Genomic DNA, 288,358 nt, shown 5'->3' with positions numbered 1-288,358 from the left:
TACCATTTTCACCTTTGGCTTACTCATTAGGGATATAGATCTACATCCAAATATCTGTAAAGCTGCTTTGAGACACTGTTTATTGTTTAAAAAAAAGTGTGCTACATAATTAAACTTTAATTGAATTGAAATTGACTTATAAAGTGAAAATTAAGAAAAAAATCTTTCATTAAAATTCCAACCTGATGTACATTTTGTACTTGGCTCACCATAAGTTGGAACAGTGCTTTGAATTGAGTTTAGAAAAATTTATTTCAGTTTATAGGTGGGGTTAGTGCCTCCTGAGTGGCCCAAAAGAAAAGTGGTTATATTATCATAACAGCTATCTGTAGTAAGGAGCCAAGGGGGCAAAAATTGACTGTGCTGTCTGGGTGGGAGGCGTGGTACACTCTTTCTACTCTGTCCACAACAGTAACCAATCATGGGTGTCAGTGAGCTGAAGTATGTGTAAAAGGGCAGGTAGTGCTTTTGTCCAACTGTGTTATGCTTCCCTGTGACACAACATGAGCAGCAGTTCAGAAAGCTGCAATGAGCCAGCTTCATTTTGGTAAATTTAAGTTAGGACACTTGTAAACAGGAGGAAAAACAAATTAACACCAAAATCCAACATCCATCCATTATCTGTAGCCACTTATCCTGTTCTACAGGGTCGCAAGCAAGCTGGAGCCTATCCCAGGTGAGAGGTGGGGTACACCCTGGATAAGTCACCAGGTTATCGCAGGACTGACACAGAGACAAACAACCATTCACACTCACACCTACAGTCAATTTAGAGCCACCAATTAGCCTAACCTGCATGTCTTTGGACTGTGGGGGAAACCGGAGCACCCGGAGGAAACCCACACAAACACGGGGAGAACATGCAAACTCCACACAGAAAGGCCCTCGCCGGCTGCTGAGCTTGAACCCAGGGCCTTCTTTCTGTGAGGCAACAGTTCTAACCACTACACCACTGTGCCGCCCCAAAATCCAACACAAGATTCCAGAAAACACAGAATGAGATGTTAATATTCTTGTGCGAGCACGTGCAATTGATGGACGGTAGACCTGAAGGGGAATGAATTTACGGGTACGCATCATCAGTAGTGTTCCACTGGGTCATGGGGTGTTTCGGCTTTTCACACTATACACCCTCTCCAGAGGCGGCCAGCTACAGGATGATCAGACCTGAGCTTGCGTCCCAATCCCAATTAGCCATGAGAGTCACCTTGTTGTAAAGTGGCAAACACCTCAGGGGACTATTCATGGCAGGGGCGTCTGGTTCCCTGAGTCAGGCCTAGGCTGACTGCATACCTCCTGACACACTACTTGGGGGCCCAACTGGGGTCGTTCCTCTTCTGCCAAAGCCACTGGCTGCTTCTTTCGGCTGCCTCTGACATGGCTTTGACGGCTGTACGCTGGTTCTGGCCCCTGACTCCCAAGTCCCTCAGAAGTTTTGTGGTAGATGTTTCCACAAAGCCTCTGCACCCCACTTCCAATGGACGGACTTCTGCATTCCAGCCGCAATGTCGAGCTTCAGCGGCCAGCTCAAAATACCGCAGGTGTTTCCGCTCGTATGCCTCCTGCATGAAGTCCTCCCAGGGTACAGTAAGTTCGACTATGTAAACCTTCTTTAAGGAAGGGGACCAGAGCACCAGGTCAGGCCTCAAGGTAGTAATGGCGATCTCTGAGGGGAACACCAGCTGTTTGCCAACATCTACCAGCATCTTCCAGTCACATGCTGGGCACAGCTGGCTTCTCTCGGATGGTGCAGAGTTGCTCCTAACAGCTGTGGTCCCTTCACGGACAAAGGCAGCTCCCCATGAGATATTAGATGTTGGTAGTGGTAGAGCGTTAATACTGGATCATTTTCCCTCCAGTGTGGAAGCAAGGCTCTTCAGGACTTGATTGTGGCGCCATGTGTACCTTCCCTGGGTGAGGCTGATTTTACACCCTGTGAGTATGTGACAGAGGGAGGCTGGCTTGGTGCACAGGAAGCACGCAGGATTTTCGCCAAACCACTGGTGGAGATTAACTGGCGTCGGAAGGACATCGTAGATGGCTCTAATGGTGAAGCTCAAACTCCTCGCGTCCATGGCCTATACATCCCTCCAGCTCAACTTCCTCCTTTCGACACCTTCCCACCGTGTCCACAGTCCTTGTTTGCCAAGGGCAACTGCCTTGGCCCATCTTTCCGCCTCCTGCTGACGCCACACCTCCTCCACCACCATCTTCCTCCATGCTGGCGCAGTGGCACTTCTCCAGGCTGGACGGCTAGTTGTTAGTCCAAGGCTTCCTCTTCCTTGCTGAACATTCCCCACAATGTCAGCATGTCTGAGAACTGCTGTTGCCTCTTCCACTGCTCTTGCTGGTGTCCACTTGCGCCCAGTAGCCAAGGTTGGTGCATTTTCCCTTACCACCAGATCTTTGGACTCGTTCAAGGTCATCTGCAGTCGTGTTTTGGCACACTTGAACTCCTCCGTAAGGCTGGTAAGGGGCAGCTTGAGGACACTGTCTCCGTAGAGGCCTATGGTGGTAAGGCAGCGCGGAAGTCCAAGCCACTTCTTGATGTAAACTGTAACTCTTCTCTCCAGCTTCTCTACTGTTGAAATGGGCACCTCATAGACTGCCAGGGGCCACAACACCCGGGGTAGTAGACCGAACTGGAAGCACCAAGACTTTAGCTTCCCAGGTAATTGGGTATTGTCAATCGCCAATAGGCCTGTACTGATGTCTTTACATAGTTGCTTCACCTGATCTTTATCTTTCAGGCTTGCATCATAATGCCTTCCAAGGCTTTTAACTGGCCGCTCAGATACCATGGGGATTGGATCTTCTCTGATGAAGAACTGCAAGTCAGCAAGCACTCCCTTCACCATTGAGATGCTGCGTGACTTGGATGGTTTGATCTTCATACGGGCCCAACTGATGTTCTCTTCGAGTTTTCTGAGCAACCTCCTGGTACATGGGACGGTGGTAGTCAGGATGGTAATGTCGTCCATGTAGGCTCTGAGGGGAGGGAGGCGCCGACAAGAGCCTAATCTTTGTCCACCTATGACCCACTTTGAGGCTCGAATGATGACCTCCATCGCCATAGTGAAAGCCAAGGGAGATACGGTACATCCGGCCATAATACCTACTTCCAGGCGCTGCCATGAGGTGTTAAACGCAGGCGTTGAGAAGCAGAACTGCAAGTCCTGAAAGTAGTCTTTGACCAGGGTTGTGATGGTGTCCGGGATGTTAAAGAACTTGAAGGCAGTCCAGAGGAGCTCATGGGGCACAGAACCGAAGGCGTTGGCGAGATCCAAAAAGATTACATGGAGGTTCCTTTTCTTCAGTTTTGCCATTTGGATCTGGTGCCAGATCATGCTGGCATTTTCTAGGCACCCTGAAAAGCCCGATATTCCTGCCTTCTGAATAGATGTATCCACATACTCATTTCTGTGCAGGTACTCGGCCATCCTTTGTGCGATGACTCCGAAGAAGATCTTACCCTCCATGTTAAGCAGGGCAATTGGGCGGAACTGACTGATGTTCACTGCGTCTTTCTCCTTTGGAATAAGGATCCCACCTGCCCTACGCCACGCTTTGGGAATGGACCTCTTCTGCCATACCGTCCTCATGAGGCTCCAGAGAAACCTACAGACATCTGGTGCATTCTTGTACACCTTGTATGGGACTCCATTTGGCCCAGGAGCTGACGCTGTCTTCGCCCGGTGGACAATCTTCTCCATCTCCTTCCATGTTGGAGGACCGGTCTCAAATTGATACTTTGGGGGGTCAATTGGTGGAATGTCTGGAGGAATACCCAGGTGTTCCTGGTGTTTTGGATCAGAGTGAGTTGCTCTCAGGTGCTCCTCCAAATCGTTCTTTGTTGTTTTTAGAACTCCACTTTTCTCTTTAGTGAAGAGAGTCTTTACTGTAGGAATTTGAAGGGATCTTTATAGAACCGTGTTCTCGTATGTTCTTTCTTCCTCCTTCTTTTCCGTGAATTCTCTGCTCTGCAGAGGGACGCCAGACGTGTTTTTATATCAACTTGAAGTGTGCTTATGCCCTCCTTTTCCACTTCCGAGGCCTTCTTCCATAGTTTCCTGCGTTGTCTCCGTTCTTGAACGAGGCGCTTGATCTCTTGTTGCCTTCTGGAGACTGGTGGAGTGGGAGCCTGTTTAGCAACTTTTGATTGTAGTACTCCAAAGCGTTCTGCTCCATATTGATAGATGATGTTTCCTATTCTCTCCACCTTCTTCTCCACTGTGCCTCGAAGTTGTTCGAGGGACCGTGTCAGATCGTTATTCACCTTTTCCCACAGCTTCTTTTCCGCAGCACCGGGTCACTTCACACGCAGTTTGGGGCCTAGGAGTCCCCGCTCGACTACAAGTCGGGGGGTTTGGGTGAGTTCCACCGCTGATGTTTGATCCACCGCTAGTTCAGTACTTGAGTTTACCTCTTCTGTTACAAGGGTACTGATGCTCTCCAAACTATGGTTTTCGTCCAGTTGGTGAACTTCATTCGACTGATTCAACTCCTTCCACAAGAAGTAGTCAATGCAAGGCCGCTGACTGTCTTCACTCAAGCACTTTTTCTTTCCCTGGTGAATCCTCAAACCCCAAAAAGATGTTACTTTCCTCCTTCTGCAGCCATATATCTGCAGCTTGTGGTCCGTTGCTGTGACAAGGCTTGAGCTAGCTGCTGTGGTGTTTTCTTGGACTGTACTGTCTTTACTCATAGTCAATTCCGGTCCAGTCGTTACCATTTTGTCAGCCGGTGAGTCTTCTTCCGCCCCCGCTCTCGCAGACTGGGGGTGTTCTCTTTGTTTGCTTCTTCGTAGCTAAGGGGGGTGTCTCTACATGCTGCAAAGCGTGAGCATGGGCAGCTAACCCACGACTGTCCCGTTGGGGTCTATTCCCTCCTGCCAGCTGTCTCTCCATGCTGCCACAAGGACTTTCCCCTGTTGTCAGCTGATCTTTCTCAGCAGTCACTGGACAAGTCCAGATAATCAGATTCCAGAAAACACAGAATGAGATGTTAATATTCTTGTGCGAGCACGTGCAATTGATGGACGATAGACCTGAAGGGGAATTAATTTACGGGTGCGCATCATCAGTAGTGTTCCACTGGGTCATGGGGTGTTTCGGCCTTTCACACTATACACCCTCTCCAGAGGCGGCCAGCTACAGGATGATCAGACCTGAGCTTGCGTCCCAATCCCAATTAGCCATGAGAGTCACCTTGTTGTAAAGTGGCAAACACCTCAGGGGACTATTCATGGCAGGGGCATCTGGTTCCCTGAGTCAGGCCTAATCAGGAAGCTACAGTGGTGCTTGAAAGTTTGTGAACCCTTTAGAATTTTCTATATTTCTGCATAAATATGACCTAAAACATCATCAGATTTTCACACAAGTCCTAAAAGTAGATAAAGAGAACCCAGTTAAACAAATGAGACAAAAATATTATACTTGGTCATTTATTTATTGAGGAAAATGATCCAATATTACATATCTGTGAGTGGCAAAAGTATGTAAACCTCTAGGATTAGCAGTTAATTTGAAGGTGAAATTAGAGTCAGGTGTTTTCAATCAATGGGATGACAATCAGGTGTGAGTGGGCACCCTGTTTTATTTAAAGAACAGGGATCTATCAAAGTCTGATCTTCACAACACATGTTTGTGGAAGTGTATCATGGCATGAACAAAGGAGATTTCTGAGGGCCTCAGAAAAAGCGTTGTTGATGCTCATCAGACTGGAAAAGGTTACAAAACCATCTCTAAAGAGTTTGGACTCTACCAATCCACAGTCAGACAGATTGTGTACAAATGGAGGAAATTCAAGACCATTGTTACCCTCCCCAGGAGTGGTCAACCAACAAAGATCACTCCAAGAGCTAGGCGTGTAATAGTCTGCAAGGTCACAAAGGACCCCAGGGTAACTTCTAAGCAACTGAAGGTCTCTCTCACATTGGCTAATGTTCATGAGTCCACCATCATGTGGACAAGCCAGAAGGCTATTGTAAAAATGTTTTGTGGATGGATGAGACCAAAATGGAACTTTTTGGTTTAAATGAGAAGCATTATGTTTGGAGAAAGGAAAACACTGCATTCCAGCATAAGAACCTTATCCCATCTGTGAAACATGGTGGTGATAGTATCATGGTTTGGGCCTGTTTTGCTGCATCTGGGCCAGGACGGCTTGCCATCATTGATGGAGCAATGAATTCTGAATTATACCAGCGAATTCTAAAGGAAAATGTCAGGACATCTGTCCATGAACTGAATCTCAAGAGAAGGTGGGTCATGCAGCAAGACAACGACCCTAAGCACGCAAACCGTTCTACCAAAAAATGGTTAAAGAAGAATAAAGTTAATGTTCTGGAATGGCCAAGTCAAAGTCCTGACCTTAATCCAATCGAAATGTTGTGGAAGGACCTGAAGCGAGCAGTTCATGTGAGGAAACCCACCAACATCCCAGAGTTGAAGCTGTTCTGTATGGAGGAATGAGCTAAAATTCCTCCAAGCCGGTGTGCAGGACTGATCAACAGTTACCGGAAACGTTTAGTTGCAGTTATTGCTGCACAAGGGGGTCACACCAGATACTGAAAGCAAAGGTTCACATACTTTTGCCACTCACAGATATGTCATATTGGATCATTTTCCTCAATAAATAAATGAACAAGTATAATATTTTTGTCTCATTTGTTTAACTGGGTTCTGTTTATCTACTTTTAGGACTTGTGTGAAAATCTGATGATTTTTTAGGTCATATTTATGCAGAAATATAGAAAATTCTAAAGGGTTCACAAACTTTCAAGCACCACTGTATTTTAGAACTAAAGCCAAAGTATATTTCTCCTAAATTCCCCCATGTGAATTTGCCCTGTGGGATTCAATAAAGTTTTAATTTGTCTTATATATTGTGGAGTTAGGCTTGAAAGGAGAGACTGTGTTTGTTTGGATTCTGTGTATTAAAATAGCTTGATTCAGCCAACTTCTGCCAAAGTACAGTAGGACCTTGTTTGTCAATGTGTCATTGCTATCTGGTTTGAAATCCAGTAGTCCTGTCTCACTGCTGACCAGCCACTATTCATCATTTTCTCTTCTAGCCTCATGGTAAATGTTTAAATTTATTTCGGTTAACACTGGATAATGTTCTGTCTTGTCCAGTTACATCTTGTCTTTGATACACTTTAAACTTTGAGTGTGGCAACAAAGTGTAAAAGTGCCCATGCAATATAGCAGTGTATAGCAATATAGCGATAAAACAGTGGCATCATCATGCAAAGTAATTTTCCTGCTTATCAATTGTAGGTAGTCTTATTTGCCCCCACAAAATCCTGGACATTTTTATCAGGAAAAGGACGCTGTCTATTCACACTACTACCCATGGACTAAGAAGAAGAACATTACCAAAGCACTGCAAAGGATCAACGTGTTTATCTGGATGCATGGTGTTTGAGTCATAGCTTAAACAAATCTGGAATATTCAATTTCTGTCTTTTCACCTCCCCCTTGTTGTTAATGTCAGATATATGAGTCTGTTTCACATCTCTTAATCATGGAAATAACAGACAGTGCCAGATTTTCATCCCACAAACTCCAAACTAGAGGTTAACGCTTAAGCCATGTTTGCAGTCAGTTTACAGGAAGTGCTATAAGCTAGCATTAGCCTATTAGCAGCTAGCTAGTGAGTGTTCTTGTGAGGTCTAGTTGTCAAATATAATCTGACTTTAGAGGCAGGCAGAGTTGCCAGGTTCACTTTTTTTATTGTCAAATTGTGTAAGTTTTGGAACAACCATGTGGGTGGCATTTTGGGGGGGGGGGGGTCTAGTTTAAAAATATTCTTCAATTACCAAGATGTTGTTTCAAAGCAAATAAAAATGAAATCTATTCAAGTTCCAAAAACACTGGCTATGTTAAGCAAAGAAAAAGTAAAGTAAAGACATCATTTACAATGTACACATATATTGCAAAGATTGAGAGAGGGAAAAGGGGAACCGAGTGTACAATGGCCATACTAGGTAATAAAAAGGTGTTTTGCAGATACTGAGAAAATCTGCAAGCACCTCTATGGACTAGTTTTCCACACAAAATGTGGAGGAAATGCATCTCCCCTTTTCTCTTCCCAAAATCTTTTGGCTAGTATGAGGTCAGGGCAGCACGGTGGCATAGTGGTTAGCGCTGTGGCCTCACAGCAAGAAGGTTCTGGGTTCAAGTCCAGTGGCTGCTGGGGGCCTTTCTGTGTGGAGTTTGCATGTTCTCCCCATGTGTCTATGGGTTTCTTCTGGGTGCTCTGGTTTCCCCCAAAGACATGCAGGTTAGGCTAATTGGTGGCTCTAAATTGACTGTAGGTGTGAATGGTTGTTTGTCTCTATGTGTCAGCCCTGCGATGACCTGGCAACTTTTCCAGGGTGTACCCTGCCTCTTGCCCATAGTCAGCTGGGATAGGCTCCAGCTTGCCTGCGAACCTGCACAGGATAATTGGTAATGGATAGTTTGAGGTCATTTTGTAGTTTTTGAGATGTAATTGGACTGTAAAACTTCCTGAGTCTTGGCAACCATGGACCCAAGAGTCAAACTGAGAGATAGGGCAGTGCAGCTGTAACTTGGTCTGCTAACAAAGCTTAATGTTTATCAAGCAGCATGTAGCCAATGGTTATGCTGCATTCATGTTATGGGAAAATTTTGAAAGAAGGAAACACTTCTCACTATTTACAATTGATTTTATGAATTTATGAAAAACAGTGGTTGTAGTTTTTATCTATATTTTATTATAAATTGTATTTAATACCCTGCCCCTCTGGGACAGTCTTGCTCGACAGTAGCAACTTGTTCACACACTAGTCACCATCATTTGACTGAGAATAAATGGTTGAAATGTATTAATTTTGAACACTCACTTCTTCCAGCTTGTCCCACTTACGCATGTGGGGGTCACTGCCATGTTGACCCTATTGATCCACGTCATATTAATGGAGCATAGTTTTATGCTGGATGCCCTTCCTCCCATAGCCCTCACATTTCCAGACTTGGGAAACAACCATTCACACCTATGCATAACTGCATATCTTTGGATTGTGGGGGAAACCGGAGCACCTGAAGGAAATCCCCACAGACACGGGGAGAACATGCAAACTCCACACAGAAAGGCCCCTGCCGGCCACTGGGCTCAAACCTTCTCACTGTGAGGCGACAGTGCTAACCACTACATCACCATACCGCCCAATTTATTCATTTCGAAGTGGGTGGAATTTGTGCAAGTTGGCATGTAAGTGATGACAACTTTTCAGAGGAGTGCTTTACCAGTTTTGGGGTAGTTCACTGCTGGAATGTGTTGCTACCTCAGAATGAGGTAGCAGTGAGAATTCCTTGAAAAAGGGCTCTTGTTAAACTCTTCAGTGTTCTCCATATAGTTAGTTTGCTAATCTACTGTAAGTTTGAATGCTGTTGGCTGTTGTACAAGTCAGTTAAGCACTTCAACATGCTGTCACACTAACTTCCTGTTTCAAAAGGAATTAAGTCAAAATACGGAATCTAATCACACCTCTCAAGCCATTTCATTGGGTCTTTAAAAAGCTAATGTTCTTGCAGTCTGATATTAATGAACTCTATACTATAAGGTTGACACGCAGACACAGTTTTAAATCTGTTATAAATTCCTCTGCTGTAACAATTTTACAGATGAACAAGTGCGGATGTCATGATCAAGGCTGAGTTTAATAATGTTTAATTACCCATATGTCTGTATCTTCTGAAGACACTATCATATTTTATCACACTCTTCTCATACTTTTCTTTACATGGTCAGTCAATCCTACTTATCTTTCTATGCACTATCTCTCTATCTTTCTCTCTTTCTGTCACCCCCCACTCTCTCACGCACACCTACACACAGTGTGGTGGGCCACCTGTCTCTCATGGCTGCAATGACTGTGTTGCATAACCAGAATGTCCATCAGCTCAGGCCTCCTACTGACAGTCCCTAGTGTCCTGCTCAGACTGTGTGTGTGTGTGTGTGTGTGTGTGTGTGTGTGTGTGTGTGTGTGTGTGCGCGCGCGGGGGGGTGGGGTGGGGGTATGTGTTGCCTATTGAGTCGCCTACACTTGTGTACATTATTGTGAATCATAAAACAGGGACAAAATGATTAAGGGGCGTACAGCCAAATGTATGCACTCACACACATAAACACACAGAATGCCAACTTAGTGTCCAAGATGATTTAATTTGCAAAGTGACATTTAACAGAAGAGATCTTAAACACACTCAAATATGCAGTGATTTAAACGGATTGGTTTAATTACTCTGCTCTGTGCAGCATATTTATTTTTTTTAGAATCTTAAAGTCAAAGGCTGGACATTTGGATGCTGAACAAATAGACACCATTAGTCTGATTGTATTGCCTCTTAGGTTTTTCAGGCGGCCTGAGTCCAAGTCACTTGCTCAGTGTATGACAGATTCACCACATTCCTTCTCTCTCTCTCTCTCTCTCTCTCTCTCTCTCTCTCTCTCTCTCTCTCTCTCCCACTCTCTCTCTCTCATCGCCACCCTTAATAAAACATGCAATGGCTAATAATTTAAATAATGGCTTTCTGTCTCAGTTAATCCAGATTAAAGGAAGTTAATGTGTGTCTCGCATGTAAGTAACTGTAGATCAACTTGATGGCTTTGTGTTACAACAAATACACTCATCTGATCAACAAAGTATTCAATTTCTTTCAAATTATACATAAATGCACCCAAAAAGTGCATTTCCTCTGCTGAATCATGTAGCTCCTGATGGCCTGTCATGATGGCAGTTAGGAATTTTTCTCTGTATTTCTGTGTTCTTGGACGTCTTATTGAGCAGACAGCTTGACCAGGCTTTGTGTTCCAAAAATCCTCCCCCGTGCAGTCCACACTTTTCCAACGTCCATCTCCGCTGTACGTGTGCGCGCATTTGGTGTGAGATCGGCAGTGGGGATGGTGCCAGGACGTCGGCCCACTCGTCCATCACTGACTTGTACCTTAAGCAGAGCTGCTGTTGGAAAATATCTGCGAAATATCAGCAAAATATTACTTTATTCGTTGATCTTTAAATGAGTGCCATGTTAGAGTTAAGCTGTGAAAACACTGGTGACTTTTTGAGACATTTAAAAAAATGACCTAACAGACAGTCCTGCCCTGAAGGTTGAGTTGAGCAGGCAAATGCTCATTAGAGGAAAGAGGTACACTCGTTCTACCATCACTCGCTTTGCTATTACCACCGACAAGACAAGGTCACTTTCTATTACACACAGGCTGTCATCAGATCATGTTTCTTACCATTTTTAATATCCTTCCCTCCTCCTCCTCCTCCTCTTTCGTTCTCTCTATCTGTTAAGTTTTATGTCTTTAGCTCATGGGCTACTGATGAGTACACTGCAGTAATTATCTTGTTTTACAATCACTTTAAATGTCATATCCAGTCCGAGTTAGGAAATTAATGCTATAAAAAGAGACTTGGGCTTTGGGATGAATTAATATCAGCTCCTTAATACCAGTACAGTGAATCTTGCTGCAGTTTGTAAAACTAATTTTATGCTTCTGTACACTGAGCCACTTAAAATATACAATGTGTGTTTTGCTGATGCATGTGCGGTGCTGATATGAAGATCTTATTTGATATTATTATTTCATTATAGTAGAAATTTATTATATTTATTATACAAAACTACCTCAAAATGTTTTTTGAAAGCAGTGGATGTAGAATAATACTTGACAGTATGTGTGTGATTATGAATGGAGATAATTGCATAATAAAACAAGCGAGCATGAATGTACATTTTTTAATTTAAATTCTTTATTTCAGTTCAGCTCATAATTATCTTCTGCAATAAACATATAAAAAGATACTTGACTTGTAGTATCTTTTAATGTTGTATGTGTTTATTTACATACCTTGTATTTAATATGTGTATTCACGTACATAATGTTTACTTAAATATCAGACAGCTTGGTAATGTCTTTATAGACATTAAAGTTTTTTGGGTTTTTTTGGTTTTTAATCCAGCTATCTCCAGTAAGCCTGTTCACTCTAATGTGCAATGTATGTTAAAACACGTTTCCTTCCCATTACCTGTTTCTGTCACTCATCTCTCCTCATATTGGAGCAAAAGCAGAAAATGAGGGATCTGGAGCTTTCCCTCACTCTGGCCTGTGAAGAGTTGTGTTTACTTAGGCATTGATGCACATTTGGGATCTATTCACATTCAAAGACCTGCCAAATCATCCTCTCTTTCTTCTCTTCCCCTTGCTCACTCTGTGCGACTCTCTCCCTCCCTGTAGATGGAGATGTGAAATATTTAAACACACTTTGTTGTTTGGGGACAATGCACTCCAGCAGATGGGCCGGCGCTGTGCGGGGCCGGTGTATGCAAATCTCCATACAAAGCAGGCCAGGATGTTTTCAATCTAGCAGCAGCGCCTCGGGCCCTGTTTTAATCCCCCTTTACCCACGGCCCTGCCGCTTTTTTATCAAGTCAAACGCCTTAAGCACTATGTCAACCTGGACATCTGGCCTCACCATGCAACTAGGAGGGAAAAAACAACATGAGAGAAAAGCATGCATGTGTGTGTGTGTGAGAGAGAGAGAGAGAATATTGTTGAGCTGAAATGTTTGGAGATGGCTTTGAGGGTATGACGAGGAGTCGTCACAGGAGGGACTGGATTTGTGGGGTTGTGTGAATTGATGCATGTGGATGTGTGGGTTTTTGGATGTAGATATGTGTGGCACTGGTGTTGAGCTGTGTGTTCTGTTCTGATGCTGCAGTTCAGACTGACCAACTTTGCCTTAGGAATTGAGGTTAATGCTCTCCTGAAGCGTCTGATTTGTCTGCTGATGTTGTAGAATGACATTTACGTCTATCTACACTCCTGCTACATATGCTTGTCTGTGTGCCTTTTGTGCATCTGCATCCAGCTGCACCAACAGGTCCCACAACTATTAGGTAATAAGCCGAGTTTGGGAATAACTTTCTAAGGTTGTATTTTTAAGACTATTGCACCAAAATGTCATAACTAAATTTCCACGAAGACAAGGAGAAATTGTCTAGATGTCTACACTGTCAAATTCTAAACCATGACTATGATACACATAATCTCGTTTATTCAGTGGTGTACCCAGGCTTTTAGACAGGAGAGGGATCAAAGCTTGCTTGGCAAATGCTTCAAAAATGATATCAATATAAACAGATGTGCAGTCATGCAGGACATCTGTAGATACATGTGGCATTAGCAGGCCTATGTCTTTATACACACTAGCAGGCAAGTGCTCCTCATTGGGCTGCCACAGTGGTGCTGAAGGAACAGTGTTGCTGCCTCTTCCCCACTGTGGTGCAGAAAGGACAGCTCCACCCTAGCAGCACTGTTTGTAAACACCACCACACACATGGCTGAGGGATGCGACAGCCTAACTCTACATTCCTGGAGCTCACTAATTGCCACTTCCACTCACCCTCCACGAAACTGCTGTAGCATATAAAAGGATGCTGCTGCTTCAGGCGAGTTAAACGCTACTGCCGATATGTTCTCTTTCTACTGCATTCCAGATTCCAGCACAGACAATTCACTCACTCCTGCCTGAGGAAGCGGCTCCCTTCCAGAACTCCTCTGAGCTGCAGCATCTCAGGCTACTCCCAGCTGTACAACTGCACTCTCCACCAATATTCTGCACAGAGATCTGCACTCACTCCCACTTTCCTCTTCCCTAACTCACTTTTGTAAATAAAAGAGCACTGTTTTCTGCACTGCATCTGGGTTTCCTGAGTCTGTGTCCTGTCTCAGATGTCCAGATCTGTTACAGTGTATACATCTAAAACTTGGACCAAGAGTAGGCTATCCCCCACCAGATCCACTGCTGATTTTCAAAGCTGGGACAATCATCCAGGACCTGAACCATGGAGTAAGATGGATGCACTCCTGCAGATCACCCAGCAATAGCTCCAACCTAACCAGCTGATGTCGGCAGAGAACATGGAACATGTCACTATTGACTGGCTCCTGCAGGTGATCCCTGAGGAACAACAAAAAGCTGTGGGAATGAAGGTGACAGCAATGACATGAGACATGGTCTCTGCCCCAGAGTGCACCTTAGCCACCCTCGAAATGGGGAGAGGAAACAGAAGAAGCCCAGCACAGAGCTTTCACCCAGAGGCCTGGAGCCATCCCAACCTAGCTCTTGAGGCCCAGAGAGGGGCACAGGCCAGAAGTTGACAATGGCTCCTACCTCCAAATGAGCCAATGCTCACCGAAGCTGAGCAGCCTGTGCTTCCCCAAGTCAAAAGGTCCTGACTGGCTGGGTGTGTCATGCATACCACCTCCCAGTCCAAGACACCTACCATTACCCTTAGGCTAAACAGACACCTGGTCCCAGCACTGGTAGACTTAGGGAGCGTCATCACTCTGGTTTGCCCTTTGGACCTCCACAAAACTGTTCAACCTTGTGGAAGCCTGGCTGTCACCTGCATACATGGGAATGTGAAGGAGGTTCTAGAAGCTAAGGTCCAGGTAGGGGATTGACAAGGTGAGTGGCCACTAACAATAGGTGTAATCTCAGATCTGTCTGTGCCTCTGTTAGTAGGGAGAGACTGGCCATCACAACCATAAGGAGGAGGTAGACTCTGGTAAAGAAGACATCCCCAATGAGATCCAGCCCCCCCACATGCAGGCCAAAGAGGAAGCAGATGCTGCTGCTGCTGCTGCTGCTGCTGAAGATGAGTCTGACCATCTCACAAATCCTTTCTCTGTTCTGTGTAACCAGGAAGCCAGAGAGAGATAGTTCAGGAAGGAGCAAAAAAAATGGATGACTGGCTGAAGCACTGCTGGGGTCAGGTGCTGCAGATCAATGTGGAGAACCAAGATCCAATGCCGACACTCTCTGTGGCCTATTTCATAGTCAAAAACAGGCTACTGTACTATCACTGCACTACTGCGGCAAGTCCTGTGATCTCCTCAACCAAGATTGACAATGTTATGGACCTGGCCCATGCCCACCTGCTAGATGGTCATCTGGGACCTCGTAACATCCTTGAGAAGACTCGGGACCAGTTCCAATGGCCTGGCATGGTTACAGAGGTCAGCCCTCTGCCAATGGTGCCCCTGGTGCCAGAAAACACCACCCTTGAAGCCAGCTCTGGCACTCTTAATTCTTCTGCCCTTCATCAAGGTCCCATTCAAATGGGTGGGCATGGACCTGCTAGGGCCACTCCCAAAGTTTGCCTGTGGTTATGAATACATCTTGGTGATCTTGGACTACACCACTACTTACCCTGAGGCCCTCCCCCTCTGCAAAGCTACTTCAAAACATAGCCAAGGAACTGATGCCCCTATTCAGTCAGGTTGACGTCCCCAAAGACCTGTTCATGGACCAGGGCACCCCCTTCATATCAAGGCTAATGGTGGACCTATGCTCAATGTTGCAGGTAAAACATCTCCGAACCTCTGTGTTCCACCATCAGATAGATGGACACATCAAGCAGTTCAACCAAACACTCAAATGTATGCTCCAATGAGTATTGGATGAAGAGGGCCAGAAATGGAACTTGTTTTTACCCTCTGTGCTGTTCACTATTTGGAAGACTCCTCAAGCTTCCACTGGGTTCACCCCCTTTGAACTCCTGTTTGGTCCAAGATCACGGGGCCTTTTCAATGTAGCCAAAAAAACTGGGAGGAGCAATCATCCCCCTTCCCCTCCACCACTGAATATGTGCAGGACATTCAAGAGTGGGTAGGGCAGATAACCTCCATCATTAAGGAGCACATACTGGCAGCCCATGAAGAGCAGCAAAGAACTTATAACTGCCCTGCCCAACCTTGTGAGTTCCAGCCAGGAGATTGCATGCTCTTGCTCTTCCCTAGTGTTACCTGCAAATTCCTCACCCACTGGCAGGGCCCCTACACCATCATGGAGTGAGTAGACCCAGTAAATTACTGCCTGCAGCTGCCACTTAAGCATGTTATGACCCAGTTATATCATTATAACCATTCTATCATTATACCTTCTGAAATGCTGGATTGAAACTACATCTGCTCTTTCAGCCTCATCTACTCTCTTGACAGGTACCCTGTTACGACCCCATATTTTTCTTATTTGATTTGCCTTTGTTTTGTGTCTTACTCTTGCAGATCCTGTGGGTGGCTGATGGGCCCAAATTACCACCACCTGGAGTCTGGTGAGAGCAGCAGGATTGGCTGATATTTGGTGCCCAGCCTTTAAAAGCCACCGGCTGTAAATAAACCCCCTAAACGTTTTTGCGAGAAGTCTGTCGCTTATTTTTACCACTTTTGTCTATGTCCTCATTTTTTTTTACCCCTAGACAATTTGGGGACATAACAATTGGGGGCTCGTCCAATTTTTTTCTCGGTTTTCCCTAAATTTTTTTTTTGGCCATAGTTTTCTTCTTGCTTTGTGGTACCGTGCGTGTTTTTTCTCAGATACCCACATTCATTTGGGGCGCGCTTATGGACAGCATCTCTGGTGAGTTTAGCGTTTTGATTGTTTTTTGATTTGAGGAAGTGGGCTTATTGAAGCAACCCCGGGGGGAGGTACGCTGCAGGAAGTTTGATTACTGACAGATCAACTTCTTTGCATTCAGCGTTTAAAGGGGCATTCAATTGGTACGCTTCGAAGATATTTGAGGTTTATTTAGTTTTTGTGAATTTAAGTAGGGACCAGAGTCGCGAGGTCACAGCGTTGCTTCCGCATTGTGGAAGTTGGCACTTTGTTTTTGTCCTACAGTTAATTTTTCTCATTGAGTTGACAGACTTCCGAATATTTTTCCCTCTTCTGTTAGAAGTGTTTTTTCTCCTGGTGCGCATCCTTTTACCTGTGCGCAGCTGTTGTGTTGGCGCAGGTTTTTTCTCGGGTGACCTAACTTTTTCGTGGAATTTTTCTGGTGGCTTTTCTTTCTCCCATCTTCTCTATTTTTGCACTGTGCTACGGAGCAGCATTTTGGGGGTGGAGGGGAAAGGTTCAGCTCTGGATTGCCTGACCGAGGTTATGAATTAGTTTGTGAGTTAAGTCACATTCAATTTGTTTCGGAAGCGCACTTTAGTTAATAATCATGTCGCTAGTAGAAGAATTCATGAAGAATCCTTCAGAAATTAGTTTGGTTCGCTGTACTAAGGACCAATTAATTGATATAGCAGAGCGTTATTCAATTAGTGTTTCAACTGAGGAAAAGAAACTTAAAAGTTCTTTGTTTAAAGCTGTTCGAGCAGGCTTAGTTGAAAAAGAGATCATCTCTATTGGTGAAGGTCTAGTATCTCCGATGTCAGTGTCGTTGGGTGAGAGCAATATTTTCTATCAGGAATTTAAAATCAAGCAATCTTTTGAGACAGTGGCGCGTCACTGTAAGTCGCACTGTGAAAGAAGGCGAGGTTGATAAAGAACTCGAGTTGAAAAAGTTGGAATTACAGCATGAGTTGGAGTTGAAAAAATTGGAGTTTGCAGTTTGTGAGAAAGACTGCGAATATCAACAGGAACGAGAGCGAGAGCAGCATGAATTTGAAGCTCGTGTAAAAGACTGCGAATATCAACGAGAATGAGAGCAGCATGAGTTTGAACTGAAAAGGCTCGAGCTTGAGTTAGCAGTAAAGAAACTCACTATATCCCAGTCGGGTATTGCCTCGGTTCCTGCTTTCAGTTCACAGCCTACCTCTCCTGTTCGGCCCTCTGCTGGTATTTCCAGCGATGAACATACTTCGCCTCTTCGGCATTCTGTGGCCGTAAATGTTGTAGATTCTGATTCAGCTCCTCTGATGAGTGGGCATAACATTGTGTCCTCACATGCCGTCCCATTAGTAAGTGTAGACTCCGGCTTGTATGTTCCAGTCATGACTCCGTTGCCTGTTCCCAACCGTACTAATGTAAATGCTCCCATTTCGGTGGGACAGCCACTGCTTGACCCACCATTGGAGATTAGTCGTTATGTTCGTATGGTTCCCCCTTTCAATGAACGAGAAGTTGAGAAATATTTTGCTCATTTTGAGAGGGTAGCATTAACGCTTAAGTGGCCGGTAGACATTTGGACATTGTTATTGCAAACTGTATTGAGTGGTAAGGCGCAATCTGTGTATTCTGCATGAACTGTGCAGCAGGGCTCCAATTACCAGACTGTGAAGAATGCAATACTAACCGCCTATGAGTTGGTCCCGGAGGCCTATAGGCAAAAGTTCCATGGTCTTCGTAAAAATGACAGAACAACATTTGTCGAGTTTGCGTGAGAGAAGGAGAATGCGTTTTGATAGGTGGTGCACATCAGAACACGCAAACACCCGAGCCCAACTAAGAGAGTTGATGTTACTTGAAGAGTTCAAAAATTGTGTGCCCACCGACGTAGCGATATATTTAAATTACCAAAAAGTTACCACTCTTGCTAATGCTGCTGTTTGTGCTGACCGATATGTCCTTACGCATAAACGTTCTTTTCGTTTATCCTCCTCTCGCCATGACTCTGCGCAACTTCCCAACTCTCATTCAAACTTTCGAAATCAAAAGTCTGACCAGTCTTCGTCAAATGATTCACGTGAGTGTTTCTATTGTCACGAAGTTGGTCATTTCATTGCATCATGTCCTGTGTATAAACGAAAATATGGGAGCTTCCCCAAGCCAGGCTCTCCCAAGCGAGGCTCATTCAAGCAGGTCTCCCCCAAGTCAGGCTCTCTGAAACAAAAGTCACCCAAAAGTTCTGGTTTTGTTCAGCATGGTGATTGTCATGATGAAGTTGACTCTGTCTATGATTCGTTTGTTTTTGAAGGGAAAGTATCATTCACAGGGCGTGAGGCAGATAGCGTACCTGTTAGAATGTTACATGATACAGGCTCTGTTCAGAGTTTTGTTTTGTCTTCTGTTTTACCATTTTCTGACAGTAGTTATTGTGGAACGGATGTGTTGGTGCAAGAGATTGAGATGGGACATTTAAAAGTCCCTTTGCATACCATTCATGTTAAAAGTAATTTAGTATCTGGGACTGTTAAAGTGGCTGTTTGTTCTCAATTACCGATGAAGGGTATTCAGTTTCTCGTAGGGAATGATTTATGCGGGGAAAAAGTGTTTTCTCTCCCTGAAGTATCTTTGATTCCATCAGAGAACAGTGAGGTAGGCCCAGGGCTATCTGACGTATTTCCAGTGAGTGTTGTAACGAGAGCTCAAGCACGCCAATCTCACTCTACTGACCTCTGTGATACATTCATGTCACTTGAGAATCCAGCTGTGCCGTGTCCCGACTCTCAAAGTAGTTCAGCGCACCGGTCGCTGTCCACGGCCAGTAGTGCTGATGCCCCGAAGTCAGTGACCGTGTCCGCAGAAAATGTTCATGTGTTGTCGCTACCTGTTGACCGTGAGTTACTTAAGAGTGAGCAAAGAAAAGATCCATCACTGGGTAAGTGTCATCCTATAGCTAATGGGAAGGGGAAAACGGCAAGTAAAATGGTGGCTTATTATTGGGAAGGTGGCGTGTTGATGAGAAAGTGGACACCATTAAATCAAGACTCACAGTGGAACACTGTTTACCAGGTGGTTGTTCCTGCCAAATTTCGACCACATGTTTTGACTTTGGGCCATGATCATGACTTTGCTGGTCATTTAGGCATTAAGAAGAGTTACCATCGTATTCTTCGTTATTTTTTTTGGCCCGGTTTAAAGTCTGACATTGTGAGATATTGCCGTTCATGCCATCACTGTCAGATGGCAGGAAAACCAAATCAAGTTGTTCTGCCTGCTCCTCTTCGCCCTATTCCAGTAATTGGTGAGCCATTTGAGTGCATAATTTTGGATTGTGTTGGCCCCTTGCCCAAGACTAGATCTGGCCATAAGTTTCTCTTGACAATCATGTGTGCAGCTACTCACTACCCTGAGGCTATTCCACTGCGTTCGTTAAAAGCAAAGCCCGTAATTAAAGCACTTATTCGTTTTTTCTCAACCTTCGGGCTACCAAAAGTGGTGCAAACTGATCAGGGATCAAATTTCCTGTCGCGTTTGTTCACACAGGTGTTACAGCAGTTGTCCATTATGCACGTTACATCTAGTGCATATCACCCAGAGTCGCAAGGAGCTCTGGAAAGATTCCATCAGACACTGAAATCCATGTTTTGCACTTACTGTTACGACTCTGCAAAGGAGTGGGATGAAGGTCTCCCACTGCTTTTGTTTGCTGTGCGTGAAACAACTCAAGAGTCCCTAGGTTTCAGTCCTGCTGACCTGGTGTTCGGCCACACCGTGAGAGGTCCGTTGAAGCTGCTTAGAGAGCAGTTGGGGTGTGAGACCACAGCTCCTCAGCAGAAGAATGTTTTGGATTATGTTTGTTCGTTTCGTGAGTGCTTGCACAATGCTTGTGCCTGTGCTCAGAAAGCCCTGTCTTCTGCTCAGTCAAAAATGAAGATTTGTTTTGACCGCAAGTCAGTTCCGCGCTCCTTTCAGGTGGGGGATAAAGTTTTAGTATTGTTGCCAATGATGGGATCAGCGTTACAGGCCAAGTTTTCTGGGCCCTATGAAATCGTGTCTAAATTGAGTGAGACAGACTATGTTATCCATACACCTGAAAGGAGGCGCAAGACTCGCGTCTGTCATGTGAATATGTTAAAACTATACGTGTCTCGTGATGGTGAGGTGGTGGGGAGTGAAGTATCTGAGTCTGCGTCTCCTGTATCTGTTGCTTCGTGTGCTCCTGTGCTCTCCTCTTATTCCCCAGAGGAGGATGGCCTGAGTTTTCGGGATGTTCCAGTGTCTTTTCCACGTCTTAAGAATTCTGAGTTGCTGACTAACCTCACCAATTTTCTTTCAGATTTGCCAGATGATCGTGCTAAGGATATCCAGCAACTGATTGAGTTTTACTCTGATTTATTTTCAGATGTCCCTTCGCAGACTCACATCCTTAGTCACGATATTGATGTGAACAATCATTCCCCAATCAAACAGCACGCATATCGTGTTAATCCGGTAAAGAGGGCGGCGATGATTTCTGAGGTTGAGTATTTGGTCGGTCATGGGTTAGCTGAGCCTAGCTCTAGTCCATGGAGCTCCCCATGTATTTTGGTTCCGAAACCTGACGGAACATTTAGATTTTGTACCGACTTCAGAAAAGTCAACGCGGTTACAAAGCCTGACTCGTTTCCACTCCCCCGGATGGAGGACTGTGTGGATCGAATTGGCTCTGCCAAGTTCGTTACCAAGCTTGACCTTCTTAAAGGTTATTGGCAGGTCCCACTTACAGTACATCTCGCGCTGCTGAGATTTCCGCTTTTGTTACTCCAGATTGTTTCATGCAATATCGAGTCATGCCATTCGGGCTGAGGAATGCTCCCGCTACATTCCAACGCTTGATGTGCCAAGTTTTAGCTGGCATCTCGAATTGTGAGGCATATTTGGATGACATCGTATTACATTCGTCCTCGTTGTCTAGTCATCTTCAGTTAATTGATACAGTCTTCGATCGTTTGCGTAAGGCCTCACTGACCTTGAACCTTGCCAAATGCGAGTTTGGCAAAGCAACTGTTACCTATTTAGGTAAGCAGGTAGGTCAAGGTCAGGTTCGTCCTGTTGAGGCCAAGGTTCAGGCAATTGCCGAGTTTCCCACTCCCAAGACCAAACGTGCGGTTCGTCGGTTCTTGGGAATGGCCGGTTATTACCGTAATTTTTGCCGCAACTTTTCGGATGTTGTTTTGCCGTTGACGAACCTCCTCCGCGATCATGTTGATTTTGTGTGGTCTAATGACTGTGAGTCTGCTTTTCAGAACACCAAGGCTTTGCTGTGCAGCTCACCAGTGCTCAGTGCGCCTAGTTTCGAGACTCCCTTTAAACTCGAGGTGGATGCTAGCGCAACAGGTGCTGGTGCGGTGCTCCTTCAGGAGGGAGCGGATGGATTTGATCACCCCGTCTGTTACTTCTCCAGAAAGTTTCTAAAACATCAAGTAAAGTATAGTACCATCTAGAAGGAGGCCTTTGCCCTGTTGTTAGCTTTGCAACACTTCGAAGTTTATATAGGTTCCACTGTAGTACCTGTCGTTGTTTTTACTGACCACAACCCTCTTGTCTTTCTCTCTAGGATGAAGAATGCCAACCAGCGCATTATGTGCTGGTCACTCTATCTGCAAGTCTTCAACCTAGAGATTAAGTACAAGAGGGGTAGTGAAAATATTTTGGCAGACACTTTGTCGCGAGCTTTTTGTGAATGAGCTGTGTTATTTTTGTAATCAACATAGATGTTGATTTTTGGTGGTGGGGGTGTTACGACCCCATATTTTTCTTGTTTGATTTGCCTTTGTTTTGTGTCTTACTCTTGCAGATCCTGTGGGTGGCTGATGGGCCCAAATTACCACCACCTGGAGTCTGGTGAGAGCAGCAGGATTGGCTGGTATTTGGTGCCCAGCCTTTAAAAGCCACAGGCTGTGACGTCACCCACGGGGGGGGGGAGCTTTAGCTTGCTTGTGTTTTGTTTTTTTCTTCTTTTGTACTCATTTCTTTATTTTCCTTTATGTAAATAAACCCCCCTAAACATTTTTGCGAGAAGTCTGTCGCTTATTTTTACCACTTTTGTCTATGTCCTCATTTTTTTTACCCCTAGACAATTTGGGGACATAACACCCTACCTAGTGAGCAGGTCCACAAAGGAGAAGAGCTCACCCTGGTGCAAATGTGACAGCTCAGGGAGCTAGAGAATGAATTTGGGGACATGTACTCAGCTGAGCCCAGGTAGACACAAGTGCTTCATCACAACATTAAGATACCACAGGGAGTGGTAATTTGACAAATGCCTTACCAGGTCAAAAAGGCCCACCATCAGGCTATTGAGGCAGAAGTAGCCTGCATGCTCCAGGATGGCATAATTGAATAGTCTAGCAGCCTCTGGTCCAGCCCCATTGTCACTGAATCCCCACTGAACTGGGGAGAGCCTGGTTCATCTCCATGTTGGACCTCACAAAAAGTTACTGGCAAGTTGCCCTCTTGCCTGTCACTAAGCCCAAGACTGCCTTTAGTACCACCACAGGGCATAGGCAGTACCAAGTTCTCCCTTTTGGACTCCATGGGTCACCCGCAACTTTCCAGTACTTAATGGACATCACGCTGTAACCCCACTATGCTGCTGCTGACCTCATCCACTCCTCCACCTGGCAAAATCACCTACATCACCTTTGAGGGGAGTTGGAAGAACTCTGAAAGGCCAGTCTAACTGCAAGCCCTGTGAAATGCCACCTGCACCCAACAGAGGCACAGTACCTGTGCTACCGCATCAGTTGGGGATTGCCGAAACTGCAAAGAAAAAAATGGAGGCTGTCAAAACATATCCCTGACCCACCACCAAGAAACAGTTATGTGCCTTTCTTGGGCTAGCAAGATATTACAGGAGATTTGTACCTAACTTTCCCCTTTCACCTCCCCTCTCTCAGATCTAACCAGGAAAGGAGAACCATAAAAATTTAGTGGACACTGGAAACAGAAGAGGCTTTCCAAAAGTTCAAAGCTGCCCTCACCAGCTCCCCTGTGGGTTGAAACCTTGACTTTTTCAGCCCCTTCCTGGTCTACACCAATGCCTCCAAAACAGGCCTTGGTGCAGTTCTGTCATAGGAATTCAATGGAGATGAACATCCCACTGTTTGCATGAGTAGAAAACTAACCTCAACTGAGTGGTGTTGTATCACTGTGGAGCAAGAAGCCCTGGCCATCAAATGGACTGTTGAGGATAGATAGATAGATAGATAGATAGATAGATAGATAGATAGATAGATAGATAGATAGATAGATAGATAGATAGATAGATAGATAGATAGATAGATAGATAGATAGATAGATAGATAGATAGATAGATAGATAGATAGATAGATAGATAGATAGATTGATTGATTGATTGATTGATTGATTGATTGATTGATTCAAAGTATCCAGTAACATTTCCGCATTGCACAAGATCAATACAAAAACTACATTGCATTATACGTATAAAAAACTAAAATACAAAATACCCAAAGAAATAAAACATTACCAATAAGAGCAAGTAATTGAATATACAGCTCTCAGTGTGGAAGGTAGTGAGGTAGTGCAGTTGGCAGTAACCAGTCACAGTGCAAATAAGAGTGTAATGAGCAGTGCAAATACTTTGTGGACAGTTACATACATGTGCAGTGTGTTTAGTGGTATATAGTAGAAAAAAACATAGTATATTACATGATAGACATAGTTAAAGTATATATCAGTACATATAGTATATGCAATAGTGTGATAGTATATGATATATAATATTAAGTATATAAATATTAAGTTAGTATATATAGCAGTATGTATAATATATAAGTAAGTAGGTACATTATAACAGTATATAATAATAAAGTATATAATAAGGTAAAGTACAACATACCAGCTTATCTACAAATATCTGTATATACCCATCTATGCATATAATGTACATCTATGTAAACAGCAGAAAAGTGCAATGGACATGAAAAGAGCAGTCCTGAGTACAGCAGAGTCATAGAGTCTTATTTTTGCTGAGCCGGGAGGAGTTGAACAGTCTAATGGCCTGAGGGACAAAAGACTTCCTGAATCTGTCTGTGGTGCAGGGCAGGGACAACAGTCTGCCACTGAACAAGCTCCTTTGCCTGATGATGGCACCGTGCAGAGGGTGGTGAACGTTGTCCATGATTAAGAGCAGTTTGCCCAGGGCCCTTCACTCTGCCACTGATGTAAGGGACTCCAGCTCAGTTCCCAGCACAGAGCCAGCTTTCCTCACCAGCCTGTTGAGCCGTCCAGTGTCTCTCTTCTTAATGCTGCCTCCCCAACACACTACAACACAGAAGAGGACACTGGCTACCACAGACTGGTAGAACATCAGCAGCAGTTTTCAGCAGATCCTGAAGGACCCGAGTCTCCTCAGAAAGTAGAGTCTGCTCTGACCCTTCCTGTAGAGGGTTTCAGTGTTCACTGTCCAGTCCAGCTTGTCATTCAGATGTACACCCAGGTATTTGTAGGTCCTGACCATCTCCACATCGACCCCCTCAATAGAGATCGGCTGCAGAGTTGGCCTGGACCTTCTAAAGTCCACAAGCATTTCTTTTGTTTTGCCAATGTTCAGCTGCAGGTGGTTGGATTTACACCACAATACAAAATCCTGTATCAGGCTCCTGTACTCCTCCTCCTGTCCATCATGAACACATCCCACAATCGCAGTATCGTCCAAGAACTTCTGTGTGTGGCAAAACTCCAAGTTGTATTTGAAGTCTGATGTGTAGAGAGTGAACAGAACTGGAGAGAGCATAGTCCCATGTGGTGCTCCCGTGCTGCTGATCACTGTGTCAGAAATGCTGTCCCTGATCCTGATGTGTTGTGGTCTCCCGGTGAGGTAGTCTGTGATCCAGGAGACCAGATGTGTGTCCACCTCCATCTTCTGCAGCTTATCTCTCAGTAGAAGGGGCTGGATGGTGTTAAAGGCGCTGGAAAAGTCAAAAAACAATATCCTCACTGCACCGTTCTCCTTGTCCAGATGAGAGTGAGTCCTGTGCAGAAGATGGAGGATGGCATCATCCACTCCCACCTTCTCCCGGTACACGAACTGCAGTGGGTCCTCAGCATGGTGGACCTGGGGTCTGAGGAAGTTCAGCAGCAGTCACTCCATAGTCTTCATCACGTGTGATGTCAAGGCGACCGGCCTGTAGTCATTCAGTTCCTTTGGATGTGTTTTCTTAGGAACTGGAATGAGGCACGAAGTCTTCCACATGACAGGAACCCTCCTGAGGTGACGGCGAAGGTTAAAGACGTGTTGGAGGGGCTCCCCCAGTTGGGCAGTGCAGGCCCTCAGCATCCTGGGACACACCTTGTCCGGGCCTGCTGCCCTCCTGGGGTGGAGTCTCCTCAGCTCTCTCCTGACTTGGTCTGCAGTGAAGATGGGGGGACTGGGGGAGTGGATGTGTATTCTGTCTGCAGGAGGTGTTGATGGCTTTAATGCTGATGATTTTGGTGGTGGGAGTGAGGGCTGATCTGCCGGTGACAGTGATGAGGTGACAACTGCTGCAGGAGGAGGGGAGGAGGGGGCAGCAGGAGCAGGACAATCAAACTTGTTGAAGAAGTGGTTAAACTGGTTTGCCCTGTCCATGCCCCCATCTGCTGAGCTGCCGCTGTTCTTCTTGTAGCCTGTGATGGTTTTCATCCCACCCCAGACCTCCTTCATGTTGTTTTCTTGCAGCTTCTGTTCCACCTTTTTCCTGTATGACTCCTTGGCCTCTTTTAGCCGGACTTTGAGTTCCCCCTGTACACGTTTCAGCTCTGACCTGTCTCTGTCTTTGAACGCCCTCTTCTTTTGGTTGAGGAAGCCCTTAACTTCACTGGTAATCCAGGGCTTGTTGTTTGGAAAGCAGCGTACAGATTTTGTGGGAACAACAACATCCCTGCAAAAGTTCAAGTAGTCCGTTATGCAATGTGTCACCTCCTCAATGTCCTCCCCATGTGGGTCTAACAGTACATTCCAGTCGGTCATCTCAAAACAGTCCTTAAGAGTTTCCTCTTCCTCGTGAGACCAGGCCCTGAATGAATGCATGGTGGTGGGCTGCCTCAGAACCATTGGTTTGTACTGAGGCTGTAGGAGAACCAGATTATGGTCAGATCTCCCCAGCGGCAGTAGTGGGATTGCCCTATATGAATCCCTTACATTGGCATACAATAGGTCTATGGTCCTGTTTTTCCTAGTGGGACAGTCCACAAACTGATGAAAGGCAGGGAGAGTGGAGTCCAGAGTGACATGGTTAAAATCCCCAGAGATTGCAAAGAAAGCCTCGGGGTGTTGTGCCTGCAGCGCTGCTATGGTGGAGTGAATGATGTCACATGCTGCCTGTGCATCCACATGTGGAGGAATATAAAAACGGATGAAAATGGCGTGTGTAAACTCCCAAGGCATGTAATACAGTTGGAGACTCACCGCTAACAGTTCAATGTCCTGGCAGCAGATGATCACCTTAACGTTTATATGTCCCGGGTTGCACCATCTGGTGTTAATAAACAGTGCGAGTCCCCCTCCTTTGCGCTTGCGGCTCAGCTTTGCGTCCCTGTCCGCTCTCACTGTAGTGAATCCAAGTAGCTCCACATTAAAATCTGGTGTGTCACTGTTAAGCCATATCTCCATGAAATACAACAAACTACACTCCATGTAGAGCCTCTGGGTTTTCACCAGTCCTGCCAGCTCATCAGTTTTGTTGGTTAGCGAGTTCACATTCCCCATAAGTACCGACGGAACCAAGGGTTTGTACCTCCACCGCTCCTCCATCTTCTTAGCCTTGCGCTTTGCCCCGGCTCTGCAGCCCCGGTACCTCCTCCTCAGTTCTGCAGGTATAGAATGGACAATGCCCTCGCGTCCCCTCTGTTGTAGGGCGAGCAGTTGTTCCCGAGTATAACGACGAAAATCTCCGCTGCGCCGCATGTTGACACCAGAAATATCCATAGAATATAAATACACACCAGAAAGACTAAAAGAAAAATGCTCTCTCTCTCTCTCTCTCTCTCTCTCTCTCTCTCTCTCTATATATATATATATATATATATATATATATATATATATATATATATATAATATGAGGCGGCATGGTGGTGTAGTGGTTAGCACCTCACAGCAAGACGGTCCGGGTTCAAGCCCCGTGGCCGGTGAGGGCCTTTCTGTGTGGAGTTTGCATGTTCTCCCCATGTCCGTGTGGGTTTCCTCCAGGTGCTCTGGTTTCCCCCACAGTCCAAAGACATGCAGGTTAGGTTAACTGGTGACTCTAAATTGACCGTGAGTGTGAATGGTTGTCTATGTGTCAACCCTGTGATGACCTGGCGACTTGTCCAGGGTGTACCCCGCCTTTTGCCCATAGTCAGCTGGGATAGGCTCCAGCTTGCCTGTGACCCTGTAGAAGATTTGAATCTAAAAATAAAAAAGTGGTGTTTCCTTTGCCTCCCGAGAAGACAAGAACTCCATCTACTAACCCCATTTCCAGAAAAGTTGGGATGTTTTCCAAAATGCAATAAAAACAAATATCTGTGATTTGTTAATACACATGAAACTTTATTTAACTGACTGTGGCAGTTCCTATGTCTGGGCGGAGCACAGAAGACGGCAGGCCAGAATTGAGTTCACAAAACTCTTTTTATTCAGCTTTTCAGCTTATTTAAACACTCTCTCTCACACACACACACACACACACACACACATCAGCCGTCTGGTACGGGAGAGAGCTCCTCTGCTCTCGCTCTCCCTCCTTAAGTAGGGCGCGGTCACTGGGAAGACACACAAACACAGGTTAATTGGTCTCAGGTGTAGTGATTCTGCCACTTACCTTCCCTGACTCCGCCCTCCTGTCACAGACCGGCGCTTGACCACGCCCCCGCTGCCACACTGACAAAAATACAAAAAAGATTTTCAATAGTTTTACTGACCAACTTAATTGTATTATGTAAATATAAACATAGTTAGAATTTGGGGGCGGCACGGTGGTGTAGTGGTTAGCGCTGTCGCCTCACAGCAAGAAGGTCCTGGGTTCGAGCCCCGGGGCCGGCGAGGGCCTTTCTGTGTGGAGTTTGCATGTTCTCCCCGTGTCCGCGTGGGTTTCCTCCGGGTGCTCCGGTTTCCCCCACAGTCCAAAGACATGCAGGTTAGGTTAACTGGTGACCCTAAATTGACCGTAGGTGTGAATGTGAGTGTGAATGGTTGTCTGTGTCTATGTGTCAGCCCTGTGATGACCTGGCGACTTGTCCAGGGTGTACCCCGCCTTTCGCCCGTAGTCAGCTGGGATAGGCTCCAGCTTGCCTGCGACCCTGTAGAAGGATAAAGCGGCTAGAGATAATGAGATGAGATGAGATGAGTTAGAATTTGATGCCTGCAACACACTCCAAAAAAAAAAAGTTGGGACAGAGGCAAAATAAGATTGAAAAGTTTATAGGATATTCAAATCTACCATTTTGGAAGATTCCACAATAAGCAGGTTAATTGGTAACATGATTGGGTACAAAAGGAGTATGTACCAAAGGTTCAATCTTTGCAAGCAAGGATGGGTCATGGCTCACTCCTTTGTGCCACATAAATCTATAAAAGTCCTCTCTATGAATTTGTTGCATTCTAATTACGTAATATTGCACAAACAAGAGTGAGGTTATACCAAATATCGGCATGGTTGTGATTTGCTGCAGGCACAAGCCCACAGGTCAAGTGCTGTAGCTAATCACAGAAGTACCGATATTCAATATAACAGCAGGATTGTGAGTGTGATATTGCTTTTATACAACAGTTCTATAAACAAGGCATCAATATTGAGTAAGTGACATCTCAGACACAATATAGCCAAATGTTTTGTTTATTTTTGCACCACTAGCAGAAATAGATCGCAAAGAAACTATACTCACTTTATAGTATGTCAGCTAGCTGGCTAACTACATTGATGTGTATATTCCTCTTCAAGATACTTCTGGTGAAATTGGTGTCCTGTCTTCCTTCTCATTTTCAATTGGCAAGCTTTCATATCCATTCATCCATCCATCTATTATCTATACTGCTTATCTATCAGGGTTACAAGGAAAACTGAAACCAATCCTTGCTGACTTTGGGAGGGGTACACCATGGGCAGGTCGGCTGATGGTGTTGCTATCCCTACTGTAGTAGCTGTTTTGAACTCATGGCGGCCTCAGCCGAGTCGCATGCCTGGAGCCCCAATCCTGTCAATCAGCCATGCAGTTGGCTAGCTCAGCCGTACTGGCTGTGCCCACGTCCCTTTTCAGGATGTCAGTGAAGATTATGGGGGGACGGCCTTGACTTCTGCAGCCGTGGAGAGGCTCCCACAGCACAAGCTCACCAGCAGGCAGATTCTTGTGCCTGAAGCAGTGGCCCACGAGCCCAAGTCTCCACCAGGCCACCTTGTCAGAAATTCTGGGAAGGGTACCATATAAATTTTCATTTGTTCCATAGCTCTGCCAGCTGATATAACCAAAAGTTCGGCCAGATATTTACCATTTCTGTTTGTGGCATCATGGAATGGAAAACATGTCCTCAGGACCGAGTCTAGTGTTGCTATCCCTACTGGTGTTGCTATCCCTACTGTAGTAGCCGTTTTGAACTCACGGCGGCCTCAGCCGAGTCACACGCCTGGAGCCCCAATCCTGTCGATCAGCCATGCAGTTGGCTTGCTCAGCCGTACTGGCTGTGCCCACGTCCTTTTTCAGTCGCCACAGATGACGAGAAAGTTATGAGCAGGTGTGTTCCATTTTTCCCTGTTACCCTGATACTGTAGATAAGCAGGTTTGAACTTGGAAGTGGAATTTTATGTGGTGAACACAAACAAGCAGAGTGATACACACAGTGAAACCTCCCAGTGAAGTTATAGGAAATATAAACACTCTTGGAATGCTGCTCCACCAATCAAATTAGTGGACCAAAGCTAAATGTTGTCAAGTCAAGTTTATTTGTATCGTGCTTTTAACAATAAACATTGTTGCAAAGCAGCTTTACAGAATTTGAATGACTTAAAACATGAGCTAATTTTATCCCTAATCTATCCCCAATGAGCAAGCCTGTGGCGACAATCATAATGTTGTATAATTAGCAATTAAGGCCAACCTATTAAACCCCCCTTGGGGTAACCAGTCATTGATATTTTGTTTTCTATTGTTGTTCTCACCATGTCTTAGTGCTCTTGTCCAGTGTTCCTCTCATGTAATTTTACTTCTCTATTTAAATGTATTTCTTGCTCCACTATGGTAGCACATATTGGTTTGGTGGGGGCCTGTTGTGCTGCAAGCTGATGTGATTGATCAGAGTCTGACGTGGCAACTGAAGCAAACTAAGAGACAACTGATATTACATTTTACCTACAGGCTACACACACACACACACACACACACACACACACAGACAGCGCACAGCTGCTCACCCACACACATACATTTAATTTCTTATACAGTTACTTAGAGCAACATGAGGTTAGCCAGTGTAATACTGCCTTCACATACTCATCATACAGTCCTACTATATCCCATCTACAACATTGTTATTTAAAAAAAAGAGACTTTGTGTTGAAGTGCACCAGCGTTATTTGTAGTCTGTGGCATTTGAGAAACACCTTCTTGCATTTTTTATATCATCAGTTTCCAGTTCTGTACTTAAACTACTGTGTTAGCAAAATAGTTGTGTCTCACAATTAGCAGGAATCCTATGAGGAAGACAAATAGCACCAGACACATTTTACCATATATGCCTTTAAAATGAATGAATTGATGAATTTTAAAACTGCTGGTTTTTAAAACAGGGGAAGCCCATTTTACGCATTCATCGTAAAACCTGTAGGCCGGATATCAAAGCATAGAAAGGTGTGCCCCATTAGCATAGTGAACTAGACAACCCTACCTAGTGGCAGAAAGTATTTTTGCTTGTACATTTCATGTTATAGTCTGGCTTGCCAGGCTAGTGCCTCATATCCTTAATCAAAAATATCAAACATCCAAAAATCACTGGCTATTCAACGAAGAGCCTTGAACATCATACCCTGATATGCAACACAGAGTCTTTAACACAACACCCAGCTGTGCAACACATCCTTGAACATCTTCTGCAACACAGTCTGGAAATTCATAACCAGGTAGGCTATGCAACACACAGAACCTTGAATATTATACCCAGGTATAACCTATAACACAGAGCCCACCATTCTTTTAAAATTACTGAACAATATACACACTTCAGATTCATGAACATGAACACTATTTATACACAAATTCTGCCCTCCGCTCCTTTTCCAGAAAATGGTCTGTGACCCTGTCATACCAGCTGGTTGTGCTTTCCAGAGACTTCACCAATTTCTGTTAGCAGCTAGCACTGCAGATCCCAATAAGGCTCAAGCTAGCCTACAACCAGATTGAACTACAAATGAAATAAACGAGTGAATTCACAAATGATCAAACTGATAGAATAGATGAAAGTTAACGGAGCACAACGAGTAATATTTACATTTATTTACAGAGTAATGTACAGAGACATCAATGAGAAGAACCGTTTATATGAAAAGAAATTCGGACAGCACTTTGGCACACGACTACACTTTCTCGACATCCGCTAGGGACTCACTGATCATGCTTCCGTGTTCCTTGCCGAAGTACCGCCCTCCTCATGTCTTTCAAACACTACCTCCAATAATCCTTTATCAGCCCGGCTTCTTGTCCCTCCCACTGTCTCGTTTAGTCCCAGAGAATCCCGGTTTCCCTGGAAGTGACGATTTTGTTGATTTTAACCAATAACAACTAGCCGAAATTGGCTGTTCAGAGCCGTCTCGTAGACTGCAATGGATACCCGGCTGCCAGTCAGTGTTGCCAGATACTGCTGACGTTTTCCATCCCAAAATATGTTCAAAACCCGCCCAAAATGCACTTAAAACCGCCCAATCTGGCAACACTGCTGCCGGTCCATAGAGCCCATTGAAATAAGAAAGGTTACAGCCTGGCAGCAAAGGTGATTCTCGTAGCGAACTGCAAGTTCGTCAGACATCACTCAAATAAGTTACAGGATAGTTATGAACATAAATACAATCTTGGGCATATATTGTGTTATGTAAGTTATTGTTTTAATGAGAATTCAATGTCATAGACGCTGCAGTTTGGGGAGAGAATTTTAGGGGAAGCTCGGCTTCCCTTGTTGTCTCTGAGAAATCGCCCCTGGTCTGCTGAAAGATAAACCTTGCTAGTTACGTGTGTTTTCTTCACACATTGAAATTCATAATTTGATCAAGTTTTTTTTTAAGGCTTTGTTCCCAAGAAACACTGAAATAAACCTAATCAGTCCTATTTCTTATTACGCTCTATTAAAATGTCCATGATGCTCCTGTGCCATCATCAAAACACAAAAGAATGCTTACAGACACTGTAGAGAGAACTTTTTAAATATTTAAATGATCAAATAAAAATAGCAAATTTAGCTAACTGAACAAAACAAGTTGAATTAATTAGTGATTATTTCATTGCTGATGTGAGAGAAAATAGTCAATAATTTAAATGCCAAAATGGCATTTAGCTCAGGTAACTACACTAGAGAGAAAGTAGGTAATGCAGACTACCCAAGTAATCACACATTTCTTGTTGTAACCTTGTATCTCTTTATGAAAATTATTTTATTAAAGTGTTTCTAATGTTTTTCCATGAGTATATTATGTTATAAATGTAGAGGTAGATAGACTGTTTGCTTGCAATATCACAGGATCATACCAAAACAGGATAAGATACAACCCCGATTCCAAAAAAGTTGGGACAAAGTACAACTTGTAAATAAAAACGGAATGCAATAACTTACAAATCTCAAAAACTGATATTGTATTCAAAGTAGAACATAGACAACATATCAAATGTCGAAAGTGAGACATTTTGAAATTTCATGCCAAATATTGTCTCATTTGAAATTTCATGACAGCAACACATCTCAAAAAAGTTGGGACGGGGCAATAAGAGGCTGGAAAAGTTAAAGGTACAAAAAAGGAACAGCTGGAGGACCAAATTGCAACTCATTAGGTCAATTGGCAATAGGTCATTAACATGACTGGGTATAAAAAGAGCATCTTGGAGTGGCAGCGGCTCTCAGAAGTAAAGATGGGAAGAGGATCACCAATCCCCCTAATTCTGCGCTGACAAATAGTGGAGCAATATCAGAAAGGAGTTCGACAGTGTAAAATTGCAAAGAGTTTGAACATATCATCATCTACAGTGCACAATATCATCAAAAGATTCAGAGAATCTGGAAGAATCTCTGTGCGTAAGGGTCAAGGCTGGAAAACCATACTGGGTGCCCGTGATCTTCGGGCCCTTAGATGGCACTGCATCACAGACAGGCATGCTTCTGTATTGGAAATCACAAAATGGGCTCAGGAATATTTCCAGAGAACATTATCTGTGAACACAATTCACCGTGTCATCCACCGTTGCCAGCTAAAACTCTATAGTTCAAAGAAGAAGCCGTATCTAAACATGATCCAGAAGCGCAGATGTCTTCTCTGGGCCAAGGCTCATTTAAAATGGACTGTGGCAAAGTGGAAAACTGTTCTGTGGTCAGATGAATCAAAATTTGATGTTCTTTATGGAAATCAGGGACGCCATGTCATTCGGACTAAAGAGGAGAAGGACGACCCAAGTTGTTATCAGCGCTCAGTTCAGAAGCCTGCATCTCTGATGGTATGGGGTTGCATTAGTGCGTGTGGCATGGGCAGCTTACACATCTGGAAAGACACCATCAATGCTGAAAGGTATATCCAGGTTCTAGAGAAACATATGCTCCCATCAAGATGACGTCTCTTTCAGGGAAGACCTTGCATTTTCCAACATGACAAGGCCAAACCACATACTGCATCAATTACAGCATCATGGCTGTGTAGAAGAAGGGTCCGGGTACTGAACTGGCCAGCCTGCAGTCCAGATCTTTCACCCATAGAAAACATTTGGTGCATCATAAAACGGAAGATACGACAAAAAAGACCTAAGACAGTTGAGCAACTAGAATCCTACATTAGACAAGAATGGGTTAACATTCCTATCCCTAAACTTGAGCAACTTGTCTCCTCAGTCCCCAGACGTTTACAGACTGTTGTAAAGAGAAAAGGGGATGTCTCACAGTGGTAAACATGGGCTTGTCCCAACTTTTATGAGATGTGTTATTGTCATGAAATTTAAAATCACCTAATTTTTCTCTTTAAATGATACATTTTCTCAGTTTAAACATTTGATATGTCATCTATGTTCTATTCTGAATAAAATATAGAATTTTGAAACTTCCACATGATTGCATTCCGTTTTTATTTACAATTTGTACTTTGTCCCAACTTTTTTGGAATCGGGGTTGTAGTTCCAACTAGACATATAGAGATAGCATCAGAATTATGAAGGACTTATTATGTTTATGATGTACAGTAGTTATAATGACTTCTAATTATCTTTAAATTGTGTATTTTATGTGGGAAAAAAAGGTTTTGTGGCAGTGGGAACGTGACTGAGCATCAGCTGTGAGCAGTAAGGAGTCAGTTAGAACCTGCAGGTAACACATGATGAGTTTCAGCTGTGTTTGATTACTGACATTTTACTTATGTGTGTATTTTGTGTTCTTTCAGGCAGAAGCCAGTATGCACTTTGGGGGTTCAGGAAAGTCTCTTTTTCTAAATGACTTTGGGTTTTTCCAGAGCACCAAAGAAATGTCAAATCTTTTAACAGTCATCATTTTGCAGATCAAAGTCTTTGCTTTCACATGCATTAGACACACTCAGTCACATAAATAACCACAGAGAATCTGTACTGTAAGAGCAGCAGTACTTGTGTAAGTGATCTAATAGTGTATCTCAAACAATTAGAATATCATGAAAAAGTTTAATATTTTCCATTAATTATTTAAGAAAGTTAAAATGTAATACATTCTAGACTCGGGCAGCATGGTGGTGTAGTGGTTAGCGCTGTTGTCTCACAGCAAGAAGGTCCGGGTTCGAGCCCTGTGGCTGGTGAGGGCCTTTCTGTGCGGAGTTTGCATGTTCTCCCCGTGTCCGCATGGGTTTCCTCCAGGTGCTCCGGTTTCCCCCACAGTCCAAAGACATGCAGGTTAGGTTAACTGGTGACTCTAAATTGACCGTAGGTGTGAATATGAGTGTGAATGGTTGTCTGTGTCTATGTGTCAGCCCTGTGATGACCTGGCGACTTGTCCAGGGTGTACCCCGCCTCTCGCCCATAGTCAGCTGGGATAGGCTCCAGCTTGCCTGCAACCCTGTAGAACAGGATAAAGTGGCTAGAGATGATGAGATGAGACATTCTAGGCTCATTACCCGTAAACTAAAATGCATTTTTCTATTTTAATGTTGATCATTATGACCTACAGTACAAAAAAAAGTTTTTAAAAAATCTCAAAATATTGTAGTATTTAATTTTGTGTTTGAATAAAACAGTACAGATACTGTGTATCTCTTGGTGTAGTTCAGTGCACGCAACCATAATCATGGAGAAGACTGCTGACTTGACAGTTGTCCAGAAGACGATCATCAATACCGTCCACAATGAAGATAAGCCACAGAAGGTCATTGCTGAAAAGGCTGGCTGGAAAAGGTGCACAAGCAACAGGGATGACTGCAGCCTTGAGAGGATTATCAAGAAAAGTCAATTAAAGAACATGGGAGAGGAGTGGACTGAGGCTGCCATCAGTGCATCAAGAGCCATCACACACAGACATCTTTAGGAAAGGGGCTACAACTGTCACATTCCTAATATCAAGCCTCTCCTGAACCAGAGACAATGTCAAAAGTGTCTTACCTGGGCCAAGGAGAGAAAGAACTGGACTGTTGCTCAGTGGTCCAAATTCCTCTTTTTAGATGAAAGTAAATTTTGCATTTCATTTGGAAATCAAGGTCCTAGAGTCTGGAGGAAGAGTGGAGAGGCACAGAATCCAAGGTGTTTGAAATCCAGTGTGACGTTTCCGCAGTCTGTGATGATTTGGGGTGCCATGTCATCTGCTGGTGTTGGTCCACTCTGTTTTATCAAGTCCAAAGTTAATGCAGCCATTTACCAGGAGATTTTTGAGCACTTCCTGCTTCCATCTGCTAATAAGCTTTATGGAGATGCCAGTTTCCTTTTCCAGCAGGACTCAGCACCTGCCCATAGTGCCAAAACTACTACCAAAAGGTTTGCTGACCATGATATTACTGTGTTGACTGGCCAGCCAACTCACCTGTCCTGAACCCCAAAGAGAATCTATGAGGTATTAACAAGAGGAAGACGAGAAACACCCAACCCAAAAATACAGACGAGCTGAAAGCGGCTATCAAAGCAACCTGGACTTCAGTAACACCTCAGCAGTGCCACAGGCTGATCGGCTCCATGCCACACCACACTGATGCAGTAATTCATGGTAAAGGAGCCCCAACCAAGTATTGAGTGTATAAATGAACATACTTTTCAGAAGTTGGACATTTCTGTATTGTAAATCCTTTTTTGATTGATCTTAGGAAATATTCTAATCATTTGAGATACCGGATTTTTGATTTTCATGAGCTATAAGCCATAATCATCAAAATTAAAACAAAAAAAGGCTTGAAATATTTCACCTTATGTGTAATGATTATGGAATATGTGAAAGTTTACCTGATTTAATTAAATTATGAAAAAATGAAAAATTTTCACAATATTCTAACTGTTTGAGATGCACTAGGAGTTAAAATGGACGAGTAGAATGAGGAGGATTAACAGGACGTATGAGTAGAAAACTGGACAAATGAAGAAGAATGTTTGGCTCCAAGGCTGGAGTCTAACTTTACTGCTGTATGTCAAATTCCTTTTTAATATTATTGGCTTCATTATTTAATTTGATTATTGTTTTTTTCTTAAATGTTAGTACTGATATCAACCCTGTAAATGTATCAGATTTTTTAAAATTAATATAAAATGATGTGTTGTCTTTTCATCCTGTGCTGTGAATACACCTCTTTTTTTATTTTTTGGTTTTGTTTAAAAAATATGTGAGAAGCCTACCTCTGGGTGTGTTGTCTTAAGAGAAGTGCACACAGAGTGAGAGAGAGAGAGAGAGAGAGAGAGGTACCATGGCTGCTAGACCCCTGCGGCTTGAGAGGCAGCTGTCAGAGAGACAGGTATGTCTGCCACAATCACTTCTGTGAAGGCACACACACACACACCAGTTACACGAGTGCATTTCTACATCTGCACACAAATAAACTGCATAATTATTTGTTCCACATCTCCTACAGGTTGTAGGTCAAGCCCTGCTCTGCCTTCCTCACTGGTCTAAATGACCTGTGTTGAGTTCATCCATACCTTCAGGTTGGATACACACACATTCCACACACTCCACACATATACAGCCTGCCAGTCAAACTGCAGCTACCCAGTACATGGACTACATAACCGGAAGGTGTTACTGTGTTTCTAGCTGTTAATCCTCTTAGAAGAAAAGAGAACGCACAGAGAGAAATAGAATGGGAGATAGCAAAAATCTGGGGGTAAAAGCAAGTGTGAATCTGAGCAGATTGCCTGGCAACCGAATGACCATCATTTGGCATTAAAGAGAGAGAGTTAGAAAGCGAGAGAGAGAGAGAGAGAGAGAGAGAGAATGAATAGCAAAAGAGAGAGAATAGAAAGAGAGAATGGAAAAAAAGAAAATACAAAATAACAGTTTTTGTGTCCAGCTTGCCAAGCCTTAAAAATTGTTGAATTAGTTATCTATATATTAGAGAATAATCTTATTTTTAAAAAATACCATGCATTCTTGCTTATTTATTTATAGTAACATTAATGAATTATTCTCAATCACTGCATCTGTGCAGAAATTTATAGCACCAGTGGTATTATATAGTTTTATACCATTACTCAGATTCTCACTGACTCCATCAGAGAGTGACAGCCTTGTTTTCGGGTGTCTTGTTGCATGAAGCTCGATATATTTCTGGAATGTGTGGCAAGTCATCCTCCTCTCCCCCCTCACACAAGCCATCCTCTCTTCTAAGTCTCTCCTATGTTTAATAATTCTGTATAAAAACTCAGACTTGTACTTAAACTGTGAAGTGATAAGAAGCACAACTATTTTTACATGCATCCCAATGAAGCTTAGCCTCCAGTTTGAGTAAAGAAAGTCATAGCTGAATTTTTCTGTTCATGCAGGATGGTTAAATCGATGCAAGGATGAGTGGGCAGACCAGTAGCCCAGGGTTTCAGCATAAGGAGATTCCTCAAAACATTTTTGATCTCCAATTTCAAGTCTCTAGGTAATTTGTGTCCTATATAAATGCACATTGGCAGGATAAGGTTTAGAGATTGAGATTTCATTCCATACAAATTTGGCTCCCTCTATGAGTTTATCTCCTCACAAATGCTTCATCCTGCTGCCCTGCACACAGAGTCATCATTTAAAGGTATAGTAATGTATATTTTATTCTAGTTATATATATAAAAAAAGGTTTGTTAAATGACCATCATAAACAATCTCTAAAGACGTACTGACAGCCTGTAACAGTGGGCACAAATGCCTAGACACGGTTTCTGAGTTTCCAGAAGCTCCGAAAGTTTCTGTTCCTAAACAGTTTACTATAGTAATGTATATCAAGTGCTATGAAAGTGATATGATCACTTGTTAATCAATGTGCAGCTTTCAAGGACAGGACAAGTACCAAATAAATATATGAAAACCATAAAAATGATAAAAAGATTTTTAAAATATATATATATATATTTTAATATATAAAAGCCCACAGCTGTCTGTCCAATATGTTAGTCTGCAGAACAAAAGTGAGAGAAAAGTTAGGTGAATGTAAGTGCAGTGGGCTCTAGACAAAACCACTTTTTTCAGAGAAAGCCTGTTGGCACGGCTATGTCCACTGGACCAGAGCTGGCGCCTCCTTTTTCATGAGGTCAGGGAGCGAGCTGGTGATATCCAAAAATTAGATACAAACCTCCTATAATAGCCAGCCAGCCAACCCCAGGAACTGCCTCATCCGTTTTTTGCTCTTGGGCCTCAGGTAGGCCGCAATTGCTCATGCACATCTTGTGGAGTGTACCTTGGCCTTGGCCACCCATGACCCTGAAGCCAGTTCACTGGCTGTCCTTCCTTGGACCAATTTTGATCAGTACTAACCACTGCATACCAGGAACACCCCACAACATGTGCCATTTTGGAGATCCTCAGACCCAGTCATCTAGCCATCGCAACTTGGTCCTTGTCAAAATCGCTCAGATCCTTACGCTTGCCCTTATGCTTGCTTCCAACATATCAACTTTGAGAACTGATTGTTCTCTTGCTGCCTAATATATCCCACCCTGCACAGAGGTTAGCACTGTCACCTCACAGCAAGAAGGTTCCAGGTTTGAACCTCACAGCTGATGGGGTCCTTTCTGTGTGGAGTTTACATGTTCTCCCTGTGTCTGTGTGGGTTTCCCCCACAGTCCAAAGACATGCAGTGAGGCTAACTGGCTACTCTAAATTGCCCATGACCAAAAGCAGTGTAGCTGGCTGTACTTACTTAGCCAAGAAAACCTAGGAAACAGGCCCAACCCAGAACACACTGGACAGGGGTGAAGTGTATATATATATATATATATATATATATATATATATATATATATATATATATATATATGAATGAACCCTTTATTATCACTGTACCAGCGAAATTGACATCAACCTGTCCTTACATACACACATACACACAATTGACAGAGGGGGAGTAGACAGGACAGGAAGACAGGGATAAATGAAAAATACAGAGTAACATGAGGAGAGGGGAGGAGAAAAAAAGCAACCCCCACACTATGCTCCTGTGAGGAGTACAGTGTGGGAACATTAAAAAAACCCCAGCACATAAGCACAAAATAACACAAGTACACTTTACAACATGAAAACTCGGGACTTGGGGGGGGGCAATCAGGGGTGGGGGGTAAAAAAAGGAGGGGAGGGGAGGAGGTAGAGGTAACCAGTGTTGGGCACGTTACTTTCAAAAAGTAATTAGTTATAGTTACTAGTTACTTTTCCCAAAAAGTAACTGAGTTAGTAACGGAGTTACTTTGTCATAAAAGTAACTAATTACCAGGGAAAGTAATTATTCCGTTACATTTTGTTCCCCCTCAAAAAAAAATCAAATTCAATTAGTGTAATCATAATAAAAGTGAATGTTAAATGTGTTTAATGACTGAAATGGACACTTAACAGAACCAATTAGTAACGTTATCTACACTATATTAATATTTTGTGGGACAATGTGAGATAAGACATCTATCAAATGTAATATATTTTTGTAGTTATTAAAATTGTTACTAATTACTGGCCACTGACGAGGACAAACGCTTTGTTCCTCGACATAATGTGCATTGCACGTAAACACTCTTGCCTTTTATTTCAAGTAATGAAAAGTCCTGGCTGTATTTCCGATGTGAAAGCGCAGTGTTGGGCTGACCGCTCGCCATCGCTGGGTCTTCTGATTGAAAGAGCGCGCAGTAGTGCAGTAGGCGTGGCCTACCTACGTATGTTGTCCAAATCTACTCTGATTGGCTTACTGTGCCGTTGTCTCGTGTCTCCCCGCCCCACACGAAAGCAGAGTAAAGAAAGGCTGAACGAGCAGCGTGCCAGATGAGAACAGCTTTAATAAAGTAATGCATAGTATTTTATTGTAAGTAACGGGAACGGCGTTATAACGATGTAAAAAGTAATTAGTTAGATTACTCGTTACTAAAAAAAGTAACGCCGTTAGTAACGCCGTTTATTTCTAACGCCGTTATTCCCATCACTGGAGGTAACCCAGTGCAAGCAAGCAGCCGTCTGCTCCTGCAGCCATGAGGGCGCTGGTCACGCACCCGCTTGTCACACTGGGGGTGAAAACAGCAACCACGGGAAGAGGAGGAGGAATACGAGAGAGTCTAACAGCAGTGACCTCCAGGAGGAATTGTTTCTCCAGCAATGGCCTTGGCCAAGGCCAGTGCTGTCTGGGAGAGCTGAAAGCAGATAAGATTGTATAGTCTTTCGGTCGAGCAGCCGCATTCCTTTACACACCTACTCTGATAGTCCAGACTGGTCTCTCAAATCCATTTTCCTCTGCAAAGCCGAAAGCTTCTCCAAGATGTTGTCCATTTTGCGGTTCAAGTTCTGAATAGCCACAGTCTGAGTGCCGACAGCTCTGCCCACCGCTTCAATCATGTTGGGCAGCTTTATGGGGCTTTGAACAGCTGTTACTGTTTTCTGATTTCCTCGATAAACCAGGGCAATGCCTAATCCAATCAGCAAAAGTCCTGTAATCATGGTTCCAAATAGGTAGATGTCTTCAATGTCCTCCACAGAAAGAACGGCCAGGCACACAACCCGCCACTTCTCCCACGCATCCATTGTGTAGCCAGCTGCGAACGTTCCGGCAGGACAGGCTGGTTCCCCCAAACCCAGGCTTCTCGTCGAGAAGATTGTGTCAATTACGCGAAGAGACCAGTTTATCAATTCCATGGTTTTTAGTTTGGAGAGCAGTGCGGAGAGAGTCTCTCAAAAGTATAGACACTAGACAGACAAGACAGCAGAAGCAGGAAAGATAAGGGAAGGGAGAGACAGAGAATGCGCTGCCTTCCGCGAGAGCACGGAGAAGAATATATATATATATATATATATATATATATATATATATATATATATATATATATATGAATGAACCCTTTATTGTCACTAGTCAAGTGCCAGCGAAATTGACCATCAACCCATCTGTACATATACACATACATACAATTGACAAAGGGGGAGTAGACAGGACAGGAAGACAGGGATGAAAAGAAAAAATACAGAGTAACATGAGGGGAGGGGAGGAGAAAAAAGCAACCCCCACACTATGCTCCTGTGGGGAGTACAGTGTGGGAACATTAAAAAAAACACCTCAGCACATAAGCACAAAATAACACAGTACACCTTACAACATGAAAACTCAGGACTTGAGGGGGGAGGGGGTGATCATGGGAGGGGGGTAAAGGGAGAGGGATGAGGGGTAGAGTTAGAGGTAACCCAGCGCAAGCAAGCAGCCGGTTCCTGCAGCCATGACAGCGCTGGTCGCGCACCCACTAGTCACACTGGGGGTAAAAAGCGGCGACCGTGGGAAGTGGGGGAAGGAATGCAAGAGCGTCTCACTGAAGTGATCTTCAGGGGGAGTTGTTGTTCCAGCAATGGCCTTGGCCAAGGCCAGTGCTGTCTGAGGGAGCCAAAAGCAGATAAGATTGGGATTGTTTGGCCTTGGGGCGAGTAGATGCATTCTTTTACACGACTACTCTGTTTGTCCATTCTGGTCTCCGAATCGATCCATTTTCCTTTGCAAAGCCAAAAGCTTCTCCATGATGTTATCCATGTTGCGGTTCAAGTTCTGAATAGCCACAGTCTGATTGCCGACAGCTCTGCCCACCGTTTCAATCATGTCGGGCAGCTTCATGGGGCTTTGGATAGCTGTCACCGTTTTCTGATTTCCTCGATAAACCAGGGCAATGTCTAATCCAATCAGCAAAAGTCCTGTAATCATGGTTCCGAATAGGTAGATTTTTTCAATGTCCTCCACAGAAAGAACCGCCAGGCACACGATCCGCCACTTCTCCCACGCGTCCATCGTGTAGCCAGCTGCGAACGTTCTGGCAGGACAGGCCGGTTCCCCCAAACCCAGGCTTCTCGTCGAGAAAATTGTGTCAATTGCGTGAAGAGACCAGTTTATCAATTCCATGATTTTTAGTTTAGAGAGCAGTGCGGAGAGAGTCTCTCAAAAGTATAGACAATAGACAGATGAGACAAGCGGAGCAAAAGCAGGGAAGATAAGGGAGAGGAAAGGCAGAGAAATACGACTGCCTTCCATGAGAGCACGGAGAGAAAAATATATGCACCTAACCCCCAACTTAGGGTGACCAGACGTCCCGGTTTTACCGGGACAGTCCCGATTTGGGGTTGTGTGTCCCGAGTCCCAACAAAAGTCTGTCGGGACACGGATATGTCCCGGTTTTCGCCACTCACGACGTTTGCAACTGAGCAGCGTGGGAATCATTAGCGGAGAAATGTCTGCATTTACTATTTTGATGAACTGACAGGAATCGCAAACTTTCCTGGTTACTTCCCCCTGGCCCTGTGGCATGGGTGTTTATTTAGCCACATTATTCCAGACAACAGAACGTGTTACCATGCAACAATAAAATAAACATTAACTGGCGCGAATGTTCTTTGTCTAGCAGCTAGCAGCAGTAATGCCGCAGCAATTATGCTGAAAAGAAAATGTACCTTTTCCAAAGATTTCCAGGGCACCTACCCCTTCCTCCGAGAGGTGCAGAACAATGCGCACGAAGCCTACTGCACACACTGTAAGTGCTTTGTTCTTGTACTGAGTTGGGTAGCCTATGTTGCAAATGATGTGCGCTCCTGTGGGGGCTTTCCTCGGGCTGTCTCCTTCTCCTCCTTTATTGCTGTTTTGTTTGAGTGTATAGTCTCAAATCACTTGTCTCTTTTTTGTTTCTGTTTAACATACCATTCTGACAGTTTGGCCATATTGCTGTGTTGAACAGCTTGTTGCACCTTCCATTAAAGTGTTCACTTTTGTACACATCTTCTTGCTTTATTCATTCAGTTGTGGGAATGGTTAGTAAGGTTGATTCTGGCCTAGGCTATGTTGAGGTCACATATCTACTTTTTAAGTTCATGCTGTAGTGCATACAATTTTAGAGATATAGCCTACATGTGCATATGCATTCTTCTTGGTGTTCTCACAAACAGGTGAAATAAATCAGTTTAAATTTGGCCTATGGACATAGCCTGGCCTATTCTCAGCCATTACAAAATCTGTTGTCTGACCATAATTTGACTGATCTGTATACCACTATGCTACTAGAGAACAAAATGCCTGTTTGTTTTATTTCATGTGAGTTGTTGATAAATGTGAGCTTCAACAAAATGATAAGAGCACCTCTCTGAGTGTCACGTTTACGTAAAAAAAAAGGTGTGCGTGCATGAGCATGGTCGCGCGCAAAAGTGTCCCGGTTTCAGACTAGGGAAATCTGGTCACTCTACCCCAACTGCTCCCTGGGTGCTGTAGTACAGCTGTCCACTGCTCTGGGTATGTACAGTGGTGCTTGAAAGTTTGTGAACCCTTTAGAATTTTCTATATTTCTGTATAAATATGACCTAAAACACCATCAGATTTTCATACAAGTCCTAAAAGTAGATAAAGAGAACCCAGTTAAACAAATGAGACAAAAATATTATACTTGGTCATTTATTTGTTGAAGAAAATGATTCAATATTATTTATCTGTGAGTGACAAAAGTATGTGAACCTTTAGGATTAGCAGTTAATTTGAAAGTGAAATTAGAGTCAGCTGTTTTCAATCAATGGGATGACAATCAGGTGTGAGTGGGCACCCTGTTTTATTTAAAGAACAGGGATCTATCAAAGTCTGATCTTCACAGCACATGTTTGTGGAAGTGTATCATGGCATGAACAAAGAAGATTTCTGAGGGCCTCAGAAAAAGCGTTGTTGATGCTCATCAGACTGGAAAAGGTTACAAAACCATCTCTAAAGAGTTTGGACTCTACCAATCCACAGTCAGACAGATTGTGTACAAATGGAGGAAATTCAAGACCATTGTTACCCTCCCCAGGAGTGGTCAACCAACAAAGATCACTCCAAGAGCTAGGTGTGTAATAGTCTGCAAGGTCACAAAGGACCCCAGGGTAACTTCTAAGCAACTGAAGGTCTCTCTCACATTGGCTAATGTTAATGTTCATGAGTCCACCATCAGGAGAACACTGAACAACAATGGTGTGCATGGCAGGGTTGCAAGGAGAAAGCCACTGCTCTCCAAAAAGAACATTGCTGTTCGTCTGCAATTTGCTAAAGATCATGTGGACAAGCCAGAAGGCTATTGTAAAAATGTTTTGTGGATGGATGAGACCAAAATAGAACTTTTTGGTTTAAATGAGAAGTGATATGTTTGGAGAAAGGAAAACACTGCATTCCAGCATAAGAACCTTATCCCATCTGTGAAACATGGTGGTGGTAGCATCATGGTTTGGGCCTGTTTTGCTGCATCTGGGCCAGGATGGCTTGACATCATTGATGGAACAATGAATTCTGAATTATACTAGCAAATTCTAAAGGAAAGTGTCAGGACATCTGTCCATGAACTGAATCTCAAGAGAAGGTGGGTCATGCAGCAAGACAATGACCCTAAGCACACAAGTCGTTCTACCAAAGAATGGTCAAAGAAGAATAAAGTTAATGTTTTGGAATGGCCAAGTCAAAGTCCTGACCTTAATCCAATCGAAATGTTGTGGAAGGACCTGAAGTGAGCAGTTCATGTGAGGAAACCCACCAACATCCCAGAGTTGAAGCTGTTCTGTATGGAGGAACGGGCTAAAATTCCTCCAAGCTGGTGTGCAGGACTGATCAATAGTTACTGGAAACTTTTAGTTGCAGTTATTGCTGCACAAGGGGGTCACACCAGATACTGAAAGCAAAGGTTCACATACTTTTGCCACTCACAGATATGCAATATTGGATCATTTTCCTCAATAAATAAATGATCAAGTATAATATTTTTGTCTCATTTGTTTAACTGGGTTCTCTTTATCTACTTTTAGGACTTGTGTGAAAAGTTGATGATGTTTTAGGTCATATTTATGCAGAAATATAGAAAATTCTAAAGGGTTCACAAACTTTCAAGCGCCAGTGTGTGTGTGTATATATATATATATATATATATATATATATATATATATATATATATATATATATAATTGTTTGTGTTCTCTACTGTGCATTCTAATTTCCACTTTCATGGACTTTCTTCTTCCCATTGCTTTTCTTTCTATGAAAACCTCCTAGAGCACCCCACAGCCCTGCCAGTGCTCACTTTACTCCCTGTTGCAGCAATACAGCTTCAAAGGAAAGTAATAAATACCCAGTAGTATTCTCATAGCCTATGGAGCAGTCTTCTTATGTTGCATTACAGCGTTAAGCAGTTAGCACAAGGCTCTATACATGCTGGTTGAAGATGTTCTGTTCCCAAATAGCTGATCATTGACCTTGATCATGTCTATCAACAAACTTCATCAGGGCCTAGCAGAACAAAGACACTAGTCAGCCACTGTGTCCTCAGCAGCCATGCTACCACAAGAATCCACAAACAATAGTGTCACAGGCACAGTCAAATGTGATGAGAATTGTAATATATTAAATCCTGGAAAATGTTGTTACTCAAGGTACAGTATACACCAATGCACATGTTTTTTAAGCATCTTTACAATCACTTCTTCAATGCCACAGCAAGATACACTATATGGCCAAAAGAAGGTGGATACCGGAATAGTATGTGATTACTGGACTGTAACATGATAGCTCAGTGGTTAAGATGTTAGACTAAGGTTGTAAGTTCAAATCCCACTGGTGCCAAGTTTGTCCTTAGCACTCAACTGTTGAGTTGTGTAAATGAAATAAATGTAAGTTGTTCTTGATAAGGGACTCTACCAAATGCTGTGAAAGTATGTTACACCCTTATGTGCTTGTCTTCATTCATTCCAAAACTATGACCATTAGTAGAATCCATGAGATTCAAAATCATATTTTGGAAGACATCACCATATTCAACAATATTGATGCTGTTAGTCTATTTACGATACATCGGGTCCTACAGAGGAATCAGTTACGAATGAAGCAGTTGTACAGGGTCCCATTTGAAAGGAACTGTGACAGAGTCAAGAGCCTGCGGTGTGACTATGTGGAGGTATGTACATAGCACTGCCAGTACATCAGACTTTCACCTGCTGAAACAGACTATTGTATTGTGTGTATCCTAATCTATTCTTTTGTCCAATACAGAGAATTTTGGAGATGGATGCCCACTCCATCCTCCATGAATACATTTATGTGGATGAGGTGGGATTCAACCTCACAAAGTCAAGACGGAGGGGGAGAAACATCATTGGACAGAGGGCAATGGTCAGTGTCCCAGGCCAACATGGAGGAAATGTCACCATGTGTGCCGCCATAACGCAGAATGGTGTCCTGCACCACCATGCAACACTTGGCCCCTATAACACTGGTCATATCCTAACATTTCTGGACAATATTCATGGTATTCTTGTTCCAAAGGAAGAGAATCCAGAACAGGCAAGATTTGTGGTTATATGGGATAATGTCAGTTTTCATCGCTCCCAGCTTGTCTAAAATTGGTTTGTCAACCATCCCCATTTTTCTGTTGTCAACCTACCTCCATATTCACCATTTCTTAACCCGATGGAAGAATTCTTCTCAACATGGCGTTGGAAAGTGTATGATCATCGTCCCTATGCCCGCCTTACACTTCTCCAGGCAATGGAGGAAGCATGTGGTGACATTGATGCTGCTTCTATCCAAGGTTGGATACATCATACAAGATGATTCTTTCCTCGATGTTTGGCAAGAGAAAATATAGCATGCGATGTTGATGAAATATTGTGGCCAGACCCAGCCCGGAAGAGAGCTTGATCCTAAATACACATCCAATTTGCTCTCCCCATCAACAAACAAACAAACACACACACACACACACACACACACACACACACACACACACACACACACACACACACACACACTTTTTCATACATGTCTATTTTTTGGTTGCTGTATCACCATATGTGGTGGTTGGTGTACTTTGTTTTCTTTTTTTTTCTTATATGCTGTACAATACTGCATTCACAACAGCAACCGATTTATTCAGAAAATTTAATATTTTTGGTTCCAATATTGCTTGTGTTGACTTCTATTTGCATAATACTGTATTTTCATTCTTGTATGGCAATATATTTTTAAAAAAATAAAAACAAAAGAGCTTTAGATTTAGAGCAACAGTGTGTAAATGATATACACACGTATGTCATACTATGGGAAATGGGTTTATGATGTGAGACAAATGCTTGCTTTTGAGGTGTGTTTAGAATATTCTGAATACTGTGTTTCATTTCGCAGGAGATAGGGCGCTTTTTGCATTTCGTGTGAGCAATAGTTGGATTTGTGTGTAAAGTTTTGAGAAAAAGACACAGAGCTTTGAAAATGTGTGTAAGCAGTTGAAAATAACTGTAATATAGAGTTAGTACATCCTTTGCTGCAATAACAGCTTCCTCTCTTCTGGGAAAGTTTTCTAGTAGATAGATTTTGGAACATGGTTGTAGGGGTTTGTGCTCATTCAGCCACAAGAGCATTTTGAAGGTTGGGTTTCAAAAGAACCATTCAAATCACAACCAATGAGATTAATTACTGTATGTGAGACCATTCACAGCTAAATGACCAAATTCTGTTGGTTGACTTTACAGTAAAACAGGTGTTGAATTATTTCTTTCAGAAGAAAGGTCAGCTAAAAATTTGAAAACAATTTAAACTATTACCAGTACAGTGAGGATCACCACAATTTTCTCAAAAGGGGGATACAGAGTACATATGTACATGGACCAGAATGCTATACTTTGTCACTAATTGGATGACATTAAATACTCATGGTGGAAGGTAACAGGAAATAGAGGCATATTTCACTAATGAGGTGCTTTCTTATGTCATTCAAGTTTATGACTAGCAACAAAATTATTAGAAGTGGCTAGTAGCCACTGACATACTCTTCAGCTGACATTTCCATAATAAAAAAGGGGGAAAGTAGTGGAAATGAAATAAACAAGCTGGCAGCAGAAATGAAACTCATTTACATATAGATTCCAACGAGACCTTCTTAGTTTTTTAAGTTTTCTTTTTTTAAAATAAATATTTTTTTCCATCATCCTTTCCACAAAATTCTCGATGCTGATGCCTGCAGCATGTTAGAAAGCTTTGTTTTCCCCTGTACCCTCTTTTTCACCTGATCAGTGTCTTCTAAATACTAATTAATGAATGCGTAGTGCGGGTGCCCTTTCTATTGGGTCCCTTTGGTATAAGCAGTCGTTAATGGCACGCTGGTTTATTCAGTGCAGCGACACTTGGAACTGATGCGAAAGGACCTGAGAATGAACACAAGTGATATTTGTGAGCAGAGATCAAAAAGCATTTACCTTTAGATGTTTTCCTGTTATGAATATTCAGTGTCCTTGTTGAAATCTAATTTAGGTCTCCTTATCTCTAGGGCCTTTTAATCAGTGCCCATAGCCTGAGGGGTAGATCTGATTGACAGTCAAACTTTGAGAGAGAGAGAGAGAGAGAGAGAGAGAGAGAGAGAGTGTGTGTGTGTGTGTGTGTGAGAGAGAGAGACTTGCGGACTGATGGATTTGTGAATTTCTGGTTGAGGCAAATGAAAAGAAAACACTTTTCTGAATGTAAAATAATGTCTTTCGGGATTCACATTATTATTGCAAACTGTCCTACCTTGTGATGGCAGCTACACACCAAGTAACATAAACTGCTTTTATTTTCACCTCAGACTTAATTAAGACTTAATTAATTTAGCTGTACTGCAGAGAGCGACTGCTAACACTTCACCATTAAGCATTTTAATGACTTATACAAACTACTATTCCTTTAATATGAGTGAATAAAGAATTATTTTTTGACTGCTCATAGCAGTCATACGCAGCCCTGTTCACCTGAATACAACAAGGATTTTTGTTTTTAATGCAGTGAGATGATTAGTGCATATATTAATTATTTATTATGAAAGCATATTGTAACTTTAGGATTACTAGGTTCTGTCTGGGTTAAGAATGAATGGGAGAAACTGATCATTTTAAGCTCACAATATTTTTATTTGTTCACCTTATAGTAAATTGGTTCCCCCCAACAGGACGAATCCCCATTACCAAGATGAAGATACTGCCAAATATTAATGACCTCTTCTCAATGACCCCTGTCAGCCCACCCCAGACTAAAAGCATAAACATTAGCAGCTAACTAAGTCAAATATACTCACTGTCCACTTTATTAGCAACACCTGTACACATGCCTATTTATGCAGCCAATCACGTGGCAGCAGTGCAATGCATAAAATCATGCAGATTACAGGTCAAGAGTTTCAGCTAATGTTCACATCAAACATCAGAATGGGGGGGAAAATGTAATCTCTGTGACTTTAACCATGGCATGGATGTTGGTCCCAGATGGGCTGGTTTGAGTATTTCAGAAATTGCTGATCTCCTTCAAATTTTGGACAGAACAGTCTCTAGATTTTCCGCAGAATGGAAAGAAAAACGTGACACTTCTGTGATTGAAAACACCTTGTTGATAAGAACGGTCAGTGGAAAATATCAAGATTGGTTCAATCTGCCAGGAAGGATATAGTAACTCATATAATCACTCTTTACAAACATAGCGAGCAGAACAGCATATACAACACATCAAAGATTGAGGTGTATGAGCTACAGCAGCAGACCACATTGGGTTCCGCTCCTGTCAGCCATGAACAGGAATCTGAGGCTATCATGGGCACAGGCTCATCAAAAACAGACAGATGAAAATGAGAAACAAAATTTCCTTGTCATTTTCCAGTCTTCAACTGTCCAGTTTCAGTGAGTATGTGTTCATGATAGCCTCAGATTCTTGCATGTACAATGTAGACATATTTACAAGCCTTTGTTTCACTTGGCTTGTGCTGAGAAATATCTCACACTGAATAAGACAACATAAAAGGAAGTGGAGCATTAGCAAAGAATAAAAAAAAAGCATTGCAATATTCTTACATGCAACTAAAATGAATAAAGTGATTTGAACTAAACATTAAATTTGAGCTCACATTAAGTTTTAACAGTTTGCTTTTTCTGTTTTGTTAAAGATGTGTGTATGGGTTTTTCTTTTTATCAACAGTGTGTATGTCTGCTGACAGCGCTTTAGTGTAACGTGTGCGCAGGTGTGAGGTCCTGTCCCGGAGGGGTCCATTAAAACAGAGCCCCGCTCTCTGCCTGAGCCACAGGACTTTATCTTTAACATTGGCCATATGCTTAACAGGAGGCCAACAGCTGACCGAGTTTAATTGACGGAAATCAACATATCTGGCTCTGCGTGTGTGTGTGTGTGTGTGTGTGTGTGTGTGTGTGTGTGTGTGTGTGTGTGTGTGTGTAAAGGAGGAGAGGGCAAATGATTGGTGTTCAGCAGGCCCACAGAGAGAAGATTTACACTGGAGTTTTAAACCAAAATGTGCTGTAATAATAGAGCAGGGGTGTCCAAACTTTTTTCAAAGGCATCCAGATTAAATCACATCAAAATACCCATGGGCCAGTCAACAGAATATTATTTAATTTTAGTGTGATAACTACAGCAGGATATCATCTGACATCTTTATTTGTGACACGCCAGGCAACATTCATAAATTTGTACTTCTTTCAAAGATAAATGATAGTGGCCACTTGTCTGCTATTTAAGGACTCTTAAGAATTCACCGAAAAGTTTTCCATTATTAGTGGTTGGAAGCATTGCCACTTATTAGTTCTAGAAAGGTTCTGTGCCCTGTTTGTGCTGATAAAAAAAAAAGTTTCTTCTACCAGGATAGCTTCCAGCTGCTTCAGTCTCTTTGCCCTCTCATCCTCTGAATATTTTTTCCAATGCCCATGATTTGTTTTAATAATGTCTCATGATATGAAATTCCTTTATTGCCACAGTAGTCTCTTGACATATGAGGTACACACATTTGCAAAAATTAATTTGCTAGATTAATTTCCAGGTGTAATCAGAAAAAAGCCTCTTCAGTTTAACTAAATTTGTTATCACTGTCAGGTGACAGGAAAAATTGCAGCTTGTTGGCCAACTATCACACGGGCTGCGTTTGGCCCTGGGGCCAGATTTTGAACACCCTTGTAATAGCAGAGTTACCCTTGTAACTTTTGCACCATCAAAGCTTATTTGTTTACTGCCATTAGTCACTTTGCACCAGTAGAGTTTATTTGTTTTTATTTGTTTATTTATCTTCCGTTCACTACTACCACTTTTGCACAGTTTTTACCTTATCACAATTCTTGCTTTTAGCACGAGTAATGCACATTCACATGTGCAAAGCACATATATATTTATTTATTTTATTTTTTTTTAATTCTTACATTTTTATCTGTATATTGTATAGTTGGCTTGTTCTTGGGATTTTTTTCTAAGTTCTATTTATGTTGCACAGTGTGTCTGTTTCTTTTCGCATGTCTGATAACTTACTGCTCTAACATAGCAATTTCCCCAGCTTGAGATCAATAAAGTAAATCAATCAATCAATCAGTCAATCAGTCTATCTATCTATCTATCTATCTATCTATCTATCTATCTATCTATCTATCTATCTATCTATCTATCTATCTATCTATCTATGAACAGATCAGAGCAAATCCTAGATTACCTAGTTGCCTTCACAGTAATGCATTTATTAATTTGTTTGTTTGTTTGTTTGTTTGTTTGTTTGTTTGTTTGTTTTTCTCACAAGTGGGAAGAATTTTTCAGTCATTCGGGTCCATGGTACATTGCAATCACAATAAGGAAGACTATCATGCAATATTAGTAATTATTATATATACAGGACACTTTTTCGATGGAATAAAAACATGTATTCTATTCCCTTCTAGCGGGTTTCATTCATTCATGTGGTTTGATAGCATGCAATATTGTTAGCATATCGCTTATCCTACATGTATTACATCACTCTACCAAGTAGAGAGTGAGCATTGAATATGGTTAACCATATTGCATGTTTGTCAAGACAACATGACATCATACGTCGGAGACGTAAAACTTCCGCACTAGCAAGCGACTGTGACAATTTGGAAGCAAACATGGCTGCCAGGTTTGCTTTGTTAAATACAGTAGATTTTGAGACAATTTTGAAAGAGAAAGACGCATTGAACACCTGAAAGGAATGTGTTTGGATAATAATAATAATAATAATAATAATATTATTATTATTATTATTATTATTATTGGCTGGCTTTTTTTCATGGTATATCAAATATGTTCCATTTAGCTAGCATGATACTGAACTCATCTTCGAGTCGTACAATATCATGTTAGCTAAATGGAATATCTCTGGTATACCACGAAAAAAGCCAGCCAATATTATTTAATTACTCAGTTCATGAATAGCCATTTTTATTCTTCCTGGATTGTTAACATGATACAATGGCATTGAAACCTAATGAATATTTATCAGAAAACAATATGTAGGACTCGAATAAATGTCTTTTGTGTACAAAGCAACTGATATTCTGAGTGTGCATTATGCATGCCTTAGTGGTAAATTTTTATTGTTCATGATGTTTGTATCAAGATATCTGGTATTTAATTCCTTGCATTGTAGATATAATGTTAAATGAATGATGTGTAAGGAATTCTTACCAACAAACCTATAATGTTGCATGGGATTGTTTAATTAATATGCCGCTCAGTCGGTAAGAGAGTGCTCAGATACACAGAGAGGACATTTGCTGAGACGCCGGTGACACACTGACATTGTCATTAGCTTGATGTTAATTAGTAATTAACAGGGCTGTTTCTCTCTCTCACACACGCACACACACACACACACACACACACACACACACACACACACACACACACACACACACACACACAACTCCTGTTCCTGTGACAGGCTCTTTACTGCTCTGTCTCACTGGAAACCAATAAAGCAAATGAGGATTCTGTGTCTTTGCCATTTTTTTCTGGCTGACTAATTAAGTGCTTCGCTATCACTTTAAGATTACTGAAGGCTATCTAAGGATATATAGTACATTATAGTCAGGCATGGATATCCAGAATACTTAGTCACGTCTTTTCAGCTGGAGGAACAGAACAACGGCTTAGCAAGACCTCTTCCAAATTAGCAAATGTAACCAACATTCCCCATTACTGCATAACAGAGTATGGTTTAGTTGTGTGTGAGTTACTCTGTGAATGTGAAGATTGAGTATTGATAATTATTCTATCTACATCCACTGGATATGAGCAATCGCACACTCTGATTGGCTACTCTACTACTAGGCTGTCAACTCATATACCACGAGTAGAGAAAAACAAAATGGCAGAGCGTGTTGCTGAACCAACCGAGGACGAAATAAAAACTCTACTCAAGAACAAAAGCCAAAAAATACAAAAAAAGCGCCACAAAATATGGAATAAAAGTATTTGATGGTAAGAACTTATCTTTTTTTAATTTTTCAAGAATTATTATTATAGCATTTTTTCACAAATTACTACTGTCATTTCGCCAGTTTATTTACATTTTAAGCGGAAATTATTTTGTCAGACATTTTGCATAAAGATTTTATCTATCAAATTTGCAAAAAATAAAAATGCTGTTTCTCAAAATCCAGTGAATGTGGATAAAATAAGAGTTATTCCACTCAATCTCATTGTACATGGCTTATAGCCAACTCGGTGCTACACGCCTCGTCAGCTATCAGCTCATGTACGACTTGATTTCATGGAATAACTTGAGTCACACGGATAGTCACATGATTCACTTGTGAAATTTGCACATGAGGTTTTTAGACACTTCACATGTTACACTTGATGCATTTTTGATTGATTGATTGATTGATTGATTGATTGATTGATTGATTGATTGATTGATTGATTGATTGATTGATTGATTGATTTTCACACACAATTTCACTATTCATTTATTTTCACATCATTTTTACACACATTTCACTTATTTTCAAATATGATTTTCAGAGATGATTTATTTATTGTCACATCTGATTTTATCCATGATTCATTTCTAACGTGATTTTTAAATGTGAATATTTTCACGTGTAATTTTCACACAAATAATTTATTTTTACATGTGATTTTTACGATTTACTTATGTTCATTTGATTTATTTTTTGCACCTTCTTTTCTCCATCATGCCAAATTTTTCATATGATGTCGCATGGATTGATTTGAATTCACATGTGATCATATATGATTCATATAACATTATACATTTTATTTAACCTTTTGTTTTTCTGACCTACACTGTAGCGTGCTTCAGCGAGCCCTTTGGCTTTGTTTGTTTATTAAATGACTCGTGTTGGCATGAAGAGTGTGACAGAAGTATGGGCTGGTCTGAGAGATCAGAATTAGCGAGCATGTCCACACCAGATGAGAATTCAAACACTGAGTGCACCTTTTAATCCAAATCCTTAACCCAAATACGAGATGTTTTTGTTATGTCTGACAGGTATAGTAATGTTTATGCATTGGTCTTTATTTGTCTTCTGGTCTCTTCTACAGGGCAGCGATGGTAGTCTTATTGTTTTTGGAAATGCTTTGATGATAGAGTGAGTCTAATGTGTCTCAAATGCTGTTAAACCTCTTTTTCTCCTTCGGTCTCACACACACTGGTGTCACAAGAGGATATTGTCACCTGTCTGTCAAATCCTTTGAACGTTAACAGCAAAAGGCTCAGGAGGCTTGGGGAAGTTCTTTTCCATAGCAAATCCTCTAATATCAGTGTAAGACAAAGAGACAGTGATAGTGATCTTGAGAAGACAAAGATGGCAAGGAGAGGGTGAGAGCGTGTGGTACTTCACATGGTTGTGGTGTACAACAGCTTGTTAGCCCTCTGGGCAGCTGAAGACCTACCTTTCTTTGTGATATTTTTCCAACATTCTGTCCCTCTCATACACTTTCACACCTTCTGCTTATTTCTGCTTGTTGTTTCTCATCTTATTACTGGTCTCCTGTTCTTAACTTACATTAGAGATTGGACTGGGTGTATAAGTGAATATTTAGTGGATCTCTCTCTCTCTCTCTCTCTCTCTCTCTCTCTCTCTCTCTCTTTTTAGATGTTTCCTTCTACAGTAGTAATTACATACTTTTCATGATAATCAAATATAAATCAAAGACCAAGAGGTGAAGAAGCACATGATTAATCTAACACATGGGAGCCTGAGATGAAGACTTTATTTTGGCTTTTGTCAGGAGAGTCCAAATCCATATCTAGAGCCAGAACTCTGGGAAAATGATCACTGCAAGTACTGTAAATTCATAAACAAATCCTTTAAAACATGCAAGCTGGTGTAAAACATACAAAACCACAAAGGCCTATGAATTGAAGCTAGGAACTGGAAAACTAGGAGACAAGTCACATTGATTCATCCTTTTGTAGTAACTGCTTTATCCTGGTCAGGGTTGTCGTGGTCCCAGAACTTATACTGGGAACACTGGGTGCAAAGCAGGACTATACCCTGGATGGGAAACCAGTTATTTACAGGGCTTCATACACACACAGGGGTGCCGCCAGAAATTTTGGGCCCCATGAAAGATTAGAATTTTGGGCCCCCCAACTTTGCCCACCCTCGTCACAATTGCACTTTTGTCATTATTTGACTTTTGATAGCCCATGGACCTTGAGTTTGTGACTTTGTTATTACATTTTATGTATTAACCTACCAGGGACTAGATGAAAACTGGTCAGTGACTAATTCTGGTGCATTTACAATCACAAATGAAAATTCAAGATTTTGCCACATGCCTTCTTGTGCTAGGACAATTGGTAGTGAAATGTGTGATGTGACTGCTAATAAATCATAGAAAAAGTTTTCTACCCAGCATCAAAATACCTATGGAAATCCCATGGATTATGTGTTAGGTAGAAAGCTGTGTGTACTGTTCTGCAAAAAGGGAATATGTTCAAAGCAAAGTGTGTCTAGACAGAAATTTGAGCGTAAGCAGAGTTAGACTATTGGGTGCCCCTCCTCAATTACGTACGTATTTCTTCATATGTTGTAACCTCTATCCCTCTTTTATGTGTGCTGCGCTTTCTCCAGCTCCTCAATTTGAAACCAATGGTTTAGAACGTGTGAACATTCCACACACGTAACCATGTCAAACACTTGACTGGTGTCCGTTATTAGCAACACTTTAATCTAGCAAACTGTATATGGCGCTCGCTCATTAAAAACTTCAATCCTAAAGCATTTATGGGTTGTATTGCTGCTTACCTCCTTCTCCAAAGGGGGGTTCAGTGGTTTAGTAGGGCGGAGGTCCCCCTGAGGCTGAATCTGTATATTTAGGGCACCCCATTAGTTATAAAACTGGTTATTAGCACTAGTTATTAGCACCAGCATAACGTAATATTTCATCTTGTTTATCACACAAGTCAGTTCAGTTATTAAAATGGAAAAAATGTCACTGTACAAACTGTAAAAGTGTTCTCTTGATAGGCTAATCCAACCACGTTCATACTGTTCATTTACCATTCGCTAATATTTTGAACACACATGTGAGCGATAGCGACCTTTCTTTGGGAAAAACTGAGTGACCAGTTGCCTGCCTCCCCGGTCCCTCTCAGCTTTCAGCTGCCTTTCTTTACGTTTTTGACAGCCACTCTTCATATTTAGCGATCATAGACTGCAGCAGCACTCCACTGGCAGCAGCAAGTAGCGTTGCACTGATCAACACACAGATTTAACGCATCGAGCTTCTACCAGAACTGGACCGTACCATTTCGCAAAAGGGGGAGGGTTAAATGACAATATGTTGAAGAACTCAAGAACTAGACAACCTTGTTCAATTAGCTCATTTTACCAGATGGAATATTGCATTGTTGTTATTTCAAAAGTCTTATTAAAATCATTAAAAGCATATTATCAGCCCCTTAAAGGGCCCCATGACAGTGCTGGGCCCCTAGAATTGTTCTAACCTTTCCCCCCCTGGCAGAGCCCATGTACACACACACACACACACACACACACACATTACACTCCAGTCACCAATCCACCTACTACTATGTATTTGAGAGGAAACCTAAATGGACACAAAGAACATACAAAATTACACACAGACAGTAATCCAAGCTCAGGATTGAACCCAGAGGTGCAATTGAAGCAACACAACCCACTGTGTTGCTTCAATTGATACACTATTTGGCCAAAAATATGTGGATACCTAACCATCACTTAGATAATGACTTACACATCATTATCTGTAGCTGCTTATCCTGTACATGGTCACAGGCAAGCTGGAGCCTATCCTAGCTGGGTATGGGTGAGAGGTGGGGTACACCCTGGACAAGTCGCCAGGTCATCGCAGGGCTGACACATAGAGACGAACAACCATTCACACTCACATTCACACCTACGGTCAATTTAGAGCCACCAATTAGCCTAACCTGCATGTCTTTGGACTGTGGGGGAAACCGGAGCACCCAGAGGAAACCCATGCAGACATGGGGAGAACATGCAAACTCCACACAGAAAGGCCCTCGTCGGCCGCTGGGCTCAAACCCAGGACCTTCTTGCTATGAGGTGACAGTGCTAGCCACTACATCACCGTGCTGCCCTATTAACATTTCCCTTCATTGAAATTAAAGGGTCCAAACATGTTCTAGCATCACAAAGCAACATCCATAAAGACATGGTTTACCAAGACTGATGTGGAAGAACTTGAGTGGCCTGCACAGAGAACTGAACACCTTTGGGATAAACTACAACCCCGATTCCAAAAAAGTTGGGACAAAGTACAAATTGTAAATAAAAACGGAATGCAATGATGTGGAAGTTTCAAAATTCCATATTTTATTCAGAATAGAACATAGATGACATATCAAATGTTTAAATTGAGAAAATGTATCATTTAAAGAGAAAAATTAGGTGATTTTAAATTTCATGACAACAACACATCTCAAAAAAGTTGGGACAAGGCCATGTTTACCACTGTGAGACATCCCCTTTTCTCTTTACAACAGTCTGAAAACGTCTGGGGACTGAGGAGACAAGTTGCTCAAGTTTAGGGATAGGAATGTTAACCTATTCTTGTCTAATGTAGGATTCTAGTTGCTCAACTGTCTTAGGTCTTTTTTGTCGTATCTTCCGTTTTATGATGCGCCAAATGTTTTCTATGGGTGAAAGATCTGGACTGCAGGCTGGCCAGTTCAGTACCCGGACCCTTCTTCTACACAGCCATGATGCTGTAATTGATGCAGTATGTGGTTTGGCCTTGTCATGTTGGAAAATGCAAGGTCTTCCCTGAAAGAGACGTCGTCTGGATGGGAGCATATGTTGCTCTAGAACCTGGATATACCTTTCAGCATTGATGGTGTCTTTCCAGATGTGTAAGCTGCCCATGCCACACGCACGAATGCAACCCCATACCATCAGAGATGCAGGCTTCTGAACTGAGCGCTGATAACAACTTGGGTCGTCCTTCTCCTCTTCAGTCTGAATGACATGGCATCCCTGATTTCCATAAAGAACTTCAAATTTTGATTCGTCTGACCACAGAACAGTTTTCCACTTTGCCACAGTCCATTTTAAATGAGCCTTGGCCCAGAGAAGACGTCTGCGCTTCTGGATCATGTTTATGTAGTGGGGTGCATATTCACATTCTCTCTCTCCCCTCCACTAGGAGGAGTCAAGTCTCGGTCTTAACACAGGAACTAATTTTGGGCACTCTGGACTATTTAAGGAAGTGGTGTGTGTTGTGATGGTAGGGGGCCGTTAGTTCCTGGTTGATGCGGTGGGACGTGCGGAGCAGCCTTGTTTAACTTTCAGTTGCTGCCGTGCTTACATTAGTTACTCTACAACAGGAGTACGCACTGGCTCCGGAGGTTGCTTTTTAGCGGAAGTTGTTTTCTTTCTCTCTGGTCTAGTGGAGCGTGGAGCACTGTTTATGTGCCTGTCCGATTTAGTCGGAGCACGTATTGGCTTCGGAGTTTTTCTTCCTGGTCCGTAGTGGAGCGTGAAGCACTGTTCATGTGCTGGTCTGATTTAGTTGGAGCCGGTCTGATTTAGTCAGAGCACGTATTGGCTTCAGAGTTTTTTTCTTCCTGGTCCGTAGTGGAGTGGAAGTATTGTTTGCGTGGTATGTATGTACATGTTTTTTTTTATCTTGCTATGTGTGGCTTATAAAGCGATCTAGTATTTTAAGTTTCATTTTGTTTTCCAGATTTGCATGTGCTGGAAGCTGCTCGCCTACTGTTCCCATAGCTTTCGCTGCTGCTGTTTTGTCTCCCGTCTGATTTTCCACTTACAAATGGTGGCTGCTTGGCTTGCTTGCGGCTGCTTCACAGTTGCTGTTAGCCTGTAGGCTACTGCACACTTGGGGGCTTGGTGCAAAGCGGCTAAGTTGTAGTAATTAAGTGCCTGTTGTGTCTGTAGTTTTCTTTTTGGTTTTGCTTATTTGTTTTGTTTGTGAAATGTACTACAGAGTGGGCTAATGTAGCTGTGCCTGTGGGTTTTTTTTGTCTTGTGTGTGTGTTTGTGGGTGGATGTGTATGGTATGTGTGGGCATGATGCCAATTAAGTACATGTAGAAAGAGTGTATGTATGTTTTGTGGATCTGGATGACCTGTCTAATTTTGTCTCCTGTGACCAGGATAGCTCTTCATTTTTTTTTTCTGAATTCGTTTGGTATTTGTTGTGTGTAGTAGGGAGACAAGGCAGCAGCTGCGATTTTTAGGAACAATTGGTACCTGGCCTAAGGTAGGACTGTTTTTGGTTTTTTGCATAATTTGCTATAGCCCTGACATTTCGGTTCCTATAGTTATGGAGGAGGAAATGCAGCAGTTACGGGAAATGGTTGTACAGTTGCAGGCAGATAATGAGCGCTTGCGTCAAGAGCAAATGGCCCCTCAAATGAGTTCCAACCCAATCTTGCCTACACCTGTGGCAGCTGGTTCAGTGCCTACGGCAGGAACCAGCACTCCGGTAACGGAGCGGTTAGTTGTTATACCCCGTGAGCGGAAGTGCCCCATGTTCAATGGGAAAACTGGTATAGGGCTGGAGGAATGGACTGAGGAAATACAGGCATGTATGCGAGCGTGGCACATATCTGAGGCTGATAAAGCCTTCTGCATCTTTGATCATTTGGAGGGGGAGGCAAAGCAGGAAATTAAGTATCGGCCCAGTATAGAGCGAAGAGATCCTGCCAAGGTTTTGGCTATTTTACAAGAGCTTTATGGTCTCTCTCAATCATATGTCACCTTGCAACAAGCTTTCTTTGCCAGACAGCAGTAGGAAGGTGAAACGTTGCAGGAGTTCTCCCTGGCTTTGATGACTTTGATGGAGCAAGTGAAACAACGGGCTCCAGATGGTGTGCCTAATTCCGCAGTCTTACTTCGTGATTAGTTTGTAGAACATGTACTCGATAATGCCCTTCGCCGGGAATTAAAGCAGTTTGTTCGTCGCCAGCCCACAGCCACTATGCTGGAAGTGCGTGGTGAAGCCATGAGATGGGAAAGGGAGGGCTTACCGGGAAGTGTTAGGGCCCATAGTTTCTCCTTAACTTCAGCTTATGGCGTTCAGTATGCCATGCGCGGCGGTCCCGGTTCCACTTCTCCAACAATGCCAAAAAGCTCTGAACTGGATGAATTAAAAAACATGTTGAAACAGCAGCAGGAACAACTTAGCCAACTGACACAGACAGTAGCATCCCTCCAAGCTGCTGGGTTTTCTGGTTGCCCTCGGCGCAGTGGCCCAATCATTTGTCGCCAATGTCAAAAACCCGGCCATTTTGCTAAAGACTGTGATGGGGAAAGAGTTCCTCGCCCCAACCGTTCGACTCTTCATGTTGCTACATCCAGGTCATCCCAACTGCTGGAGCAGGGAAACTGAATCCCACTGCGTTGCCGAGCCACAACGCAGATGGGTTTTCTACTGGCTCTTTTGTTTCTTCTGCTCCCAGGTTGATGTCCTCTTGTCCTAATATTGATGTCTGCATCGGGGGGGGTGGTCCCTTGTTTGTTAGATACTGGATCAATGGTATCTACGGTAACCGAGAGCATTTTTCGCCAGCAGTTTGAACCATGGGGTCATGAGCGCCTGCAGTCTTGCCATTGGCTCCAGTTGCGGGCAGCCAATGGCTTGGCCATTCCATATCTTGGCTACTTGGAGTTGGATGTTTTCTTGTGTGAGAGACTTATTCCACGTTGTGGGATCCTGATTGTACGAGACTTCCCAGGCACCCCACCTGCTGTTCCTGGAGTGCTGGGAATGAATGTCATTAGTTGGTGCTACCAGGAGCTTTTTGGGGCCTATGGCCCTGCTTTGTTTGATACCCCATCAGTGGTGCAGGTTCCTGGTCCGGTTCTCGAGGCTTTGCAGAAGTGTCATCAGTCTGCCATTCAGCCGTTGGACTTGCCTATAGGTACCGCTCGGGTTCGGGGTACCCACACGGTACGTATCCCAGGTGGGGTGATGCAATTCATATCGTGTACTTGTCCCGCCCAGCTGGCTGGTACAGCAGCACTTTTTGAACCTCCTCCATCTGGACTTCCAGCTGGCTTTCTTGCCTTCCCATGTCTTGTTCAGATCATAAGGGGTACAGCTCTAGTCCCATTGATTAACATAGGGATGACTGAAGCCTTGCTTTACCCGTGCATTAGCATGGGGTCCTTAACCCCTGTTCAGATTATTAGCTTTCCTATGGGTATCACGGAAGTTAGACCTACCACTGCGACTGTGTCCGCCCAGCTGGTGACCAGCTCCATGCAGGATAAAATCCAGGCAGTGGACTTGAGTGCCTTGTCTGAAGACGAACAGCTTCAGGTCAGGGACCTACTCCAGCGATATAGCTCAGTCTTTTCTGCCCATGAGGGTGACTTGGGTTGCACAAATTTGATATCCCATGATATCCCTTTGCTAGATGACACACCAGTCCGTCAGAGGTATCGGCGCATTCCTCCATCTGAGTACGTGACTGTAAAGGCTCACATTAATCAGCTTTTGGAGGCTCAAGTTGTTCGAGAGAGCTCAAGTCCTTACGCTTCTCCTATTGTCTTGGTCAAAAAGAAAGATGGGACACTGTGTATGTGTGTTGACTATCGGTTGCTCAATAGTAGGACCAGAAAAGATGCTTTTTCCCTTCCTCGCATTGAAGAAAGCCTTGACACGTTGTCCGGTGCATGCTGGTTCTCGACGTTAGATCTAGCCAGCGGTTACAATCAGGTCCCTGTGTCAGAGCAGGATAAGCCTAAAACAGCTTTCTGTACACCATTTGGCTTGTTTGAATGGAATCGTATGCCTTTCGGATTATGTAATGCTCCCAGTACATTTCAGAGGCTGATGCAGAGGATGTTTGGAGACCAGCAGGGCCAATCACTTCTGCTTTATTTAGATGACATTATTGTCTTTTCTGCATCAATCTCACAACATTTGCAACGCTTGGAAATTGTCTTGAGTCGACTTCAACGGGAAGGGTTAAAAGCTAAATTGGAAAAGTGTGCTTTTTTCCAGCGGGAAGTTGGCTATTTGGGCCACATCATTTCGAGTCAGGGCGTGTCCACTGACCCGGCTAAGGTCGAAGCAGTGGCTAAGTGGCAGCGTCCCAAGCATGTTTCAGAGTTGCGATCCTTTTTAGGATTTGCCAGCTACTACAGGCATTTTGTTGAAGGTTTTGCGCGATTGGCAGCCCCGTTACATAAGCTAGTGGTGGAGCTAGTGGGTTCAAAGTCTAGGCAGGGGTCGGGGAAGGCTATAGAGACGGTATGGACCCTGGAGTGTGAACAGAGCTTTGAGGCATTGAAGGCCAAGCTAGTTTCTGCCCCAGTACTCGCTTATGCTGACTTCTCGCACCCATTCATACTGGAGGTCGATGCTAGTCATAATGGCCTAGGAGCAGTTCTCTCCCAGGAACAGGAGGGTAGGGTAAGACCTGTAGCTTATGCCAGCAGGGGGCTCCGGCCCACTGAGCGCAATATGGTGAATTACAGTTCTATGAAACTGGAGTTCTTAGCGCTCAAGTGGGCCATGACGGAGAAGTTTAGGGAGTACTTCTTGGGGCAGGGATGTGTGGTCTTTACGGATAACAATCCACTTAGCTACTTGCAGTCGGCTAAATTAGGGGCGACTGAACATCGGTGGGCAGCTCAGCTTGCAGCCTTCAACTTTGAACTGAAGTATCGATCAGGCCACAGCAATGGAAATGCAGACGCACTTTCACGGTAGTACATGTCCAGCCAGGATGTAGCTGATCAGGTTCTTCCTGGTACTGCCATTCCTGAAGCCCTGCAGGGTGCTCCAAGCCTTCGGTGCCTAGTGCCAGCAATGCAGTCCATGGTTTGTGTCTTGCCATCTTACACCCCCTCTGACCTTTGGGCTCTACAGGAGGCTGATCCCCTTCTGAAAGATGTGCTGGAGTTTTGGAGGAAACGGGTACAGCCAGCACCAGAGAAGAGGTCACAGGTATCTTCAAAGGTACGGATAATTTTGAGTCAGTGGGACCGCCTAATAGAGCAGGAGGGAGTGTTATACCATCGAATGTTCCGCCCTGATGGGGGTGAGGAGTACTGTCAACTTCTTTTGCCTGAAGTCCTGCAATGGGAGGTGCTTATGCAATTGCACCAAGATCACGGCCACCAGGGTGTGGAGAGGACCACTGACTTAGTGAGGCTACGTTGTTATTGGCCGGGAATGTCAGTGGATGTTAAACAGTGGTGTCAACAGTGTGAGCGCTGCCAAGTGGCTAAAAATTCTGCATCGGGGTCGCATGGGTTTATGGGCGACTTTTTGGCCTCCAGACCCAATGAGATCTTAGCCATAGATTTCACCCTCCTAGAGCCATCTCGTAATGGTTTAGAGAATGTGCTGGTCCTGACAGACGTATTTAGCAAATTCACCCAGGCTGTTCCCACTCGGGATCAACGAGCTTCTACAGTGGCGCAGGTTTTGCTAAATGAGTGGTCTTACAAATTCGGGGTCCCGAGTCGTATCCATTCGGATCAGGGAAGGAGTTTTGAGAGCTCCTTAATTCACCAGCTTTGTTGTTTATATGGGGTCACTAAGTCCCACACCACCTCTTACCATCCCACAGGCAACGGGCAGTGTGAGAGGTTCAATAGGACCCTTTACAATCTTCTCCGTACATTGCCTGTGTCACAGAAAAGAGACTGGGCCTCGTGTCTCCCACAAATGCTGTTTTTTTACAACTCTGCGCCGCACCAGAGCACAGGGGAATCCCCATTCTTTTTAATGTTTGGTCAGGAAGCTAGACTTCCTATTGATTTCCTTCTAGGCCAGGTTGAAGACCCGGTACCTGGGAAGGTCCAAGACTGGGTAGTGGAGCACCAGGCGCGATTAATGGTAGCCTATGAAGGTGCTCGGGAGCACTTACAAACAGCAGCCAGTCGAAGGAAGGAAAGGCATGACCAGCGAGTACGAGACATGCCCTTACGGGTGGGTCAGTTGGTCTACCTCTGAGACCTCGGAGTCCGGGGTCGTCAAAAGATTCAGGACGCCTGGAGTTCGGTGCTTTACAGGGTGGTAAAGGCTCCCCTTAGTGATGGAGTAGTTTACACCATTGCACTGGCAGATGACTCGCAGAAGGTCCGGCATGTCCATCGGGACATGCTAAAACCCCTGGTGGGACCAGATCCTGGGCCACCGGTGGTAAATCCCCATCCCCCGTCACCAGTAGGTCCAGTGGACCCCTTTGATGATCAGGAACTCTGCTTGGTAGGTCCGGTAGTCGGTTCCACCTCCAGACTGCCTAACATGGTGCCGACAGAGGTTCCGATGCCAACAGCAGGGGATTTGGACTCTGCGGAACCCATAGGGGAGTTGGCACAGGGCCCAATAGAGTCTGTGGCCCTTCTGGCACCTTTAGATTAGCCCAGTACACAGGCTGTACGCCGGACAGGACGTACAACTGCTGGCCAGCATTCAAACCCCCATCATCTCCCTCGGACAGCAGGGCCTAGTTGTAAGGTCCCTGATTAGGCGGTTGTTTTGTCTAGTGTCCAGTAAGCTCTTTGGTCTGTTGGTTGTCTTCTGTTTTATCGTCGGGACGCCGATACAAAGTTGGGGGGTAGATTGTAGTGGGGTGCATATTCACATTCTCTCTCTCCCCTCCACTAGGAGGAGTCAAGTCTCGGTCTTAACACAGGAACTAATTTTGGGCACTCTGGACTATTTAAGGAAGTGGTGTGTGTTGTGATGGTAGGGGGCCGTTAGTTCCTGGTTGATGCGGTGGGACGTGCGGAGCAGCCTTGTTTAACTTTCAGTTGCTGCCGTGCTTACATTAGTTACTCTACAACAGGAGTACGCACTGGCTCCGGAGGTTGCTTTTTAGTGGAAGTTGTTTTCTTTCTCTCTGGTCTAGTGGAGCGTGGAGCACTGTTTATGTGCCTGTCCGATTTAGTCGGAGCACGTATTGGCTTCGGAGTTTTTCTTCCTGGTCCGTAGTGGAGCGTGAAGCACTGTTCATGTGCTGGTCTGATTTAGTTGGAGCCGGTCTGATTTAGTCAGAGCACGTATTGGCTTCAGAGTTTTTTTCTTCCTGGTCCGTAGTGGAGCGGAAGTATTGTTTGCGTGGTATGTATGTACATGTTTTTTTTTATCTTGCTATGTGTGGCTTATAAAGCGATCTAGTATTTTAAGTTTCATTTTGTTTTCCAGATTTGCATGTGCTGGAAGCTGCTCGCCTACTGTTCCCATAGCTTTCGCTGCTGCTGTTTTGTCTCCCGTTTGATTTTCCACTTACAAATGGTGGCTGCTTGGCTTGCTTGCGGCTGCTTCACAGTTGCTGTTAGCCTGTAGGCTACTGCACACTTGGGGGCTTGGTGCAAAGCGGCTAAGTTGTAGTAATTAAGTGCCTGTTGTGTCTGTAGTTTTCTTTTTGGTTTTGCTTATTTGTTTTGTTTGTGAAATGTACTACAGAGTGGGCTAATGTAGCTGTGCCTGTGGTTTTTTTTTTTGTCTTGTGTGTGTGTTTGTGGGTGGATGTGTATGGTATGTGTGGGCATGATGCCAATTAAGTACATGTAGAAAGAGTGTATGTATGTTTTGTGGATCTGGATGACCTGTCTAATTTTGTCTCCTGTGACCAGGGTAGCTGTACTTTTTTTCCGTCCAGTGGGAGCGCTTCGGGACAATGTTCAGCCCTAGCTGTGAGGAAAGTTAAGTCACATTACTGTGCTCTAAGTATATTTAACTTTTTCGAATGCCAGTAGCTGCTGTAGGTATTTGCCTGATCTGTGTATTTTTTTTCTCCCTTTTTGGACAGGAGTGTAGTAATCCAGGCGGGTCCTTGGCTGACCTAGAGGTGGTGGAGCCTTCTCACCCTTTCCTTTGCTGTGTGCACAACGGGTGATTTTTGCTTTGTTTTACAGTTGTGTGCTGTGATTTTGTTAGTGTTTTCTGGGCCTCTGCCCCTTTTACCTTGTCTGTCAGCCTGGTGTGCTTGGTAAGCCCTAGCTCTGTCCTAGTTCTATTTATTACAGTAAGCAGTAGGTACTATGGCTATGTATGTGTAGTGTCCCAGGTCATTTGGAGTATGTTTAAGTGAGGTGTGAGTGGTTGTTTTAAAACTCGAATTTGTTTTATTAGTGGTTGTTATCCATGTGTTGTAATAAATATTTTGTGTGGAACATACCTCCCTGGCCTAAGAGTGTTTGAACCTGTGTGCCTAATTGCTTGTCATGGTTAATGTCTTAGTAACTGGTTAATGGTGTCTGGGAACATAACTCCCAGACTGGCGTAGTCGACTACCAAAATTTACATTTATTGCCTGGCCCTCGCTACATTTGGATATGGCTTCTTCTTTGAACTATAGAGTTTTAGCTGGCAACGGCAGATGGCACTGTGAACTGTGTTCACAGATAATGTTCTCTGAAAATATTCCTGAGCCCATTTTGTGATTTCCAATACAGAAGCATGCCTGTATGTGATGCAGTGCCGTCTAAGGGCCTGAAGATCACGGGCACTCAGTATGGTTTTCCGGCCTTGACCCTTATGCACAGAGATTCTTCCAGATTCTCTGAATCTTTTGATGATATAATGCACTGTAGATGATGATATGTTCAAACTCTTTGCAATTTTACACTGTTGAACTCCTTTCTGATATTGCTCCACTATTTGTCGGTGCAGAATTAGGGGGATTGGTGATCCTCTTCCCATCTTTACTTCTGAGAGCCGCTGCCACTCCAAGATGCTCTTTTTATACCCAGTCATGTTAATGACCTATTGCCAATTGACCTAATGAGTTGCAATTTGGTCCTCCAGCTGTTCCTTTTTTGTACCTTTAACTTTTCCAGCCTCTTATTGCCCCTGTCCCAACTTTTTTGAGATGTGTTGCTGTCATGAAATTTCAAATGAGCCAATATTTTGCATGAAATTTCAAAATGTCTCACTTTTGACATTTGATATGTTGTCTATGTTCTATTGTGAATACAATATCAGTTTTTGAGATTTGTAAATTATTGCATTCCATTTTTATTTACAATTTGTACTTTGTCCCAACTTTTTTGGAATCGGGGTTGTAGAACACTGACTGCACCCCAGGCCTCCTCACCCAACATTAGTGTCTGGCTTCTCTAATGCTCTTGTGGCTGAATGAGCACAAATCCCTGCAGTCAGTCGCACTCCAAAATCTAGTGGAAAGCCTTCCCAGAAGCGTGGAGGCTGTTATAACAGCAAAGTGAAGACTAAATTATAAATTATGTTCAAAAAGCAAATATAAGTATGATTGGTCAGGTGTCCACAAACTTTTGGCCTTATGGTGTATTTTGGCTTTTGCTTTTCAGCTGATGTTATGTTCTCCAGTCTATGGATGGTGCGTGTGAGTGTGTTTGAGTAGAGGAGCTTTGCAGTGTGGTTTAGTGAGGCCATGAATCATTTTGTTTTGAGTGATTATTAGGATTTGCTAACTTCCACACAATGCAGCTTTAATGGCTCTTGTGTGAGGAGTAGGATTCCCACGTGCTATGCAGTAGCTAGAAAATTAAAAGAAATACACTCTCAGAAAACAAAGTACATCATTGTACCTTTTAGGGATACGATGGCTTGGCACTGGGGCAGTACCGTCTAAGGTATTTATTTGTACCCTTTATACACTGATTTGGAACATATCTGTACCGTTTTGACCCATGGTTACATTGAAGTCCAATAATGAGCCATAGGAGGTACATTAGTGTAGATTGGACCTTGGGGGACAGAAATGGACTCCTGCTGTACTCCTATTTCTGACAGTCTACTGTGCTGTTAGTGACTGTTTATGTGTCTAGGCCTACAGGGTTGTTTTTTTTTTTTTTAAGGCCAGTGATTGATTATAATATCAACCCCAGCCCAGTTCAAAGATATAGTAAATCTGCCCTAGATTTATACACAGGTCAGAATCTGATCCTGGTGCCAGTCAGTGCTGCTCATCTTGGGTTATGACACAGGTTTGCCCACTCCACTTCTCCCCAGGTTGCTGATCTCACCTCCCCCTGCCCAGAGTTACGGTAACGGGCAGGGCCATCTGTCTCCTCACTAACCTGAGCGGATCCCATGAGAGGGGTGACTGACGCCTGGCCTGTGGCATACACACCCGCTGCCAGCTCACCAGCATGGCACACAGCAGTCTGCCATATGGTGCCACAACATACGTCCAGAGAGGGGGAGAGAGACCTGTATATCCATTCATGCTCATATTGATCCTACATTGTGGTATGGGGTGAGTGCTGCATAAGATATGAAGGCTTGATTTGAGTGAGGTGACATCATGCATGAGCCAGGATGTGATTGGCTGAATGCATGTTTCCTATAATAACTTTTATACTTTGAACTTTTATATGTAGCTGAACTTTTAATGAACTGTTGATCTAGAAATGTAGCCCTCTACTGCCTCCGTGTGGTAAATACTGAACATTACACTTCTTTGGCCTATTAGTTTCATTTGGACCTCTGCTCGAAAGTGGAGGAGGTGACGTCAGCCCCATTGCCACCTCACAATGTCTAGCTTTTGCTAAAACCTTATTCTTTTGTTATATGCCCTCAAAATTAACCCTAGGCCACGTTAAATTAATGTTCAACTAAACAATGAAATAAGCTTAGCCTAATGGGGTATTCTTGGTTGATGATGAATTGTTTGCAATATGTCTGTGAAGATTCTCAGTCATCCAGGTCATAGTAAACTGTGGGTGGTAAAAGAGAGCAACTGGACTTGCTTGAAGATTCTTGAAGACGTTTCACCTCTCATCCGAAAGGCTTCTTCAGTTACGAAGAAGCCTTTCGGATGAGAGGTGAAACGTCTTCAAGAATCTTCAAGCAAGTCCAGTTTCTCTCTTTTACCACCCACAATTGTTTGCAGTATTTGCTCCCTCCCCAGACACAATGGACATAAGGAAATTCTTTACAAAGAAGCAGAAAGTCAGTCAAAATTTCCCCACAGGACAGGTTTTTTTTTTTTGTCCCAATGGAAATGTTAGTGCAGTTAGCTGGCTAGTCAATGTTAGATGTATCAGCTAGCTTAATGTTAGCTATCATTTAATTCAAACCCAGTAGGCCTGCCTTATTGTAATGCCAAGAATGAGGTCAAGTCTGCTCTGATGATATTTACTGATTCCCTGTTGTGATTTGAAGAACTTTTGTCTGGTCTTTGCCAGTTTTCTGGAAAGTAACATGGGAAATCAGTGTATGGGGAAGGAATAGTAGAAAGGAAAGGAATGGAGACAGATGGATGTTATTCCAGGTGGATTGTGAAGGAAAGGGGGATAAAAGTTATGAAGTGGTAGAAATTGTGGTGGCACCAATGTAAGAAGGAGTTATATCTATAAATCTATTTGTTATACTCATCTATAAATGTTACTGTAGTACCACCATTGCATAGGTTGGCAAAACTGCACTTGTTCATTGTGTGAAGTTCTCTTTGATGTGTCATTGCTTGACACAGTGTAATTTTGTGTTATGAAGACTGCATGATGCCATGTCATTTTTGTTATGAGTATCACTAAATCGGAAAAAAGTAAAATGCACCCACTAAAGTCACTGTTGGTGGTTAACAAAATTGCACCTGTTCATTGTGTGAAGTTATTTTTTATGTCACCGTTGCTCAACACAGTGCGATTTTGTGTTATGAAGTTTGCATGATGCCATGTCATGCCTGTTCATTGTGTGAAATTATGAATATTCTTATTTTTAAACATACAGTTGAGTGCCACCATTGCTTGGCCCAGTGGCATGTTGTGTTCCATCTAAAACTAAATAAAAAAAGGAAACACAAAATAAAAAGTAAAATGCACCCATAAAGTCACTGTTGGTGATAAATTGTCTCACATTCATCTCATTATCTTAGGCAGAGCAGTGGGTTTAAAAACAGGCTGATGAATATATGGACTAGTTGAATGAGGACTTATTGTTGAGTCTCTAAAATAGTCATTGAATTAAGTGACTTTTGTAGGTAAAATTAGGTGTTTAACAACCTGTTAAAAATACACCAGAATGCAGGAAATGGCATCTAATTAATTAAAAATTTTCTGGGGGAGGACCCCCCACCAGTGTGTCTCCCCCCCCACACACACACCCCACATTAAAAATGCTTCTGACGCCCCTGGACCTCTGTGATGAAATCATAATGAAAAATAATCCTCACACTTGGTAAAAAATATAGTTTTATTTCTGAGCAAAGGTTTTACAAATAGCATGTTATCTAAAGCAGGAGAATATTACATTTCTACATTTCTTTTCAAAGTCATTTACATTTTAAATAGTTCAAAGATAATCTCTTAATTTTCTACTTTCAGAAAACTGCATTTGAATAGTCAGGATGATACAGTGGGTTACAAGGTGTTGATTCATATTGTCAGAGAATATAACCGAGAATTAAACATGTGATAAACAATAGAATTACTCAGTGTTTTGCAGGCGACTGATAATTTTGAACTACAAACATTCTGCCAACATTTAATAGAAGCAGTTATAAAACAATACAAAGACACATGAAACAAATTATTTGGCAAGGAGACATTAACAGAAATATTTACACTGTAAAGCAGGTTTTTGAAACTTTAACAGATTATTATTATTATTATTACACATACAGTACCAGTCAAAAGGTTGGACACACCTGCTAATTCAATGTTTTTTCTTTATTTTTTATTAATTAAGAGATATTTCATGTTGAAGTAATGATGAATGTCATTTCTCTTTACTTAGTTGAGCGGTTCTTGACATATGAATTACTACAGTTGTAGAATAGGGCTATTTACTGTATTTTTATTATTTACCATTTGATCTCAAATCCATTAAGAAGGCAAGAAATTGCACTAATTAACTTTTGACAAAGCACACCTGTTAATTGAAAAGCATTCCGGGTGACTACCTCATGAAGCTGGTTAAGATAGTGCCAATAGCGTGCAAAGCGTCATCAAGGTAAACAGTGGCTATTTTGAAAAATCTAAAATATGAAGCATATTTAACACGTTTTTTTTTTTGTTTACCACACAATTCCATCTCTGTTCCATGTGTTATTTCATAGTTTTGATGTCTTCAGGATTGTTCTACAATGTAAAAAATAGTCAAAATACAGAAAAATCTATGACCAAGTAGGTGTCCCCAAACTTTTGACTGGTACTGTACATCTGGTCTATATATAATAAACTTACCAAAAAAAGGCCTATTTGAAACTCTTTGTGAATATGATGTATTTGTGCACAAGCTTGTCAGCTGCAATAAACTCATGTAAACATTAGCTTAAAAAATATTTTAAGTGAAAGCTTAAAACATTTTTAAAGCTTTCTCTTGGTGTGATTCAGCTTAGCACAATAAGGCATGATGCAGCAAAAAAGATGCTTTTCAGGAACTTGTAGGATTTAGTTTATTCAGTGTATCGGATTAAATGAGTTTCTAGCTCCTATCCTAGTTCTCTACTTAAATCAATCATTCAGTCAGGCTTTCTGACCCAGAAACTAAGCAAAGGAGCTGGTAAGGTGCTTTTTCCACATAAGACCAAAAAAAAAAACATGCTAGAAAACTATATGAAAATGTTGCTGTCATAATCTCACTACAGGCCTCGAGCAACTGAATAAACAAACAGTTTCAAGCTACATCCAGTGATATTTCACCCTAAAACAGCCAAACATGATAACTAAAGTTCCCACAAAAGCTTTCTTTATCAAAATTGTTTGGTTTTTTTAATGAAAAAAGGGGGATCCAATTATACATTTAAGTCATATAGATTATAATATATTCAAGTATATAATATACAATTTACAGCAGTGTCATTCAAATGCTGTTGGTATAGATAAAGGGGGGGAAAAAAGAAAAAAAATCACCCGTATGTCTTTTTGTTAGGAACTGTAGTTACCATGTCGGATATTTTAAAGAAAACGGTCATGTTAAGCTTCAATGATCAGACACATTGTAGACAGAAACAATTCACTTGCCAATTCTCGATCTGGTTAGCACCACAACTTTATCTGCTGCCAACCACAATAATAAATACATCTGAATGGAATATAAAATATATTTGGTCTAAACCATTTGAAAATCAAATTTCATTACTATAGGAAATAACATGGAAGATTTTTTAAATCGATATTGTCCATATTGGGGAGACTTTCCTTCTTACCAAATAAACAAATGTACATTTAGCAGTGACGGTGGGAAGTGGTGGCTCTATGCGAGTGGCCAAGAGTTTGAGAATTTAAACTTTCAAAATTCCACCGAACCACTGTTGGACCCTTGACCAAAACACTTCACTGTAAAGCGCTCAGCTCTGTACAGTACTTAGTTTGTACTCTGCCTCTTATTAAACCACTTTGGATGATAATGTCTGTCAAATACATACTTGTCAAATATAAATTAGCATCAACCATACAATAAAATAAAGATAAAAGTAATCTTAAAGGAACCGCTTTAAAACATCCAAACAGACTGTTCACTTTTTGCCACTTATCTTTAAAACAAGACGGCCTTTCGATTTCATAAAATCAATGAAAATTAGTTCCCTCTGAAACTTGGTAATTGTGATATATGTTTATTTCTGTAATATCTCACAAAATATCAGGCCATTCTGTGGCTGGGAAGTTATTTAAGTTGAGGGGATTCCCTCGCAAATAATGTGCATGAAATAACTCGCTTTGCACGGTCAAGCAGACAGAGGAAGTCCGTGTGCGCATGCGCAGGTTTACCTTTGACCATGCACTGACAGTTACATCATTCTGTCACTAAATGAACAGCTGATCACGCTGAGGTGCTCACCGACCACCGATATTTATTAGTTTGGTCCTGCGTTTCTTTTCCTTCGCAACGTCTTTTCTTCTCGCTTTCCGTTACTGTAGTCGGTCTTTCACGTTTCATTCGCACACTCACGTCCTCCATTTTTCTCTCCCGTTTCAAATTTGTATCCCACAATGCCTTGTGCGAACGGGGAAAGCCCATCACATGATGCATGACATAGTATCTTGAATTGGGTCATGGTGAAGCAGGAAAAAATAGCAGAGAACTTAAGGCCACGTGACCCTAAATTCATTAATTGTTCTATTTAAAAAAAAAAAAAAACTAATAAAATTGGAAGAAGTCTCTGATTTGAATTCCGTAGCTTTTGGTCCACTAAACAAAATTAATTGGGTGTCAGGGAAAATTATTTTTATGACCTAAATTTGAAAAATCTGGAAGGCAGTCTACCTTTAACTGTAACCTCACTTCCTGTCCTACTAGAACAACCCCAGTGTCTGTCTATCCACACAGTGCTGTAAGGCTAAGGAGCTGCTTCTTTCCTAGAAACATTGAACCTCATCATTAAGTGCTCAACTTTCCTAGAAACATCAACTACCTCACAAAAGCGGCTTGTAAAGGCTTTGGTACTTGATTGAAGAACGAAGTATGAAAGCACAACATGTACGTCATGGAATGCCAAAACATGGGAATGATTTAGGATCTGGACATCATGCAATACTCAAAAGATGATATGAATTGAAAAATTCTCACTATCTTTGGCCTTTCGTCTTCATCCATTGTATGAAATGAAACTCGAACAGATGGTAAACAAGAGCAATGGAAAATGGGGGGGGGGGGGGGGGGGGGACACCTCCGTAGACCATAATGTGAATGATCACAATGATGATGCCTGAGTTTTGTCAAGTCAAACTGCTCAACAACAATGAGAGAACGGATGATGGAATGAAAGAAAACTGAAGACAAAGATGATACATCTTTACACTCTACAAAATGTGCAGTCATTAGATTATATTTTCAGTTTTTGTACATTACTTTAGAATAGACTACACTACCACAACCAACAATCTGCATATTTTCAATAACTCTTCCCATCATAACTGCAAGACACACAAAAAGAAAAGTTAATTTTTAAATACTGGTGTAGCTGGCTTCTGAATCTCTAAAGCCAGTGCTGCCAGGTCCTGCCAAAGTCGTGATGGTGGAGATGGAAATTATACTGCAGACTGTCCTTCCAAAGTCTGTATTGTCTCAGTCTGCAGAATACATCCATTAAAACAGTTTTTGGTTCAGTTTCTGTTTTCTCAGATGTGTATGTTGTGATAGCGTCCCTTCATGGTGTCGATGTCGACCCTGTGTGCCTCAGCGTATATCAGGAACATTCCTAAACCCAAGAGGTTCACTACAGTGACGAGGGTGAAAACCGATGCCCACGACCCTGTGGTCTCAATCAGATAGCCCGAGAAATACACCATGATCACCCCTGTTGAGACACACACATGCACTAATTACACACAGTGGCACACACATGCACTAACAATGACACTATTAATTAGAAAATTTGGAAAGTTCTTTATAAACGGCTTCTTCATAGTGATGTACCAAAACTCAGGAGTTGAAAATCAGCTTCAACTACATTTTTGAATGAAGAAATAAAGATTTGAAAATATTAGTTTCCATAACAAGTTGAATCAAGTGCTAATCCCATTGACCTGAAGCCATGTCCCAAAAATATAAATTCACAGCTAACAGCCAAAAGATTCTTGTTCGCTGAAAGTGTATATCAATAGTCTGATCATGGCCGTGCAATTCTAAATATTTAAATGCTTTTTAATATGCTTTTAACATCTTTTTAATCATTTAATCTTATTATTCATCATTGTCGTGACAAGAGGATTTCTTGAACTTTCCTGACTCTTGCTCTCCATTCATCTCTATCTTCCATCAAGGTTGGCAAGTCTTCAACTAAGCACCAGGCATCATCTGTGAACTGGTCAATGTACAGTATATCTTCTTTGGGTGACCTGGGTTTTTTTGCCATTGAAGGAAATTGCCAACAACCTCATCTTTGCTATGCCATGAAAGACCAGCTAGATGTAGTCTTCATTCTCAAAGAACACAAATTACTCTTGGAAGGTTTCCGTCAGTGTTGTAGTCGAGCCACTAAACCTTGAGTCCGAGTCCAGTCTCGAGTCCCCAGCGTTCAAGTCCAAGTCATTAAAAAAAATTGAGCTGTGTCCACTATTGAGCCGAGTCGAGTCCGAGAACAAGACTACAACCGCACCATTTGACGGTGGCTGTTTTAGCACCATTAACATGAGTTTGTTCCGGAACATGATGTATGAACAGGTGACTGTGCGTTCTCTTTGTCAGAAAGTGCAAAGTATTCGGTCAGAGATGGTTGGGAGATGGATGCAAGTGCAGAAGGTGTGTTTATTAATACAAGTGAAGACAGGTAAACAATCCAGAACGGCAGGCAAAAATCATAAAACGGTGAAACCGGCAATAGGTCGAGTGAGGCATAAACAGGCTATCATAGACTCGGCAGAATCAAAGACAAGAAACAGGAAATCAGAGATCAGGAAACCAAACAAGGAAATAAGGCTCAGTAATGCGTCAGCAACACAACTCAATACTTCGCAAAGTAAGTGCGTTTTCACAGTTGTTATATAGGCGCACTAATTGCACCTTAATCCTGTGCCGGTGCAAGTCGTTTACGGTGCGTGCGCGAGAGTCCGCTTGGCACGTGCGCTGTCCGGCGCGCACCCGAAAGTCTATCTGACGCACGTACCAAGGCGTGCAGGTGTGACACTCTTGCATGAAATTAGTACAAAAATTGACATGGATTTAAATATCTTCTGCCAAATTATTATGGCATGTTACAAAAAAATAGAGAAAAAAATCAGAGTCCTCATCTCCAATTTACGAGTCCGAATGCAGTTAATGCACGAGTCAGAGTCCAAGTCCGAGTCATCAGTGCTCAAGTCCAAGTCGAGCCACAAGTCCTTAAAATTAGGACACGAGTCGGACTCGAGTACTACAAGCCTGGTTTCCATAGAGCTCTTTAACTGTAGGCTGTGTTCTCCAGTCAACATTTAAGATGGCTCTTAGCATTCTCGTGTATGTCCCATCTAGAGTTTATTATTACAAATTATTTATATTGAAAAATGTTTCATTTTTGGACATCCCTAGTTCTTTCCAACCACTGCCTTTTAACTTAACTAGAAAAAATAACCCACAATGTATAGATGGCAGATGAGAGATTTTTCAGACACCAGAAAGTTACCTGAAAATGCACCACAAGTGTTCATCACACCTAGAAAACACAAACAATCATATTACTTACAACAGTGCATGCTTGTTTCTATCAGCTGTCTATTATTAGCACAAAGAGCTGTGTGACAAAAGGAAAGAGGATAGCACTTACCAAACAGAGCACCAGCACAGGATGGTGCAAGATCCTGAACATTAACCGATACACCACTGCAGAGACCAAAAAAAAAAAAAAGTGTCATGTATACTTCAGACAGTAAAGCATCAGTATTTGGGAGGGAAAAGTTATTTATCAAGTTGAGTTATGCACCTGTTTAACTCCTCTGTGGCCATTTAAATTATCCAAATCAACCGTATGTGGTTCATGTGTCTGAAGTTGCCAGATTTTTCTTAAAAGGCTTCCCAGACTATTTTAATAGCGTCTTAAAAAAACACAAGCATCTACCTTTAAACCTGTAAGGGATATATGTACTGTAACAGAAGCAAGAGGAAATTTAAAACTCATCTCATTATCTGTAGCCGCTTTATCCTGTTCTACAGGGTCGCAGGCAAGCTGGAGCCTATCCCAGCTGACTACGGGCGAAAGGCGGGGTACACCCTGGACAAGTCGCCAGGTCATCACAGGGCTGACACATATGGCCCTTTTCCACTACCATTTTTCAGCTCACTTCAGCTCGCTTCAGCTCACTTCAGCCCGACACGGCTCGCATTTCGACTATCTCAGAACAGCACGACTCAGCTCGCTTCAGCCCTGCTCAGCCCCCAAAACTCGCACGGTTTTGGAGTGGGGCTAGGGGCGTGAGGAGACACTCCCCTGTACACTGATTGGTGAGGAGGAGTGTCCTCACATGCCCACACACGCCCCGCGAGCACGCTGGGATCTGTAAACACCGTAAACCCGGAAGAAGAATAATTACGAATTACGAGAATTTCTGAAGCCTTATGCGCCTCGCCTCATCTATACGCTCTTGCCAGTATCTGTTGGCGTTGTCGGTGACAACAAGCCACAGCACCAAGACCAGCAACACTAACGACTCCATGTCCTCCATGTTTATTGTTTACTATCCGGGTCGTGAGACTACCGCTTAAAAGATCACTGATGTCACTGTTTGCGCCGCCTAACGACATCACGTGACGTCCACCCACTTTCGCTAACTCCACCCAATGTGTCCACCCACTTCCAGCCAGCACGGTTCAGCGCGGTTGTAGTCGAAATGCAACTCCAACAGCCCCGCTCAGCACGGCACGGCTCAGCCCAACTCAGCCGCGTTGGTAATGGAAAAGCGGCATTAGACACAGACAACCATTCACACTCACATTCACACCTACAGTCAATTTAGAGTCACCAGTTAACCTAACCTGCATGTCTTTGGACTGTGGGGGAAACCCACGCGGACACGGGGAGAACATGCAAACTACACAGAAAGGCCCTCGCCAGCCACGGGGCTCGAACCCGGACCTTCTTGCTGTGAGGCAACAGCGCTAACCACTACACCACCGTGCCGCCCGAAATTTAAAACTGAAAAATCTAATGTAATGATGCGCTACATGGAAGAGAAGATGGCAGGGACATTTAGTTTAATTTAAACAATACTGCTTCCACCTTTATTATACAGCAGCCTAAAAATAGCACTTGATCCAGCACATCCTATTATTTTGTGGGGGTAGTCTTTTTTTTGTATTCTGCTCAAACATTTAAAAGGTAGATTGCGTTTCAGATTTTTCAAGTGTAGGTCATAAAAAGAATTTTCCCCAACACCCAGTTGTTTTTGTTTTGTGGACCGAAAGCTACTGAATTTGAATCCCAGACTTCCAATTTTATTAGTTTTTTTTTGTTTGTTTGTTTAAGAGAACAATTAATGAATTTAGGGCCATATGGCCCTGAATTCTCCGCTACTTTTCCTTGCTTCACCGGGACCCAATTCAGAATACTACGTCATGCATCACGTGGTGGACTTTCCCTGTTTGCTCAAGGCATTGTGGGATACAAATGTGAAACAGGAGAGGAAAATGGAGGATGTGAATGAAACGTGAAAGACCGACTACAGTAACAGAAAGCGAGAAGAAAAAGACGTTATGTTGTGAAGGAAAGGAAACGCAGGACCAAACTAAAATATCGGCGGTCAGCGAGCACCTCGGTGTGATCAGCTGTTCGCTTAGCAACAGAATGATGTAACTGTCAGTGCACAGTCAAGGTAAACCTGTAGATGGCAGTAATACAACACTGTGGATGCCAGCTGCTGTAAAACCCAAAAGAAGAAGGTAAACCTGCGCACACGGACTTCCTCTGTCTGCTTGACTGTGCGAAGCAAGTGATTTCATGCACGTTATTTGCTAGGGAATCCCCTCAAATTAAATAACTTCCCAACCACAGAATGGCCTGTTTTTTTTTTTGAGATATTACAGAAATAAACATGCATCACAATGACCAAATTTCAGACGGAACTAATTTCACTGATTTTATGAAATCAAATCAAAAGGCCATCTAGCTTTAATTGTGTACACAATATGCGCGTAAGAGTTAGGTCATTTTATCACACATTTAAGTCACTATTTAAAGTTGTCAGTTGAATAAAATGATCCCAATGATGCCATTTTTTGTTAATTTGATGCACTCTCCTGGAAAGAAAATGTTTGAAGGATAAGCAGACTGAGCACTCATCTGCTAGTTACAGCTCGCTTGAAGTGTTTTGGTTTGTTTTTAATCCATGTAAAATTTTATCTCCAAGATACTGTAAGCAATATCTTTGATTACGATGCTGATGCTCTGATGTCTGTTTTGGACAATACAGACTTTAATATAAAAAATTAATATCATATTTATTTATTTAATACTGGCCTCAAATAGCATTCCATAGGCAGGGTTCCCACACCTTCTTAAACATCAAATTCAAAGACTTTTTTCAAGGACTTTCAAGGCCCAATTCCATCCAATTCAAGGACCCAACACAGCATAGCTTGAGACATGGATCCAGGTTAATTACTGTTACAACAAAAAGAATTTTTATAATGGAGAACTAGCAGGCTTTACAAAAGCTCACAGTCAACAATTGAGAGAGAGAGAGAGAGAGAGAGAGAGAGAGAGAGAGAGGCTTGAATGTGTCAAGACTTCTCAATTGTACTGTTCCAGTAATGGCAGACAATGTGGTCTTTTGCCTTCTCTAACACAGCACAGCAAAACATTGTGCAAGTCGAGCGATAGAGAAAAAGACGAGTTGAAGAGCTAAGTAACTGCTCGTTTATTTCATTAGCACCAATTACACAACACAAAACACATTTTTCATGAACATGACCACGGCCGGGCGGCACGGTGGTGTAGTGGTTAGCGCTGTCACCTCACAGCAAGAAGGTCCGGGTTCGAGCCCCGTGGCCGATGAGGGCCTTTCTGTGTGGAGTTTGCATGTTCTCCCCGTGTCTGCGTGGGTTTCCTCCGGGTGCTCCGGTTTCCCCCACAGTCCAAAGACATGCAGGTTAGGTTAACTGGTGACTCTAAATTGACCGTAGGTGTGAATGTGAGTGTGAATGGTTGTCTGTGTCTATGTGTCAGCCCTGTGATGACCTGGCGACTTGTCCAGGGTGTACCCCGCCTTTCGCCCGTAGTCAGCTGGGATAGGTTCCAGCTTGCCTGCGACACTGTAGGACAGGACAAAGCGGCTAGAGATAATGAGATGAGATGAGATGACCATGGCCAAATGAATAGACAAACGCCACTTGCCTCAAGAAAGTGCAACGGTCACCGTCACGTGCGTGCATGAGTGACTGAAGTCGAATGATGCAGGTTAAACAGCAGCAAGAAAGCTAATGTTAAGCGAAGTTTGTGGATGCAACTCCATATTTTAGTGCTTGACAAAGGTTTGCCAAAGCTAATCTCGAGCCCATGTCGTTAGGTCAGCTAATGATGAATGACGGTTCTTGATACAGTGTTGTCTGAGGGTCATCAATTTCTATTTTTGCACAAAATATATAAATTCAAGGACTTCCAGTGAGGGCGGTATGGTGGTGTGGTGGTTAGCACTGCCACCTCACAGCGAGAAGGTTCTGGGTTTGAGCCCAGTGGCCGACAGGGGCCTTTCTGTGCGGAGTTTGCATGTTCTCCCCGTGTCCGCGTGGGTTTCCTCCAGGTGCTCCGGTTTCCCCCACAGTCCAAAGACATGCAGGTTAGGTTAACTGGTGACTCTAAATTGACTGTAGGTGTGAATGTGAGCGTGGATGGTTGTTTGTCTCTATGTGTCGGCCCTGCGATGATCTGGCGACTTGTCCAGGGTGTACCCCGCCTTTCACCCATAGTCAGCTGGGATAGGCTCCAGCTTGCCCGTGACCCTGCACAGGATAAGCAGTTACGGATAATGGATGGATGGATGAATGGACTTAGAATGACCCACATCTATTTATGTATATTTTCACAAACTTTCAAGGCCTTGAGTTTTTTGGGGTTTGTTTTTTTTTAAATTCACAAACTTTCAAGGATTTTAAGGACCCGTGGGAACCATGCATAGGTTTGAGTACATTTACAGCCCAAAACATGCATTTCAGGGTAATGTATTGTGGCTGCATGGCGACACTGAACCGAATAGTGCTCCATGATTAAGTTGATATTGCACAACAACAATGGTCAAAATTGCATAAAAGTGAAACACTGGTCTGTTTTTGGCAAGCTTCACCCTGCAGTTGCAAATCTCACACAACAGTGAGTATAACAGTGATATGTACAATGACTGTATTAGCACCTAACTCAACTCTGAATACAGCTCTAATAATGCAAACAGCACCGTTACCTGTGACTGAAGGTGGTCAGGCCAATAGTAACAGACACAAAGGCTACAGCCATGGGGAACGTAGTGGTGCCACACAGAAACAACATAAACACGCTGGATAAACCCATAGAAAAGAACTGAGAGAAAGAGAGAGATACAAATATTAGGAAACCATCTCCGTTCTATTTCACAAGTCCATATGCAACAGTGTGTGAAACCTACCTGCATTAACTTTCTCACTGAAGCAATATCAAACCCTATGAGAAACAAAGATCAAGTCAGTCAAGTGGGTTTGTATTGTCATTCCTCTATACAGCTTGTACACACTGAAATGAAGTCGTTTCTCCAGGACTATAATGCGACATGTACCAGTATGCAAGAATGCATAAAGTGCAAAATACAACACTGTGTGATGAGAGCAGGACAATAAATACTCCAAACAGTACGCACATTAGTCAGAGTATAATTTACAGTCTAAGAGAGATTTATGAGACCATTAATGAAACATTTACTGCACAGTAAAGGTCAATCAGTGCCCTAGCATTACTGAAAAGGCTCAGTCACAGCTCAACCACCTGTGTTGTACCGTACATTTACAGCTAATTACAAGCCACATTGCTGGTTCACCTCAGAGGGAACCAATAAAAAGAGAGAGACAATGTTTATCGTCTTCTCTTTACATTGCTAAAACTACGCAAGTGTCAGTGCATGTGTACAACTTCATACCCAGACTGATGAGGTGATCGGACAGGCAGCCACCGAATAGTGAGGAGGGAATAGCCACGAGCCACGGGATCACATTAAATACCCAACCCTGTAGACACACACACACGTGTACAAGTCTTAAAGTGCATATCCTGGACCAAATTCGTTGTTTTTTTTTTTTTATATGAAAAGTATGTCCCTTTACATACTCATCCAGAAGGGTAATTTTGCACAAGGCCATCTGTCTACAGCAGAAAAAAATAAAATAAAACGCGTCTCGAAAAATTCCAAGGGAGTCTGGAGCCAGATTCATGACGTCACCTGTGGAAGCGCCAGCAGGCTGCCACGGTTTCAGTGCACAGCCTGTGTAGACCAAGTTTAACAGCTAGCGATTTTGCATTGAAATATGGAATTGTCACCTGAGTGCAATGTGGGAAACGAGGAGTACTAATCCCATCAAGATTGGTGTTGCTACACCCTCCTACGATACAGCTGTTAACCATTTTAATAATTACGTGATAACGTTGAAGAAATTTGCAGCAAACCACCAGGTCGTTTTCTCATAAACAAACCAGTGCTGACGTAGGATTCAGAAGGTGTCCTGCACATGACGTCACGAAAATCAATGTTTCCTGGGAAATCCAAATGCCAAGTTTTTTCAGAGGCGGACCAATTTGCCTCAAATGGCTCGATTTCAACTGAATTTTTCTGGTACTGCGCAAGGTAAAAAAAATTGCACAAAATGCAAAACGTGACAGATATTTGACCAAAGTTTAATATAAAATAGGAGAATTACATTGATCTTGCTCCTGAATTTACCCGTGATATGCACTTTAAAAAGGAACAGTCCACCATACTTCCATAATGAAATATGCTCTTATCTGAATTGAGACGAGCTGCTCCGTACCTCTCCGAGCTTTGCGCGACCTCCCAGTCAGTCAGACGCAGTCAGACGCGCTGTCACTCCTGTTAGCAATGTAGCTAGGCTCAGTATGGCCAATGGTATTTTTTGGGGCTGTAGTTAGATGCGACCAAACTCTTCCACGTTTTTCCTGTTTACATAGGTTTATATGACCAGTGATATGAAACAAGTTCAGTTACACAAATTGAAACGTAGCGATTTTCTATGCTATGGAAAGTCCGCACTATAATGACAGGCGTACTAACACCTTCTGCGCGCTTCGGCAGCGCATTGATACGGAGCTCAGATATCAATGCACTGTCGAAGCGCGCAGAAGGTGTTAGTACGCTTGTCATTATAGTGCGGACTTTCCATAGCATAGAAAATCGCTACGTTTCAATTTGTGTAACTGAACTTGTTTCATGTCACTGGTCATATAAACCTATGTAAACAGGAAAAACGCGCAAGAGTTTGGTCGCATCTAACTACAGCCCAAAAAAATACCATTGGCCATACTGAGCCTAGCTACATTGCTAACAGGAGTGACAGCGCGTCTGACTGCGTCTGACTGACTGGGAGGTCGCGCAAAGCTCGGAGAGGTACGGAGCAGCTCGTCTCAATTCAGATAAGAGCATATTTCATTATGGAAGTACGGTGGACTGTTCCTTTAAGGCCCAGTCCCACAATACCAATAACTACATCTATAACTATAAATAAATCGGTCCCTTGCAGTTTATGTGGTTGGTGGTCACACTAGACCGATAATGATACCTATAGCCCAGGCCTGGGTTTATTGGTATCGGTGAGATTGCTTCTGGAGCAATTTTTCCAGGCCTGGGCCTGATCCAAAAAAACATCTGACCAATCAGGTAATTGTTTACATCACATGTATACGTATCTGTCTTGTTGGAGCACAGGCTATTTTTCCCAAGTGTCTTTGTACACCCTTGTTGCATCATGAAGTCATGGAATATGGATTCACAGAAAATACACATCATACAAAGCACGGATCTTTTATTCACGGATATATGATTTTCTGTGAGATACCAATGGTAAATTAATAAAGTAAACATATAAATGCAGGTAAGATATTTTAATTATGAACTTCGGCAGTCCAAACATTTAACTGTTTTCGACTTCTTAGATTTTTTTTTTTATCCATGATGCATCATCCGTATGAAATCTGTAAGCAATCTGTAATATACTGAAACGTCCGTGGCCAATCTGTAAAGTATTAGCACCCATGACGCATCCGTATTAAAATCCGTAACCACGCCGTATTTTGTATCCTTTTTTATTATATTTCCGTAATCCGTAGTCTGTGATCTATGCCTATTTTGCCAACCACCAGAGTGTGTACATGGGTTGTGTTGAAGTCCAAGCTGTACAGTATGACCCGGAATAATGTGCTACTACTTGGAAAAAACTTCCATGACTATTCTTAAAATTGCATGCATTCATTTCCCTGAGTGGCAGGACCAACTGATATTATAGTCGGGATCATAGTTGTGGTGTGACTGCTCCAGACTGGAACTAAATTCAGGCAGAGGTATAGTCATAGTTGTAGTTATAGGTATAGTTATCGGTGTTATGGGACCGGGCCCTTGTAGCCTGAGATTGGGAGTTCAGAGCAGGATTAAAACTAGTCAGAGGGAAAGTAAACGGAGATAGGAAGCTGCTAAATCCTGAGATTACACGTCACATGCTTTAACTCTAGAACATGCCCAGAATCATGTAACTAACAACATGCAACATTAGTATGAGCTCAATCATAAGCAGTGATTGACAGCACCCCCTGCTGGACTCGTATATAAACTGCACTTTTAATGCGTGACCTGCCAGACCTTCAGGTGTTTGGTTTTTATGCCTCCACCACCTTAAGGTGCAGGAGGCATTATGTTTTCGGGTTGTCCGTCTGTCCATGCGTCCGTCCCGAAACCTTGTGAACACGATATCTCAAAGGCTAATGAAAGGAATTTCACCAAACTTTCACCATTTGTGCATTTGGGGAGAAAGATAAACTGATTAGATTTTGAGACCAAAAGGTCTAAGGTCAAGGTCACTGTGAGGTCAAATGTCTGTCCGAAAACCTTGTGAACACTATCTCCAAGGCTGCTACAAGTAATTTCACGAGGTCAAGATTACTGTGAGGTCAAATGTCCATCCCCAAATCACAACTTAATAAGGCGTGTAGTCTACCAGGCGGAGGCATCCCCATCGACGCCGTTGGCGTCGAGTTCTATCTAGTTTCCTTTTTAAGTTAAAGGAAAACTCCGCAACTAATTTACCCAATTACAATGATTAAATCTGGTCATTAAATTCCACAATCAAAGTGCAATTGCGTAACCAGGAAATTCATTACAGTTTTAACATGAAGTCTATTTTGTCAAAGTTAGCGACTGCTCACTGTCGGAGATTGGAGTGCAAAACCGTTTGTGGCAATAGTGCAAATGAGTTGCCCATGTCGGCACTTTCCAAAAGTCAGAGGGAAAGTTGCTCTTTTAAGGTTTCAACCACAGCAAAATCTTCAGGACAGATGCATTTGTGTTTCCTGCATTTTTCCCCCCCTTATCTCATTAAATTCAAGAGAAAGTAAAGAAACGACAATTACAGCTGCGATAACAGGTGCTAACACAAAGTTCTTTCACAGACGTTCCACAAAATTAAACTACAAACATATAAAAAGTAGGTGTTTTTTTTTTTTAAATCAATAACTAATAATTGCTAGGGAGGAATAAAGCATGTGCTGTGACAGAATAATTCATTTCAAGGTGCCGTAACACCATCCCATCGTTGATTATTTTTCAATAACTGCACTCCCTATCACGCTCTATTTATTACTTATTCCCCAATATTTGTCCAGAGGTCACTGTCCTGGGTTAAGTTTCTATTGTCCTGTTTATAGATAAAAGGACAGTACGTGATTATATTGCATTTTGCACGCACACACCTGACACGAGCAGATTTAAGATAACGTGAATTCACTGTGTATTTTCGGTAACTGAGGTTTTTTGATCAAGCAGTTGGTGGGATGCGGTCACAAAAAAAGCAGAAGGGCTTGTATGACCTTGTAGTAAGGCATTTTGTACTATATAGAACGTTTCAGTGAAATTTTGCTCTAGCACACAAACATGCGCACGCGCACACCCTCAGGGCAACAAAACTTACCTTGGAATCAGGGAAGGTGTCCTTGAAAAAAGTCGGCAGCCATGACAACAGGGTGAAGAAGTTGCTAGCAGTGCACAGGTGTGTAATAATGACCGCACTGAGATAGCAAGCAGACACAAACGCGCGCACACACACACACACACGGGATTAGTGAACTCTTCCACTGAAATGCGATGCACCTTCATATTAGTCACACTGACATCATGAAATGTGTAATAAGTCACATCACAAGATCATGAATGAAAATGATTGGTGGAAAATGAGCACACATTCGTGACATTACAGATCCTTTTGTTTATTTTTCAAAGACTCTCCCTCCCTTTCTCACGCCACACACACACACACACACACACACACACACACACACACACACACACACACACTTATTTTCACAGGCATTGTACAGGTTCTTATCTCACCACACAGCTGGATGTCTAAAGAGACGCAGCCAGTTTCTTCTGGACACTTTGGACTGAGTTCCAGCGCTGCCCAGTGATTCCAGTGTAATGATGGGACCTGAACACATACAACAGGATCAAACATTAACTCAGTTGCCAACTCTCGGTTCCAGAAGAGCTAAAACTTAAATATTTTGTAAAACTGTCTCACCAGTAAAAAGTTAATCCAGCATCTCAGTAACACATGCATACATTTCATTTACTTAGATAACTTGCTTAATGACTCGAGTTGGTCTGGTTTACTAGCTACATTTTTAAAAACAGCTGTTTACTTCCTCCGTGGAGTAGTCTGTAAGTGGCCTCTCCATGTTTCGGTACAGCTGAAGCTGGGCATACACTGTGCGATTTTTTCAATCGCGGTATTCAGCTGTTACTCACACTGTACGAGTGAATCGCAGGGGTAAACAGCACGCAGCTTACGATTCCTGTTCTCACGTTATACGATCCGATGCTCAGGATTTCAAACAGGTTTGATTTTCATCCGATTGATTGGGAGGAGGTCGTGAGGTGTTAATCGCTTGTCGTTACCCCATGTATAGACCCTTTTCACTCACGTGACCTTCGTAAACGCGACCGCCATTTTGGACATGAAGAAATAACGGTTTATGGCACAGACCCTTTCGGTTCTCGCTCATCTAGCTGCTACAATGACTGCTTAGACTGCAACAATAATACCTAACACACATTTAAGTATCCGTCGTAAAGACGTGAAACTCGTCGAGTGACAAGTGTGTTCATTGATAAGCTAACACAATCTAAAAGTAGACATACCATCACACTGCCCTGGCGCTGTGTACAGTTTACCTTCTATGGTTTGTGCACTCACTATTTGCCATTACTTTCTCCAACCCAGTGTTCGAACTATGCAGATATTTTCGGGGGGGGGTCCCTTTTTTTCCCTTGGGGGGGTGCTTGCGCTCGCGCTCGTCTCAGAGCGCGGATCTCCAAACACATGAGAAGCCTATCTTACGCACATATCACGCGGACTCCACACACGCATCGCATCTGAAGTCATAACTCATCAGGGGAAATCGTGTCCACATTGGCATGTTCAAAAAACAACCTCGCGTCAACAATGATACCACACGCAAGAAAAAAAAAAAAAAAAAACAGTCAGGCTACTCAACACATCTGATCCACAGCAGCACCAAAGCATCACTGGAAATCATGTCAACAACCAATCTTCCATTTCAACACGCATCAACAAACAAATGGCACCACAAACATGAACGAATCGGTCAGGCTACCGATTCCAAACCCACAGCAGACGAATTATTAAATGCATCTTACCTTAAAGCAGAATCGACCACAAAGGAAGTCTGTTGGCACTGTTGGCACACTTCCTTTCTACTAGTTTGTGTCCCCAACCTGGCAGCAGCAGTCGTTGTCATATCGGTTTATTTTATCTTTGATGTAAACACAACACTTCGGATATGCAAATGCTTCCCATTACACACGATTGCTATGTCAATAAACATCATTTTGCCAATATTTTAGAGACCATCCAGCTTCTCCGTCGGTCAGCATCTGTCGGGATCCGATAAAATGATAAATCTTGCCTTGTGTGTTGATGGTTACTACATCCAGGTGCACAACAATATAATGGCATGATGGAAGTCTTGCTGAAAGTAAAAACTTTCTTTGATGGCTATATTCCTTTCAATGCTTCGCCGTCGTTCCTCGTTGTTGGCTGTGGTAGACTACTGGTAGTTCATGTCCAAAATGGCGGCCGCGTTTGTCGTGACGTCATGTGGGAAGGGTCTATACTACACGATCCGAGACACACGATTGAGCCAAAACTCGGGCCGATCTCCAAAATAGTCGCACGAGTGAAAATCGTGTCAAAATCGGGCCAAAAATCGCACAGTGTATGCCCAGCATAACAGAGATGCACGGGTGTGCATACAATAGATGGAGATAATCGCTATTTACCATTTGTAAAATTTTCATTTGTACTTCAAAAGAAAAGCAAGACAGTAAGAAGACAACATGGAGCGCATTCCACACAAAGAGCTCACAAACATGTACACAGGCTCAGGGACGTCATCAACACGCATTCAAACATTCACATCAGGACTGTCGATTTCTATTCATTTTTATAATAGTCTTTGATTTAAAAAATAAGTCTAAGTGTCCATGTCCTACTTTAAAGTTGCCAAATGCAAGTCTGTCGATTCATTTCCTAATCTATTTGGCTAAATTACTTCTGAATTACTTGATGCATAAAAGGGGTCCTATAACATACTTATGGGTTTGTTTGGTTTTTTACATTATGTACCAATTTCCTAATTTACTACAAAAAAAAAAAAAGAGCAAAGTATGTTGTGCCCTAAAAATGACATTACCTGTAATATCCAGTATAGTGCACTACATAAACTCTACAACATATTACATTATTATAAATAAAAAGCCACCAGCCTAATTATAAATAAATAAACAAATAAATCACAATTATTAAAGTTTCTTTAAAAAGGTTGCCTTCTCATGCTCTTTTTATGCTTAGGAAAGAAACATCGGTGTTCATGTTCTATGATTTTTGCCTAATGTTTGCCCCATTATCCACAGCCATCCATGGCCAGGAGCCCGAGAGAGCAAACTTGGCCGTGCTCTCAGGGAGGGAGGCGTGGCATACTGTCTCTCCCCATCAATCTCAAGTGACACTCATCAATCATGGGCATCTGTGAGGTCATGCATAAGGATGCGGGCAGATAGCACTTTAATCCGAGTGTGTTACACCGCCCCGATGTTGCCTGAGTAGCAGTTTGAAAAGATGTGGTGGACCTGTGTCACGTGCCTTGGAGGAAGCATGTGATAGCCATCACCCTCCAAGGTTGGTAGCTGTGACAGGGGAGACCTGTCGGGTGGGTGGGAACTGGTCAGATGGGAACCGTCAGGGCCTTCTAGGCCTTCAGAAAAGGCTCAAACATATCAGCATTTCAAATGTTATATTTAATTTCTTTCATTTCTTTCGTAATTTCATTATAAATTGTTCTCTTCTAATTCGGCCTCATTTTCTATCAAATTTGCTTCAGAAATGAAAGGGTTACTGTCCTGAAAACATTAAAATAGAGTTATCCAGTGAGATTTTTTTTGTTTGTTGTCTCTAGGCTGAGAAAAGTTTAGAGCTGGCTCACTCACTGGTTAGGACTTCATTGCCGGGACAGAAGGCCATGGCAGTGTATGTTTATGTAGGAAGTGACAGATGAATTAACCAATCAGATTTTGATTTAAAGTGGGAGGGACCAAAAATTTATCACCCTAGGCCTTCTTGAAGGCCAACGCTAGTTTAACCGTGAGCCGGCGCCATCAGTGGACCTGCAGTGAAGTAACCTTCCAGCCGGTGTAGCGTTCATTAGTAGTGTTAGCGAATGCTAATAAAGTGGTCAAGCCAGTGCTATCGAGAACAAGCAGCACAGGCTAACGACTGAGAAACGAAGATTTCTGTCTCCAGACTCTTCTTCCACGCATGCTTGCCACAGTATTTTTCACTCAGACTTAAGTATTCATTTCCCTCTGTAATTTACTTAGTTAATTTTAAAATCAACATCGACAACTACACACAATGGAGCTACCTGGCAGCCTGCCACTAATCCCTTGCAAAATACTTTGTCCTGTTGCTTTTTTGGTGTGTGTCTGGCTAAGTTTTGGCTGAGCTGAAGTCCCAGTTCAAAAAGTCATGGTTCGCCACTGGAACATACCTAAATTAGGTATGACTACAAAAAAAAAAAAAAAATTTTATATATATATATATATATATATATATATATATATATATATATATATATAAATAAATTATACTGTGGGCGGCACGGTGGTGTAGTGGTTAGCGCTGTCGCCTCACAGCAAGAAGGTTCGGGTTCGAGCCCCGTGGCCGGCGAGGGCCTTTCTGTGCGGAGTTTGCATGTTCTCCCCGTGTCCGCGTGGGTTTCCTCCGGGTGCTCCGGTTTCCCCCACAGTCCAAAGACATGCAGGTTAGGTTAACTGGTGACTCTAAATTGACCGTAGGTGTGAATGTGAGTGTGAATGGTTGTCTGTGTCTATGTGTCAGCCCTGTGATGACCTGGTGACTTGTCCAGGGTGTACCCCGCCTTTCGCCCGTAGTCAGCTGGGATAGGCTCCAGTTTGCCTGCGACCCTGTAGAACAGGATAAAGCGGCTACAGATAATGAGATGAGATATTATACTGTATATATTTATTTTGTTGCTTTAGGCTGTTTTTTTATTTGTCACAATGTTTTAATAGCTCTAAAGCAGCATTACTAGTGTAGTCTAATTTACATTTTTGTAATTTTAGTCATCATGCTTCAATCCCTCTGCCATGTATGAGGATATGCTGAATATAACTCTTCGTACATCCATCTGCCATCGTTAAATAACAACTTGATATTTAATGTTTAGATTTACATCATTTAAGTTACAATTCAGAGTGGATACAACTGGGCAGTTGAAGGTTACAGGATCCATAGACCAATACCATAAATACCTGAGCTGCCACAGCCATGGAATTCATCATCCCTTCTGGTGTAGCACATGTACGAAGAGTAGTGAAACCTTACCTTCTCCCTTGAGCAGGTATTTCCACATACAATAGGCCCAAATCACTGATAGGAGGCCAGAAACGTAGAATACACTTTCCCAGCCATACAGGTCCAGCATGAGTGAGCCTACTCCTCCAATCACCAGTGTCCTGCATACACACACACACACAGTTTTCTTTTCAATACACTGGGCCATCTTTAATATCAAACATTATCAAGCAACTTGTGTACACTTGTAAACCTTTCACTTGATTGATTTAAAACAAAATCAACTGTGAGCTACTGCTCACTTACGTATCCCCCCGCTCTCTCTTATATCAGAATGCAAGCAATTGAAGCAATAGGACACTTATTATGAATGTTGACTTCAACAAATAATTAACCCTGAAACAAAGTAAGTAAAGAGCAGTGTCTCTCCCCAGGGATTTCAAATAGCATCCTGGTAAACTGTCATTTTGAAACAGCATTTTGCTTCTTGAAATAGCGTCAAAATCCACCCTGTGTGTTTCGTAAATACATTCAGTCGGTCAACAGGAAGTCGATGTGGGACAGACCTGAAAACGGTAGAGTGGGGTAATACGCCCCCGTGGGGTAATATGCCCCCGGCCTGTTTTACCCAAAATAACCACCAGATGGCGCAAAGTTACATTTCTATTGTTGCTATGGACTGGCTTGACAACGGGGATATACAAATATCCACTGTGGATCGCATATCAGCAATGCAGCGGAGAGAAATCAAATTTCATGGTAAGTGATAGAATTTTCAGATATCAGTAAAACTGTATTTAGATAGCTGCTATTTCGTCAGATATCACAGCTGTGTATGTGGTATGAGTAGACAAGTCAGTACGTTAAAAAAATACATTAGGTATAAAAAGTTGAATCACATTTTGAAAGTAAGACCCTTTTTTGTAAAAGTGTAGTCTGTGGGGTAAAACGCCCCCTTAATGGCGGGGTAAATGGCCCCCAGGGGGCATCGTTTCCTTTTATCGTAATTACTGTATTTCATACATTTCTGAATAGCAGATACATAGTTTTTAATAACATCTCGCTTACCTGGTTGAGTAAAGCAAGTAATTTGAACTTAATATTAAAAATAATTGAAATTAAAAAAAAAATTTGAAATTAAAATGCGAAATATAATAAAATAATGCATCTATTCATTAATTCAGGGATATTTTCTTGTTTATTTCACATTATAGGCTTAAGTAAACACTTTTGCTATCCAAACAGCTTTTTTTGAGTGAGGGGGCCTATTGCCCCACCTCAGGGGGCCTTTTACCCCACTGGGGGGGTAAAAGGCCCCCTTGGCACAATGTTTGTTTTTGTTTAAAAAAAAAATTAAGTATTAACTTTAGGCAAACTTTAGGTGGCATTATTGTTCATGTCACTGTTGTCAAAAACTATGATTAAAACTAAACACATGGTTCATTTCAACTTGGAGAAAAACTGAATTTTCCTTAAGGGGGGCTTTTTTCCCCCCACTCTACTCTACACATGGTATAGAACTCCAAGCTGAAGCTCGGTACCAAATATCAGGCCGTTGTGATTTGTAGTTGCTGAGAAAAATGTTACAAAAATTTTGTAAATCCACGCTACATGTTTTGTAAATACATTAAGTCGGTAAACAGGAAGTTAATGTGGGACAGACCTGAAAATGGTACACACGGTATAGAACCCTAAGATGAAGTTTGGTACCAAGTAGCTATGATTTGTGGTTGCTGAGAAAAAGGGTGTTTCGGAAGGACGGAGATACAGATGGATGGACCCCCCCCCCTTCAGAGTGGGGGTATAAATCATTATTATTATTATTATTATTATTATTTAAAAACAGAAGAATAACCATTTTATTTTTTTCGCGGTCCAAATCCTGCGCTCTGATTGGCTGGCGAGTGGGTCTGTATCCTACGATACGGACCCCGGTTACAGACCTCTGGCGACTCACTCGTTCACAACAACAACAAACATAGTAGCATTTTTTGTCAACATTTATCTTTTTTTAATAAGATTTATTTATAAGATTATCAAAAATCTTATAAATTTTTGCCAGCATTTCTCAGGAGAATAGCATTAATTTTACATCATGGATAGCGATGACAGTCTTCACAGCGAAAGAGTGTTTTATTACCCTGAGGAAGAAGAAATAAAAGAAAAATTTTAGGAAGCTAAAACCTGTAATTTGCTAACGCTGAGCAAAAACATGGCTGAATCCTGAATGACTCAATTTTTTATAAATAGGAGACTATATAGGCGGCAAAATGTAGTTTTTTTCCTGCCATGGAAGTGCACTTGTATACAGAGGAGAAAGCAATTTGCATTACAGCCGTGAATGAGGATTCAAAATGGCGGCTCGGCTCGGTTTTCCCTTTCAGGCGCTCTCGTTTTCTGTTAGAATTTGGTACAGAAAAAAATATTATTTCCCAGAATAGCATTAATTTTACAGCATGGATAGCGATAACGACAGTCTTCACAGCAAAAGCGAGTTTTACTACCCTGAGGAAGAAGAAATAAAACATTTCAGGAGAAAGCTAAAAACCTCTAATTTGCTAACAGTTTGATCTCATGAGTTAATGAGGCCCATTTCGGACCATGTTATCCTAATACATAATATTACGTTAGGTAAAAACTTTAAACCAGTACAATCTCTTCTTCAAAGTTTCACCAAATGGCTTTATTTATGCAATATAAAAGGTCATAATACTGTATAACTTTGGTCGAGCAAAAACATGGCTGAATCCTGAATGACTCCTATTTGTATAAATAGGGGACTATATAGGCGGCAAAATTTAGTTTTTTTTTTCCCCTGCCATGGAAGTGCACTTGTATACCGAGGAGAAAGCCATTTGCATTACAGTCGTGAATGAGGATTCAAAATGGCAGCTCAGTTTTCCCTTTCGGGTGCTCTAGTTTTCTGTTAAAATTTGGTAAAGAAAAAATAAATATATTATTTACCAGCTTAAGGTCGGTCTGTATGGTGAAATACCGTGACTTCGGCCCAGAGGGCCTCACTCAGTACTTTCAAGACCTCGGTCATGGTACTTCACCATACGGACCGACCTTAAGCTGGTTATTTATTTATTTATGACCAAGTTAAAATGACTTTGGAATAACGTGAGGATCCTATTAAAGGTCCCATGGCATGAAATTTTCACTTTCTGAGGTTTTTTAATGTTAAAATGAGTTCCTCTGACCTTCTTAAGTCACCCCAGTGGCTAGAAATTTCATAATGTGTAAACCAAACTATGCCCAACATTTGAGAATGGCGCGTCAAAACGGCGCGTTGATAAACTCTTCCCTTGCCTACGTCAGCAAGGGAGATGATCCCCACGCCCCCCCCTCTGGATTCCCACCCACTGTATGGATTGCCCGCCCAGCTCAAAAGTTGCCACCAAACATGGAAGTTGCGCTGTACATGGATGTGACAACACAGAAAGGAGTCTGTTTTTACTGCCGACGGGAGAGCCCCTGAAGACGCAGTGGCTTAATTTTATTTACTCCAATAATACGCCGTTGAGTCTACCTAAGATGGTGTATGTTTGTCGGAAGCATTTTCCTGATGAATGTTTCCACAATTTGGGACAGTACAGGGCAGGTTTTGCACATCAACTGTCACTGAAGCCTGGGTCTGTACCAAGCATCCCTGCCGCATCAGCCACAAACACCGAACAAGTAAGTGTATAACTGTTAAGTCGTTTTGCCGTGTTTTAAAATCGGTGCCACGTTAGCCTTGCAATGGCTACATTAGCTGTGCAGCTAACCGCTTCCTGCAGTTAGCCAGGTACTCTGCGCTACAAAACCCAAAAGCATGCAGCATGCTCTGTTATAATAGCCAATCAAAACAGTTTTTACAAAGACACCCACATTCTTTTTTTTAAGTCACTCGTTCATTTTATTTGTTTGTTTGTTTGTTTGTTCAGTAAAAACCCAAACATTTGTTGAATTTATTTTATTTCCTCGCGTCGCACCTTAATGACGTCAGCGCGTGGTATTTTTCCCTTCGCGGTTTGTTCCTTCTCTCTCGCCATAGTAAGACACCCACATCCGCTTGTTCTGACCCACTGGAGGTAGCGTCACAGTGCTGTTAGCCAATCAGAGGTAACACGTTTACATGTCATGAATATTAATGATAAGACCCGCCCCCACCCTCTACCCTTCCCCGCCTCCTGCTTCTCATTAGCAAAACGACGCACTGGGAAAAGCGCTGAAATGGGGCGTTCTCCCAGGAGGCTATATCTACGTGCCGAGGGTTCATTTCGAGAAAGGCTGCGGATATAACATCCGGAAACCTCCACGAGCCCGTTTAAAGCATCAACAAACCACCATGCCATGGGACCTTTAATATAACTGAACAGGCTCTCCTGCCATTCATAAAACTATCCTGCTGCTTTTAATCGAGCTCACATTTTTCATGAGTGGGATTTTAGCATCGTTTTAAACCCTTCTCTTCTTCCAGTCTCTGATGTAGCACCCCATTCAGTGCCTGTAGTCGATTATTGCACGGGGGCTATTTTCTGGCTCAAATAAATAGGGATGGCCATCAAATTCAAATGCTTCATGCATATTGTTGAAATCAGTGAAATATTTGGCCATTACTTTGGACATGGACTTCTTCACAAATTCTGTGTGACTTCTCCTTTTGTAAACATCAGAAAACAGCCCTTGCGTGATAACTGACTACAGGCACTGAATAGGAAGCTGCGTCAGAGACCAGAATAAGAGAAAGGTAAAACAACGAGTGTAGAAACAGTTATTTTCTACAGTTATTCAGGGAAACAGACACAGATGTCTCTGTAGTGATCCTTTCCATGTTGCCAGACACTTGTAACAGCATTATGAGCTTGTCAGTGGCAAAAACCAACTGTTTACTTTGACACGGATGTTTGCCCTGTTGGATTACATTGTGCAGCTGTTTTGTTTGATTGCCAGTTATAGCATTCTAACTCAATACTGGACTGATTTCAATTGTTTTTGTCCCTAGAAATAGTTGTATTTGGACCCAAAGAGATGGGAAAATAGGGTCCAGGTTAAAACATCCTGGAGCTTTTCTTTAAATGTTGCTCTAGAGGACTTTCACTGACATCACGGATTTTTGTTTATCATGCAGCGTCTGCCATATTGCCAGGCAAACAAAGAACCATAGCCACAACAGGTAATGAAGAAAATCAAGAGGACTGCAATGAGTACAGTCTCTCTGAAATGATAATTTATTTTGTACCAGCAGATCACATTACATCCAAAAGCTGAATCATGCAGGCATCAAAGAGCCATATAAATTTATCCGCAAACGCATTTATTTGTTCTGCCCACTGCGCGCTCTCTGCATGTGGATTAAATGCAGAGGAGGAATGTGACAAAAATAAAGGCTTGTTCTCCTTAATTTACCCATAAATGCATTTATTCCACTTGAAAAGTGTACGGCAAACCAGCTACCGGATTTGGGACACTACGACATCCTGAACTATTTAGTATTTGGGACTGCTAAATACACCGGAGATAATAAAGGCAGACAAAAGTACAGATGACCAATATTTCAAGGCAGGTTTTGTGCTGGAATGTAATGAGAAATTCTTGATAAAGAAAAATACCTTATTATGACAAAAGGTAAGCTCAAACGTGGACTTCTAATAGTAATAAACAAGCTAGGGCCTAGATCTAGCATATTTTATGGTGTTTAGCCTCACCTACATTATCAGTACATAAACATGCTGCTAGTCTAACCAAGCATTAGGTCTAATAAAATAGATCACGTCCAAAGCCCACATCCAGATATACATTTCAACATTACACAGAACTTTCACACTAATCTGATATAAAACATTCTACACACACGCGGGATTGTTTTATCAGCCAGTGTTCCCGTTTAACTACAACTTGCCGTTTTTGTCGTCTTTCTGGGTTTGCCGGGAAACGGTAAAAAGTTAAACCAGGTTTATCTCCACATCCGTTATTACATCCAAAAGGACTCTGGCATTGTTCTTTTAGATGTAACTTCAAGTTTATCTGTATATGTACTGAATTGAGTTTAAAATCACTCACGTACACTCGTGCTGGTCGCTGACAAACACAAAGCTCACCAGGCAACACGGCCGCGTAAACTAATCTGCAGTTGCGATGACGTCATGTGAAAGTTCTCTATACCATTAGCATGAATACCAATTTTGTGTATTTGCTAATTTTATGCTAAATATGCACTAATGGTACTGGTAATGGCGACATGCAGCTGGACATACTTCCTTGATACTCCACCCTGTAACTCATTTTTAAAAGCAAACTGCAGCCATTATCGATAATGAAACTGTATAAAAAATATATTCTTGCCTGAGATGAGTTAACACAGATTTGATTGGTAAAATCCATGTTTTCTTCAAAATCAATTCACAAGCTTTACAAGAGCTAAATCGTGGAATTACTTGGTAAACTAGCTCACACTCCTCACTTCAGTGTCAATGAGCTTCTACAGAACTCACCCCAGATATGAACCACTTCCGACAGTGCTCATGAGGAAACCGCGCTCATTCTCCACCACTTTCTGGGAGCACAGACTAGCCAGAGATGGGTAGTGAACACCTGGAGAACAGACAGGAATAAATGACAACAGAAATTTAAGAACCTACATTAGCATCTGAGAACAGCGTGCTAGTCCAGATGCTAAACGTGTTCACAGACAACAAAAATCAATCAAATCTGCATGAGAAACTGGAGCAACGATACTTGGGTAGCAAGGACATAACGCATAAAATGTAATTTATGGTCTATATTTTATGCTTACTTCCTTCTGCCTCAGAGGAGGAGAACAGTAAAACAATCCCAGGGAGAGAAATAGAGTGCATCATCACAACAATGTCACTCATTACTGCTCCACAAACTGCCCTCTAACACACAAAATGATTTCTCATTTGCAGGGCAACCTTCAGCCCTTCACTGACAATCAGTTGACAATTGCTCATTTTGATTAGAAGCAACTTTACTGCTGTTTACGTCATTATACTTTTCAAAGTCAAACAGTTCACTACTGCTTTCCAGATTTCTTTCTTTAATAAGCTGGGGAAAATGTATGTTTCTGATAACAGACATCCAACAAAGGCTCTGTTGAGTTGAGCACAATTTTAAACCCATAGCACCTCTGTGGCTTTGAGGAGCCAAATCAGATTTTCAACTTTGGATGAAGATTATTAAGTCTAAGGCTACATCCACACGACAATGGCAACGAGATGATGTTTAAAAAAATATCGCGTCCAAATGGGCAACGATCAGTAAAATATCAGGTCCATATGGCAACGCAACGCTTGCTGAAAACGATGCAATACACATGCCACACCTCTAGGGGCGCTGTAAGACGGTCCCTTCGGAGACACCAGAACAATAGAAGTAAGGACGCATGCGCATAAACTATTATGCGCGAGACTTCATATTAGCCACAAAGTCAGGAAAATCTGTTCGTAAAATTACATTATAATGACCAAATACAATGAAAAGTATTTTTCCAGTCTCACCTGTGAAAGGTAATCCCATGTGATCTCGTTTGGACGGCAAACCTGTTGGTACAGTTAAACGCAGCACATGAATGAGGCATCTTTATTCTCCGCTTTGACCCATCCAATATGGCGGCGAGGATGACGTATGATTCTACGCGAAAGGCGGCGTAGAATCATACGTCATCCTCGCCGCCATATTGGCTGGGTCAAAGCGGAGAATAAAGATGCCTCATTCATGTGCTGCGTTTAACTGTACCAACAGGAATAAATTGAATGCTACACGTTGATGGATTAATTTGTTCTTCTACGCCCTTTTTGAGGAATGTATTGTAGGACTTAAACCAACATCTGAAGAGGTGAGATCGCTCCTTTTTTTCCCTATTTTTGCTGGCGGGATTGACTCTGCCCTAAGGGCAGAGTCTCTCTCTCTCTCTCACTTTGCACCATTACACAATAAATATTCACAGTGAAAATATTTTGTAAGCGCGTTTCATGAACCAAGTTATAGGATTTGTTGACAACTCGCCTCGAGTTCGTTACACTTCTACCCGGCGTGAAGCACTCACAGTCATGTGGTTGTGACGTCATCGTAAACAAATCCGTTCTACTCATCCAGACGACTTCGCAACGGCGCCGTTGCCAGATTTTTCCACTCTGGAACCCGTTCTCAAAAGATTGCGTTTTGGGGCACCCAAAACACCGGTGCCGTGTGGACGCCAGGCCGAAGCGATAAACAATTGTATCGGATTCACCTGAATCCGTTGCCGTGTGGACAGGGCCTAAAAGACTGCCACAGGATGATAACCTAATGAACAACTCGCTGGAGCTCTTGACCCATCACTCACCCTGCAGGAGGCCCATAAGGAACTGGGACATGGTCATGGAGATGATGGGCTGTGAGCAGAAGTGGGCCAAGATGGGTGTGAATGCTGTCATGGCTCCCCATGCTGTAGCAGACAGTAACATCACTTTTTCTCCTCCCACCCTATTTAAAACAACACAAAGAAGAGCCATGAATGCAGTTTTACTGAAGACTTTCAAGGGAGTCATTTCAAGCAGCTAAGCAGAGTTACTGATATATTGGAAATGGAGATAAAAGGCTACAATCTACACTTTCTGTAGTGCTTGAAATGGCTGGAACTGGAGTGGCCTAATAGATAACTATGCACTGTAACAAGGAGAGATGCAACATGAAACAACAAGATTAGATACATGCGGTTAAGCCAGTCTATATTTATCTTGGTTTACAGAGCCCTGGCAAATTCTGGGTAAGTGTTCAGCTAACTGTTATAAAAAAAAAAAATAAACGATTCCCAATAAATCTGACTGTATGCAGTGAAAAGACTTTTTTTTTTTGCAAATAAATAGTCACTTTGCAGTATTTCGCTTTTCTAGCCTCGGCATGGCCCTATTTTGCATGAACAAGTAAAGCAGGCTGACATCATGCCTAAAGTATCACCCTGCAACGAGCGAGAACACAACTCTGTTTGAGCATCACACTTTTCTCAGAGGCACCAACCATCAAAAAAGAGAAACTAGTTCTTAGTTAGACATTTCAATTACATTACATTAAATAAATAAAAATAAATGAATGAATGAAAGGTTTAGATATCTACATGTAGTTAGAGGAGTGATGATCATGACTACCCAGTGTACTGACCGGTCACTGATATAGCCACCAAGGACCTGAGTGAAGCAGTAGCCCCAGAAGAAGCTGCCCAGCACCATGCCCGACTCCCTCTTGGACCACCTGAAGCGTTCTGCCATGCTCACAGCACAGATGGGCATGGCTACACGGGTGCAGTACAGCAGACATGTGCCCAACAGCAGCACCACCGTCCATATCCGTGCTACTGGCCTGCACAGAGAGAATAGCATGAGGATCAGTGATGTGGACCGTAGTGCTGATAATCAGTGGTATGCAAAACAACTGATATTAACCATTTCATATAGAATATCCGTCAAAAGTTTGGACACAAATTCTAATTTAATGATTTTTCTTTATTTGTATTAAAGACACGTCATGTCTTAAAGTAATGATGGATGTTGTTTCTCTTTACTTAGTTGGGTGGTTCCTGACATAATATGTTTTACTACAGTTGTGGAATAGAGCCATTTGTGGGCAGCCATGGCCTGAAGGTTAGAGAAGCAGCCTTAGAGCCAAAGGGTTGCTGGTTCAGTTCCTGGGACAGGTGGGAAAAATCTGAGGGGGGTTGAGTGAATGAACAGCACTTTCCTGAACTCTCTGTATCATGGCTGAAGTGCCCTTGAGCAAGACCCCTAACCCCCAACTGCTCCCTGGGCAGCTGTAGCACAGCTGCCCATTGTTCTGGGCATATGCGTGTGCTCATTGCTCACTTGTGGTGTATGTGTGTTTACTGCTTCAGATGGATTAAATGCTGAGAAGGAATTTTGCTGTGCTTGAGTGCAGCCTTGTAGTACTCGAGTGCAGGACTCTGACTTGAGTTCAACTCGTGACTTGACTTGATCACTGATGACTCGCACATGTGCATTAACTGCATTCGGACTCGTAAATTGGAGACGAGAACAAGGATTTTTTTTTTTGTAACATGCCATAATAATTTGGCATAATAACCTGTACAGGATTAAAGCCAAATCTACATAAATATTTGTGCTAATTTCGTGCAAGAGTGTGTCACACCTGCGCACCTTGGCACATGCATCAGATAGACTCTAGTGCGCACTCCAGACAGCGAGCGTGCCAAGCGGATTCTCTTGCGCACCGTAAACAACTCGCACCTGTACAGGATTAAGGTGCAATCAGCGCGCCTATATAAAAACTGTGAAAATGCACTTACTTTGCGAAGTATTGAGTTGCACTGCCGATACATTTATTTCCTCATTTGGTTTCTTGATCCCTGATTTCCTGTTCCTCTTCTTTGATTCTGCCTCGTCTACGATAGCCTGTTTGTGCCTCACTCGACCTATTGCCTGTTTCACTGTTTTATGATTTTGCCTGCCGTTCTGGATTGTTTACCTATCTTCACTTGTATTAACAAAACCACCTTCTACATTTACATCCATCTCCCAACCATCTCTGACAGAATACTTCGCACTCCCTGACAAAGAGAATGCACAGTCACCTGTTCATACATCATGTTCAGGAACAAACTCATGTTAATGGCACTAAAACGGGCACCGTCAAATAGCGTGGTTGGAGTCTTGTTCTCGGACTCGACTCGAAATTTTTTTAATGACTTGTTCTTGACTCAGACTTGAACACTGGGGATTCGAGACTGGACTCAGATTCGAGGTTTAGTGACTCGACTACAACACTACTTCAGTGCACATGTGGTAATGTCTTCCATTTACTGTATGTTTATTATTTACCATTTACTGTTTGATCTCGAACACAAAGAAGGCAGGAACTTTTGACAAGGCATATCTACATCTACACTTTTACTCAGTCGGCAAAAGTCATTCGACATCACACCAACTATTAAAGGTAGACTTCCTTTCAGATTTTTCGAATTTAGTCCATAAAAAGAATTTTCACTGATACCCAAATATTGTTTTTTTTAGTGGACCGAAAGCTACTGAATTCAAATCACAGACTTCCGATTTTATCACCTTTTTCCTAAAAGAACAATTAATGAATTTAGAGCCCCGCGGCCCTAAATTCTCCACCATTTTTTTCTTGCCACATCATGACCTAAACCAAGATACTATGTCATGCATGACGTGGTGGGGTTTCCCTGTTCGCAACGCATTGTGGGATACAAATTTGCAACCTGAGAGAACAATGGAGCACATGAATGTGCGCATGAATTTGTCAAAATTCTATTTCTCTCATTTTATTAAATATAGGAATGCATTTTTGATAGCTATTTTGTCACTGCTATAGCAAGTTATGAGCGTTTGAAATATGTTACGTAATATATTAGTCTATATGTCAAAGCAATGGCCGTAAACGAGATTCGTTGAGACCTGTGCGAAACATCGTAGGACAGAAGTAAAACGTACAGCGGAAATCAAAGTGACCAACATTTACCAACATTGTCAGAAGACGCGCGCGCCCTCTTTCAAATGCTGATGTAACCAAGCTGGAAGTTGTTTGTTTTGATAGCAATCAGGAAAGTTTGAAGAAAGTAGGCATTAATCGTCATTTAAACTCATTTTTGTGCAATATTTCATTTGGAAAACAGTTCATTTGGTGGAATAAATGTGACAAGATGCCGAGGACACCTGGCTGACACTTCACGTTTCGAAGTCTCACACAAGTCTTGTGAAAATCGAGCGGATAAGTGACGCCTGCCGTGGACCAAATGAACTACATTCAACATGGCTAAAAACCGAATAGGCCGATAAGTATAATATTTAATTGCAATTAGTTGCCAATACGAGTCACGATATAAGGTTACTAAAACCGAAAACATAATTGAATAAACACCTTAATTAAGAAATAAAGCAAGTTTAAAAATGACTTCAGTTCTCCTTTAAATGCCTCTAAAGAACTACTTTCAACTATGTTTCTAGGCAAACGATTCCAAAGTCGAATGGTTCTAGGTGAAAAAAGGAATAAAAAACATCCTTAGTACCCTTGTATTGTTTGAACTTAAAATTATGACTTGAATAGGTACGGACTCCAGTATTATCATGAAGACGCAAGTCAAGATCAGTCCACCCCAGTTCCCTTAGCATATCCATGACACTAGCAGTCAGATGACAGTTGTTTGCACAAAAACGTACAGCTTTTCTCTGCACTCAAGAGAGTTCACATCCTTTTTAAAGCGTGGGTCCCAAGCTTCACAGGCATATTCCGACTTTGGACGAACCAAAGCCATGTATGCAACTTCCTTCACATCCTGAGAACAGTTCCAAAAGTTCCTCTTTATCATACCCAAGACTTTACTTGCTTTCCCAGAGATGGATGTAACATGTTGTGACCATTTCAGATCATTCACCAGGGTAACTCCCAGATCAGACACAGAATCAACCTGTTCCTATTCAACCCCGCAGAAGACATATTTCTTCAGTATAGGTGATATCTTAGTAAAAATGCAAAATTACTTTACATTTAGACAGATTGAACACCATTTGCCATATGTCCTGCCAAGTTTCCAATTTAGATAAATCGGCTTGGAGTCGTTCGCAGTCATCTTCACTGGCAATGATACCATATAATAACGCATCATTGGCAAACAGTCTGATGGAGGATTGTAGAGTTTCCGGCAAGTCATTGACATACAACAAGAATAATAACAGTCCTAGGACCGTACCTTGCGGGACGCCAGATGTCACAACAGCAGGCTGAGAACGACTGCCATCACAGACCACCGACTGAGAGCGGCCGGTTAGGAATGACTCAAACCAGATAAGATAAGCAGATTACCTCTAATATCATAGGACTCAAGTTTCCTACACTGCAAAAAACTGAATTTGGGGAGAAAATTACTTAACACTAATGAAATTATCTTGCTGCATGGACAGATATTTTTTACTTGATAAGACATCTTAAAATAAGTTGGTTGCAATCTAGAACTAGGTTTAATAATCTCAGAATTAGTGTTTTGTATTCTTCTAATAGGAAACGCTAGATCGTTTCAACTATTTTCAAGATATTTTCACTTGCTAAGATATTTTTTGCAATGTAAGGAGGCGCTGATGTGGAACCTTATCGAAGCCCTTGCTAAAATCCAATATTGTGGCATGGACAGATTTATCATCTTGTATGGTCTTGGCCATGTCATTAATGGTCATGATCAGCTGTGTGACGGTTGATCACTTGGCTCTAAAGTCATGTTGCACGTCTGTAAGTATCTTATGGTGATCCAGGTACTTCGTAACATAGCTGTGAACAATACGTTCAAGAACTTTAAATGCAATACAAGTCAATGATATAGCTCTATAATTTGAGGGCTTAGATTTTTCTCCATTTTTAAATACACTGCATACATTTGCATACTTCCATCGAGATGACACAATACCAGAGTCAATTGAGGCTTGATAAATAGATGTTAAAATAGGTCCAAATTCATATACAAACTCTTTCAAAAACCAAGGAGGGATTTCATCCGGGCTACTGGCCTTGTTTGGTTTCGAGGATAACTGTTTAATTACTCCTGGAAGACTTACAGTAAGTGTGCCAATTGAGGTTTTTCACCTGACGTCACAGGGTCATGTGACGCCCCGGTGTCCGCCATTTTGAAGGTCAAGCTAACTAATGTCAACAACATCATAGCTGGTATGTTACTGTAGCAATGTTTACATTCAGTCATTTGGATGACTGTTAAAACCTTTCAGTCTCAAGTTTTTCCTTTACTGTATTTACTAGTTTACTGTAATTATGATCCGGCAGCTATTTACACCGGATCCAGTGTAAATGGCTGCCGGAGCGCACTCCGGAACCTCGGCCGGAGTACTCCGGGAGCAAGCCGGAGCGCGCTGCTTAATTTGAGGGGGAGCAAGCCGGAGCGCGCTCCGGCAGCTATTTACACTGGATCCGGTGTAAATAGCTGCCGGATCATAATTACAGTAAACTAGTAAATACAGTAAAGGAAAAACTTGAGACTCTTTCGATTACGTTCATTATGTCTTATATTAAATATAGTTAGTTTTTGGGGTTTTTTTTTTTCTTTTTTATCAGACATCTAATTTTTGGGTTTGTTTACCTGACATGTTTCGACGTACAACTTCCGTCTTCCTCAGAGTGTCACCGGATGTTATTGGTGACGCATCTTTTATCTTTTATCAGTAGATAGCATTGGTTCAGTCACATACAACTTATCAAAAGCACTCACCGAAATAATTAAACCATTACTAGGACTCACAGACCAACACTGCAAAAACTCAAAACATCTGGCAGAAGAACTAAAAAACATCAAAATGCAGCAAGACGAAGTTTTCATTTCACATGATGTCATATCTCTTTTCACCAGAACACCCACGGAAGCCACCATACAGATAATACAAGATAAATTAAAAACAGACAGGACGCTCAAGAAACGCACAAACCTCACCGTACAAGACATCACTCAGCTCCTTCAATTCATCGCCACATCCATATACTTTCAGTTCAGGAATACAATCTACAGACAGAAGGAAGGTTTTGCCATGGGAGACCCACTATCAGCCATCATGTGCAGCTTTTTCATGGAGGATCTGGAGCAGAAAGCACTCACTACAATACCAGCGGAATACAGACCAACACTCTGGAAACGGTATGTGGACGACATATTGGAAAAAGTAAAGAGGGGACACACTCAACAGCTCACCGACCATCTCAACACCATAGACAATACCGGTAATATAAAATTCACACATGAAGAAACGGAGCAGTCAATAGCATTTTTGGATTTAAAAATACAACACACAGAAGATGGGGACATCAAAATAAAAGTACACAGAAAACCCACACATACCGACCAATATTTAAACTGGACTTCCGAACACCCCATAATGCACAAAATATCAGTAGTCAGAACATTACATGAACGCACAGCAATAATTACAGATCCACAGGACAAAGAACAGGAGGAACAACATATACAACACGCACTGAAGGCATGTCAATATCCACAATGGGCAATATCCAAAGGGGCGGAACAGGTTAAGAACAACAAAACACAGAAGAAAGAGAAAAAACAAACTAACAAACAAGAACACAGGGGAGTAGTTACATTACCATACATCAGGGGAATAACTGAACGCATTCAAAGAGTAATGAGGAAACACAACATTAACACACCTGTCAAACCACACACAACACTCCGTCAGATCCTGGTTCATCCCAAAGACAGAATACATCCGGACAACAGATGCAACACCATATATGAGATTCCATGTCAATTATGCAATAAAACTTATATTGGAGAGACAGGAAGGAGTTTCAACACAAGAAAAAATGAACATAAGAAAGAGTGCGAAAAGGAGACAGCTACAAGACAAACCCGAACAATAAAAGAAAAGGCACAACAGGAAAATTATAAGTCAGCTATAACAGAACATTGCAAAAGGGAAAATCACATTATGGACTGGGGGAATGCCAGAGTCATCCGCACAGAAGATAACAAACATCAGCGCTGGATCAGGGAGGCCATGGAGATCCGTAAGCGAAGCCCGAGGACCATCAACCGGGATGAGGGAGCATACATGCTCTCCCATACCTGGAGTGACATCTTGCAGGGGACGAACAGACAGTATAAGGCGTGACCGACCTGTCAAACCAGACAGGAAGGCCACGCCTTCAGAAACAGCAGCTGATAAAAGATGTGTCACCAATAACATCCGGTGACACTCTGAGGAAGACGGAAGTTGTACGTCGAAACATGTCAGGTAAACAAACCCAAAAATTAGATGTCTGATAAAAAAGAAAAAAAACAAAAAAAAAACAAAAAAAAAAAACCTTGAGACTGAAAGGTTTTAACAATCATCCAAATGACTGAACGTAAACATTGCTACAGTAACATACCAGCTATGATGTTGTTGACATTAGCTAGTGCTAACAGCTAGCTGCTAGTACACTGCTACAACACAGACACTGACCCTAATAATACAGTTCTTGGTCATTGCCTGGTAACAGCAAATTTATAACGGGCCATGTCTCAACAGACTAAGAAGTTATTTCAATGACATTTAATAACATTTTGTTTATCCTGAGGACCGAAAGTAAATGAAAATGTGAACAAACCTTAGCTGTAATAAGATGGCGACCACCGGCTCCAGGGACGACCCACTGATGTAGGCATGTTACCCAGCCTGACACAAAATATTTGTAGGCATCCAAACTCTTATACGCTTTCAGATCAATACCTGTGTATGGCGATGGGTTTTTAACGACATAGGTATACAGATCATGTGGGCCGAAGTCAGGTAAAGACGAGGGCTTCGTGTACTTCCGTACGTCAGTGAAAAATCCTGGTGGAAGCAGGTAAACGTCGTTCTCTAAGCCTGCTAACCTCAATTTTTGCAAATACCTCTCCCTCTGCTCGCCCTGTAAATGCCCTACGTCGCTGGATAGTGAAGGTGTTTTCTGCATCTCGCTCCTTTTTCTTTTATGTTTTTCGTTTGTCACCTTCCTCGCATTCAAACTGATTCGAGCCGTGCCGTCCAAAATGGCAGCCTCACATGACTTGGTCACGTGGATGAAAAACCTCAATACTTGGTTTGGGACGCTCACCAACAACAGGAACGCTAGAAAAGTTGTCTTTAGCATAGACTTCAGAGAACAGTTTCTTCAAGAGTTCCGACTTTAGTTTACCATCACTACTGAGCTTCCCATCAACTTTGAAGTCACCTACACCAGGATAGTCATTTTTTAATTGTTTTATATATATGACCTGTTAATTGAAAACCATTCCAGGTGACTCCCTCACGAAGCTGGTTAAGATAACGCCAATAGTGTGCAAAGCGTCGTCAAGGTAAACAGTAGCGACTTTGAAGAATCTAAAATACGAAACGCATTTTGTTTTTAACACTTTTGCGTCCCACATAATTCCATATATGTTCCATATGTTATTTCATAGTCTTGATGTCTTCAGTATTGTTCAACAATGTAGAGAATAGTCAAAATACACAAAACCCTTTGAATCATGAGGCGTGTACAAACTTCTGACAGGTACTGTACATTAAAATTGTCACCGTCACGGTGTTCTCTTAAACTACACGCTCGATGTGTGTGTTTGCATGCCACACATGCCCTGCAATGAACTGACGTCCCAACCCAGGTGTGTTCCTACCCAAAACCTGTTTCAAGATACAGTAGACTTTGCACCTGCTTCAACAAACCCACCAGAATAAAGTAGTTTACTGAAGGCGAATAAATAAACTTGCAAGCACACTAGAAGCCAAGGTGGATGATAATGATGACGATGATAAATGACTTTTGAATGTGATGCATGCCAAGATGTCTTTTCAGATAATGCAGTCATTTTAAATAGAATATCATGGTTATATATTTATACATCACAGTAATAAAAGGTTAAACTTATCTGGGATGTTGTGATTTTATTATTATTATTATTATTATATTAACTAACTTCCAAAGCAACTGTGGATTATTTTTGCCCCTCCCCCCGCCAAGTTATTTTCAGTCAGGTTTGAGTTTCACAAAATTTGAGCATGTAGCCTATATTTCCACATGGATAAAATAATATCCCTCTTTCATACAAATTCTATTCTAATATACACTAACATACACGGGTATATTTGTTTGCTAAAATGAAGTTATAGTCTAGACTAGCTAGTTTAGCTTTCACCCAAATTAGTGTTGTCTTCCTAGCTACTAATCACCTCACATATGATAATGCTACATAACTTGACTCATTGATCCAAATGCTAATTAATTTGATGGAAAACTCTTCTATAACAGCAGTCATTATCGTCTACTTTGATGGATATTCATTTAAAAAAAAAAAAGTGTGTGTTTTTGTGGTAGAGTTGAAAAAACAGCCACATCAGCTAAGCTTCTATCTCTTCAGAGCTGAACCAGACACCGTCCTGAATGGTTCGAACCATTGTGCACTACATGAAAGGCGTCCTAGTAATCGTATCATTTCAATCCCTATCCAGTGAACCTAAGTAGGGAGAAAAGGGTCAATTTGGGAATCAACGCGCGCATGCGCATTCACTCACTCACTCACCTGGACCAGTTCTGACTCGATTCCGGCCACTTTTTCTGATGTCCAGCTCCTTCAAAATCATCCTCCGGCTTGTCTTTAACACTGGCCAGGTCTGGACTGGAGTTCTTGCCATGTTTTTGTAGAATTGCCATTCAACAAGAAGTTTTCTTTACTTGTTTTTTGTGCCTTCCTTCCTTCCTGAGGTCTGTTTAGTTCGTCAGAGCGAGAAGCGGTTATGGCAAAGTAGTCTCTGCTTTGCTCTTATATCGCAGTAGCGTCATCGTTTCTGAATGTCTGCTCAGCCTCTGTAGAGTCGTGCACCGCAAAACAGGCACTTTGAGAGGTTTGTTTTGCCTCCTGAAACGTCAAACGTAATCCTCTGGTTACCGATAATCCACGTGTCAATGATTTCTTTCTCTCTGAGCCACGCAGTCGCTCCAGCCCCTCAGTGCGCTTCAACCAGGAAGTAACGTGACTCAGCCCCTTTTGACCAAAACAAACACTGGTTCTGAGAACCGATTCACTATCCGATTAGATGGATATTAGTTAAATCTCTCTTTTATACAGGCGTAACACAGATCACGCCTGGAATGCGACTTGATGCCAAAACACACGAGAAGATCGAGATCTGAACTAATCTGCGTTCAGCCCAAGAAGACCTCGCTCCGTTTCCGATATCGTACAGCAGACCGGTGTGTGTAGAGCTCGGTGCTGTCAGTAATCAGCGGATGATGGACCGCACTAGCGGTAACATCTGGGCTCTGTTTGTCCCTGTCCTGGAGGTTGTATCCAGCGGTGCACGAACCAGCTGTAGCCTTTTCCTTAGTGCCCTAACGTAGTGAACGTAGCGCCCCTCTGCATGCCCTGCCCTGTATAGCTCAACTACTCACAGTAAACAGAATTATGCAATAACTTTTTAAAAAAAAACGTATTTAATACCTATGTAAAGCATCTCAGAACTTACTTATTGACCTCCTATAAATCATACAATGTGAGCAAGGTAAATAATCCAAGACATCATAATGAAGTGAGAAATTCACAGAGTAGATGATCCTCCATAATACTCACGTTTACAAAATGTTTTCCCCTCGTTATTACAGAGACCCCTAAAGTGCCTAAAGGTATGGGGTTTGTTTTTGTCTTCATCTTGTGCACACACCTGATCTTTTCTCCCCACCTTTCAGGACTTTAGGGGTTCTGTACATTACAGTCCTTTGCACTGCAAATAAAAGTTACAGAAACAAAGTTCCACCATCACCCATTTCATCTGTCCTGTTGAAATGATTCACACCCGAGTGGACAGAGATCCATAGATGAGGTAGAAAACCTGAATGTTACACTTAACCAACACGTTAACATGATCTGCTATTAGGTCCGAGGCATAATCTACATTTAAAAAAAAAAAAAATCTCTGACCAGTAATATTTCTGAATATTTGTTGACAGAACAGCAATTCACTTCGAAACACAATGACAAATTCAATTCAATTCACTGTGCCAAACCCAGAGATAATTGTCTGTGTTGAAAAGTGTTCCTGTTTCGGCTATAAATCAAACTTAAAATACAAACAAACATTCCCATTTGCACAACCCATTTAATGCAAAAAAGTCTCTGATAAGCAATAGTAGATATAAGTATACTAGACAGAAAAAAAAAAAAATCAGTCACTGACTGAATATAAATATTGAAAGGGGAGGCAAAAATGTCCATTTGACTTCCAACACAATGTTAACACTGAGCAGCTCTCATGTTCCTCTCTATTTGGGGTCCTCGATCGTGCCTTTGCTCAGATCAGTCATTTTAGGGTACTTGACTTTCTTCTGGTCCAGTTCATTCTGAGCCCACAACAGAAGTTTTAGGAGTTTCGCCAGTTTGGGTGTCGACTCTCGGTTCTCATAGTCCAGGACAGCTTGGTTTACTTCACTCCATACCTATTAATACGCACAAGCAGTGAAACAGTGTAAACCTGCAAGAACAATGCCTTACAAGAATAAAATGCATTACATACACAATATTTTTACATCAAAGCTTAAGACATCGATGAATAGTTTAATAATGCAATAGTTGTGGCCTTACAAAAGGAAACATTTATTTCCTTCAGGGTAATGCCTGATTGTTCTATCATTTATTTAAATCTCATTATATTTAGCTATCGAAACCCTGCCCCAGAGAGGTCTGTTTAATTTCAGAACTTTCCATACACCCTATTTTTATATTCAATCTGTCATCAGATTCCAGGTCACATTATTTATAGTCTATATAACTGACAACAACTGTCTGGGATTTCCACCACTGGACCAAAATTCATTCATTATCTCTAGCCGCTTTATCCTTCTACAGGGTCGCAGGCAAGCTGGAGCCTATCCCAGCTGACTACGGGCGAAAGGCGGGGTACACCCTGGACAAGTCGCCAGGTCATCACAGGGCTGACACATAGACACAGACAACCATTCACACTCACATTCACACCTACGGTCAATTTAGAGTCACCAGTTAACCTAACCTGCATGTCTTTGGACTGTGGGGGAAACCGGAGCACCCGGAGGAAACCCACGCAGACACGGGGAGAACATGCAAACTCCGCACAGAAAGGCCCTTGCCGGCCCCGGGGCTCGAACCCAGGACCTTCTTGCTGTGAGGCGACAGCGCTAACCACTACACCACCGTGCCGCCCCTGGACCAAAATTAGGAAAACAAATATCGCAGACTGCCAGGACCCCACTTTGAGAAGCATAATTAAATATTTGAAATAACCTTCTGTCTCTGCATCATGTTGAGGAGATCTCCAAACGGTGACTCTTCAGGGTTATCGAAGGCCAGCAGTGCGAGAGTGCGCTCCATCTCAGACAGACAATCTCTACTCTCCTCGCCCTGCTCAGCCAGCTGCGTCTGTGCAAACTCTAGCGCCGCCTCCGTCTCCCTCAGGCGAATTAACTCAATCAGATGCTGCTGCTGCGCACAGATCAGATGAGATGGGTGGTGTTTAATCTACACACACACTGGAAATCGGTGAAAACTGAAACAAAATGCTCATGAGGGAAATTACTGAAATACGTTGATCAGCAGTAACATTAAAACCACTGACTAACACTGACTATCTTGTTACAGTGGCACCTGTCAGGGGGTGGGATATATTGGACAGCAAGTTTACAGTCAGTTCTAGAAGTTGATGTGTTGAAAGCAGGAAAAATGGGCAAGTATAAGGGGCTGAGCAGCTGTGACAAAGGCTAAATTGTGATGGCTAGATGATTGGGTCAGAGCTGTTTTGGCAGCATGAGAGGGACCTACACAATATTCATGTGATGGCTGATGTATGCTGGTTTTACTATTAATGCCATTTTGGATGCAAAGTTCTAGCAATTACAATGTGAAAGCAGTGTTTACTTAATTCATTTCCAAAGTTCGGTTTGGTTAGTAAAAGCCTGAAGCACATATGTAAGGCTAGCCTTCCCACTGGGGTTTTTTGTTTGTTTGTTTTTTTAACCTGGAGATGGAAGTATAGGTAGCGATTAGTATCTAGAAGCTCAGGATGCAGACTGTTGATCAGTGCAATGGCCTCCTGAATTTGGCCCTTCAGAATCATCTCTCTGATCTTTATCCTCTCATCAAGTGAGTCCAGGTCAACACTTGGCTCGATTCCTGATTCCAGTCTGAATTTCTCTGCTGCCTCCTTAAAACCCTCTAGAAAAATAAATACAAATGTTAGGTCTTTGCACAGTCCTAGCCTTTCAGAATAATAAACAGCAAATGGGGGGGGGGGGGGGGGGGTGTACCTGTCACCAGATAATTCATGATGAGCCGATTCATGTCTGCCCGCTGAACATGGACATTGTTGAGCTTTTCCATCCATTCTTCTCGAGTTATGTCCTCTGGCTTTTCAGCATAACTCATCATTAGGGGTCTTGAATTAAAAAAAAAAAAAAACATGAGCAAACAAGGGAGTAAAAGTTCAAATAATCAATTCCTGCATTCTACTGAAGTTTTAGTAGGGACATGACTATCGCTGTGATTTGTGGCTTCCATCTGGGTTCCACTAGCCGTGATTAGGTTTTCCTCTTGTAGTTCAGAGTGCTCCCAGAAAAGTCAGAACTACTGGCTTATTTTTCAGAATTCGGAGGATTCTGATTGAGGACACCATTGGGAAAAATGTAACCACGGACTCAATTTCCAATTCTTTAGTGCTAGTTTAAACCGCTGTGATTGTGAGATCACTGGTTTTCTCATCTCATTATCTCTAGCCGCTTTATCCTGTTCTACAGGGTCGCAGGCAAGCTGGAGCCTATCCCAGCTGACTACGGGCGAAAGGCGGGGTACACCCTGGACAAGTCGCCAGGTCATCACAGGGCTGACACATAGACACAGACAACCATTCACATTCACATCTACGGTCAATTTAGAGTCACCAGTTAACCTAACCTGCATGTCTTTGGATTGTGGGGGAAACTGGAGCACCTGGAGGAAACCCACGCGGACACGGGGAGAACATGCGAACTCCACACAAAAAGGCCCTCGCCGGCCACGGGGCTCGAACCCGGACCTTCTTGCTGTGAGGCGACAGCGCTAACCACTACATCACCGTGATCATTGTTTTTTTTGGGTCATAAAATCATTTTTGCTGAATGGGACTAAAAACAAACAAAACAGTCTTTAAAGTACTTTCAATAAATTTGAATAAGAACCACACGAGTTTTATTGCTTGCAAATTTCGGTTCCATGGGCAAGAACATAATCATGAGAGAAGGAATTGTGATTCCTAAATGCTTCATACTAAAACTTCTAAAGAAACATCACTTTCTTACATAAGGCTAGTCAGTACCTCAAAAATATTTATTAAAAAAAAAAAAAGTTATGGTAAAATTCTTATTTTTATGCTTCAGGTCACAGCTTTTGTTTTCATTTCAGTGGAGAACAAAATAATGAAAGTTTCAAGTAACCAGTGTTTTGTTATTACTCAACTTATAAACTTGATCTTGGTATCATTTTAAAAGATTTTTTTTCTTCTTCTTCCCCAAGCTCATTCTATTTGTTTTACCAATTAACCATGTTGAAATTTTTGCTCATGTGCCTAGTTCTAGTAAAACATGGAGCTTTGAGGCTGGATACAGATTAGATATTTTACCTACTTGAAATAACTTGGAGCAGTAAACACAGCTGTAACATTTCATTAAAAAAAAAAAAAGTAATAAGTAAATGCTGACTTGTGATTCAGTTCCAGACCATTTCATTATACCTGAACAGCATAATAATAATAATAATAATAGCCTTAAATTATCAGACATATTCACACGATGAAACTGAACCCTTCCAAAAAAGAAATCTTTCATAATATAAGATAGCAGAAGGTTTACACTGCTGGCTTCATTAACACAGTGAACTCAACATCCCCAGCAGTGTGATTATTCAGGCCTTCCCCGAAACCACAACACTGAATCCTCCAAACACAGCAAAACAAAACTCAAGCATCTTCTCTCGTCTGAACCAATTATGACCAACTATCGACTGCTAATCAGCCGAAACACTGAACAATAATCACACTATAAAACAAGTAGCGCATAAACTGTTTACAAAGCGAATATCAGTAAATTTTACCTGATACTGTTACTGCTTAGCAGCAGCTTGGAGTGCAGGCGAGCAGGGCCGCGAAGCGTTTGATCTCGCGCGACTTCGTGACAAACGAGATTACGCATGTTGCCAGATGCTTCGAATTCACCTCAAACTCACATTTTACTAGTGATGGGAATTTCGGCCCTTTTTCGGGAGCCGGCTCTTTTGGCTTACTATAAGGAGCCGGCTCTTTCGGCTCCCGAGATTTTATTTTTGATTTAATTGCTGCAATTAACTAGTTAATTAATTACATTATTTATATTTTATCAATAGGATGTTTTCCATTTTATTTTTTAGTTTTTGTAGCCATTGTCAAGTTTTGTAAAGTATAGCAGTGTAACAATGTTCTAGCTATAGAAATAAAACTTACTTACCAATTAATAAATTATTTTCTCACAAACATAATGCAAAACTGTGTTATATTAACAATATAAAATACACAGAAGACATCAACTGTTTATCCTTTATGGCTTTATTTCACACTCGACCTTGAACAAAATGCCACAAAATAAATTCTCATCTCATCTCATCATCTCTAGCCGCTTTATCCTGTTCTACAGGGTCGCAGGCAAGCTGGAGCCTATCCCAGCTGACTACGGGCGAAAGGCGGGGTACACCCTGGACAAGTCGCCAGGTCATCGCAGGGCTGACACATAGACAGACAACCATTCACACTCACACCTACAGTCAATTTAGAGTCACCAGTTAACCTAACCTGCATGTCTTTGGACTGTGGGGGAAACCGGAGCACCCGGAGGAAACCCACGCGGACACGGGGAGAACATGCAAACTCCACACAGAAAGCCCCTCGCCGGCCCCGGGGCTCGAACCCAGACCTTCTTGCTGTGAGGCGACAGCGCTAACCACTACACCACTGTGCCGCCACAAAATAAATTATAAAGTATAAATCAGGCCTAAGAAACTATGAAGCAAAGTTGGAAATTATTTTAACAAACACAGAACAATGTGCAACAAAATATTTTATTAAATAAAATATTAAATAAGTATATAAAATAAGTATAAAAAGTATAAAGTACAATGAACAAAGAAGTAAAAATTACAAAGAAGTGTCAATAACAAAAAACTATTCACATTAAGACTGCACAAACTCCCAGAATAAGTCTTTAGTGGAGATTGGCATTGAGGAAATGTCTCGTTGTATACCGCAGATTAATCTGGGCATGCCAAGGCGGTTGCCGACCGAACCTGTCAATTTATGAGCGACAATTTATATCATGAGCTTTAGGAATTCACGGCAATAAAACAATGATCATGGTTGTCAAATAGACAATCATCCTTCAGCTGAGCTGAACTCTCTCTCTCTCCGTCTCTCTCTCTCTGAGGCACCTAAGGACAAAAAACTAATTTGGCTCCCCAACCCGGCTCTTTGAACCGGATCGTTCGCGACCGACACATCACTACATTTTACACCTTCAGTAAGAAGAAACCTTTGTCACATGCACACTTCAAGCACAGTGAAATTCATCCTCTGTATTTAACCCATCTGAAGCAGCGAACACACACACAGAGCAGTGGGCAGCCACACTAGAGCGCCCAGTCAGGGGTTAGGTACCTTGCTCAAGGGCACCTCAGAAAAAGACCACTCCATGTTAACCTAACCACATGTCTTTGAACTGTGGAGGAAACCCACGCAGACACAGGGAGAACATGCAAACTCCACGCAGAAAGGCCCTCGCCAGCCGCTGGCTTCGAACCCGGAAACTCCTTGCTGTGAGGCGACTGTGCTAACCACTACACCACTGTGCCACCGCCTTCAGTATGAGGTGTCTGTGGCCTGTGACCTAATGTGTCATCCTGTTGCAGTTTTGTCACTGTGTTTTTGGATGTGTGTGTGAGTGTTGTTCTGGACTGTATAGTGCTGGGCTTCTGAAGCAAGTTGTATACGGTTAGAAGTTTACATGGTAATATTGGGCTTTCAATTATTATTATTATTATTATTATTATTATTTTCTTCTGATCTGGGCCCTGTACTACGAACGGAGGTTAACCTACCCAGAAGTAACCCAGGGTTCCCCCGCTAAACCGGGGTTGACAAAACCTGGTTATCTTGTTTGGGGTTAAACGGTACTACGACGCCAGTTATGAAGTTGATTTGTTGAACCTGGTTTAACCTAATCAGGGTTAATGCGCGTTCACGTTAAAGGGGAGGTTATCAGCGCAAATCCCCACTGTTCACAATGGCACGGCCGCCGCACTTCACGGAGGAAGAATGCGCTGTCATAATGCAAAGCTACGAGGAGTTCAAAACAACATTAAGAGCAAAATCTAACACAGCGGCTGCCAATAAGGAGCGGCAAGCATGTTGGCAACGAATTGCCGATCGGGTAAATGCGCAAGTACATTCTCCCTTCTACATGTTCCACAACAGAAGTATAGGATGAGAGAAAGCTTCATGATCAATCACAAGTCACAGAAAATGGTCCTTCGACGTGGCCCCAGTCATATATAGCTTGTTTAATGTCCGAAAAATCCTGAATAAAATTTGGTATGGTAAATTCATGGAGTAGCCTACTTAAACTGATATGTGCACAGAGTCACATGAATTAGGATGACTGACTGTTCAGTCCCTTTGACTAAGTTGGTGTATGTCCTGTGAACATTTCAGAGGCAACAGCAGTGCCAAACGCACCTGGCAACAGGTGAAAATGAAATATAAAAACATCATTCATAATGGTGTGTGTGTGTGTCGTTCTTTTTCTGTACTGTGTTTCAGATGAAAAAGCTTTTGCCCAAGGACAAGAAGTAGGCTAAACAGCATTTGCCTTTTATTTATTCAAGTTTTATCTGTTTGCCTAATAGTTCAAATTGTTTTGTATATAGTTTATAATGTAGTTGTGTGATATTAATGATAATATTGTGGAAAAACTACTTTGCACGGACGTTCATTTAACTTATTCTATCGTCATTTTGTTTGTTCTATTTTTGTGTATTTTATTTATTTATCTGTTTGTCTAGTTGTATCTATTTTTCTAATATTTTTTGCATTAATTGTTTTTTCCTATTAAAATAATCTTGTGTTCTTGTTATAGCTTTATCTATTTATCTGACTGTTTAGTTGTATCTTTTTGTTACAATTTCAATATTTTTAATATAAGTTTTTTTCTATTAAAATGTTCGTTATATTTATTGTAGTTGTATCTATTTTATCTCAGACTTAAATATTTTTGTAAAACAAGTGTTTTTCTATAAAATATTCTTGCGTTCTTGATAACTATGTTCTTGAGTGGGTTCTTTTTTTTTTTTTTACAGAAAAGCCGTTCTGCATGGACATTCATTGAAGCCCTCGTTGTTTTTTAATGGTTATTTATGAGCGTTTAGGGGTTACAATAATGTAAGTCTAGGTTGCTTTATATAAAAGGTATGTCCAGAAATATTGATGTCACTGTCTAAGCAGAGGGATCTGGCTTCTTTAGACGCTGTCTTCTTAAAACTGAATAAATATTTAAAAAGAGCCAAATGAGCCAGTCTTTTGAACAGCTCTTTTCAAAGAACGGATCACAAAGATGCGGATCCCGTCAAAGAGCCATAAATCCCATCTCTAATCTGCGCTCCGATATCGCACGGGTCATCCAGGTACGCTGGCATTGTCTCATCTCATCTCATTATCTCTAGCCGCTTTATCCTTCTACAGGGTCGCAGGCAAGCTGGAGCCTATCCCAGCTGACTACGGGCGAAAGGCGGGGTACACCCTGGACAAGTCGCCAGGTCATCACAGGGCTGACACATAGACACAGACAACCATTCACACTCACATTCACACCTACGGTCAATTTAGAGTCACCAGTTAACCTAACCTGCATGTCTTTGGACTGTGGGGGAAACCGGAGCACCCGGAGGAAACCCACGCGGACACGGGGAGAACATGCAAACTCCACACAGAAAGGCCCTCGCCGGCCCCGGGGCTCGAACCCAGGACCTTCTTGCTGTGAGGCGACAGCGCTAACCACTACACCACCGTGCCGCCCCTCGCTGGCATTGTCTCTAGAGGAAATGTCGGTGGAGAGGTGGTGTTTAAAAAGGGCGTGGTTAATCGGAAACCTCGGGTTAACCAAGAACATAACCTGAGACGAGCAGGTTTGAGATGCAGCGTAAGTTGCCATGGCAGCATACCTCGGTTTGAACATAGCCAACTTTCGTAGTATGGGTTAATCGGGAAGTTACGCTGCACGTGATCAAGTTACTCTCGAAGTTACCCTGGTAAGCCAGAAAACCCGCTTCGTAGTACAGGGCCCTGTTCTTTTTCTGAGGAAGAATAACAATACAACATAACTTTAAAGGAAAAGGCAACTTTTGTACAAAATCACCACAAATAGATAAATATATAAAGTAATCGATCATGGAATTTATAGAGAAAGAACAGACCGCATAACAGTATCTTTTAATAATATGGGCTTGCGCTGAGCTCAGCGAAGATGCGTTCCGCCATATTGATCTACTGCGTGACGTCATGCGGCCCACCACTGAAAAGAACTCTTCAGTGCTTCATGGTAATAAGGTAAAAAACCAGTACAATCGCTTCTTCAAAGTTTCACCAAATGGTTTTATTTATGCAACTTAAAGCTCATAATACTGTATAACTTTGGTTGAGTAAAAACACGGAGCAAAAACATGGCTGAATCCTGAATGACTCCTATTTGGATTTGTCCTACCAAGCCTACTGCGCATGCGTGAAGCGGCTCGGCTCGGTTTTCCCTTTCGGGCGCTCTCGTTTTCTGTTAGAATTTGATAAAGAAAAAAATAAATAAATATTATTTACCAGCTTACCGGGTCCATGAACATAAATCTGACAGCTGACAAGGTCGGGATATAAACGAATCGAATACAAGCCACCCGCCGGGACTCCTAATCACAGTGATCTGCTTGTAAACACTGTTTTCATGGGCCCAGTGACGTCACAGATCAGAAGGAGGCTCATTAACGAAAGATTCTGATTGGTTTATAGTTGCCCACAATCTCAAAATGGCTGACTCCTCCAACTTCGGCTCCTCTGTGTCAATTCATGATTTCAAAGTTTAAAATATTTTTTCATGTTCGATATATAATGGAAATAATTAACGGAATTGATTACGTATATGTTTTTCTCCTATTACACACCTGGTTTTGTACAAAAGTTGCCTTTTCCTTTAATAAGAAAAAAATAAGTGTGGTGTACAAGTTTTAATTTATTTTGGATTTTCTGAAAATCAACCCAGGGTCAAAAATATACACACAGCACCTAATGGGCGGCACAGTGGTGTAGTGCAGCGTTTCTCAACCTTTTTTCAGTCACGGCACCCTTCAGAAGTATGCAAATTCTCAAAGCACCCCCATATAAAATATAGGGGAGAGCGGGGTAAGATGAGCCACTTTTTACATTTTTCATCATAACTACATGTTAAAGCCATTTTTGCTTCCAGTCTACACACCATACCAAATTTCAAAGTGTACTGTTACTATCTGAGCAAAAAATAATTGATAAGCTGTTATGGTTAGAGTGATATTACCTCTTGAAAAAAAAATGTCAAGTGGCTCAACTTACCCCATGCACGGGGTAATGATGAGCCACTGTGTGGGGTAAATTGAGCCAACACAAAACATGTTAGGTTAACAAAGTAAACAACTTTTATTATTAGAAATGCAATCAGTGAATCAAGTCAAGTCAATCAAGTGGGGGATAGGGCCGTTGCATAGAGAAGGGGAGATGAAGAGAGAGGTGATAGAACGAGATGGGATAGGGAGGGATAGATAGATGGATAGAGAGAGAGATATATGCATAGATAGATAGAAAGAGGGATGGTTAGAGAGGGAATGAGAGATATACTATATTATAGAAATTACTAAAACAGTAGAACAGTGCCAAAAAATCTTATTTCTTTCAGTAGGTTAAAACATTGCTAAAACATGCAGCAATCATTCCATCAATCATTTCATCATTATTCAATGTTCCAAGCGTTCAAATTGCAAGGGAACACCATTTGCCTCTCCCTCCGTGCTGTCCCCCCAACAGTAAAGGGGTGGGGCAATTTTTTCACAATATCCTGTCTTGACAGGACAGCCTTATCTTTCTCTTTGAAGACAAAGGTCGGCTTTCTTGCAGAGCCATGGCATGACCGGCTTCTTTTGACAAATCTTGCCTCTATTTCGAAGACATCCAATTTGATTATCTGGCCAATGAAGAAATGCACTTTCTTCTTCCCCGTGAATTTTGCCACAACATAATCCCCCACATCTAACAACTGGTCTTCCTCATCTGATGTTTTATATATATATATATATATATATATATATATATATATATATATATATATATATATATATGTTGTTGTCATATATGACCAGTAAATGTGAAAACTTAAGTGTCATCCATATTGGGTAAGCTCAGCCACCAATGGGGTAAGTTGAGCCAGTGGCTCAACTTGCCCCACATCTAATGGCTCGTCTTACCCCGTGGCCACCATTTTGTAGAAAAATGCTAATAAAGGGGATTAGGCTAATCAAAATTATTTTTATTAGCATTCATATCATAGCTTAGAAAGCCACTAACTTAACCCTAATGTGTCTAAATATTATTCTACTTTTGTCTTCTCTAAATCATCTTCACTGTGGACAAACATGGAATTGACTTAGAAAGCACAAAAACACATTTTTATAAATATCTCCCTCACCTAGTTTGACATGTGGTGCTCCTCTCCACAAGTGTAAGTAAATGGTCCCGCCCCCCTTTGAATGTGGTCACATGATCACATTTGTTTACTGTTTCTTAGAAACAGGGGGTGGCTCATCTTACCCTCTGGCTCATCTTACCCCGCTCTCCCCTACGCAGTCACGCTGACCATACCCCGGCAGTGACGTTGTAACATGGGAAAGGGGGCCGTGAGACAAATTTTGATGATGCATGAGGCGGCGATGATCTGCATTAGTGTAACTATCGTTTTTTGGAATTTTAATTCATTTAATTTATTTCAGTGTTAGAATATATAATTTTTTGACGGCACCCCTAACGAAGCCAGACGGCACCCCAGTTGAGAAAGGCTGGTGTAGTGGTTAGCACGATCGCCTCACAGCAAGAAGGTTCTGGGTTCGAAGCCAGCGGCTGGCGAGGGCCTTTCAGTGTGGAGTTTGCATGTTCTCCCTGTGTCTGCGTGGGTTTCCTCCACAATCCAAAGACATGTGGTTAGGTTAATATGGGACGGCCTTGGGCTGAGGTGCCCTTGAGTGAGGCACCTAACTCCCAACTGCTCCCTGGGTGCTGTTAGCATGGCTGCCCACTGCTCTGGGTGGGTGGTAAAAGAGGGCAACTGGACTTGCTTGAAGATTCTTGAAGACGTTTCACCTCTCATCCGAAAGGCTTCTTCAGTTCTGTCTGACTGGTAGGGAGTATCAGGTATTTAACCTCTCATGGATGAAAAGCTCATCTAAGGTGTCGTTGAGTCATCCTGTTGGTGTGGGTCACTGGGGGCTGAATGTGAATGGCCTCGAGAGTCGTTAGGGTGATCAATGGATTGCCCGTTAAGGTGATCAATGGAATGCTGATTCTCTCTGTCCTCCTGTGAGCCACTGAAAACAGCTGGGTTTTGGTGTGCATTCAGTTGTCTGGGAAGTGTGCCAAGGACTGCATTGTAGGTGGCTGATAAATTATGTCTTAGGCCCTGTCCACACGGCAACAGATTCAGGTGACTCCGATACAATTGCTTATCGTTTAGGCCTGGCGTCCACACGGCACCGGCGTTTTGGGTGCCCAAAACGCAATCTTTTTGAGAACGGGTTCCAGAGTGGAAAGATCTGGCAACGTTGCCGTTGTGAAGTCGTCTGGATGAGTAGAACGGATTTGTTTACGATGACGTCACAACCACATGACTGTGAGTGCTTCACGCCGGGTAGAAGTGCAACGAATATCACCAGGAAAAAGCCTTACAGAGCACTAGTGAGAGTGAAACACGAGCTTGGATATTATTATTATTATTATTATTATGTTCAGTGTTAGTTCACAGTAGTAATGCAGGAAGCAGAATAGTGACAGTAATAGTGAAGCAAAAACATGCAATTGTACAAACACTGCAGCTCTACAGCAAAATATTCATTTCTGAAATGGTCTGATTCTTAACACCAGTAGTGCCAATGATCTTCTCATTGCGATGCGAGTTGTCAACAAATCCTATAACTTGGTTCATGAAATGCGCTTACAAAATATTTTCACTGTGAATATTTATTGTGTAATGGTGCAATCCCGCCAGCAAAAATAGGGGAAAAAAGGAGCGATCTCACCTCTTCAGATGTTGATTTAAGTCCGACAATACATTCCTCAAAAAGGGCGTAGAGGAGCAAATTAATCCAATTTATTCCGGACCATTAAAGACACCGCCTTCCGTGTAGAATCATACGTCATCCTCGCCGCCATATTGGAGAGGTCAAAGCGGAGAATAAAGATTAGCTGCGTTTAACTGTACCAATAGGTTTACCGTCCAAACGAGATCATATGGGATTACCTTTCACAGGTGAGAAGCAACAAATTAATCCATCAATGTGTATCATTCAATTTATTCCGGACCATTAAAGACGCCGCCTTCCGTGTAGAATCATACGTCATCCTCGCCGCCATTTTGGAGAGGTCAAAGTGGAGAATAAAGATTAGCTGCGTTTAACTGTACCAACAGGTTTGCCGTCCAAACGAGATCACATGGGATTACCTTTCACAGGTGAGACTGGAAAAATACTTTTCATTGTATTTGGTCATTATAATGTAATTTTACAAACAGATTTTCCTGACTTTGTGGCTAATATGAAGTCTCACGCATAATAGTTTATGCGCATGCGTCCTTACTTCTTCTATTGTTCTGGTGTCTCCGAAGGGACCGTCTTACAGCGCCCCTAGAGGTGAGCCATGTGTATTGCATCGTTTTCAGCAAGCGTTGCGTTGCCATATGGACCTGATATTTTACTGATAGTTGCCCATTTGGACGCGATATATTTTTAAATAACATCTCGTTGCCGTTGTCGTGTGGATGTAGCCTTAGACCCCCACCTCTGTTCAGTGATGGCTGTTCCAGGTTGACAAAAATGGCTTCTTTAACTCCTCGCTCATACCAACGATCCTCTCTGGCTAAAATGCGTACGTTGGAATCCTGAAATGAGTGATGAAGGTAGACAGCAGAGTCCTGGCCTGAGGAACTGGCTCTCCTGTGTTGAGCCATACGCCTGTAAAGCGGTTGCTTGGTTTCACCAATATACGAGTCCGTGCATTGCTCACTGCACTGAATTGCATACACCACGTTGTCCTGTTTGTGTCTGGGTATTCTGTCCTTAGGGTGGACCAATTTCTGCTTCAGGGTGTTACTGGGTCTGAAACGTACCGGAATGTTGTGTTTATAGAAGATCCTCCTGAGTTTCTCAGATAGACCAGAAATGTAGGGAATGACAATGTTCTTGCGTTTGTTCCTGTTATCCTCCTTGTCCGTTATGTTCCTTTTCCTGCTCTTGAAGAAAGACCAGTTGGGATACCCACAGTTCTGAAGTGCTTTCCTGATGTGATTCTGCTCCTTCTCTTTTCCCTCTACCGTTGTAGGGATGTTCTGAGCCCTGTGTTGCAAGGTCCTAATGACCCCCAATTTGTGTTCCAGTGGGTGGTGAGAATCGAAGAGTAGGTACTGGTCCGTGTGTGGGGGTTTCCGGTAGACCTCGATGCTAAGGCTTCTGTCTTGTCTAATGTGTACATCACAATCCAAGAAGGCTAGATTATTCCCACTTACGTCCTCCCGAGTGAAATTGATGTTGATATCCACTGCATTGATGTGTTTAGAGAAGGCTTCCACTTCATGGGCTTTGATTTTAACCCAGGTGTCATCCACGTATCTGAACCAGTGGCTGGGAGCAACTCCTGAAAAAGTGGTCAAAGCTTTATGTTCCACTTCCTCCATGTAAAGATTGGCCACAATAGGGGACACCGGTGAGCCCATGGCACATCCATGCTTCTGTCTGTAGAAACTTTCATTAAACTGGAAATAAGTGGTAGTCAGGCAGAGGTCAAGCAGGGTGCAAATCTGGTCCGTGGTGAGGTTCGTTCTATCCAGTAAGGTGTTGTCTTGAAGGAGTCGTTTTCTAACAGATTCAACTGCTTCTGTGGTGGGAATGCAGGTGAAAAGAGAAGTGACATCATAAGAAACCATGGTTTCATCTAAGTCTAGTTAGATGTAGATGGCTCTGGGTATGTGTGTGTGCTCATTGCTCATGTGTGTGTTCACTGCTTCAGATGGGTTAAATGCAGAGAGGAAACTTCACAAGTGTGTGATGAATAAAGTTGTGCTTTCTTTCTTTAATACTTGGTGAAACGTCCCTTAGCAAATTTCACCTTGACCAGGCACTTTTGTTGTCCATCAACAAGCTTCTGGCAAGTTCTCCTTGAAACATTTTCAATAAGGTTGAGGTCAGGACTTGTTTTATCTATTCCACAACCAGCTTTGATGCATGTTTTGGGGTTATTGGCCTGTTGGAACACCTGATTGTATCCAGGTAGCCCTCCTCCTCCTCCTTCATTATTCCATCCAATTTATGCAATGCACCAGTTCCACTGGCAGCAAAACAGCCCCAGAGCATGACCGTATAACCACCATGCTTAACAGTGGGTCCAGCGTTCATCTGTTCCTCTAGTCATTGTAGCCAAACAGCTGAGGGTTTTTTTTTCTTTGTCCATGTGGTCAGCTACAAACTTTAGTTAAGCTTGAAGGCATCAATTTTGAAGCAGAGGCTTCTTTTTTGGATGGCATCCTCTCGGTCCATAGCAATGTCGCTCTCACTTGACTGTAGACAGCATTCCAGCAGTTTCCAGTTCATGGCAGGCCTGTGCCTTGTTTTCTGGGTTGTTCCTAACCATCCAACCCAATTTCTTCTCAGCTGAGGGTGACACTTTGTGTCTTCTTCAGCAAAGTGGCTTGGCAAAATGGCTATACCTCCTAATAACTTTTACTTACTCTTTTACTTACAGTCATTTGAACTGATGAGCTTGGAATCTGCAATTGCTTAGAAATGACTCCAGGAGACTTTCCTGACTTGTGTAAATGTACAATCCACTTTCTCACATTTGTATTGCACTCAAATATATTGTGTATTAGTCAATCCAATGAATACTCGCACACAAACCCTTTTTTTGTGGGTACAGAGAAGCTACCAGCTGTAGTCAATCATGATCACTAACAGGAAGTTAACAAGCCTTGGCAAATAAAAAGATGTTCTGGAACTTTAAGCACCACTGAAATAATTATCTAGGTGTCCTATGTGTATAATTTTGATCCTGTGTTGATTTCAGAAAACCCAAAATAAATTAACTTGTGCACCAAATTCTTGTTTTTTTTTTTAAATGAAAGATGTACAGTATGTTGTACGATAATTCTGCCCCAGACAAAGAGCAGTTCCAAGAAATCATTCTAAGCCCAGCATTGCCGTGATATTCATGTCCACGTATGTAAACTTCTGACCGCAACTGTATGTATACATTCACCAACCACTTTCATAAGAACACTTGTACCTCTTCTCATCTCGCCAGCCAACCATGTAACAACAGGGCAAGGCATAAAAGTATGCAGATACAGGTCAAGAGCGTCAGTTAATGTTGACATTAAACATCAGAATGGGGGAAAAAATGCAAGGTCAGTGATTTGAACTGTGGCAGGGTTATTGGTGCCAGACAGGCTGGTTTGAGTATTTCAGAAACTACTGAAATATTAGCCTTACTACTTATGTTTCAGATTCTTTTCAATTAACTGATGTTTTAGGCGGCACGGTGGTGTAGTGGTTAGCGCTGTCGCCTCACAGCAAGAAGGTCCTGGGTTCGAGCCCCGGGGCCGGTGAGGGCCTTTCTGTGTGGAGTTTGCATGTTCTCCCCGTGTCCGCGTGGGTTTCCTCCGGGTGCTCCGGTTTCCCCCACAGTCCAAAGACATGCAGGTTAGGTTAACTGGTGACTCTAAATTGACCGTAGGTGTGAATGTGAGTGTGAATGGTTGTCTGTGTCTGTGTCAGCCCTGTGATGACCTGGCGACTTGTCCAGGGTGTACCCCGCCTTTCGCCCGTAGTCAGCTGGGATAGGCTCCAGCTTGCCTGCGACCCTGTAGAAGGATAAAGCGGCTAGAGATAATGAGATGAGATGATGTTTTATGCATGCAATGAACAAACATGACACTGAGTGACTATTTTAGTTCCTTAAACAATGTCAGAAAAGTTAGTCAAGAGCCTTATATCCTTAAGCAGAGCAGTGGCTGAAAGAAGAAAGTGATGGCAAACACAGTACCCTCTCAACTATTGAAAATGTTGATCAGATAGTCTCTAGAGTTTACACAGAATGGTAATGGGGGGGCATCCAGTGAGCATCCATTATCTGTAGCCGCTTATCCTGTTCTACAGGGTCGAAGGCAAGCTGGAGCCTATCCCAACTGACTATGGGCGAGAGGCGGGGTACACCCTGGACAAGTTGCCAGGTCATCACAGGGCTGACACAGACAAACAACCGTTCACACTCGCATTCACACCTACGGTCAATTTAGAATCACCAATTAGCCTAACCTGCATGTCTTTGGACTGTGGGGGAAACCGGCGCACCCAGAGGAAGCCCATGCAAACTCCACACAGAAAGGCCCTTGCTGGCCACTGGGCTCGAACCCAGGCGACAGTGCTAACCACTACACCACCGTGCTGCTCTGTTGCAAGGTATTGTCTGCTGAAAATATTTATCCAATAGTTTTGACTATTTCAGTAGTTTTTACATAAACATCAAGTTGGTCTAGATGTGCTAATGTCTTACTTTCCAACCTTAGATATGAAAACAATTTATGGAAATATCCCCTATTAAGCCCAACATTCTAAACAGACATATTCCATATAAAAACTAATAGATGACCAGAAGAAGACTCAACACAGAAAACACTGTAAAGACCTTGGATCACTAATTGTGTTTTATCTTTTCTTAATTAATTAATCCCTACCTACCTACTGACCGACCGACCAACCGACTACCAATAAGTGCAAGTAATAGAATATACAGCTCTCAGGCCCTGTCCACACGGCAGCGGATTCGGGTGACTCCGATACAATTGCTTATCGTTTAAGCCTGGCGTCCACACGGCACCGGCGTTTTGGGTGCCCAAAACGCAATCTTTTTGAGAACGGGTTCCAGAGTGGAAAGATCTGGCAACGTTGCCGTTGTGAAGTCGTCTGGATGAGTAAAACGGATTTGTTTACGATGACGTCACAACCACATGACTGTGAGTGCTTCACGCCAGGTAGAAGTGTAACGAATATCACCAGGATATCACCAGGAAAAAGCCTTACAGAGCACTAGTGAGAGTGAAACACGAGCTTGGATATTATTATTATTATTATTATTATGTTCAGTGTTAGTTCACAGTAGTAAGGCAAGAAGCAGAATAGTGACAGTAATAGTGAAGCAAAAACATGCAATTGTACAAACACTGCAGCTCTACAGCAAAATATTCATTTATAAAATGGTCTGATTCTTAACACCAGTAGTGCCAATGATCTCATTGCGATGCGAGTTGTCAAGAAATCCTATAACTTGGTTCATGAAACGCGCTTACAAAATATTTTCACTGTGAATATTTATTGTGTAATGCCTGGTGCAAAGTGAGAGAGAGAATAGCCCTTAGGGCATAGTTAATCCCGCCAGCAAAAATAAGGGGAAAAAAGGAGCGATCTCACCTCTTCAGATGATGGTTTAAGTCCTACAATACATTCCTCAAAAAAGGGCGTAGAAAAGCAAATTAATCCATCAACGTGTATCATTCAATTTATTCCGGACAATTAAAGACGCCGCCTTCCGCGTACGTCATCCTCGTCGCCATTTTGGAAAGGTCAAAGCGGAGAATAAAGATTAGCTGCGTTTAACTGTACCAACAGGTTTACCGTCCAAAGGAGATCACATGGGATTACCTTTCACAGGTGAGAAACAGCAAATTAATCCATCAACCTGTAGTATTCAATTTATTCCGGACCATTAAAGACGCCGCCTTCCGCGTAGAATCATACGTCATCCTCGCCGCCATATTGGAAAGGTCAAAGCGGAGAATAAAGATTAGCTGCGTTTAACTGTACCAACAGGTTTACCGTCCAAACGAGATCACATGGGATTACCTTTCACAGGTGAGACTGGAAAAATACTTTTCATTGTATTTGGTCATTATAATGTAATTTTACGAACAGATTTTCCTGACCTTGTGGCTAATATGAAGTCTCGCGCATAATAGTTTATGCGCATGCGTCCTTACTTCTATTCCCATACGAAAAAGAACAGTAAAGAACTTATAAGAGTTTACCACTGTCTTAGTAGTAAATCCTTATAAATATAAGGATAAATCCTTATAATGATTTATAAATAAATATATATGCCATGTATGATTTACTCCTGAAAGTGGCCCATTTTGCATTTTCCTCATACAAATTTTTTATGAAAATCTAGTATGTATGAAGTGAACATTGTGCATGGTTTTTACAGATAATGTGTATGATGAATTACACTGTCTTTGTATGCTTCATGTAATGTTTGTAGTTTTAAATTATATTTTACAGTTTAAAATGTATATGCCTTTTATATGTAAATCCACATATGTTTCTGTTGGATTTACATATAAAAGGCATGTACATTTTAAACTGTAAAATATAATTTAAAACTACAAACATTACATGAAGCATACAAAGACAGTGTAATTCATCATACACATTATCTGTAAAAACCATGCACAATGTTCACTTCATACATACTAGATTTTCATAAAAAATTTGTATGAGGAAAATGCAAAATGGGCCACTTTCGGGAGTAAATCATACATGGCATATATATTTATAAGGATTTACTACTAAGACAGTGGTAAACTCTTATAAGTTCTTTACTGTTCTTTTTCGTATGGGTTGTTCTGGTGTGTCCGAAGGGACCGTCTTACAGCGCCCCTAGAGGTGTGGCATGTGTATTGCATCGTTTTCAGCAAGCGTTGCGTTGCCATATGGACCTGATTTCTACTGATCGTTGCCCATTTGGAGGCGATATTTTTTTTAAATAACATCACGTTGCCGTTGTCGTGTGGATGTGGCCTCAGTGTGGAAGGTAGTGAGGTAGTGCAGTTGACAGTAACCAGTCACAGTGCAAATACTTTGTGGACAGTTACATACATGTGCAGTGTGTTTAGTGGTATATGGTAGATAAAAAGCACAGTATATTACATGATAGGCATAGTTAAAGTATATATCAGTACATATAGTATATGTAATAGTGTGATAGTATATGATATATAATATTAAGTTAGTATATAAATATTAAGTTAGTGTGTGTATATATATATATATATATATATATATATATATATATATATATATATATAGCAGTATATATAATATATAAGTAAGTAGGTACATTATAACAGTATATAATAAGGTAAAGTACAACATGCTGGCTTATCTACAAATATCTGCATATGTTTACTTCTATGAAATGTGTCACAAATTTCTCCTTTAAATGTGAGTTAGAAACATCAGGTAACACAAATAAGCAGCAGACAGTAACTTGCCTTCAGGCTTTGCATTTGCACCCGGAGGAACACACAAACTCCACACAGAAAGGCCCTTGTTGGCTGCTGGGCTCGAACCCAGAACCTGCAGTTTTGTCGCTGTGTTCTTGGATGTGTGTGTGTGTTGTTCTGGACTGTATAGTGCTGGCCTTGTGAAGCAAGTTGTATACGTTTAGAAGTTTACATGGTAATATTGGGCTTTCAATTATTATTACTTTTCTTTTGATCTGTTCTTTTTCTGAGGAAAAATAACAATACAACATAACTTTATTAGGAAAAAAAGAAAAACAAGAGTGTGGTGCACAAGTTGTAATTTATTTTGGGTTTTCTGAAAATCAACACAGGGTCAAAAATACAGTATACACACACCACCTAATATTTGGTGAAACATCCCTTTGCAAATTTCACCTTGACCAGGTGCTTTTGTTGTCCATCAACAAGCTTCTGGCAAGTTCTCCTTGAAACATTTTTGATAAGGTTGAGGTCAGGACTTGTTTTATTTATTCCACAACCAGCTTTGATGCATGTTTTGGGGTTATTGGCCTGTTGGAACACCTGATTGTATCCAGGTACAGTGGGGCAAAAAAGTATTTAGTCAGCCACCAATTGTGCAAGTTCTCCCACTTAAAAAGATGAGAGAGGCCTGTAATTTTCATTATAGGTACACTTCAACTATGGGAGACAGAATTGGGGGAAAGAATCCAGGAAATAACATTGTAGTATTTTTAATGAATTAATTGGTAAATTCCTCGGTAAAATAAGTATTTGGTCACCTACAAACAAGCAAGATTTCTGGCTCTCACAGACCTGTAATTTCTTCTTTAAGAGGCTCCTCTGTCCTCCACTCGTTACCTGTATTAATGGCACCTGTTTGAACTCGTTATCAGTATAAAAGACACCTGTCCACAACCTCAAACAGTCACACTCCAAACTCCACTATGGCCAAGACCAAAGAGCTGTCAAAGGACACCAGAAACAAAATTGTAGACCTGCACCAGGCTGGGAAGACTGAGTCTGCAATAGGTAAGCAGCTTGGTGTGAAGAAATCAACTGTGGGAGCAATTATTAGAAAATGGAAGACATACAAGTCCACTGATAATCTCCCTCGATCTGGGGCTCCACGCAAGATCTCACCCTGTGGGGTCAAAATGATCACAAGAACGGTGAGCAAAAATCTCAGAACCACATGGGGGGACCTAGTGAATGACCTGCAGAGAGCTGGGACTAAAGTAACAAAGGCTACCATCAGTAACACACTACGCCGCCAGGGACTCAAATCCTGCAGTGCCAGATGTGTCCCCCTGCTTAAGCCAGTACATGTCCAGGCCTGTCTGAAGTTTGCTAGAGAGCATTTGGATGATCCAGAAGAGGATTGGGAGAATGTCATATGGTCAGATGAAACCAAAATAGAACTTTTTGGTAAAAACTCAACTTGTCGTGTTTGGAGGAGAAAGAATGCTGAGTTGCATCCAAAGAACACCATACCTACTGTGAAGCATGGGGGTAGAAACATCATGCTTTGGGGCTGTTTTTCTGCAAAGGGACCAGGATGACTGATCCATGTAAAGGAAAGAATGAATGGGGCCATGTATCGTGAGATTTTGAGTGAAAACCTCCTTCCATCAGCAAGGGCATTGAAGATGAAATGTGGCTGGGTCTTTCAGCATGACAATGATCCCAAACACACCGCCCGGGCAACGAAGGAGGGGCTTCGTAAGAAGCATTTCAAGGTCCTGGAGTGGCCTAGCCAGTCTCCAGATCTCACCCCCATAGAAAATCTTTGGAGGGAGTTGAAAGTCCGTGAGGGGGCGGCACAGTGGTGTAGTGGTTAGCGCTGTCGCCTCACAGCAAGAAGGTCCGGGTTCGAGCCCTGTGTCCGGCGAGGGCCTTTCTGTGCGGAGTTTGCATGTTCTCCCCGTGTTCGTGTGGGTTTCCTCCGGGTGCTCTGGTTTCCCCCACAGTCCAAAGACATGCAGGTTAGGTTAACTGGTGACTCTAAATTGACCGTAGGTGTGAATGAGTGTGTGAATGGTTGTCTGTGTCTTTGTGTCAGCCCTGTGATGACCTGGTGACTTGTCCAGGGTGTACCTCGCCTTTTGCCCGTGGTCAGCTGGGATAGGCTCCAGCTTGCCTGTGACCCTGTAGAACAGGATAAAGCAGCTAGAGATAATGAGATGAGATGAGGAAGGCTACAGTTAAACACTCTTTACACTGTGTTGAGCAGAAAAGCATGTCAGAACACACAACATACAGAATCCTGAGGTGGATGGGTTTCAACAGCAGAAGAGCACGTCAGGCTCCACTTCTGTCACTCAAGATACAGAGGTCACAGTAACTGGACAGGTGAAGATGAGGAGGGAGGGACAGCCAATGCAAAGCCATTTCTCTGGCTAAACTGTGGGTGGTAAAAGAGATTAACTGGACTTGCTTGAAGATTCTTGAAGTCGTTTCACCTCTCATCCAAAAGGCTTCTTCAGTTCTGTCTGACTAATAGGGAGTGTCAGTTATTTATCCTCTCATGGATGGAAAGCAATCCTAAGGTGTTGTTGAGTCATCCTGTTGGTGTGGGTCACTGGGGGCTGGGTGTGAACGGCCTAGAGAGTCGTTGGGGTGATCAATGGATTGTTGGTTCTCTCTGTCCTCCTGTGAGTCACTGAAAACAGCTGGGTTTTGGTGTGCATTCAGTTGTCTGGGAAGTGTGCCAAGGACTGCATTGTAGGTGGCTGATAAACGATGTCTTATACCACCACCTCTGTTCAGTGATGGCCGGTCCAGGTTGACAAAAATGGCTTCTTTCAGGCTACATCCACACGACAACGGCAACGAGATGTTATTTAAAAAAATATCGCGTCCACATGGGCAACGATCAGTAAACTATCAGGTCCATATGGCAACTCAACGCTTGCTGAAAACGATGCAATACACATGCCACACCTCTAGGGGCGCTGTAAGATGGTCCCTTCGGAGACACCAGAACAATAGAAGAAGTAAGGATGCATGCGCATAAACTATTATGCGCGAGACTTCATATTAGACACAAAGTCAGAAAAATCTGTTCGTAAAATTACATTATAATGACCAAATACAATGAAAAGTATTTTTCCAGTCTCACCTGTGAAAGGTAATCCCATGTGATCTCGTTTGGACGGCAAACCTGTTGGTACAGTTAAACGCAGCACATGAATGAGGCATCTTTATTCTCCGCTTTGACCCATCCAATATGGCGGCGAGGATGACGTATGATTCTACGCGGAAGGCGGCGTCTTTAATGGTCCGGAATAAATTGAATGCTACACGTTGATGGATTAATTTGTTCTTCTACGCCCTTTTTGAGGAATGTATTGTAGGACTTAAACCAACATCTGAAGAGGTGAGATTGCTCCTTTTTTTCCCTGTTTTTGCTGGCGGGATTGACTCTGCCATAAGGGCTATTCTCTCTCTCTCTCTCTCTCTCTCTCTCACTTTGCACCATTACACAATAAATATTCACAGTGAAAATATTTTGTAAGCGCGTTTCATGAACCAAGTTATAGGATTTGTTGACAACTCACATCGAGTTCGTTACACTTCTACCTGGCGTGAAGCACTGACAGTCATGTGGTTGTGACGTCATCGTAAACAAATCCGTTCTACTCATCCAGACGACTTCGCAACGGCAACGTTGCCAGATCTTTCCACTCTGGAACCCGTTCTCAAAAGATTGCGTTTTGGGGCACCCAAAACGCCGGTACCGTGTGGACGCCAGGCCGAAACGATAAACAATTGTATCGGATTCACCTGAATCCATTGCCGTGTGGACAGGGCCTAACTCCTCACCTCATACCAACGATCCTCTCTGGCTAAAGTGCGTACGGTGCAATCCTGAAATGAGTGTCCTTTGTTGTTAAGATGAAGATAGACAGCAGAGTCCTGGCCTGAGGAACTGCTCCTGTGTTGAGCCATGCGCCTGTGAAGCGGTTGTTTTGTAACATAACAAAAATGACATGGCATCATGCAGTCTTCATAACACAAAATTACACTGTGTCAAGCAATGACCTATAAAAAATAACTTCACACAATGAACAAGTGCAGTTTTGTCAACCTATGCAATGGTGGTACTACAGTAACATTTACAGATGAGTATAACAAATAGATTTATAGATATAACTCCTTCTGACATTGGTGCCACCACAATTTCTACTACTTCATAACTTTTATCCCCTTTCCTTCACAATCCACCTGGAATAACATCCATCTCTCTCCATTGCTTTCCTTTCTACTATTCCTTCCCCATACACTGATTTCCCATCTTACTTTCCAGAAAACTGCCAAAGACCAGACAAAACAAGTTCTTCAGATCACAACAGGGAATCAATAAATATCATCAGAGCAGACTTGACCTCATTCTTGGCATTACAGTAAGGCAGGCCTACTGGGTTTGAATTAAATGATAGCTAAAATTAAGCTAGCTGATACATTGCCTAACATTGACTAGCCAGCTAACTGCACTAACATTTCCATTGGGATGAAAAAACCCTGTCCTGTGGGGAAATTTTGACTGACTTTCTGCTTCTTTGTAAAGAATTTCCTTATGTCCATTGTGTCTGGGGAGGGAGCAAATACTGCAAACAATTCATCATCAACCAAGAATACCCCATTAGGCTAAGCTTATTTCATTGTTTAGTTGAACATTAATTTAACGTGGCCTAGGGTTAATTTTGAGGGCATATAACAAAAGAATAAGGTTTTAGCAAAAGCTAGACATTGTGAGGTGGCAATGGGGCTGATGTCACCTCCTCCACTTTCGAGCAGCTCGCCCATGCTGTAATGATGCTGCTGGAATCTTAGGGTGTTTTCACACCTGGTCCCCTTTAAAGGAACCAGACTCAGTCCTCTTTAAGTGGACCAAAAAGTAGACCAACAGAAAAAGAACTCAGTTCTTTTTGTGTTCACACTGTGAATTTATTACAAAGAGGACTGGGTTCTCTTTCTGGTCCAGTGAAGCTTTGATGGGGCCTCAGTCCTCTTTCTGTTCACACCAGGTGCTCTAGAGCCCTCAGACCCCCAGTGCACGGAATTCTGGGTAATTTTCTCTTGAATCAAAATGTCTGCTGCCATGCTTGCCCTGCTGTATTCTTTGATCAAAATAGTGCAGATTAAGGAAAATAATTTATTCCAGCGGCTGTGGTAAGTTCCAAAAGGAAGTTGAGTTTCCCTGCTACAATCACGTGACCAACTACGGCAAACTACAGTGAAAAAGGCGAAGTGAACCCGGTGCGCTTTTTGTTCACAATACGCAGATTAGGCGAACCGTACCATTGATTTTTAGCGAACCGTACTGAGACCACCTCCTGAGGTGGTCTCAGTTCCGTTCGCTTTAAAGGGGTCTGGGTACGGTTGGAGTGTTCACATATGCGCAAAAAATGCTGAGTCACCGATCTGAGTTCGGTTAGATGGCTGAAAGGGACCAAGTGTGAAAACATCCTTAATTTCCCTGAGGGAACCCTCCCAAAGGGATCAGTAAACTTCAATCTAATCTAATCCTCACAGACATTTCTCTGGCTGATTTTTATAAGTGACCCATAGATAGATGATTGAGTCAGATTTAAAAAATAATAATAATAATAAGTCAGAGAAGTTTTTTTTTGTGGACTGACTGCCAACAGCGTCAAAAGGCAAGGCAAGTTTATTTATATAGCACATTTCATACACAGTGGCAGTTCAATGTGCTTTACAGAAGTAAAAGCAAAACAGTAAGCAATAGAAAATAAAATTACATAAAATAAATGGGGAAGAAAAATAATAAGAATTAAACAATAGTAGAAATAAAATAATAAAATGAAATAAAAGTTCAATTAAAAAAAACAGCAGAATAAAATAGAATAAAAGTTAAGTAAAATTTAAAACATGCAGAGACTGTAAAAATAAAGAGTTTAAAACATGTAGAGATGACAATATTAATAATTTAGCAGAAAGCATCTGAAAACAGCTTGGTCTTTAACCTAGATTTGAAGCTGCCAACAGTTGGTTCCATAGCTGTACTGCATAGTAGCTAAAAGCTGCTTCACCACACTTTTGCCGCTTTTCCACTACAAACGCGGCTGAGCCGTGCCGTGCTGAGTCGAGCTGAGCGGGGCTGTTGGAGTTGCATTTCGACTACAACCGCGCTGAACTGTGCTGGCTGGAAGTGGGTGGACACATTGGGTGGAGTTAGCGAAAGTGGGTGGACGTCAGGTGATGTCGTTAAGCAGCGCAAACAGTGACATCAGTGATCTTTTAAGCGGTAGTCTCACGACCCGAATAGTAAACAATAAACATGGAGGACATGGAGTCGTTAGTGTTGCTGGTCTTGGTTCTGTGGCTTGTTGTCACCGACAACGCCAACAGATACTGGCAAGAGCGTATAGATGAGGCGAGGCGCATAAGGCTTCAGAAATTCTCGTAATTCGTAATTATTCTTCTTCCGGGTTTGCGGTGTTTACAGATCCCAGCGCGCTCGCGGGGCGTGTGTGGGCATGTGAGGACACTCCTCCTCACCAATCAGTGCACAGGGGAGTGTCTGCTCACGCCCCCAACCTCACTCGGCTCGCTTTGGCTCGCTTCAGCCCTACCCCAAAACGGTGCGAGTTTTAGGGGCTAAGCAGGGCTGAAGCGAGCTGAGTCGTGCTGGTTTTTGGTAGTCGAAACGCGAGCCGTGTCGGGCTGAAGTGAGCTGAAAAAGGGTAGTGGAAAAGGGCCATTTATTTTAACAACAGGTTTTACCAGTAAATTTTGCTGCTGCGATCTGGTAGATCTGATTGGGTTAGGCTGCTGCAACATATCAGAGAGGTAATTGGGCCCTGTACCATTTAGAGATTTGTACACCAGCAGCAATGCTTTAAAGTCAATTCTGTAGCTTACTGGAAGCCAGTGAAGGGATCTTAGAATTGGAGTAATGCGCTCTGTTCTTTTTGTTCGTGTGAGAACCCTAGCCGCTGCATTTTGAACCAGCTGAAGTCGTTTGATGGTCTTTTTTGGCAGGCCTGTGAAAAGGCCATTGCAGTAATCAACCCTACTAGAGATGAAGGCATGTATCAGTTTTTCCAGATCATTTTTTGACATAAGTCCTCTTAGTTTGGAAATGTTTTTAGGTGATAAAATGCCGTTTTAGTGATTGCTTTCATGTGACTGTCAAAGTTTAGCTCGCTGTCAATGAAAACACCAAGATTTTTAACCATTTCTTTTGTTTTAATCCCCTTTGTGTCAAGAATAGTGGTAATCCTGAGTCTTTCATCTTTTTTTCCAAATAGTGAAAGAGGCCCTAGGAGCGAGCTCTGTGTGTGTGTGTGTGTTCCCTTTGTTTACACAGCTGATGAAGGCCTAGCGGATGTCCGAAACATCTAGTTTTTGTTTGGAATTGTGGTGGAACAGATCACGTGACGCGTCCACAGGCTTTCGTCATGACGAAAACGGCTTCCCTGGATGTAGCCCCGCCCCTGGCCTGGCGTTAGTGTAGTGAGTCCTTTCTCCCAGCGAGGTGAAGCGGGTATGCTCTCCGGAGCGTGAGTGTCTGAATAACGCCTCCTGCACAGAGAAAAGAAGTCGTAGGAAGTGTTTCCAGCAGGACACTGACCAGCTGTTTACAAGTTTACGCATCTTTCTTCCAAAGGTAAGGAAATCCGCTCTGGATGGAGTTAAGTGCAGCGGCTTAAATCTTGTACCGTCACTAGCTAGCAGTAGCATTTATGCTAGGACTGGATTATTGAGCAGCACTGATAGCTAGTCCAGTAAACTCTGAGTGTGAGAGGGCGAATTACAAATTACGTACTGTTTTTAAATAGAGTACACTGCATATAGAGGAGACGCTACTATTTCACACCCTACGAAGTGCGCTGTTCTAGGGAGGAGGGAGTCATTTGGGACTCGGACAGTGTGTTCGGTTGTCTCGGAATAGACAGATTAAGGTCTCTAATTCCAGCTGGCCTGTTAAATCCTGTGTGTAAAATATACCACCAGGTCAAACTCTTTTAACTCTAAACATTGGGCAAATTTAATATCAGTAACTAAATACTAGAACATTTTAATTCACCTGCTTGAGGTTTGTGTCTCATGATCTTCCTATAATGGCTTGTTAACGGCTTTCATTTTTTTTGTTTCACTTTCTATCCAAATGTCTGGTCATCTGCATAAGTTCAGAACAAATCGTTTTAATTTTGCCGTTTTCATGACTGTTGGAAACAATCTTCCCAGCCTTGTTGGATAATGGACATGTTGTGGCTGGTTAAAGGCTGTGGTTTGTAGGCTGTTCACTGTCGTCTCTCAGAGATGGCATGTAGAGACAGCCTGGATACGCCTTATGATTTTATAACTAGGTTTGTCAAACTAAAATGGTAAATATGATCAGTAGAAAGCCATGGCCATGGCCCACAGTGGCTTCTCTAACCATTAGGCCATCCATGGCCGGTCAGGGAAGCTGTGGCCTAAAGGTTTGAGAAGCAGCTTTGGGACCAGAAGGTTGGTGGTTCAATTCCCTGGACCAGCAGGAATGAGTGAAGTGCCCTTGAGCAAGGTACCTAACCCCCAACTGTTCCCCAGGCTGCTCTGGGTATGTTGTATGCTGGTATGGATGAGATAATGTAATGTAGAATGTTCAGTGTGAGGTAAGTGTATGTTTATGGCCCTTTTCCACTACCCTTTTTCAGCTCACTTCAGCCCGACACGGCTCGCGTTTCGACTACCTCAGAGCAGCACGACTCAGCTCGCTTCAGCCCTGCTTAGCACCCAAAACTCGCACGGTTTTGGAGTGGGGCTGAAGCGAGCCGAGCCGAGTGGGGCTAGGGGTGTGAGGAGACACTCCCCTGTGCACTGATTGGTGAGGAGGAGTGTCCTCACATGCCCACACACGCCCCGCGAGCACGCTGGGATCTGTAAACACCGTCAACCCGGAAGAAGAAGAATTACGAATTACGAGAATTATGAAGCCTTATGCGCCTCGCCTCATCTATACGCTCTTGCCAGTATCTGTTGGCGTTGTCGGTGACAACAAGCCACAGCACCAAGACCAGCAACACTAACGACTCCATGTTTATTGTTTACTATCCAGGTCATGAGACTACCACTTAAAAGATCACTGATGTCACTGTTTGCGCCGCCTAACGACATCACGTGACGTCCACCCACTTTCGCTAACTCCACCCAATGTGTCCACCCACTTCCAGCCAGCACGGTTGTAGTCGAAATGCAACTCCAACAGCCCCACTCAGCTCGACTCAGCACGGCACGGCTCAGCCCAACTCAGCCGCGTTGGTAGTGGAAAAGCAGCATTAGTGTTTTCATTTTCAGTAGTATTTAGTTTTGGAAATTTGACATTTTATGTAACGCTCTGGACTCTTGCAGTGGTGCTTTTGTGGCTGGGGACTGCAGTTGACTTGCTGACTTTAGGACTATGGTTGTCGTGAATGGTTTTGCGCTCGGGTTTCCGTCGGTGGGGGGTTTATAGCATCAACGAAGCTGACTTTATATTCTAGTCATGTTGTCTGTTGTTGCCCGGATGGGGATGGGTTCCCTTTTGAGTCTGGTTCCTCTCGAAGTTTCTTCCTCATGTCGTCTGAGGGAGTTTTTCCTTGCCACCATCGCCACAGGCTTGCTCATTGGGGATAGATTAGGGATAAAATTAGCTCATGTTTTAAGTCGTTCAAATTCAGTAAAGCTGCTTTGCGACAATGCTTTATTGTTAAAAGCACGATACAAATAAACTTGACTTATGTCAAATAGTTATTTAAATTAACTATAGACCACGGGCGATTGCTCTAAGACAACGAGGGAGGCTCAGCCTCCTCTAAAAATGACGAACATCATGTAGGATGAATTGCGCTAGGCTTATGTTATAGCCGACCTTATAACATTGCTATTTCAGATCCAGAATCATAGAAATATATGTGCTCAACCCAACTACAGTGCAAAATCATTCCGTTATAACTTTCCTCAGTTCGCCTAATGTGTGCGTGAGTTTTTCCCCCTCGTGACAGCGCGATGCAGCCCAGCCTCAGTGGACTTCAGTGGCATTTGGGAGCTCTGCACTTTTCAATCTCAAAATGCAAGACGATTATTGGACAAATACTGCGAAAATGCCCGCCCACAGAGTCTCACGGACTCCCAGCCTCAGTGGACTTCAATGGCATTTGGGAGCGATGCGCTTTTCAATCTCAAAATGCAAGATGGTTATTGGACAAATACTGCGAAAATGTCCGCCTACGGACTCCGAGCCTCACATGGGAGGGACATGGCAAAGCTTTCCGCAAGGAGACTGGTGATTGGTGAAAGCGGCCGGATATTTTCTTTGATTGACAGCTCGTTTCAAATATAGACAGGTAGCGGTGAATTTCAGTTCAGTCCCATGCGGATTCGCAAGTGCTGTGGTGTATTGTAAGAGATCAGCTTACATTTTGATTTCATTCATTACATACGGTTTCTACCAGATTTTTTAGTTTGTATATATTTTCATTGTAAATAAAGTGTAAATATAGTGTTGTCAAGTTTGCTATCTTAGTTCCAGAAATTTCGTTTGAGTGACTGAACTTGAGAGGGCTAGTCAGCTAGCAAGAAAGCTGCACACGGATGCCAAGCATTGCTGTTTAATTTTGGCGAAGCCATTTGCCAGTCTTCCTTTCGAGGAAAAAATTGAAATTAAAGAGCAGGGTAGACCAACGCCTCAAACTGACTTGGTGAAAAAGGTAGGGAATAATACTCGTTCCTTTCAGCTCTCCTGGTACGAGAAAGTGAATTGGCTAACAGCAAGTGACCCACATCAACAACAGTAAATGGGCTACTTTAGTAATATGTCATGGATGGACCAAAAATATAGAATCTATTTAAAATGTTTATGCTGAGTATATTATATTGGAATATATATTTTTCTGGATATGAATTAAACACAGCTACAATTTGGAAAACATTTTTAAACAAAAACACAGCCGAGAACATTTCACACTACAGACCTGGATTAAAAGTGAAGGGTTATCAAAATTGTCAATAAAACATTTCTCAGTCAAAATAAGTAAAATATAGGGAAAGTGTCATTGAATGAAATGTGTGGCACCCAGCTCTATGTTTGGCTCCCCAAGGTCAGTGCTTGTGCCTATTCCAGAACACTCTGCTGTTACTGCTGAGGTTCCTGACAAAGAGCTGCTTTCAGTAATGATCAATTTTTAAACAACATGCCACAATTTTAAAATATAAAATGTTAAAATATACCCCCCCCCCAACACCACCATCATGTATATTGGACAGTAGGCTAATGGGGCAAAAGAACCTGTTATTTCACAGTTTGTGACCCTGCCAACAATCAGCCAGATCAGAGGCAAGAGTATGGGCAAAATTGATGTGTTTTTTTTTCTTTTAAAATCTGGAAATATCGTAACCGACCAGCCTCCCCTGTTTGAAAGACTACCAGCTGCCACTGCTATAGACCTCTTGCACTGATGTCACGTTTACGTTAGCAACCGTCGCTACCCTATACCTGGGAGACAAGCGAACTTTGTTTACATACTGAAGCCAAGCAAAGATGTCCGGTGTCTGTTGCTGTTGTCCGAAGAAAACTACAGCTAAAAAAAAGCTCTACTACTGGATTACTTGGATACTAGAAAGAAGCAAAGGATAGGTATATGTGGAAATTAGTTTATTAGCGGTTATGATCCGTACAAAGTTCCTTGAAATGAATGGAGTGATGGTGCAAATCTGTAGTCTAGTGTTAACTACATGTTGGAATATACCTTCTTTTTAATACCTCACTCAATGTGCAATACTAGTGTCATAACTTATATGGACCATAGCCAATATTTACTACTTATGTGCAATAACTGTGCAATAACTCATTATTCCATCATGATTGTTTTTCCTTTCACGTGGCTATTTATTACAATATATATGATTTACATGTTTTATATATTTTTACATATTTCATACATTTTACATTTTTTTTTTTTTTTTAATTTTTAATTTATTTTCTCTACTTGAGTGTGAGCAACTGCAGATGTGCTCAGTTTCCCTTCAGGATTATTAGTATAGAGATCTTGCATGTGACGTCACAGCCGATCTAGATTGTAACAGACGCCATCTTGTCGGTCAAACGCCATATTTCCGCCTTCTACTTCATTCTGGTTCTACTTCTGCTTCTACTTCTACCTTTTCTTCTGGAAAACCCTAGTTTTCACTGACGTCACGGCATTCCGGGGAACGCCCCCCCAGCCGCCATCTTGGGGGGCAAACAAAACGGACCATCACCACTACCGGCTACGTTATCTCGGACGAATTTATGAAGTTATATAGTCAGTTTTCTAAAATGAAGATCAATGTCGGCAAAATCAAGCAAACAGAAGTATATAGATACATTAGACAACATCTCACGACAACGGTATGCAGCCAAACTGGCCTTGATTGGGGGAAGTGACCCCTACGAAGTGGACAAAGATGCATTTTCAAGTGACTATGCAGGGCTGCCAAAGCCTGAAACTGCCAAAGCCTGCTCCAAAGCCTGAAACTGACTTCATCAAACTTTAAAGGCTGTCTGATATATACAACTTTTATATAGTCACAGCGCGCCTTTTGGCGGATGCCGCCTGAATCGTGCAGATCCGATTTTTTTTTTTTTAGGGGGGGCATTGGAGTGTCTGATTATAATTTCAAAGTAAATTCTGTATTAAAATTACTAAATAAGCAAATCCGTTACAGTCCATGAAACAGGAAGTATAAGGATGAGAAAAAAAACAGTTTAAATCGGGAAGCTGCGCACATTTGCGCAATCCTGCACACCGCTCGGGCTGCGCAAATGTGCGCAGCTTTGCGATTTAAACTTTTTTTTTTTCTCATCCTTATACTTCCTGTTTCATGGACTGTAACGGATTTGGGTATTTAGTAATTTTAATACAGAATTTACTTTGAAATTATAATCAGACACTCCAACGCCCCCCCTAAAAAAAAATCGGATCTGCGCGATTCAGGCGGCATCCGCCAAAAGGCGCGCTGTTTGCATCCCAAACACAAATCAAATCATACAGAATGGACCTAAAATGTTTTTCAAAAATGACCCTTGCGTGAGTGAAGTGACAAGTTTCAAATAGAAACGTGACAAACGAGCGATATTAAGTGTGCATTACAATGTAAACGTACACTCAGCGGTTCCAGTTAGGCATTCTCCAGAGATTGTTCACATGTTTTGGTTTCCAAAAACAAACTTGAACACGATTGTTTGTTTATTTAAACAACTTACCACTTATAAAATGTTCGGAGCAGACTTTGCTGTGTTTGGAAGGCTGATTAATCCTTGTGGTTGATTCTCGCAAGCCATAGATTTCTCCTTTCTATGCTGAGTTTCTTTGTTTGCTCGCCTTTGTGTTCCCGTACAGTGGGAATTCCATAAAAGCTCTGCTTGACTTCATCATCTGACCTATTACGACAGCTGTGAATACAACAGGTGTGCACCATTGCTAGCTTTAAATAGCCTGCTTGGGTTCTTTTGAAAACTTTGTACTCGCGCGTTACAATGTGTGCTCAGTCACCCGGTAAGCTGAACCCCCAAGATGGCCGCCACTAGGGATTCCCCGACTCTGTGACGTCATGTGAAAACTATCTATACAATTCTACTACAACGGCTGCGGCTACAAGCTCTCCCTACCTGTGCACGTTTGTTTTTTGTGTGTATTTTTGCGTGTTGTTCGTCTGTACCGGACTTCAGTATCCACTACAACCGTATGGACTTACTGGACATTGATTTCCAGCAGAAAATGACGGTTTGTAGCGATTTCCATCACAACATTCCGGACGAGATAGCGAGACCAGCGGGGTCTCCGTGGATTGTTATCGGGTCTGGCAGGCGAAGGAGGCAGCGCCGGGAGAGGAAGCAAAAGCGAGGCTGCAGGCAGAGCCGGCCTGTTGACTAAGCTCAGAAAACAGCCACTCAAATCTCCACTGCCAAGCCTCTATCTCTCCAACGCCAGATCCATGGTAAACAAGATGGACGATTTGGAATTACCTTATTCTATTCTATAATCGGCTGGTCAGTGCTATATTAGATACTACTGATATATCTAGTATCAGTACTAGTACTCAATACTTTTGACTTACCCGTCCAATGAGGATTGTTATTTTCTTGTTTACAAGATGCCACATCTGAGGGGGCTGACAAATCCTGAATTTCTGTAAAGATAACTGTCCAGAGATTTATAAGTACGCAGTGCTTCACCACTGAACAGCGAGGGAAAGTTAATGAGGTAATTATACACATCTGGGTATTCCACCTCTGGCAGTTCAATATCCACTGACACGGTCGTGAAAACTACGTCCAGTAAGCCATAAGGGTCACTAATCTGTAGGTCGTTTATTTTAGACATATATCTAGTTATCTGTTCATTAGAAAAATGTGCCGTGTAGTCCGTCGGTTGAAATTGATCCATTTTGTACACGAGTGCAGCAATATTCAGCGGTGTTTTTTACCGACAAAATGGCGGCTGTGTACTTTCCGGTCACGTGACTGCAAGATCTCTATAGGTAATCGTATGGGGCCGAGTAAAATTAAGGATTAATTTCACGAGTGATGGGCAATTTCAAAACTTTGAAATCACGAGTGAAATTGATCCTTAATTTTACGAGGAGCCATACGATTACTTGTTTATAATATATAGGGCCAAATTCATACTTCGGAAGCCATTCAAGTTCACAACATTTGTCATTCATGTTTTCTGAACCAGTCAGGGCGCAAGACCATCTTGTAGGTTTGAATCAGTTTCTAAAGCGTCTTTCATCATGACACAAAAACTGCGATAGCACCTTGTCTAACTCATAGCATTCATATGCCACTAGAGAGTCGTTTATTTGTCTTTCTGCGGCCCATTTCTTAAACATGGAAAGCCAAAAATTCGTACTTTTTTTTTTTTGTATTTTCGCTTGCAGCTTTCAATTGGTTTATCATTTCTTCGTCAAATATAGAGAAACGCGGCATTGCTGAGTGAGCAGAGTCAGCCATTTTGTTGATAAAATTTGCTAATTTTTGTAACCGTATTCAAGCAACGAACTAGCCAAAAGCATTTCAGAAATATGGCCCCATGTTAAGGAAAAAAGCCCTCCTTGATTGACCAATCAGAATTGAGTAATTTGGCCCGATGTATTCTAAAAGTATTTCTGATTCTGATTTTCAAATGTTTTGAGCATTTGAAATAAATGTGCATGCTGGAGGAGAAGAGATCAGATAAATTGTGTATCTCTGCATAACACATGAATGTCTGTCAGAAATATAGTATGCACTTTTTTTTAAATGCGCAAAACCTTGGTAGTAATCTAAGAAGCAGACTTCGTCATATTCCTTGGTGCTTTGGTGGTAACTTTGATCATGATGGATCAAAGTCAGTTTCAGGAACACTGGGAATCAGGTGGGAATACACCCTGGATGGAACGTCATTCCATTGCAGGGCACCATGTGCACGCACACGTAATAATACTTTGGTCCACGTAATGTCCATAGACCTTTTATATATTGGCACAGATGTTGTGACAGGCTTTAATCTGGTCCATTTGATCCTGTTTGAATGCTGCTGATTAAAACCACTTGGCTGGCTTGCAGATTAGCATTGACGTTCCCCATCTTAAGGTCCTTCATTTTAAACCCCATTGGTTCTTACAGCAGGAGCTGTGGTGCATAGCCAGCATATCCATAATTTTATCTACAGTCCCCTTTGAAAGTATTTGTACTGAAGACATTTGGGTTTGAGTTCAAGAGACGATGGATCAAGAATTTCATCTTTTATTTAATGATCTTAACATCTAGATGTGTTGAACTTAGAACATGGCACTGTTGATGTCCGATCACTCAATTTTTGGGGGAGTAAATGGATTGGAACAGATGGTCTTAAAGTAGATAACCCTTATTACACGGCTCATGTGAATACTTGATTCTGATTGGTCAGTTACGGCATTCTAGGGTCTGTTATTTGTTTGCAACCAATTGTTAAGGACCCCGTCATTAGCAGAAGCAATCAAATAATTTTTAAATCAATAAAATCATTTTTAATCTGTATTTTGATTTCTTTAGTAAGTAGTCATGTAATAAGTGGAATATTGTACAGCGAGCTGGTCTTTATCATAAAATAAACCCCTTAAGAGTGATTCAGGGCAGTAATGACTGACATTATCCCTTACATAGTTGGTGACCCACTGACATCACCAAGCTGCTGCATTCTTCTTTTGTGATGCTTTCCAGGCTTGTACCACAGCTTCTTTTAGTTGTTGCTGTTTGTTTTGTGGGTTTCTCCCTTGTAAAAGTTGGTGGCTATATACAAAGCGTATGCAATGAAAAAGAAATCCAGCAAGGCAAAGCACAAACAAGGTCAACATCAGGCAAAGAGTCATTCACAGAAATCAGCATGTGAAACGCAACACTCATGGGACGCAGCAAAGGCAACAGTCTACCAGGAGCTGTAGACTGATGAGGTTTAAATATACGTCTGGAAATGTACAGCCAGGCAATTCCAAAGCAGTAGGTGGGAACAAGGCATGTAAGAGTTGTGATGAGGGAAACCATGGCCTAAAGGTTAGGCAAGCAACTTTGGGATCAAACTGTTGCTGGTTTGATTCCCTGGACCATCAGGAATGGCTGAAATGCCCTTGTGCAAGGCACCTAACCCCAACTGCTCCCCAGGCTGCCCACTGCTGTGGGTATGTCGGGGTCTTGTTGTGTGTCGCTCTGGATAACTGCATCTGCTAAATGCCTGTAATGTACTGTAATGTGATGTGATTTCCCAATGGCAAGCTGGAGGCATGACATGCTGCAGTGGGCTGGGCTTGAAAGAGGGCTTGGCCCAAAAGACAGCCATCCCACCACTGATATAGACACACAAATGGCACACAATTCAGACATTTGAAGATGCAACACAATGGAGGTTTCTGGTGATGTCAATAACTTTTCAGTTTTCAGTCACGTGTTCCAGTATTTGTGATCACTTGAAAAATTGGAGCGTTTAAAAAAAGGTGCTATGTTCTAGTTATTTAACACATTCTAGATGTAAATATCAGGAAATGAAAGCTGAAATTCTGATCTATCGTCGCATTCATCTTTTGATCACAAACCCAAATGTCTTCAGTGTATAGCAGAAACAAAACAATCGGCCTTGTCGTTCCAATACCTTTGGAGGGAACTGCATGTATAAATGTATAATATTGCAGTAGTGGAGAATGTTATCGACCCATAGTAACGTTTGTTTGTGTAGGTTATGCTGTACATTTGAACATGGTGAAACTGGTTTGGTTTTGTAAATAATTGGATTATTCCCTCATATAAGTCTGTGCTGGGCGGCACGGTGGTGTAGTGGTTAGCGCTGTCGCCTCACAGCAAGAAGGTCCGGGTTCGAGCCCCGTGGCCGGCGAGGGCCTTTCTGTGCGGAGTTTGCATGTTCTCCCCGTGTCCGCGTGGGTTTCCTCCGGGTGCTCCGGTTTCCCCCACAGTCCAAAGACATGCAGGTTAGGTTAACTGGTGACTCTAAATTGACCGTGAGTGTGAATGGTTGTCTGTGAGTGCGTTTACATGCACATAGAGAAAATTGAATTTCTGCCGTTGCTCGACTGAAATCGAAGTTCTAAATGCCATGGATACACCTTAGCTAGGCTGAAATTGAACCGAACTTGATTTCTCGTAATCGAGCTACACGACCTAGATTATGCGATTTTTGCCGAGCTACTTAGTGCATGTGAACCCTGTTGAGCTACTTACTTCAGCACTGCCCCTTCCGGAAGTGACGAGACCACAAGCGGGAAACACGACAGCCTCGGTCGGCATGACAACAGTAGTAGCGAGCAGCAGAAGAGGTCCGGAGGAACAAACGAAGAAGAGAAAATGGTGAGCAGAAACGTGCACTTCTGGAGCAATGAGGAGACAGAGTTCATGCTCATTCAGCTTAAGGAGTTGAATATATTAAAATTCATGGACGGGAGAAAAACGCGCAATGGAGAACACGGAACTGATAACTTTGTTTACGCTCTTGAATAGCTCTTCATGACGACAACCGGAAGTGTACCAACACGATGGGGCGTGTAGCGCCACCTGTGGCTCGGGTGCACAATGTACCTCACACAATAGCTCGATTTCCTTGTGTGCATGTAGGATTGGATTTCTTTGGCACCCCTGCTGGGACCCTTTGCTCGATTACCGACAGCAGCTCGATTTGGATGTGCATGTAAACGTACTGTGTGTCTGTGTCAGCCCTGTGATGACCTGGCGACTTGTCCAGGGTGTACCCTGCCTTTTGCCCGTAGTCAGCTGGGATAGGCTCCAGCTTGCCTGCGACCCTGTAGAACAGGATAAAGCGGCTAGAGATAATGAGATGAGATGAGATAAATCTGTGCTATGGTCATAAGTGGATTTATTTAAGCTCGGAATGACTTCATGGATGCTAACAGTTTGAGAGCCACTGTACTTTCTGTTGTCAGGGTCAGTGTTGACAGGAATGTATATAGAGAAAATGGAATAGACTTGAATGGACTTGGTGAATAAAGCCAAGGAGGAAAGGGGTGAGAGTGTGTGGAGAATGTGTCAGTGCAGGAAGATGGATGCTCCCTGGCAGGAAGTGAGGAGATGGCAGCTGGCGAAGAGCTGGTGTTGATGAGCCATGTGTGTTTTCTGAGCCAAATAAATGTTTGTTCCCATGCCATTTGAATTTTACCCATGTCCTTAGAAAGAATTACATTTCAGAGCATATTGTTCTGTAATACCATTATAAGTTTGTAATAGAACTTTTTGTGGGAATAAAAAATAAAAGTAATTTTAAAAAGTTTTATTACTTTTATTGTCTTCATAGCAGAGGATCTGTTGCAAACAATTAATAACCAGTACTACAGTCATCTGTAATGTGACCCAATGTAAAGCAGATTGTTGAAGATTGCTCATATAAATTAATTAATTAGAGGTGGGACTAGATTAAAAAAATGATCTGTTTAATTACAGGCTTTGTAATTAATTAATCTCAATTAATCGCACTACTGTATTTGCCCCAAAAGCAACATTTATTTTATGTAACTAAATAATATGTGAAGAGTTCAAATAATACACAGACATGATTTTTAGATTCAAGCTCATTTAATGGCTGTAAACAATATTTTGTTGGAAATTGTTCTTCTGCACGGCATTTGAAACGATGGATCACACGCCGCAATCTGCAATACATCTCGTAGACCCTTGTCTTCTACCACCGATGGTGGTCTGCAGTCCAGGGCAATCCACTTGGCCAGCGTGTTCGTTAAATTTTCCGACGTTGCCCTTCTCATTTTCTTCCGGAGTCCAGCCATTTCTTCGAGTTTGCACTGCTGACCAGAACTGCTACCTCGAGCTGCAGCTGTTTCAGTAATCGCGGTGACATGCTTGGCATTTAAATGGTACCGTAAAGTTGACAAGCTTCTGTGATAAGCAAACTCCTTTCTGCACAGTTTGCAATAAACTGTGGTTTTATCAACAGTTCCACCGGGTCGTTTTTTGAATATAAATTTACCGTCCAGCAGACCCGGCGCGCTTTTAAGCTCCATTCCTGTAACTGGAACTGTGTGCGTCAGTATATTTGTCGCACCATAACACGGTGCACTAACAATGGTTCCGGGTTGTTTGGCATGCAAACTGCGAGGCTGTAATGCGTTAATATTTTTAATATATATATATGAGCAATCTTCAACAATCTATATATAAAATTAATTATTCTGTCCACATTCACTGGATATGAGCAACCGTACGCTCTGATTGGCTACTCTACTACTAGTCTACCAGCTCATATACCATGAGTAGAGAAAAACAAAATGGTTGTTTTGCATGTTGCTGAACCAACCAAGGATGAAATAAAAACTCCACTCAAAAACAAAACCCCTAAAATGATCAAGTATTTAAAAGAAATAAAAGTAGCTAAAAAAATATCCCCCCCCCCAAAAAAAAGAAAAAACCCTCCTGTTCCACATTCCAGCACAGTCGGTGGTGGTAATGCACCTTTTAAGTTGGTTTGCCAACTGCCAAAAAACCCTAAAGAAGAAGGGAAACCCCCCCCCCCCCAAAAAAAAACAAACAAACCGGCAACAAAATATGAAAGAAAAGTATTTGATGTACCTTTTTTTTTTTCAATAATTTATTATTAGGGCTGTCAAACGATTAAAATTTTTAATTGCGATTAATCTCATAAAATTATGTAGTTAATCGCGATTAATCGCAAAAAAAATCTTTAAACATCTTTTTAAATTGTACTCAAATACATTTCTACATCAGAGCAAACATTTGAATATATGCTCTGATGCTCCATGTCAATTATAAGGCTCATCTTCTCTATGATAGACAATATATCGGCCTAATGCACAAATATTTGGCATTCGGGTTTTGATATTAGATCTAGGCATGCAGCATATTCTTTCCAATGCAGCCTATCAGACATCTGTTGGGCATAGGCTATGTGCAAAATACGATTTGGAGAAATAACAGACTAATATATATATATATATATATATATATATATATATATATATATATATATAAATTTAAATTTTTTTCTCAACTGTAATGGCTGCAAGCTACACTTCGAAGAGGAAGTAGTTTGACTCCTGCAAGTTCATTCAAGTGAAGCAGTAGGCTATTTGGAAATCGCTAGGCTACCTACAATCTACAGGTGGAGATAAGGGAATGTGCGCATTCCCGATCGTAGCCCATCAGATATCAACACGTTTCACCCGGTAAAGTGAAAGTAAACGGAACTCACACCGCATCGCATATGCAGACTACAGTTTAACTGACCATGTTGCAGGTTTATTTGACAAGTTGTAGAGCTACGTTTTACCACAAAGTTAATGTTATAACTAGCTTTATTTTGCATGCTAGTCACCTGCGAAAATCTGCATTGTTCCTTACCAAGATGAGCCCAATTCACTGTTGTTTAAATACCCTGCGATAACGCCGTCATTTTTTTTAATAGCAATCAAATTAAATTGCGTTAACGCACTAATAACGCGTTAACTTCGACATCCCTAATTATTATAATAGCATTTTTCACAAATTGCTACCGTCGTTTTGCCGGTTTGTTTACATTCTAAGCGGAAATTATTTTGTCGGATGTTTTGTATAAAGTTTTTAGGCCAAACAAAATAATGTGTTTCCTGGGTTTTCAAAATAGGGTGGGTGGGTAGGTAAGTAGGTAGGGGGAAAAAAATTTGTTTATCCCAAAAGTTTACAACAAATTTTGTAGGGTAGGTAGGAAAAAGTGAGAAGTTTCCTTTGAAAACATTTTTTTTGCAAAATACTTGTTCAAAACTAAACCCAGTCATCAGATATCGTTGATGATATAAGGATGCACTTGTATATAAATTGTTCTAATGATGGCATACTTTCATTTTCCAGGTAAAATGGGAATATTTTGGTGGATGATCTATTTGGTGGTGGTGGTCCAGTACCTAGATCTATCCCCTCAGTTCTGGACATTTCCAAAATATATTTTTATATACTAGTGGGGACTTTCATACTTAAAACTGATGTCTTGTGTGTTTATCAAAATTGGGTGCATGCCTAACATCTTGGCCTTAATGACATTTATATTTGCTTCATGTTTTTTCTTATTCTGTCTATGAATGCAATGTTCACTTATGTTGTTCTAATGAATACAGCTGCTCCGTGCCATTGTCTTTTCAAATAAAGAAACTAAATTTCCTATATTTAAGTTTCCTATTCTGCGTTTGTAAATTGTGTTGCAAAATAAATGCAAATGCTTTCATTTTTCAGCCCTGTTAGTCCATGGTTCATACTATTTGCTCTAAGGTTTAAATCAGGAGGAAATCAAGGAATGTATCATTTCACTAACGCACACTCCTCCAATTTCAGATTTATTATCAATTCAGATATCTTAAGTTGAGTATAGAATAGCATTGGAAGTGTTGACTACCTGATTTATACCCTGAGCAAACAGTTCCTTGTGATGTATGCATTATTTCAATCACTATCTAGCCATATCCACACTAAATTATTTTCCCCGCATGTACCCAAAACCACCAACACAATGTCCATCAATATCATCAACTTGGCTACATGCATGTTTAGTGGTGTTGGAAATAATAGAATGGGGCTTTTCTAGTGAATCTTCTCCACATAGCCATTGCCAGACTAATTAGGTTGAATCAGGACTGACCGGCACCCATTTATGAGAGATGAAAGATGAATTATACCAAGGTAGGAACGGTGGACTTGAACCCGGACCTCATTGCATGTCATGTGAGTGCCATCTACATATTCCCAGAGTTGGGAAATTACAGAATGAACAACTGTATTTTGGGATTATTCAAGTACAAATTCCAGAAAGGTCAACTGTTTATTCTCACAATAACAGGTTGAACAGTATGAATAGTATATTTTTTGTGACCTACTCCACCAAAAATTTATTATGCAAGGTATACATTTGTTACCAATTTCAATGTCATAATAAGTTTTGACATATTTTTATGACCGCTCCTTCAAATTTGCACATGGAACTTCAGAACATGGTAGATGGTAATTATCTTTCGGGTCATTTGTTACTCCTATACAAGTTTGAAGAAAATCAGTCAACATGTAACAGTTTTTCTCATTGACCAGTACCTTGAATTTCAGACTACCTCTAAACATCAGGAAACTAAAACGTTATCAACTAGACTACAAATCAACAAATATATTCAGAACATATTGTAGCACCACAATATATCTTTTGATATACGTAGGACTCTTATGTTTTGGCATGTAAAAATAAATCCATATTCAACTATATGGGGGGGGGTGTCTGTCAATACAAACCCAAACCCTATCTAATATCAAAAAAATAATGGCTTGTATTCATCAGTTTTGGGAACAGGATTTATCATGATTTGTTCAGTGATTGCACGACTGCTCAGTGACTGCACAAAGGAACAGGTCATGGGGGGGGCTATAATCTGTAGGATTGTTCTTCAAAATTAGTCATTACCGCCTATCAAAATACCGTCCAGATTTACCCTGAATCATCATATAATCTATTTCAAATATGATCTATCAGTTGAAATTCGTTATAGCAACGATATCCAGTGATTTCTATTAGGGATGTTAACCGATGACCGTTTGACCGGTGGTTGACCGAATCAACGTTAACCAGTTAATTTTTTTTGGTTGTCGGTGAAAAAAAAAATCGTTTTGGAGCGGAGAACCTGGAATTCTGTGTTTGTAAACGCTTGGGGCATGCCATGCGGTGTAAGGACGACAGTTGACAAATCAGAAGCACCCATTCAGTCATGTCCCACCCCAGTTGAACACAGCTGCCACCAGTGTTGCCAGATTGGGCGGTTTTAAGTGGATTTTGGCGGGTTTTGAACATATTTTGGGCTGGAAAACGTCAGCAATATCTGGCAACATTGGCTGCCACTCGGCGAAAGAAAAAAGTGTAGAGACAGGGTTTTTAGCTTACAAATTACTATTCTGGGTTTTTTTATTTTTTTTATTTTTTTTATTATTATTAGAAGGCACATCAAGTTTAGTCCTGCCTTGGCTAGTGCATTCTGAAAGTATGTTTCAGTCTGTAGCCAACAATGCACATTATTGCAGATCATATCTCTCCACACAAACTAAAGGCGCAGATGCCGACTTTTTCACGGCTTTTTCATGGACTGTAACGGCATTTGCTTATGTAGTAATTTTAATACAGACTTTACAGAATTTACATGCAATGACGGGCTACTTTTTAAAGTAGTTGTCATGGTGTTGTGTAATGTATCAAATTAGAGTATGAGGAGTTGAATTGAAAATTCCATTTAATTTTTTAAATATGTCTTAAAAAAAAACCAAAGATATGAACGTTTGAAAATCCAGTGTTTTTTATAAAATTTCTGTCCGTTGCCCCGGTCACAAACCAGCAATCATTTTCCATTGGTTTAATTTAACATTCATGAAAAAAAAACTCAATCGGAAATTAATAAACCATAAAGGCAAAAATAAAGAGATTTTAGAATTTTGAGTATCAGGGTAAGAATTGCAGATAAAGGCTTCTTCTTGTAGATCACAATTATGCACCTCATCTCATTATCTGTAGCCGCTTTATCCTGTTCTACAGGGTCGCAGGCAAGCTGGAGCCTATCCCAGCTGACTACGGGCGAGAGGCGGGGTACACCCTGGACAAGTCGCCAGGTCATCACAGGGCTGACACATAGACACAGACAACCATTCACACTCACATTCACACCTACGCTCAATTTAGAGTCACCAGTTAACCTAACCTGCATGTCTTTTGGACTGTGGGGGAAACCGGAGCACCCGGAGGAAACCCACGCGGACACGGGGAGAACATGAAAACTCCGCACAGAAAGGCCCTCGCCGGCCACGGGGCTCGAGCCCGGACCTTCTTGCTGTGAGGCGACAGCGCTAACCACTACACCACTGTGCCGCCCCCCCATTATGCACCTAGAAAGCTTAAAAAGTAATACATCAGTGAAATTGGTCCATCCTTTGTGTTTAAACATAAAAGCCAGAATTAACAGGTATGTTCATTTTAAACTGTAGATACCAAGCATGACTAATGACAGTGGTGCTTGAATGCACTGTGTATAAGAGGGTCAAACTTTTAATTCTCTTCTGATATTTACTAAATAAATACTGATATTTATACACCTCATTTTTTCTCCACGAAAAAAAATTAAGAAAATAATTGATTTTTAGGAAGGATGCAAACTTTTCCCCGGTGATCCGATCTTTCGCGGGCAACAGTGTTCAGCCGATTTTATTGGAAAAACAAGTCAACATGAGAGATTCGACCACTGGTGGGTGGGGCAGCGGGGCGTGGTCAAGCATCGGTCTGTGACCAGAGGGCGTAGTCAGGGAAGGTAAGTGGCAGAATCACTACACCTGTCGTTAATTAATGTGTTTGCGTGTCTTCCCAGTGACCGCACCCTATTTAAGGAGAGAGAGCGAGAGCAGAGGGAGCTCTCTCCCCAACCAGATGACTTGTGTGTGTGTGTATGCGTGTGGCTGGGAGAGTGTGCTTTTTGCTACTGAAAAGTGCAAATAAAAAGAGTTTTGTGAACTCAGTTCTGGCCTGCCGTCCTTCTGTGCTCATTCCCGGGTTTCGGCACCACTGTAACAGTTCATATAGGTGGGTGGAGCACAGAAGGACGGCAGGCCAGAACCGAGTTCACAAAACTCTTTTTATTTGCACTTTTCAGTAGCAAAAAGCACACTCTCCCAGCCACACGCATACACACACACACAAGTCATCTGGTTGGGGAGAGAGCTCCCTCTGCTCTCACTCTCCTTAAATAGGGTGCGGTCACTGGGAAGACGCACAAACACATTAATTAACGACAGGTGTAGTGATTCTGCCACTTACCTTCCCTGACTCCGCCCTCCGGTCACAGACCGATGCTTGACCATGCCCCCGCTGCCACAGTGGGAATCGTGAGTTTCAAGCTGATTGAACCAACAGTGAGCGAGCGAGCTGGAAACAACAAAAAAAACCCACACGGACTGGCGACAAATATCACTAAAAAACCCAAGATGGCGGCACCTGCGAGTTTGGTGTATTGTGTTACACAATGTTAAAAACCCAAAACCCTTAAAGTAAAAGCTCATCACAATGCCGCACAAAATTAGCAATATGTTCTGTAAATATGATGTTTATTCTTGAATCAACACTAGTTTTATGTAGATTAAACACTTTTAACTGTCTTTAAAGGCCAAATGAAAACATGCTGTTCTCCCATACAAATGTATGGGAGGTTCATCAGTGCAGCAGCGCGCTGTCAAGCTTACTATCAGTTCGTATGTAACTCGATTTTGTGGAATAACTGTTATACATACACGCGCCCTTTTTTTGTGTGTGTGTGGGGGGGTGTTCATCCAGTTTTCAACCCTTCAGTTTTCGTGAACCTCTACCCGCTGTTCTTGATTCAGTTCTTGGCTGACGGGATTGGATTCTGATGATGTCTTCTGCTTTAGTAGCCCATCTGTCTCAAAGACATTCTAGGTAAACCCTAGAGACTATTAATACCAGGAAATAAGCAGCTTCTGAAATACTCACTCCAGCCTGTCTGGCACCAACTATGCCACAATCAAAGTCACTGATCATTTATTTTGCTGTTTGATGTGAACGTTAACTGAAATTCTTAACCTGTGGTTTATTAGCATCATGCATCTGGACACACAGAGTCTCTTCCAAATGACAAGAGTCTTTTCAGGCATGTGATTTTTCCGTCTTTAGTCGGAATTCCGTCTTTTTCAACTACATAAAAACAAAAAAAAATATTTCCGTTTTTTAGCTTTTTTGCCGATCGTATATTCGTGTTAAAATCCCCACTCGTTCATTTTCCGATCCGTCTTTTGTATTCGAGAAGGAAACAGTTACGCCTCCGTTGATTTGGTTGAATGTCTGTTCCTTCTGACCAATCAGAGCCGCTGTTGTATACGAGGTCGCTTTTAGCGCCATTTGCCTGTGCTTGAACGGAAAGATGCCTCTCGCGTCAAAGAAATTGATAAACATATCAAGAATAAGTTCCGATGGGACTGGTTGGAAAGAGAAATCGTTGATACTGTTGGAAAGAAGGAAGTTACCACTCTTTTTTGCGATTTAATTCGTAAAATTGACCGCCCCGGTAAAGCATTGTGCACATGGTGTCAGGATACTATTGACTATGGAACACGAGGTTTCAAGGCATTGGAAGCTCACGCGAAGCGGCAAAAACACGTGAACAAGCTCGAAGAAAGGAAAAAGAACTTTTCGATAGCAGGTGCATTTGGATGTCAACCGAAGGTGAACAAACCGTATGGACTTCATCCCTTGTTTACATCGACAGCCGCAGGTAGTATTGAGAGGAAAGACCCACCGAAACAACCCATCCCAGTTGCAGACAGGGTAGTTAATAACGAGGTGAGAGTTTACTTTATTAATTCATTTGTAAAAAGAAAATGATTGTATATTTTGGAAATGTAACTATTAACAGAAAATTATAGTACGAAATAACATCCTCGATGCACTTGCATCCCAACATGGCTTTATTATAAGTCTGAGACACCTCAAGAGAGTTTAGGTCAGAAAAACTACGACGGCGAAGCCCATTCTCTCTCAGAACTCTCTTGAGGTGTCTCAGACTTATAATAAAGCCATGTTGGGATGCAAGTGCATTAAGGATTTCTGTGTATCTGAGTCCAATATTAAAATATAATGAAATAGCGTCTAGTATTAACGGAGCTACCATGGTGAGCTACAGCCTGTGTGTACGTGTGTGTGTGTGTGTGTGGGCAACGAGATAAACGAAAACAAGGATATTGTGGGAATATTTTAATAAGTCAAGGGAACGACATAGGATATCATTCCTACGCCTTGGATATAAACCGAGGGAACGCGTTTTAAGACGTTCCCTCACTTTTTAATAACCCGTGCGCACGCCTTTATAACTCGAGCGCACGCCTTAATGAAAGCGAGGGAACGATTTGTAACTCGTCCCCTCACTTTTAACTACCCGAGAGCACGCCTTAACGCAAAGCGTGCGCACGGGTTATAACTCGTGCGCGCGCCTTATAAGTCGTTCCCACGCTTTATTTTTTTATTCACCATGTCCCCTCTACGGCTCCGTAAATAACAAATATTACAGAAATGTTGATTCATTTCAAAACATAAAGCGTGAATGGATTCGATTGACACATTTTCAATTTTTGCTTGCTTGCATTTGAGTCTGATAACATACAAGTTAAATGTCCATGAATGTTGTAGTTTTGAGTACTTGAAATTCCATTACTGTTGGGTAAAGATACACACCTAAGAGATGAAGGATAATATCCAGCAAGTCCTTTGGATAATCAGGTATGTTTACTGCAAAAAAATTTGTTAAAAAGGCTGAAGCATTTGCTTCAAATGATTCTGTTTGTGATCATTTTTCCATGGTAATTTGCTTAAAAACCAGGAGCTTCGGGGGGCTTCGCCCCCCTTGTCCCCCCACCAGGGCTCCGCCCTGGACCTGGCTGGGAGCCTGCGGCCCCCAGACCCCCAGCTATTTTTCAGTCTTTTTCACTTTGGTCAAATCACATGCCTGTCTTTTGTAAGTCCTGTAATTTTCTGGTAAAGAAATCAATATTTGTCCGAAGTCACACCATGGCTTAACCTTATTTGCTAGAAGTTTTATTCAGGAACCATCAAACCTGGATACAGTATCTCTTTTGCCTCTGCACAAACCTCAGGCATGGAGTTATGTACGTTGGACATGAGATGATTTTATTGGCTGAGCTCAAAACATCTCCCATCTTCCTTTTTATCCTCTGAAATTTGGCTGCTAGCTTTTTCACACAATGATTGTGGTGTTCGCAAACACAATACTGTATAAATTATGCAGCTGCTTGCTTTTATGAGCTCATTGTTAGGCTCACAGTTCCTTTCATTTCTTTCATCAAAATTGTTACAGGTTCGGATTGTACTTAATCGGGCGTGGACAAATCGGATGTCTGGAGAAACTTTTTGTTTTTGTCTAGACTATTTTATTATTATTATTGTTGTTGTCATTATTAAACATAGGGTTTATCCCTGGATAAATAGCTTCCAGTCAAGTCTCAGCCTGAGACCTTAGACCTCTCACACCTTCCTAAGGATATGTGCTGATCCGAGGAGAGCAGACTTTTGCATTGTTCTTTTCCTCTCTGGAATACCCAGTTCCTTCAAGTGTTCTGTCAACTTGTTTGACGTTGCGCCCAACGCCCCAAATTGAATTCCATAGCTTTCCAGTCTCTCTAGCTAGATCTTGGTACTTGTCATGCTTTTCTAATTCTTTCTGTATGACTTTACTATCCCCCAGGACAGCAATGTCTGCAGTGATCATCTCCCGAGTCGTCTTTTTCTGAATTACAGTACTTGGTTTACTTGGTCAGTTTGAATAGTAAAATCCCACAGCAGTTTTACTTCCTCGTTTTCCTCCACACTACTCGGGACACGCTTATACCCTTTTTGGCATTACAGTTAATCCTGTATTTCTTGCACAATTCCCAATGCACAACCCGTCCAAGGGTGTCATGCCTCTTTTTGTACTCTGCTTGGGCAAACTTGGAGCAGCGACACAAGATATGCTACATGGTTTCGTTATGTGTTCCACACATTCTACACTTAGGTGACACATCCTGTTTCTCGATCCTGGCTTTCGCAGCATTTGTCCTGAACGCCTGGTCTTGAGCTGCAAATATTAGGCCGTCCATCTCCTTCAGGTCGCCTGTCCTTACCCAATTCCAAGATTCGTTAGACAACTCTTCTGTCTCTCTCTGTCTTATACTGCCCATGAATGTCTTTTCCAGTCCAGTCCTTGATGATGATGATGATGATGATGATGATGATGATGATGATGATTATATATATATTTTTTTAATAACCCCCACCACCACCTCTGTCCGTCCGTCTGTCCGAAACACCCTTTTTCTCAGCAACCACAAATCATAGCCACTCAGTACCAAACTTCAGCTTGGGGTTCTATACCGTGTATACTGTTTTCAGGTCTGTCCCACATCAACTTCCTGTTTGACAATGTATTTACGAAACGTGTAGGGTGGATTTTGACACTAGTACAAGAAGCAAAATGGCAGTTTACCAGGACGCTATTTGAAATCCCTGGGGAGAACACTGCTCTTTACTTACTTGTTTCAGGGTTAATTATTTGTTGAAGTCAACATTCATAATAAGTGTCCTATTGCTTCTATCGCTTGCATTCTGATATAAGCAAAAACGGGGGGGATACATAAGTGAGCAGTAGCTCGCAGTTGTTATTGTTATTTATAGTTGCCTGATGGACAAGTTGGTCCGAAAACCAGAAAAAGAGCAACCTTGCTTCCTGTGGATGTTTGTAAAACAAAAGCTTTCTTTGGTGTGTATTTTAAAATTATTGCACTTCATGGGGGTGTAACACAGCTGTAGCGCAGGTATCTAGAATCCCACCACCTGCTGCACTACACACATTAGCTCACGAGAGGTGGTTGATGGTAGAATGATTTTTACTGAGAAGATTCGTGTGTGTGTGTGATGGATAATCTTTTCAGAGTCAAGAATGTTCAGGTATGTGGAAAGGTTGATGAAACTGAGCAAAAAAAGAAAGCACAAAGCAGAAATATCATTCTACTTAAACATGTCAAGAAATAAAAGACAGCATTTAGGCAAGAATATCATTTATGTGTGATGCACAGACAAACATCTCATCTCGCAGTTGAAACATTTCAGTTAAAAAAAAAATATATATATATATATATATATATATATATATATATATATATATATATATATATATATATATATATATATATCGCCAGGCACAAATGCACTTGCTCACCCTGATTCCATGTTACGAGGCTGTCTGCATCTATCTTGAGCACACTTCATCCACCACCAGCTTGCTAGGCCTGTCACAGCTTCGCCATACAAGCAACCATTTACATCTACGGGCAATTTAGAGCAGCCAGTTAATCTAACTGCATGTCTTTGGACTGTGGGGGAAACTGGAGCACCCAGAGGAAACCCACACAGACACAGGGGTGGGTGGGAGACATACAAACTCTACACAGAAAGGCTCCCGTTGACCATGAGGTTTGAACCCAGAATCTTCTTGCTGTGAGGTGACAGTGTTAACCGCTGCAGCACAAATACAATGTGCTATATTAGTCATGTTTAACCAAGAAAACACCATATGGTGTTATAATTTTCTTCAGTGTAATCGTCATCTTTCAGCTGCTCCCATTAGGGGTCGCTGTAGCAGATCATCCAATTTATGATCTGCATATTTGATATGGCATAGGTTTTACACCAGAGGTCCTTCCTGACAGAACCCTCCCCAATCTATCCGGGGTGGGGACCAGCACTAAGTATGCACTGGCTTGTGCAACCCCAGTGGCTGGGTGTTTTTTACCTAATCTACATGTCTTTGGACCCAGAGGAAACCCACACAGGTACGGGGAGGACATACAAACTCCACACAGAAAGGCCCCTGTTGGCCGTGAGGTTTGAAGCCGGAGCCTTCTTGCTATCAAGGGACAGTGCACCACCGAGGTACAAATACCATCCATCCATCCATCCATCCATCCATTATCTGTAGCTGCTTATCCTGTTCTTCAGGGTCGCAGGCAAGCTAGAGCCTATCCCAGCTGACTACGGGCGACAGGCAGAGTACACCTTGGACAAGTCACCAGGTCATCGCAGGGCTGACACAGAGACAAACAACCTTTTCACATTCACACCTACGGTCAATTTAGAGCCACCAATTAGCCTAACCTGCATGTCTTTGGACTGTGGGGGAAACCGGAGCACCCAGCGGAAACCCACACGGACACGGGGAGAACATGCAAACTCCACACAGAAAGGCCCTTGGCACAATGTGCTATATTAGTCCTTTGTTTGTCTTGGTCTGTATTAATGCACTAATCTACAGTGGTGCTTGAAAGTTTGTGAACCCTTTAGAATTTTCTATATTTCTGCATAAATATGACCTGAAACATCATCAGATTTTCACACAAGTTGTAAAAATGGATAAAGAGAACCCAGTTAAACAAATGAGACAAAAATATTATACTTGGTCATTTATTTATTGAGGAAAATGATCCAATATTACATATCTGTGAATGGCAAAAGTATGTGAACCTTTGCTTTCAGTATCTGGTGTGACCCCCTTGTCCAGCAATAACTGCAACTAATTGTTTCCTGTAACTGTTGATCAGTCCTGCACACCGGCTTGGAGGAATTTTAGCCCATTCCTCCATACAGAACAGCTTCAACTCTGGGATGTTGGTGGGTTTCCTCACATGAACTGCTCACTTCAGGTCCTTCCACAACATTTCGATTGGATTAAGGTCAGGACTTTGTCTTGGCCATTCCAAAACATTAACGTTATTCTTCTTTAACCGTTCTTTGGTAGAAGGACTTGTGTGCTTAGGGCCGTTGTCTTGCTGCATGACCCACCTTCTCTTGAGATTCAGTTCATGGACAGATGTCCTGACATTTTCCTTTAGAATTCGCTGGTATAATTCAGAATTCATTGTTTCATCAGTGATGGCAAGCCGTCCTGGCCCAGATGCAGCAAAACAGGCCCAATCCATGATACTACCACCACCATGTTTCACAGATGGGATAAGGTTCTTATGCTGGAATGCAGTGTTTTCCTTTCTCCAAACATAACGCTTTTCATTTAAACCAAAAAGTTCTATTTTGGTCTCATCCGTCCACAAAACGTTTTTCCAATAGCCTTCTGGCTTGTCCACGTGATATTTAGCAAACTGCAGATGAACAGCAATGTTATTTTTGGAGAGCAGTGGCTTTCTCCTTGCAACCCTGCCATGCACACCATTGTTGTTCAGTGTTCTCCTGATGGTGGACTCATGAACATTGGCTAATGTTAATGTGAGTGAGGCCTTCAGTTGCTTAGAAGTTACCCTGGGGTCCTTTGTGACCTTGCCGACTATTACACGCCTTGCTCTTGGAGTGATCTTTGTTGGTCGACCACTACTGGGGAGGGTAACAATGGTCTTGAATTTCCTCCATTTGTACACAATCTGTCTGACTGTGGATTGGTGGAGTCCAAACTCTTTCGAGATGCTTTTGTAACGTTTTCCAGCCCGATGAGCATCAACAGTGCTTTTTCTGAGGTCCTCAGAAATCTCCTTTGTTTGTGCCATCATACACTTCCACAAACATGTGTTGTGAAGATCAGACTTTGATAGATCCCTGTTCTTTAAATAAAACAGGGTGCCCACTCACACCTGATTGTCATCCCATTGATTGAAAACACCTGACTCTAATTTCACCTTCAAATTAACTGCTAATCCTAGAGGTTCACATACTTTTTTGCCACTCACAGATATGTAATATTGGATCATTTTCTTCAATAAATAAATGACCGAGTATCATATTTTTGTCTCATTTGTTTAACTGAGTTCTCTTTATCTACTTTTAGGACTTGTGTGAAAATCTGATTGTTTTATGTCATATTTATGCAGAAATATAGAAAATTCTATAGGGTTCACAAACTTTCAAGCACCACTGTAACTCACTATAATTTGTTACATTGTTATCGATCACTTTTTAAGCCTAGTCAGTTTGGATTCCAGCAAACAATACATGGGACTGGCAAGCACATTGGAGTTTACACTTGCCCAGTAGGCTAGCTAATGAGTTTATGGTTTGTCCACCTCTATTACAGCACAGCAGGCTAAGTGTTATGGGAGTTGAAGCTCTGTGGTCAGGAAATATGGCTATAGTGCAAAATGTCATGTGCTAATTGGGGATAAAAACCCACAAACCACAGCACTGTTTAGCAGCACCAGGCTGACCAAGCATAACTGTATGAGGAAGGATGACGACACTAATGCAGGCTGTGCTCATGTTATAAGCCCAAAGATGTTCTTCAACTCTGACATCTCGGCAAATAATTTTAAGTGTAACGATACACTCTGGTCACAATTTGATTTGATTCACGATATTGGCTTTATGACTTGGTTCAATTGGATTAGATTGCCAGACTATTTTGAACACAACTAGAATGAAGAAAAAAATAACCAAAAAGACGCCTTTTTGTCTCTGAAACCTAAACAATGCAAAACGATGTGCATTTGTGTCTGTATAAAATGAAAGAAATCCGTAATTGTACTATACTTTAATAATATCTGAAAAATAAGTAAATAAATACATGTATAAATTCTCCTTAAAATGTGTTTAAAGCGCGACGGCCTTTCGATTTCATAAAATCGGTGAAATTTAGTTCCATCTGAAATTTGGTCATTGTGATACATGTTTATTTCTGTAATATCTCACAAAATATCAGGCCATTCTCTGGCTGGGAAGTTATTTAATTTGAGGGTGTTCCTGAGCAAATAATGTGCAAGAAATCGCTCACTTCGCGCAGTCAAGCAGACAGAGGAAGTCTGTGCGAGCATGCGCAGGTTTACCACCTTCTTCTTTTGGGTTTTACAGCAGCTGGCATCCACAGTGTTGCGTTACTGCCATCTACAGGTTTACCTTGACCGTGCACTGACAGTTACATCATCCTGTCGCTAAACAAACAGTTGATCACACTGAGGTGCTCGCTGACCCCTGATAATTTATTCGTTTGGTCCTGCGTTTCCTTTCCTTCGCAACATATCTTTTCTTCTCGCTTTCCATTACTGTAGTCGGTCTTTCACGTTTCATTCGCATCCTCCATTTTCCTCTCCCGTTTCAATTTTGTATCCCACAATGCTTTGTACAAACGGGGAAAGCCCACCATGTGATGCATGATGTAGTATCTTGAATTGTGTCATGGTGAAGCAGGAAAAAATAGCGGCAAATTCAGGGACATGTGGCCCTAAATTCATTGTTCTATTTATTTAAAAAAAAAAACGAATAAAATTGGAACTCTGTGGTTCGAATTCAGTAGCTTTCGATCCACTAAACAAAAGTAATTGGGTGTCGGGGGGAAAATTCTTTTTATGACCTAAATTTGAAAAATCTGAAAGGCAGTCTTCCTTTTTAAATAAAGTCTCTGACCTTAAATGGCTGCCGATCGCTTTGTCACCGTAAGTGAGGAAGAATTACAAATTATGAAAGAAATTGCTGTTCCTAAAAGCACTAAAGATGCTACGAAGTTTGGTCTAAAACTTTTCAGAGGTATGGTGGAATTGCGATTGATTTGATTTTTATCCATTTCAAAGCCAAGTATTTTGTGAGAGTCAGCGTAGATAAGGGACACAAGTCTGTGTGCATTACAATTGAATGCCACTTTTGTAGTTTGAAACAGATTTTTTTTTTAATGATTTAAAAAAAATAATCCCCTGTGTATTATACTAAAACAATTCGCCTCAGGTTGAGTGATTATCGGTGAATAATAACCGAGACAAAGTCTAGGTTATTCACTTCGCCTTTGGCAAACACTTGTTAAATATCGACTGAAATTAAACATTTTATCAGGATAAATTTTTCAGCTATGTCGCGCTATTTATAAGCTATTTAAGAGTTCTTTTTAATTGTTCTAACATGGTTGTGAAACTATATAACCTATAACGCAGGCCAGTCGTTGCGATCCGGAGCCATCAGTCACTACACAAGAACAGATTGTAGGTGCAATAGGCTTATCAAATCAGTCTCATGTAAAAAGGGAGTCTCATAAATTCATTAATCATTGATTCAAGTGACTAATAGTTTATAGCTAAACTATTAAAATCACTGGAATAACCTGATGTTGCTATAGTTTATTGAGTATTGTAGCTCTAATGTAATACGTTTACTCTAGATCTATAACATTCATATAACAACCAAATGGGTGAAGGCAATTAGAATACTTGTTTGGCAGAGGCTGGCACTCAGTGAATGTTGTAGTAATGGACAGGACACAGTTTATTCCAAAGATACCATTTCTTGAAATAGCTGACATGAATTAGCAAACTAATACTGATCAGATATAGCAACGATAGCAGCCAAGGAATAATTCAATACAAATGGTGATACAATGTATATAAATAAGAATCAGTAGTGTATATGATGATAACTAAGGCACTAATGGTGATCAGAAGTAATAAGCTATATGCAAGTTTATAGTGTAGGGGCGAGTGGATGTTAAAATGTGAGAGGGAAATCACGTGTTTGTTTGTGTAAGAGTGTGTGTGTGAGAGTGTAGGCGTGTGTGCAGCTGCGCACTAACGAGATGAGGAGGCGCTAGGGAGAGAGGGCGTGATAAAATGGAAAGCTGATATCGAGCAGTTCCATGATGCGTATTGTCACATTTGCACGATACATCGTTACACCCCAACGAGTAATCTTGGCTTGTTTGAAGCCCAGACACTTTTTCAGCAAATGGGATTTTTTCCATGCATGGAAGCAAAACAGGATTTTCTCCAGCCATTCATAATTATATTGTGTTACTCGCTATAATTAAATGTATTATTATCTTTGGAAGGAATCTTGGATCAGAGAGCACAGTCGGTGATTGTACAGCACCCCTGACCAGTTAAGGGTTAAGTGCTTTGCTGAAGTGTTTGAATATTCAACATTCTGGTCACTGGCACCGACCAGTGTTGATCCCTTTCATGGAAATACTGAGGATAATGCATGCTGACACATATTTGTTTTTAAAATTTTACCTACAACAAGGATGACGAGATGAAAAATTTGTACCCCAACAGGATTCAAATTATTTCAAGCTATCCCTTGCAATAATATACGAGTATCGTTCCTAAAAGAAAGTGTAAGGAGTTTTATAAAGGTGGAAATAAATCATTGTGAAGTTTTCACCCTCTTTAATTAGAAACTGAATTAGTAGTATCGGTGGGTAGGGGATTGTATTTAAAAAACTTTTATAATGGTATGGTTCAAAGCTAAAGTTGATGGTTTGTGGCCTGTGGTATTACTCAACACTCTGTAATTACCAGGTTGTCACAGACTAGTTTGTTTGCATGTAAAATGTCACAATTTTTTTTAAAGACACAAAGCAGCAAAAACTCACCTCCGAAGCCATAGACCGATAACAGTAAGAAGCTAATTATGAAAATGCCTTAAATTACCCTACATGTTTTAAAGGTAGACTGCCTTTCAGATTTTAAGTGTAGGTCATGAAAATAATTTTCCCGACACCCAGATTTTTTTGTTTAGTGGACTGAATTCAAATCACAAACTTCCAATTTTATTAGCTTTTTTTTTTAATAGAACAATTAATGAATTTAAGGCCATGTGGCCCTAAATTCATCACTTTTTTTTTTTTTTTTCTTGCTTCACCATGACCTAATTCAAGATACTAAGTCATGCATCACGTGGTGGGCTTCCCTGTTCGCACAAAGCATTGTGGGATACAAATTTGAAACGAGAGACAAATGGAGGACGCGAATGAAACGTGAAAGACTGACTACAGTAACAGAAAGCGAGAAGAAAAGACATTATGTTGTGAAGGAAAGGAAACGCAGGACCAAACTAATAAATCTCAGCGGTCGGCGAGCACCTCGGTGTGATCAGCTGTTCATTTAGCAACAGGATGATGTAACTGTCAGTGCACAGTCAAGGTAAACCTGTAGATGGCAGTAATGCAACACTGTGGATGCCAGCTGCTGTAAAACCCAAAAGAAGAAGGTGGTAAACCTGCGCATGCGCGCACGGACTTCCTCTGTCTGCTTGACTGTGTGAAGCGAGCCATTTCATGGACATTATTTGTTAGAGAATCCCCTCAAATGAAATAACGTCCCAGCCACAGAATGGCCTGGGTATTTTTTGTTTGTTTTTTGGGGAGATGCTACAGAAATAAACACATCACAATGACCAAACTTCAGAGGGAACTAAATTTCACCGATTTTATGAAATCAGAAGGCCATCTAGCTTTAAAGTGCATATCACGGGTAAATTCAGGAGCAAGATCAATGTAATTCTCCTATTTTTTATTAAACTTTGGTCAGATATCTGTAACATTCTGTATTCTCTGCAATATTTTTTATTTTTTTTACCTTGCGCAATACCAGAAAAATTCAGTTGAAATCAAGCCATTTGAGGCGAATTGGTCCGCCTCTGAAAAAACTTGGCATTTGAATTTCCCGGCAAACATTGATTTTCGTGACGTCGCGTGCAGGACGCTTCCCTCTGAATCCTACATCAGCACCGGTTCGTTTATGAGAAAACGACCTGGTGGTTTTCTGCAAATTTCTTCGACGTTATCGCGTAATTATTAAAATGGTTAACAGATGTATCGAAGGAGGGTGTAGCAACACCAATCTTGATGGGATTAGTACTCATTGTTTCCCAAAAGACCGGACAATGAGAGAGAAATGGGAGCGCTTGGTCTACACAGGCTGTGCACTGAAACCGTGCAAAGCTCGCGCAGCCTGCTGGCGCTTCCGCAGGTGACGTCACGAATCTGGCTCCAGACTACCTTGGGATTTTTCCAGACGCGTTTTATTTTTTTTTTCTGCTGTAGACAGATGGCCTTGTGCAAAATTACCCTTCTGGATGAGTGTCTAAAGGGACATACTTTCATATAAAAAAAAAAAAAAAAACACGAAATTGGTCCAGAATATGCCCTTTAAATATTGATAGAAAATAGCAGCATTTTGCCTCTTACAATTGACTAATGACTACATTAACATTTAGCTGACCTTACAGTGCTGTTCAGATGCTCACTTGTGCCAGGCTAACTCATATTTATATAGACTACAATGAATGCTACCATTTTCCCAAATTTCGGACCCTTTCATGTGGTTTCACCAACAGATTTTGTTGCATGTTTATGTTTATAGCTACTTGTATAGTGAAATATAAAAACTTAAATGCATGAGGAAAATAATTTCACTGGCGCCGCACCATGTTAGCAAGCTCGAACATACTGTCTAGATATAAGGTAAGTCTATCAGGAGGTGTAATAATATTAATTTATTTTAAAAAAGCATATTTTTGTAGTCCTAATTAACGTAAAATCATTTATCATCGAACATACCCCACCCCCACCCCCACCCCCACCATTGGGATTCCTGTTGTTGATGTACAGAATAAAAACCCTAATGTGAACTGCTAGATCATATGTAGTTAATGATTGAATGTTGACGTTAAAAGCAGCTTATTAACGAAGATATTCAATCATGGGTTTCAATTATTGGGTTTAAAATCCATAGGAAAGCATTTTCCCTCATGTCTGTGAAGATTCTCAATCATCCAGGTCATAGTAAACTGTGGGTGGTAGAAATGGGCAACTGGACTTGCTTGAAGATTCTTGAAAACGTTTCACCTCTCGTCCGAAAGGCTTCCTCAGTTCCAGTCGAAGGGTTCTCATCCCAAAATGCGTGGAAACATGTCTGTGAAGATTCTCAATCATCCAGGTCATAGTAAACTGTAGGTGGTAGAAATAGGCAACTGGACTTGCTTGAAGATTCTGATGAACTCACTTCCTTATGGTGATTTCAAAATATTTACACCCCAGAGTATCTGTATTAATTTACTGCAGAGCAAATAAAAATTATCATCTATCCATCCAATCATTATTGATATGTACTGTAAAAGGTGAAATATCTAAATCCCTTCATATCTTTCTTTGAGGCACATTTATTCAGCATTTCAATCATTTTCCTCACGCATTTGGTGATAAACTGGAGATCCTCGGCCCATCTTTGCTCCTCAAAGACTAGTCCTTTCCTGCATACTGATTTTGTACCAAATCATGATTACAATCACCTGCTGACATCACCTATTTCAAATCACATCATTATTTAATTGTTTTACCTCATTATTTAATTGTTTTTATTTTTGGATTGTATTGCAAGCCCGAAATGCAGGAATGGATTACAATATGAACAAATGAAATGAAGTTGACCAGACATTGCGTTATATTACATGGCATTTAGCACACGCTTATCCAGAGTGACGTACAAGAAGTGCTGAACTTCTAGACAAGAAAGTTCTGGTGCTAAAATAACCCTTGGTACTCCGACAGAATATTACACAAACGCTCAACAAACAGCCAGGGAAAACAATTCAACCATACAAATGAACTAAAACAAAGTACAACTAAATAGAGAAAAATAAAACTCCAACGGGGCAGCACAGTGGTGCAGTGGTTAGCACGGTCACCTCACAGCAAGAAGGTCCGGGTTCGAGCCCCGTGGCCGGCGAGGGCCTTTCTGTGTGGAGTTTGCATGTTCTCCCCGTGTCTGCGTGGGTTTCCTCCGGGTGCTCCGGTTTCCCCCACAGTCCAAAGACATGCAGGTTAGGTTAACTGGTGACTCTAAATTGGCTGTAGGTGTGAATGTGAGTGTGGATGGTTGTTTGTCTCTGTGTCAGCCCTGCCATGAACTGGCGACTTGTCCAGGGTGTACCCCACCTCTCGCCCATAGTCAGCTAGGATAGGCTCCAGCTCGCCCGTGACCCTGCACAGGATAAGCGGTTACGGATAATAGATGGAAAACTCCAACGGCTAACTCTAGGCTAGACACTAGACAGACTGGGTTGGTCAAGACCGATACATGGTTACACAGTAAGCAGGGGAGAGGTGCAGCCAGAAGAGGTGAGTCTTCAGTTTGCGCTTGAAGGTGGTCAGGGAGTCGCAGTTCTGACCTCAATGGGAAGGCCCTTCCACCAATGGGGACAAAACGTGAAATATCTTTGGTTCATACTGTCTGCGATGAAATACAAGTGAAGGTAAATTAGTACTGTCCCAACTTTTTCTGATTTTTTTTTGTGCGTGTGTGTGAGAGAGATATCGTTTTTTTTTAAAGAATATTTGTAAATGTTGTTGACCTTTGAAATACATCTTGGATTGTGCTAACTGGGTATTTTCTGATTTCAGATACTGTTCATAGCTTTCTGTTTAGAGCTCTGGTTGTTAAGGGGGGAGGGATATCTTTACACATCCTTATACGTGCCACTGTGTTAATAGCCATGACAGCGATTAGTATCATTGTGGTGAAACCATGTGCTCTCGTATTGCGTACACCAACACCCTCACACAAAAATCTCATCAAAGCGCATTCATAAAGAGATGAATTACTGACGTTTCTAGTCAGGTGTCCTTATTGGAAAAATTAAATTGTTAAAAAGGGCGGGGGAAAGCAGCATAAAAAAAGGACAGGATGCCTTGAGTGCCTGATGTCTAGGGCAGTTGAAAAGACATTTGAAAGAAGGGACATGCAACAGCCCTGTCTAGACTACACCAGGAAGAGGGTGTGAACCAATAAGGTCTGTATTGAGGTTTCGTGTGCGTGTGCATGTTTGTTTGGAGATGACTGACTCTCAAAGAACAGTGTTTGCTCTCATGCTGCACTGGCATGAAAGTAAACAGATGATTCAAAGCAGGGCAAAAGCTCAGCAAGGTACACAGACCTCATCTTTCAACCCATATGAAGAGTGGCACAGGATAGTAGAAACGAGGAAAGGACAATGCAGAGGAGGACGGAATAATCCAGTAGAGCCAAGAGAGGTGACTGACAGGTGTACGGGGGGGAATGACACTTTTTTTTTTTTTTTTTTTAAATTTAATATTTATGTCCTGTTTAACTTTGCCCGAAGGTGCTTGTTCTCGGAATAGTATTTATCCTGAACTATGTTAAAAATAAAGAGCGATCCTGGTGCCCTGTGTCTGGTTGGAGTCTCATCGCATCGCTCCTGTGGAGGGCGGCCCCATGTGGACAGTTGGGGGTCACGCCTGGAGGACGCTCTGGACTCTTGCAGTGGTGCTTTTGTGGCTGGGGACTGCAGTTGACTTGCTGACTTTGGGACTACGGTTGTTGTAAATGGTTTTGCGCTCGGGTTTCCGTCGGTGGGGGGTTTATAGCATTGACAAAGCTGACTTTGTTAGGACTGTTGATGTTCTAGTCATGTTGTCTGTTGTTGCCCGGATGGGGATGGGTTCCCTTTTGAGTCTGGTTCCTCTCAAGGTTTCTTCCTCATGTCGTCTGAGGGAGTTTTTCCTTGCCACCGTCGCCACAGGCTTGCTCATTGGGGATAGATTAGGAATAAAATTAGCTCATATTTTAAGTTGTTCAAATTCTGTAAAGCTGCTTTGCGACAATGTTTATTGTTAAAAGCGCGATACAAATAAACTTGACTTGACTTATACAGGGGACTAGACTGGGTTTAGTCTGTCCATATGGTCATACAGAAAGATGGTCTGGGTGGAGGGAGGAGGAAGAGGAGGGAACACAAATGAGTGAAAAAGTGTAACAGGAAGAGGGTGGTGGATCTGTTGCTGCATTTGTCTGATAGTTGTAACTTGTAATTTTTGTCCACAACTCGAAATTCCTAGTTAAGAACTCGGGACCGTCTCCTCAAGCTCTAGTTCAGCAATTGGCTGCTCACAGTATGAACAGTACCTTTTAACTGAGTTATATTGGATATGGAGGTTTTCGACCCACGTGACCGTTGCCATGTCAACAAGTAGCTGGCGCCATTTTGACGGTCACAAATATGGCGACTACCGGTAGCGATACACTGTTGATCATGACGAAGTCTCATTGTCGAGTATTTTATCCGGCCTAGATGATGCGAGTAAGAAGCGATATCACCAGAAAATCAATGATGCTGGTGTACGTGATCCGTACACGTTACCAGGCTATCTTTTTCTGGCTTTGCAGCGCGGGTGATCTTCCTGACCTGCAGTCAGGCGTGTGGGAAATACCAGGGAAAAAACATAAAAGAAAAAGGAGCGAGATGCAGAAAACACCTTCACTATCCAGCGACGTAGGGCATTTACAGGGTGAGCAGAGGGAGAGGTATTTGCAAAAATTGAGGTTAGCAGGCTTAGAGAACGATGTTTACCTGCTTCCACCAGGATTGCTCACTGACGTACGGAAGTACACGAAGCCCTCGTCTTTACCTGACTTCGGCCCACATGATCTGTATACCTATGTCGTTAAAAACCAGGCTGGGTAACATGCCTACATCAGCGGGTCGTCCCTGGAGCCGGTGGTCGCCATCTTATTACAGCTAAGGTTTGTTCACATTTTCATTTACTTTCGGTCCTCAGGATAAACAAAATGTTATTAAATGTCATTGAAATAACTTCTTAGTCTGTTGAGACATGGCCCGTTATAAATTTGCTGTTACCAGGCAATGACCAAGAACTGTATTATTAGGATCGGTGTAGTTGTAGCAGTGCACTAGCTGTTAGCACTAGCTAATGTCAACAACAGTAGCTGGTATGTTACTGTAGCAATGTTTACGTTCAGTCATTTGGATGACTGTTAAAACCTTTCAGTCTCAAGTTTTTCCTTTCCTGTATTTACTAGTTTACTGAGCTAGCACGCTCGGGCAGGCTGGGAGCAAGCGCGCTAGCTCGGGCAGGCTGGGAGCGAGCGCGCTAGCTCGGGCAGGCTGGGAGCGAGCGCGCTAGCTCCCAGCCTGCCTGAGCGCGCTAGCTCAGTAAACTAGTAAATACAGTAAAGGAAAAACTTGAGACTGAAAGGTTTTAAGTCATCCAAATGACTGAAGGTAAACATTGCTACAGTAACATACTAGCTACTGTTGTTGACATTAGCTAGCTTGACCTTCAAAATGGCGGACACCGGGGCATCACGTCACCTGTGACGTCACGTCGAAATCCTCTAAACAGTTGCGGTCAGAAGTTTACTTACACAGACATGAATGTCACAGCAATATTGGGCTTTCAGTGGTTTTCTCTGAACTGTTCTTTTTCTGTGGCAGAATGATTACATACATACATACATACATAACCACTTATCCTGTACAGGGTTGCAGGCAAGTTGGAGCCTATCCCAGCTGACTATGGGCAAGAGGCGGAGTACGCCCTGGACAAGTCACCAGATCATCGCAGGGCTGACACATAGAGACAAACATACATTCACACCTACAGTCAATTTGGAGCTACCAGTTAACCTAGCCTGCATGTCTTTGGACTGTGGGGGGAAACCCACGCAGACACGGGGAGAACATGCAAACTCCACACAGAAAGGCCCCCATCGGCTGCTGGGCTCGAACCCAGAACCTTCTTACTGTGAGGCAACAGTGCTAACCACTACACCACCATGCCACCTCTATACAACTTGGTTTAAAAAAACCCAAACAAACAAGAATTTGCTGCACGTTTTAGTTTATTTGGGGTTTTCAGAAATCAACACAGGGTCAAAATTATATATTCAGGGTGAAACTACTTAAATTCACCCACTTAGATGATTAATTCGGTGGTGCTGAAGGTTCCAAAATATCTTTTAGCTCGTCAAGGACAAGGCCTCTTGACTTCCTGTTAGTGATGATGATGATTAACTACAGCTGGGAGCTTCTCTGTGGCAGTATAAAAAGGGTTTGTTTGACAAGTACTCATTGGATTGATCAGCATAGAATAGGAAAGGCCAAAGAGCTCAGTGCAGATCTGAGAAAGAGGTTCATAGCTTTACACGACTGTCACCGATATGCTGCATGAATCTACAATCCAGGCTAGAAAGAAATCTCTGCCTCACTACTTCATACCATAGTGCTGTTGTGCTTGGTTCCCCAAAAATCCAAACTAATCTGCCTTAAAATATCTGTCGTGGATGCCAAAAATAAACCTCACTGTCGTCTTGCATTTGAAAGACCGCGAAGGCTAAGCCCTGCCGGCCCATTTACACCAGCTGCTCATGTTGAAATTGATTTCTATGACGGCAACAGAACACTACATGATGAAGCAAAATCCAGCTGTGTTTTTGAGGTTAATGCTGTTATGATTGATTGATTGGTTTTCCCCTCCTCTGTTTTAAAGGGCATATTCTGGTCCAATTTCGTGTTTGTTTGTTTTTTATATGAAAGTATGTCCCTTTACACACTCATCCAGAAGGGTAATTTTACACAAGGCCATCTGTCTACAGCAGAAAAAAATAAAATAACAAAACGCGTCTGGAAAAATCCCAAGGGAGTCTGGAGCCAGATTCGTGACGTCACCTGCGGAAGCGCCAGCAGGCTGCGCGAGCTTTGCACGGTTTCAGTGCACAGCCTGTGTAGACCAAGCGCTCCCATTTCTCTCTCATTGTCCGGTCTTTTGGGAAACGATGAGTACTAATCCCATCAAGATTGGTGTTGCTACACCCTCCTACGATACATCTGTTTAACCATTTTAATAATTACGCGATAACGTCGAAGAAATTTGCAGAAAACCACCAGGTCGTTTTCTCATAAACCAGCGCTGACATCGGATTCAGAGGGAAGCGTCCCGCAGATGACGTCACGAAAGTCAGTGTTTGCCGGGAAATCCAAATGCCAAGTTTTTTCAGAGGCGGACCAATTCGCCTCAAATGGCTTGATTTCAACTGAATTTTTCTGGTATTGCGCAAGGTAAAAAAGTTGCAGAGAATGCAGAATGTTACAGATATTTGACCAAAGTTGAATATAAAATAGGAGAATTGCATTGATCTTGCTCCTGAATTTACCCGTGATATGCACTTTAAGGCTATGCTATATTTTTAGTGGAATTTAATTTATAATCGATGTGCATGTTCCCTGACAAAAAAAAAGTTCTTCAGACACAAGATATATATATATATATATATATATATATATATATATATATATATATATATACACAGGGAGTGCAGAATTATTAGGCAAATGAGTATGTTGACCACATTACCCTCTCTATGCATGTTGGCCTACTCCAAGCTGCATAGGCTTGAAAGCCTCCTACCAATTAAGCATACCAGGTGATGTGCATCTCTGTAATGAAAAGGGGTGTGGTCTAATGACATCAACACCCTATATCAGGTGTGCAAAATTATTAGGCAACTTCCTTTCCTTTGGCAAAATGGGTCAGAAGAGGGATTTGACGGACTCAGAAAAGTCAAAAATAGTGACATATATTGCAAAGGGATGGAGCACGCTTAAAATTGCCCAGCTTTTGAAGTGTGACCATCGAACAATCAAGCGCTTCATTCAAAATAGTCAACAGGGTCGCAAGAAGCGCGTTGAAAAAAAAAGGCGCAAACTAACTGCCCGTGAACTGAGGAAAGTCAAGCGTGAAGCTGCCAAGATGCCACTCGCCACCAGTTTTGCCATATTTCAGAGCTGCAACATCACTGGAGTGTCAAAAAGCACAAGGTGTGCAATACTCAGGGACACGGCCAAGGTAACAAAGGCTGAAAAACGACCACCACTGAACAAGACACACAAGATGAAACGTCAAGACTGGGCCAAGAAGTATCACAAGACTGATTTTTCTAAGGTCTTATGGACAGATGAAATGAGAGTGAGTCTTGATGGGCCAGATGGATGGGCTCGTGGCTGGATCAGCAAAGGGCAGAGAGCTCCAGTCCGACTCAGACGCCAGCAAGGTGGAGGTGGGGTACTGGTATGGGCTGGTATCATCAAAGATGAGCTTGTGGGACCTTTTCGGGTTGAGGATGGCGTCAAGCTCAACTCCCAGTCCTATTGTCAGTTTTTGGAAGACACCTTCTTCAAGCAGTGGTACAGGAAGAAGTCAGCATCCTTCAAGAAAAACATGATTTTCATGCAGGACAATGCTCCATCACACGCATCCAAGTACTCCTCAGCATGGCTGGCCAGAAAGGGTCTAAAGGAAGAAAGATTAATGACGTGGCCTCCTTGTTCACCTGATCTGAACCCCATAGAAAACCTGTGGTCCCTCATCAAATGTGAGATCTACAAGGAGGGGAAACAGTACACATCTCTGAACAGTGTCTGGGAGGCTGTGGTTGCTGCTGCACGCAATGTTGATCGCAAACAGATCAAAACACTGACCGAATCCATGGATGGCAGGCTTTTGAGTGTCCTTGTAAAGAAAGGCGGCTATATTAGTCACTGATTTGTTTTTGTTTTTTTTTGAATGCCAGCAATGTATATTAGTGAATGTTGAGTTGTTATATTGGTTTCCCTGGTGAAAATAAATGAGTGAAATGGGTATATGTTTGTTTTTTGTTAAGTTGCCTAATAATTATGCACAGTTATAGTCACCTGCACACACAGATATCCTCCTAAGATAGCTAAAACTAAGAAAGCCCTACTCCAACTTCCAAAAATACTCAGCTTTGATATTTATGAGTCTTTTGGGTTCATCAAGAACATAGTTGTTTTTCAATAATAAAACTAATCCTCAAAAATACAACTTGCCTAATAATTCTGCACTCCCTGTATATCAAAATAAATAGTATAATTGGCTGTATAAGCTCATAGTCTCAAGTATGCTTGTAGCCATGAGCAAATATTAACTGCATGTAAAATAATGAAACGTATGTGATTTTTATGTTCATTAAAAACAATGTAAACATGACTGATTTTACTCTAAATACATTCTTTAACATGACACGGTAAAAAATACAAATGTGTACAGGTTCTCAATCGGCGGAAAGCTGATTTCATGACTTAATGGCTTTAAAATGAAACCGACTGTGAACGTATCGTGTCACAGAGGAATTCTGCACATCTTCGATCAGATTAGATTCAACTTTGTCATTGTGCAGAGTACCAGGTACAAAGCCGTAAAACTGGTAAGATGCTGAGACTCGCGATGTAAATGCACCACCGTCTTGGTCATCTTCCTCAAGCCTGACCTCGCTGTCAGGTAAGTTAGGACACTGAAGGACATGGATGGCGAGATATCTTAGTTGCTGTTTATTTTGGTTGCTTTTCAGCTTAATTTTCACAATCGCACTGAGACACTCACACGGGCAAGCACACACACACATGCACACTGCTCTGCCAGTTGTGAGACTCCTCTCTCTCTCTCTCTCTCTCTCTCTGAAACATCATTTATTAAGTTTTTTGAAAATTTTAGACTTTTTTCAAGCTTGTGTCTAGTGTACAAGCTCCTACATGGTCTGGCCCCAGCTTGTCTATTGGAGTTTGTCTGTTATCGTCCTGCTAGTTCCATACGATCCTACAGAATAGCCTCTGTCCATGACTGTAACATACCTTTTTATCGCACAACTTTTGGACAATCTTCTTTTTCTTTTAAAGCCACTACACAGTGGAATGCACTATCAGGGGATTTAAAGAGCTGTCTGTCCATCAGGAGCTTCAAATCACAACTGAAATGTTTCCTAAAAAACAGTCAAAACTGTAATCACTGATTCATGGTGCTGACAGAATGTGTTTATGTTGGGTGTGTGTGTGTGTGTGTGTGCCTGTGTGCGAGTTTGGGGTGTAGGGGGTTTGGACACTTGTGAGTGATTTGTTTACTGTATGAGTGGAGTTTGCTATTTGGGTGAGGTAGGAGGTCTGGATATTTTTGTATGTTTTTATGTATTGTTGTTTTTATGTCTTGCCTGGGACTGCAGATGTAAATTAGCCTGAGGCTAACTCTGGTACGGTGCATTAAATGGCAACATTTATGTTTTAATTGTACATGGTCCCTTATAAAATAAACTGAAACTGAAACTCTCTTTCCTGTTGTCACTGGAAAACAGGAGACAAACAGACACACCCACTCATCAGCCTTACACAAACTTGGGTGTGATCACTTTTGCCACTCGCCTCCCTGGGCCTTGCTCTCCATTCACGAACAGACGCTCGGCCACACCCCCGTCTCCACACTCCTCGTATTTCAGAGTAAATATTAATAAAATCCCCTTAAAGTAGGAGGGTCAATATTGTTGATTTATATAAACAACGAAACACCAAACCTGAATATGTAATTTTAATCATCAAAGTTGAGCATATTGTGCCTCGAAAGTGTACAGCAGTGGTGATATGAAATCCCGTCAAAGATTTTAGGGATTGTTTAAAGTGAACACGAATGGTTTTAGTTGTGTTTTCCTGACACTGAAGTGGAAGAAACTGAGAAAGAATTACTTCATCCTTAAACGTCTTGGCTGAGCTCAAGGTGAGAAGGTTTTTAATATACTGCATCGAATATATCTCAGTTTAGCTGCATTATATTTTAATATATGGCACATCTTTATGCTTCTTAAGACTAAGAGTAAGATCCAGAGCCATACCCATGTTTTTTTTTTTTTTTTTTTTTTTTTAAACTCAGCCTTCATTGGCATTTTAACAATATTCCAGGCCAAAAGTATGTAGACACCTGAACATCACACCTATATATGGGCTTTCCCCATTTGTATCAGAGTGATTTATATCAAATGAATTACATTAGTCAAGAAAAATTCAGACCATCCATCCTTTAACCTTAAAGGAACTATGCAGAACCATGGCCTCACTTTTTGTTTATAAACGCCTTGAGACCTCAAGAATGGCATAGGAATAATTTTAAGTGTTAGGAATAAATGTAATTATAGTCATTTTTACGATTAAAATGATTCCTATAGGTAGCGGTCTGAGTAAATCACCTTGACATCTGTGACGTCACCGCAGGAAGTCTATCGGTCTCATCGCCATTTCCGCTATACTAAAACACAGCTGACTGCAACTTCGAGCTTCCATTTTGAGCTAATTTATTGCCATGCCATGTAGATGTGTTGCTGGCGGGTGCAGCAACACGACAGAAAGTGGATTTACGTTGCATTCATGGCCCAAGAATGTTCAAACTGCAAAGATTTGGACGCATTTTGCGAGAAGTTCACGGGCACATTGGGCGCCTACGAAGTGGTCTCTCCTCTGCTCTGCACATTTTACTGAAGACTCGTACGAGACCTCTGATCTGTTGAGGAACATTGGCTATAAGCCCGTATTGAAAGCGGGTGCAGTATCAACAATTAAAGAAAACTCCAAGAAAAGGAAAGTAAGTTCAGTTGCACCAGTTCTCCCGGAGTGTGAGCCGAGGGTTGTTGCTAAAACCCGGGATGGGACGGACACATTATCGCTAAACATTATTTAGCACGGTTGTTGCTAAAACCTGTGACGTCCCATCCCAGGTTTTAGTAATTGCCTGAGCCGAACGGTAATGGTGGAGTACTCAGGATGGAGAATGAGTGGACCAGCCATTTGATTTCTCCATTGGATATGCTTGCCTCAGCAGCAATGTCTTGCCCTTACGTGGAAGAAGCGAATGAACAAAGAACTGAAAGTCAGATTGTTTCGAAACAATCAGCCACAAGGTCGGCCTTCAAGAAGCGAGAACACAGATGGGTAAGCTGCGACTCTCATTTGGATGCAAAACAACAAAAACAACAACACTTCTTGTTTACCTGCATTTAGATTAATACATGTAACCTGTATTGTGTATTTGTTATCGATATAAGATTAATTTGCTTCAGAATGTGATTGTCTGATTATTTAATTAGCCTTTTACGTTTTATCAGTGAAAATGCATGCATGTACATGTATGTTGCATAAGTTATAACACCTGTTTTTAATGAGAGTCAACCCACAATCAATGAAGTCAAATCAGTCTTAGTTGAGCAAGTCGGTAACGGTATTTCTTACTTTCACCATAAATTTTTATTTATATGACTTTGGTCTAAAGCTGTCAAAGGCCTCAGCCTTAAAACCGGTTCCTGCTGTGACGTCACACACTCGGGGCTGGCTGGCTCAGCGGGGCAGCTCGAATACCAACTTTGTGGTCGATTTTAATTCTCAAAAAAAAATTTGAATTATATATTTATTTATTTATTTTAATTCCCATTTATGCAGCATACAAGAGTCAAGGATGGAGATGCTATCCACTCAGAAATGTATTTAAAAATAAAGGTTCTGCGTATCTCCTTTAATAACTTCGCAACATGCCATTTAAGTCAAGTGACTTGTTCTAAACCCAGACTGAGTAAATTACAGTGGACTCTTAGAATCAAGACAAGCATGCTCAACAACATGCTATTTTTTTCCCTTCTCTCTAATGCCGGTATCTCTAATATTAAGAGGCATGCAGGGTTTGAGAGGTGACCAAAATAACTCGGTACACTAGAACTAATCCGCTAATGCTGTATGATGGAGTGATTAGCCTCAGGGAGCCAGGTCACAGTGCCACAGAGGAAGATGGAAGGGGAAAATGGCTTTCTTCGAACTTCTTGTGTGTGTGTGTTTCTTTACAAAGAAAGTGCACCCCTTTTCAATTGTTTTTTATCAGCACCTAAATAACAATTGGGTGGTCCTCACCAACTCTCCCACTTCTATAGATGACTTGCAACCACGTGATGAAAATATGCTACGTTATGAGCGTCCGCCATGATGGTGGATATAAAACGCAATTAGGATGGCAGCTGCTGAAAGCGTGTCTGTAAACAATGCTGAATTTTCTCAGTATTACCATGATTTGAACAGTCGAGCAAAGATTTGATACAAAGAGAATCAAATGTGTGTGTCGGTTATCGATTATCGAATACACTACCGTTCAAAAGTTTGGGGTCACTTTGAAATGTCCTTATTTTTGAAAGAAAAGCACTGTTCTTTTCAATGAAGATCACTTTAAACTAATCAGAAATCCACTCTATACATTGCTAATGTGGTAAATGACTATTCTAGCTGCAAATGTCTGGTTTTTGGTGCAATATCTCCATAGGTGTATAGAGGCCCATTTCCAGCAACTCTCACTCCAGTGTTCTAATGGTACAATGTGTTTGCTCATTGCCTCAGAAGGCTAATGGATGATTAGAAAACCCTTGTACAATCATGTTAGCACGGCTGAAAACAGTTTAGCTCTTTAGAGAAGCTATAAAACTGACCTTCCTTTGAGCAGATTTAGGCCCTGTCCACACGGCAACGGATTCAGGTGAATCTGATAAAATTGTTTATCGTTTCGGCCTGGCGTCCACACGGCACCGGCGTTTTGGGTGTCCCAAAACGATATTTTTTGAGGACGGGTTCCAGAGTGGAAAAATCTGGCAACAGCGCCGTTGCAAAGTCGTCTGGATGAGTAGAACGGATTTGTTTACGATGACGTCACAACCACATGACTAGAACAAGCAGCACTCTCACTGTTTTGTATGAACCACTGCATTGCATTCACTTTTGTATACAGCTTTTCTTTTAAATAAACAAGTAACTGAACCATTTCTTGAATTTCTTTTTTTATTGGATAAGACTGCTTTTCAAAATGTTCACACACACTAAGAAAATTAAGTTATATAAAACTATGCACACTAATAAAACTAATTTGTACACACAGAAGGCACGATTTCCTCGCGTAGTCACAGCCATCTTCTTGTTGTGTGTTTGTTCCTGATAGTGCTTCACACCGGGTAGAAGAAGGGGTTTATGCGCATGCGTCTACTTCTTCTATTGTTCTGGTGTCTCCGATGGGACCGTCTTACAGCACCCCTAGAGGTGTGGCATGTGTATTGCTTCGTTTTCAGCAAGCGTTGCGTTGCCATATGTACCTGATATTTTACTGATCCGTTGCCCATGTGGACGCGATTTTTTTTTAAATAAAATCTCGTTGCCGTTGTCGTGTGGATGTAGCCTGAGTTTCTGGAGCATCACATTTGTGGGGTCGATTAAATGCTCAAAATGGCCAGAAAAATGTCTTGACTATATTTTCTATTCATTTTACAACTTATGGTGGTAAATAAAAGTGTGACTTTTTTCATGGAAAACACAAAATTGTCTGGGTGACCCCAAACTTTTGAACTTGTGTGTGTGTGTGTGTGTGTGTGTGTGTGTGTGTGTGTGTGTGTGTGTGTGTGTGTGTGTGGTTTTGACCCATATTATTTAAAAAAGTTGAATTTTTCTGACCTTTTCTGTCAGATTAGATGGATGGATTTTTCTGAGGATAAGATGCTTCTACTGACTATCGAGTACCCAGGTATCGCGTTCTATCTGGTTTGGCAGACTTTTGGCCCTTTTCCACTACCCTTTTTCAGCTCACTTTAGCTCGCTTCAGCTCACTTCAGCCCGACACGGCTTGCGTTTCGACTACCAAAAAACAGCACGACTCGGCTCACTTCAGCCCTGCTTAGCCCCTAAAACTCGCACCGTTTTGGAGTAGGGCTGGAGCGAGCCGAGCCAAGTGAGGCTGGGGGCGTGAGCAGACACTCCCCTGTGCACTGATTGGTGAGGAGGAGTGTCCTCACATGCCCACACACGCCCCGCGAGCACGCTGGGATCTGTAAACACCGCAAACCCGGAAGAAGAATAATTACGAATTACGAGAATTTCTGAAGCCTTATGCGCCTCGCCTCATCTATACGCTCTTGCCAGTATCTGTTGGCGTTGTCGGTGACAACAAGCCACAGCACCAAGACCAGCAACACTAACGACTCCATGTCCTCCATGTTTATTGTTTACTATCCGGGTCGTGAGACTACCGCTTAAAAGATCACTGATGTCACTGTTTGCGCCGCTTAACGACATCACGTGACGTCCACCCACTTTTGCTAACTCCACCCAATGTGTCCACCCACTTCCAGCCAGCACGGTTCAGCGCGGTTGTAGTCGAAACGCAACTTCAATAGCCCGGCTCAGCCGCGTTTGTAGTGGAAAAGCGGCATTTGTGGGTTGACGCATCTCAATGAAGGCTTATAAGCCCATGGAAGCCTATAACGACTTTGTCTCTGGATGGGTAAATACTTTTATTAATTAAACCAGTCAACGATGACAAAGCAGTTATACTTGCAAGGGTAAGTTAGGGCTTCTTTTGCATTTAGTGTACTTCTATGTGTAAACAACAGATAAAGTGTGAAATCTTGACAGGTCTCTAGCTTTATGGCTCACAAATCACATTTCAATTTATTTCAGGTCAACCACTCTAATTTTATAATCTTATTATAAAATTATAACAACGACCGAGTGAACCACAACAAGAGGACGCTCATTTTATAGCAAGATTCTAGCAACATGAAATAAAATTTTTCCATGGTATTATTTAGAGAGCTTTTGAATCTCACCTGAGATAAACTGCTTACTGCGAACACGAGCTGTTTTGGTTTTAGCCTCTGTTAGATCAGCCCTGCCGATGATGTTCAGCCGTGCTGGTCTCCTCTCCATACTAAGCCTCAGAGTTTCCTCGCCCGCTTTCCGAATCATGGACAGAATTCTAAAAAATTGGAACGCGCCATGGTCACGAGTACTGTTGTGACCACAACCATATACAGCACAAAGATACTGCATAGCTGAAAGAGTGCTTAAAGCAGCGGAAAAACAAAGTTTCGCACGCGTGACTGTTTTGTATGGACCGTCGCTTGACCCCACATTTTGTATGTCCATCAACATGGCCAATATCTGGGTTTCTATTTTGCTTTGACGTCACTTGCAAGTCAAGGATAAACAAACACACTTTTTCCCCATTTTGATGTGAACATTAACCTGTATCTGCATTATTTTTTGCAGTGTGCTGTTGATTGGCTGATTCTGTGACTACATGAATGTGCAGGTGTTCATATTAACATGGACGATGTGCGCGTTTGTGTGCGTCAGACATTTTCTATATATAAACAAAGACAAGTGACGTGAAATAACATTTTGTTTCTCTCATTACAATGGCACCAGTTCACAACAGTCAGTTCTCAAAGTTGGAAGCAAGAAAAGTAGGCAAGCGTAAGGATCTGAGCAATTTAGATAATGGCTGAATTGTTTGCGACTGGGTCAGAGCATCTCCATATCGGCAGGTCTTGTGTGGGGCATGCAGTGGTTAGTATCTACCAAAAGTAGTCCAAGGAAGGACAAATGGCGACAGGGCGATGGGCACCGAAGGCTTATTAATGAGTGTGGAGTGAAGGCTAGCCCATCTGGTCTGATCCCACAGAAGAGCTACTGTATGTAGCACAAATTGCTGAAAAAATTCATGCTGGCTATGATAGAAAGGTGTCAGAAGACAGTGCATTGCAGCTTGCTGCATATGGGACTTGGTAGATGCAGCCTGGTCAGAGTGCCCATACTGACCCCTGTCCATCACCGGAAACACCTCCAAATGGGCACATGAACATCAGAACTGGACCATGGAGCAATGGAAGAAGTCTGATGAATCCAGTTTTCTTTTACATCTTATAGACGGCCAGGTGCATGTGTGTCGCTTCCATGGGGAAGAGATGGCACCAGGCAACACTATGGAAAGAAGGCAAGCCAATGGAGGCAGTATGATACTCAAGGCAATGTTCTGTTAGGAAACCTTGGGCTGTGGCATTCATGTGGATGTTACTTTGACATGTACCAGCTACATAAGCATTGTTGCAGACCAAATGCACCCCTTCATGGCAGCAATATTCCCTAATGGCAATGGCCTCTTTCAGCAGGATAATGCACCCTGCCACACCTCAAAAATTGTTCAGGAATGGTTCGAGGAACATGACAAATGTTCACGGTGTTGACTTGGCCTCCAAATTTTCCGGATCTCAATCCGATAAAACATCTGTGGGATGTGCTGGGCAAACGAGTCTGATCCATGGAGGCCCATCTTGCAACTTACAGGACTTAAAGGATCTGCTGCTCACAGCTTGGTGCCAGATACCACAGCACACTTTCAGAGGTGTTGTGGAGTCCATGCCTCGACGGATTGGAGCGGTTTTGCTGGCACAAAAGGGACCTACGCAATATTAGGCAGGTGGATTTAATGTTATGGCTGATTGGTGTATATAGTAATTACATCTACATGATTGGTACTCTGTGAGTTTAAATCCCAGTGTAAAGTGGCACACAGTGTTTGAAATGTGATGGAAATAACTTGCAGTGCGTTCAGATGTTCCACTAAACCTCCTCTGGAACGCTTGATAAATATGGGCCATCTGTTCAGTTCAGCAGCAGGAATTAACTGGACTAAGAGACTACATTTTTCACATAGAACACACACTGGCAGGAGGTGAAGCCAATCTTATCACTTCTTATTGGGCCTCTCACGTAATAGAGATGTAAGACACTCTATAGAGACAAATGCTTTAAAGTGGCACAGGCTGATGTATTAAAAAGATGAATAGTACCCTGTGGAGCTAGAATAACCCCTAGGTACTTGAATCACATGCTGTATTGCCCGCTGCCTCATGTCTGTGAAGGAGAATGAGCTGGAAAAATGCCACACGCTAATATTTACACTTGGGTACAGAAACGGCCGAAGTTTATCCTCATTATAATATAATGAGCGAGGTCGCAACAAACATGGTGGAACCGGCGGCCTCCGACACAGAAGCGAGCGCTCGAGAGCCTTCAAGCTCACAGGTGCGTTTAGATTTGGAATATTTAAATTCTGACCTATATAAAAGTTGATGTTTCTCAAAGTGCAAACTCTTGTCACTCACCTGTCCAGCAGTATCTTGGCAAAGTTGGCATCAGATGCCACATTTTGTTTTTGCCTTTTCGGCCCTCCATCGAGAAAGTTGGTCAGCAATATTTACTCTACTTACCGGTATGTGCCATGCTTTTATTTTTTCCTCTCTTTTCTGGCATGTTTTGCCTCTGACAATGTCTTAAAATCATTGGGTTTTTTTTTTTTTTGGCTCGAATTAGGAGTCTTCATTCGGTCTGGGCGATCCACCATGTTTGCTGTGGCTCTGCGGTCACGACCTGCGCACGACCTCTCATGACTTTGTTCCAAACTGGTTTGTAAACACTAACACATGGTTAGGACGCCCTGCATTCGGAAATAAAATGTATTAAAACCAGATGGCGCACACCAGCTATGGGGATGGGCATCAGCTCAAACAATTCAGAAAGGGGAGTGGATTAAATGATTCCTGAACCAGCATATCAGCCTGTCATTTTAATGCTAACTGTGCAATGTTAGGTTTTAAAACATAGGTTTTTAAAAATCACTGGTTTATTGTAGCTCCCTGAGCTTACTAGGGTGTTGGGTGGGTTTTTTTTTCTCTAAATAAATATTGATACAAGTGGTTTCTATTGCAAATTGTGTCAACATTAGTTCCTGTTAGTCCAATGCCAATGCAGCTAGCCATCTTTCTTATTGTAAGGGCATAGAGACGGTGTTTATATGCTCCGAATACTTTTTATTTTTATTATTATTATTATTACTTGTGTAACTTTAGTGACATGCACATGCTGAATGTGCATGTGCATTCTGTGATGGTCTTTGTATATAGGAGTACACATCATGATTTCTGCACAGAGTCCTCATCTCATTATCTGTAGCTGCTTTATCCTGTTCTACAGGGTCGTAGGCAAGCTGGAGCCTATCCCAGCTGACTACGGGCGAAAGGCGGGGTACACCCTGGACAAGTCGCCAGGTCATCACAGGGCTGACACATAGACACAGACAACCATTCACACTCACACCTACGGTCAATTTAGAGTCACCAGTTAACCTAACCTGCATGTCTTTGGACTGTGGGGGAAACCGGAGCACCCGGAGGAAACCCATGCAGACACGGGGAGAACATGCAAACTCCACACAGAAAGGCCCTCGCCGGCCCCGGGGCTCGAACCTGGACCTTCTTGCTGTGAGGCGACAGCGCTAACCACTACACCACCGTGCCGCCCTGCACAGAGTCCTATTCCTTAAAAGAACAAATGTGCAGATACTGCACACACCAAATATTTCAATTGTTTAGAAATTTTATAACCCCCCCCCCCCCCCCCCCCCCCAAATCTCCTCTCATCTATTCCACACGTTTTCCTGTTGGTATGCGAACGTTTAAATTCTTTGTTTTTGTCCATGTTCCCTGAATAGTGGAAATCATATGGTTCTATATTATGGCATAGAGATATAGAAATAAATCATAAGTGCATTTTGCAGAAAAAGGTGTGTGGGTTTTTTTTTTTTCAAAAGCTGTCAAGCCAAACCTGCCTCTCTGGAAGAGGACGAGGGCTAGGTCAGTTTAAATGGTTCAGAATAATTTATCACATGCTGAGAAGGTCACTTACACTGACGTAAGTATAGAGCAATCCTGGCACCTTGAACAGTGGTGAAAAATAATTCTCTTCCAGCAGCTATTAGTCCTAATATGATGATAAATGTCCTAATATGAATTGCTAAACTTAATAGATTAATGGACATACACTTGTGTTCAAAATAATAGCAGTCCAACACGACTAACCAGATCAGTCACCGTTTTTGGTGGAAATTATATTACTACATGGCAAATAATTTACCAGTAGGTGTAGTAGAGTCATAGAAAACCAACAGACCCAACATTCATGATATGCATGCTCCTGAGTCTGTGTAATCGAATAATTAAGTGAAAGGGACGTGTTCAAAATAATAGCAGTGTGGAGTTTAATTAGTGAGGTCATTCATTCTGTGAAAAAACAGATGTCAGTCAGGTGGCCCTAATTTAAGGATGAAGCCAGCACATGTTGTACATCCATTTCTCTCTGAAAACCTGAGAAACATGGGTCGTTCCAGACATTGTTCAGAAGAACAGCGTGCTTTGATTAAAACGTTGATTGGAGAGGTAAAACGTATACTGTAAAGAAGTGCAGAAAATGATGGGCTGCTCAGCTAAAATGATCTCCAGTGCTTTAAAATGGACAGCAAAACCAGAGAGACGTGGAAGAAAACAGAAGACTACCATTCGAATGGATCGAAGAATAGCCAGAATGGCAAAGACTCAGCCAATGATCAGCTCCAGGGTGATCAAAGACAGTCTGAAGTTACCTGTGAGTACTGTGACAATTAGAAGATGCCTGTGTGAAGCTAATCTATCGGCAAGAAGCCCCCGCAAAGTTCCACTGTTAAAAAAAAGACGTGCTGAAGAGGATACAATTTGCCAAAGAACACATCGACTGGCCTAAAGAGAAATGGAAAAACATTTTGTGGACTGATGAAAGTAAAATTGTTCTTTTTGGGTCCAAGAGTCGCAGACAGTTTTTCAGACGACCCCCAAACACTGAATTCAAGCCACAGTACACTCTGAAGACAGTGAAGCATGGTGGTGCAAGCATCATGATATGGGAATGTTTCTCTTACTATGATGTTGGGCCCATTTATCGCATACCAGGGATCATGGATCAGTTTGCATATATCAAAATACTTGAGGAGGTCATGTTGCCTTATGCTGAAGTGGAAATGCCCTTGAAATGGGTGTTTAAACAAGACAACGACCCCAAACACACCAGTAAGCGAGCAGCATCAGGGTTCAAGACCAACAAAATGAAAGTTATGGAGTGGCCAGCCCAATCCCCGGACCTTAATCCGATAGAAAACTTGTGGGGTGACATCAAAAATGCTGTTTCTGAGGCAAAACCAAGAAACGCAGAGGAATTGTGGAATGTCGTCAAATCATCCTGGGCTGGAATACCTGTTCACAGGTGCCAGAAGTTCTCAGAAACCGTGGTTATACAACTAAATATTAGTTTAGTGATTCACAGGAATACTAAATCCTTAAGATTTTTTCAGTTTATACAGTAAATATTTGGAGTTTGTAATGAAAAATGCAGGCACTGCTATTTTTTTGAACAGCCCAATGTTCATTTTTCTTCATTTTCTGTAAAGTAATTAAAGTATTGATACATTTTTCTTCATGTTTTGATGTAGAATATAATGTGCAGTGTTCCCAATGCATGGAAATAAAAACTATTATAAGGATTTTGAGCTTTACTCACGTTTTTAAACACACTGCTATTATTTTGAACACAACTGTAGTTGCTGGCCTTTTTTGAAGTGGTGTGCGTGTGTGTGCCATTTTCCCTTACAGTGAAGTATTTGGTAAATGCGTTCTTCTCATTTACTACATTCACGCTTTGTAGGAAATGGTCCACTACTTATTATTACCTATACTGGAATAAAGTGAGCACTGGTATAGAGAACAGAGTTAGTATAGCATTTTATAACCAGTTCTTGTATGCAAATAAAAATAAACGCTTAAATATTGCAAAAAGAATTTGACCCAGATGTGAAAATAATTTTAACTAGCTGTGTGTGTGTGTGTGTGTGTGTGTGTGTGTGTGTGTGTGTGTGTGTGTGTGTGTGTGTGTGTGTGTGTAATAAAAAAATGCACACGCACAGCTTTGCTTTGGACAGCCATTTTCTTTCTATTTCCCCTGGGGGAATTTTCTTCTTCAGTTATTCAGAAGAATCCAGTTGAATTATGGGATAGCATAGTGTTTTGCATGCTACAGATGTAGGTGATCATCTGGGTACCATTCAGCTATTATTAAACGCTTACTGAGTATTCAGACACCCTATACACTGCTTTTTGCATACTAATAGTTTGGCAGTATTTGGAAGCAGCCATTGTTTTATAGTCTACTTGTTTGAGTTATTGACAAAACCCGTTCAATTGAAGTGACCAGTTAAACATGCTAATAATTAATCAAATCCAATCATACATGTATAGTATTTAATTTTGAACAAAAGAACTGCGAACCAGTCAGTTGAGTGAAATGCAGTGTCTTCACTTTTGTGCAACATATCATGCTGCAACTTCTTTTGAAGCATCAGGAAGCCAGTGAATCAAAAAGAAAACCACTTGAGTAGATCAGTCGACTGGTCAGGGACTGAAAAGTCTCTTGTAACAACGAAGAAAAAACTTGAAATAATTTTTATGAGCACTGTGTAATTTAACTATAAGGAACTACAGGATGTTGTCAAAACCACTCTCACGTCTGTCTTCTGTCATATGTCTGTCTCATTAACAGAGGAAGCGGTGTATGTGAGAGTGTGTGTGTTTATGGTGTTTGGGTGTGTGTAAGTAATGGACCAACAAAGACAGCGTGCTCTCTCCACATCGGGGGAAACACTATACCAGGTTCTGGGGGTTACGAAGAGTGCCTCACCGGATGACATCAAAAAGTGCTACAGGTAAGAAACTTGTGTGTGTGTGTGTGTGTGTGTGTGTGTGTGTGTGTGTGTGTGTGTGTGTAAGGATGTATGCATGCATGTGAGGGCAAGTCTAAGTATATAAAAGTGAAAGAAATATTAGCTCTAAACTTAAATACAAACATCGTCCTTGTTAGTTCAGGGGCAAAGACAGGTTTTTAATTTGGGCAGCATGGCGAGCGTAGCGAGCCTAAAAATTTTAAACATGAAAAGTAAAAAAATCAAGTACTAGATATAATAGCTTATGCTATATTTTGTAAGCCTAATTATGATCATAGCATCTATTTGGGCGCACATCTATTTCAATTCAACTTCCAATATAATTTGGTATAAATTAATTTGGGCATAAATGGGATAAAAATAATTTTCACTTAAGTTTAAAAATAAGCTGGTACAAAGCAGATTACATAAAAGTCTCACATAAAATATGTAATAAAAATCCATAGCGTGCCTGGCAACTGTAAGGCAGCTGTTGCAGACGACAAGTCAATGACCTCAACCTTGTCAACAATATCGTCTGATGTCTTCTGACTGTTCTGTCGTGTGATAAACCTCCCCATTCCCCCGCCTGTAGACTTAATAATGCTATCTATTGTGCGTTTCCATGAATATATGAACTGCTGTTCTTATTATGTGATTTACCAGTTGTCTTAGTCTACCACGACCCGGCATGACGACCACTTGTCAGTCTATACTATCAACAGTATCACAAACCGACAGCCACGTGTTATCATGAATCGTTGAGAATTTCACAACATAAACAAAGGAAGTATATTTTACGACATTCAGACGTCAGAGACTCGGACACGGTTTACGGTAATCGCTAGACGCATTTCATGTTCATGTTATGAAGCGACTGAACAACAAATTGAAATATATATGCCAAAAAATGACATTTAACAATAATTTAAAAATATTTTGGGTTCTCCACCCTTATGAAACAGGATTTTTTTCCTTCTAATTTGGGCGATTTTCGTATGTTCTATTTTGGGCCTTTTGACAAGCCCGTAATTTGGGCGCCGTTATATGGTATGTAATTGGGGCTGTATTTGCCCTTGTAGTTCTTCACTAATTTGGTATTTGCTTTACAATATTTACAGTGTTGACCCTTCTTTTTCCAAGACTCCTGCAATTTGCCCTGGCAAACAATCTGAAGGGGGCTTCATCAGAGAAAATAACTTTTGGCAGGACATTTTGCAGACTGCAGAGGATTACGGTAAGGTTATTTTCTCTGATGAAGCCCCCTTCAGACTGTTTGGGACATCTGGAAAAATTATTGTCCGGAGAAGAAAAGGTGAGTGCTACCATGAGTCCTGTGTCATGCCAACAGTAAAGTATCCTGAGACCATTCATGTGTGGGGCTAAGTCTCATCCAAGGGAGTGGGCTCACTCACAATTTTGCCCAAGAACACTGCCATGAATAAAGAACGGTATCAAAACATCCTCCAGGAGCAATTTGGTGATTAACAATGCTTTTTCCAGCATGATGGAGCACCATGTCACAAGGCAAAAGTGATCACTGAGTGGCTCGGGGAACTAAACACTGAAATTTTGGGTCCATGGCCAGGAAACTCCCCAGATCTTAATCCCACTGAGAATCTGTGGCCAATCCTCAAAAAGCAGGTGGACACACAAAACCCCAACTAGATAGAACTTGATGCCAACGGCGTCGATGGGGATGCCTCCGCCTGGTAGACTGCCTTTATTAAGTTGTGATTTGGGGATGGACATTTGACCTCACAGTAATCTTGACCTGTGACCTTTTAACCTCAAAATCTAATCAGTTCATGTTTGTCCCAAAGCGCACAAATGGTGAAAGTTTGGTGAAATTCCTTTCATTAGCCTTGGAGATAGTGTTCACAAGGTTTCGGGATGGACGGACAGACGGACAACCCGAAAACATAATGTCTCCTGCACCTTAAGGTGGCGGAGGCATAAAAATTGTGATAAACTCCGAGCACTGATTATGCAAAAATGAGTTGCCATTAGTCAGGATTTGGCCCAGAAGCTGATATCCAGCATGCCAGGGCCAATTGCAGGAGTCTTGAACAAGAAGGGTCAACACTGTAAATATTAACTCTTTGCATAAACTTGATGTATTTGTCAATAAAAGCCTTTGAAACTTATGAAATGCTAATAATTGTACTGCAGTATACCAGAGAAACATCTGATGATAAGATCGAAAAACACTGAAGTAGCAAACTTTGGGAAAACCAAAATTTGTGTCCATCTCAAAACTTTTGGCCACGACTACAGATGTAGCCAAGAGAACTGAAAAGAACTCATCAGATGTGAAGGACGGTAATAAATAGATAACTAATTTCCCATTCCAAACATAAGTCTTTTAAAATTTGTTAGTGACGTTGTTTTTCTGTGAGCATATCAGGTTGTAAACGTTGAGGTTGACCATCATGTCTTTCACTGGAGTCAGAATAAAATAAGCTTTAAATGTCATTTTGTCCCTTTTCAATTTTGGGGGTCACCAGAATATAAAATAGGGTTTCTTTACTTCTGCTTGAGATGCATACAAAAGAGAAAGGTACTCTGTTCAGGGAAACTTGTACTTTTCAGAACTGGCACTGGCAGCTTGTCTGTTAAGGACATGGCAGACCGAATGAGATTTAGGGTGTATTCAGACCAGGATAGTTCGATAGTTCACTTGCTTTGGTCCGAACCAAATGTTTTTTTTATTTTTTCATTTTCGCTTTCACACTGTACATTTTAGTAAGCGGACCAAAATCTGTCAACAAAGTCACGCGCCCTGAGGTCGTTCAGCTATTGGTCAGAGACGACACGCGCACAAAGCGTTAAGTTCAAAAGTAGTCATGGAGGCTTTCCGTGCTGTTATTCTTTTTAATGTCATCAAAGCTATATGTTTTTTCCAGTTTTTACTGTTTTCACAATTGTGCGATTACTATGCTGTTGTACAAGTAATTTATCAATGACGACGACAAAAGGCAAGGCGGCTACGGAGGATAGCGCTGATGAGCGCACATCATGTTGCGACAGTTCTGGCTCTTCACGCAATAGATGAATTTCTTTTTTGCGTCGCGAGTACTGACACTTTTTGAAAGAATGTCCCTGATTTTAATGTAGGTCTGACGGAGTTTCTTCACTTTTAGCCGACATTGTTCTGGGGAGCGCGTGAACCCCTTCTCCTTCATTTTCTCACTGAATACAGCAAACACGTCGGCATTTTTGTGTGTTCTCTCCAAAAGCTCAGATATGTGGACATCTGCCCATATATCCACAAGGGTGCGCGTTTCTTCCTCGGCCCACGTTTGCCCCCTACTCATTTTTTGTACTCTCCTACCACTGGTGACTGAACAACCCTTGACAACCGAAACACTGTTTGCACTTTGCGGTGGAGTGTCAAGACTCTGTTTCCCATAATGCTCGACAAACGACGGAAGCTCCCGAGGTACAAAAAAGCAAAATTGTCGGATTAGGTCCGGTCTGCTTTCACACCTCCAAAAGATCCGCACCAGGGTTCCTTTGGTCCGGACCGAGTCCGACCTTGCAGCTCGGTCTCGGTCCGCTTGTTTGGTCCGGACCAGAGTTCGGTGGTTTGTATTCAGACCAACCCAAAAGGTCCGGACCAAGGGAAATTTGGTTCGTTTGGTCCGGACCAAACAACGTAGGTGTGAATACGCCCTTAATGCCGTGAAAACAGTTTATATGAAATCAACCCTGTGATCAATAAGACACTTTTTATTCTCGTTTCGAACCAGACATGACTAAGTGGTGTATACCAGCTGCTGGATTGGTCATTCAAGGGTTTGGGGGTTTTGTTTTTAATTAAAGGGTGAAGAACCACCATCATGCCATTTCTGTAGGATATCTCTGATAATCAAGCACATTTTACTTTGTTGTCCTGATATAAACGTCACAATTTTATTCTCAAAGTACTTTGGATGATGTTTTTAACAAGGTGCTACCTAAAAAGTTTTAAATATTTATCACGTGTGTATCTGAAGCATCTCGTTCAGTTATTTATTTCTGAAGAAATTATAAGACCTTTTTAGAAATGCGCTTGCCGGGGCGTCGTGGCTCAGGTGGTTAAGGCGCCATACCATGAATGCGGGCGACCTGGGTTCGATTCCGGCCCGAGGTCATTTCCCGATCCCTTCCCGTCTCTCTCTCCCGCTCATTTCCTGTCTCTACACTGTCCTATCCAATAAAGGTGCAAAAAGCCCAAAAAAATATCTTAAAAAAAAAAAGAAATGCGCTTGCCATGAAATAGCCTTAGGTTCTGACATGGCTTTAATAAAAATCACTCGCGCACTCAGGACTTTATATAGATGAAAATGTCAGTCTGGGTTTTGTGAGGTTGCCCCACGTTTGAGCTCAATGAAGGTTTCTCATTACAAGGAATGTCACATTTATGTAAAAGGATCCTTATACCAGGGTTTTTTACATTCTTCTTTATATTGTCCAGTTGAATTCAAAAGTTTGTCCTTATCCAGCCTTACCCCAAGACATTTACTGCAAATTGTAGTAGATTTAATTGTATTATCACAAGTAACAAAAATGATCTAAATGTTCTAATTTAAATTAATCTAGTTTAAAAAATTATCTAAATCAAGATGTGTATCGTACGGAAGCCGAGAGAGGCCCTTCATATAATCTTTTTTTAATCACCTTGTTATCCCGAGATAACGACATAATTAATTCAGGATGTCGAGAAAACAAAACAACTAATCCGAGATCTCGAGAAAACAAAACAATTATTCCGTGATCTCGAGAAAACAAGACAATTATTCCGTGATCTCGAAAAAACAAAATTATTTCATGATCTCGAGAAAACAGCTGAGTCATCTGCGGAGGTGCCGCGGACTAATTTTGAAATTATCCCTTATTAAAAGACTTAATGCAATCTCTCCCTGTGTCAACCCCTGATCAAAATATTGCCTTATTAGGTGATCGATTATTCCAGACATTCTAATGACCAAAGTTGCGTCTATACAGAATGAGAAATAGCCCCAAAGTCAGCATATCACAAGTCTCTTGGCGCACCTGAATGAGCCATTTCTCAGCTGTTTACTCGAGATCATGAAATAATTGTTTTGTTTTCTTGAGATCTCGAAATAATTGTTTTGTTTTCTCGAGATCTCGAAATAATGGTTTTGTTTTCTCGAGATCTTGAATTAGTTGTGGTGTTTTCTCGAGATCCTGAATTAATTATGTCGTTATCTCGGGATAACAAGGTGAATAAAAAAAAAAAGGATTATATGAAGGGCCTCTCGCGGCTTCCGTAGTATCATAAAGCAACAAAAATCGATGACATATATTTGGACCTTTTTTTTTTTTTTTTTTTTTTTTATTATGGCTCTAATGGTATCCTCTAGGCATGTAACCATTCACCCGATTCATGATACTGAGTTCACGATTTAATTTTCCCATGATATTTTTTGATGAAAAAAATTACATGAAAATTTTATTACCAGAAAAAACCTGCAACTTTTTAGCTTCCTATTCTTTATCTTAAAAAGAACAAAATAAATCATTTAAATAAATAAATAAATAAATAAAACTAACAGTAATTATTTAAACGCATTTGTAAAGGGTGTAGTAAAATATAATGGCCTATTAACTAAAATATTCCTTGTATTAAAAAAATTAAAGTTAATATCAAATAGGCCTGATTTTGTTAAATCTATTTGTACAGTCAGTTGCACAACAGCTCTTTTCCATTTTAGATTTGGTTTTTGTGTTTCACAGTATTTGCGCTGTTACTTCCGCCCAAGGTGAAGTCACATGCATTTCTGCTTTTGTATGTTATTGCGCCCTCTGTTGTCGAAACAACACAATTGCATACTTAATTATAATCGTTATTTTTTAAAATGTATTTAATCGATTGGAATGATCATGAAATTGTATCGCAGTTTATCGTCCCACAATATATCATGACCTACCTAGTGTCCTCCTATTTGTTGTGGACTTTTCATCCACAGCCTTCGTTTCCAGGGTTATCTGAAAAAGGAAAAATAAGGGTTGTAATTTGTTTTATTTATTAATTGCACTTATTTATTTTAGCTCTGCCTCTTTTTTCAGGAATCCATAGTTTCACCATAGTATGGTTGATTTTGAGGAGGAAAAAGATGCTAATCTTTTCATTGCAATTGCAATTTTCCTAAAGGGTGACACATAATTTTCACGTTCAGACATGTTCAGTTGAAAAGCTCTCTCATTCTTCCTGTCTTGCTCACATCACAGGAAACTAGCTCTGAAGTTTCACCCGGACAAAAACCCTGATAACCCAGAAGCAGCAGAGAAGTTTAAGGAGATAAACAACGCTAACGCCATCCTCACTGATCCCACTAAACGCAACATCTATGACCAGTACGGTTCTCTCGGCCTCTATGTGGCTGAGCAGTTCGGAGAGGAGAACGTTAACACGTACTTTGTGCTGTCCAGTTGGTGGGCCAAAGTGAGTGTGTATATATGCACACGCGCACACAAAAACATGCAGATCTTTGTATACATTTTTAAGCTGAGGGATCATAGCAGGTCTGACTTTCTTCACATTAATGGAAAAATCCTTGTTCATGTTTTATCTGTAAACTGCAGGCGCTGTTCATCTTCTGTGGCATTGCGACGGCTTGCTACTGCTGCTGCTGTCTGTGCTGCTGTTGTAACTGCTGCTGTGGGAAGTGTAAACCACGACCTCCTATGGAAACTGATCCTGATTTTTATGTCTCCCCTGAGGACCTGGAGGCTCAGATGAAAGCAGATGAGAGAGGTGAGACCACACAAGTGTTCATAGAAATTTTTTTTTTTTCCCCCTTCAATTCATATTCAACAAGTACTGTCCCAAACAGCAAGCAATAGTAATTGGACTACAATTTGGGTTGGTTTTTTGTTTTTTTTAAACCAGTTTAAGTGTTGACTTGAACCCCCAAGAAGTAATTTGATTAGCATTGTTCCCTTGTCTATTCAGCCAATTTTAGCTGATTTAATTAAATCACCTCATACTCATCTCATTATCTCTAGCCGCTTTATCCTGTTCTACAGGGTCGCAGGCAAGCTGGAGCCTATCCCAGCTGACTACGGGCGAAAGGCGGAGTACACCCTGGACAAGTCGCCAGGTCATCACAGGGCCGACACATAGACACAGACAACCATTCACACTCACATTCACACCTACGGTCAATTTAGAGTCACCAGTTAACCTAACCTACATGTCTTTGGACTGTGGGGGAAACCAGAGCACCCGGAGGAAACCCACGCGGACACGGGGAGAACATGCAAACTCCACACAGAAAGGCCTTCACCGGCCACGGGGCTCGAACCCGGACCTTCTTGCTGTGAGGCGACCGCGCTAACCACTACACCACCGTGCCGCCCCTCACCTCATACTGACTGCAGTAAATTAGGGTAGCGCAGTGGTTAGCTAGTGGTAAGCACTTGCTGTGTGTCGCCTTACAGCAAGAAGGTTCTGGGTTTGAACCTCACGGCCAATTGGCGGGGGGCTTTCTGCGTGGAGTTTGCATGTTCTCCCCGTGTCTGCCCGGTTTCCTTCCACAGTTCACAGACATGCGGATGAGGTAAAAATACCCAGCCACTGGGGTTGCACAAGCCAGTGTATACTTTGTGCTGGTCCCAAGCCCGGATAGACTGGGGAGGGTTGCGTCAGGAAATGCATCCGGTGTAAAACCTATACCAAATCAAATATGTGGATCATGATGATCTATTGTGGCGACCCCTGATGGGAGCAGCCAGAAGATGACTGACTGCAATAAATGATGGGCATCATGCAGGAATACACCACGGATTGACAGCTAGTCAACAGCACACCTATTCATTCACACTTGGGGTAATTTCGTGTTTTTGGAATGTGTAAGGAAACTGGAGGATACAAAGAGAATATACTGTACAAAATTCCACCCAGACAGGACCATTAGCTCAGAATCGAATATGAAGAAACCAATAACATCACCACGCTAAAAAACTTCAAGGCTGCAGAACAAAACGTCAGTACGTTTGAGTCGGACCCGATCAGGCATCTCCTACCTGCATGGAGGAAAGCCAAAAGTCCAGGAGGTGGTGTGTGTTTCAGGGCATATGATTGTTGAATATCTTGTACCGTGTTGTATTTGTGAGAATTAGGGGTTTAGGGTTAGGCTTGTAGGAGGAGTTGGATCAGATCCAGCTCCACCCCCTTGGAATTTTTGGTTCTGCAGCGAAGACCGTCTCAAAAGCTTCACAGACGTTGGCAACATATGTAGTCTATTTCCGTCCTATTATGCTTTTTGTGTTTGTGGTCTAAAAATCATTATGCTAGTTCAGTTTTTAAGAAATGACACTTCAACATGGCACCAGTGAGCCAGATGGTTATGTGGGTTATTTCTTCTGCTTTTTATTTTTTATTTTTTTTTTTTTTTAAATCAATATTTATGGGTGAGAGCTCTGAATCAGCTCGAGTAGTATTGATGGCTCAATGTATAAATCCTAATTTATACGTACATATCCATTTTAATACTGGATTGATGACTAAATGTAAATGAAAAGGCACAGATCCAGTTCCAGTACTTTGTGCTGCTATGTAACTGTTTGGAAGGTTTTTGGTCAAATCGATCATTAAACTTTTGTACTATTTTAGTATAAGTCAGGTCAGCTGAATTTTATTTTGAAGACCTGCATCATGAATTTTTGATGCAATTGTTTTTTGTTGTTGTTTGTTTTGAGGGCACTGATTCTGTGGAAAAGAATAAGTGAGTGACAAAACCATCTTTACAATTGTACAAGTCACCTTGAATTGCTGCTGCTAGTCTGAGTAGAAGAGTTCAGAGTTGCCCCTTCTACAGTCGTGGCCAAAAGTTTTGAGACTGAGACAAATTTTGGTTTTCCCAAAGTTTGCTGCTTCAGTGTTTTAGATCTTTTTATCAGATGTTTCTATGGTATACTGCAGTACAATTATTAGCATTTCATAAGTTTCAAAGGCTTTTATTGACAAATACATCAAGTTTATGCAAAGAGTTAATATGTACAGTGTTGACCCTTCTTGTTCAAGACTCCTGCAATTGGCCCTGGCATGCTGGATATCAGCTTCTGGGCCAAATCCTGACTAATGGCAACTCATTCTTGCATAATCGGTGCTCGGAGTTTATCACAATTTTTATGCCTCCGCTACCTTAAGGTGCAGGAGGCATTATGTTTTCGGGTTGTCCGTCTGTCCGTGCGTCCGTCCCGAAACCTTGTGAACGCGATCTCAAAGGCTAAGGAAAGGACTTTCACCAAACTTTCACCATTTGTGCATTTGGGGACAAACATGAACTGATTAGATTTTGAGGTTAAAAGGTCACAGGTCAAGACTACTGTGAGGTCAAATGTCCATCCCCAAACTTTGTGAACACCATATCTCAAAGGCTAATGAAAGGAATTTCACCAAATTTTCACCATTTGTGCACTTTGGGACAAAGAAGAAATGATTAGACCTTTTGATCTCAAAATCTAAGGTCAAGGTCACCGTGAGGTCAAATGTCTGTCCAAAAACCTTGTGAACACAATATCTCCAAGGCAAATGAAAGGAATTTCACCAAACTTTCACCATTTGTGTGCTTTGGGACAAACATGAACTGATTAGATTTTGAGGTTAAACGGTCACAGGTCAAGATTACTGTGAGGTCAAATGTCCATCCCCAAATCACAACTTAATAAAGGCGTGTAGTCTACCAGGCGGAGGCATCCCCATCGACGCCGTTGGCGTCGAGTTCTATCTAGTTGGGTTTTTGTGTGTCCACCGGGTTTTTGAGGATTGGCCACACAGTGTTTTAGATCTTTTTATCAGATGTTTCTCTGGTATACTGCAGTACAATTATTAGCATTTCATAAGTTTCAAAGGCTTTTATTGACAAATACATCAAGTTTATGCAAAGAGTTAATATTTAGTGTTGATACTACTTGTTCAAGACTCCTGCAATTGGCCTTGGCATGCTGGATATCAGCTTCTGGGCCAAATCCTGACTGATGGCAACTCATTCTTGCATAATCGGTGCTTGGAGTTTATTACAATTTTTGGGTTTTTGTGTGTCCACCTGCTTTTTGAGGATTGGCCACAGATTCTCAGTGGGATTAAGATCTGGGGAGTTTCCTGGCCATGGACCCAAAATTTCAGTGTTTTGTTCCCCGAGCCACTCAGTGATCACTTTTGCCTTGTGACATGGTGCTCCATCATGCTGGAAAAAGCATTGTTCATCACCAAATTGCTCCTGGATCGTTGGGAGAAGTTGCTCTTGGAGGATGTTTTGATACCATTCTTTATTCATGGCAGTGTTCTTGGGCAAAATTGCAAGTGAGCCCCACACATGAATAGTCCCAGGATGCCTTACTGTTGGCATGACGCAGGACTCATGGTAGCGCTCACCTTTTCTTCTCCAGACAATCATTTTTCCAGATGTCCCAAACAGTCTGAAGTCTGACACAATTTTTTATTTTTTTTTTCCCCCTCTCTGACGAAGCCCCCTTCAGACTGTTTGGGACATCTGGAAAAATGATTGTCCGGAGAAGAAATATCCAGCATGCCAGGGCGAATTCCAGGAGTCTTGGAAAAAGAAGGGTCAACAGTGTAAATATTGACTCCCTGCATAAACTTGATGTATTCGTCAGTAAAAGCCTTTGAAACTTATGAAATGCTTTTAATTGTACTGCAGTATACCATAGAAACATCTGACAAAAAGATCTGACGCAGCAAACTTTGGTGAAAAACCAAAATTTGTGTCCGTCTCAAAACTTTTGGCCACGGCTGTACTATTTAGGATGCCTACCAAAGATTAATAATAAAAGTAAAAATATAAAATATTCAGATAAATCATGATAATTGAATGTGTTATCCATGTCTCATCCATCACACACACAGATGGTGATCCCATCATCGTGCAGCCTTCCTCAGCGACAGAAACCACTCAGCTGACAGCAGATGGTCACCACACCAGCTACCGCACTGACACTGCACTCAACTAGACGACTCCCTCTTGTTCCCTCCTCTCGACCAGCAGAGGGAGCCACCCTGCATCCTCCACCCAGGGGCTGCTGAGCGGGCAGAGCGAGTGGTCTGTCTGTATCTCTGCTGTGAAATGTCAAAGCTCAGGCTTTCCTCTGCACATGTAAAGGAGCAAGGTTTTATTTTTCCTTTGCTTTTTTCTTTTTTTTAGTCCAAAAAACGACACGCAGCCCGTTTCACACACTTTCTCATGTACACGTGTGCCCCACACACAGTCCTACACACAGCCCTACTCAGTCTTGTGTTTCTCTAGATATAGATCATGTTCATATTGACACATTCATCTTGAATGCGTATGTAGGTCTTAATAAATCGTGTCCTCTTTGTACTTGGACATCCATATATACAATTTAATTTATTAATCTACACTTGAAGGACAAATCTCTGGAATCTAAATGACTAAACTAATGATTATTACTAATAATGTAATGAACTTTTATTTTTAGTTTCTTAGGTTTTTACATTGATTTTGTAAACGCAAAGCAACCAAATACCTTTGCATGTGTGTTGAATATAGAAATGGTTAACAGTGTAACCACGTTTTAGTTCAGATGTCTTTGTTTTGCTATTTTATTGCACAATTTAGCAAAGAAAAGGGCACGCTGCATGTTTTCTATGCAGCCTGCGTCTATTAGACGGCATTATAAAGCGGTTTCTAAAATATAGGCTCCAAATCTCACACACACTAGATGCAAATGGTTCTCATTAATTTGTCACGGTTACTGATGTGATTGGGTTTTTTTTGGTTTGTTTTGGGGGGGTCGGGTCATGTTTTTGCATTTTCATGGAGACCAAATGTCCCCTCAAGGATGGAAATATCTGACGCTTTTTGCCTTGTGGGGACATTTTGGCTGGTACCCATGAGGAAAACTGTTTGCTTGTTGTTGGGGATTTTTTTTTGGTGTGTAAACCTGTCTGTTTTATTAAAAATCTAAAAGCACCATGGATACTGATGTTAATGTTAGATTTAGGTGTAGATGTAGCATTAATTAGCTGCATTAATAATTGTCAATGGATGGTCCTCACAATGCTTGTTCTATTCTAACAAACGTGTGTGCGTGCGTGTGTGTGTGTGTCTGCTGTGGTAGAAATATGGTGCCATCTGTGGAGGTATTAGGACAGTAAACTAACTTTTGACTGTGTATCATGTTGAAATTTCATGTCCGTAGTTTTGAGTGTGAGTTGTCTTTCATTGACATTTATTTAATGAACTAATTAGTAAATGTCTGTGAAAGAACAGCAGTCTGTTTTTGTTTGTTTTTAGCTTTAAATTCTTTTTCGTAAAATAATCACTTACCAACACTGTCCCAAAATGTAAATAAGACATAACTTAAAGGAAAACTGAGATTATTTTAACCTGGGCCCTGTTTTCCCATCCTTTTAGGCCCAAATATTTATTAGGGACAAAAAAATAAATAAATCTGTCGAATTTACAGTTGGAACACTATAACCAGCAACCGCGAAACGGCTGTACAATGTAATCCTATGGGGGAAAGCATCCGTGTCCGGTAAAGTGCTTGTTTTCACCACTGATACAGTCATTGTTGTTATAAGTGTCTGACAACATGCAAACGATCCCTACTGAGATACAGCGGTGTCTGTTTACCTCAGTAACGCTAAAGAAACTGTAGAAAATAACTGCTGCTAGACTCATTGTTTTAAACCTTTCTTTAAACCTTCTTCCGGTCTCTGACGCAGCACCCCATTCAGTGCCTGGAGTCGATTATCATGTGGGGATGTTTTCTGATGGGATGGGAAAATAGGGCCCACGTTAAAAATATCAGCGTTAGCCTTTTAAGCTGCATCTCTTTGTTTTCCAACAGCCTGTAGGTCACAGGGACAAGTGTGTGGTTGTGTTTTTAGATGCTCAAGTACATCATGTCTCCAATATTTGTTGTTTATCATATTAGCATGTAGTTTCCTCGTAGTGGAAGGACAAATGGTTCAAAACAGAATTAATTGAATTGTGTAAGATGAACTTCTCAATTCCTGTAGTTTATATATAGCAGGTATACAATTGTGTAATCGCAAAGGATGACTGTGTTTGTGCATGATGTGCGCTGGGGGGTCGTACGTTGGGGTTGTGTGATATATCAGTGATGTGTGGGTATGTGTAAACAGTAATATCATTACTGCCACACGATAATGTTACTCAATCATGCCTCTGTGATCTGTGTTTCTCTCTCTCTCTCTCTCTCTCTCTCTCTCTCTCTCTCTCTCTCTCTCTCTCTCACACACACCTCAACACTTCTTTAGTGTTGTTTCTTCCGCACTGATCTCTGAGGACATTTCAGAAATACCTCTGAAAATGTAGTGATGTCCAGAATTTTATTGCGTCCATGAAATTTAATGGATGCAATAAAATTAATTCGGTTCATTAATGTTTGCTAAAAGAGCTGATGTGTCTGTGTGCATGTGGGTTTTTGGGGTGTTTTTCCTCATACAATGGAAGGAAAACACGATTTCCTGGAAATATAATTTTTGCAATCATAAAACAAAAATTATGAAAATGGAATAATCTAAAATTACTCGTATTTGAAGCATTACATTTGTTTCGTGTGTGTGTAAGTAATTTGACCTGTGTAGTTTTATTTTATTTTGAGTTCAATGTATTTTAGATTTTAATTATGCGTACGTTTACATATCACAATTCATATGTCGTCTAGCTTAGTAATATCCTTTATGTTTATAAGGGAATCATGAAGCCAAATTCCTTCACATCTTGATTTTACAGTGGTGTGTAAATCCAAACCCCACTGAATGGAGATTTGCTAATATGAAAGCATGGACCAGAAACTGATCACGACTGTGTGAGGTGTCAAATCTGCACATTTTGGCCAAGGTAAATTGGAAGACACTTTTCTGTTAAATGTATATTTCTCTTCATCTACATGAAAGAATTAGTTCAGCAGTGTGTCTGTGTAAAAGCACTGTCGAAAGAAAATCAATCAGCCCCCAAAATTCTTAGACATGCTAATGATAGCAGTGGCAATGTAGGGACAATGTGATATGATATAATTTATTTTCATATGCTTTAAAAAAAAATAGTTCTAATGCTGTGTGAATGAATGTGGTCAGCTAAATGGCTGAGTTGTTTTGTACTGTCTAGCTGAATCTGTTAAGTTGCTGATTTTTCATTGTAGCAGGGATAGTGTGCGAGAGATGTGATTGTTAATTTCCTGTTGTATAATAAATGTTTCTGAATCCTAGTGTGAGCTTTGTCATGGTTTGTTTGTTTGTTTGTTTGTTTGTTTGTTTGTTTGTTTTTTAAATGAGCTAATTTTTCTCATCTGAAATAATTTACATGGTTCATGCTCTGTGGTTCTCAAAGATCAGTTTCCTAGGGTAGAGGTATGTACCAGGACTGGAATCCCACAGCCATAAAAGTTTTTATCCCCCATTGGCTGAAAGCCCCGAAGGGGGATTGTCATGGCGAAATCTGTCCGTCCATCCATCTGTCCCAGAAAGGGTTCTCACCTTCTGAAATCAATTCCTCTTACAATTTTTGGAGGAATTTCACAAAACTTGGCAAAAGGCTTTGTTATAGGACAGTAATAGACATATTGCAATTTTGTCTGCAATATATTGTAGTGGGAGATATTGTGCTCTCGGAGCACTCTTGTTATTATTATTTCATGCAAGTGGGAGAAGATGGTCATATAATGTATGAACCCTGATTCCAAAAAAGTTGGGACACTGTGTAAAATGTAAATAAAAACAGAATGTAATGATTTGCAAATCCTTCTTTGACCTATATTCAATCCATCCATCTATCCATTATCTGTAGCCACTTATCCTGTACAGGGTCGTAGGCAAGCTGGAGCCTATCCCAGCTGACCATGGGTGAGAGGCGGGGTACACCCTGGACAAGTTGCCAGGTTATCATAGGGCTGACACACAGACAACCATTCACATTCACACCTACGGTCAACTTAGAGCCACCAATTAACCTACCCTGCATGTCTTTGGACTGTGGGGGAAACCGGAGCACCCGGAGGAAACCCACAGGGAAAACATGCAAACTCCACACAGAAAGGCCCTCGCTGGCCACTGGGCTCAAAGCCAGGACCTTCTTGCCGTGAGGCGACAGTGCTAACCACTGCATGACCACGCCGCCCCCTATGTTCAATTGAAAACAATATAAAGACCAAGATATTTAATGTTCAAACTGATAAACTTCGTTGTGTTTTTTTTGTAAATATGCACTCCTTCTGAATTTGATGCCTGCAACATCTCGTCTCGTCTTCTTCCGCTTTATCCGGGACCGGGTCGCGGAGGCAGCAGTCTAAGCATGGAAGCCCAAACTTCCCTTTCCCCAGACACCTCGGCCAGCTCCTCAGGAAGAACACCGAGGCGTTCCCAGGCCAGCCGAGAGACATAGTCCCTCCAGCGTGTCCTGGGTCTTCCCCGGGGCCTCCTCCCGGGGGGACATGTCTGGAACACCTCCCCAGGGAGGCATCCAGGAGGCATCCGAAAAAGATACCCGAGCCACCTCAGCTGATTCCTCTCGATGTGGAGGAGCAGCAGCTCTACTCCGAGCTCCTCCCGAGTGACTGTGCTTCTCACCCCATCTCTAAGGGAGCGCCCAGCCACCCTGCGAAGGAAACTCATTTCGGCCGCTTGTATCCGCGATCTTGTTCTTTCGGTCATTACCCAAAGCTCATGACCATAGGTGAGAGTCGGAACGTAGATCGACCGGTAAATTGAGAGCTTTGCCTTTTGGCTCAGCTCCTTCTTCACCACGACGGACCGGTAAAGCGACCGCATCACTGCGGAGGCTGCACCGATCCGCCTGTCAATCTCACGCTCCATCCTTCCCTCACTCGTGAACAAGATCCCGAGATACTTAAACTCCTCCAAAACCCAAAGTTCCAATGTACACCAAAACCCCTATGGAGAAAAAACTGAGGACCGTGACGTCGCCCGGTATGACGCAGCCGGGGCCCCACCCTGGAGCCAGGCCCGGGGTTGGGGCTCGTATGCGAGCGCTTGGTGGCTGGGCCTTTGCCCATGGGGCCCGGCCAGGCTCAGCCCGAAGAGGTGACGTGGGCCCGACCTCCTGTGGGTTCACCACCCACAGAGGTAACAGTAGGGGACTGGTGCAGTGTGGATTGGGTGGCAGTCGAAGGCAGGGGCCTCGACGACCTGATCCCTGGACACAGCGGCTGGCTGTTGGGACATGGAATGTCACATGCCTGCAACATGTTCGGAAAAAAAAAGTTGCAACAGGGGCATGTTTACGACTGTGTTACATCATTTTTTTCTTCTAATAATATTCTGTAAGCAAACTGAGGACACTAATTGTTGAAATTTTGAACGTGAAATTCTTTGTATGATAATACTACAGCATACAAACATTCTAGACAAGTGTTCACTTCAAAATTTGTGACACCACTTTGATGAAGAACTACATATGGATGTCAATTATCAGCTGCTTTTTTTTTAATCTAAAGCTTAAACCAAGAATAAATAATGTACTTGAATGTAACTGCAATTTTAATAAAATTGAGAAAAGTACTGTTAATATGACTCCAAATGCTTTTAATTAACAATGTATTAAAATGTACATGGTTTAGGTTTTGTGGGTGTAAAGGTCAAGTGTGTAAAATTCTTATAACTAAAGACATATACAACCCCGATTCCAAAAAAGTTGGGACAAAGTACAAATTGTAAATAAAAACGAACTGCAATAATTTACAAATCTCAAAAACTGATATTGTATTCACAATAGAACATAGACAACATATCAAATGTCAAAAGTGAGACATTTTGAAATTTCATGCCAAATATTGGCTCATTTGAAATTTCATGACAGCAACACATCTCAAAAAAGTTGGGACAGGGGCAATAAGAGGCTGGAAAAGTTAAAGGTACAAAAAAGGAACAGCTGGAGGACCAAATTGCAACTCATTAGGTCAATTGGCAATAGGTCATTAACATGACTGGGTATAAAAAGAGCGTCTTGGAGTGGCAGCGGCTCTCAGAAGTAAAGATGGGAAGAGGATCACCAATCCCCCTAATTCTGCGCCGACAAATAGTGGAGCAATATCAGAAAGGAGTTCGACAGTGTAAAATTGCAGAGTTTGAACATATCATCATCTACAGTGCATAATATCATCAAAAGATTTAGAGAATCTGGAAGAATCTCTGTGCGTAAGGGTCAAGGCCGGAAAACCATACTGGGTGCCCATGATCTTCGGGCCCTTAGACGGCACTGCATCACATACAGGCATGCTTCTGTATTGGAAATCACAAAATGGGCTCAGGAATATTTCCAGAGAACATTATCTGTGAACACAATTCACCGTGCCATCCGCCGTTGCCAGCTAAAACTCTATAGTTCAAAGAAGAAGCTGTATCTAAACATGATCCAGAAGCGCAGACATCTTCTCTGGGCCAAGGCTCATTTAAAATGGACTGTGGCAAAGTGGAAAACTGTTCTGTGGTCAGACGAATCAAAATTTGAAGTTCTTTATGGAAATCAGGGACGCCGTGTCATTCGGATTAAAGAGGAGAAGGACGACCCAAGTTGTTATCAGCGCTCAATTCAGAAGCCTGCATCTCTGATGGTATGGGGTTGCATTAGTGCGTGTGGCATGGGCAGCTTACACATCTGGAAAGACACCATCAATGCTGAAAGGTATATCCAGGTTCTAGAGCAACATATGCTCCCATCCAGACGACGTCTCTTTCAGGGAAGACCTTGCATTTTCCAACATGACAATGCCAAACCACATACTGCATCAATTACAGCATCATGGCTGCGTAGAAGAAGGGTCCGGGTACTGAACTGGCCAGCCTGCAGTCCAGATCTTTCACCCATAGAAAACATTTGGCGCATCATAAAATGGAAGATACGACAAAAAAGACCTAAGACAGTTGAGCAACTAGAATCCTGCATTAGACAAGAATGGGTTAACATTCCTATCCCTAAACTTGAGCAACTTGTCTCCTCAGTCCCCAGACATTTCCAGACTGTTGTAAAGAGAAAAGGGGATGTCTCACAGTGGTAAACATGGCCTTGTCCCAACTTTTTTGAGATGTGTTGTTGTCATGAAATTTAAAATCACCTAATTTTTCTCTTTAAATGATACATTTTCTCAGTTTAAACATTTGATATGTCATCTATGTTCTATTCTGAATAAAATACGGAATTTTGAAACTTCCACATCATTGCATTCCGTTTTTATTTACAATTTGAACTTTGTCCCAACTTTTTTGGAATCGGGGTTGTAAATAAAAATGATAGTATGTCTCATCTCATTATCTCTAGCCGCTTTATCCTTCTACAGGGTCGCAGGCAAGCTGGAGCCTATCCCAGCTGACTACGGGCGAAAGGCAGGGTACACCCTGGACAAGTCGCCAGGTCAAATGATAGTATGTATTCACCTAATATTTAAATAGTTTATGTTCATAAAATGTCTACTGCAATCAAGAGGATCGGTAGTAGCCCTGGTAGAAACATACTAATCCATCCATTTAATTTGCATTTTTTTTTTAAAAAAGAACATTTAATATTTTGTAATCCTGTTTCTGGTGAACTTAAATATGCGGTTGCACTTGTCAGCATGCTGTGTACCTGATATGGACATGACTTGCCAACACTGGGGTATGTGGGGAAGGAGGGGTTGCCAACCAGTAACTGGACACCTCTATACACACACACACACACACACACTGAACTTGGTGCTCTAGGCTTATCTATTGCCCGGTAACAGTACATGGGAGGACCCAGACTGATCAACAGGGGACAAAATTCAAAGCAGAGGAAGAAATCCAGCATGGATTAGAGACATATAAAAGCTGAACTGAGGATGATAAGATCCTTGAAGAGACATAAAAGTTCTCTCACACACACACTGGTCTGTTCTGTAATTCTCTTCGTACCTCAGTGCTGAGACAGTCATGTCTCTTCCACTGGACCTGAGTTCCTTCCACAGGGATGCTTCACTAGGCACACTGGAGAAGCAGCTCATCTGCCCCATCTGCCTGGAGGTATTTACCAAACCTGTGGTCATACTGCCATGCCAGCACAACCTCTGCCGCAAATGTGCTAATGAACTTTACCAGGTAAGTTCCAGTTTACTTGGCCGTTGTAGGGGAATTATTTACCCCACAATAACCTTCTGGACAATAGTTCAGTGGTGCTTTCAGCTGCTGTTTGAAAGGTTGTGAGTTCAAATCCTAGCACCACCAAGCTGCCCCTGTGTCTTTAAACGAAAACGTTAGTCCTTTAACTGATAAAAATTTCAGCAAATATAAATGTAATCAGCTAAGGAACGTCAATTCATTATTTATCACACATTAGTAGAGTTATTAATACACTGCCTCTTTGGCTAAATGTCTCTGTCTGCTTACTTTGCCAGCTAATCACAAGATCACAGGATATTCAGAGCACTGATGTGCATGCAGAAAGAAATTGCACTAGCACTCTAGCATACAGTGTAATACATAACATTTAAGATGGTATTCACGAATCAAAACACTAGACTGCTGTAGGCTAATTATCATGCAAATCCGAGACAGGTCTGTGCACTACAAAGACCTAAATATAGCCCTACATTTTTTGCCTTTGAGACAATGGATACAATAAAGACATTAAATACACTATACAGTAACTCTGAAGACTGTGAGCAAAAAAAAAGAAGAAAAAAAATACTGCTTTGTGTCTGCGTTCTTGTCCTATACTTCATCTTTGCATTATGGGTCAAGTTCATAAGGTGACCAAATGAAGGGTGCTTGGCTCAATAGGTATTCTACATTTTATTTGGCAGGGGTTCACAAACTTTTTACAGCCATGGACTATCAGTGCATATCTATTTTACAAACAAATTCCAATTATTCAAATACTATATCAAACACTCATTGTTTAAATGTGTACACTTGTATTTGTATTCCACTCACAGAACACATGCTGATTAAACTTTAATTTGGTCCAAATTATTTATAGGCTACTTGTTTTTGTGTTATTGAGGTTTGGATTAAACTTATTCAGTTCAAGTCCAGTCAAACCAGTGAATAACTAAAAGATCTCAGTAATAAAGGTAATAACTTTGGTAAGTTTCCACTACTGTAAAAGAAAAAAAAAACTGATTAAAAATCATGGACCTCCTGGCTTTGCTTCATAGACCCCAGTCTAAGAACCACTGTTATAAGAGATACATAGCACGTGAGGACACTGCAGAAAAATTATACCTGTAGACTGGGTGAAACAAATTGAAATCAAACCTGCCAGACAAATGGGGAGATTTGTGTCTTTTATGAGAATATCAAGCTGATTTATTCCTCAAACACATATGTGCCCCAACATGCCTGTATTCACTGGATTACTACTGGGAAACCTGAACAAACACCACTACTGGGCACCTCTGCATAGAGCCATGACTCTGATTTCCATTTGACCCGGGTGTCTCAGCTGCTGAAGCCTTTTAAAGCGTGTAACTATTTAAGGCCACTGTGTCCATCTCACTCTCTCGCTCTCACTCCCTCCACATCATGGTCTCCTGTGTATCCTCTACCTCAGAGGAAAAAATACAGCAACTGCAAATGATTTGTCTTTATCTGGAAATGATACGAGCACCAGTGAGATGTGGCTGTTTACAGAAGTTCGCTATTTGTTTCCATGTCAGTGATGTGCTTGAAAAGGAGAATGGGCACGAGGGAATTTTTGCAAACTTGTGTACTTCACTTAGTAACAGAACCTAATTCAGAAGCAGCTGATGGTCATGGGTAAGAATTCTCCCATCTTGGGGAAGATGCCACACATGTCTCCAAAGTGGCTCTAAAAAGAACGTACTGAAGTGTAAGCCAAATTTAGCTCTAATAAGCAGTCATGACAACCAATACACTAAAGAATACCATGCTAATGGAGCTGTTATGCAGTTCGTTGACTTACATCAACTACGGCTCAAAGCAGCAGAAACAGCCCGAGGAGATCTTTAAAGCTGAACAGAACATCATACTAAGTAAAAGATTGCAGCCTTCTCTGTTCCAGGTTGGGATTGGAGGTCGATTTCGGTGTCCATCTTGTCGACATGAAGTCGTTTTGGACCGTCATGGCGTTTATGGGCTCCCGAGAAATCTTCTCGTCGAAAATATCATTGATGTGTACAAGCAAGCATCTGCAAGGTTTAGAAAAAATCTTATATTTTGTCAAAGTTTGTTTCTTGGTGAAATAGTACAAGAGCCAGTGACTTTTTTTGTTTATACAGTTATACAATGTGTCTCTAGTTGTAGGCCTCCACCGAAACTGCTGGCACAAATAAACTGTGAAGAGCATGAAGGGGAAAAGCTGAACATTTACTGCATCACCTGTCAGATCCCCACGTGTTCACTCTGTAAAGTGTTTGGAGCACATAAATCCTGTCAGGTGGCCCCCGTCTCTGATGTATATCAGCAGCAAAAGGTAAGACTGACAGTTAATTTATGCCAGTGATTGATATACTGTGTGTACACACACACACAGTGTGGTCAAAAATATATGGACACCTGACCATCACAAGATGTGTTGTTGAACATTCCTTACCAAAGCAATGGGCATTAATACAGAATTCCTTTTGCTGCTATAAGAGCCTCCAGTCTTTGGCAGTGATGTGAGATAAGACTGTATTGACACGAGCACAGAAATTCGAGCCGCTGCCGGCTTGCTGCCTGTGCCGACAATTCCAGATACTCTGGCTCTAGAGTCAGGGGAAGACCGAGAAGGAGATGGATCGATGGGGTAAAAGAGACACTACGAGACCATGGCATGTCAGCCCTCCAAGCTTCCCGCCTTGCCACAGAAAGGTGGTTACATCTCCCCGCGACACCTCAGAGCAGAAGCGGACGGAAAAAGTAAAGTAAGTGAGATAAGAAGGCCTGGCATGCAGTCAGCATTCCAATTCATCCCAAAGGTGATCAGTGGGATTGAGGTCAGGGCTGTGTGCGTGACACTCAAGTTCTTCCACACCGACCTTGGCAAACCATGTTATTATGGACCTTGTTTTGTGCACAGGGGCATGGTTATGCTGGAATATGTTTGGGCCTCTTAGTTCCAGTGAAGTGAAATCCTAATTCTAGAGCATACAAATTGTGTGCTGCAAAATTTGTAACAACAAGTAGGAGAAGGCCCACATTGTATGGGCAGAAGGTGTGATGTTCAGGTGTCCACATACTTTTGGCTAATATATATATATATATATATATATATATATATATATATATATATATATATATATATATATATATACACACACACAGGGGGCTACAAAAGTAGGTATACATTAAGGATTATTCCAGTATTAATAGTGGTGCTAGGTTTCATTTAATACTAAGGTTTTGTGTGAACATTGCCCCCTGTGTATGTATGTATATGTCTTATATTGCAAATTTATCTAGCTTCAAAACACCAAGGAAAGACACCAGTGAATTAACTGAACCCAGTTTTCATTTTATAGATTGAACTCAGTGAAGGGATCGGCTCCCTGGTCGCCACTAATGAGCACATCCAAGCTTGCATAAATGATCTGGAGGAGATCTGTAGGAGTGTTGAGGTTTGGTTGGATTTTAATACAATGCAGCGAACTCATTTGAACCTGAAGACACTAAAGCATTTACTGTATCTCTATCTTACATAGAGTTCATTATGCAATTTTATTTCTTTAATGCAAACGGCAAAATGCTTAGCATGATTAGAATATATGTGCACTCCAACAGGAAAATAGCAGAAACCAAAAGCAGAAACTGTGTGAGAAGTTTGACCGTATGTGTGGTATCCTGGAAGAAAGACGTAAGATTATGTTACAGCGAATCACATATGAGCAGGATGAAAAGACAAGCTGGGCCCAAAGCTTGGTACATACCTACAGTGAGCATGTTGATACAAACTCAAAGTTGGTCCAGACTGCCTTGAACACAATGGAAGAACCGGAGATGGCTGCATTTCTTCAGGTTAAAAAAAATTTATATATATATATATATATATATGAACACGAGTGTTTTACTGGGAAATACGGCACTCATATTTTTCATACAAGATACATTCATACATTCAGGACATGGAGATCCAAAACCGTGACATAAATATCTATACGTCACTTGTGAGGAAATTGATGAATTGTTTTGATAAATTTAGGTACTTTTTGTTTGTGAATGTGTCGATATAATAAAAAAAACTCATGCGTTGGCTTGAAGATATGAAGTTTATCTTCTCATGTTGAAAAACTCGTATTTTTCATCTGAAATACATTGTGGATCTGAGTGACATATTTCTCGATATTTCACTCCCAGTGTTTTCCTGCTGACTAGACGTTCGTCGTCTAGTCTATAATATCATATATATATATATATATATATATATATATATATATATATATATATATATATATATATATATATATGTATATATATATATATATGTTTTTCCTAAGATTCTATGGAATGTCTACTCAAGTTCATTTTTGCTGTTTTAAGGCTACACTTTATTATTATTATTATTATTATTATTATTATTATTATTATTATTATTATTATTATTTCCTTTCTTGCAGACCTCAAAAAACCTTATTGAACAGTAAGTTTCTGCATGACTCCGCAGATGATTTCATTTCACTTTGGATCATTATCTTGCATTTTCCACTAAGTAAAAACTGACTCCTTCACCTTAAAGGGTCAGTGAGGCAACTAAGTCTGCTCCAGTGGAGACCTTACAGCCTGGATATGAAAACATGGATCACTATAGGGTTGATTTTAATGCTGAGGAGAGGGCTCTCTACCAGCTCGATTTCATCAAACGTGAGCCATGAGTGATCAATATATGTATGCATATCTAGGCAAACAATCCAATTGTACTATTCTCAGAAAATACAGAATATTACAGTTGCTTATTATTATGCAGCTGAAGAGGAAGTTGAAGAGCCTCCAGAAGAACCAGCACCAGAACCTGAGCCAGAAGTGCTACCAGAACCTGAGCCTGAACTTGAACCAATGCACAGTCCAATAGAGAACACTGAGCCAGACAATGAACGGAAGTTGGAAAACTCTGAGATAAAGAATGTTTTGTCTGAGATAAAGGAGGAAAACCAAGTACAACTAGAGGGATATTCAGCAAGACAAAAAGATGCCATATGTGAGAAAAGTGGACTGAATACCCAACAGGTACAGTAAAGCTCTTTGTATCTCATCTTAAATCTATTTTAATGTCAAAATAAAAGGAAAAGGGGTGATAGGATTTGTCTATTATAGTATTATTATATTCTTATCCACTATTCCCCCTATAAGGACCAGACAAAGTTAGAGTGTGAGGGGCATGATTCAGGAGTCCACTGTTTAACTTCAGAAGCAGGTGAAGAGAATAAGCTCGACCCCACTTGGTATAGACCCAACAACAGGACAATGCAAAGCCAAAACCAAGCAACACCTCTTGATGCCTTGGGAGTTCTTGACCATACACCCAAAGTCATAAGTGAATCCTCAGATCAGTTCCAACAGATAGAGACACCTATGTCCATGTGGATGAGTGGCAGCCTTGTGCCTCTGTCTAATGAGACCCAGGCCCAACTTGGAAGAGGCTCGCTTGAGAGCACCCAACCATATATGCTGGAGGTTGGGAAGAATATTTGTTGCGAGTTGGTCAGTGGGCCTGCCAACAAGGATAGCATGACTTCTATATCTCCACAGGTTAGTCCATTTTCAACAGATTATGGGCACTATATCACCATCACTACTCCACCATTACTGCACTTGTAGTCATGTTGGCCTTCTTACTCAAGTGATTCCTGCATCATGGCCATCAGTCATTGTCTCTTTTTTATATAAAACGTGCTTATTTACTTGTAACTTCTGAAAATTCTTGTGATAGCACTGTCTACATTAGCTTTGGTGTCCAACCCCATTAGACACGTAATTGTTATTTTCCATACAATTGTCTGCTTCTCTCCATTTTCATTTTCATCTCTTCTCAGGCCATCATCCATATATTTTACGTCCTGGCATTTCTGGTCATCCTCCAGAGAGTATGGGGAAAGATTCAGTGTCTTTTTTGCATATAGCACTGCTGGGGAATTACAGAGTTCAGGTACTTGCTTATTAACACCTATAGCTAATCACTGAAGTGGCATATTTTGAAAACACTTGCATACTGCTATAAGCACTAATATACAGTGGTACTTGAACGTTTGTGAACCCTTTAGAATTTTCTATATTTCTGCATAAATATGACCTAAAACATCATCAGATTTTCATACAAGTCCTAAAAGTAGATCAAGAGAACCCAGTTAAACAAATGAGACAAAAATATGATACTTGGTCATTTATTTATTGATTGGATCATGTGAAAATGATCCAATATTACATATCTGTGAGTGGCAAAAGTATGTGAAACTCTAGGATTAGCAGTTAATTTGAAGGTGAAATTAGAGTCAGGTGTTTTCAGTCAATGGGATGACAATCAGGTGTGAGTGGGCACCCTGTTTTATTTAAAGAACAGGGTGCCCAAAGTCTGATCTTCACAACACATGTTTGTGGAAGTGTATCATGGCACGAACAAAGGAGATTTCTGAGGACCTCAGAAAAAGCGTTGTTGATGCTCATCAGGCTGGAAAAGGTTACAAAACCATCTCTAAAGAGTTTGGACTCCACCAATCCACAGTCAGACAGATTGTGTACAAATGGAGGAAATTCAAGACCATTGTTACCCTCCCCAGGAGTGGTCGACCAACAAAGATCACTCCAAGAGCAAGGCGTGTAATAGTCGGCGAGGTCACAAAGGACCCCAGGGTAACTTCTAAACAACTGAAGGCTTCTCTCACATTGGCTAATGTTCATGAGTCCACCATCAGGAGAACACTGAACAACAATGGTGTGCATGGCAGGGTTGCAAGGAGAAAGCCACTGCTCTCCAAAAAGAACATTGCTGCTCATCTGCAGTTTGCTAAAGATCATGTGGACAAGCCAGAAGGCTACTGGAAAAATGTTTTGTGGATGGATGAGACCAAAATAGAACTTTTTGGTTTAAATGAGAAGCGTTATGTTTAGAGAAAGGAAAACATTGCATTCCAGCATAAGAACCTTATCCCATCTGTGAAACATGGTGGTGGTAGTATCATGGTTTGGGCCTGTTTTGCTGGTCATCACAGGTCATCACAGGGCTGACACATAGACACAGACAACCATTCACACTCACATTCACACCTACGGTCAATTTAGAGTCACCAGCTAACCTAACCTGCATGTCTTTGGACTGTGGGGGAAACTGGAGCACCCGGAGGAAACCCACACGGACACGCGGAGAACATGCAAACTCCGCACAGAAAGCCCCTCGCCGGCCACGGGGCTCGAACCCGGACCTTCTTGCTGTGAGGCAACAGCGCTAACCACTACACCACCGTGCTGCCCCTATGAGATTTAGTACCATATAAAAATTATAATTGAAGAATATGGTAGTTTAATGGCCAGCTAGCAAACTTCATACTATGGTAGGTATCTTCAAGACCATTTGGTGGAGGTTTCTAAATAAATAGCGCTACAACTAGCTAACTTCATAATAAATAATCTAAAGCAGCTTCTGATGAGGAAAAGGTACAGAAAAGGTGTATTCATATATGTTTACAGTGCAGATAGGGGGGCACCTACCGAAAGAAATTTCAAGACCAGCATGACTAGCCTTGTGAAACCATAAATTTAGGAGCTCCTGGGTGTTACAGGAGAAATGTGTTCTCTCTATCATCAGGAAATTGAGAGCCACCTGTGGCTGGGAGGCCAAGAGAGCTAAATCGGTCATGGTCTTTGAGTGGGAGGGGTGGTGTTAATCCCTCTCCTATCAATCAGCGCAACATTAGCCAATCATGGGCATCTGTGAGCTCATGTAAAAGCACACAGTTGTCTAGAATATCTTTGTATGCGCGCTATAGTTTACAATTTTCCTTCACTGGAACTCAGCAGCCAAAACCTGCTTTAGCATGGCAATGCCCCTTTGCACAAAGCAAGCTCCATGACAACAGGTTTGCCAAGGTTGGTGTGGAAGAACTCAATTAGCTTGCACAGAGCCCTGACCTCAACTCCACTGAACACCTTTGGGATGAACTGGAACGCCGATTATGTGCCAGGCCTTCTTGCCCAACCTCACTAATTCTCTACTGGCTGAAAGGCCATACATTTCCACAGCCACATTCCAAAACCTAATGGAAGCCTTCCCAGAAGAGTGGAGGCTGTTAAATCAGCAAAGGGGAGAATAATTTTGGAACAGGATGTTGGACAAGCACATATGGCTATGATACTCAGGGGTCATATAGTGTAGCATGAGCAACAGTTTGAAAAAATGCAGCTCCTTTAGATGTCTTGAAGGAAGCATGTGCTAGCCTTCACCCTTTCACTTGTTACCCGTCATGTGATGGGGAGGGCGAGCTAGTGGGTGAGAACTGGCAAATGACAACATTTTGAGAAAAATCTGATTTAAGAAAGAAAGAAAGAACATGTATGTAGGTTTATAATTCAAACAAATGTAGAACAGTCTACTAAAGGATAAATAAACATAGCTTAAGTACTCAGTGTGTGTTCCCTCTCTCGTTTTCCAGGGTGAACCCTGCTCATTGGGAGCCCAGGACAACAGAGAGATGGAGCACAGCACTGACACAAGCTTTCACAACAACTCTGATGCCCCCATGTGGTAGACAGACAGAAGCAAGCAGGCATATAAATTGTTAGTCAGGTTGGTAGTCCCAAATGTTTATCTTCAAGGCAGTGCAGCTTTATTGCTTAGAAGTCATAACTGAAAACTCTTTATGTGTGCTGACAGTGTCTTGTATTTGCTCAAAGTTGTGCTACATGTTTCTAAATCTGCTCTCTGTTGGTTTTTGACAGACTGCAGCTGCAGATCACTCAGGGGTGGGAGCCAGCTCTCCTGCTGTTCCCAGCGAGACGGCTCGTATCAGCTTCTCCTTCTCCTGGCTAAATCCACTTGCCAAGAAGAAGTGAATGCTCCTCTGAGAGCGAAGCCATCAGGTCCACAAGACATTTTCTCCAGGTGGCCATAACGTACAGGCTTTATCTAAGGGCAAACTGAATGATGTCCAGGTCCACCTACCACTCCTGCTGTAATTTGTAAAAGATGTGACCATCATATAAATACATAACAGACAGGTTCCACATATTTGCTTCACATAGCCTTCATTATTGCAAATTATACTGATATAAATTCTAAAATATCTGCGCGAGATAAAAGTTTGCTCAAAAGAACTTGAAACTGATGGTTATGAGATAGGCTTAGCATTTAGATATATTTCTATACAGCTGTCCGGTTGTGACTTGAAAAGTTTGAAGTCGTATTGTAGTGCAGTGTTAAAGTGGTACTGATGGCATGGATGTGAAAGTGTTATATTGGTTAAAATGTGGCAATGCATACTTGTTTGTTGGACTATTTGTGGTTGTTTTCAATATATCAGGTTACATACATATTTCATAATACTTAAATGATGGATGTCAAAAATAAAACAATGACAACTGCTGCTTGTTTACTTTGTTTTTGACAACACAGTAGACATTAAAATGTCTAACCACAAAAGTCAGCCTAGTAAGAGAGCAAAAGAGAAATATTTATGATTGCATATAAAATCATTTAATTTAAATGCAATGTTATTGTGATAGCTATTTTACAGAATAACACAAAGAAAGGGAGGATTAGAAATTACACAAATGAAATGAGACAAGTGTGCTGTTCATAAATCAAAATAGCCACATTTCAGAAAGAAAAGAAATGGACTTCTTTTGTATTAACCTAAAGTCTCTATAAAGGTTTCTTCACAATTAAAAAAAAAACCTTTTCTAGTAGGGCGGCACAGTGGTGTAGTGGTTAGCGCTGTCGCCTCACAGCAAGAAGGTCCGGGTTCGAGCCCCATGGCCGGCGAGGGCCTTTCTGTGTAGAGTTTGCATGTTCTCCCCGTGTCCGCGTGGGTTTCCTCCGGGTGCTCTGGTTTCCCCCACAGTCCAAAGACATGCAGGTTAGGTTAACTGGTGACTCTAAATTGACCGTAGGTGTGAATGTGAATGGTTGTCTGTGTCTATGTGTCAGCCCTGTGATGACCTGGCGACTTGTCCAGGGTGTACCCCGCCTTTCACCCGTAGTCAGCTGGGATAGGCTCCAGCTTGCCTGCGACCCTGTAGAACAGGATAAAGTGGCTAGAGATAATGAGATGAGATGAGACCTTTTCTAGTAAATTGAACAGTAGGATTGTATTAGTTTTTATATAAAATTTTGGAAGAAAAACAAAAATAAACATGAGATACATTAGAACCACCTGCTTAATACTGTGTAGGTCCTCCTTGTGCCACCAAAACAGCTCTGACCCATCAAGGCATGGACTCCACAAGACCTCTGAAGGTGAGCCCCGGGATCTAGCACCAAGACATTAGCAGCAGATCTTTTAAGTCCTGTAAGTTGCATGGTGGGCCTCCATGAATCATACTTGTTTGTCCAGTACATGCTCGATCAAACTGAGATCTGGGAAATTTGGAGAACAATATTTACAGTGTGGCAAGGCGTATGATCCTGCTGAAAGTAGCCACTGTCGTTATGGAATACTGCTGCCATGAAGCAATGTACTTGGTCGACAACGATGTTTAATTAGGTGGTACATGTCAAATTAAAATCCACATGAATGCCAGGACCCAAGCTTTCCCAGCAGAACACTGTCCAGAACATCACTCTGCCTCTGCTGGTTTGCTTTCTCTCCACAGGGCATCCTCACTGTAAAAAATAGAATTACGCTTTGTTCAAGTAATTCCATATTCACAATTGAATGGACAAGAAAATATGAATAATTATTAACGAACAGAAAAATCCACATCAATCTGATAGGGTGCACCTCAATGATGTGTAAATATACAATAGTGAATAATCTGAATTGAAAATACATAATTGCCACAGGTGTTTTTTCAGCGCATGCTCTTAATGACCAAGACACGGGGTTTCCTCTCCCAAATGCAAGGCCTGGGCAATGTTCTGAACCAGCCAGTGTGTATTTAGGCTGTGCAGGGTCATGTTCTAAGTCAATCTGCATCTTAACAGTTAGAAGGGCCATGTCCCCCCCCTTAAACATGAATGTTTTGACATGGATGTAGCTTGTGTTTCAGAGCAGCTAGATTAGAATGACAAGACGCCCCAATTACAAGTGCACTTATTATTGCACTGTAGCTTGGCCTGTGAAACCAAGTTCAAGTACTGAAGGGCCATGTTTTGATTAAAGAAATGAAACCCCATGCAGCCTATTCATGCTTAAAAAGACGGAAAATAGATTGAACTCAGGGGGCATGCGCTGTAATTATACAAATACTTGATTTTGTTCAAGAGTGCTTATTGAAATAAAGTTTTTAAAAAGTGTGAAGTTTATTGTACATTATTGAAGTTTTGTAATTGTGTAGAACAATGAAAAAGGCATGTATAGTTTCATGATAAATTGTGATAACCTCAATTGCCTTTTTGTACTACTGCGAATGCCACTGTTCAGCAAAAAGAGAAATCTATGTTGGCAGAATGAGGAACTGAAATTGACTTAATTAAGAATTCTTAATAAAGATAACAGTGTTATCATAGTTTGGATTATCATGGGCACATCGTTGGCAAAACATAAAATTCTTAATTCAGACAGTTGCCTTGAAATTTCAAGTATTCTCAACTATTCTTTTTTTTTACAGTGCTGGTGCCATCTCTTCCCCAGGTAAGTGACGTACATGCACATAGCCATCCAAATAATGTAAAAGAAAACATTGTTCATTAGACCAGGCCGCCTTCTTCCATTGCTCCATGGTCCAGTTCTGATGCTCATATGCCCATTGTAGGCACCTTTGGTGGTGGACAGGGGTCAGCAGGGTCGGCATGGTCACTCTGACTGGTCTGCAGCTACGTAGCTCCATATGTGTGATGGAACCACTTTTGGTAGGCACTAACCACTGCATACTGGGAACACCCCACAAGACCTTCTGTTTTGGAGGATGCTCTGACCCAGTCATCCAGCCATCACAATTTGGCCCTTGTAAAAGTCACTCAGATCCTTATACTTGCCCATTTTTCCTGCTTCCAACACATCAATTTCAAGAACTGACTGTTTGCTTGCTGCCTAATATATGCCACCCCTTGACAGGTGCCATTGTAATGAGATAATCAATGTTAGTCACTTCATCTGTCAGTGGTTTTAATGTTATTGGTGGCCAGTGAACATATCTAAAATACATTAGTATTCCGTTGTACAAGTGTATTTGTAAAAAATAAATAAATAATTTAAAGGGGGCGGCGCGGTGGTGTAGTGGTTAGCGCTGTCGCCTCACAGCAAGAAGGTCCGGGTTCGAGCCCCGTGGCCGGCGAGGGCCTTTCTGTGCGGAGTTTGCATGTTCTCCCCGTGTCCGCGTGGGTTTCCTCCGGGTGCTCCGTTTTCCCCACAGTCCAAAGACATGCAGGTTAGGTTAACTGGTGGCTCTAAATTGACCGTAGGTGTGAATGTGAGTGTGAATGGTTGTCTGTATCTATGTGTCAGCCCTGTGATGACCTGGCGACTTGTCCAGGGTGTACCCTGCCTTTCGCCCGTAGTCAGCTGGGATAGGCTCCAGCTTGCCTGCGACCCTGTAGAACAGGATAAAGCGGCTAGAGATAATGAGATGAAATGGGATGAGAATAATTTTAAAAAATTTAACAACATTATTTCAAACAATCGGGCGGCATGGTGGTGCAGTAGTTAGCACTGTCGCCTCACAGCAAAAACGTCCTGGGTTCGAGTCCAGCTGTCAAAGAGGGCCTTTCTGTGTGGAGTTTGCATGTTCTCCCCGTGTCTGCATGGGTTTCCTCCAGGTGCTCCGGTTTCCCCCACAGTCCAAAGACATGCAGGTTAGGTTAATTGGTGGCTCTAAATTGACCGTGAGTGTGAATAGTTTGTCTCTATGTGTCAGTCCTGCGATGACCTGGTAAAGTGTCCAGGGTGTACCCCACCTCTCTCCCATAGTCAGCTGGGATAGGCTCCAGCTTGCTTGCAAGCCTGTACAGGATAAGTGGCTACAGATAATGGATGGATGGATTTCAAACAATCAATAAACATTAACAAAAACAGACATGAAATCTTTTACATTCAAAGGCAAAAGTAAAAAAATCATTCACAAACAAAAAAAAACAGATAATGATAATAATAAATACAGAAACACATATGCTAATAATACAAAAAATAAAACAGTAAATGCAAGGTTACTGAATAAAAAAAACAAGTAAAGACATTAAACATAGTTTACACTGCAAAAAATGATAGCAAGTGAAAATATCTTGAAAATAGTTGAAACGATCTCGCATTTCCTATTAGAAGAATACTAGACACCAACTCTGAGCTTATTAAACCTAGTTCTAGATTGCAACCAACTTATTCTAAGATGTCTTATCAAGTAAAAATATCCATCCGTGCAGCAAGATAATTTCACTAGTGTTAAGTAATTTTCTCCTCAAATTCAGTTTTCAATTTTTTGCAGTGTATATTTTTATATTAATTGTTTTAGCTGCTTTTTGTTTTGTACAGGGGAAATTGTTGCAACGTGCTGCTCCATTTCTGTCTTGAGCACCAAGAAATGAGGCTTCTTGTTTGAGAATTTGCATTTATGAATGTGAAATTTGGCAAGAAGTAAGATCAGATTGATGAGGAAAAATGCATTATTGTCTTTATTACTGTGATCATAACAACCAAATATAAAATTTCTATAGTAAAGAGCAAAGTCAGAGAAAACACTGTTAGCAATAAAGGAGTTAATGTCTTTCCAAAGTTTATGCGTAAATTCACAAGACCAAAATAAATGAGAGACAGTTTCAGGGTGCAGTTCACAAAAAGAACAATTCACTTCAATGTAACACTTAAAACGACGTAAAAACACTTTTGTAGGGTAAAATCTATGGAGCAACTTGGAAAAAAAAGGGGTTTTTAAAAACATTTTTATTGAAAACAACATCAACAGAATACAAATATAGTTATTAATACAAACACAAACAACAGACCAAGAGCCAGGGGGAGTTTTCAAATAAAAACATTGAATAATGAGCACAGATGAAAAGTTTTAGCAGCTTTCTTGTTTTTAGAGTAGAGATGATTTTGATATACTGTTCAGTTTCCTTTTCAAATGCTATAAATGAAGGTTTTGAATGACTAAACTTGGCTTGATGAATATGGTCTTTTCCTAAAATGATCAACAAATTTATTATATACAGTATAACTCTTTCTGTTTTTTTTTTTTTGCTTTTGTTGTTATGGAAACCAAACAGTACATATTTCCAACACAGAGAAAAATCACAGTCAAGCTTGGCTGTAATGTACTGGGTTATTTCTGTCCAGAATGTGATGCTAAAGGGACACTGCCAGAACAGGTGCATTATTGTTTCCAGGTCCGTCTCACACAGATGTCTCTCTTAAACTTAAGCATATAATGATACACTTCCACAAACGTGTTGTGAAGATCAGACTTTGATAGATCCCTGTTCTTTAAATAAAACAGGGCGCCCACTCACACCTGATTGTCATCCCATTGATTGAAAACAACCTGACTCTAATTTCACCTTCAAATTAACTGCTGATCCTAGAGGTTCATATACTTTTGCCACTCACAGATATATAATATTGGATCATTTTCCTCAATAAATAAATGACCAAGTATCATATTTTTGTTTCATTTGTTTAACTGGGTTCTCTTTATCTACTTTTAGGCCTTGTGTGAAAATCTGATGATGTTTTAGGTCATATTTATGCAGAAATATAGAAAATTCTCAAGGGTTCACAAACTTTCAAGCACCACTGTACCTGGGTATAAAGTTCCATGTGGATGTGGGATTATGTAGAAACTGTTTTATCCAATTAATTTTTAAGGTATTATTAAGGGTAGTAAAATCAAGAAAGTTTAGACCACCTGAATTATAAATGTTCATAATAACCAGAGGTGGACAGTAACAAAGTACATTTACTTGAGTACTGTACTTAAGTACACTTTTTGAGTATCTGTACTTTACTTGAGTATAATTTTTTTTGGAAACTTATGACCTTAACATCACTACATTTGAAAGACAAATATTGCACTTTTTACTCTACTACATTTCTATCAAGGTCCTCGTTACTCGTTACTGTGAAGCAGCTTTGAAAGTGGATGTTTTTTGCAGGTGACACTGAGACAGCCTGTCAGTAATCACTCGGGTCACGTCATGTCCATAGACTGTATAAAATCAAGTTCAGTGATTTCTCGGCAGCATTATTTGAACACGATCAGCTGATGGCAGAATGGAAGGAGGCAGTTCTTCCGGGGAATGCACACACACCCATGGCCATACCTCGAACCCATGTTTCAGTTTTCTGAAAGGAATAAAGATTAATTTTGTTTTAAATGTTTGCTTTGTTTGCTGAAAACTAACCACGTCATAGTCTACAAAAACTTGCTGTCCAACCTGCGGAAGCATATTGACGTATATAAACATTTTATTCCAAGAGAAAGCTTGCAACGAAGTTGTCTGTGCTTTTAGAGCTAGCGATAACGCTGCAATAGCTATGCAGTCTGGTTAGTCTTTCTATGGATTTTCCCGCCAAGTTGCCGTAGCCTTGTCCACGGCTAACGTTAACACACAGCTAGTTAACTTGGACACTGTTAGCGCTGTCGCCTCGCAGCAAGAAGGTCCAGGTTTGAGCCCCGTGGCTGACGAGGGCCTTTCTGTGCGGAGTCTGCATGTTCTCCCCGTGTCCGCGTAGGTTTCCTCCGGGTGCTCCGGTTTCCCTCACAGTCCAAAGACATGCAGGTTAGGTTAACTGGTGACTCTAAATTGACCGTAGGTGTGAATGTGAGTGTGAATGGTTGTCTGTGTCTATGTGTCAGCCCTGTGATGACCTGGCGACTTGTCCAGGGTGTACCCCGCCTTTCGCCCGTAGTCAGCTGGGATAGGCTCCAGCTTGCCTGCGACCCTGTAGAACAGGATAAAGTGGCAACAGATAATGAGATGAGATGAGTAATGTTCGCTACCCAATATGATTTCGAGTTTGAAAAGAGTTTGCTAGCATGTCAGGTGGAGTTTCACTGACTAGCTAGCTTAACGTTAAACCACCATGATGACACAGCATGAGTTCATTTTGTGAATTCACATTTCTGTCTTTGGTAACGGCATTAGGTTTTGTAAGCGTTGTGGCAATAATGCAACGATGCACTGACAGAAAATGTACTTTTAATACTTAAGTATTTTTAAAAGCAAGTACTTCAGTACTTTAACTTAAGTAAAAATTTGACTGAAGAACTTTCATTTGTATCAGAGTCACATTTGACCACTCTGTACTTTGACTTAAGTAATGAAGTTGGGTATTTTGTCCACCTCTGATAATAACAAACTTTTTCCACATAATGTATCTTGTTTTCCTAAATAAAATTGAACAGTAACTTATCGATTGTGGGCGGCACGGTGGTGTAGTGGTTAGCACGGTTGCCTCACAGCAAGAAGTTTCCGGGTTCGAGCCCAGCGGCCGGCGAGGGCCTTTCTGTGTGGAGTTTGCATGTTCTCCCCGTGTCTGCGTGGGTTTCCTCCGGGTGCTCCGGTTTCCCCCACAGTCCAAAGACATGCAGTTAGGTTGACGTGGGGCGGCCTTGGGCTGAGGTGCCCTTGAGCGAGGTACCGAACCCCTGACTGCTCCCCGGGCGCTCTGGTGTGGCTGCCCACTGCTCTGGGTGTGTGTGTGTGTTCACTGCTTCAGATGGGTTAAATGCAGAGGATGAATTTCACTGTGCTTGAAGTGTGCATGTGACGAATAAAGGTTTCTTGTCTTCTCGATGGCATTACAGAGCTGCTTGTCGACAAACAGGGGGGTGGCTGGATATGTAAGACGGAAGGGGGCGGGGGGACACAGTGGCTTCTGAAAAACAGGATGCTGAAACGTCATCAGTGTGCGCCGGAACACAACGGCCCTGAGTGTAGGCATCAGGCTGAGCTGGCTGCTTACGACTGCTGCTAGTGGTGAATTTCCTTCGTGGATTTGTTTTGAATGTTGTCGACACGAGTGTAGTAGTGCAGAAATACGTCTGATTGAAGAACAATACTATATCGATAAGCAATTGTCTAAACTCTTTTTACGAGTAACAGTCTCGTTTTTGTTTCGACGCCATGGATTCCGCCAGTCAAGGTAAACAGAACCAAAACAATCAGTCACGCTGTGTTATCGGTTTGTGTTAGATGTTACTGTCACTGGGTATTGTGGCATTTTGGTGTTTTGAATTCAGGATTTCCTTCTTCGAATATGCAGTGTCTGATTATGAAGGACAGGGCAGGGTTAGGCTATCGGGTTACTCCTGCTACTGTACAGATAGGCAGAATATAAAAAGCCTCACTGCGAGAGTGAACTTTACCTGAGATACAGCCTTTTAAATACACAAAATATAAATCATTATAGTTATATAACGGCACAGGAAAATGCTGTTTGGCTGGCTGCATTTCAGTTTGGGTTGTTTTTGCATGCGTTTGTTGTCAGCACTTAATAAATGCAAGTCAGAGTAGTAGATCTACCTTCCCTTTAGTATAAACACTACTGTAAATAAAGTGTGCTGCCGTTTAGTAAATCCATTTTGCGTAATAGTTTACTGGTGGTATTTGGTGAGGGTGTGGCCAGTCATTTTCTAGTTGATACACTACCGTTCAAAAGTTTGGGGTCACCCAGGCAATTTTGTGTTTTCCATGACAAGTCACACTTTTATTTCCCACCATAAGTTGTAAAATGAATAGAAAATATAGTCAAGACATTTTTCTGGCCATTTTGAGCATTTAATCGACCCCACAAATGTGATGCTCCAGAAACTCAATCTGCTCAAAGGAAGGTCAGTTTTATAGCTTGTCTAAAGAGCTCAACTGTTTTCAGCTGTGCTAACATGATTGTACAAGGGTTTTCTAATCATCCATTAGCCTTCTGAGGCAATGAGCAAACACATTGTACCATTAGAACACTGGAGTGAGAGTTGCTGGAAATGGGCCTCTATACACCTATGGAGATATTGCACCAAAAACCAGACATTTGCAGCTAGAATAGTCATTTACCGCATTAGCAATGTATAGAGTGTGTTTCTGATTAGTTTAAAGTGATCTTCGTTGAAAAGAACAGTGCTTTTCTTTCAAAAATAAGGACATTTCAAAGTGACCCCAAACTTTTGAACGGTAGTGTACATGCGCTGTATTTGTGAAAGGAAAAAAAAACAAATAAAATTTGGAACATGAACACCAATTCTTTCTAAACATCCGAAGCTAAAAACTAATGCAAAAAAAAAAAAAAGTAGTACATAAGAGACCTCAGTGAGCATTTCTCTGATTTGAGATCCTGTCTTTGTGTAATGAATAGCAAAAAAAAAAAAAAGCTAAGAAATATCTGAGAGCATATAGAAAGCTTTCAGGATGTCATTGAGCACTAGCTGCTGCTTTTGAATGAACACACACACACACAGAGAACATCTCCGCTTACACCAGTCTCTCCTCTAACTGAATGGTGTCATTGTGCTCATGACTGAAGATTGTTGGTAAACTTCATGAGCAAAATGGCAAAAAGCAATGGCTTTGTTAGTAATGCTACTTATACTTTGATAGAAAACTAAACACTATAACACTGTCCATGAAAGCACAAGTGCAAATATTGTGTCCTAATAATGATAAATCAGAATAACTGGTTTGGTGTTACAATCCTGAAAATGTTTGTCATTCGTTGTAATGGATTCAACATCCTTTTTAAAAAAGACACAACTTAAGAAACAGAAGATTCTGTTGGCTGATTTATCTTGGACCCTTTTTACGTTTGGTTTTAAAATGTCTTGGGTGAGCAGATCGCAAGTGTAAACGACCACCAAGATGCGTTCACTCGAAGAACTTGCTGAGGTGGTCTGGGATGCATTTGACTATGTCTTTTGTAACTCGATGCGTTGCGTCAAGGACATAACAGGAAATTAATTAATGCAGGACATAATGGTTGTTTTTGCATCAGAGCCAAGGTACACTGATGTACACAGTTGGAATGCAAGAAACTAATGAAGGTATGTTGCAGGTTTAACAATTTTAACATAACTGTGTGCGGGACCTTCTAGCGGAAGTGACGTAAGCAGTAACGAAATCTGGTAGACTTGTGTAAACGTCAGTGTGTCTTGGCTGCCCACTTGTCATCCGATTGCCTAAGACGCGTTTTAAAACCAAGTCTAAACAGGGCCTTCAGTTCAGTCAGTCGGTCAGGTTCAATGCCCGAACTGATAATTGCATCTTCAGTTTTTCCTTGGCTAATCAGACCCAAGGTACACCACCACTTTTGCCAGAGTGGTTGGGCACCTTGCTCAAGGGCACCCAAGCCAGTCCTGCTGGTCCAGGGAATTGAACCAGCAATCTTTTGCTCCCAAAGCTGTTTCTCTAACCATTAGGTCATGGCTTCCCCAAACAGGGCCTTAGAGTAAGGCAAAGACAAGAATCTTAAATATGTGTTTGTCCCTTCCCCCCCCTTTACCTTTCATACACACATAGACATCAATCTGAACTCTCCAAGTAAAGGCCTAGGCTCAGGCACTCTATCAGACATGCCAGCAGAGATGGGTGCGTCTGCTGGGAGTCCAGTAACACTTCCTCCAGGACTAACAGAGGAGGAGGCGGAAGAACTAAAAACTGAACTCTGCAAGGTATACAACACAACCACCATACCCCTGATCCACTAATCTTCAAGTCTAAGGTGTGAGTGGCTTTTGTTGTGTGTTGGGTTTTTTTTTTTTTGCCCCCCGACCATCAAATCAGGTAGAGGAGGAGATTCAAACTCTGCGGCAAGTGTTGATGGCCAAAGAGCGCCATGCGTCTGAACTGAAGCGCAAGCTCGGCCTCAGCCCTCTGAGCGAACTCAAACAGAACATCACCAAAGGCTGGCAGGATGTACAGACCTCAAATGCGTGAGTAGAAGATCCTTTTTATTCCCCTTATATTCCACTGCTTTTACCAAATAAGTATAAAGATATGTCAGCTCCTGTTCCTTGAACTTCTATAAGGTCATTTTTCTATAGTGTTCAGTGCTTTCCTTATTCTAATCTTTTCTAGCTCTGATGTCTGTAACTGGCACGTAAAGCGCTAGTCTCCTGTCCTTCTAGATAAAAGCTTTTAGTGCTTTAGTTTGATCAGCTGAAAAGGCAGTAGCGCCGTGGGAGTCTGGAATGAGTCAGAAGTGAGTCAGCCATTATTGTACCATTGCTGTGATTTTTTTTTTTTTTTTTAATTTTCATTTCCTGACTAAATCACTTGGTACCAAGGTTGAGACCAGCCGTGAGGTAAGCATGTGTGTCTCAAATCAGGGTTTCCTGAGCTCATTAGCTAATGTACATGTACTTTGTGGTGTTAACTGACAAAGCTAAGTCAGATTAAATCATTATTACTGAATGTCTGTCTACACTATGCTTTCATCTGTTTTTATTTACTTGCTTGCGCGCGCACGCACACTCTCTCTCAGGGTTTGTCCATGCTGTAATCGCTTGACTACATACAGTACTTCCATAATCCGAGTTAGAAACCCATATTTTGTGATAACTATATATCAGGGTAAGTCATGAATTCAGTTTTGTACTTTTGAAAATAAATACAGCAAGAAGGATTTAACTGGTTAGACACACTGATCCCACACAACTTGCCTTTATTAACCTCCTAGGGCTTAGCGGTCACATGCGTGGACAGCACTTTATGGAAATTCGGAACAAGAATCCACATATGTGGACATACTTTTTCTCTAAAAGTACATCTTATCAAAAGATGATGCTTAGTTTTTATTCTAATCAGGTTCTAATAAGCCCAAATAGCAAAGAGAAATAAAAAATGCATGTAAAAAAACAGCTTGGGCCTTAGGAGGTTGAAATGGACAAAATACATACACACAGAGCCAAGTATAGATCTCTTGAAACATCACAATGCAAGTCTTTATTAGATATTGGTGTATGTCTTTCAACCAAAGAATGGGTAAGTGAAAGCTGTAGTGTGCTAGTAATTGACCAGTTTAAAAAGTGGTATCTAACAATGCGTTGTACAACAGCACTGCTGTATTCAAGTCAGAAGATATGGACTAAATTTCTATAACAGTCCAGCTCTGACAGAAGTGCTGACTGTAACAAATGATAGGTTTATATTAATGCATAATGTAAGCTATAATATTCAAAGCAGTTTTAATATGGATATAATGTAAGCCAAATAATAAACAGATTAAGAAAACGTATATAAGTTATTCCTCAAAAGAGTCGTACATGAGCTGATAGCTGACAAGGTACATAGTGCCAAGTTGGCTATAAGCCATGTACAACACGATTGAGCGGAATAGTTGTTTTATTCTCTCCACATTCATTGGATTTTGAGAAACGAAGCACTTTTTTTTTTTTTTTTTTTTGCAAATTTGATAAAAACTTTATACAAAACGTCTGACATCATTTCTGCTTAGAATGTAAACAAACCAGCGAAATGACAGTAGCAATTTGTGAAAAATGCTATAATAATAATTCTTGAAAAATAAAAAAGATGCGTTCTTGTCATCACATGCTTTTATTCCATATTTTGTTGCCTTTTGTATTTTTGGGAGTTTCCTTCTTTAGGGTTTTTTGGCGGTTGGCAAACTAACTTAAAGGTGCATTACTGCCACCGACTGTGCTGGATTGTGGAACAGGAGATATTTGGGGGTGCTCCCCCTCCCCCAATTTCTGTTTCTTTTAAATACTTTAACAATTTGTTTTCAAGTAAAGTTTTTATTTCATCCTTGGTTGGCTCAGCAACGTGCTCCGCCATTTTGTTCTTCTCTACTCATGGTATATGAGCTGATATCCTAGTAATAGTGTAGCCAATCAGTGCATAATTGCTCATATCCAGTGAATGTGAATAGAATAATCACTGATATAGTGACTCTTTCTATTAGGAGACATTTATTTAACATTATGGGAGGAGTCTCAAGTGTTGGCACTTGTAACAGTCAGCAGTTTTTTTTTTCTTTGTCTGAAATGTGAGTTTTCACTTTCTGGTTTCTCGGTAACATGGCAAGCTGCTTTTTTTTTTTTGGTCTTATTAACTTTTTTTTTTTGAGGGGGGAAGAGGCTAGTGAGAGGGCAACTGTTTATAGTAATAGCGGGAACTCTTTTTACTGTTGTGCCATAGCATAAAATGGAACTATAGATGATTAAAATATTAGTCATTAATAATTTTAAATTGTGATTGTTGGTAAATTGTTTTGGTACAAGATGAATAACACACTTTGGTCTGTGTTATTCCCATGCTTTGTTAGAATTCTGGTGTACGTTACTCCTCACAAAGTATAGCAAGCGAAGGAGTTAAGTGTGCTTAATATAGAAGAAGAGAGAGAGATGTATGAGCTTTTGTCCTCTTCGAACAAAAAATTTTAATGTACTGTCGTATGTTGTAATTGTGCTTTTGACTAAAAGTCAGCAAGTTGTTGACCGATGTTTCGGCTATAAGAAGTGTGTTCTGGCTTTTCGATCTTTTGTGCACTAATTAATACAACTTGTAAAAGAATTTAGAGAAAACCTCCATTGATTTGATTTGAATAGAACTAGAGCATCGCTGTGTGTTGAGCAACCGTGAAGTGCATGAAGTTTAAACATTAGATACATATGAAGTGAAAAATGTTTTTTGCAAAAATACACAGTACCAGTCAAAAGTTTGGAAACGCCTTCAAATTCGATGTTTTTATTTTTTTTTTCCTAGAACAATACTGAACTCATCAAAACTATGAAATAGCATATGGAATTATATGGTAAACAAAGTGTTTAAAAAAAAAAGTTTCATCTTTTAGATTCTTCAGAGTCGTCACTATTTACCTTGATAACAGCTTTGCACGCTATTGGCATTATCTGAACCAGCTTCATGAGGTTGTCGCCTGGAATGCTTCTCAATTAACAGGCGTGTCTTGTCAAAAATGGAATTTCTTGCCTTCTTAATGCATTTGACACCGTCAACCAGTAAAGAGTAAATAATAAAAATACAGTAAATAGCCCTGTTCGACAACTGTAATCCATATTATGTCAAGAACCACTCAGCTAAGTAAAGAGAAATGAGTCAGTCATTACTTTAAGACACAAAGTGGCTTTTTAGTTAATTAAAATAAAGAAAAAACATCAAATTTGAAGGTGTTTCCAAACTTTTGACTGGTACTGTATATAAATAATATATAATTTTTATTTATTTTTTTTTTTAAACACATTTTTTGGTTATTGAAACTATATGAGGGCGGCACGGTGGTGTAGTGGTTAGCGCTGTCGCCTCACAGCAAGAAGGTCCTGGGTTCCGGGGCTGGCGAGGGCCTTTCTGTGCGGAGTTTGCATGTTCTCCCCGTGTCCGCGTGGGTTTCCTCCGGGTGCTCCGGTTTCCCCCACAGTCCAAAAGACATGCAGGTTAGGTTAACTGGTGACTCTAAATTGACCGTAGGTGTGAATGTGAGTGTGAATGGTTGTCTATGTGTCAGCCCTGTGATGACCTGGCGACTTGTCCAGGGTGTACCCCGCCTTTCGCCCGTAGTCAGCTGGGATAGGCTCCAGCTTGCCTGCGACCCTGTAGAAGGATAAAGCGGCTAGAGATAATGAGATGAGATGAAACTATATGTCCACCAGACAGTGCCGAAAAAAAAGACAGTTTGTAGTTATGTGAGAAACTGGCCAGTAGAATGGGAAGATTGCAGGATGTGAACTGTGAGTCACTGCCTGTACTGGCATGTTTGTTCACGTTCCTCTCACCAGAGTGTAATACTCACTTGCACTGTGCAGCATGCTGAAACTGATGCATCTGCTTAACTGGTTTTTGGAAGTGTTCCCAAGCTGTAAATCAGTTAAAATAAAATTAGCACTTGCCAGTTTTCAAGGCTGAAAGGTTCCAGTTGTTTACCGCGTTGGACATCAGGGCAAAGCAGCTGCCAGTACTGAGCTGTTTTATGTCAGTGGTACAAGTTGGGGTGATCAGGAAGAAAAGCAGGAAACACTTTTTTTTACAATCGCATGACCAGGCAAGACAAAATCACTTAAGTCAGACGTTTGAGTTTTATCTGCGTCATTGAAAACCTGCACTCTGCACTTCTCTCACCATCATGTGCTCTGTGTGGTGTCTACGCTCAGTGATAGTGACAGTGGATTACGACATCCTCCACAGTCGTGTAAAACAACAGCTTTGTGTCCTGTTCTTTTGTCCTCTATAATAGTGGGTGTCGGGAACACTGACTCGCTGTCTGCTTCAGATAGTTTTACTCCTCTGCTTAATTCCTCCGTTTTAAGATGACTGTCTTCTTAGAAGAGGGGAAGGGTTTCAGTTTTTGTCCTCGGTTTGAAAGTTCCAGGGGAGGGTTTTTTTTTTTTTTCTTCCTCTTTCTTAATTTCTATAGAAATCATTTGTATAGTCTGAGATATCCTTATGCATATGCAAGACTTGGATGACCACTAAAATATTTGGTATCTTTTAAAAGATGCCAAATAAAAGAGGGGGACTATACACTCTTCGGCTACATTAATAGGAACACCTGTGCGCCTGGGGGTGGCACGGTGGTGTAGTGGGTAGCGCTGTCGCCTCACAGCAAGAAGGTCCGGGTTCGAGCCCCGTGGCCGACGAGGGCCTTTTCTGTGCGGAGTTTTCATGTTCTCCCCGTGTCCGCGTGGGTTTCCTCCGGGTGCTCCGGTTTCCCCCACAGTCCAACAACATGCAGGTTAGGTTAACTGGTGGCTCTAAATTGACCGTAGGTGTGAATGTGAGTGTGAATGGTTGTCTGTGTCTATGTGTCAGCCCTGTGATGACCTGGCGACTCGTCCAGGGTGTACCCCGCCTTTCGCCCGTAGTCAGCTGGGATAGGCTCCAGCTTGCCTGCGACCCTGTAGAACAGGATAAAGCGGCTAGAGATAATGAGATGAGACCTGTGCACCTGCTGATTCATGCAAATATCAATAATCCGTCGATCCTACTATCCAGTTTTGGTGACCACGGTAGCCTCAGACAACCTGATGTCTTCTGCTGTTGTTGCCCATCCAACTCAAACCATGTGTTGTGCATTCTGAGATGCTTTTCTGTCCACACTGGTTGTAAAGAATGATCGAGGTACCCTAGCCTGTCTGTTGGCTCTAACCAGTCTGACCGCTGTCAACAAGGTGTTTCTGCCTGTGCAACTGCTGCACCCTGGATATTTGTTTTTCACACCGTTCGGTATAAACTCCAAAGGCCATTGTGTGAAATTCCCAGGAGATCAGCAATTTATGAAATGCCTGCCTCACACCAACAAGCATGCTCTGGTCAAAGTCACTGACATCACATTTTTCCCCTTGACTTGTATCTGTATGGTTTTAGGCATATGATATATTTTCATACCTTTCTTAAGTTTTTACTAGAAGGGGTTTTGCAAATATTCTTACATATATGATGAACATCATTAACGTTCATCTTTGCAGACAGCTCGTGTAAAATGCCGTGAAGGTGAGTGTCGTGAATGTTCTGTTCATGTGTTTCCAGTTCACAGAGGCATTTGTGCGATGAGCCCGTTGCATGAATGAGTGGGTTTGCATGTGTTCCTATTAAAGTGGCCAGTGAGTGTAGATTATAAGGGAAAATCTGACCTTGAGGAAGTGGTGTGCGTGTGAAACTGAGCTTTGCAAGTGATATTTAACTGAAAGGTCGAGCTCTAAGAGACGAATGTTGCCTCGTGCACACATCAGCTTCAGGTTTTGTGGAGTTCTCTTGCAAATTATTGGTTATTTCTGGTCGACTAATTTTGAGCATGAACAAACGTGCTGTTGTGTTGATCAGTTGAGTACAGAATGTGGGCTGAAGGTTTCACTTTGCTATCTCAAATACAGTGCTGATCCATAAATAGAGTTCTGGCCTTAAATATAATGTCAGAAAAATATAAAGTCGTTGTCATCTAACTTTCTAACAAAAAGGGTCGTGACTATTTTACTTATGACATTTTTCATTGATAGCTTTGGTTAACAATGGTTTCCAACTGGCTTCCAGTCATAAATTTTAGCTTCCCTGAAGCTTATGGTGTATTGTTGGGTTCAGGTTTGTCTTTGGGAGAGTTGAATTGAATGCTGTAGTCACTGTGTATGTAGTGGGTGCGTATATCCCAACACACCTTTCACTTTATTCTCTCTACTCCCAGCAGACTGTTCACTGTTCCTCCTTTCCAGTGGTAGAGTTTTGATTTTCATGTACGCATTTACATTTTGGGCTGAGGGAGGAAAAGCATCCTCCTTCAGTTCTAAGGTTTTTTTTTATTTTTCTAGGTTTTTATTCAGCATCTCTGTCGGGTTGAGGTCTAGACTTTGATTTGGCCATTCCAACGCCTTGATATTTATTTTCTTCTTTAGCCATTCAGTTGTTGATTTGCTGGTGTGCTTCGGATCATTGTGTTGTTGCATGACCCGATTTCAGGCCAGCTTAAGCTGCTAGACACACGGCCTCACATTTGTCTCAGGAATATTCTGGTATACAGTTGAGTTCGTAGTTCTCAGTGACCACAAGAATTGGTTGCTTGGCATGCTTGACTGTGGTTATGAGGTGTTTGTGGTGATGTTTGGTTTCCCTAAATATGGGGTTATGCTCGAGGATCAAACATCTCCACCTTGGGCTCATCAGTCCAAAGGATATTGTTCCAGAATTTTTGTGGCTTATTCAGTTCTTTTTGGAGGGAAGAGGTGTGTGTGGGGAGGTGTTTTTCGTTTTGATTTTCCCCCCTTCTCTCTCTCTCTCTCTCTGTGTCTCTCCCTAGCCACCCTTCTATGAAAGCCATATTTGTTCAGCCTTTTAAACATTTAATGTGCTTACAGATGCCTGTAGGACACATTAGGTGCTGGAGGAATAATTTCATAGTGCTTTGAACTGTTTTTGAGGAAGTTCTCTCCTTTTTTTTGTGTCTGCACTGCAGGATATGAGAATGATCATAGTTTTAAGAACACTGTTTTGAGGGACTTATTTTTTTTTTAAGCTACTACTTCAAGGTAGGTGTTCTCCCAGGACAAGAGAAACCATGAATAACATAAGTGTACGGTGAGTGGTCCAGATGTAAGTGTACGTTGATTGATAGAATACAAGCCAATGCAGTGCTGACAACCTCCATTTAAAAAAAAAACAACAACAAAAACTGTGTAAAACAGCTCTTAACATTGGCGTTAAAAATGAAAAGGGATGCCATGGCCTAATGGTTAGAGAAGCAGCTTTGGGACCAAAAGGTTGCCGGTTCAATTCCCTGGGCCAGCAGGAATGGCTGAAGTGCCCTTGAGCAAGCTCCCCAGGCTGTTCTGGGTATGTTGTGTGTTGTTCTGGATAAGAACGTCTGTTAAATGTCTGCAATATAATGTAATGCAATGAAGGAAAAAGAGAAAGATCTTCCTGCTAGGAAGGATAGTACTTTCTGCTAATTTCATGCAAACTGAAAAAAGCCCTTGACGGTGCATAGCTCTTGGGGGAGCTACCCAGTGGGTAGTTCTTCTCAATTAGAACTATTTGATCTGAACGCACCTGTGATGTTGCTCTTGGGGTTTTCTTTAGATCTCTGAGCATTAAACAGTCTAACCTTGGACTGAATTCGCTGGATGCCCACTCCTGGGAAGAGCTGCAACTGTTTTGAAGGCTCTCCATTTGTAAATGATGCTTCTCACTGTAGTACGCTGAATTTCAAATTGTTTGGAGATGGCCTTATAACCCTTACCAGATTGATGAGCAGTAACAGTTGCTTTTCTGAAGTTATGGCTGATTTTTATTCTTTGTTCTTGGCAGGATTTAGATGCACATCTGAATACTCCAGAACACCAAACTGCTAAAAGTTCTGCTTTTATAGAGGTAGTTGCACTTCTTGATGATTTAATTAAATCTTATGCATTTCATTAGTAACGCCTGGCTGATAATTACTTTCCTCATGATTGTGGAAGTAGGAAGGGTGTACTTATTTCTCACCTGGTTTCTGAATGTTGATTTACTTTTTGGGGGAATATGACCAAAAAAAAACATCAAAGAAGCTGGTGAGGACCACACACTTGTCATTTAGACCATGATAAATGAAGCACAGAATTGAAGGAGGGTGTACTTTTGTTTTTCCCATGACTACTAGGAAAGTTGGTCTACTAACCAGAGAAAGTGTAATATTTGTTTTTAAGAAAAAAAAAAAAGGCTGAATTTTGTTTACATGATCATCTGACCTTGGTTCACGGTGACAGCAGTGAAAATGAAAAGAATTTAATTTATATAAAAGCTGCCTGAGGTTGCCTGTAGACATGTTGCTTTTGATCCCTTTTCCTGCTAGTGCTTCTGCTAGTTTATTTATTTTATTTGCTGGTAGTCTATGCAATCTTTTTAATAACCTTATTATATTAATAACCCTATTCCATGGATTCCTCTTCATATACAGTACCAGTCAAAAGTTCGTACACCTACTCATTCATAGGGTTTTCTGTATTATGACTATTTTCTATATTGTACAACAATACTGAAGATATCAAAACTATGAAATAACATGCGATAAACAAAAAAGTGTTACACAATTTTTCATATCTTTAGTTTCTTCAAGGTAACCACCATTTACCTTAACACTTTACACACTATTGGCATTATCTTAACCAGCTTCATGAGGCGGTCACTTGGAATGCTTTTCAATTAATAGCTGTGCCTCGTCAAAAGTTAATTAGTGCAATTTTTTTTGAGGCCGTCAAATGGTAAATAATAAATGATTAAAAAATACAGTAAATAGCCCTATTCCACACACAATCCGTATTCTGTCAAGAACCTCTCGGCGAAGGGAAGAGAAACGACATTCGTCATTACTTTTAAGACATGAAGTGTCTTTTTAATTAATAAAAATAAAGAAAAATATATTGAAGGAGCGGGCGGCACGGTGGTGTAGTGGTTAGCGCTGTTGCCTCACAGCAAGAAGGTCCTGGGTTCAAGCCCCGTGGCCAGCGAGGGCCTTTCTGTGCGGAGTTTGCATGTTCTCCCCGTGTCCGCGTGGGTTTCCTCCGGGTGCTCCGGTTTCCCCCACAGTACGAAGACATGCAGGTTAGGTTAACTGGTGATTCTAAATTGACCGTAGGTGTGAATGTGAGTGTGAATGGTTGTCTGTGTCTATATGTCAGTCCTGTGATGACCTGGCGACTTGTCCAGGGTGTACCCCGCCTTTCGCCTGTAGTCAGCTGGGATAGGCTCCAGCTTGCCTGCGACCCTGTAGAAGGATAAAGCGGCTAGAGATAATGAGATGAGATATTGAGGGAGTGTGTCCAAACGTTTGACACATACTGGATTATATGCACAACGTTTCTAGAAATTTCAGGCAATGTCCTTCAGCTGTACAAGCCAAGTACTTCAAGTTTCTCTAGTAACATTGTGTCCTGTGCTTAACTTGTGCTCCATCTGCTGTGTCCTGGAGTACAGATAGTTGTCTAATTCACTTCGTTTTAAATGACCCGAAAACTCGGGGATAGATATAAATGACTCAAATGTTTGTTTATTAATAAGAAATGTTGGATGTGGCTTTTGCTTTATTGTAACTATTTAGATTTAATCAAATCTAATCTGAAAAGGCATACCATGTTTGTTTTACAGTTTACACGAGCATTGTGGCCTCCCTCTGTAGGTTTAACAAGCATGTCAGGACAAGTATTATGTAGGCTTCATCATCCACTTATTAAGAACCTGCTTATTCATCCAGTTATCCAATCTGGCAATCGTGGCAGCAGCGCATTTAAAAACTTGGCAGTACAGGTCGAGCGCAGCATTTTACCCAATTTTTAACTGCATTTGCGTTGAGCCTATGCCCATTATAACTTCAGATTCCTGTGCTTTGCTGATGGGGCTGGAACCTGATGTGGTCGTCTGCTGCTGTAGCCCATCTACCTCAAGGTTTGATGCGTTTTTGCATTCTGAGATGATTTTCTGCCTACCGCAGTTATGGTTAATTGAGTTACCATAGCATTCCTGTCAGCTCAATCCAGTCTGACCATTTTCCTTTGACCTCTCTCACCAACAAGGCATATCTGCCAGCAGAACTGCTCCACACTGGAGGTTTTTGTTTTTTGCACCATTCTGCGTAAGGGCAATTCCATGTAAATGTCAACCTCACAATGCAAAAATAAAGCAACATGTAATTCATCAAAACCACTCCCAAAGATGTCACCTAGGCCTGTATTTTACAGATGTGAATAAGTTGAACCAATTTGTCACAAGAATCGTTCCCTTCGCCTTAATATGTCAGTCTTTCTTTCTTATAATGTAAAACCCAAGCTAAAATCAACTTTGATCATGTACAATTCTATATTATTGCCACAAGCCACAGAAATGTATGCTAAAATCCACAAAACAGCAAAACAATAGCCATCCTAAATATTAAGAACTTTGATAGTTTTAGCTGATATTTAGAGAGTTTTTCAAAGGGTTATGGTGGTTAAATTGCTGATTTTCTAAACATATGCCATGTCTATTTCAGACGCGTCACATCCATAACGGAATTTCGTCACATCCATAACGCTGACTTCCTTCCGAAACTCTGCATGAAATACAAAATATTTTAAACAAAGATTTTTTAATATTCACCTTGGACCCCTCTATCAAATGGATATCTCCATTTCGACATTAGGTTTACAATTTCAGAGTTTGATAAAAATGTACAGTCACCCAAGAAAAGTGATACTTTTTCTGTCACATCCATAACGCATCTTTTATTGGCATTTTCTGGCATGCCCTAGATGTACTATAGGATTTGTTCTTGTTCTATCACTTCTCCAGTATGGTACAGCCTTAAAATATGCAACACCTGTTTAAATACTGGGAGATAATAAAACATGCACTGGGTCATTTGTTGGCATTTTGAGTTCAAGTGTCACGTCCATAACGCTGGAATTGCTCGTAAGCTCTAGAGACTATCGTGAGTGAAAATCCCAGGAGATCAGCAGTTTCTGAAATACTCAAACCAGCCTGTCTGGCATACATTGAACTGTTGCCGCTTGATCGGCTGATTGGAAAACGACATGAATGAGCGGGAGTATAGCTGTTCCAACTGGTGTATATTTTGAAGCAGTATATAGGTTCTATGTGGAATCCTACTGCAGACCTTTTTCAAACAGGGTTCCAAGTAGAAGCTCTCTCTCGACAGCCCCATTCGCATAAGGAACCTGTTAATGTATCAGGTAAAAACAACACTGGTTAGATAACCAGACCGTTTTCATTCATTTCAGTCTTCTATAACAGCAAAGTAATGGGTGTTGTGTATTCCCATCTGACCGCATTTAACGGGATGCACCTCCATGAGACCTGCAAGATCAGATGTGATGCATGATGGTTAGGGTGCATCAGTTGCCCCCTAAAAATGAAAAGTTCCTCCGATCATGATGCATTTTTGTTTTTATGTTCCTTTTGGTAAGAAAACACACTGGGTGAAATATTTTGACAAAATTCAAAAGTTTCATGGTGGTACCAGGAGCTCAAAGTTATGGAAAAAGCTGCTATTTTGTGACTTTTATGACAATTTCGATCACTTTTCATGAAACATTATGGCACCTTATAGAGTATACCAAATATCTTATACACATTTTTAATACATATTCTAAATATATTATCAAGCACAGTTTGTTTTAGCTGTTCGTTGAATCATTGTTCAACTACTTTTAAACAATACAAATGTATTATGAATCACATTAATGCTTCTCAATCCCTTGCAAAGGTTCTTAACATGATCTCTGGCTCACAAGGAATCAATAAATGGAGTCCAACATTGTGATTCAAACCTTACGCGAAAACATAAAATAAGCGTTTTTTGGCAAAAAAAATTGAACCTCATGGTGCCACCGTTAGACTTTTGAATATGGTCAAAAAATTTTTACAGGATGTCTTTATTGGTGAAAAGGAACACCCAAACAAAAATGCATCAGATTTTATGAAAGTGAGGGCAACTGATGCACCCTAATGATGGTGCAGTATGAGCATTCGGATTATGTGGATGTCGTCTGTAGTTCCGTCACGATCACTGTATCGTCACTTACATCACCGCCAGTTGCAGTATGCAAATCCAATGTTTCTGATTTGTCCTGGAGCCCTGGCAAAAGGTTATCGTTAATCTTTTACCTGGTTACTAGGCCACCGGGGAATAGATTAATGATTTGACTTTATAATTTTTGCTTGCATTCTCATGCAACACCATTATAGCATAATGGTGATTAAATAACTGGTTTTCAGCATGAGTTTTGAATTTGGTATAGGACCCCCAAGAGTACATAGTTCACAATGAAACCTGTGCACTTAAACATGTTTCTTGTAGAAGCAGCATTTATGAGCAGATTCGTAATTGTACAAAACGCACCACTGACGTGCAACGTTTTTATACAGCACCTTTTATAGATGTTTTTGTATGTGAGAGTGCAGTACTCCCCCCCCCCCCCCCCCCCCTTCAGGATCTATGTTTGAATGCTTTGTCTTTAGAACCATGTTTTTAAGTGGTTCTCTCTTCCACATGTCTGTAATAATGATGTTTTAACCATGCATGTCCTATCACCCCAGACACAGTGTCTTTGTGAGTGGAAATATGAACATATTCACCCTGTCTATTTGTAGATATCTTTCAGCCTCTGCCACTCTGGATGACATTGCCAACTCTGAAGTGTGAGTTTTTGTTCCGTTTTTTGTTTTCATCCTTTCTGCTTTTTGGTGCTTTTGTCTCTGTCTCCATTGCAGTAGTGTTTTTCTTAGTTGTCATCCTCTCATGATGTATTGGAGAAAGTTAGAATTGCTGTGTCATGCTGCTTACTGGGTTTTGGCGACTGTAGAATTGCCTCATAGATATATGGCTTGGGGTTGCAATAGATGCTGCAGCAGTTTGTTGGGGTGAATTATTATTATTATTTTTTTTTAATTAAAAAGAGGAGGTTGTAGTTGGGTCAGTTTCACTCAATTTGGATTAAATGTACTGGCTTATGTCTGCTACTGCGGGTGTCAGCAGTTTTGTACCTTCCCCAGTGCACTTAATACGCTTCTTCAATAAGAAATATGTAAAGCTCACATTCTTTTTTTTTTTTTTTTTTTTGGGGTTTCCTCTCTCTGCCTCCATCTTTGATCTGTTCTTCTCCTCTTCCTTCTCTCACAGGTACAAGAAGACTCAGGAAACACTGTCTCAGGCAGGACAGAAGACCTCAGCAGCCTTCTCCACCATGGGTACTGCTATTAGTAGAAAGCTAGGAGACATGAGGTAACCCATGAGGCAAAATGTGACACTTCTCTCGTTATTTCTCGTCATCTCTGTCAGCGTAGTGACCCAGCACTGCTCATCCTGCTCTGCATTAACGTTCTTCTGTTCTGTTACGCCAGCATCAATGTCCATCCTAGGCTTTTAGCGTTTGCAGTAATTATTGTCCATTTGTTCTCGTCTTACTCATCTTGTTTGTCTTAAATGCTGCTGCATGCTCCTGTAATCCATTAGTGCTTCCTTTTTCACTTTGCCCTCTTCCTTTCAAAGTGCCAAGGTTTGTGAGGCTTTGGAACTTCCGTGCTTTGTTCTGTTGTACCCCGTATTTCTGCAGCACTGGGATTTATTTAAATTTAGCCACCAAAACACCACCATGAAAGGACTGGCTTCATGCAAGCAGGTAACAAATGAAAAATGTTTTGCTCCGATGTTTATTTGGTGGACGTGAAGCTACGACTTGACCCATGCCACTTGATTTACATATGTATCTAAGGACATAAAATGTATACTTCTCGCACACATTACTATTTGATTTCATGTACACCCATAATCCAAATGCATATCAATAAGATGAGGTAGATCAGCTAGACTCAAGCTAGAAATCTCTGCTTTGTGGCACCTAAAAAAAGACTCCTGTTAGTTATCTCGACATGAAACAGCAAGTCACTCTCAGTCTGTTTGGGTGGTTTTTTTTTTTTTTTTCCCCCGGTTTTTTTTTTTCTTTGTTTCCCCTGCTTGCATTGCTCTTGCCTAATCCTAATGCCGAATGCTGTCCCTGATTGGTTGTATGTGTTTCCCCTTTTTCTTTTAATCGCTGCACCTGATTGACCCACAGAGCGCTGCCTTTCTCTAACTCCTTTGGGTAAGACTGCTTAGAGGTTTAATCGGTACTATGAGAGCTAATAGATGATGTGCAAATGTAAGGAATTATAGTTGGTCTAAAGTAATGAGGGTGCACAGGATGTCAGGAATAAAATATATAACCGGGTGTGCTGTTACAGGAAAATAATCAGTAACGGCGTGTCAGTTTTGTTCCGGTTATACCACAGCAATTTGCTGGACAAAAAAAAAACGTTTTCTTTATTCAAGAATGACACCTTGTTACATATAATATATTGGAACTGTAAACAGCTATAAACAGCCATTTCATCACCAGCCTCTCTTTTTCCTCTTTTATTTAAAAAAAAATTGACTTATGAGAAATCGCAGTGCATAAAATCGTCTGCCCTGAAGACGCTCATGGCAGAAATCTGAACGGACCAGCTTTACCTCTGGCACTGGAGACTCATTCCATAAGTGTTTAAAGCAGATACACAGAACCTTTATTTTTAAATAAATTTCTGAGTGGGTAGTATCTCCATCCTTGACTCTTGTATGCTGCATAAATGGGAGTAAAAAAATATATTTTTTTGAGCGTTAAAATCAACTGCAAAGTTGGCATTCGAGCTGCCCCGCTGAGCCAGCCAGCCCCAAGTGTGTGACGTCACAGCAGGTTTTAAGGCCGAGGCCTTTGACAGCTATAGACCAAAGTCATATATAAATAAAAATTTTATGGTGAAAGTAAGAAATACCGTTACCGACTTGCTCAGCTAAGACTGATTTGACTTCATTGATTGTGAGTTGACTCCTCATTAAAACAAAAGAGGTGTTATAACTTATGCAATGCACATGCATGCATTTTCACTGATAAAACGTAAAAGGCTCATTAAATAATCAGATGAACTGAGACAATCACATTCTAAAGCAAATTAAATAATCTTATACCGGTAACTTAAACACACTATACAAGTTACATGTATTAATCTAAATGCAGGTAAACAACGAGTGTTGGTGGGTTTTTTTTAATTATTATTATTTTTTTAATATCCAAATGAGAGTCGCATCTTACCCATCTGTGTTCTTGCTTCTTGAAGGCCAACCTTGTGGGCGATTTGTTTTGAAACCGTCTGACTTTCAGTTTTTCGGTCAGTTCTCCGTTCATTTGCTTCTTCCACGTAAGGGCAAGACATTGCTGCTGAGGCAAGCATATCCAGTGGAGAAATCAGACGGCTGGTCCACTCATTCTCCATTTTCTCCATACTGAGTACCCCGCCATTACTGCTCGGCTCAGGTAATTACTAAAACCCGGGATGGGACGGGACGTCACCAGTTTTAGCAACAGCCGCGGGGAGTTCACTGCCCGAGCGATAATATGTCCCATTCTGTCCCGGGTTTTTGCAACAGCCCTCGGCTCACCCTCTGGAAAAACTGGTGCAACTGAACTTGCTTTCCTTTTCTTGTAGTTTTCCTTTCATTGTTGATACTGCACCCTCTTTCAATACGGGCTTATAGCCAATGTTCCTCAACAGATCAGAGGTCTCGTACGAGTCTTCAGTAAAATGTGCAGAGGAGAGACCACTTCGTAGGCGCCCAATGTGCCCGTGAACGTCTCGCAAAACGTGTCCAAATCTTTGCAGTTTGAACATTCTTGTGCAATGAATGCAACGTAAATCCACCTTCTGTCATGTTGCCGCACCCACCAGCTGTACGTGGATCTACGTGGCATGGCAATAAATTAGCTCAAAATGGAAGTTCGAAGTTGCAGTCAGCTGTGTTTTTAGTATAGCGAAAATGGCGATGAGACCGATAGCCTTCCTGCAGTGACGTCACAGATGTCAAGGTCATTCACTCAGACCACTACCTATATGAATCATTTTAATTGTAAAAATTGCTATATTAGATTTATTGTTAACGCTTAAAACTATTCCTATACTGTTCTTGTGGTCTCAAGGCATTTATAAACAAAGTGAGGCCATGGTTCTGCGTATCTCCTTTTAATAATAATTAAAAAAAAAAAAAGTCTCTTTACATAATGCTTCAGCAGATCAATAAGTATACATTTTCCTTTGTTAAATATCATGTTTGTTTAATTATTTAGTATTAGGTTTAGGTGGTGTTTACATTAGACCGTATCGGCGGATCATCAGATTAACGTTTTTAAAACGATTCGTGTGCACACAGCAACGCCAATACACGGATACGCTAATCACATGACTAATTAGACGGCACGTAAGTTGAAATGTGTCAGTGCGGCTCAGGGCTTCCTCCTCAGCGGCTGCGCTCCAAATCACTCCGCCCTGAACAGCGAGTGCCCTCTGGAGGGTGCGCACTCCGGCCCTGCGCAACTCAGAGTGCGCGAGTGAAGTGCACAAGCAGTGATTCGGGACTGAGCCGCTGTGTGTGAGATCCCAGTGCATATCGGGCATGCGCAAGTCACTCACCACTTGCAAGTGGAAGGATGGCAAGCCTAAAAACAATCTTAACTACACAATGGGCAGTATTTGCATCTTACCATGAACAACATTTAAGAATGACAAAGCAAAGCATTATATTCATACTTTTATACTCTTTAATGAAAAACAAAAAGGTGATACAAGGCGGAAACAATAGCAGGAAGTGAAGTCCGTGCCGTTTTTCAGCAGTCGCGTCACATGACCAACATGGCATGAACAACGCCAGCGAATCAGGAAGGTGGATGTCACAGTGACGTTGTCCAGTGACGACGTCAGCTAGAGCTCAGCACTGCGTTTCCTCGTTCCTCAATGTTTACACAGCACCGGATCAGATACGAACTGGGTTGAATACGTGGGCCCTGGCGGATTGGAGTCGTTTCGCGGCTTCTTATTATAGAAATGTTATAAAATGAATCGACCCTTTCTGAGCAGTGAGAATCGAGAATGCAACATTGCTGTGATATAGCTGTGTATGTAGCACATACAGTATATTAGGGATTAAGGTTTTAAACCCACTGTTCTGCTATATAACTGTCCTGATATACCGGTTTATCTGCCCTGCAGTTCTTTAATTATAATAAATAGTAAGATCTCCAGCTGCCTACTTCTGCACGATTTAATATAATCTGAATCAGTTGGCATGCAGCATATTGGTGCTAGAGAGATTTGATGAAATAATAAAGTTTGGATATGAGATATAATATCACAGATTTGCAGTTAGTTGCTGAATAGTGTTTTTGCTTTGCTTCATTTGGTTCTAAATGATTCTGCTTGCTTGTTAACATTGGCACATCTTGTCTCCTTTTAATGCTGTCAAAGTAGCAACTACTCCATTCGCCATTCGATAAGTATGCCAGCTATGAGGTAAAGTATTTCGGGTCAATTCTAGTATTTAAAACCCCCCTTAACCTTTTGCCATTTGGTCTTACAGCTCTGTGTTAATGAAATACAGTTGATATTACAGACCAGCATGTGTCTTAAACAAAATAGCTGGAATGTTAAATGCTTTTATAGTACTTTGTGAAAGCAGGTGATGTGTGCATATGTTGTAACGTTTTTCTTTTTTTCCTGTGTGCATGTGGATCAGAAATTGCAACTATTTTTCCATTTTTAATTGCACTGTAGCAGACCTCAGTCTCTGACAGATCGAATAACAACATCTGAATACTGTATTTCCGACAGGAACTCCACAACCTTCAAATCATTTGAGGACAAAGTTGGAAATCTTAAGGTAAGCCTGGTGCTCCTTAAAGAAAAGACAATGTAGTATTAAAACTATTAAACTTCATAATGAATGTGGAATCTTCCAAGATTTATTTTGTAATGAATTGAGTTTCTGTTTTTAGTTTAAACTTCCTTCATCGCAACATCTGTTTTCACTTTGGTTAACGGTTTCCTGCATTACGCAAAATGTGGTTTGACGACCTGCTGATAGTGGCACTGGTGTCCTTGTCCTTTCTACCTATGGACCCTTTTCAGTCACGTGACCTTCGTAAACGCGACCGCCATTTTGGACATGTAGTGGACTTCGGCTCAAATCGGTTTGAATGCGAGGAAGGCGACAAACATAAAAGAAAAAGGAGCGAGATGCAGAAAACTATTTACTAGTTTACTGTAATTATGATCTGGCAGCTATTTACACCGGATCCAGTGTAAATAGCTGCCGGAGCCAACGTCCGAGGTTCCGGAGCGCGCGCGCCGGCTCAGGCCGGAGCCGCGAGCGAGCGCGCGGCTCCGGAACCTCGGACGTTGGCTCCGGCAGCTATTTACACTGGATCCGGTGTAAATAGCTGCCAGATCATAATTACAGTAAACTAGAATGGAATGTTAACAGCAATGTAATGCCTTTTCTGGCTAATTTTATTCGTCTTACCTCCAACAAAGTGGTCACTACACAAGCGTTGGTATGCCGCTATCCATCTTCTCCGTCGGTCAGCATCTACCGGGATCCGATAAAATGATAACCCTTGCCTTGTTTGTTGATGGTTACTACATCCAGGTGCACAACAATATAGTGGCATGATGGAAGTCTTGGTGAAAATAAACACTTTCTTTGCTGCCGTTCCTCAATGTTGGCTGTGATAAACTACTGGTAGTAAACGTCCAAAATGGCGGCCGCATTTGCCGTGACGTCACGTGAAAAGGGTCCATAGCAGAGATTTTAGTTCTTTAATCTGTCCAGCTCTCTCGCCTCCTCACATCCTCACCTACAGTGCCCTCCACAAGTATTGGCACCACTTGTAAAGATTAGTAAAAAAGGGTAAGCAAAAAAATCCACCTTTTGGTGAAGTAGTTTCCTGTCGCACTGCAAAAAAAATGAGAAATCCAACCTTGAATTGAAAGTTTTTCAGAGGAAAAACAAATCCCTGGATAAAATAATTATTTTCAACAAAAACACATGCCACTATTATTGTCACATGGAAATGATAGTGAACACAGTGTAACTGAAGCATGTTTCCAATTTAAATCGGACATGTTTGAGGTGATTGAAGTGTGTAGGAACTTTCAAGCTGTAATCCATGACTTCCTGATTAACTGGAATACAAATGAGGTGACACAGAGCCCAAATTCCCTTAGTCATCCATCAGCATGGGAAAGATAAGAGAACACACAAAGCAAATGAGGGAGAAGTGTGTTGACCTTCATAAGTAAGGGAATGGTTATTAATATTAACTGCTCCTCTCAAAATCTCCATTTCTACTGTTGGGGCAATAAAATAAAAGTGGACACTAACTGGAACTGTGACAAACTTGCCTGAAAGAGGACCCAAGTTTATTTTGCCCCCATGTCCGTTGAGGAGGTGGGAAAGAGAGGCATAAAATCCCCAAGGATCACTGTTGGTGAATTACAAGAAAAAGTAAAATCTTGGGGATCCCAAGTTGTCATCGTCGTCTTGTTTTTTGGTGGTTAAAGGTGCATTACTGCCACCAACTGGGCTGGAGTGTGGAATGGGAAATATTTGGGGGGGGGGCCTGTTCTTTTAGCTATTTCAGGTTCTTAATGTGGGGTGGCACGGTGGTGTAGTGGTTAGCGCTGTCGCCTCACAGCAAAAAGGTCTGGGTTCGAGCCCCATGGCTGGCGAGGGCCTTTCTGTGTAGAGTTTGCATGTTCTCCCCGTGTCCGCGTGGGTTTCCTCCGGGTGCTCCGGTTTCCCCCACAGTCCAAAGACATGCAGGTTAGGTTAACTGGTGACTCTAAATTGACCGTAGGTGTGAATGTGAGTGTGAATGGTTGTCTGTGTCTGTGTCAGCCCTGTGATGACCTGGCGACTTGTCCAGGGTGTACCCTGCCTTTCGCCCGTAGTCAGCTGGGATAGGCTCCAGCTTGCCTGCGACCCTGTAGAACAGGATAAAGTGGCTACAGATAATGAGATGAGATGAGGTTCTTTTAAATACTTGATCATTTTGGGGGCTTTGTTTTCGAGTAGAGTTGTGTGGTTTTTTTTTTTTTTTTTTTTTGCATCCTCTGCTGGTTCAGCAACATGTGCAGTGCATAAATGATATCTTGACCAAGTTAGAATACCTTGAATATAGTTGAAACAATTTAACATTTCCTATTAGAAGAATACAAGACACCAACTCTGAGATTATTAAAACTAGTTCTAGATTGTAACCAACTTATTCCAAGATGTCTTGTCAAGTAAAATGATCTGTCCATGCAGCAAGATAATTCCTTAATACTAGTGAAATTTTCTCCTCAAATTCAGTTTTTGCAGTGTGCCACTATTTTTTGTTTTTCTCTACTCACGGTATATGAGCTGATGGCCTAGTAGTACAGTAGCCAATCAGAGCATACGATTGCTCATATTCGGTGAATGTGGATAGAATGAACTCTACTTCATGCTAATGCTGCCATCAGCTCCATCGTGCTTGTCATCTTTAGCTAGCTGAGCAGAGTCTGTGCTGCAACTCCATGCCACGGTGTTGTATATCTGCATTGCATTCTGGAACTTTCAATGTTTGCTGTCATTTCTCAGGAATGAGGTTGAATGTCACTGGAAAATGGTGAGTGTGTGTGTGTGGGGGGGGGGGGACAAGCTTTTGCGGATTTTGTATTTAGCAGCTAACAGGAAAACTGACCATATCACTTGTGGTTGAGATCAAAGAATTTTTTTTTTTCTTCTATTAAATTCCACTATAACTGTGCAAGCAATGTCTCCCTGTGATGACAGAACAGCACATAACCATTAACTGTTTTTATATATAGCACTAAAATCATTAAAAATCTTTTTTTTTTTTTCCCCCTTCCCAAAATAAACCATGTATTTCAGTGTGGAGCTTTCCTTTAAAGGAACAGTCCACCGTACTTCCATAATGAAATATGCTCTTATCTGAATTGAGACGAGCTGCTCCGTACCTCTCCGAGTTTTGCGCGACCTCCCAGTCAGTCAGACGCAGTCAGACGCGCTGTCACTCCTGTTAGCAATGTAGCTAGGCTCAGCATGGCCAATGGTATTTTTTGGGGCTGTAGTTAGATGCGACCAAACTCTTCCACGTTTTTCCTGTTTGCATAGGTTTATATGACCAGTGATATGAAACAAGTTCAGTTACACAAATTGAAACGTAACGATTTTCTATGCTATGGAAAGTCCGCACTATAATGACAGGCGTACTAACACCTTCTGCGTGCTTCAGCAGCGCATTGATTTCCGAGCTCCGTATCAATGCGCTGCCGAAGCGCGCAGAAGGTGTTAGTACGCCTGTCATTATAGTGCGGACTTTCCATAGCATAGAAAATCACTACGTTTCAATTTGTGTAACTGAACTTGTTTCATATCACTGGTCATATAAACCTATGTAAACAGGAAAAACGCGGAAGAGTTTGGTCGCATCTAACTACAGCCCCAAAAAATACCATTGGCCATGCTGAGCCTAGCTACATTGCTAACAGGAGTGACAGCGCCTGACTGACTGGGAGGTCGCGCAAAACTCGGAGAGGTACGGAGCAGCTCGTCTCAATTCAGATAAGAGCATATTTCATTATGGAAGTACGGTGGACTGTTCCTTTAAGGCTTCATTAAAAGCAACAAAGGAGTTGGTGCATTTGTTAAACCCCATCTCTGTGTGTGTTCTCTCTCTGTGTCCAGTCGAAGGTTGTTGGAGGGAGGGCCAATGGCGATGGCTTGCAGTCTCCGACCGAGCCGAACCCTGTGCAGGAGAACGCACCATTCTGAGCCTCTACACTCCCAAACCCACACCTCATCTCATCTGTTCGTGAAGCCTGACCATCTACAGCCACCATCACTTGTCTCACTCGCTTTCTCTCTGCCTCTCCCTCCCTGTTCCAGCTCCTGTTTCCACCTAAAGCTTGCATGCGCTTGTCTCGCCTCTCCAGTCACACCACCGCTTACGTGACATGGACTCATCCAAAAAGAATTGTACAAAAAAGAAGGGAAAAAAGTTACAACCATTTTGTATTCTAAAATATTTTACACTGCTTTGCATAAAGTTTTTACATAACGTATATATCTATATATGAATATAAAGAATACAAATAATTATATTTAAACTGTACTGCCAAGCAGCATTCATCAGAAAGGGGAAAGGAGAAGAAAGCTGGAGATGGGAGAGGGCTGCTGTTTGAACAACTCGCACAAGGGGAACGTGCTGCAGTCTTCTACGCTGCTCTTCATTTAATTTGAGGACATTTTTTAATCCGAGTACAATGTGAAGCAACGCTTTACAGTACATCTCGTGAATGTCTAATCCTTTGTCTGCCTTACACTATCACTGTTTCTTTCTGTTGATTTTTGCTGGTCAAAGCAAGTTGCATTAAGGTTCTTTTCCTCTCCTCTTGCTTTTTCTGCCCTTTTTTTTTTTTTGATTTGGAGTACCATATCGCTGGGCTTGTTTTGTTTGTGTTGTCCATTAATGTCTGCCCGCCTTTGCTTTGTTCTAATGCTTTGTGCCAGCAAACTGAGGCTATTTAAAGACCTTCTGCTGTTGAAACAAAGAGCTATTTCACCAACTCGTACTCACACTAATTTGTATGTTATGAGTCACTATTGAATATAGTTCTTGCTTTAGCCTGCACTGCTCGAAGTGTAATACACTGACTGAGACCAGTGGTGTCAAACTCCTTTTTGTTATTTACATCCAGGTATATATTAGACGTGTGTAATTTGTTTGATAGCACGGTCACTTTGCATTTCAAAACCAATCATTGGCCTTTTTTTTTTTTTTTGAATCGTTAATCATTTTTATTTTTGCCTTGTTTATCCTATTTCATCACTTCCTCTTTTCTGTGTCAATGGATTGAATTGTCAGTAGTTTGCTACACATTATTATCCTAGACAGAGCTAGAATTTGAGGGATTTATTATATCTGTTTGCCAGAAATATGTACAGCTATGCTGCCAGTAATACACAGCAGGGGTATTGGGATTCATCTTAATGTAAGGTGCAGGGTAGGTGACCTACCTTTCTGTTATCATTTAAGCTTTTTTTTTTTTTTCCCCCTCTGAGAAAGAGAGAAATTATGTATCCCTTAAGCTGCATATGTATAAACTGGACCGGCTGTTGTAGAGCGCATGAGCACAATATAGCTTTAAATCTGAGATTGTAGCTCAACTTGACAAAATGAGAGGATATTGTTTTCTTTTAAGGAACTGGTGGAATACCCAATTATGTTAGTGTCTGTTCTGTTTATCAATAAAGCATTCCTTCAAATATGTTTTATCATGGTAATTACTCAGGCGTAGGTGGGTGGATGGTAACTCCATACCTACTGATGCTTTAAACAAACCTACTGTACACAGTTGATGTTATTCCTGCAGTGTGTGCATGCTTATAGCCTCTAGGTGGAAGCATGGCACAAAAATCAAAGAGAAAGCGTGAGAACTTTTTGAATCCAAATGAAGGCTTTTGATTTCTCATTCATTTGATGTATATTTGTGCAGGACTGCCAGAATTTTAGCAAGTGATTCTAGACTGCACCTGGTGGGACATATAGCCCAGGAGTAATAGGGTTATACCCGGAACAAATTAGTAACAAGCTGAAAATTTCAGAATATGTTCAGAATACCTTTAGGAATAACATACTAAAAGTCCCTGGAAATCCCCCTTGTGCTCTGAGAAATTCAAGATGGCGTCCAAAATGGCCGCCAAATGGAGATCTGCCCATATCTCAGGCCCAAAACAAAATGTTAATGCAATTAAAAGGTCAGAATATATGTTTTGTAGGGTAGGAGAGTAAATTCCAACATGTGTATTAATTTACATTGTGTATTAACATTATATAATAACAATGTGCACATTATAACAGTATATTTGTGTATAGTGTGGATCCATTGGTTACTCGTTCACTCCGTATCATCCTATTCTGTTCACAAAACAACAAACACAATTACTAGGGGTTGGAGCACTTATTTTCATTAATATTAATTGAAGTAAATTGGTGGTGAAAAATGGCATGTTAAAAGGTCATGCTGAGTTCAGTCATTTTTAAAAGGTCATGCTGAGTTTAGTCATTTTTTGTCCGAACACACTGGCATTGCTAGTAGTAAAGACTGGCGCTAGAAACTCAGATTAATTTTTTTTCCACCCTTAAACAAGCTTGAATAAATTCCCTACTTCACTGATGGTACAACAAAGGTCCAAGCATTACAACTGAGGCACTGAGAAGTGTTTAAGTCTACTCATTGTTTATAAGCAAGAGCTTTTATTGAGGCAGACCTTTTTGTCATGAAAGTCGCCGGAATGTTGAAGTGTACTACTGAAACAGCTTGCCATTGTAGTTTTAGAAGATAGAGTTCTCAAATTTAATTTCCCTTTAATATTTTATCAAAGCTTAAAGATGCACTAAATGTTAAGGAAATTGATGTCTAATTGTTGTTTTACATTATGTTCATGTATGTAGGTAGCCTACTAAGCTAATCTGTTAATCATGTCAACCATCAAATTCCATGTAATTTCCACATTAATGACCTTGTAATCTTGGTTAATTTTAATTTTAACAGTGTGACAATGGTGAATTTGCATTGCTTGTATGAGAGAACATGTAATTTTAACATTTTAATTGCATTTATATTATGTTTTATCCCTGAGATATTGAAAAATCTCCAATCGGCGGCCATTTTGGATGCCATCTTGAATTTCTCAGAGAGCACAAGGTGGATTCCTGGGGACTTTTAGTATGTTATTCCTAAGGGTATTCTGAAAAATTCAGCTTGTTACTAATTTGTTCCAGGTTGGACTCAATTTTGAGCTAATGCTCTTGGGCTATTTGGACTGTGGAGGAAACCGGAGCACCCGGAGGAAACCCACGCGGACACGGGGAGAACATGCAAACTCCGCACAGAAAGGCCCTCGCCGGCCACGGGGCTCGAACCCGGACCTTCTTGCTGTGAGGCGACAGTGCTAACCACTACACCACCATGCTGCCAGATGTAAATGATAATGTGGTGATATTGTGACAGAACTAGTGACACCCCCCCGCCACACACACACAATCTGACTCGTCTTGCCTCCCTGTAAAGCAGCTTATGGTAAATTCAAAACAACAAGGAAAGAAAACACCAGCAGATATGGCTAGAAATTGGAATGAAATGTGTCACGTTACTGATATGAACATTTACTGAAGCTCTTGGCGTGTATCTGTTTGATTTTGTGCCACATGATTGGTGGATTGGATAATTGCATAAATGAGCAGGTGTGCAGGGCTACTTATGTTATACATCATTATGACATGCATGTCAGTCTCCTTTATACACCTTAAAAACCACACTTATTAGATGTGAAAACACATGAGCCACGTAAAAACAATTTTCACCAAAATCATTTCTTTCTACTGTATACTGAAAACCAAAAATCTGTTTCTAAATGACTTTCATCATTAAATTTTACATGTTCGTTCATATTCCTGTTGAGGAATAAATTCCTATTTAGGATATTACAGAGAAATTTCCAGGTATTGATAACTGTTGGATTTTTACATTAGATATTATACTGACAAAAATTCAGGTGATGCAGTGGTTAGTACTGTTGCCTCACAGCAAGAAGGTTATGGGTTCAAGCCTCATGGCAGACGGGGGCATGTTCTGTGTGGGTTTCCTCCCACCGTTCAAAGGCATGTAGATTAGGTAAAAATACTCAGTCACTGGGGTTGCACAAGCCCGTGCATACTTAGTGCCAAGCCCAGATAGATTGGGGAGGGGTCTGTCAAGAAGGACATCCAGTGTAAAAAAAGCCTCTGCCAAATCAAATATGCAGATCACAAATTGGATGATCTGCTGTGGCAACCAGCAGCTGGAAGAAGAAATTTACAACAGTCAAGTTTATTTGCAACAATAAACATTGTTGCAAAGCAGCTTCACAGAATTTGAACGACTTAAAACATGAGCTAATTTTATCCCTAATCTATCCCCAATGAGCAAGCCTGTGGCGACGCTGGCAAGGAAAAACTCCCTCAGACAACATGAGGAAGAAACCTCGAGAGGAACCAGACTCAAAAGGGAACCCATCCTCATTTGGGCAACAACAGACAACATGACTGTAACATTAACAGTTTTAGCATGAAGTTAAAACTGTTTTGTTGATGTTATAAACTCTTCATTGATGGAAACTTGAGTGCAAAACTGTTCATGACAACTGCAGTCCTAAAGTTAGCAAGTCAGCTGTAGTCCTCAGCCATAAAAGCATTACTGTAAGAGTCCAGAGCGTCCTCCAGGTGTGACTTTCAACTGTCCTCATGGGGCCGTCCTCCACAGGAGCGATGTGATGAGACTCCAACCAGACACAGGGCACCAGGATGGATCAAGCAGGTCCGAGGAGCAGAAGAGGTCAGCATCTCGATCCCAGGACTGACATGTAACTCAGAGGGACAGATTGGGGGGGGACACAGGTTGTTAGGAATGCCCAATGTCACCTCAATAAGTAGGAACAGTATACATACTGTACTGAGTACAAGCAGAGACTCTGGCAACTAACTATGACAGTATAACTAAAAGGGGAGAGCCAGAAGGTAACACAGGCATGAGGGAACCCCAGGACATAAAGCAGCAGCCACTACACCGTCAACAAACTCGAGTGAGCAAGCGAGTGGGGACTGACAGCATCCATACATCCCAGTTTACCAAAACACTCTATGTCTGAGGACCCTCTAGATCTACACCTTTACCTCATAAACACCATTAACAAAAGGCTTGACTAAACGGATATGTTTTCAGCTTAGACTTAAATGCTGAGACTGTGTCTGATTCCTGAACACTACTACACAACAGCATGTTTTCTTGGTTAAACATTAAAGATTTTTTTCCTCTTGCAAGTATCTTCATAGCAAGATATTCACATTTTAATTCTAACATCATTCAAAACAATGCTCTTATTAAGTATGCAAATATATGTTTAATTACACAAAGCCTCATTTGCATAAATAAATGTAAACCATTCCAATACAAAAAAAAAAAACTTGTAAGAATATCGCCAATCAACTGATGCAGAATAATTGATTTTTTTTTGTTTGCTTGTTTTTAAATGACCACTATCACCAGTGATACCTAAAAATCACATGTACTTCATCTGGTATCCTGATGTTCCTCTCAAGTCAAGTCAACTTTATTGTCAAATATGCTATACATGCTCGACATACAGCACAGATGCAATTTCAGTCCTCTCTGACCCACGGTGCAAATAGGCAATGCAAGAAATAAAAATAGAATAACTGAAATAAACAATATAAACACTCTAGATAAGAAATAGACATAGACTAAACACTCACAGGTATATACACACACACACACACAACCCCGATTCCAAAAAAGTTGGGACAAAGTACAAATTGTAAATAAAAATGGAATGCAATGATGTGGAAGTTTCAAAATGAATAGAACATAGATGACATATCAAATGTTTAAACTGAGAAAATGCATCATTTAAAGAGAAAAATTAGGCGATTTTAAATTTCATGACAACACATCTCAAAAAAGTTGGGACAAGGCCATGTTTACCACTGTGAGACATCCCCTTTTCTCTTTACAACAGTCTGTAAACGTCTGGGGACTGAGGAGACAAGTTGCTCAAGTTTAGGGATAGGAATGTTAACCCATTCTTGTCTAATGTAGGATTCTAGTTGCTCAACTGTCTTAGGTCTTTTTTGTCGTATCTTCCGTTTTATGATGCGCCAAATGTTTTCTATGGGTGAAAGATTTGGACTGCAGGCTGGCCAGTTCAGTACCCGGACCCTTCTTCTACGCAGCCATGATGCTGTAATTGATGCAGTATGTGGTTTGGCATTGTCATGTTGGAAAATGCAAGGTCTTCCCTGAAAGAGACGTCGTCTGGACAGGAGCATATGTTGCTCTAGAACCTGGATATACCTTTCAGCATTGATGGTGTCTTTCCAGATGTGTAAGCTGCCCATGCCACACGCACAAATGCAACCCCATACCATCAGAGATGCAGGCTTCTGAACTGAGCGCTGATAACAACTTGGGTCGTCCTTCTCCTCTTTAGTCCGAATTACACGGCGTCTCTGATTTCCATAAAGAACTTCAAATTTTGATTCGCCTGACCACAGAACAGTTTTCCACTTTGCCACAGTCCATTTTAAATGAGCCTTGGCCCAGAGAAGACGTCTGCGCTTCTGGATCATGTTTAGATACGGCTTCTTCTGTGAACTATAGAGTTTTAGCTGGCAACGGCGGATGGCATGGTGAATTGTGTTCACAGATAATGTTCTCTGGAAATATTCCTGAGCCCATTTTGTGATTTCCAATACAGAAGCATGCCTGTCTGTGATGCAGTGCCGTCTAAGGGCCCAAAGATCACGGGCACCCAGTATGGTTTTCCGGCCTTGACCCTTATGCACAGAGATTCTTCCAGATTCTCTGAATCTTTTGATGATATTATGCACTGTAGATGATGATATGTTCAAACTCTTTGCAATTTTACACTGTCGAACTCCTTTCTGATATTGCTCCACTATTTGTCGGCGCAGAATTAGGGGGATTGGTGATCCTCTTCCCATCTTTACTTCTGAGAGCCGCTGCCACTCCAAGATGCTCTTTTTATACCCAGTCATGTTAATGACCTATTGCCAATTGACCTAATGAGTTGCAATTTGGTCCTCCAGCTGTTCCTTTTTTGTACCTTTAACTTTTCCAGCCTCTTATTGCCCCTGTCCCAACTTTGTACCTCCGCCAAGGAGGTTATGTTTTCGGTAGCGTTGGTTGGTTTGTTTGTTTGTTGGTTTGTCTGTTAGCAACATTACGGAAAAAGTTATGAACGGATTGCTCTGAAATTTTTTCCAGAGGTGTGACTGGGCACAAGTAACAATCCATTAAATTTTGGCGGTGATCTGAATCACCTTCTGGATCCCGGATTTTTTTTAAGGATTATTGGCAGAGGTCTGCGCTCTCCGAGTGCTTTTCTAGTTTGAGATGTGTTGCTGTCATGAAATTTCAAATGAGCCAATATTTGGCATGAAATTTCAAAAAGTCTCACTTTCGACATTTGATATGTTGTCTATGTTCTATTGTGAATACAATATCAGTTTTTGAGATTTGTAAATTATTGCATTCCGTTTTTATTTACAATTTGTACTTTGTCCCAACTTTTTTGGAATAGGGGTTGTATATATATATATATATATATATATATATATATATATATATATACACACACATATAAATTGTAAATTGGAGCAAAGGGACATAAAATAACAGTCAAGGGCACTTGAGGTATAGCAGGTAAACATGAAATAAGCAGTATAAACAATAAACTAATAGCTGTTAAGGTGAGGTAGTGCGGAATAATGCAAATAGTGCAAATCACCTTATCTGTAGCCTGAAATTACATGGTACAGCGCATGTGTGTGTGTGTTTGTTTGTCCGTCCATCCATTATCTGTAACTGCTTATCCTGTGCAGGGTCACGGGCAAGCTGGAGCCTATCCTAGCTCACTATGGGCGAGACGCGGGGTACACCCTGGACAAGTTGCCAGGTCATCGCAGGGCTGACACAGAGACAAACAACCATTCACACTCACATTCACACCTATGGTCAATTTAGAGCCACCAATTAGCCTAACCTGCATGTCTTTGGACTGTGGGGGAAACCAGAGCACCTGGAGGAAACCCACACAGACATGAGAACATGCAAACTCCACACAGAAAGGCCCCCATCAGCCACTGGGCTCGAACCCAGGACCTTCTTGCTGTGAGGCAACAGTACTAACCACTACACCACCATGTGTTTGTTTGTTTGTTTGTGTGAACTTTCATCTGGACTGTGTCCTTGATCTAAAGTTAGGCTTGGCTTCCATGACACATCCCTTATCAATGTACTATCATTCAGCTAATCTACAAATAACCCTGAAATAATCTGGTTAATTTATAACAAGCTCCTCTTATGAATGAAATACCTATTTGCCATTATAGTTCTGGAAAGTAACTGATCTCCAGGAGTAACTGGGAGTAAGTGTGTTTCCATTCTGCGCATAACCTTTGTCATCCTCATCAATATTCAACAGTAGTCACTGAAATAAAAAAAAGATCTTATCTTAAATGTCAGATATAAATGGGATGGACTATATGTAAGGTGAATTGAACAGCTATTACAGTGGATATAAAAAGTTTACACACCCCGTTAAAATGATAGGTTTTTCTAATGTAAAAAAAAAATGAGACCATGATAAATTATTTCAGAACTTTTCCCACCTTTAATGTGACCTGTACAATTCAATTGAAAAACAAACAAATCTGTTCGGGGGAAAACATAAAAAAATAAAAACGTACAATAAGATGGTTGCATAAGTGTGCACACCCTTAAACTAATACTTTGTTGAAGCACCTTTTGATTTAATTACAGCATTCAGTCTTTTTGGGTCGGAGTCTATCAGTCTGCCACATCTAGACTTGGCAATATTTGCCCACTCTTCCTTGCAAAAGCATTCCAAATCTGTCAGATTGCGAGGGCATCTCTTGTGCATAGCCCTCTTCAGGTCACCCCACAGATTTTCAATTGGATTTAGGTCTGGGCTCTGGCTGGGCCATTCCAAAACGTTTTTGGGGTCATTGTCATGCTGAAAGATGAAATTCCTCTTCACCTTCAGCTTTCTAGCAGACACCTGAAGGTTTTGAGCCAAAATTGACTGGTATTTAGAACTGTTCATAATTCCCTCCACCTTGACTAAAGCCCCTGTTCCAGCTGAAGAAAAACAACCCCAAAACATGATGCTGCCACCACCATGCTTCACCGTGGGTATGGTGTTCTTCTGGTGATGCACAGTGTTGTTTCTGCACCAAACATACCTTTTGGAATTGTGGACAAAAAGTTCAACCTTGGTTTCATCAGACCATAACACATTTTCCCACATGCTTTTGGGAGAGTTGATGTATTTTTTTTGCAAAATTTAGCTGGGCCTGGATGTTTTTCTTAGACCCTACCTCATAGTTCAGACATATTGAGAATATGGAAGATACTTATCACATGTAGTACACAACCAGTATTTGCCAGAAATTCCTGCAGCTACTTCAAGCTACGTTTTGTCTTGTCATCAATTTTGGAAGGACACCCACTTCTCGGTAATGTCACTGTTGTCCCATATTTTCTCCACTTCTTGATGACTGTCTTCACTGTGCTCCATGGTATATCTAATGCCATGGAAAATTTTTTGTGCCCTTTTCCTGACTGATACCTTTCAACAATGAGATCCCTTTGATGCTTTGTAAGCTCTCTGTGAACCCTGGCTTTTGCTGGAGGATGCAACTGAGTAAATGTCTGAACTTTGGGGTTAATCAGTCATTTTAATTGATGGCAGGTGTGAACCCAAAAAGACTGAATGCTGTAATTAAATCAAAAGGTGCTTCATCAAAGTATTAGTTTAAGGGTGTGCACACTTATGCAACCAGCTTAATTGTAGGTTTTTTGTTTTTTATGTTTTTCCCCCTAACAGATTTGTTTGTTTTTCAATTGAATTGTACAGGTTATAGGTCACATTAAAGGTGGGAAAAGTTTTGAAATTATTTATCGTGGTCTCATTTTTTTTTTTTTACATCAGAAAAAACTATCATTTTAACGGGGTGTGTACACTTTTTATATCCACTGTATATCGGGACATCAGGTAAACTGGGCAGCGTTTGTTTTCTGGTCAGATAAGTGAAAGTCAAAACTTTAAGAAAATTTCTAAGCCCTTGCAGTGGATAGAAGTAACATGACTTGATAGATGTGATAAAGTTCACTCACTTTATGAAGCAGGGGGAAAGGTAGATTAGGAGTATGCAGAGGTTTGTACTTTGTGTACTGTGTTATATTTCTTACAATGCAGCTGGTATGACTGCCAGGGCAGTGTATTTCACACAGCGTACTATAGGTACACGGTGTTTCTTTCAAATTATCAGTGATCTTGTCATTACTATTTGACAAACAATGGCCTCTAGCTCTATGATGTGTGAAGTGTTCTGAAGTTTTTTTCGAGTAAAGGTTACAGAACATACTGTGTGTCCTCAGTAAAATGTGTGAAAATGGTTTCACTGAGTTGATTTAAGCCTTAAACTATTGCATCAGCTTAAACAAACATCTAGTTCTGTAGACATCATACCCATTAACCCTTTGGTGACTGACCCCTTGAAAATGGTTCCTCCAGGAACGATGACGTTTCAGTTGTCAAGACAACGGAAAAACTAAAATACAAATACAAATACAAGAGCATTTTGTTTTGTGCACAAGAGCATTGTGACGTATCTTTCTGTTTTTGTATTTTAGTTTTTCCATTGTCTTGACAACTGAAACGTCATCGTTCCTGGAGGAACCATTTTCAAGGGGTCAGTCACCAAAGGGCTAGACTGCTCAAAAAAGTTAGTAGTGTAGTTCCTTCACCACTGGTGTGGTTCCTTCCATCCACCATCTGTAGCCACTTCTCCTGTTCTACAGGGTCGCAGGCAAGCTGGAGCCTATCCCAGCTGACTATGGGCGAGAGGCAGGGTACACCCTGGACAAGTCACCAGGTTATTGCAGGGCTGACACAGAGACAAACAACCATTCACACCTACGGTCAATTTAGAGCCACCAATTAGCCTAACCTGCACATCTTTGGGGGAAACCGGAGCACCCAGAGGAAACCCGGGCACAACATGCAAACTCCACACACAGAGAAAGACCCTCGCAAGCCACTGGGCTTGAACCCAGGACGTTCTTGCTGTGAGGCAACAGTGCTGACCACTACACCACGTGTGGGGCCTGATTATTTTAAAATTGCTGTGGCACAACCTTTGCTCAAGAACCCTAACAGTCAGATCCACATAATTATAGGCCCATTTCTATTTAAAGTGTTAGAGAAAGTAATAGTAATACAGGTACTGGAGATAGTTGAGGATAATTAAGTAGTTGAGAAACTTCAGTCTGGTTTCAGAAATAAACACTGTAGACAAACAGCGCTCCTTAGGGTTACAAATTACTTTTAATGAATGAAGATGCTGGCAATACCTGTGTTAATTCTCTTTGATTTAAGTGCTGTTTGACATTATAAATCATGCTATAATGATCAGAAGATTAAAATAATGGGTGGGAATATTAGGAACAGCACTGGCCTGGTTTTACTCATATTTATCTAACAGGACCTTTGCTGTTGCTTTCTGTTAGGAGGATTCCTCCTCCTTGCTTGCATGTGGGGTACCTCAAGGCTGAATTTTAGGTCCGATTTTATTTTCTTTATATATGCTCCCTTTTGAACATGTCATCTGGCAATACAGTTCATGTGAAGCAGGCCTTGGGTTCATTGGCACATAATATTAAACCAGTATCAAGGAATTTAGGGGTAATTTTTTACTCCAGCTTAATCTCATGTTAATAAACTGGTATAATTGGGCTTTTATCAACTGAGAAATATTGAGATGATTAGATCATCTTTATCCTTTAAAGACACATACATGCTTTTATTACTTCCTGCCTGGACTGTTGTAATACTTTATTTGTTACACTGAACTGCTCTTCCATTGCGCATATATATATATATATATATATATATATATATATATATATATATATATATATATACTCTCTTTATAGCTTGTAATTTATGTTTTCTTCTATGTGAAGATAATGTAATTGCGATTAGTAATTTGCACATTTCTTATTATTGTTTCTTAATCTTTTTATTTTGTATTCATGTTTTTATTTTAGAGTTTTTAATTTCTATATTATTAAGGGTGGCACGGTGGTGTAGTGGTTAGCGCTGTCGCCTCACAGCAAGAAGGTCCGGGTTCAAGCCCCGTGGCCGGCGAGGGCCTTTCTGTGCGGAGTTTGCATGTTCTCCCCGTGTCCGCGTGGGCTTCCTCCGGGTGCTCCGGTTTCCCCCACAGTCCAAAGACATGCAGGTTAGGTTAACTGGTGACTCTAAATTGACCGTAGGTGTGAGTGTGAATGGTTGTCTGTGTCTATGTGTCAGCCCTGTGATGACCTGGCGACTTGTCCAGGGTGTACCCCGCCTTTCGCCCGTAGTCAGCTGGGATAGGCTCCAGCTTGCCTGCGACCCTGTAGAACAGGATAAAGCAGCTAGAGATAATGAGATGAGATAAGATGAGCATTCTGTTTATATTTACATTTTACACAGTGTCCCAACTTTTGGGATTATAAAATGTTTATAAACTGTTACATAATACTAGGCCTTTCATTTGTTCTTGACACTAGTGTTGTAGTGTAAAGACAGTTGACTGAGAGCATTTCTTAATCATCAAAAATTCACATCAGCCTCCACTGAAAAAAATATTATTTTCATATCCTGTCATGGTTCTTTCAACACCGCTGTAAAAAACAAGGCCAACAGCAAAGTTGTGTAATATTGTCAAAATGAGAAACCTTACATTCATTATCCATAACCACTTATCCTGTGCAGGGCTGCAGGCAAGCTGGAGCCTATCCCAGCTGACTATGGGCGAAAGGCGGGGTACACCCTGGACAAGTCGCCAGGTCATCACAGGGATAGGCTCCAGCTTGCCTGCGACCCTGTAGAACAGGATAAAGCGGCTAGAGATAATGATGATATAAATTCAACATTAAGAGAACAAGTAGGGGGGCGGAAAAAAAAAAGGTACGTGTTCCCTGACCGGGAATCGAACCCGGGCCGCGGCGGTGAGAGCGCCGAATCCTAACCACTAGACCACCAGGGAAGACATGGGAGTGGCAGTCGTTGTGCTCATCTCAATAGCAAAATGAAAACTTACAGACTTGTCTATTTGTTTGAAATATACAGGTTTCGTCCAAATTATGTTAATATTAATCCTAATGAATTATTTTTCTCCTGAATGTGTGGTGACCGTGAAATGCGTGTCCGGGCTTTAAATGGTCCTGTTGCTCGAACAGGTTGAGCCCGTCCTGTAAATCATCTTGCACATGTATGTTTTGTGAATAAATGGTTTCTACAGTTTGACTAACGCTGTATTATGTAATAACTGAGTGATGGTAAACACTTCGTTATTCCTATCACTTCACGCAAATGTCCTGACTCACTTCTATGAACAACAGACAAAGCGGTAAATCTGGTTTGAGCCAGTTTTCAGAACAAGGGTCAGTACATTGCGGGTGACGTCACTGCGCTGTATAAAAGGCCGCTCGCGAGCGCTGAAGTGCAGACAGCATTGCGGTACCGTGGCCGGCCGTGGACGGGTTTCACCACCTAAAGCTTTTCAAATGGGCCCCGTCGCCTAGCGGTTTCTCCCCGAAAGCCTCCGACTGAGTTGCACAGGGTGCTACAGAACATCAGCACAGACAAGAAGGTGAGTTTGGGAAATATTGAAACCGTTTCCAGGGTTGTGTGTGTGTGAGAGATGTTATTTAAGTCCTGATTGTGAGGGCGTCTTGAGGCCGTTTTCCTGCTCGGTGTGCTGTGTTGGGTAGCGCCCTTCCTCCTGATAAATCAACAAAAGTCACTAAAAGATTATTGTTGGAGTAGTAACTGTCCAAATTTAATGTACAGTTTCGTCGAAAATGTCTATTTGTGTATTTTCTTCCGGGGACACAATGTTATTTCTAACAGTTACTAAAAGCCGCTGGTCTAGTTTTAATATTTACAGCTATTTCGACAAACTTTGGCTGGGGAAATGGCACAGGGTGGGTTTGTTTGTTTTCTTTCTTTCTTTCTTTCTTTCTTTCTTACATACATACTTCCATAATTACTTACATACATACATTCATACTTACTTACATATGAATGTAAGTAAGTATGAATGTATGTATGTAAGTAATTACATACATACATACTTACTTACATAATTACTTACTTACATACATACATACATACATACTTACTTACATACATACTTCTATAATTACTAGGGTGCATCAGTTGCCCCCTAAAAATGAAAAGTTCCTCCGATCATGATGCATTTTTGTTTTTATGTTCCTTTTGGTAAGAAAACACACTGGGTGAAATATTTTGACAAAATTCAAAAGTTTAATGGTGGCACCAGGAGCTCAAAGTTATGGAAAAAGCTGCTATTTTATGACTTTTATATCAATTTCGATCACTTTTCATGAAACATTATGGCACCTTATAGAGTATACCAAATATCTTAGATACACATTTTTAGTACATATTCTAAATATATTATCAAGCACAGCTTGAGTTTTAGCTGTTCATTGAATCATTGTTCAACTACTTTTAAACAATACAAATGTATTATGAATCACATTAATGCTTCTCAATCCCTTGCAAAGGTTCTTAACATGATCTCTGGCTCACAAGGAATCAATAAATGGAGTCCAATATTGTGATTCAAACCTTACGCGAAAACATAAAATAAGCGTTTTTTGGCAAAAAATGAGCCTCATGGTGCCACTATTAGACTTTTGAATATGGTCAAAAAAATTTTACAGGATGTCTTTATTGGTGAAAAGGAACACCCGAACAAAAATGCATCAGATTTTATGAAAGTGAAGGCAACTGATGCACCCTAACATACATTCATACATACATAATTACTTACTTGCATACTTACTTACATAATTACTTACTTACATACATACATAATTACTTAATTACATACATGCTTACTTCCATACTTACTTACATACATACTTCTATAATTACTTACCTACTTGCATACTTACTTACATAGTCTTCTGAAAAGGTTTGTTTCGAGTTTGTTCCATGGAAGGAAAGCTACCAGTCTTTTTTTTTTTTTTTGAAAAGCTGGTCAGTCCCAGTTCAGTGCTGTGCTTAAACAGTGTTTGGTTTTACATTAAAATAACAAAACCTACCTATCAAGACCATCAGAATGTCTTTGTGTTCAGTGATGTAATTTAAATCCATTGTTTGCACTAATTTATATGTAGAGATTGGGATACTGCAATGTTGTTCAGGGTTTTTTTAGTATCACTTTAATTATCAAAATCCTTATTATATATTTTTTTAAAGGTTACCATCTAAGGAACAGTGAACAAGTGTGAAGCATGGCAGCAATCCCAGCTAGCGGATCTCTTGTAGCCACCCATGACTATTACCGGAGTAAGAACACCAGTTCTGAGCAGTCATACACATGCACACTTGACTGACATTTGTGTTTTTGAGAACATGATGTTCATGACTCCACCTGTTTGTCTTCAGGGCGCCTTGGCTCTACATCAAGTAGCAGTTCATGTGGTAGTTTGGAATACACCGGGGAAGTTATTCCACATCACCCAGGTGTGTATTTTCATAATCTTGCCTCCATGGGTCTTTACTGATTTATTTTTTCCACATTACTATTGAGAAGAGATCTGAGCAACACACCGATTTTGTAATAATCAGACGTGAAATTGATGAGCAATCGCTGATTCAGTTTTTGGGCTGGATATGATTGCTTTTTAGGGTTTGAGTGTTTAAAATGCATCTCCCATACAGCTGACTGACAGTTTATCAGAACTCAGTTTTATGATCCTGCAAAGGTCTGAATTGTGCATGTCTGGGCTGTTCTCATTGGAGGGCTTTTTTGTCATTATTTTCCAGGCCTGCCCAAGCAAGATTCTGGTCACTGGTGGTCGAGTTTCTTCTTTGGGAAGCAGCCAGGTATGGGCTCCTTGGCTGAAGAGGCCCAACAAAAGTGAGTCACATGCTTTTGGGTTCAGAAAACTCTTAATTTACACAACTTGTTAAATCTGTCCTTTTCTTAACACTCACTGATTTGACTGTGCAGATCAGGGCTGAGTGTTACTGATGGAAAGGTGATGTGTATTGCTCGGGACATGGTGAAGAGGCAGGCCAGTGAGGGTAGCGATGCTGGGAAGTCGGAGGTGGGGAGTTCTCATTCCTAAGTCTGGCTCGGGGACCAACGCTAGGGGACGGGAATTGGCCCTTTTTTTATTTTATTTTTTTCTGCTTCATGTATAGAATAGCCTGTTTTTAGGTGATGTCCCAACCATTAGTTTGTTTGGCATAAAATGAAGCTATTAAAGTGAAGTGTTTTTGTATGTTTTTACACCTGTATAAGTTTGTTACTACTTTCCACTGTATCACTATGTTCACAGAAACAATAAAACTTTGAAGTATACAAACCTTTTGGTGATGGGTGTTTTTATTTATGTGTTTATTTTATTTATTTTAAATTTTTAACTTTTTTCCCCTTGGCTATTATGTGTTGAATGTATGCTTGGTGTTTTCTCTGCACTTGTTTCTTTTTGGATAGAAATCTGAAAACATGTCAAGGTTTTTAAATTAAAGGCAAATCCTGTTAATGGTCATTTGCACCCAGCAAGTTCTTCAAATACTGATTACATGTGTACCATGGAAATAATATAGTAATACGTTTTCCTTTGCACCGTAGTTTTATTCCTTCTGTAGAACTCTATTTTTAGCTTTTTGCAGCTCAGTCCAGAGTAACAACCTGCTGATTCAGAGTCTCTAAGGAAGGAGGTTACAGCCATTCCCCCCCACCCCAGCATGCTTATAGAGCTGACCTGGAGCTGTTGTGTTACTGGCATGTTAATTCAGCCTGAGTGGGTCTTCTGTGTACGTTCCATTGTGCAAACTTGCTTTAAAAAAAAAACATTGCATGCTTAGGACAAGCAGCATGAAGCTTTTGACAAAGTAAACAAGTCTAATGAGATTCATTTGAGCGAGAAAGAAAGGGAAGTCCACAAATGCTGATCCAGGCTGTGAAAATTACAATTGGGGGGCAGGGGGAGGACAGATTTGTCCATTTTGTATAACATGAACCAAAAAATACAAAGACTTGGAGAAATTAATGATACAACGTGCATCCAATGTGCTTGAGAAAATAGAACCCAGCGTCACCCCCGCATATTCTACAGTTCATTGAGCCCTGATTTGCTGTTTGCATGGGAAAAGGTTTTGTGCAGTGTGCTGACACTATCCTTTTCTTTCAGTCTCTCTCCCCCTGTGCTTGGCAACAGGTCTGTGCAGGGGAGACCAGGTAAGGCTCTGATTGGACATTGAGGAATGAGGTTGCACACTAGGGTGCATCAGTTGCCCTCACTTTCATAAAATATGATGCATTTTTGTTTGGGTGTTCCTTTTCACCAATAAAGACATCCTGTAAAATGTTTTGACCATATTCAAAAGTCTAATGGTGGCACCATGAGGTTCATTTTTTTTGTCAAAAAACACATTTTATGTTTTCGCGTAAGGTTTGAATCACAATATTGGACTCCATTTATTGATTTCTTGTGACCCAGAGATCATGTTAAGAACCTTTGCAAGGGATTGAGAAGCATTAATGTGATTCATAATACATTTGTATTGTTTAAAAGTAGTTGAACAATGATTCAATGAACAGCTAAAACTCAAACTGTGCTTGATAATATATTTAGAATATGTACTAAAAATGTGTATCTAAGATATTTGGTATACTCTATAAGGTGCCATAATGTTTCATGAAAAGTGATTGAAATTTTGTCATAAAAGTCATAAAATAGCAGCTTTTTCCATAACTTTGAGCTCCTGGTGCCACCATTAAACTTTTGAATTTTGTCAAAATATTTCACCCAGTGTGTTTTCTTACCAAAAGGAACATAAAAACAAAAATGCATCATGATCGGAGGAACTTTTCATTTTTAGGGGGCAACTGATGCACCCTATTGCACACTCCCTACAGTAAGGGTTAAGGAGAACACAAGAGATGCTCTTTTGCTGTTTGGGGGCAAATGAGAGGCAGTTGTTAAGGGAATGCATCATGCCATCATGCAGGGTTTTTTTTTCTCTTGTATCTTCCTTGACAAATTACTTAATATTTACAGCTAGAACTGCTAAGAAAACTCTTTTAGGGTCTACATCAGATGGGCCAAGTCTTTAAATGCCATCTCTAGTGTTTTTGGAGGTTTCAAAAGTGAAAGAATATGCTGTGGCTCAGGGAATGTTACGTGAAGTCTTTATACAAGGTGTGGTTCAGATGTCTGTTTGATCACACAGTCTGCAGAACCCAGCTGTTTCGATGAGGCTGGGATGGCTTATGGACTTTTCCAAACCAAGGTCAATACCCATCGTCTGGGCTCCTGTCTTGGCAAACCTGCACAGATAGGCACAAAGATCCATGATCCAGAAATTATTGCAGACAGAAGAAGTCACAGAATATTGAATGTAGGTGAAATTGTCTAATATTTCTCAGTACTTTGATACAACAAATGCAATCACCAGCTACATTTATAACCCATTTATAACATCTATAATCTCGGGGTGGCACGGTGGTGTAGTGGTTAGCACTGTCGCCTCACAGCAAGAAGGTTCTGGGTTTGAGTCCAGTGGCTGACGGGGGCCTTTCTGTGTGGAGTTTGCATGTTCTCCCTGTGTCTGTATGGGTTTCCTCCAGGTGCTCTGGTTTCCCCCAAAGACATACAGGTTAGGCTAATTGGTGGCTCTAAATTGGCCATACAGTGGTGCTTGAATGTTTGTGAGCCCTTTAGAATTTTCTATATTTCTGCATAAATATGACCTAAAACATCAGATTTTCACAAAAGTCCTAAAAGTAGATAAAGAGAACCTGGTTAAACAAATGAGACAAAAATATTATACTTGGTCATTTATTTATTGAGGAAAATGATCCAATATTACATATCTGTGAGTGGCAAAAGTATGTGAACCTTTGCTTTCAGTATCTGGTGTGACCCCCTTGTGCAGTAATAACTGCAACTAAACGTTTCCGGTAACTGTTGATCAGTCCTGCACACTGGCTTGGAGGAATTTTAGCCCATTCCTCCGTACAGAACAGCTTCAACTCTGGGATGTTGGTGGGTTTCCTCACATGAACTGCTCGCTTCAGGTCCTTCTGCAACATTTCGATTGGATTAAGGTCAGGACTTTGACTTGGTCATTCCAAAACATTATTCTTCTTTAACCATTCTTTGGTAGAACGACTTGTGTGCTTAGGGTCGTTGTCTTCATCATCATGGTTGTAAAGAGTGCTTATTTGAATTACCGTACCCTTCCTGTCAGCTCAAACAAGTGTGGCCATTCTCCTCTGACTTCTTGCTTCAACTTGTCTTTATTCTGATTAGGGGTGCACTGGATCTGGAGCCTATCCAGGGAACACTGGGCATGCATCCTGGATGGGACTCCAGTCCATTGCAGGGCCCCTGCACATGCACACTTAGAAGCAATTTAGAGTCACCAATCCACCTATGGACATATTTTTGGGAGGTGGGAGGTGTTCTGTCATGGTCTTATCTCACTATGTACCAGACAAATGACTAGCCAGAGTCAGCATTGAGGTTCATGTGTGGTTTTACTGGAGCACTTAATGGTTTGCAGCAGGCAACTTCAGGTGTCAGTAAAGGACACAATACTAAAATACAGTGGTGCTTGAAAGTTTTTGAACCCTTTACAATTTTCTATATTTCTGCATGAATATGACCTAAAACACCATCAGATTTTCACACAAGTCCTAAAAGTAGATAAAGAGAACCCAGTTAAAGAAATGAGACAAAAATATTATACTTGGTCATTTATTTATTGAGGAAAATGATCCAATATTACATATCTGTGAGTGGCAAAAGTATGTGAACCTCTCAGATTAGCAGTTAATTTGAAGGTGAAATTAGAGTCAGGTGTTTTCAATCAATGGGATGACAATCAGGTGTGAGTGGGCACCCTGTTTTGTTTAAAGAACAGGGATCTATCAAAGTCTGAGCTTCACAACATGTTTGTGGAAGTGTATTATGGCACGAACAAAGGAGATTTCTGAGGACTTCAGAAAAAATGTTGTTGATATTCATCAGGTGGGAAAAGGTTACAAAACCATGTCTAAAGAGTTCGGACTCCACCAATCCACAGTCAGACAGATTGTGTACAAATGGAGGAAATTCAAGACCATTGTTACCCTCCCCAGGAGTGGTCGACCAACAAAGATCACTCCAAGAGCAAGGCATGTAATAGTCGGCGAGGTCACAAAGGACCCCAGGGTAACTTCTAAGCAACTGAAGGCCTCTCTCACATTGGATAATGTTAATGTTCATGAGTCCACCATCAGGAGAACACTGAACAACAATGGTGTGCATGGCAGGGTAGCAAGGAGAAAACCACTGCTCTCCAAAAAGAACATTGCTACTCGTCTGTAGTTTGCTAAAGATCACGTGGACAAGCCAGAAGGCTATTGGAAAAATGTTTTGTGGACGGATGAGACCAAAATAGAACTTTTTGGTTTAAATGAGAAGCGTTATGCTTGGAGAAAGGAAAACACTGAATTCCAGCATAAGAACCTTATCCCATCTGTGAAACATGGTGGTGGCAGTATCATGGTTTGGGCCTGTTTTGTTGCATCTGGCTTGCCATCATTGATGGAACAATGAATTCTGAATTATACCAGCGAATTCTAAAGGAAAATGTCAGGACATCCGTCCATGAACTGAATCTCAAGAGAAGGTCGGTCATGCAGCAAGACAACGACCCTAAGCACACAAGTAGTTCTACCAAAGAATGGCTAAAGAAGAATAAAGTTAATGTTTTGGAATGGCCAAGTCAAAGTCCTGACCTTAATCCAATGGAAATGTTGTGGAAGGACCTGAAGCGAGCAGTTCATGTGAGGAAACCCACCAACATCCCAAAGTTGAAGCTGTTCTGTATGGAGGAATGGACTAAAATTCCTCCAAGCTGGTGTGCAGGACTGATCAACAGTTATCAGAAACGTTCATTTAGAAAATTCTAAAGGGTTCACAAACTTTCAAGCACCACTGTACATAAACTACAATACATGACAGGAGGAAACAGGAGAACACCAAGGAAGCCATACAAGCACAGGGAGAACATGTGTTAGTCCACACAGACAGTAACCCAAGCTCATGATTGCACTGGTGACCCTGGAGCTGTGCTGTGCCACCGTGCTCACCCTTAGATAAAAATTGTTTCGATCTATAGTATTTCTAAAAAGAAGTACAGTTGTATGCCACTGGAACAAGGCCATTTCAAACATCAAATGAGTAAAATGTCTAGAAATAGGCTTATAATGAGAAATCTTTTGTAAATTCAACTATATTCAAGATATTTTCACGTGATACATTTTGTTTGCCTGTGATGACCTGGCGACTTGTCCAGGGTGTACCCCGCCTTTCGCCCGTAGTCAGCTGGGATAGGCTCCAGCTTGCCCGCGACCCTGTAGAACAGGATGAAGCGGCTACAGATAATGAGATGAGATGAGAGACATTTTGTTTGCAATGATGATACTCATGATGGAGTCTGTTTATATCTAACACTCAGGATTCATGACTTCTGTTTACTGTACCTTGGTGTGAGGAGGCAGGTTTCCAGACCATCATTTGCCTTTGCCTTGCTTGTGACAGACTAGCAGGGAAACTGTACACAGGTTGTATTTTGTTGGTAGGACTGATATCTGTGGATAAATACATAAATATGATCCAGTATACAGTATGCAATTTTAAATCATTTCATCTATCAGTATTTTCACTGCCTGTGATCATGCTTTTTACAAACCCCAGTCCAGAGAGCATGCTCAGTTTAAAACAATTTCTTCCCCACTACCAGTAACTGCAATTCTACATGAGATACATAAAAGGAACACTACTTGCTGATGTCTTGGAATGGCAGCCAAGCAAAAGTGCAGCCTTAGGAAAATATTAGTCTACACTGGGTTGCCAGACGGTGCTTTATGCACTGTAGGTGGATTATTTTTATAGAAAGAAACTCACTGCCTTGAGGTTGTTGTAGTTGGAAAAGTTGAAATTTGGATTCACTTATTGTAATTATAGACAGTTTAAACCTAGATATGGACAGAGGCTGTCAATCTGGCAACCATGTCTCTGGCCAAACAAAGTTAAAAATAGCACTGTACTTACTCTGGTAAAAGTGATTCCTTGCCAGCAGACAAGCAGCAGAGTTCACACTGCTCATGGTCTCAGTATAGGTGTGCAATATTTGGAAAGACAAAACCCCCTTTTGGAACCTAAAACAGTACAATACAAAGAAGATTCAAATGTGTGCAATGTCACTGCTTCGAAAATGCAAATGCAAATTCCAGCAAACTAAGTGGAGACATTTTAGTCTAGATATTTTCTGGCAGTGAACTTGAAACATTTTTACTCCATAGAGTAATGCAGTTTAAACAGGAAACATATCCATAAGTGAAAGTATTGGGAGGTTGTTTTAAATTTTCCTTAATTAAACATGAAAGTAGTTATTTGAAATTATACCTGTGTGAAAAGTTTCACTTAAACCTACTTAAGTAAAATGATTCAACTAAAAGTATTCTGACACACAACACATTTGTGTCCAGTTGGACTTGACAGTGTAGATGTTAACTCGACAGGAGAAATATTTCTGTAAAAGCATCACTGCATTGCATTGAGAAAGCATGAAAATGTGACTTGTTTAATAATAATAATAAAAAATTATTATTATTATTGGGTGGCACGGTGGTGTAGTGGTTAGCACTGTCGCCTCACAGCAAGAAGGTCCGGGTTCGAGCCCCGTGGCCGGCGAGGGCCTTTCTGTGTGGAGTTTGCATGTTCTCCCCGTGTCCGCGTGGGTTTCCTCCGGGTGCTCCGGTTTCCCCCACAGTCCAAAGACAAGCAGGTTAGGTTAACTGGTGACTCTAAATTGACCGTAGGTGTGAATGTGAGTGTGAATGGTTGTCTGTGTCTATGTGTCAGCCCTGTGATGAGCTGGCGACTTGTCCAGGGTGTACCCCGCCTTTCGCCCATAGTCAGCTGGGATAGGCTCCAGCTTGCCTGCGACCCTGTAGAAGGATAAAGCGGCTAGAGATAATGAGATGAGATGAGATGAAATTATTATTATTATTGGGTGGCACGGTGGTGTAGTGGTTAGCACTGTCGCCTCACAGCAAGAAGGTCCGGGTTCGAGCCCCGTGGCCGGCGAGGGCCTTTCTGTGTGGAGTTTGCATGTTCTCCCCGTGTCCGCGTGGGTTTCCTCCGGGTGCTCCGGTTTCCCCCACAGTCCAAAGACAAGCAGGTTAGGTTAACTGGTGACTCTAAATTGACCGTAGGTGTGAATGTGAGTGTGAATGGTTGTCTGTGTCTATGTGTCAGCCCTGTGATGACCTGGCGACTTGTCCATGGTGTACCCTGCCTTTCGCCCGTAGTCAGCTGGGATAGGCTCCAGCTTGCCTGCGACCCTGTAGGACAGGATAAAGTGGCTAGAGATAATGAGATGAGATTATTATTATTATTATTATCAAGAAAATGGGTGCAATGCATTAACTGAACCTGTGAAAACCTGTACAACTTCACATGTACAGATATCACATAAAAGCAGAAAAACAGGATATGTTTATCCCTGATTAAATAAAACTTGTAAGAGCACAAAGGACAAGTTCCACTACACAGAAACCCAAACCCACGCAATGCTATAAAAAGAAACATTGTTGACTTCTATAATAAGCCTGTTGATTCTAAACACACGTATCTCTTTTTATCATAAGTGTGTCAAAGGGCAGCCGAAGATCTTTAACCTCCCTCCAGCTGCAGAGTAAACAGTTAATAATATACAGCTCAGCCAAAACAAGAGCAGATTTTCTATATTGGTGGTTTTCATGACGCATAGCCAGAGGGTCTGTCATTTTTTAAATATTAATTTTGTTTGTTTACACTGATGGAAATAACAACCCACCATCATCAAGATTATTATATTTATTATTAGGTTTGTCCAATAGGGTGCGATTGGTGTCACATCCAGGGTGCATGCTCCTGCATTGCACCCAGAGTTTTGGGATAGACTTTGGATCCACCACGACCCTGACCGGGATAAAATGGTTACTGAAAATGAATGATGAAATGTTGATAGTAAATAGGCAAAATATTATTTTAATTCGTAGCATTTATTTCAGTGATGTAAAGTTATTTATGCAATGAGATTTATATTTCAATAGTTGGGTTATGTTTGTTAAATAGCCACTTATCCTGTTCTACAGGGTTGCAGGCAAGCTGGAGCCTATCCCAGCTGACTATGGGTGAGAGGCAGGGTGCACCCTGGACAAGTCACCAAGTTATCGCAGGGCTGATACAGAGACAAACAACCACCTACAGTCAAGAGCCACTAATTAACCTAACCTGCATGTCTTTGGACTGTGGGAAAAACCAGAGCACCTGGAGGAAACCCACGCAGACAACATGCAAACTCCACACAGAAAGGCCCCCGTCAGGTACTGGGCTTGAACCCAGGACCTTCTAGCTGTGAGGTAACAGTGCTAACCACTACACCACCATGCCACCCTTCTTACCAGCCAATATTATTTAAATATGTCACTCAGATCCACAAAGTATGAAAAATGCGAGTTTTTCAACACAAGAAGATGAACTTCATGTGTTCAAGCCAACATGTAATGTTCTTTGTATTATATAGACATATTCACAAACAAAAAGAACAAAAATGTATCAAAAAAATTCATTGATTTCCTCACAAGTGACATATAGAGATTTATGTCATGGTTTTGTTTCTCCATGTCCCGGATGTAGCTCAGATGAAAAATACAAGTGGTGTATTTCCCAGTAAAACACTCGTGTTCATATAAACAGTATAAATACAGTGTGTCTCTCAGTCTAGTTCAGTACACACAACCACAAAACCACAATCATGGGGGAAGACTGCTGACTTGACAGTTGTTCAGAAGACGGTCATCGACACTCTCCACAAGGAGGGTAAGCCACAGAAGGTCACTGCTGTAAAGGCTGACTGGAAAAGGTGCACAAGCAACAGGGATGACTGCAGCCTTGAGAGGATTGTCAAGAAAAGTTGATTCAAGAACTTGGGAGAGCTTCACAAGGAGTGGACTGAGGCTGGTGTCAGTGCATCAAGAACCACCACACACAGACGTCTTCAGGAAAGGGGCTGTAACTGTTGCAGCCCTAATATCAAGCCACTCCTGAACCAGATACAATGTCAGAAGTGTCTTACCTGGGCTAAGGAGTGAAAGGACTGGACTGTTGCTCAGTGGACTTGATAAACACAGTGGACCAACACCAGCAGATGACACAGCACCCCAAATCATCACAGACTGCAGAAACTTCACACTGGACTTCAAACACCTTGGATTCTGTGCCTCTCCACTCTTCCTCCAGACTCTAGGACCTTGATTTCCAAATGGAATGCAAAATTTACTTTCATCTGAAAAGAGGATTTTGGACCACTGAGCAACAGTCCAGTTCTTTCTCTCCTTAGCCCCCTCCCACTGGAAGGCCTATGATAACCCTCTCTGTTTATGGCAGAGATTCTGCACAAGTTTCTACTGTAGGTTCTTTATCATTTTCCTACTGCATTATTCTTTCATTTGACAGCCATGCTTGCTTTTAGAGAGTTGACGAAGATAATTGGTAACTTGTTTTAGCATTTAGCCCACTCACTCACTCACTCACTCTGTGATCTACTTCTGCAGGATGTGCTATGAAGCTCTTCAGGCAAAACTTCTAAATATAACCAGAGAGATCATATAGTCCTCCCTCAAGATGGACTTGCATGCAATGTAATTTGCTTGAGTTGAGTTTAACTATAGTCAGTGCCAATTAAAAAGTTTTTGAAAACATAGTACTCTTTGTTTTGCATAGTTTGTGAGCCCTCCTTTACCCCTCAGGAAGGGTGGTGCACCATTCTTTACTCATCACTGATACTAACATGGTGGCGTGTTTGGGGCTGATATGAGTGTATCAGGTGCAGCACTGGTACTGGGGTGTTTTACCCTATTTTCCTCTCATTCATTTCCACATACAATTTATGTTCATCTTCTTTTAACCCTTCTCCACTGACAGTTTCTGGCCACAGGACTGCAACACAACAATCACACTGAGGTAATTACATTTCCTAGATGTGCTGCTGTACCTGATAGTAATACCTGTGAAATAATGTGACATATACAACAGATGAATCAAATAAAATGGCAAATGTGTGTGTGGTGTACCTACTAAACAAAATAAAGATTGTTATCTCCAACGTAGTTCACATGATGTTTTAAATAATAACAATGGCGCTGTTGTGTCAACCACTTAACATGTGATACGTGCCAAGTTAGTATATACACCACCACTACCATCACAAGGTCTGTAGTGTACAGTATTTTGTCAGTCCTTATTGCATCACTGCATGTGTTTATTGCATTTTCATACACTACTGAAATTTCAAAACGAAAGGCTTCTCAAGGGCGGCATGGTGGTGTAGTGGCTAGCACTGGTGCCTCACAGCAAAAAGGTTCTGGGTTCAAGCCCAGTGGCCGACGGGGGTCTTCCTGTGTGGAGTTTGCATGTTCTCCTCGTGTCTGTGTGGGTTTCCTCCGGGTGCTCCGATTTCCCCCACAGTTCAAAGACATGCAGGTTAGGTTAACTGGTGACTCTAAATTGACCGTAGGTGTGAATGTGAGTGTGAATGGTTGTCTGTGTCTATGTGTCAGCCCTGTGATGACCTGGCGACTTGTCCAGGGTGTACCCCGCCTTTTGCCCATAGTCAGCTGGGATAGGCTCCAGCTTGCCTGCAACCCTGCACAGGATAAGTGGTTATGGATAATGAATGTAAGGTTTCTCATTTTGACAATATTACACAACTTTGCTGTTGGCCTTGTTTTTTACAGCGGTGTTGAAAGAACCATGATAGGATATGAAAATAATATTTTTTTCAGTGGAGGCTGATGTGAATTTTTCATCTCATCTCATTATCTCTAAATGCTCTCAGTCAACTGTCTTTACACTACAACACTAGTGTCAAAAACAAATGAAAGGCCTAGTATTATGTAACAGTTTATAAACATTTTATAATCCCAAAAGTTGGGACACTGTGTAAAATGTAAATATAAACAGAATGCTCATCTCATCTCATCTCATTATCTCTAGCTGCTTTATCCTGTTCTACAGGGTCGCAGGCAAGCTGGAGCCTATCCCAGCTGGCTACGGGCGAAAGGCGGGGTACACCCTGGACAAGTTGCCAGGTCATCACAGGGCTGACACATAGACACAGACAACCATTCACACTCACACCTACGGTCAATTTAGAGTCACCAGTTAACCTAACCTGCATGTCTTTGGACTGTGGGGGAAACCAGAGCACCCGGAGGAAACCCACATGGACATACGGAGAACATGCAAACTCTGCACAGAAAGGCCCTCGTTGGCCACGGGGCTTGGACCCGGACCTTCTTGCTGTGAAGCGACAGCGCTAACCACTACACCACCATAAACAGAATGCTATGATTTGCAAATCATGGAAATACTATATTTCATTGAAAATATCAAAAGGTGACAGTGATAATTTTTTATTATTTTTTGAAAAATATATGCTCATTTTGAATTTGATGCCCGCAACATGTTTCAACAAATTTGGGACAGGGGCAGGTTTACCACTGTATTGCATCCCCTCTACTTTTAACAACACTCTGTAAATATTTGGGAACTGAGGAGACCAATTGCTGTGGTTTTCAGAGTGAAATGTTCCATTCTTGCCTGATATACATTTTCATTTTCTCAACAGTTCAGTCTCCTTTGTTGTATTTTGCACTTCATAATGCGCCAAATGTTTTCAAAGGGAGATAGGTCTGGACTGCAGGCAGGCCAGTTTAGCACCTGGACTCTTTTAATACAGAGCCATGCAGTAATACATGCAGAATGCAGTTTGGCATTGTCTTGCTGAAATAATAAGCAAGGCCTTCTTGAAAAAAGATGTTGCTCCAAAACCTGTATATATCACTCAGCATTAATGGTGCCTTCCAAGCTGTGCCAGTTACCCATTCCATGTGCACTAATGCACCCGTATACCATCACAGATGCTGGATTTTGATCTGTGCGCTGATAAGTCAGATGGTCCCTGTCCTCTTTAGTCTGAATGCAGTGTCATCTGAGGGCCTAAAGATCACATGCATCCAATGTTAGTTTTCAGCCTTGTCCTTTGCAAACAGAGATTTCTCCAGATTCTCTGAATCTTTTAATGATATTGTGTACCACAGATGATGTGATCCCCAAATTCTTTGCAATTTTACATTGAGGAATGTTATTCTTAAATTGTTGCACTCTTTCCCACTCAGTCTTTCACAGAGTGGTGAACACCTTGCCATCTTTACTTCTGAGAGAATCAGCCTCTTTGCGATGTTCTTTTTATACCCAATCATGTTACTGACCTGTTGCCAATTAACCTAATAAGTTTTTAAACATTACACAACTTTTCCAGTCTTTTGTTGCCCCTGAGAATATATTTTTCAAGAAAACAATAAGATTTCTGTTTCAACATTTGATATGTTTTCTTGGTACTATTTTCAATGAAATATAGGCTTTCCATGATTTGCAAAGCATTGCTTTCTCTTTTTTATTTATGTTTTACACGGCATGCCAACTTTTTTTGGGGGGGTGGGGGACTGGGATTGCAAATTGAACTGCACTACAAAGGGAATTATCAGGATATTTGGGACATAGTTGAAAATATGTTATGTTAATGTATTATTTATATGAAGGGACAAAGGTGACAGTAACAACTGTGACATTCTTCAGTTGCTAATAAAGAGTATTATGCCAGTCTTAAGCTTGGCCATGGACTAAGATCAGACACTGAGTTATGTTCTTAGGGGGAAAAACCCTTCATCAATCTTTTTTTATGATCTTTCATACTTTAATTTATTTACATTCTTTATGAACTGCCTTTAGATATAGGTAGGGCGAGTAGCATCAAAGCACTGTTGACAAACTATTAGCTTATTATAGATAGATAGATAGATAGATAGATAGATAGATAGATAGATAGATAGATAGATAGATAGATAGATAGATAGTCATACCTTTATTGCATCTAGCCTTTGTAAATCCTTGGAGTCAACAATCCTTATTGACTAGGTTGACTGTTTCCTTCATGTTATGAAGCATAGATGCTGCTGCAGGGAAATATACCAACATAACAAGCCACCAGGATCTTTATATAGACCCCTTCCACTCAGGAATCCTCTAGATGCCAGACACCGCAGCACTTCTAAGTGATTGGTTGATGAACTGAGGCCACCCCCATTTGCTTGTGTTTCTCATACTTGGGGGAGGTGTAATCAAGACCTAAGCTCTGTTTAAAGTTAACTTTGAAAAGTGAATGCACAAACGAATATTTTGCACCCCTCCCTTCCCTTCAGCTGAAGTGTGAGTCTTAAAGGAGATGTCTGCTTCTTCGTGATAAGTTAAGTGTGGCTCATATTGCTGAATAGTGCTGAAGCAAAGTCCTATGATAATACAGAAATTTCTGCTTCTACATTATGGTATCATATAAAGGAATAAAAAATACAGAGGTCATGTGCTTTAAAGGACATAGAGGATTGAGTGGATCATTTTCCTCAATAAATAACCAAGTATAATATTTTTGTCTCATTTGTTTAACTGGGTCCTCTTTATCTACTTTTAAGACTTGTGTGAAAATCTGATGATGTTTTAGGTCATATTTATGCAGAAATATAGAAAATTCCAAACTTTTTTCTCTGGGGGCCACATTGTCGTTCCTGACTGTGATGGGGGGCCGGGGTCGGGTCAGCTATATAACATAGAATTGTACTGTATGACCCAGACAAATATGACCACCAGCAGGTCTCATTGTGTAGTAAAGATTACTAGCCTGGCACAGCCATCCCCACTACTATATCCCCACTACTAGATCAACACTTGATTCCTGGCACATATTTGTTTATCTTTACTAGTGGTTTGCAAAAGTAGTAATCGAGTCTTCACACTTTGTTTTAATTTGAAATACCACAGATATTCCATTTATTTATTTTCTAATAAAAATAACATCAAAGCTGTCAAGGTAAGAAACATCTGCCTAGTTGAGATGATTGACACTGGCAAAGGTGAGTGGAAAATTATAAATTGTAGGTAGGCCTGTTGATATTATGAATAATATTAATAATAATCGTGTGCAGCACTTAATAAAGGTCAAATAAATAGGCCGATAAAATAAATGCGTTTAAAAAAAACAGTGAAATTATAATAATATGAGCAATAGATCAATAGATCACAGCAGTTGTGCTGTGTCCTGCACGTCATTGCTCTCATCCATGGCCAAAGCAAAAAACTCGAATTCTGACGCTTTCTCATTCAGCTGGTCATACACGCTGTCCCCCAAATCTTCGGTTCACCTGGTCATAGCAGGTGCAGACAGACTTACTGCGTTGAGCGCATCCTTCTTGTCGGGACACACCTCCTCGGCCACAGCAAGCATGCATACTTTAACAAAGTCCCCATCAGTAAACGGCTTTCCATGGATAGCTAGTAGGTGAGCTACCTTATAGCTAGCTCGGACAGCAGCCTGGTTGATCTGGGTTTGGTGAAGGAATACATTCTGTTGTGCAGCCAGTCCGCATTTCATCCTCCGAATCCTGTCTTCTCTTGTTTGCCCTCGCAAACTAGCATACTCTTTGTGGCGGGTTTCGTAGTGACGACGCAGATTATATTCTTTGAAAACCGACACACTTTCTTTACATACAAGACAAACTGCACGGTCCTTACACTGAGCGAAAAAATAATCGGTGGTCCACTGTTCTTTAAAAACTCTGCACTCTCTGTCAGCTTTTCGCTGACCACTAGCCATTTTACTGTCCTGAACACTGACAGTTCTCTGCGCATGCGCTGCCTGTCACTGCTTGATCGCGAGCTATGACGAAAATTCAGAAAATATGAATAGTTCATTTTATAACTAAATATCAATTTTAATTGATAAAATCAACAAAATACAAGATGCAGGCATGTTGTTATTTGCCAAAAAGCAATTTAAAAAAATAGGCCATGACCACTTTTGGGGATTGCCTCATAGGGCCGGTTCAAGTGGTTGGGGGCAGAGGGGCTGAGGGGCCGGTCAAAGGGGGGTGGCGGGCCGGAGTCGGCCCACGACCCATAGTTTGATGACCCCTGTTCTAAAGGGTTCACAAACTTTCAAGCACCACTGTATACCATGGAGCACAGTGAAGACAGTCATCAAGAAGTGGAGAAAATATGGGACAACAGTGACATTACACAGAACTGGACATCCATCCAAAATTGATGAAAAGACAAGACGAAAACTGGTCATGGAGGCTGCCAAGAGGCCTACAGCAACACTGAAGGAGCTGCAGGAATTTCTGGCAAGTACTGGTTGTGTATTACATGTGACAACAATCTCCTGTATTCTCCATATGTTTGGACTATGGGGTAAGGCCGCAAGACGGAAGCCCTTTCTTACAAAAAAAATATATATATCCAGGCCCAGCTAAATTTTGCAAAAAAATACATCAACTCTCCCAAAAGCATGTGGGAAAATGTGTTATGATCTGATGAAACCAAGGTTGAACTTTTTGTCCACAATTCCAAAAGGTATGACTGGCGCAAAAACAACACTGTGCATCACCAAAAGAACACCATACCCACGGTGAAGCACGGTGGTGGCAGCATCATGTTTTGGGGTTGTTTTTCTTCAGCTGGAACAGGGGCTTTAGTCAAGGTGGAGGGAATTATGAACAGTTCTAAATACCAGTCAATTTTGGCCCAAAACCTTCAGGAGTCTGCTACAAAGCTGAAGATGAAGAGGAATTTCATCTTTCAGCATGACAATGACCCCAAGCATACATTGAAATCAACAAAAGAATGGCTTCACCCAAAGAAAATTAAATTTTTGGAACAGCCCAGCCAGAGCCCAGACCTAAATCCAATTGAAAATCTGTGGGGTGACCTGAAGAGGGCTGTGCACAAGAGATGCCCTTGCAATCTGACAGATTTGGAACGCTTTTGCAAGGAAGAGTGGGCAAATATTGCCAAGTCTAGATGTGGCAGGCTGATAGACTCCGACCCCAAAAGACTGAATGCTGTAATTAAATCAAAAGGTGCTTCAACAAAGTATTTAAGGGTGTGTACACTTATGCAACCAGCTTATTGTACGTTTTTTAAAAAAGTTTTTCCCTGAACAGATTTGTTTGTTTTTCAATTGAATTGTACAGGTTATAGGTCACATTAAAGGTGGGAAAAGTTCTGAAATTATTTATCATGGTCTCATTTTTTTTTTTACATCAGAAAAACATCATTTTAACGGGGTGTGTAGACTTTTTATATCCACTGTATGCTCTTGTAGACTTTGGTCCAATAGTAAAGCTGATTCACAGCTTACTGGATAAGCCTCACTTGCTTTGTTACTCTGCCAAGGAGATTATGTTTTCGATAGCGTTGGCTTGTTTGTTTGTTTGTCTGTTAGCAACATTACGGAAAAAGTAATGAACGGATTGCTCTGAAATTTTTTCCAGAGGTGTGACTGGGGACAAGTAACAATCCATTAAATGTTGGCGGTGATCCAGATCACCTTCTGGATCCCGGACTTTTTTAAAGGATTAATTTTTTCCCCATTGAAATGAATGGGTGCGTGACGCAAAAAACAGATTTTTCCTTCTGTAGGCCAAACTGTCAGATGTAAAGTCATGAAACCTGGTACACTGATAGAGGAGTGGACCCTGATTGATTTCATCAAGTTTCATGTTGGTACGTCTCACACTCTAGCGCCACCAACTGATCACAGTCTTACATGCGTTCATGCACGTAACTTTTGATCTGTATGTCCGATTTTCATAAGTCTGGTGTTGTTGGAATCCTTGGAGCTATCCGCCTAATTAGATTTTCCGCCATTTTGAATTTTGTCCAAAGTGAAGGTAGAGTGACCCTGGCCGCATGTTTTGTCCGATCATCACAAAACTTGGCACACATAATCTCCAGTCCATGCCTAATGAATGATATTCGTTTCGCTCTCATACATCAAAGCTTTCGCCTGTGGCAGCCAATCAAAATCAATAGCGAAGCCACCAAACAGGAAGTGAGCTCATATCACGGAAACGCTTTGACGTATCAAGACCATATTTAGTGGCATGACTTTGGACACCATCCAAACTACCCTCATCAAATATGGTGTCATTTGGCCACTAGGGAGCGTCACAATCAGCAAAAATGCATTTTGGCTCATATCTCAGAAACACTTTGATGTATCAAGACCATATTTGTTGAGATGACTTTCAGCACCAATTCATGTACCCTCATCAAATTTGGTGTCATTTGGCCACTAGAGGCGCCACAATGAGCAAAAACGTGTTTTGGGTCATGTCTCTTTACAGATTTAGAATTACATCTACATTTTCATGTTAGTGATGCTCTGGGATGTCACTGTAACCAGCCTGTCATCTCCGTATGAGAACCCGCCTTGTGTCTTGGCCAAACTTTCGCGTGTTGACACAAAACTTGTCGTGTGGGCGTGCGGTCGCCTCTCTTGCCGGGTCGCCATGGCAGCGCACCTCAGCAAGCACACTTTCGCATTTTCTCCGGAAATGCATTCTAGTTTTTATTATTATTACCTCCGCCAAGGAGGTTATGTTTTCGGTAGCATTGGTTTGTTTGTTGTTTGGTTGGTTTGTCTGTTAACAACATTATGGAAAATCTAATGAACGGATTGCTCTGAAATATTTTCCAGAGGTGTGACTGGGCACAAGTAACAATCCATTAAATTTTGGCGGTGATCCAGATCACCTTCTGGATCCCGGAATTTTTTAAAGGAATCTTGGTGGAGGTCTGCGCTCTCTGAGTGCTTTTCTAGTTGATAATATCCCTGGCTGATTGTACAGAAATTTAAAAGACAGAGGCCTGTTGAGACACTGAATTTCCTGGCAAGCCCCCAGCTTGCTGCAACCTTAATCTGTCACATAATGAAAACTGACATAATCGGGGGAGGCCAGAAAGTGCAGAGTCACATGACCTGCTTGAATTTTAAATATCAGAAGTGAATTTACAACAGTGCAGCAGTTTAGCGTAGCCTTGCTGCCTCATATCTTTTCTGGGTTCAGTCTGAGAGTTTGGTTACTGCCTGTGTGGATTTTCTTATGTTCAGTGGGTTTCCACCGGATTCTCTGTGATATTCCATCACAGGATGTCTGACTGTTTATAGCCAAAGTCCAACACTATGTCATAATCTCCCTACTATAACACACTTGCTAAATCTGGTAATGAACTGATAAGTCAAATCAGGTGACTCCATTTGTTCACCTTTGTACACGTTAAAGTATCATTGAAGGAAATGCCTGCTAAGATGCCTGGTAGCTTAGTTAAACACATCCTTCAACACCACACAGGCTTTTACAGGTGACGTTATGATCACTCTTGTACATATATACTTTACAACTCACATCATCCACCATCATCAACTGTCATTGTGTTCTATGAGCAAATAAGAAAAAAATATACTGCATACAGACACAGCTCTCAATGTACACACACCACTGATTAATAATAATAATAATAATAAGTGTTCTGCATTAAAACACAGGTTGAAAATAGGCTGATGCTGAGTACATCACGCTACATTGTAAAAATTGGAAACTGAGTCATTTTTTGAAGCATCACTTTCTCTAATTGCATAAATAATTAATTATTATCACCCTTCATTACAATTAGCAAACGATAAAGGCGTTGTGATAATTTGAGGTTAAACATGCAAGATAATGTTATTAAAACTTTCAATCTGAAATGTATGCCCTCCATCATAGGGCACTTTTGCTCAGCGTCTCCATTAGCAAAAGTGTGTGTAAATTTGATAATTTACATCATTCACATTTAACTCGTTTTTATTCACGTACTTCATCCAAGTGGACATTCAGAATGCAATACAACAGATATCTGAATTATTTCATTAATTCCTGGACTAATTTAAATTTTATTTTCAGTACTTTAATATTCTATTTTATTTTAGTATTGCTTTTAAAAATGGACATTGTCACAAAGCTGCTTTATAGAAATCTGGAAAATTAAATTTTTTCTTCTGTAATCCATTTTATAACCAAACAGTTTTGATATACATGTGTGTGTGTGAGAGAGAGAGAATGGATACTCTGTTCTTACATGGTTTTGCATTTAGATGAGGGTTTTTTTTCTCACAATCATTATCAATGTTGGGCCCTAGACAGTTTTGCTCAAGGCTCTCTAGCAGTATTAGAAGTGTTGAAGCAGAAATTATGGTCCATTCATAAAACCTGGTTCTTCTGGAAAACATGTGTGGTTTACTCCTGTTAATATTGCTACCTAAAAAACAAGTCTATGGAAAATGTAGTGAGAGAGCACTGGTGAGTATTAATGTCAGAATTTTCCTTCAGGTTGCTTCTACATCTCATCTCTCATTATCTCTAGCCGCTTTATCCTGTTCTACAGGGTCGCAGGCAAGCTGGAGCCTATCCCAGCTGACTACGGGTGAAAGGCGGGGTACACCCTGGACAAGTCGCCAGGTCATCACAGGGCTGACACATAGACACAGACAACCATTCACATTCACACCTACGGTCAATTTAGAGTCACCAGTTAACCTAACCTGCATGTCTTTGGACTGTTGGGGAAACCGGAGCACCCGGAGGAAACCCACGCGGACACGGGGAGAACATGCACACTCCACACAGAAAGGCCCTCGCCGGCCACGGGGCTCGAAGCCGGACCATCTTGCTGTGAGGCGACAGCGCTAACCACTACACCACCATGCCACCCCTACTTCTACAGTGGATATAAAAATTCTCCACACCCATGTTAAAAATTGCAGGTTTTTGTGATGTAAAATTTGAAAACAAGATAAATCATCCAAGCTCTGATTCCACTGAAGTTCCTGAACATTTCGAGATGTACTAGATCTTTCCTATACAAGAGCTACCAATTTCCTGAACATATTACTGATTTGCTCTTTCACGGTACAGCAGGTATCATTATTTAAAACAATTAACAGTTATTCCATAAAATCGGTACATGAGCTGATAGTCAAGTCAGCTGTAAGCCATGTACGACAAGATACAGATAATGGATGGATGGATGGACGCAATCTGATTTTTGTATAACCTGTTAGCCAAAGTCAAACGTTTTGATCAACTTTATCAAAGGCTGTATTATGTAAACACTTTTAATCTTTCAAAAGGACTTTTCCATCCAGTACATGAAGCATAAACTGCAAGGACAGTCCATTTTGAAATCTGCTTAGTTTTTAACTCAGAAACATGTGCTTTGTCTTTTCATGATCACTGCTTTAGCCAGTGTTTTAGCCTATAAGTTGATTTTGCTACGACTGAGTGCTGGTTTATACTAAAAGGTTGACTGTCACACAGCAAAGGGCAAGGAAATAATTATAAAGAAAATATGTCAAATTGTTCTTATGAATCTAATGAAATATGCTAATACAGATCAAATAAGGGCGGCACGGTGGTGTAGTGGTTAGCGCTGTCGCCTCATAGCAAGAAGGTCCGGGTTCGAGCCCCATGGCCGGCGAGGGCCTTTCTGTGTGGAGTTTGCATGTTCTCCCCGTGTCCACGTGGGTTTCCTCTGGGTGCTCTGGTTTCCCCCACAGTCCAAAGA

At 41.5% G+C, this 288,358-nt stretch overlaps 6 protein-coding genes, 1 long non-coding RNA gene and 1 other non-coding gene across 10 annotated transcripts; 4 read left to right on the top strand and 4 right to left on the bottom strand.

The window, feature by feature from the left end:
• Window positions 1–71,681: 71,681 nt before the first annotated feature.
• On the bottom strand, window positions 71,682–110,987 carry slc17a9b (solute carrier family 17 member 9b). 2 transcript variants are annotated; one of them, XM_060938064.1, is made up of 13 exons: window positions 110,137–110,987; window positions 101,196–101,393; window positions 100,381–100,520; window positions 98,528–98,627; window positions 92,079–92,209; window positions 87,485–87,581; window positions 87,066–87,162; window positions 83,018–83,105; window positions 82,514–82,548; window positions 82,313–82,428; window positions 77,692–77,747; window positions 77,551–77,580; window positions 71,682–75,747 (listed from the first exon to the last, which is right to left on the bottom strand). In XM_060938064.1, exons 1-13 carry the CDS (start codon window positions 110,265–110,267, stop codon window positions 75,569–75,571), a joined length of 1,398 nt encoding a protein of 465 aa, XP_060794047.1. In that variant the 5' UTR covers window positions 110,268–110,987; the 3' UTR covers window positions 71,682–75,568. The 2 variants fall into 2 exon arrangements, with proteins under 2 accessions (XP_060794047.1, XP_060794048.1); XM_060938065.1 differs by lacking the exon at window positions 110,137–110,987 and adding an exon at window positions 102,355–103,366.
• Window positions 110,988–111,689: 702 nt separating this feature from the next.
• gid8b (GID complex subunit 8 homolog b (S. cerevisiae)) lies at window positions 111,690–115,761 on the bottom strand. The gene is made up of 5 exons (XM_060938066.1): window positions 115,705–115,761; window positions 113,889–114,016; window positions 113,600–113,796; window positions 112,870–113,067; window positions 111,690–112,046 (listed from the first exon to the last, which is right to left on the bottom strand). Exons 2-5 carry the CDS (start codon window positions 114,007–114,009, stop codon window positions 111,873–111,875), a joined length of 690 nt encoding a protein of 229 aa, XP_060794049.1. The 5' UTR covers window positions 114,010–114,016; window positions 115,705–115,761; the 3' UTR covers window positions 111,690–111,872.
• Window positions 115,762–138,727: 22,966 nt separating this feature from the next.
• Window positions 138,728–205,409, top strand: dnajc5ab (DnaJ (Hsp40) homolog, subfamily C, member 5ab). Its single transcript, XM_060938063.1, has 5 exons — window positions 138,728–138,906; window positions 191,018–191,180; window positions 197,415–197,628; window positions 197,769–197,940; window positions 202,057–205,409. The coding sequence occupies exons 2-5, from the start codon at window positions 191,074–191,076 to the stop codon at window positions 202,158–202,160; spliced, it is 597 nt and encodes a 198-aa protein (XP_060794046.1). The 5' UTR covers window positions 138,728–138,906; window positions 191,018–191,073; the 3' UTR covers window positions 202,161–205,409.
• A 4,511-nt stretch (window positions 205,410–209,920) lies between these two features.
• trim101 (tripartite motif containing 101) lies at window positions 209,921–219,595 on the top strand. 2 transcript variants are annotated; one of them, XM_060936893.1, is made up of 11 exons: window positions 209,921–210,270; window positions 212,180–212,328; window positions 212,431–212,605; window positions 213,636–213,731; window positions 213,895–214,128; window positions 214,728–214,750; window positions 214,847–214,971; window positions 215,075–215,334; window positions 215,458–215,856; window positions 216,141–216,253; window positions 219,037–219,595. In XM_060936893.1, exons 1-10 carry the CDS (start codon window positions 210,106–210,108, stop codon window positions 216,225–216,227), a joined length of 1,713 nt encoding a protein of 570 aa, XP_060792876.1. In that variant the 5' UTR covers window positions 209,921–210,105; the 3' UTR covers window positions 216,228–216,253; window positions 219,037–219,595. The 2 variants fall into 2 exon arrangements, with proteins under 2 accessions (XP_060792876.1, XP_060792877.1); XM_060936894.1 differs by lacking the exon at window positions 215,458–215,856.
• A 7,512-nt stretch (window positions 219,596–227,107) lies between these two features.
• On the top strand, window positions 227,108–253,322 carry tpd52l2b (tpd52 like 2b). The gene is made up of 7 exons (XM_060938062.1): window positions 227,108–227,333; window positions 229,694–229,845; window positions 229,958–230,106; window positions 242,756–242,803; window positions 243,285–243,386; window positions 247,838–247,886; window positions 251,742–253,322. Exons 1-7 carry the CDS (start codon window positions 227,315–227,317, stop codon window positions 251,826–251,828), a joined length of 606 nt encoding a protein of 201 aa, XP_060794045.1. The 5' UTR covers window positions 227,108–227,314; the 3' UTR covers window positions 251,829–253,322.
• Window positions 253,323–264,684: 11,362 nt separating this feature from the next.
• Window positions 264,685–264,756, bottom strand: trnae-cuc (transfer RNA glutamic acid (anticodon CUC)). Its single transcript has one exon. It is a non-coding gene; the product is annotated as a tRNA-Glu (tRNA).
• A 449-nt stretch (window positions 264,757–265,205) lies between these two features.
• Window positions 265,206–268,117, top strand: ppdpfb (pancreatic progenitor cell differentiation and proliferation factor b). The gene is made up of 5 exons (XM_060936892.1): window positions 265,206–265,362; window positions 267,003–267,092; window positions 267,192–267,269; window positions 267,573–267,666; window positions 267,760–268,117. The coding sequence occupies exons 2-5, from the start codon at window positions 267,038–267,040 to the stop codon at window positions 267,875–267,877; spliced, it is 345 nt and encodes a 114-aa protein (XP_060792875.1). The 5' UTR covers window positions 265,206–265,362; window positions 267,003–267,037; the 3' UTR covers window positions 267,878–268,117.
• A 1,234-nt stretch (window positions 268,118–269,351) lies between these two features.
• LOC132896178 (uncharacterized) lies at window positions 269,352–280,866 on the bottom strand. Its single transcript, XR_009655955.1, has 4 exons — window positions 280,783–280,866; window positions 273,863–273,969; window positions 273,292–273,399; window positions 269,352–270,087 (listed from the first exon to the last, which is right to left on the bottom strand). It is a non-coding gene; the product is annotated as an uncharacterized LOC132896178 (long non-coding RNA).
• Window positions 280,867–288,358: the final 7,492 nt, after the last annotated feature.

Source organism: Neoarius graeffei, chromosome 13, assembly GCF_027579695.1.
Source record: "Neoarius graeffei isolate fNeoGra1 chromosome 13, fNeoGra1.pri, whole genome shotgun sequence".
Taxonomy (NCBI): Eukaryota; Metazoa; Chordata; class Actinopteri; order Siluriformes; family Ariidae; genus Neoarius; species Neoarius graeffei.
Note: the sequence above shows the minus strand (reverse complement) of the source record. Positions and strands in the feature narration are given on the sequence as shown.

Bases quoted from the DNA above. Each gene is read 5' to 3' on its own strand.
- slc17a9b (XM_060938064.1), bottom strand. From the start codon at position 110,267: ATGGCAATTCTACAAAAACATGGCAAGAACTCCAGTCCAGACCTGGCC. The intron at 100,521-101,195 runs GTCAGTACACTG...TGTTTTAAATAG, and splicing joins GGTGGCTATATCAGTGACCG to GGTGGGAGGAGAAAAAGTGA. The intron at 83,106-87,065 runs GTAAGTTTTGTT...GTGTGTCTACAG, and splicing joins ACACCTTCCCTGATTCCAAG to GGTTGGGTATTTAATGTGAT.
- gid8b (XM_060938066.1), bottom strand. From the start codon at position 114,009: ATGATGAGTTATGCTGAAAAGCCAGAGGACATAACTCGAGAAGAATGG. The intron at 113,797-113,888 runs GTACACCCCCCC...TTATTTTTCTAG, and splicing joins CATGAATTATCTGGTGACAG to AGGGTTTTAAGGAGGCAGCA. The intron at 113,068-113,599 runs GTTAAAAAAACA...ATCTGTGCGCAG, and splicing joins ACCTATACTTCCATCTCCAG to CAGCAGCATCTGATTGAGTT.
- dnajc5ab (XM_060938063.1), top strand. From the start codon at position 191,074: ATGGACCAACAAAGACAGCGTGCTCTCTCCACATCGGGGGAAACACTA. The intron at 191,181-197,414 runs GTAAGAAACTTG...CTCACATCACAG, and splicing joins GACATCAAAAAGTGCTACAG to GAAACTAGCTCTGAAGTTTC. The intron at 197,941-202,056 runs GTGAGACCACAC...TCACACACACAG, and splicing joins GATGAAAGCAGATGAGAGAG to ATGGTGATCCCATCATCGTG.
- trim101 (XM_060936893.1), top strand. From the start codon at position 210,106: ATGTCTCTTCCACTGGACCTGAGTTCCTTCCACAGGGATGCTTCACTA. The intron at 214,972-215,074 runs GTGAGCCATGAG...ATTATTATGCAG, and splicing joins CCAGCTCGATTTCATCAAAC to CTGAAGAGGAAGTTGAAGAG. The intron at 215,857-216,140 runs GTTAGTCCATTT...ATCTCTTCTCAG, and splicing joins TGACTTCTATATCTCCACAG to GCCATCATCCATATATTTTA.
- tpd52l2b (XM_060938062.1), top strand. The intron at 242,804-243,284 runs GTGAGTTTTTGT...CTTCTCTCACAG, and splicing joins GACATTGCCAACTCTGAAGT to GTACAAGAAGACTCAGGAAA. The intron at 243,387-247,837 runs GTAACCCATGAG...TATTTCCGACAG, and splicing joins AGAAAGCTAGGAGACATGAG to GAACTCCACAACCTTCAAAT.
- ppdpfb (XM_060936892.1), top strand. From the start codon at position 267,038: ATGGCAGCAATCCCAGCTAGCGGATCTCTTGTAGCCACCCATGACTAT. The intron at 267,093-267,191 runs GTAAGAACACCA...GTTTGTCTTCAG, and splicing joins CACCCATGACTATTACCGGA to GGCGCCTTGGCTCTACATCA. The intron at 267,667-267,759 runs GTGAGTCACATG...TTGACTGTGCAG, and splicing joins GCTGAAGAGGCCCAACAAAA to ATCAGGGCTGAGTGTTACTG.